This window comes from Puma concolor, chromosome B1, assembly GCF_028749965.1.
Source record: "Puma concolor isolate L17-30 chromosome B1, mPumCon1.1.hap2, whole genome shotgun sequence".
Lineage (NCBI taxonomy): Eukaryota > Metazoa > Chordata > Mammalia > Carnivora > Felidae > Puma > Puma concolor.
The window spans coordinates 186,746,308-187,034,665 of NC_141670.1; the positions used below are offsets into that span (position 1 = coordinate 186,746,308).

At 45.9% G+C, this 288,358-nt stretch overlaps 2 protein-coding genes, 2 long non-coding RNA genes and 1 pseudogene across 18 annotated transcripts; 3 read left to right on the forward strand and 2 right to left on the reverse strand.

Moving 5' to 3' along the window:
• Positions 1-21,070: 21,070 nt before the first annotated feature.
• LOC112858361 (uncharacterized) lies at positions 21,071-32,244 on the reverse strand. Of its 3 annotated transcripts, none has more exons than XR_015250539.1 (4): positions 31,805-32,244; positions 29,509-29,566; positions 22,446-22,959; positions 21,071-21,750 (listed from the first exon to the last, which is right to left on the reverse strand). It is a non-coding gene; the product is annotated as an uncharacterized LOC112858361 (long non-coding RNA). The 3 variants fall into 3 exon arrangements; XR_015250538.1 differs by lacking the exon at positions 31,805-32,244 and adding an exon at positions 31,287-31,578; XR_015250540.1 differs by lacking the exon at positions 29,509-29,566.
• On the forward strand, positions 21,641-24,186 carry LOC147582068 (uncharacterized). Its single transcript, XR_015250541.1, has 3 exons — positions 21,641-21,772; positions 23,367-23,500; positions 23,882-24,186. It is a non-coding gene; the product is annotated as an uncharacterized LOC147582068 (long non-coding RNA).
• On the forward strand, positions 30,963-136,392 carry SEL1L3 (SEL1L family member 3). Of its 7 annotated transcripts, none has more exons than XM_086705293.1 (24): positions 30,968-31,289; positions 45,883-46,453; positions 57,012-57,156; positions 58,812-58,933; positions 59,288-59,406; positions 62,193-62,251; positions 70,095-70,227; positions 72,040-72,172; positions 73,700-73,840; positions 86,794-87,005; positions 88,163-88,342; positions 96,946-97,065; positions 98,807-98,947; positions 103,227-103,289; positions 106,374-106,550; positions 109,431-109,558; positions 111,354-111,437; positions 118,776-118,866; positions 118,999-119,083; positions 120,280-120,389; positions 125,771-125,898; positions 126,494-126,596; positions 126,678-126,750; positions 135,223-136,392. In XM_086705293.1, the coding sequence occupies exons 1-24, from the start codon at positions 31,125-31,127 to the stop codon at positions 135,354-135,356; spliced, it is 3,417 nt and encodes a 1,138-aa protein (XP_086561419.1). In that variant the 5' UTR covers positions 30,968-31,124; the 3' UTR covers positions 135,357-136,392. The 7 variants fall into 7 exon arrangements, with proteins under 7 accessions (XP_086561426.1, XP_086561425.1, XP_086561419.1 ...); XM_086705295.1 differs by having other exon boundaries at positions 30,969-31,289; positions 59,288-59,403; XM_086705296.1 differs by having other exon boundaries at positions 30,970-31,289; positions 57,030-57,156.
• Positions 136,393-149,940: 13,548 nt separating this feature from the next.
• LOC112858663 (putative annexin A2-like protein) lies at positions 149,941-163,545 on the forward strand (annotated as a pseudogene). The gene is made up of 2 exons (XR_015250542.1): positions 149,941-152,105; positions 161,868-163,545. The product of XR_015250542.1 is annotated as a putative annexin A2-like protein (transcript).
• Positions 163,546-166,526: 2,981 nt separating this feature from the next.
• Positions 166,527-205,715, reverse strand: SLC34A2 (solute carrier family 34 member 2). Of its 6 annotated transcripts, XM_086705306.1 has the most exons (18): positions 205,561-205,715; positions 195,469-195,583; positions 195,245-195,379; positions 193,821-193,949; positions 192,208-192,351; positions 190,983-191,094; positions 188,406-188,601; positions 187,516-187,611; positions 186,968-187,088; positions 185,657-185,824; positions 184,126-184,242; positions 183,916-184,040; positions 181,201-182,239; positions 178,850-178,972; positions 177,727-177,995; positions 176,175-176,237; positions 175,279-175,420; positions 166,527-166,948 (listed from the first exon to the last, which is right to left on the reverse strand). In XM_086705306.1, the coding sequence occupies exons 2-13, from the start codon at positions 195,578-195,580 to the stop codon at positions 181,613-181,615; spliced, it is 2,082 nt and encodes a 693-aa protein (XP_086561432.1). In that variant the 5' UTR covers positions 195,581-195,583; positions 205,561-205,715; the 3' UTR covers positions 166,527-166,948; positions 175,279-175,420; positions 176,175-176,237; positions 177,727-177,995; positions 178,850-178,972; positions 181,201-181,612. The 6 variants fall into 6 exon arrangements, with proteins under 6 accessions (XP_086561432.1, XP_086561427.1, XP_086561430.1 ...); XM_086705301.1 differs by lacking the exon at positions 205,561-205,715 and having other exon boundaries at positions 175,279-175,443; XM_086705303.1 differs by lacking the exons at positions 166,527-166,948; positions 205,561-205,715 and adding an exon at positions 174,211-174,828.
• Positions 205,716-288,358: the final 82,643 nt, after the last annotated feature.

Here is a 288,358-nt window from a genome sequence, read left to right on the forward strand (position 1 = left end):
GAAGAAATGTCTTAGCTTTACAAGATAACAGGGTGCTGGAAGTCTCCGTTCTATACAAGGAGTTAGAGCAGAATCCCTCTTTTTAAATAACGCACAAAGTTTTAAAATCTATCAGATGGTTCCTTGTTTCCTTGCCTATTGCTGGGTAACAAACTGCTTCTGCATTTGGTGGCTTAAAATTGTAACCATGTTATTTGTCTCTGACTCTGAGGTCAGCAGTTCATGCTGGGCTCAGCGGGATGGCTTTCCTGCCTGATCCCTACGGGGGTCACTTACACAGCTTTTGCCACATCGGCAGGATTACTAGCTCAAGCGGCTAGAACACAAATGCTGTAGACCTTGTGGCTTAAACAACAGAACTTTATTTCTCACTGTTCTGGAGCCTTGGAAGTCCAAGATTAAGGTGCCAACCAATTCAGTTCCTGATGGGTCCCCTCTTCCTGGTTTGCAGAGGGAACCCCTTCCTGCTGTGTCGTCTCATGGCAGACCCAGAGATGATCGTCTCTTTCATGGTCTTCTTATAAGGGCACTATTCTCATTCACAAGGGCCCCACCCTCATGACCTAATTACGTCCCAGAGGCCCTACCTTCTAATAGCATCACCCTGGGGGTTAGGCCTTCCACCTACGAGTGGGTGGGAGGCACAAATATTCGGCCCACAGCACCAAGTCTGGATGTTTCAAGACAGCTTCACTCACACATCTGGCAGTTGGGACCAACTGTTGGCAAGGCTTCCCTCTCCATTCAAGCTCTTCTTCTTCTTCTTCTTTTTTTAATTTTTTTCTAATGTTTTACTTATTTTTAGAGAGAGACAGAGTATGAGCAGGGGAGGGGCAGAAAGAGAGGGAGACAGAATCCAGGAAGCAGGCTCCAGGCTCTGAGCTGTCAGCACAGACCCTGACGCAGGGCTCGAACCCCATGAACCACAAGATCATGACTTGAGCCGAAGTTGGACTCTTAACCAACTGAGCCACCCAGGTGCCCCTCAAGCTCTTCTTTTTAAGATCGTTAGCCAACGCTTCCTTACCTGGTGGTTCTGGGCTCTAAGACGGGGACAGTGGAGGCTTCAAGGTCCCTTAAGGCCTAGGCTCAGAGGTCGCCAGAACATCACTTCGATTGTATTCCTTTGGCCAAAGCAAGTTACAAAGCCTCCTATGTTCAAGGCAAGGAGGAACAGATGCCACCGCTTGGCAGGAGGTGGTGCAAAGTGACATTGCAAAAGGCTGTGTGTGCACTGATGTGAGGTTCCCCGACGGCCAACTTTGCAAACAACCTCCCACGTTCACTAAGCGAATCAAACTGGTGAATGCAAAGGGCGGGTTACATCTGGATACATCGGGGGAGGTGACAGCACGATAGTGATCAGAGCCAGAGAGCAGAGGGGCATCTCGCACGTGCCAGGACATTGCCATTTATTACGTCGTTTGATTGAGAAGCCGGCATGGAAGTTTTCTGGACTCTGCCTGATTTAAAGGCTAGTCTATAAATTTTTTCCTATGAAATGAGTTAGTTGCCTCATCTCCGTAGCAGCACAGCCAGAAGCATCTGGCTGAGCCTGCTAACTTCTGTTCTTAGATTTTTCTTGGCAGAAATTAACTTTTTTTTCTTAAGAATATTTTTTTCTAGGGGCGCCTGGGTGGCTTAGTCGGTTGAGTGTCCGACTTCGGCTTAGGTCATGATCTCGAGGTTCGTGAGTTCAAGCCCCGCGTCGGGCTCTGTGCTGACGGCTCGGAGCCTGGAGCCTGCTTCAGATTCTGTGACTCCCTCTCTCTCTGCCCCTCCCCACTTGTGCTCTCTCTCTCAAAAAATAAAGAAATGTAAAAAAAAAAAAAATTAAAGAATATATTTTTTCTTTTCTCTAGGCTGAGTCTTTGGGTTAGTACTGGGGATCCACAATTCATAAATTTGTTCCTCTTGGTTCATTGTTTCAAAATGAGACTTTTAATAGATTCCAAAGACTTAATAAGAGTGTTGCCTAGTCACATAATGAAGTTACTGTGCACGTGGCTGACAGGTAGTAATTTATTATTATCCTTGTCCCCCATAAGAGTCATGCCATGCACAGTGGGTGCCTAATAAATATTAGCTATAACAACACAAGCGATGGAAGAAAGTTTGTCCTTTGTGTCTCAACCAACCGTTCATAATACATCTTTCCATCACCACCATGTCTATTTTCTGTTAATTTTATCAATTATATGTCGAGGGGAGCTATAGCCGGGTGTCTTTATTATTGTTAGTTTAAATGTCCTAATTTATCCCACCACCGTGTTTTGCTTAGCATAGCAAATCACAATATTTTTCTGTCCCTGCAGTGAAAGACTGCAGCAAGTTGATCTCGCTAACAAGAGATAATTATTAGATTCCTCGAGAATGTTACCGTACGTGCATTGCTAAGCGTTCCAGGAGGATTCATGTTTCTAGGAATTTTGGACAAGCTGAGGTGGTGGTCAAGAAAGATAAGACTATTTTAACATTTGTCCTGGCTCCATTTGCATAGCCATCATGGGTGATTTGTTAATGCCGCGTGCATTTCAGTCTGTGGTCACATGGAGAAGAAATGCACCTCTGCCGATTCCAAAGTGAGAAGTAGACAAGTCAGAACACCGGACGACTCTGGCAGTCGCAGGGTTTGCATTCGGGAGCAACTTGTGTGCAGGGTGATGCTTTTCTGAAAAGTCGGCTACGATACGGCAGATTTGCCAGCAACGGCTCGTTGATGTACAAGGGTGTCGTCCTCACATTAGCAGAGCTATTCTGGCACTTGGAATTACACAGGTTTTTTTCTCTTCTTTTTTGGGAGGCTGGGGAGGGGGCTTATTTGTTTGTTTCTATTGTTGTTGGGTACAGGCAGGGGAAGGTGAAGGGGGTTGAAATTCAGGAGAGCATTGCTGATGGAGGTCAGTAAGGCTGGGAAGTTTTTGCCAAGCTAAGGATCCAAAGAACTGGAAACCTTCTGAAGTGTCCGAGCCTGTGCAAACATCGATTATACTAGACATCCTAACCAGACTGCATGTACGTGTTTATTAAAAACTGTTTATTAAATAATATATATTAATTATATTTGATATAATACAATTATATTTACATAATAATATGTACTGTTTATTTAAAATATTAAAAAATATCTTTGAAGATATTTCTAATTTTTTTAATGTTTTTATTTATTTTTGAGAGAGACAGGGCATGAGTGGTGGCGGGGGGCAGAGAGAGAGAGAGAGAGAGAGAGAAAGGGAGACACAGAATCTAAAGCAGGCTCCAGACTCTGAGCTGTCAGCCCAGAGCCTGACATAGGACTTGAACCTGTGAACTGTGAGATCACGACCTGACCCAAAGTGCAATGCTCAACTGACTGAGCCACCCAGGCGCCCTGAAGACCTTTCCAGTAAATTCTCCCATCTCAGAAAACTTCAGATAAACTGAAAGGCAAATGTTGATCTCTTAACTTGGAGTTGGAATTTGGCTGTCATTATTAAGCATTTGTGAAATACCTAGTTTAGTCATTTAGTGGTTCATTTAATCAACTAACAGATAATTGCTGAAGGTCTCCTATGAGTCAGATGCATGGCAGGCTTCGGGCATTCTAGAGGATTTGCAGTCCAGAGAAGGAGAAAGACAAGCCGATAGGCAGCTTCAACAGGATGGAATTTTTGGTAGGGGTCAGCACACGGGGCTGTGTGTGCACACAGAGACGCCCCGGGCCCAATGTCGGGGGTCTGGGTGGACCTCTCCGGAGGGCATATCCCCTCAGGGAGGGTAAGCAGCACCAGGTATGTGGGAATCAGACCCATGCTGTGGGGTTTGGGGGGGTTGGAAGGCTTTAAGACAGGAAGGGGCGGGACCAAGCTGAGTGAGGCGTTCAAGGCTACCCTGCTTGCAGTGAGGAGGGTGGCCTAAGATGTCGCCCAGAAGTGAGGCCTGAGATGGGCTTCTTGGACTCACACCTTCCCGAGGGATGTGCACAGGGGAAAACTGGAGAGGCGTGGCGCGAACCCGCAGAGGGCAGGCAGAGATGTGGTCTCACCTCAGTCTCATCCCATGGGGAGCTCTGGGGCGTGCCAGTCAGCCTCAGGCCTCCTTCTCTGCAGTCCCAGCTGTGGGCCGCGGGCTGTCTGCAGACGGGAGGCAGGAGTGCCCCGGGCACGTCTCAGGACAAGGGAACAGCTGTGAGCAGCTAGCCACCCTGGGCAGGGGACACGGAAGGGGACCAGGAGCATCTATTTCCGGAGGGAGGGTGAGCAGGATAGGGGGCCCTCGACGTCCTCCACGTGGGGGGAGACTGTGGCAGGCCACTGCTGGAAAGGAATAGGCGAATCCGTTCTTCTACTGGAAAATGCATTAGGCTGTCTAGAGAGAGCCGCTGAGCACCGGGCGAGAACCACAGGACATTACCGGCGGTTTGGCTGAGGGTGAGACCCGAGAGTGTGTATCCATCATCAATCACGAAGAAAAGAGGCCCAGAATTCAGAATTAATCGGAGGTAAAGGGAGTGGGATTCGAGTAACACTGAGGTATATATGTCAGGCAAGGCAGGGATGGGGTTATGCTAACGTTCTGAAAAGAAATGCTTCTCCCCTGTTTCTATCAGAGGCGCTCAAGGTAATTTGCAAACATTTGCAGACCAGTTTTCCCGGGGCTGAACTGCAGGCAAAGCCCCCACTGACTTCACAGGGAGCTCTCAGGGGATGCTCAGCAAGGTGAGGCCTTGCTTCTGGGTAATTAAGACTTACAGCACCCTTGTTAGTGCAGAAATCCCTGCTTGCAGCATTGAAAGGCAGCGGCCCTGCAGCCCGGGAGCTTCTCGGTGGCCAGCGGCCGATAGAAGTCCATTCAAGCCGTCATTAATTTTGCTCTCCTTCACTTTCTGAAACCAGAGGATGATATCACTTTGACTTAGAGGGACAGTCACATCACAATCAGTGGAGTCCGCCTGTGCTTGTGTCAGGGCCATCTACAGATGGTCGGGTCTTCCACGGGGTGGAAGGAAATCGAAGGAGTTGGCAGAGATAGACCCCAAATCCACATTGCTTCTGAGCCACTGAAACTCTCCCCAGACACCCTACCTGAGCTTCTTTCTTACATTACTGTCCCCTTCTCTAAGACACAAAGGTGATCATAGGTGGCCAGGACTGGATAGGAAAAAATGTCTCTAGAACACTCTTCCGATCCCTGCTCTAGAACAGGGTGAAGGAGGGATGGGTAAATGAGTTAGCAGGCGTCTATCAGACTTCACTATGTGTAAGGTACTGTGCTGGAAGGTAGGAAAGGGGCTGAGAATTCTAAAACACACTCCTGACCCTCAAAGGGCTTAAAAATCTTATAGAAGAGGCACATCTCTACCCAGAGACAGATACCTACAAACTAGGCTTAGCAGGACAGCTTTGGAGATAGACAGCCTGGGTCTGAATCCCAGCTCTGCCATCCTAGCTCTGTGGCCCTAGGCAAGTTCTACAAACTCTCTGTGCCTTAGTTTTCTCATCTGTAAGATGGGGATAACAGTAATACCGACTTCACAGGGTCATCGTGAGGTATAGATATATTAAGGAAAGGGCTCAAAACATGGTCATTACTCAATAAATGTGAGCAAAGCAACCAACGTTTATTGAGTATTCACTGTGCTGAGTTGCTTTCTACCCTTTATCTCATCTGATCTCTACACAACATATGATGTGGGCACTGTCACTATCCCTACTTTACCAACAAGAAAGTAGAGACTCAGAGAGGTTCAGTAATTTGTACAAAGCCACAAAGCCAGGAAGTGACAGAGCTGGGATTTGTACCCAGAGCCAAGGCACTTAGCCATCATTCTAGAACGTGTCTCCCGTAAGAAAACCAATGAGGGCCAAATGCTTTAGTTCCTCAGCGAACCAAGAGCTCCCAGGGAACCGGGACAGTCAATGGAGGTTTCTGCTGAGTCTCCCACTGGCGTATAGGAGGTTATTCATTTGTTCGGCCAGTATTTACTGGGCACATAATGCAATCAGGCACAAAGCTGGAGACATCGTGTGTAATGCGTGGTTTCTGCTGGCATTTTAAAGGGGAAGAAGTGGGGTGCCTGGGTAGCTCAGTCGGTTAAGCGTCTGACTCTTGATCTCGGCTCACGTCATGATCTCGAGGGTTCCTGAGTTCGAGCCCCATGTCAGGCTCTGCACTGATGGCGTGGCCTGCTTGGGGTTCTGTCTCTCCCTCTCTCCGCCCCTCCCCCGCTCATGTTTTTTTCTGTCTCTCTCTTTTTCTGAAGAAATAAATAAACTTTTAAAAAAGATGAAGGGGAAGAAGGAAACCATCAAATGCTGCAGCAGCAGGGATGGGCTCCGAAAGGGTCACAGCAGGACCTTAAGGGGAGTGGACAAGTCCCTCAGGATGGGACAATAAGGAAGAAGGGAGAGGGCAGGAAAGGATTCCCAAGGAGGTGAAGGTTACGGTGCCCTGAGAGCAGAGGCTCAGAGGGATGACACAACTGAAGGAAACCATTTCCCAAGTGTTTACTTGGCTGAAGCCAAGGGTGAAAGCGTGTATGATGGTAAGAAAGACTTATAATAGCCAACATCCTTTGAATACTCACGGTGGGTTAAGCACATCGTACCATTTCTCTTATTTTTCCCTTGAAGTGGGCAAACTATGGCCTGTGGGCCAAATCCAGCTCCCACATGTGTTTGCTTTCAGCCCACAAGTTGAGACTGATTTTTACAGGGAAACATTTACAGTAGGTTTTGATGATAGGGGACACTAACTTTGAAGCTTAATTAACTTTCTCCCTCAAATACTTCTACTATTCTCATTGGCAGACCCGTATTATTAAAAAATTGTCCTTGATTATTACATTTTGAACTTTGTCAATAACATATATTGTGGAAATTTTTTTCTCTCTAGTTCTAAAAGTAGCTATACAATAGCCTTCATTTTGTATTTTGAGCTATGAAACCTGAAATCTTCACTACCTCGCCCTTTCTGGGGAAAGCCTGCCAGCCCCTGTTCTTTCCACATGCCCAGGATGCATCATTTTAAGGATAAGGAGACTGAGGCACAGAGGATGAGTTGACAGGACTCCTGTCGCAGGGCTAAAACGGGGCGGAGGTGGGGTTTGAACCCAGGTGGTCTGGACCGCCGCACTCTGAATCCCATCCCCTCCTAGTGCTGGCAGAGTTCTGGGAAAGGAAATTAGCACCTGAACTACCAGCAAAGGGAGAGGGAATGGAGGGGGACGAAACTGCCCAGATATGGGGACCAGGAAGAAGGAGGAGGTTCCCCCGGCTGACCCGATGTGTATGGACCTACACTCAGGCTGAGGGCACAGCGGGAGTAAGCCTCGTTTCCCAGAAGAGGATTTCTGATCAGGGGCATCAGATTGCTCTCTTGAATGACTTGGGCTCTTTGAATGACAGTGTTGCAGGAAATGCTGGAGGAAGAGCAGGGCTGGTGGCCGAGGATGGGACAGAGGGGATGTTCGGCTCGGACAAGTGGAGCTGGAGATCACTGAGGGATAAATATATGCAGAAACCCAGGAGGAGGGTGGGTCTCAGGGGCCAAGAGTAGAGTTGGGGGTCCTTGGCCATGGGGGCCGAAGTCTCAGAGAACCAGAATTCACACACAAAGGGAAGAAATTACTCCCTCTGTTAACAGGAACTGAAAGGTCTGCCTTCTCAGAATGGAGATGGGGACAGAACACTTTTTTATTTTTGAAGCCCTGGGATAGAGGGGAGTGGGGGACATGTTTCTGGGTTCAGTGGATCTGGGAGAAGGGCATAGGGATCTTTTTTATTTTTTTTATTTATTTTTTTTTAATTTTTTTTTTCAACGTTTTATTTATTTTTGGGACAGAGAGAGACAGAGCATGAACGGGGGAGGGGCAGAGAGAGAGGGAGACACAGAATCGGAAACAGGCTCCAGGCTCTGAGCCATCAGCCCAGAGCCTGACGCGGGGCTCGAACTCACAGACCGCGAGATCGTGACCTGGCTGAAGTCGGACGCTTAACCGACTGCGCCACCCAGGCGCCCCTAGGGATCTTTTTTTTTTAAAACCATCTGCTTGCTTGGGACACACAGGTGGCTCAGTCGGTTGAGCGTCCAACTTCGGCTCAGGTCGTGATCTCGTGCTTTGTGGGTTCGAGCCCCACGTTGGGCTCTGTGCTGACAGCTCAGAGCCTGGAACCTGCTTTGGATTCTGTGTCTCCCTCTCTCTCTGCCCCTCCCCTGCTCATGCTCTGTCCCTTTCTGTCTCTCAAAAATGAATAAACGTTAAAAAAATTTTTTTTAAATATATCTGTTTTTTTGTTTGTTTGTTTATAATCCCAAGCAGGCTAGGCTCTGAGCTGTCAGCACAGAGCCCGACCCAGGGCTCAATCTCACCAACTGTGAGGCCATGACCTGAGCCAAAATCAAGAGTCAGGTGCTTAACCAACTGAGCCACCCAGGCACCCTAACAAGGCTCTTTGTGAAATAGGTCACCATATGATAGCTCAAGTCACACACACGCTCCAAAAGATCTTAAAAGACATATTTTAAAAACTCCGGTGTGTGTATTCATTTAGACAGAATTATCTGGTTAACTTCAGAGGCTGCTGACAGGAGCGTGGAGATTTCCAAGGAAGAGCAGAGGGAAAATGCTCAGTATAATTGAGAACGCAAGGAGAATTTCCTTCTAGTGAAGTTTCAAAACACAAAGGAAGGAGCAGCCTCTGATTATATAATTCCTACCTGTGAAAGTAAAAATCTTTGATTATCTATTTATGCCCTGCCATGCTCAGGGCCCAGAGGAAATCAGGCAAACCTAAGAGAAACTAATCTCCACCCCTTCTCCCTTCCTCTCTCTTGTTTCCTGGCCTCGTAACCTTGCCGTGCCCGCCAGCATGAGGCCGACTTAGATTCTTAGCCAAGGGGCAGGTGCTCCTGCTGAGGGAGACAGCAGGATAAAGGGCCCCAGGGCAGGGCTGAGCCGACCTCGCCAGCACAGAGGATTCTTTTTTAAAAAAAATTTTTTTTAACGTTTATTTACTTTTGAGACAGAGAGAGACGGAGCATGAACGGGGGAGGGGCAGAGAGAGAGGGAGACACAGAATCGGAAACAGGCTCCAGGCTCTGAGCCATCAGCCCAGAGCCTGACGCGGGGCTCGAACTCCCGGACCGCGAGATCGTGACCTGGCTGAAGTAGGACGCTTAACCGACTGCGCCACCCAGGCGCCCCGGCTGCTTTTTTTTTTTTTTTTTAATGTTTATTTATTTATGAGACTGAGAGAGACAGAGCATGAACGGGGGAGGGTCAGAGAGAGGGAGACACAGAATCGGAAACCGGCTCCAGGCTCTGAGCTGTCAGCCCAGAGCCCGACGCGGGGCTCAAACTCACAGACTGCGAGATCATGACCTGAGCCGAAGTCGGACGCTTAACTGACTGAGCCACCCAGGCGCCCCTAGCACAGGGGATTCTTACAGACCTAATGTTTCCCCCAAGAATTGGGGGGGGGCAAATAGGGAGAAAAACACCAGGCTGTGTGACGTTTTAGAGGAAGAGGTTTATCGAGGTCAGGATTGTGCCCGGTCTTTGCAACGTCTGCCTTGGTTTTCCTTGAGGCCAGTCCTGGTCTGTGGGGCGCCTGTGTGCAAGTTATAAAAAGGTGGCCCTGCTGCCCCTGGCCCCTACCCCGGAGCGAGCCCGAGGCCAGGACAAGTGGTAGGGTAAGGCAGAGGGGGCCCCCACTTGCCTGCTTGGGTGAGCGTGGAGACAACAGGGCACAACAGCACATCTGGCCCCCCGTCCTGTGGGCCGCATTTATTACTTTGCAGAAAGAGCAGCATCTGGAAAGGGGTGCCACAGCAACACCTCAAACGCTGATTTGTCCTTTCCCCTAGAAAGCCGATGCGGAAGCAGGCCTGGGGGCACCTGTCATTTCTGGAGCCCCGTTCCCTCCCAGGCACTCTGAAAACCTGCAGCCACACTTGGAGCTGCTGTTCCACCGAACAAGTGATCACTCTGGCATTGTAAATGGAACCGGAGATCAAATCCACAAGATCGAGGAAATCCATGAAAAGAGAAAGAAAAAAAAAAAAAAAAAAAAGAGATGCGACATGGTGGTCCCCTATCTGCTACAAGAAGGAGGTTTTTTTTTTTTAATTTTTTTTTTTTTTTTTAGACAGAGAGAGACAGAGCATGAATGGGGGAGGGGCAGAGAGAGAGGGAGACACAGAATCGGAAGCAGGCTCCAGGCTCTGAGCCATCAGCCCAGAGCCCGACACGGGGCTCAAACTCACGGACCGCGAGATCGTGACCTGAGCTGAAGTCGGACGCTCAACCGACTGAGCCACCCAGGCGCCCCAAGAAGGAGGTTTTATGAGATGTCTTTCAAAGAGAAAATGCATGTGCATAAATATACAACAGCTGTGTAAACTAAAACAATTACCTCTCCTGATTTGAAGGGAGCATCTAATGTAGGTGGAGGAGAGACTTGTACGTTTACCTCTGAACCTGATTGGATTTGAATATCATCCTGTCACTTATGAAGAGTCCTCAAGTGCCTTGTCAGGAAGAGTCGCTTATGGAGCCACTGCAGGTAGCTGAGAAAAGTAGCAGAGAGCGTAAACGGTGAATCATTCCATGGAACCCCCGTGGCCCCACTGGTTTCTGCACCGAGCTAAGAGCTGTGCAAACGTGTTCAGCGCACTTTCCACGTCGGTCAGTGCTAACCTCCGGTGAAGGAAGAGTCACAGCCCAGTGCGGAAGGAGCAATCAGACGTTTAAAATACTATGCGAGGTAAAGGTACACATTAGAGATCAATTAGAAACAAACACCCTGACGCTGCACTGACCAAGTACGGGTCTGCCTAGGGTGCGACGGGAACAGAGAAGAGAGGGTTACCCAACTTAAGGGTGCCAGGGAGACGGCAAGGCAGAGACACCCGAATGAGGTCTTCAAGGCGGGTTTGAAGGTGGCAAGGGGAGTCTCAGCATGGGCAAAGGTTTGCAGACATGACTGCATGCAGCGAATAAGGGCACAGCAAGGAGCACGGATGGCTGGACAGCGCCCTGCATGCGAGAGGGACAAAGAATGAAACCGGGAAAGAAAGCGGGGTGACCGGGCCAGCCCCACGGTGACTGCGAGCCCCGAAGGTTTCCAGGCTGAGAAAAGCACATGCAGATGGGTGTTTTGGATGGACTCTTCTGACGGCCTCCCACCTGCAGAGCAGAGCCTTTCAGTGAGATCCACCTTAAGCATGATCCCGGGTGGGGTGTCGTTTTTCTCACTGACTCAATGAATTTGTTTCCTAGAGTTTTTGGCTCAGTCTCAAGGGGCGTTTATAGCCTAAAACAGGCTGCAAGCCCTGGCCCCGGGGATCATGCCTGGCCGGCCACCTCTTTTTATAAATAAAGTTTTATTGGAACACAGCTGTGTCATTCCATTCTGAGTTGTCCGTGGCTGCTTTTGCATGGTGGCTGATTTTGAAGCAGAGTTCAACGGTTGCAACGGAGGGCCCGTATACAGGCCTGAAATAATTATGACTTGGTGCTTACAGAGAAAATTTGCTGACCCTGGCCCTGAATGAAGTCTTTGCCCTCTCTCCCGTCAGACCAGAAACTTTGGAGATAACCCTAAAGGTCTGCCTCGTTAACTTTTGCACCATTTACCTCTGCCTTTGTCAAGCGGTCCAATTCAGTTGTCAGTAATGGGAAACAGAGTGGAGAATCACGGACAGAAGAGGTGGCAAGACAGTGAGCACCAGGCTGCAGGCAAGTCGGGCCAAACCCCTCCGTTTCTTCCCTGCATGGTCCCCGAGGATGAGATCAGCCTGCGATTCACACTAGGTATGTTGATTGCAGCCGAGTTAGAAAACCTTTCGCCACGCCCCTGCGGGCAGGACGGAACCAGTTTAAGTACTTGTGGTGATGGTCAAACAGTGGCCCCCAAATGTCCAGACTCCTCTGCTGCTGCAATCTTGGGGAGATCTCCTACACGTTCTGGCAAGTCTCTGGACTTACTCCTGTCCTGTTCAGCATTTTTATTGGTATATAAATAAATCAGAAGCCATGTTACCAATGTGGACCATGCCATGTTGGACCATGCCAGTGTGGACCAAGCCATGTTACCAATGTGGAGTTTTCTCATAGCTGGGGGCTGGGGGACAGCCAATAACTGGCACTGATACGTCAGCATCAGGATTCCAAAAAATTCTTGAAACACTCAAGCAGTGACCAACATGTGCTGTCGGCCAGAGAGGCAGTTTCTCCTAAGTGAGGACTATGAGGTTCTACCAGGTCCACCCCTAACATTCATGACGCCGGGGCAAGAGTACAGGGGAAGCCGGCATGTCATATGTCCACACACTTAGAAGTTATAAATCAAGCTCACAAAGAGCCAGACAAAATGTATGCTGTCCTCCTACCTTGATAAATATACTTTCTTCACCACCCAGAAGTCCAGATTCAAATCCAGAATTCTCTGACTCCTCGGGGTTTTAATGCCAGAACACGGCAGCTCGGGGAGAAGCAGCCCTAGCCCCCCGCCCCCAGTCCTTGACCCGTCTTCTTCTCTCTCACCTGTTCTTGGAGTCCTCAGCAACGTATCTCTGGTGTCTCCTTCTTTGCTGCCTCGCCAGTGATATCTGTCATTTGGTGTCATTTATCTGGCTCTGCCCTCCGGCTTCTATACTCCTACTAACTCCTGTCCCCACTGCTGATTAATCTGTTTCCAGTCTCTTCAGGTAACCCTAGTTTAGTGCTTACATTTGGCACAATTCCCAGGCAATAGCGTTCCTGATGGATTTTTCCCAGGGCTAGGAAACAGAACCTGGCCAACTTTCTCCTATCTTCCAGCTCCCAGATCTTACATGATAACCCGCTCCCCCGTCACCACCCATGCCAACGCCCCTCGAGCTTAATGACAAAGGATGAACATACACTTCAGCAGATTTGGGGCTGCTGGGGGTGGGAGGCAGCCCCACCCACAAGTCATATGTTTATTTGAATGCTAGTGTTTTTATTTTCAAAGGGTCACATGCTTTAAGAAAAGGCTTCAATCACTGCAATACGATTTATGTGTAACATACATTCCAAGAAGGACACAAAACAAATATACAGCTTCATGAATTATCACAGGCATCTGACCAGCAGGTAAACAAATGCCCCAGCAGCCCCCCACCTCTTTGTGCCTCATTATCTTCTTCCCAAAGGAAACCAGCCATCGTTTTGACCATCGATGCTATTGTTCAGTTTTGCCTGTTTGGAGATTTTATGTAAATAGAATCAAACACTGTTTGTTCCTCTGTGTAGATCTTAGTCCACTCAACATGTTTTTGGGGTTCACCTGTGATGCCCTGGGTAGCTCTTGTCTGCTCATTTTCATTGCCACGTGTCCATTATGTGAGTATACCACACATCGCCGACAGGCGTTTCAGCTGTATCCGGTTGCTGGTTATTATGACCGATACTGCCACGAATATCCTTGTAAATATCTGTTGGTGCACCCGAGCACAAATTTGGGACTGTATGTATCTAGAAAGGGATTGCTGAATCCTGCGTTTTACATATCTTACTACCTCCAAACAGTCTTCCAGAGTGGTTGAACCAATCTGTACTCCCACCATCAGTCCACAAGAGCTCTTGTGGGTCCACATTTTCATAAGGTTTGCCACCTACCCGGGTTGGAGGAGGTGAGCTGTATGTTAACCAAGCTGACCTCTTAGAGGTTCTTCACTCAGCCTCATGACCTTCTAGCCTTTCATCAGACTGTTTCATGTTCACGGAACAGCTCCCCCCCCCCACCCCCCGCCTCCCCGCCCTGCATAGTACCTGAGTCATATTGGCTGAATGTGAGAAGGGTTTGCTGCTGACCTTCAATCCATTTTGCCAAGACAGTATTTATCTGAATAATCTTATTTTGATTACAGGTTCATCTATTTGTCACTGAGATTAGCTTCTAAGTCCTTTCAAGGAAATGGACCATATACTTCCATAATACATACCTTTCTCGTCTACAAGAATTCTCGGGACCCCATGGGGAGCAATCGGTATTTGCTAACTGACTGACTGGCTCAGTGTAGCTTAAAATCCGTCTTTATTTTTATATGATAGTTTAAGTGATTTAATGAGTGGCTGTCACTGACAAAGCACTTGGGGACTGTGCATAAAATGACACAATAATATAAAAATAAAGCTTTGCTCAGAGACTAACACATACCACTGCCTTCCATGTACACGCGGCTCTTTGTACTAAAGGAGGCAATTCCTCCTTTGGCCAAGTGCAGCAGTTTTCATTGATAAAAGTAAGTAAATCCACATTCCCTTCTACTGCCTTATTTGAATCCTTCCCAAATCAGGAATCATATATAATATTCATTTCAGCAATGAATATGCAGGAAGTGCTACATCTCTTTATTTAGGGATTTTAAACATTGCAGTCATGTTCATCACGGTGACTGTAGGCTTTTATATCTAAGACGGACTCGTTTCTCAAAGTCATATTTAAATGCCCCAAACGGTAGTGTTGGCCTCTTGGGTATTGCACAACATACAACTGAAGAAGGAAGGTTGACTTCACCGAAAAACATGTAAAGAAATGGCGCAGCTGTGGATATTTCATGTTTAGGAAGCAGTGGGATGAGGGAAAAGAAGAAAAGAGAATTCTAGGGAAGCTAAGTTTGCAACGAGAATCTGGATGTTGGTCCCATCTTAGAGCAGGGTGTGGGAGTTGTTCTCTAACTTAATGACGCTCTAAGTGAAGTATACACTTTTTTTTCTTTTGTTCACATGTTTTGTAGGCAACGTTTCTCGTCTGCTCTTTTCAATAATCTGAATACCAAATACTGATGGTCCAGATGCCACACATACAGTTTCATACCTATGGCTTTGCTCTTAGTTTTAGATCTTAGGATTATTTCATTCATTCATTCATTCACTTGTTTATTCGTTTAATTAGATGATCAGGCAAGAAATATCCAGCACCTACTCTTTGCCAAGTGTTGTGCCTGGTGCTCAGGGTACCACGATGTGTTCTAACCAGACACTATTCAAATAATTGTCAAACTGCATCAGGGTGCATACCCTGAAGGAGGAACATGGTATGATGGATGGAAATGTGTATTAGAAGGATTTGACTTAGAGAGGTCCACGAAGTGTCTTTGAGGAACTGATGTCTAGGCTGATATCTGTTAAATGAGCAGGTGAGTTAACTAGGTAGAGTCGGGGGAGGGGAGAGCAGCTTGAGGAAATGAGAACAGCTTGTGCAAAGGCCCTGTGGTGGGAGAGAAAATGACTTACACGAGGGTTAGCATGAAGGTCCGTGTGGCAGGAGTGGAGTAAGCAAAGAGTGTGGGCAGGACCTTGTGGATCCTGAAAGAGCTTTGCCCTTAACAGCAAAGTTGATACATGGTGAGGATAGGTGGCGGATGGGAAGAGATTCCATTTTTTCAATTTTACAGTGTGGCCTGTGGGACTCAGAGATATACGAGTAAGAGGGTTTTAGAAGTTCTTGCTCTTGCCTTTACTTGCCTCAGCGGCTTGACTCAATTACAGGTGTCCCCCCACAGCTGTGAGCTGTCAGGCAGACTGGTCTCCCAGGCCTGAGTGGGTAATAGGGACGACACTCAGGGGTGGCAGAGGGACATGCTCCAGTGGTCCGGATCTGCTCTCTCCTCTGCGCACAATGAGCCATTTGGGCAGGAAGCTTATGCTTACCGCTCGCAGATCTGAATGTGTTTAACTGTAACGGCCTGACGGGGAAGCCTGGTTTCAACTTTAATAGAACACAAGACAACAGGCATAATCTCTCCTCGGAAAGGTAACGTGTGGCCTTTGTGTGCTGGGGCTTCAATTTACAACCGAGATGAAGTATCGATAACTTCAAAATAGAAATGCTTTGACCCCATGTATAATGCTAATCATAAAATGCGTTTACATAGTCCAGGTATTCAACATTCGGAGATTTAAAAGATCTGGAAAAAAAAAAAAAAACATTTTGGGCTCAAGCTATTACCATGCCTAGCATCCTAAGACAATAATAAATCTTGGAGGGGCAGAATTCGGGCAGGGGGAAGGAAAGGGAAGGGCAACGATTTCCTGAGCTCTGACTGTGATTGTCATAGGGCAGGCTTTCTCAACCTCGACACTGTTGGCATTTTGGGCCGGGTCGTTCTTTACTGTGGTGAGCGGGCCTGTGTATTATATGTTTAACAGCATCCCTGGCCTCTCTACGCATTAGACCCCAAAAGCACACCACCCTGTCTCTCTCCAAGTTGTGACAACCAAAAATGTCTCTGGGCACTGCCGAACATCCTCTGGGGGGGCAGTCCTCCCCCCACTTTGAGTCGCCGTAATGGGGGAGTCATAATGAACACACTTAGCGTAGAGGGTTTCGTGAAACAACGATAAACATCGCCCCAAATTTGAACATCTCCATCCAATTTTTAAGAATTTTATACACAATATGGCTAGCGTTTTTTCAACCTAAATATCAGTTTTACTTCTCAAGCTATTTAGACACGTAGCATATATATGAAAATAACCACACTCAAGCCTTCCTCAAAACTCCCAACGAAGGGACAGAGCCTTTTCTAATTCCTTGAGGGAAGTTGAGCTTATGATTCTACAAGTCAGCTTTGAAGATTTAAGTTTGAAATGCACAAACGACTTTCCCATTTCTTCCTTTGCAGAGGAATAAAATAAATAAAATAAATTAAAAAAAAAAATAAAGGAACCGGTTGCTTGATTGCTGTGCTCTTGAGACTTTAAATATTTCTCCCCGTCTCAGTTTTGGTGGGAGATGGGAAGGTATTAAAAGCTATAATACAATCATTCGCATGCTTAACCGTAGTCTGGAGGAATTGGAAAAGCTTTGTAAAGTTTCCCAAGAGGTTGAAGTGCTCTGATAGGGGTCCGATGCCCGCCCCCCCCCCACACCCCTCCCATCCCCCAACGCAGGGACAGACCATGTGTCACTTTGTCGGGACACTGTCGCAGCCAACTGTAGGTGCTGGGCTTGCAGCCTCCTTACCACGCTGTACATGAGTGACCTTGAAAATGGGCTAAATCTCCTTGGATCGCCACTGTCCTTTCTTTGAAAATAAAAGTAAAAGCAGTCACTGAATCCCTCATCGAGCAGTTTGAGGCTTAATGAGATCACAGTTGGGGGACCGGGCGTTATCGTTTGAAGGGTGTTACTTCTCACTTCAAGCCTGCCAGGCTCTCTCCGTATTTTGCCTATTTCTTTTTGTTAAATTGGTTAGGTAGGCAGATGTTTCTTTTATATAATTGGAGATGCAGGATTTAGAAATGTCACGGAAGTACCTGTTAACCACCTAAATTTAAATCTGGTGAGTTGAGATTAGACATACCAAAGTTTAAGCTTATTTTGTGTACGTAAAAAAAAAAAAAAAAAAAACATTAATTACATAAACCTATTATAGATACAAAATAAGTTTAAGCTCGTCTCTAACACGTGTCACTGCTCTGTATACATAATATGTAAAACAGATTCAAACCCTATATGTATGTATGTTACAGATACAAATATCCTTGAATAGATTCACAGTACACAATAATGAAACACTACCTAAAAATATCGGTAAGGCCATGGCTTACACAATTTGAAAAAGCCTTTGGTATTTTAGATTAGAAGGTATAAGCAATAGGTAGTAAACATGTGAACGGAGTTAGAAGAATTTAGTTGGTGTGAATAAAGGAAAGCTCTAGGCACAAGTCACTCCAGGCAGCCTGCCTGTTTATCTTGTGGAAGGAGAACTTATCTACAGCCCTCGGAGGAATATGAAGAGAGTGCTGGTTTTGTTGTGTCCCGGTGTGTTTTGTGGTCTGTGCAGCCGGAAGTCGGGGGATTAGGCAGGAAAATGTTAGTTCCTTTACATGAGAGCTAAAGACTGATCTGTGACTAATGTTGAAACGAACCAGATAAACTGGGGTTGGTCCAAGGGGGAAAGCAAATAATAAAGTGAGAAAAACATCTCTGAAACTGGAGCATGATTTTAGAACGTTCCAGGGGCAGCAGCATGGGATGTTTGTCTTATGGAAGGGGATGGGACTCCTGCAAGTGTGTGCCCTGCACAGTAAGATTTTCTCCCTGTCCAAAATGATACCAGTGACCCCACATTTGTGTACTTTGCAAAGCACTTCCCCTGCCGCCATTTCATTTGATCCTGAGGACAATCCTGAGAGTGGCTGTCATCATTTTCAATGGATAGAGGCCATTTAGGCTCAGGCTGTCAAGGGACTGGCTCAAAGGCCCTTATTTGGAAATTGGTGGATAATCACTTCTATCCCACACACCAGGTTGCTTTGAAGGAAGGAAGAAAGGAAGGAAGGAAGAGAAAGAGAGAAAGAAAGAAAGAAAGAAAGAAAGAAAGAAAGAAAGAAAGAAAGAAAAGAAAAAGAGGGAGGGAGGAAAGGAAGGAAGGAAGGAAGGAAGGAAGGAAGGAAGGAAGGAAGGAAAGAAGGAAGAAAGAGGGGAGCCTGGGTGGCTCAGTGGGTTAAGCATCTGACTCTTGAATTTAACTCGGGTCATAATCTCACAGTCTGTGAGTTCAAGCCCCGTGTCAGGCTCTGTGCGGTCACAGAGCCTGCTTGGGGTTCTCACTCTCTCCCTCTCTTTGCCCCTGCCCTGCTCAGATTCTCTCTTTCTCTCTCTGCCTCTCTCTCAAAATAAAATAAATAAACTTAAAAAAAAAAAAAGGAAAGAAAGAAGGATGGAAGGGAAGGAAGGAAGATAAACTCTCTTTAAAAAGAAGGTAAAACAAAATAAAAATTGAAAGCCAACAGGGCTCCAGGTGGAGTTTGGAATCAATAGACTGGTCTTGTTTGCTTTTTTTTTATTTATTTATTTTTTTTTTTTAATTTTTTTTTTCAACGTTTATTTATTTCTGAGACAGAGAGAGACAGAGCATGAACGGGCGAGGGGCAGAGAGAGAGGGAGACACAGAATCAGAAACAGGCTCCAGGCTCTGAGCCATTAGCCCAGAGCCCGACGCGGGGCTCGAACTCACGGACCGCGAGATCGTGACCTGGCTGAAGTTGGACGCTTAACCGACTGCGCCACCCAGGCGCCCCGGGTCTTGTTTGCTTTTAAAAAAGTTTCTTCCCTTATAAGGAAGGGAACATAAGATAAAAACAGAGAGGCAGGCAAACCATAAGAGACTCTTAAGTACAGAGGACAAACTGAGGGTTGATGGAGGAGGGCGGGGGGTGGTCACAGGAGGGAAAAGGGCATAGAGGAGGGCCCTGTTGGAATGAGCACTGGGTGTTGTATGTAAGTGATGAGCCACTGGGTTCTACTCCTGAAACCAATACTACACTGTATGTTAACTAACTTGAAGTTAAATAAATACATTTTAAAAATAAAATGAAAAAAAAAAAAAAGTTTCTTCCCTTGGACTCACCACCCTTCCTCTTTTTTATTTTAATTTCTTGCTAGTGGTCTTGGGGTAAGGCGGATCTTTCATTTTAAAAAGGTAAGGAGGCCGGTCTTGTTAATCACTGGTCTCTTTCCCACGCTGAAACTTCCCACGGGTCACTTGGCCAAGTCTCAGCCTCAGCTGCCAGGTGCCGAGCCCTCCGGCCATATGCACACGAACAAATGCATGTTGCAGTTTTAATGACCATGACCTCTCCAAGGACCACGTCTGTCCTCCTGCGTGGGTGCATTCCAATTTACTAGTTTTGAGATGCAGTGAACATAAGGTTGTTCCTGCAACTGCCCAACAGTGCTGGACCCAAGAAGGCACGAATCTTCTGGTGCCTGTATGGTTGCCCCGCTCACCCCTCGGCCATGCTCACTGCCTCCGAACAGCTGCCGCTTTCACTTCTTGTTTTTTAGTTTGTGTTTTTTTTATTTCCTAAGTTTTTTGTTTGTTTTTGACCTCCACTGTTCTGGCAGATACATTTCTACTTTCCAGAGAAATGTTGAAACCACTTGTGCTAAAGGTATTTTTTTTTTTTTTTAAATAGTGTCCTGTCAACGATGCATTGAGGATGTAATTTCAGGAATTCAACATCTGTTTAAACACAACTTACTAAATGCTGCTGCTCATCATTTGGCCTTTGCAATTTCATTTGACTTAATGCCATGTTCAATGTTCTTGGTTCAAAATACGTCCTAACTTTAACTTTTGTCTCAAAGGCAGTATTTTATTAAAAAATGCACTCCATTTGACTTTCTTCTAATAGTACCCTTCCTCAAAATATACTGGATTTCTGTATCATATCAATGTATGCGTCTTCCTGTTTGTCTCTCTCCGTAGCATCATTATCTGTATAAGCAAAAGCTGCTTCTTCTGGAAGGTGGGGGGAGGGATCACCATAGTACCCATAGTTACCCCCCAGAAGAGGTCTTTTGTTATGCAGTCTCTGGTGGGTATCACACAGGATCGCCTCTTCAAAGCGAGACGCATCCATCACTCATCAACCCGCCGGTCCTTTTCTGGAGTAATTTTGCTCCCTTTCCACTCAGATTTGAGGGAGTTAATTATTTAATATGTTTGCAAAGCACATTGGTTTCCCTAGAGAAAGTGTGCCACATAAATATATATAAATGAATAATTAATTAAAGTTTAAGCAGATTACTTGGTGAGTTCTTCCTTAACTGCCCCATTTTCCTAACGAGGTGTTTTGAAGTTACAATCTCCTTTTGGTTTCTCGCCCCTCCTCCTCTCTGACGCCTTCTCCTTCTTCCTCTTCTTAATTTCCTTCCGTTTAATTCTTTTTCCCCTCTGTCAATTCTATCAGTGCCTACCATATTGTGGGCACTCGGTCAATCACAGCGATTTAGTGCCAGATCCATAGGTAAAAGCCTTCATTAACTTCAACGGGTGTCATAAGCTCCTCAGAACTCTAGGGTGAGATTAATAATTAGATAATGATTCTAATGCACTGTGAAAGCTAGAAGCCAGCCTCATGAAATGCTGAGTGATCAGTAGTCGAGAAAACCCTTGTTTACTGACCCCGTTCCCTGATCTGTTTCAAGTAAAACAAGAGATCCCTGATACTCTAAAAATTAATATAAATCAAATCAAATCCCTCCTGCAATCCTGACTCCTCTCACCGGTTAGAACAAAACAAGGAGGTTGCAATCGAAGAGCATGGTTTGGAGGTCCTTTGGATTCTATTTGAGGGAACAGCAGACTAATTTGGATCGTGCTTGAAGGAGTGCCATAATTGCTTATTGAATGTTGACGTTCAAATCCTAGTTATTCCTTTACCAGAGATTAAGGGGAATTAGAGAACAGTTCACCTCCATCCTGCTAAACCTGACCCAGTTTATTTACACCGTAATCTTACTACAGAGCATAAGAGGGAAAACGAGCTTCTCTTATCAATTAATAGCTGGCGAAAAATTTAGATTTCAAGTTCAACATAAGAGCTATTTATTCTAAAGCACTACGGAAATGAAGAGGGGCTCCCTGTGATGCTGGAGGGAGGGACTCTGGGCGGGGGGGAGTGCTGAAGAGAATTTTTTTTTTCCTTTCCCTCTTAAGAGTTTGAATTACTGTGCAATCTTGGATTTTCTAGTGACCCGTGTTAAAGCCCTGGGGCTAAAGCAGACCTATAATGGATCTATTTCTGAATTGTTCAGCAGTATTGGAGTTTAAGACAGCAGTCATGGTGTATGCATATAATGAGGCCAGTGCCTCCTTCTGCATCCAGGAGGGCAATGGTCATAGCCCTTTGCTGCCGCTCAAAGTACAGAAGGGAGCAATCTCTTCCTCCGCCCCGTCCAGAATTCTCCGTGGTCGCCATTCTGTCCTGAGCAGACACCGAAGTTGCTTTAAGGATATGAGACACGAGGTCAGTGAAAGACCCTACCCTTGCCCACGGGTCCCCCTGTCCTGCTTTGCCCGCCCCAACCTTCAGTCCCACCCTCCGCGATCCGAAACGCACTCCTCTGGGTTAAGGCATTGTTGCACATTCAAATACCTCTGGGAGGTAGAACATATTCTCGTTATCAGGGATTAATAATTTAGTGTTCGTTCGACAAACATTTGTTGTTTGTTGAATTTATTCATAACATGAATTAATCAGAGTCAGAGAGTGAGAAGACGTGTTGGAGCTCAATGCTGCCTTTTGACTGGTAGGGTGACCCCTCTCAACCTCAGGTGGCACACCTGGAAAGCCACGGGGCTGGATCAGATCTCCCAAGCTGCTTCTAGGCCCAGCACTGCCTAGGTCTCAGCCAGTTGTGGGAACGGGCACAGACCAGACAGTGGTGACGGATGGGCGTGGGGATGGGGGTGTCTGGGCATAAGGATGCTGGAGGAGAGCCTGAGACTCGACAGAATGAGCATAGAAACTCATCAGAGGGCTCAGGTCTTTGATTTGTTTCGTATCAACCTGTAGCTTTGGGTCTGAGTTCTAGAGCTCAGCACAGAGTCTGGTACACAATAGGTATCCAATAACATTGGATTAAAAAGGTAATCCAATAACATTGCATTAAAAAATATAAGAAAATGACAACACTTACATATTAGTTTTCGAAGGCTGCTCGAACAAAGTGCCCCAAACTGGGTGGCTCGAAGCAATAGAAGTTTGTTGTTTCACAGTTCTAGAAGGTAGAAGTCCAAAATCAAGGCACAGGCAAAGTCACGCTCCCTCTGAAGCCGCTAGACAAGGATGCTTCCTTGTCTCTTCCCACTTCTGGTAGCCCCGGGCGTTCCTTGGCTTGTGGCCTCGTGCCTCCAATCTCTGCTTCTGTCTTCGTATGGCCTTCTTCCTTCTGTGTCTTCACATTGTCACCCCTCGGTGCATGTCTATGAGCAAATTTCCATCTTCTTGTAAGGTCACTGGTCATATTGGATGAGGGCCCACCCAACGATCTCAACTTCACTTGATTACATCTGCGAAGGCCCTATTTGCAAATAAGGTCATATGCGCAGGTACCAGGGGTTAGGACTCCCAGCATATCCTTTTAGAGAACACAATTCAACCCATAACAGGGTCATCCCCCAGGATTCCACAGGAATTGTTGAGACAGTGACCTGAAATATGGATGTGAAATGTCTTGGTGATTTGAAAGTATCTAGGAAAATGTGGTATTAGGAACTCAGCTGGGATTTGAGAGTGCTCCTCTCTGCTACCCTTCAGGCTGTCCACACAGAGGTTTGCTACGAGGACTCGGAAGTCCTGCTTAGGGGTGTGAAGACAAATGTGGGGGAAGACTACAGAAAACAAGGTCAAGGACACAAGGACAAGATTCACTACCTTCACAGGGTTGGCTGGGCCTCATTCAGGTTCTACGTAAGTGAGGTGACCTCAAATACCCCCCGTGCTAACCAGCCTTCCCAGGATGGGACCCACAGGCAGGTAACGCCTGTTCACCAAGGTCACACTGGAGAGAACAGAACTCCCTGATTCACACTTAGCTTTATGTGTTTCATTATCGTAGACTTGGAAGGTCACTTAATGAAGACAAGCTTTAATAAGCACCATAAGGCATTAAACATTGCACTACCCAGAACACAGATGCGGTTCCTGATCTCTCAGAGCCTGGGTCTAAAGGACACAAAGACGGTCACAGAGGTATGTTACATGTTTGTTTCCTTTCCCTTTCGGGGGCTAGCGCTAGGGAAGTGTTGCATTCTTAGGAACCACAAATCCAATTTCCAATTCTGGGCTGAATAGTAATTTTTCCTGAAGGTTTGAATAAATCATCCAATCTGCTTCAGTTTCAACTATTTTCAGCATTTCTATTTTAATCATTAATTTTGGCTGCTTAGGACCCCAGAGACACTGAGCCCATTTGTGACTTAATTTGGGGTGGGGATGAGGCAGGAGGCAGAAGAGGCACTGAGCACCAAACAGGAGAAAATAGGCTTGAGCTACCGTCTGAAAGATTTGGGCCAGATGCAAGGAACATTTTGTTGTCAGTGACAACTGTAATTCTTTGGTTTGCTCTAGCAGGGCAGATGACAGAATTTGCACAACCGTAATTTTGGTCAAGACCGGAGAGATTCTAATGTAAGAAGATAGTTTAATTTTCATTCTGATTGGACCACAAGGAGACGAGTCAGATGAAATAGCCCTTCAGGTAAATCCTAATACTCAAGATAATAAGAAGTGCATATAATCCATCCTGCTCCCCTTGTTGCTTCGAATGCCAGGGAGCTCAAAATGAACTACACTGTTGAGTTAAAATATAATATTAGCCTAGGACACTGTTTCAGTTACCTACTGTTGTCAAAAAACTACCCCTAAACTTAGTGGCTCGGAACAGTTTATTTTTACCTTTCATGGGTCAGTGAGTTGCTAGGACTCAGCCGGGCAGTTCTGGCTTAGGTATTCTGAAGCAGTTTCAGCCGAACGGGGCGGGGCTGGGTTCGAGTCATGTAAAGGCTCGACGGATAAACCTTCAGGATGATTTGCTCATTCGCAGGTCTGGCCCACACGGGGGGTCGGAATGTCTGAGCATCTCTCTCCCGTCACATGGCTGGCTTGCTGGGGGTGAGAGTTGACACAGGGCAGCTGGCTTCCCCCCCACCCCCCGGGGGATAAATACTGGGGGAATACCCTCCCCCGCTCCAGGGTTATAATGGAGATGTGCTTCATGGGTGGGGTCATCCTTAACCCCTTGACAGGTTATTTATTTATTTTCTGTTTTTCATAAACTTACAAGGGATGGACCTTTCTTTGTGAGCCTTTTTTGGAAGTAGGTGAGTCTGAAAAATACACAAGAAGTGCTTTAGTCTTGTCTAGGGCTTGACGATTTGCCACGCACCCTCACCCATGCTACCTCACTGGCCCCCACAACACCACATGAATGGCCAGATCGGTGACTTTATCCCCAGTTTTGCAGAGGCTGGCGACTGAGGTTCAAAAAAGGATTCGTGACCCGGCAAAGGCAGCATAGCTGGGGAGTGGCGGGATGGCCCCAGACAGATGTGTCCGACATGGCAGTGTCTGTCCCCAGGCACCATGAAGCCCGGACACACACCTGCGTTTCAAACCCAGGTGCGAGCCCTGGACATACCTCACGACACCTGCTTGCCCCTCCACCACCCGCTGTCACTACAGAAGTTTCGTGGAGTCGTGGAAGCTCCGGTCCTTGAGCACGGCTGCTCGGACCAAACCAGCTCTGCCACCTGGTGATGACCCTGGACCTGGGATCTTTCAAATGACTCAGTTCCTTCGTCTGTAAAACGAGGCTGCTGCTGCTGCTGCTGTCATGAGGACTGAGTGCATTAGTGCGTCAAAGTGATACGTGGTAAGAACTTTCAAAAGAAGTCTCTCACTCAAAGGCTGCAGAGATAAGTAGCTGTTAAGAGAACCCTGGGCTAGCTTCCTCTTCTCTATGCTTTTCTTGATTTTATATGGACCTTACTAAGTGTCCATGCAAGTACAGCTCATCTTGACATTGCATTTCACTTGATATTATTATCGGATAGACTAAAAGCCCTAAGTCGATGTTAATGCCTGTCTAAGGATCGCGATTTCAGCTGCAGGATGCAGTTATAAAATATTGTCAGGACTTGTAGATACAATCCGCTTTCCCCAAGGTCTCAGGTGTACTCACTCTCTCTCTTCAGTTATTTACACTGACACTCCCTAGGTGCACAGTCGCTGTCCTTCCTCGCTCTCCGTCCCACGTGGATCTGCACACTCACACCCAACCTCCCTCCACCCTTTTCACACACACGTTCTTCTCAACATGCTCACCCGAAGATATTTTTCTAACTACATGCCCTTGACCTTCTGCATCCCAGCGTTCTTCCTTCCTCAGACCCTCAGTATACAGCTATCTCTGTGCTCACTGAGCCGAAAATGTCCCCTGGCCATCCCAGGTGCCCTGAGGATGGGAGGAGACGTTTTTGCAGCCAGGCCCAGTGGGGCAGGTTGCAGACCTTTGTATGTATGAACGAGGAGGCTTTGGATACCTGGCTGCACCTGCTGTTCGGCTCTCAAGGGTCTCCATCAGTCATCTGAGGGGGCCAGGGAGCGGACTCCCCTGCTGCCCCCCTGGCCATGGCATAAACAGCCGCTGCGCAGTCCAGAACTCTTGAGATAGCTGCTGCTTAAGGGGGCAAATGTTCCTGACTCGAGAGGAGGCTTGGCTGAGGGAAGCTGCCTGCTTCTTCCCAGCTCAGGGTCGGGGGGTAGAATTGAGCTGAATATGCACCTATTCAGAAGGGCAAAGAGCCAAAAATAACCGGGAGCAACAGCATTTCATCTGACAGGCCCAGAAATAGAGCTCATTTCGGAGTGCGCCAGGCTTACAGACTGGGTGATTCTGAGACCTTCCGCATCCCCACAGAAATACATGGAAAAACTCCCAGCTGACACAAATGCTTCCATCCTCTCTTCACACAACTTCTCAAAGCGAGGACCCTGTGGCCCAGGGAAAAGGAGTCTGCAGTCAGAGAGACTTGAGGCTCAAAAGATGGGGGTCTGGGGATCCGGGGATGAGGATGGTACCTGGTGGAATGTTCTAAGAGAGGAAGAAACAGGAAATAATTGGTGCATACGGAGGATTCAAAAAAGGAAGAACAGAGACAGGAACAGATTTAGGGAAGGTAAAGCCTAGGCTTTCTCATCCCCCCCCCCCCCCCCCACCCTGTGAGAAAAACGGAAGTACTGAATGTTAAGTCAGGCAGGATTTAACTGGATCCCCAAGGTCATTGTTGGCAGGAAAAAAGGCCACGGTTTTCCAATGGGGATGGGAAATGTGTGGTCTGACAGCAATCTTCTCTTCCATTTTTGTTTTCTTCTCTTGTATTTTGATGTAAAAGGCAAATGTCACACTTCATTTATCTTTATTCCGCATATCTGAAGTTGCAGAATGCATGGGAAGTGGCAGGGTACGGAATTCCAGAGGACCCTGCCCACGGGGAAAACTGTGTACTAAAAGGAAGGAGCTGGAGGAGATAACAATGGATATAAAAGGGAAAGAAGTGGGGCGCCTGGGTGGCGCAGTCGGTTAAGCGTCCGACTTCAGCCAGGTCACGATCTCGCGGTCCGTGAGTTCGAGCCCCGCGTCGGGCTCTGGGCTGATGGTTCAGAGCCTGGAGCCTGTTTCCGATTCTGTGTCTCCCTCTCTCTCTGCCCCTCCCCCGTTCATGCTCTGTCTCTCTCTGTCCCAAAAATAAATAAACGTTGAAAAAAAAAAAATTTAAAAAAAAAAAAAAAAAAGGGAAAGAAGGCAGGAAGGTAATAAGGGGGCAAGAAGGAAAGGACAGCTAGAAAGGAAAAAATGAAAAAAGAAGATGATGAAGTCAATCTGATTGACTGACTATGCCTAAGAACCTTCTACATATAAGGCCAGGGGACAATGCCCAGAGCTGAGGAGAACAGGTGTACAAACCGACCAGAATACGAAGCAGGATTAATGCCAGTTGCCACACGGGGTTACAAGCAATGTTCGCTGGGGACAGAGAGAAACTACCGGTTGATTTTTGACCTGAGATCACAAGGGATGTCTCTCTAGAGCTGGTGGCATTTGCCTGGGCCCAAAGGTTTATGTAGGAGGGCGCTTTCCTCACTGCTCTGCAGTGCCCTCCCTGCCCCCTCTTATAACTCAGAGATCAGGTGTCCTTGCAGGGACACACCTCAAGACAGATCCCAAGACATCCTCAGTACCTAGAAATGTGGTTTCCAAGTGCCCATGCGTGGACTGTGACAGCCTGAAGGTAGCAAAAAATAAGGCAATGACAAGTCTGGAATTTTTCACAAATTATATTCCGTTTAAAGAGCTGTCTTTTGGGGCGCCTGGGTGGCGCAGTCGGTTAAGCGTCCGACTTCAGTCAGGTCACGATCTCGCGGTCCGTGAGTTCGAGCCCCGCATCGGGCTCTGGGCTGATGGCTCAGAGCCTGGAGCCTGTTTCCGATTCTGTGTCTCCCTCTCTCTCTGCCCCTCCCCCGTTCATGCTCTGTCTCTCTCTGTCCCAAAAATAAATAAACGTTAAAGAGCTGTCTTTTATTGTGATATTGGATCCTTCCTAATTTTTTGACGGTAAAAATACCGTCTTTTGGATGAAATAATGTTGATAAAAATAGTATATTGGGGTTTTTGTTGGTTTTAAATACTTTTACTTGGCAAGTGGATAGGTAGCCAAGTGCATTGGTCCCTGAGATTTTACAGATGTTATGCCATTTCAGATTCTAAGAACTCCTGGCCTAGAATGCCGTTCCGTGCTCACAGAGGCAAGCATATTCAGTGAAGGTCATGCCTTTTTCCTGCAGCCCTGACCTGACCCGTCCAGGCTTCTGGATGCTTCTCCTCATAAGCCTTGCAGAGAGAGAGGCTACCAAGCTCCTGCTGGACTCGGTCTTTTTCTGTGTTGAGGTGCGGGATTGCTCTCTCACTGTCTCTCAGAGGGGATGAGATAACCCTAAGGCAGTGATGAGTGAGATCAGATACAGTCCCCAGGGACCTTCCCAGGTTAGTGGAGCATTAAAACTTAATTCGAACCAATAAATTGTAAAGGTGGGAAAGAATGGTATTTTAAAACGAACGGTCTTCTTCTGCACTCAGACCACACCCTTCAAATTACTGATCCGGACAGAGGAGGCAAGGGCAATGACCGATTCCGTCTTCTGGATCAAAATGTCACAGTCCACTGTGAATAGAAATCCTGACCTTCTGTTTTTCTTTCCCCTCTTCAATACAACATTAATCAGTCAATCCTGCCACACCCCTGCCCTGGGCCACAGAGCAACCTGAACATCCCTTTTTGAGGACCGAATTGTCTTGGGGTCAGTTCTCTGCCTGCCTGACGCTCCTCATGGAACAGGGCACCTTCTTACCTCTGGATTTTGGGGTGTTGAGTGATGCCTGGCGCACAGTAGGGGCACAACAGAGGCCTAGTAAGTAAGAGATTCGGTGCACCACGTTAAAAATAGCTCAGTGCCCCAAGGGGTGCCTCCACAACAACTACAGTTAGGTAAATTCAAACTCACAAGGCTTCTGAAACTTGGATTCCATGAATCCTGATTACAAACAACCTAAGGGAGCCATTTCATTCCCTGAAGGCCAAACTGAGTCTGTCTGCAATGAAGTGGAAGAGAACTCCAGAGAAAGGCCCAGGAAGACAGGCGGAAATTCCAGAAATATTGTGAAGCCCCATTTTCTGGAACTGGCCAACAGTTTTCCTTCCATACACATTAAAAAGTATAGTCTATACTTTGACCTGCCCCCCCAAAATAATATGGACACAATCTGGGACAAAGCTGCCAAATCTTTCAACCCCCCTGGACACTCAATAGAATAAATGATTTTCCACATCACACAGGAGAATTTTCAGTGCTTCGGGTCTTTGGAAGTGGGGCAGGGTGCTGGAGACAGCTGTCAAACAAAGACACTCTCAGATGTTTTAATGTAGTGCCTGCTGGATGAGGTAGGAGCAGAATGACCCTATCTACACGCCAATGGTTCTGGAAATGGGGTCTGTGGACCAGCATACAGCTTCTCAAGCCTCACCCAGGGCCACCTGAACCTGAAATTCTAGTGGGGTTGTCCAGCAACGTGTGTTTTAATAAGCCCTCCCCGGGATTCACATGCATGCTGAAGTTTGAGAACCAGTGACAGAAGACATTACCTTGGAATGCGTGACTGGGAGCCAAGAACCTGACCCAAGGCCGCAGCCCTCAGGTGACCTAAAAAAAGAAAGGAATGACTCAGCTCAGTGGCTGAGTGTGGCCAGGCCTGTACTGAGACGGCCGAGGGCATACCCTGGGCACTCCATCTGTACGGCCAGACTCTCCTGACGCCTGCCACGACTTGCCCTACCGTGGTGGCATCTCCAGAGGGCAAGGGCCGTGTCCTTCCAGGCTCCCAATCATTGTTAGTTCCAATACGCACAAATCCACCAGTGCCAAAGGGAAGCTCCTGAGAACTTTCGAACGTGGGTTAACTATTTCGGAGCGACAGCTACCTGCCCAAGCACTTGTCTGAACAGCTGGACACAGCCCAGCGCTTTCCAGAGCACCAGGGCGGCCGCAAGCTGGAAGTCTCGAGGGCCAGCAGGACCCGTATCCGCGAACAGCCAGTCCCAATCTGGGCCCCACGGCCGAGGGTGTGCCTGGATTTATTCTAAAAAGTGTGCGCTTCACGAGCCTCACCCTTTCGTTTAGGGCTTCAGTACAATCGCATTGACCTCATTAATTCGTTTTCTCCTCGGTCCGAAGTGGAAACCGGGGCACAGGGCTGCAAATCCAATGCAAACCCGCTTTGGGCGCCGATACTCTGGACAATTAAAACAAAGAGCGCGGCGGCGGCGGCGGCGGCGGCACCGCACAAAACCCTCGGGAAACATCCAGAACGTGCCGTGAACCAGCCGGCAGGGCGGGGCGCAACCCGGGTTAAAAATGTGCCCGCAGGGAGGCGGCCCCACCCCTGCAGGTGGACAGGTGGAGGTTGGCAGGGGTCAAAATCCATCCTTAAAAGACTAGAAGCTGCGCCGCTGCGTGGCGCAACTGCAGGGGGCACAGTCGCCCTGCGCCCAGCGGGAATGGCGCCCTCGCCAAAAAAGCAAGGAAACAAAACCCATTGCACCGGCGGGAACTGGGCTGCGGGACCCGCAGAAGGAGTGGGTGGGAGCGGGAGGACGCGGGAGCGGGGTATAGAACGAGAAGGGGAGGGAGGGAAGGGAGAGAAGGGCAGGGAGAGAAGGCAGAAAGTGGAAGAGGGGGTTAGGAAGAGAAAGGTGCGAGGGGCAGATGGGAGAGAGGGAAAAAGGGGAACGGAGGGAGGGGAGAGAGGGATCGCGGACAGGAAGAGCGCCGAAGGGGGGCGGGGGAGGAAAGCGAAGAAAGGGGAAGGGGGGGGGCGGGCCGGGAACCGAGGGAACCGGGCGGGGGGGCGGCGGCCAGGGGGCGGGACCGGGGTCAGTCCCCACCTGCGGGGTCCCCGGCCGCGGGGCGAGGTGGAAGCTGGGGTCGGAGGCAGCCGCCGGGAGGCGGGCTGGGCACGGAGGCAGAGGGGAGGGAGGGGACGGGCACTGGGAGGCGGGGAGGAGCCGGCGCTCGGCTGGGGCTGCGGGGGCGGCGACGGCGGGAGCGGCAGTGGCGGCGGCGGGTCCGGCGGCGGCGGCGGCAGGTGGCCCCGCGCGCGGCGGCCGGCCCGGCCGGGGGCGGGCGGGAAGGTGGCGCCTCGGGCGGGGGCCGGTCCCTGCACCAGGTGACCTGTTCCGGCCCGGATCCGGGCGGCCTCGCCATGCAGCGGCGCGGCGCGGGGCTCGGGTGGCCGCGGCGGCAGCAGCAACAACCCCCGCCGCCCGCGGTCGGTCCCCGGGCCGCAGCCATGGCCCCCCCGAGCGGCGGCGTCCCCCCGGGCCTCGGCGGCCGCGCTGCCTGCGCGCTGCTCCTGTTCTGCTACCTGGTGAGCGCCGGACCCTGCCCGGGTCCTCCCCTCCGCGCGGGGCCCCGGGGACGCGGGCGGGGGCGGCCGGGGACCTCCTCCTCGCCGGGCGGTACGGCGCTGCTAGTTTTCTCGCTTCCGCGCCGCTGCGCCCCGGGCGCGCCCGGCACCTGGGATGGGTACGCGGGGCGCGGAGAGGGGTGCGTGGACCGGACTTGCGGCGCGGCGCTCTCGCTCGTGTCCGTTCCTCTCCCTCCGAGACGCGCTCCGCACCCGGGTTACGTTCCCCTGGAGACCCCCCCCCCTCCTGTTCCCCACTCCCCGCGGGAGCCTCGCCAGCCGCGTTTCCTCCCCACCCGCCGCGCGCGGCTCTCCAGCCCCCTCCCTCCCCGTCCTGGGCTCCCCTCACAGTCTCGCAGCTCCTTTCCTTCCCGTGCTTAACTTCGCCTCTCTCTCGCGGCGAACGCCGCCCGCCTCGAACCTCATTTTACTTTCCACCGGGGCCTCATGGCCCGGACTGTTTTCTGCCAACGCACCGGCGAGGAACCTAGCGTTTCCAGCGCTCTTCAACTCCTCCGTGGTCACTCCGGCCAAGTTGCGGATGCCAGAAAGAGATCTAGTTCTTTGTAACACGCTTACCGCCCGAGTGGGGACTTTAGCTGCGTCTTGAACGTTGTCATTTGAGAGAATACGTTTGGCTTATGCACGTCAGTTTACAATTTGCACTCTTCTTGGCTTCTGTTTCCGTCATCAACTAAATGGCAGTAACCTATTTTTCAAAAGCAGCTCGTTTAAAATACCAGAGTAATTTAAACCCTCAGAACAAGGTGGGGGATTTAGTCCTCGTCGGTTCCTTTGATGGCTTGCTTTCTTCTGCTTTGAATTCTCCTAAACAATAGTAAATTTACAGAAGATGACACCCTTCCTGTCCAGCCTACCTTATGTTCCAGGATCCTGCAGAAACCTTGGGTTATCTCGCCATATATTACTGTAAATAAATGAAATAGAAAATGCTGAATCATGAAACTGATGTAATAGGAAATTCACAGAACGCTTAAAATTGAGCAATGTCATTGTCCAGAATTATTTTCATTTATGTGGTATTGCCGTTATGCAGAGTCTGTCTTCACAGAAGCTAAAAACTGCTTGGGAGACATTGTCAGGCATTAGAATTGGATTCCAAAGAAATTGCCACCTAGCCCAAGTTTCTTTTAACACTCTTTACTTCTTGGCTGTTGCATTTCTTGAAGCAAGAGGGTGTAAAAATGCAAATTGTAATTCTGCTTTAGAAAATACCTGTTGAGCAATCCATGCTTTGCCTCATATTTTAAAGTACCGAATTTCGTGGTTGGCTTTACTTGATAGTTTCATGAGAAGTTGTCAGTTGACCTGAATGGTTTGTTTTTTTTTTTTTTTGCACCCGAGAGATATTATTATTTAATATTTATGCCACAGGGTTACAGCACACAGGCTCATAAATAAAACTACCAAAACAAATGACAGGGTTTCAGTGTAAACAGATGATCCCCGTCCACAAGGCACTGGTTACCCACAGAGGCAGAAATGATATAGTAGAGTCGTGTGTGAAACATTAGTGTACAGGTGGTCTGGAAAGTTCCACGTGGAAATCCGAAGACCCGGCCAGGAGAGACCAGTTCTTGTCAGTTCCGAGAACTCAGAGGAACAAGAACAAAGCCTAAAGACCTAGTGGTCTGTGGGAACAGAGGCAGATGACGGAGCGGGTGTAAAAGTTCTGTTTGGACCCAAAGGGGATTTAAGAGAACAGGTCACAGAGAGGGGAAAGAGACGATACCCAAAGCATAAGGTGAGATAGTGAAGTCATGAGGTGCGGCTCCGAAGAGAGATTATAGAAAATACCGTAATGTGGGAACTAACTGGAGCGTGGATGAGTGTCTTGGCAGACAGAGAAGGATGGGATTTGGGAACGATCACGAGGAGGGAAAGGTCAGTGCTTCCTGACTGTGTGTGTTTCCTTCAGATGGGCCTCAGATAGGCTACTGTACAGGAAAGACTCGGATAAACAAGCAAGCCATTTTGCAACTCAATGAGAAGGTTTTGTCAAAGCCAGGAAAGCAAAAGGGTGATTTGGCAGATGGGTTTCCCCTTTTGTTCTAAAGGTCTAGCCGACTGCTTAGGATTCTGTTCTAGAGGTACGAGCTACCTGAGCCACTGCTAAAAGGTAAGGCTTCCTGACCTTGGAGAAATTCAGTGTGCAAGGTGGGGAACACCGCAAACATTGGCACAAAACACATGAGGGCCAGAAAACAACAGATGAAAAAAATGCGTAATTGTGTCCGTTCTGCTTGTCAAGGAATGCTTTGTAGAGGAAGAGATGGGTGGGGGGAGGCGAGGCTGGCAGGTGGAGGGTACGAGTGGAGCAGAATAACGAGGCAGGATCTCAGGAATGTGCAGACACTGGAGGGAGAAAGCTGTCCCATAATTTGGAAACGTGAATAATAATAAGAGTAGCAATAACAGTTTGTGTTATATCAAGTCATTTATATCCATTATGCAGTATTAATTTTAACAACAACCTTGTGAGGTAGAAGCTGTTAAGATCCTTACTCAGATGAAGTGACTTGAGACTCAGAGAGGTTAAGTAAGTTGCCCCCCCGCCACACAGGTAGTCCAGGATTGCAACCCAAGTCCATCTACTTCCAGAGCCCCAGTTCTTAGCCACGCTAACCTACTGCTTTTCTGGATCTCACTGCTTGGAACCCATTCCTCTCATGCATAGATGCACGCATGGGCCGTTAGCAAAGCTCTTACAATTAGCAGCCACTGTGCAATTGGCCAGGATGTGAGGTCATGTCTAAAGTAGCCTAAAATATACAAAGCAGGAAGCACAGGCCACAGAATAGAAGCAGGATGTTAAAAAGAAAAAAAAAAAAAATAGGTGAAACCAGAAAATATTTGCCATCTGTGATGGAGAGGTTAAAGATAGGGTCCTTCTGTAGTCCAGAGGCAGCTGGTGGGGGTTAGCGCTCGAGTCTGTATGAATGCGTGTCCAGGTGTAGAGCGAGTGTGCCTTGGAATGCATTCCAAAGCCAAGTCATCCGTGATTTGGGAGCTGATTCCCACTTGGTGTTGTCCCCACCAGTTCGCTCGTTCGCAAGGCCTGGAGGTTGAGAGTGCTTTTCTGAACAGATGCCTTTAAGCCCCTGCCCTCGTGGGTGCGGGCTTCCAGGAGCCAGGGTCCTGAGGCAGCGGGCGCCTTTCTTCCCCATTGGCGGGGACAGAGTAACCTTCAGTCACAGCCCAAGAACAGTACTGTGACTGTAGCTAGGATACTGCCAAAGCATGAATAATTGTGACGAGGCCTGAAAGATAAGTCACGGAACGATGCCAAGCAGATTTCGGAAAAGATGATCCCTGGTTCCAGCAGCTGCCAGAAAATTCTAAGGTCACCAAAGGTCAAGATGCAGAGAGCCCCCTCAGAGAAGGTGAGGGCCTCGAAAGTAAAAGGTGACAGAATCGCTTCCGCTGAGGTCACTGGTGCTGAGCGGTGTGGTCCATGTAGAACTTGCCAACAGACCCCCTTGCCAGTCTCTTACATCATTAACTCTTACCCTCCTCCAGACCTGGCTAGACCAGCTGAGGCTGCCCCAGCCCCATCGATATCAGTGGCACTTGTAGAAGGGATTTCTGTCCATTCTGAACTCTGGTCTCGAATGTATAATTTTTTCTTAAATGAGAAAAACAGATCTCACAATGGCGAACATTGATGTCAGCTGTAGAGCCGAAATATTCAGAGTGGACATTTGCACTTGTTAGACAATCAGAGGACAGAGAAATAAGAGGGCATCAGTGGCACGGATGTACGTGGGGATTGTTAGCAGACGGTGGCTGCGACAGAATTCTCCATCAGTGGCCACAGACCATTGGTTATCCCTCTAGAAGTATTCATTAACTCCTTACTCTGGAACACAGGACTTGAGAAGATCAAAACAAGGTATAGAGAATTCTCAATTATCTTGCTTGCCCAAGAGTGAAAATGAATATATGAAATACAGAGATCACCTTCAAACTTCGCGTCAGCCAGTAGGGTCCACATTCATCCTGACCAGAGCTCCGAAAATCTCCCAAGCCATCGTGTTTGCCTCTTGCTTTCTATACCTTCTATTCCTGTTGACAATGGTGTGGGAGCCATGAATTGGCTGACGGAGGCAGCTGGAGGAAAGGTAGACGAGAAGGCTTAAAGAATCCAGGCAATTCAGAGACGATGGATAGACTCAAGTAGACCATAAATAGTCTCAAGTGAATTCCTGTTACCCCACTCATCCTATTCCCCTGAGAAAGGAGCCAAGGGGCAGGAGGGCTGTGCAGCATGTGAGGAATTGTTGGAGAGATTGGCCGACATCCTCATCCAAAGAAGGGCTTACCCTAGCTGGGGAGCTGGTCCGGTTCAAGGTGTACGTTTGTGGGTAAGACAATACCTACCCTCCCCACAACCAACCCGTAGTGACACGGTGGGATTTTCACCCACACACATCCCCGCCCCGCCTTCAGGATGAGAGTGAGCAAAGTCCCAACTTTTCCCCCACCTGTAGCCAGAAAGCGGGACAGGTGGAGAGGTGAGTTGGTGAGTTGAGGGCCTCTCCTTTGGGGTGTTAACTGGGTGTTAAGAAGGACACTATCGCAGACTTGGGAGTCAGATGGGAATTTGAATTTTGGTTCTGGTTTTTAGTAGTTGGTTGGCCTTGGGCAAGTTGCTTACCGTCTCTGAACCCATGCTATTTTCTCAGCTGTAAAACTGGAATGCTGTGTCCCTCCCAAAGCCCTTGTGAAGATTAGCTTTGAAGGGAGACATTCTGTGAAGGATGAGGTTAGAAGGACGAGTGAGAAAAGGGACTTTGCGCACCTGTCCCGATGCCCGCACAGAATAGGTACTCCATGAAATCAAACCAAACTCAACCTTGGTTACCATCTTATGATTTAAGTTAAAAAGAAATAGCCTATCAAACAGTGTTAAAGAGGCGGGGGGGAGCAGAGACAACTAGAAGCATTGATCATTGTGGTGGTTTCTCTAGCCAGCTCTCAGTTTGGGGAAGGCATATTAGTAAACTGGGAAGTATTTCCCAAGGCACATCTCGATTTTGGGGTCCATATTGACATCACTGCCCGTTCGGTTTAATTGCATGCTTTGTTGACATAAACAGGATTTTTGCTTCTTTCTGGTCAGCAGAAATTGGAAAAGTAGGCGTTTTAAGGCCAATACAGTTACCTCTTGACTTATGGAAAGTTTGATCTGGCCAGTTTGGAGAGAAAGCACACTCATTAGCCAAGGTTTCCTTAGGTGACTGGTGGGATGGAATGGGCAGGAATGAGAAAAACACACAGTTGTTGTTTGTATATCACATGAACCCACGTACACGTGTTAGTGTAAATAAACTTCCCATAACAAGACGTGAATGATTGAAGATTTTGCAGTCTCTCTGTCCCTGCCTTAAATGACAAGTGGACCATATGGAGAAAAGAACCAAGTTTTCTCAGCTTTTTAGAACTGGCAAGATTATTTGAATAGAATTTCTTCTTATTGATTTTGTTTAAAGGCATCAGATGCAGCCATCCTAAAAGAAGTTTAGGCAGAATTGATAGATTTTTTTTTTCCCACCCAGAAGATACATAAATTCATCTGTTTTGCAATTCCCAGGCTGAATCGAATGCATTTTGGTCTCCAATTTGGGGTCTCATCATGAACACAACATTAACTGACCCATTTCTTTCTTTAGAAAAAATGTACAATACATACTCAATTACACAAACACAAGGGAATCTGTTTTGTGAGTGGGTGTGACATTGTCAAATTTGACTTTGATTAAGGCTTACTTCTGGTGTAAACAGATGTTTGAGGGCTCAGGCATCTTTCAGAGCCCAGCTCCATTGTGTGCAGAACAAATCAGTAGCTTCCGAGGTGGAACATCTCTGTGACTGCCTAAATGGCATAATTTAAGGGGCACAGAAATGCCCCGTCACTCCCAAAATCTTGCTTATAGACACAATGCGTTTAGGCTTTGCTTTTAAGGCATTCTCTTCACCAGGCTGGCATAGAAATGTAGGTATGTGACTTTACTGCAGCACTGTATTCATTATCACATTAACATGGATGAACTTGCCAGATGAGCAGGAGTCCAACAGAGGGTAGAAGGATAGGAAACGTTAAAAATTTAATTCGTGGGGCGCCTGGGTGGCGCAGTCGGTTAAGCGTCCGACTTCAGCCAGGTCACGATCTTGCGGTCCGTGAGTTCGACCCCGCGTCGGGCTTTGGGCTGATGGCTCGGAGCCTGGAGCCTGTTTCCGATTCTGTGTCTCCCTCTCTCTCTGCCCCTCCCCCGTTCATGCTCTGTCTCTCTCTGTCCCAAAAACAAAAAAATAAAAAAATAAAAAAAAAATAAAAGAAAACAAAAAGAGGATATAACATTTGAAAATATTTTATATACCCAACATAAGAATACCTAAGTATAGGGGCGCCTGGGTGGCGCAGTCGGTTAAGCGTCCGACTTCAGCCAGGTCACGATCTCGCGGTCCGTGAGTTCGAGCCCCGCGTCGGGCTCTGGGCTGACGGCTCGGAGCCTGGAGCCTGTTTCCGATTCTGTGTCTCCCTCTCTCTCTGCCCCTCCCCCGTTCATGCTCTGTCTCTCTCTGTCCCAAAAATAAATAAACGTTGAAAAAAAAAAATTTAAAAAAAAAAAATTTAATTCGTATTTTTGGTGTGGAGACATGGAAAGTTCTAGAATGTAGGGAGGTTGTCTGAAAGGTCTGGAGGGACTTGATAGCTGAGAGAAGTCCACCCTAAATGGGTAAGGTAGGTGCCAGAGTGCCACCTTCCCTGACCTCACAGTCCCTCATGTCAGCCCTGACCCCCAGGGGCCCGGTGGGATGCCAAAGGGTGAGGGTTCTTTACAAGGAGATTAGCGAGGCTGGATGGAAACGGAGAAGTGGAGACGGCTCCCCATCGCAAAAGACCTTGTGAATGTCAGGAATGGGAGGCAGGGGCTCAAGATTGGATGGAGTCCTCCGGTTAATATACAGGTGCCCACCCCCCCAGGAGCAGTGACCCAGGACAGACCACTGCGGGTCCTGACAGAAACGTTCACGCCCAGGACTTTAGTTCAGCAGGAAGCACTTAACCAAAATCCTACTGTGTGCCTGCCTACCTGTATTTCAGAAGCCAGAGACATAACAATGAGTAAGACATGGACTCTGACCTCATAATTTCTAAACAAAGGAACGTTGGGGGTAATTTTTCACTTCCGCTAATGCAAGCTGGCATGTGAAAATACCTATGAAGGTTGGACACGTGTCATGCCTGTAGCTGAAACTCTTCAAGTTAATTGCCTGATTTTCCTGGCAGGAAACAGCTCATAAGCACACACATGACTTGAGCCAGGAAATCAGCTTCAGCTTGATCAATATTTAGAGTGTGATGTGTTGCTAATCGGTGTTGGTTTTGTACATAACAGAGGTAGCCACAACTCACGGCGTAGCAGCTGTCCCCTGGGTCTCCTCCAGCCCACAAGATGCCAGCTTCCTACGTTGCATAGGTGTCCAAAGGACTGAAGACTGTAGTGCCTTCTGGCGGGATTCAGACCTTGCCCCTAAAGCCACACACGGTGATGTCAAGGTCCCCTTTGGGGCCAGCACTCCCCCATCCTATGAAGAAAACAATTGTCCATCCCTGAAATTGCTCTTCTCTCCTACTAACGCTTCTCCCACTTCTCCAGTCGTCTTTGTCAGCCCGTGAAATTTTCCAGCCCTGAAATTTTTAGCCTCGCTCGAACTTCTTATCCCACGTAGATGTTACTGAAACAATAGGAAGATGTCAACACCGCCGCCAGGGAACCTTAGCAAAATAACAAATCAAGCGCCATCAACCACACGTATATGAAATTATATCTAATTGCCCAGTCTCATTTCTTCGGTATGATCGTTCCTTCAAAGTGCATATTTTCTGTCATCTTGTGTTTTCCTGAATTCTAAATCTAGAATAAAAGCTTGATAATCTTAGAACAGGAGTCGGCAGACTGTGCCCCACGGGCCCGCCAGCCAGCCGCCTGTTTTGGTAAACACAGTTGTACTGGACCACAGCCGTGCTCGATCGCTTGTGAGTTAGTTGTCTGTGGCTGCTTTTCGGCAAAGCCGAGTAGTTTTCACGGACACCAAGTGGCCTACAAAACCGAAAATACTTACCATCGCGCCCTTTTTTTTAGAGGAAAACTGTGCTCGCTTCAAATCTGGAAGTGCACCATCCAGGAGAAATACGACGTAAGCCACAGATGCTAGTCACATAGGTAATTTCAGATTTTCTAAAAGCCACGTTTAAAAAGCAAACGGAGGGGCGCCTGGGTGGCTCAGTCGGTTAAGCGTCCGACTTCGGCTCAGGTCACGATCTCGCGGTCCGTGAGTTCGAGCCCCGCGTCGGGCTCTGGGCTGGTGGCTCCGAGCCTGGAGCCTGCTTCCGATTCTGTGTCTCCCTCTCTCTCTGCCCCTCCCCCGTTCATGCTCTGTCTCTCTCTGTCTCAAAAATAAATAAAGGTTAAAAAAATAGGGGCGCCTGGGTGGCGCAGTCGGATAAGCGTCCGACTTCAGCCAGGTCACGATCTCGCGGTCTGTGAGTTCGAGCCCTGCGTCGGGCTCTGGGCTGATGGCTCAGAGCCTGGAGCCTGTTTACGATTCTGTGTCTCCCTCTCTCTCTGCCCCTCCCCCGTTCATGTTCTGTCTCTCTCTGTCCCAAAAATAAATAAACGTTGAAAAAAAAATTTTTTAAAAATAAATAAATAAATAAATAAATAAAGATAAAAAGCAAACGAAAGAGGCGAAGTAAATTTTAGTCACGTGTTCGATTTAGCTTACTGCGTCTCCGTACGACCATTTCTACATATAACCGGTATAAGAAATATTAATGAGGTATTTTGCCTTTTTAAAAAAAAATCGTCTTTGAAACCCAGTGTATGTTCTACACTTAAGGCACAACTCCCTTTGTTCCAACCACGTGACCAGTGCTTCATGTGACTTGTGGCTACCTATCAGCTTAGCATGAGTCTAGGACCCATAAACCTTGGACTTAGTTTTGCTGCACTTGAGACTTGGAAGTATGTGAAAATAAAATAATCTTCATGTGCATAGGTAGAGATTTCCTTTGAAAACAGAATTTTGAGGGAAGGGCCCGGAGAGAGTATGCTGTCAGGTGTCCTACACCTTCTTCATTTTCATCTGTCACCACCGATCTCCACAGTGATGAGCCCGATGTGCGGAAGGTCACGGGTCATCAAGCAAAACTGAAACCGGTTTCCACGTGCCGTGCTTATTCACTTGGGACAGTGGACTGTGCGTGTTTAGCCCTGAGATGTAAGATAACGGACACTGTTACCAACTGCACTTTGCAATGAAATCTGGTGAAATCGAATAGCCTTCCCTCCAGAATTTGGTTTACCAGAAAGATTCACTGGAGTTCCTAGCGTCAGTACTAAACGCGTGGTTAGGGGTGTCTGGGCGTCTCAGCCAGTTGAGAGTCCAACTCTTGGTTTTGGCTCAGGTCACGATCTCATGGTTTGTGAGTTTGAGCCTCGCGTCGGGCTGTGTGCTGACAGGGAGGAGCCTCCTTGGGATTCTCAATCTCTCCTTCTCTCTCTCTGCCCCTCCCCCACTCACTCTGTCTCTGTCTCAAAATAAATAAACTTTAAAACAAATTAAGGGGTGCCTGGGTGGCTCAGTCAGTTGAGCTTCCGACTTCGGCTTGGGTCATGATCTCACCGTCCGTGAGTTCGAGCCCCGCGTCGGGCTCTGTGCTGACAGCTCAGAGCCTGGAGCCCGTTTCAGATTCTGTGTCTCCCTCTCTCTCTGACCCTCCCCCGTTCATGCTCTGTCTCCCTCTGTCTCAAAAATAAATAAACATTAAAAAAAATTAAAAAAAAAATAAAACAATTTTAAAAAAAGATTAAAAAATAACTCAAGTGGGAGGGGCGCCTGGGTGGCTCAGTGAGTTGAGCGTCCAACTCGTGATTTCAGCTCGGGTCACGATCTCACGGTTGTGGGATCGAGCCCTGAGTCGGGCTCTGTACTGACAGCAAGGAGCCTGCTTGGGAGTCTCAGTCTCTCCTTCTCTCTCTGCCCCTCCCCTGCTTACGTGTTCTCTCTTGCTCTCTCTCAAAATAAATAAATAAACTTCAAAAACAATTGAAGTGGGTGAAGAGGGCTGGGGTGAGTCTTTAAGGAATACATAAGAGGAATGAGGAAGAGGTTTAAAGTCATTCTCTGAGAAAGAACACAAGGTAATATTTAATATACCACAGCACGTGTTGGACTCTAGTCCAGTTGCCTCACTAACTGGGCCAATGTCTTCTTTCCAGGGAACTGAGCGTTAGGGGCACTTGGTAGGAGGGACACCAGCCACCGTTGGCCGCTGTGCCGTCCAGCTTCCATCTGCACCTGTGGCCTCGGTCTTCAGCCACCCTCTGCTGTGGGCTCGAGGCCGGATTCCCGTCTTGAGCGGTGGGCCAGACCTCCACACGTCCGACAAGCCACTGCTTATGGACAAATGCTGGGGGTATCTCTCATTCACAAGGAAGCTGAATTCAGCCCGGCAACTCTTCAGTCTTGCTGTTGTGCGCTGTGGGGTGAAGAACGGGGGGAGAGAGAGAGTGAAAACGGGGTTGGTGGGGGGAGGCTTCTGGGCTTGCCTCTGCTGAGCCACCGGCCTGGGTGATGTCGGAGAGCATCGCCTCTCAGCGACCCATTTCCTCGTTGGGAAAATGGGGTGGGCTGATTCCTCGCCAAGGGCTCATCCACTCTAACAGTTGCCACTTCTAATTATAAGATTATTTTTATGTTTGTTCCCCCCTCCCCCGTGTAATTTGGAAGTATAAATGAGGACATAAAACAATTAAACCCCTTACTGCGGGGGCAGACAGTTTGGACTGTACCCACCTCTTTACATATTTCTTCCCACGCTTTTCCCATGACTAATCAAAAGGAATGGCCATTCTTCTGTTCTCACTCTGCCACTTGGAGAAACTATGTTTTTTATTTTCATCTTTAGGACAGTTGTTCCCCCCCACCGCCCCCCGCCCTACTCTGTTTTGTTTTGCGATATTCATGTAATACAGAATTCAAAGATAATAAGTAAGAATATACAGCCAATGTCCCTCTCTTACCCTGTCTTCTGGTCACTTTATCCTTTTCCATGTGAGCAACCCGTGCTATGTGTATTAAAGAAAATATATATATATTTTCCTTTATTTATTTATTTTTTAAAATGTTTTAATGTTTATTTACTTGAGAGAGAGAGAGAGAGAGCAGGGGAGGGGCAGACACACACACACACACACACACACACACACACACACACACAGAATCCGAAGCAGGCTCCAGGCTCTGAGCTGTCAGCACAGAGCCCGACATGGGGCTTGAACCACAGACCGTGAGATCATGACCTGAGCCAAAGTCAGAAGTTTAACCGACTGAGCTACCCACGCACCCGAACCAGCAGTCTCTTGATGGACATTTAGTTTTCCATCTTTTGCTATTACAAACAGTGCTGCAGTGAAAACATGTACGTACATCATTTTGCACAAATTTGAGAGTATGCGTAGGATAACATCCTAGAGGGGGAATTGTTGGACTGGAGGGTTTTTTATACTTTCGATGGCTATTGCCTGACCACCATCCACAGAGATCACTCTTATCAGCAATACATAAGAGGCCCATCTGGCCGGTACAGTGTGTTGTCGGACTCTTTTGATCTGTGTGAACCTAGTCAGTTCAAACTGGTATCTTCAGTGTCATTTCCATGTGCCTTTCCTTTACTATCCGTGGGAATTCACTAATTGATGAACTATGTCATTTCGCTCATTTTTCTTGATTGTTAGCTTTGTTTCTAATTGACTGTCAGTGCTTTTAAAATAGAAACGCAGTTCCCTTTTACAGAAATTTTCGTTGATTCTTCACTGTTAGTAGAATGAGACTCCACATTCCTTGGACTGGGATTCAGTGTCCTTCCTTGAGAGCCAGAACTCTGCCTTTAGTTTTTCAACCTCACATCCCTATGTCCTTTTGTGTCATTCCCCTCCTGTTCTCTGGTCAAAGCAATCTGCCCTGTATCTGGTCCCCACGTACGTCGGTGTTTCCCTGCCTTCTTGCCCCTGCTGATGCTGTTCACACCACTTGCAGAGTTTTTCCCTTTGCCTGTCTTCCTAAAGAACTTCTCTTCATCCCTCAAAGCCCAACGGAAATACCATTGTTTCCATATAGGCTGTTCTAGAACCCCCAGGAAGAATGACCCTCCCCTGGGATTGTATTCCTGTAGGACTTGCTTATAGTCCGACTAGAGCACTGACACGCTCTGCCTTGTGTCACTATTTATAAACACGATTTCCTGATACCCACATTTATGTCTTAGCCCCCTCTGCGTCTCCTACACCCTTCAGCCAGAATTGAAAAAAGAGTCCTTATTTCTTCCTTCTTTGGAAAAGACCACAGTGACCTTCCTCTTTAAACTTGTAAAAATATTCACAGCACAAAATTTACCATCGTAACCACTTTCAAGTGTATAGTTCAGGAACATTAAGTACATTCACACTATTGTGCAACCATCACCAAATCCATCTCTGGGACTCTTTTCATCTTGTAAAACTGTAAGTCTGTGCCCTTTAGACACTCGCTCCCCGTGATCTTCTCCCCGCAGCCCCTGGCAACCACCACCCTCCTTTCCGTCTCTACGAATCTGACCGCTGCAGGTATCTTCTCTAAGCAGAATCATGCGGTATTTATTCCTTGTGACTGGCTTATTTCACTTCGCATAATGTCCTCAACGTTCGTCCATATTGTGGCATGCGTCAGACTTCCTTTTTCAAGCGGGATCATATTCCGTTGGGTGTGTAGATCACATTTTGTGTATCCATTTATTCATCGAGGTCAATTCTACCTCTTGGCTGTTGTGAATAATGCTGCTGTGAACATGGGTGTGTGTCTGTGAGTGTATCTCTTCGAGTCCCTGTTTTCTTCTCCTTTTTTTTTTATTTTTTATTTAAAAAAAATTTTTTTTTCAACGTTTATTTATTTTTGGGACAGTGAGAGACAGAGCATGAACAGGGGAGGGGCAGAGAGAGAGGGAGACACAGAATCGGAAACAGGCTCCAGGCTCTGAGCCGTCAGCCCAGAGCCTGACGCGGGGCTCGAACTCACGGACCGCGAGATCGTAACCTGGCTGAAGTCGGACGCTTAACCGACTGCGCCACCCAGGTGCCCCTGTTTCCTTTTTTTTTTTAATTTGTTAATGTTTTTATTTATTTTTGAGACCGAGAGAGACCCAGCATGAGCAGGGGAGGGGCAGAGAGAGGGGGAGACACAGAATCTGAAGCGGGCTCCGGTCTCTGAGCTGTCAGCACAGAGCCCGGCGCGGGGCTCGGACCCACGGAGTGTGAGATCATGACCTGGGCTGAAGTCGGACGCTCAACCGACTGAGCCACCCAGGCGCCCCTCGAGTCCCTGTTTTCAACTGTTGGAGGTGTGTAGCCAGAAGTGGAATTGCTGGGTCACGTGGTAATTCTAGGTTTTGTTTTTTTGAGGAACTGCTACACTGTCTTCCTCAGTGGCTGCGGCATTTTACCTTCCCACCGGCCATGTACAAGGATTCCAGTTTCCGAACGTCCTCTCCAGTGCTTGTTAGTTTTGTTTTCTGTTTGTTTTTGGATAACGGCCATACAAATGGGTGTGAGGCGGTCCAAAGTAACCTTTTTGCCATTGTGTTTTGGATGCCTGAATCACAAAAGTTATATTTGGAAGAGCTCTTAGCACCCATACATCAGCGCCTTATGCTGGAAACATTGCCTTGATCTCATGACCAACTTCCAAGATTTCTTCTGGAAGGAAGGTCCATTTTAAGAGGTCTTCGTTGTTTAAAGAACTAGGTAAATACACGGCTAAAATCCTTCTTGGCACCTGGAGCACCATCCGTGGTGAAAGAATCAGACAACACAGTCTGTGGTCCAAGGTTGGCTGTGTGTGATTTGGAGCAGCCGGAACCTCCTGCTGGTCCATCCGTCATGCGTGCTTGTCCTGGCTCAGAACTTCACGGGAGAAAAAGAGGCCAGGTTGGCATCCCCATCATGCTCCCTCTCGGGTGCACTTTGAACTCTTCTCCCGCCCTTTGATTTGGCTGTGTCTGATCACCATTTGAAGTCAGGACAATAGTTTGGAAATGTCTGAAGCTGGCTCGTCCCTTTTTTTCACACCAAGGCAGGTTCGCAGCTCCTGGATTTGTTGCGAACTACCTCCTCCATTTGGAAACCAACTCTGGAATGATTGCCACGGAGCTTTGAAAGCCCCATTTTGATCAGCAGATGCTACTGAGTCTGGGGAGAGAGTTGAATGTGGCCTAATCTTCATTCTTGTGTGCGTGTGTGTGTGTGTGTGTGTGCGCGTTTTTCTCTAATTGTTCAGTAGGGGTTTTGCCATCTTTCGTGTCCCACGTTCTCTGCTTTATGTAGACGGGTATTTTTGTATCCCAGGAAAATGATTCACATATCTGTTAATATGATGATTTTTTAACTCCCTGTATTTCTTTCTTCTTCTTCCTCTTTTTTTTCCTTTTCAGAATGTCGTGCCGTCTTTGGGCAGGCAGACGTCCCTGACGACGTCGGTAACACCCAAAGCGGAACAGAGCATGGCTTACAAAGACTTTATTTATTTCACCGTCGTTGAAGGGAACGTCCGCAATGTTTCTGAAGTCTCGGTTGAGTATTTATGCTCTCAGCCGTGTGTTGTCAATCTGGAAGCCGTTGTCTCGTCCGAGTTCAGAAGTAGCATCCCTGTGTACAAAAAGAGGTGGAAAAATGAAAAGCATCTTCACACCAGCAGGACACAAATAGTGCACGTGAGATTTCCGAGCATCATGGTTTACAGAGATGATTATTTCATCAGACACTCCATTTCGGTATCCGCGGTGATACTACGCGCCTGGATTACTCACAGATACAGTGGTGGAGACTTGAATGTTAAATGGGAGGACAATTTGCTACATGCCGTAGCTAAGAATTATACTCTGCTGAAGACGGTCCCGCCTTTCGAACGCCCTTTCAAAGACCATCAAGTGTGCCTGGAGTGGAACATGGATTATATTTGGAACCTTCGGGCAAACAAGATTCCCCAGTGTCCTCTTGAAAGTGGTAGGTCATTTGCCTTGCAAGCAACCTCATGCGTATTTCTTCAGATAGCCAGTATCACGAGAGGATGGTGGAGAAGGTTCTTACACCAGCAGTGGGGGGAGGTGAGGAAAATGGCGGGCACACCGAGCCTGTAGTTTAGGACTTTAGGGAGAAAGAGGGAGGAAGTAAAAAGGTGAAGAGGGGCGCCTGGGTGGCGCAGTCGGTTAAGCGTCCGACTTCAGCCAGGTCACGATCTCGCGGTCCGGGAGTTCGAGCCCCGCGTCGGGCTCTGGGCTGATGGCTCAGAGCCTGGAGCCTGTTTCCGATTCTGTGTCTCCCTCTCTCTCTGCCCCTCCCCCGTTCATGCTCTGTCTCTCTCTGTCCCAAAAATAAATAAACGTTGAAAAAAAAAAAATTAAAAAAAAAAAAAAAAAAGGTGAAGAGAGGGGAAGTGTAGAGATTGCGCTGGAGGGTCACAGAGGTCGTGGAGGGACCTTCAGAGGCTTGGGTCTGAACTGGGAAAGGAGCGTTACTGCCACTGAAACAGGCACTGGGGAAGTCTTCCTCCCCCTCTCCCCTCATGAACCCTTTGACTATCAGTTATTTTTAGGTGGAGTGTGTTTTTCCGGGAGGAGATGAGAACCAGAGCAGCCCGTGTGTCAGGCAGGAAATCACGTGGGACTTTTTCAGCCCAGCATACCCGGATTCAACTCCTTGCTCTGCCACTTTCTGCCTGTGAACCGTGGCATTCTGGGAGCCTCAGTTTTCTTATCTGTAAAATGGGGATAATAAGTAGCAATTCCCTCAGAGCAGTGCTGTGGAAATTAAATGAGATGTAATGTGCTTAACACATAACCAGCACTTGATAAAATTAGCCACCACGACGATAGGGTCCAAACTCTACATCTTATCCTAAATGTCCCATGGTTATAGCCACCGAAGGACCAGTGCAGGAGGTTCCCGTGCCCTCCGTTAAGCACCGGGGTTGGAGATCTCTGGCTGTGCACTCTTAGAAGTTCTCTCCATTGGTAAGAGGCACACCTTGCTATGTGGATGCTGAGAGCCTGCTGGCCCTTCTGCCCATCCTGCGATGGGGAGTCAACCTGGGCATGCTCCCAGCACTCACCTGGAACCCGGCCATATTTCCTGAAATGTGGCCCTAGGACCAGCTGCAGCGGAGTCACCCAGGGCTCTGGTAAATGCAGATTTCCAGGCCCCATCCATATCCTCCTCCGTCAGGATCTGTAGGGTGTGGGGCCCTGAAATCAGCATTTTAAACACACTCCGGTGACTCCGATGTATCTTAAAGCTTAGGGGGCCTCTAGAGCAGGGGCAGAGCTGGTAGAACTCTGATCTAGAGTAACTGTGGCTCAACCCCCCAGCAGGCTTGGTGGGCGAAGCAAACCCATGGGCCTGTGATAGCAGACCCTTCCTCAGGAGGCGCCTGGATGGCAAATCACATCTAGGCGTCATCACTCCTAGATGACTTAAGAACACTGAGAAGATGATGGCCACGAATGTCTCCTGGGGCCACCCCCAAACAGCCCTGCATATAATGACAGCTTCCAGGGCCGGTACTACCATATATTATAGTTGGTCGAAGGCCACTTGCCATAGAACGAACACATTTGCCATTAAAAATAATCTCTTTCTTTCGAAATGATTTTCGATTTGCAAGAAGCTGCAAAATGGTAGAGTCCCATATATCCCGCTTCCCCCTAATGGTGACGTCTCCCCCAACTGTAGTGCAGTATCAAAGCCACGAAACTGATGTGGATCTAATCCTGTTGAACTAGACTGCAGACCTTGTTCAGAATCCACCCGTTTTTACGTGCACTTCTGCGTGTGTCTAGTTCCATGCGATCTTATCCTGCGTTTTGTCTGAATGGCCTCGTTCTGTGTCTGGCTTATTCCCTGTTTGTGTGGTGCTTTTAAATACAGATATGCAGAAGAAGAAGGCAGATTCCTTTTCTGTGTGTGTGTGAGTGGGGGGTAGGGCGGGGCAGGTAATTAACTAGTCGAGCTGCCTGCATTTCGATGATCAGTGTGCATCCTTCTTCCAGGCAGAACCCCATGCTAGCATCTTTCTGGAATGCCCTCCACGGGGAGACCTAATTTATTAAGGAGAAGGAAGCACGAGGCTCGTACAGCCGGTTTTGATTTGCCTCCGATCTTGTCAGGGCGTAATGATTCCATTTCATGTTTGGCAAATCACATATTTCTCATTGAACAATGACTAAATTGCAAGCTGGAAGTTTTTAAATGAAGTCATTTATGGACTGGCTGAGGTCTTAGGGCGCCCGAACATACCCTTAACAGGTGAACTGCCTTTTCTTTTCTTTTGTTGTTCCTTCCTGTGTTCACGGAGCTTTGGAACAGCGCAGTGGGATTTTTCTCCCCACCTTATTCCGAGCATTACTTTTGGGGTGAGAGCAAATCTAATAAGAGCGTAACGCAGAGGAAAACCTTTTCTAATAATTAAAGTCACCACAAATGGGGGGAGGGGGCTCTGTGCACTTTCAGACCAGGTCTGTGTGCGTGGCTGTGATTCCTTCCAGAATCACAGAGAAAGGGGAACATTTCCTCTCCCTCTCTTTAAAAGAGGAATCAAAAGAGTGTCTGCGGCCGCCCTTTGGAAAGTGTCCACGACCTTTGTTCTTGATGCGGCTGTGCAATGGAAGGGGGCCAGGCCTCTGGCTTGTTCTTAGCAGGGGCTTCTCTATTCGGCTCTTGATGAACAAGAGTCAAGTCAGAACAACAAGATGGCATTAGGGAGCCGCGGGGGTGCCTTTCATGTCTGGTCCCCTTGCAGTCTGCAGCCAGCCCTGGTGTGGCGTGTGGGGGGGACGTTTTCTGTGTCGAGTGCCTGGTGTCCTACGAGGGCTCCGTGTCTGAACTGAAGTGCCCCCTGACTCGCTTTCATTTGCTTTTTCCTTTACAAAGAGAGAGCAAGCCAAGGTCCCCATGCACGGCTGTTCCGTGAGTGTGGCTGAGTGCCTCTCCACCTAAAGCTTAGGTTCGGCTCCCGAGGTGAGGGTTGTATGCACCCGCCCCCCCCCGCACCCCCCCTACCGCTCCCCGGAAGCTTATCTCCTTTGCCAGGACCGTGGCAAGCCCGGCCGGTGGTCCGATTGTTGGTGGACACGTGGGTAGAGTTTTGTCCCACCTTGCTGAGAAAATCTAGCCCAGATCAAAAGTCAGCAGCCTTTCAGGACACGTGTGTGCCAAGGCTTGGCCACGTGCCCTCCTGGTGCACCTGCTCCGGCTGCATTCTGGGCATGTGGGCCATAGGTGGCCAGGCACGCCACACCTGAGGCTCCACTTACTCTTGTCCGTTTCCTGGGGGGAGGGGACCAGGCGGTAGCAGTCATCCCTCACCCGTTAAACCTGTGTCTGACTCATGCATGACCATCGAGAAAAATCCGAGGCACGGGCAGCAACTCTAGGCCCACCTGGACTTCTCTTCATGCCTGTCCTGCCGAGAGGTGAGAGGGCCGCTGGTCCCGTGGCCCCCGTCTTCAGACTACGTTGCATATTCAATCACTGCTCGCCATGCATATTGCTGTCCTACTGGCCTGTGTCACAGCCTGGCTTTGCCCTCATTCCTCACATGGCAACCGGTGCAAGGGGGTCCCACCGCCCCCCACCCCCCCGCAGGCGGTCCCTCCCATTACAGTGAGGAAGAGCTGCCCAAGACCCTTACCATGGCCCGTGCAAGGTGTCCCCGTCCTCTTCCTGTTCCTGTCCCCTTCCCACTGCCTCTCCTGCCATGCTCCCCCCCCCACCTGTCCACCTGCTCCGGCCCCACGGACCTGCTTGTTCCTCCTTGAGCTTCCTGAGTTCATTGTCCCTTTGGGACACTTATGTCCCTGCTCCCTTGCCCTACATGGCTTGCTCCCTTGCGTCAGGCCTCCATGCTAATGTCGTCTCAGGAGAGAAGACTCCCCTGACCACTTTATCTATGATGGCAGCCCCACCCCTCCCTCTCCCCCCCCCCCACCATCGTCATCTATCTTTATTTTCCTTCTCCGCCTTATCGTCACCAGACATTGTAATTAAATATGCGTCATTGCTTTTTTGCCTGTTGAATGTCTCTGTCTGGTAGGCAAGCTCCGTAACGCCAAGGTCCTGGCTTGTTTTATGCGGTGCCCGCCGCAGCCCCTAGCACAGGCCAGGCATGCGGTGACTCTTTGTGAATTGAGTGATGAATGCTCTTAGCCACGGGGCAAGGACCTTTTTCTCCTAGGGCTGTGTGTGACCGTCACACTGTGACATCCTCACACAGCTGTGTTGTCACATTAGGGAGCATGCAGGGGTCGTGGGCGGCTGTGTGCCGTCCCTAGGCTTGCGCACACACACCACAGCTGATCGGATAGAGCCCATCAGGGCGGTGCTGGTTAAGGATGCAGACTCTTGGTCAGTGATTCTCCTCGACAACCACACATGAGCTCACCTTTGCTCTGCCCTCGTGGTTTGAGTCTGCGATTCCTCACCTCCTGCTTTGACTACATCGGTGTCTTTTACGGGGGGGGGGGATAGCCTTCCCCACTGCCCCCCAATACCTCCTCCCCACTGCCACACCATACCCATTATTTCCAGTAGCCAGGTCACATTTTCCCTCCCCCCCCCCCGCCCCTGCCCTGAAGATTATTTTTCTTCTCTTTTCTTTTTGTCACCCCCAACATCAGAAATTAAATTCTCCCCCCTCTGGCCTTCCCTAACCTCGTGTTGGTACTTCTTTCCCTACACAAGGTGTATCATGTTCGGGTCAACTAGACAAAGAGTGATTGAGCACCTGCTATGTATCAATTTCTTTACTAAGTCAGGTGGCTCCAAGATGCAGACATGGTCCCCTCTGTCTTTAGGTGCTTACGTGGGAGGGGAAAACAGCCACCCCATAGTAACAGCCGCTTTCTGTTACTGAGTACTCGCTGTGTGTTAGGCATTGTGCTAAGTGCTTTATGTATCTCATTTAATCTGCCCAGCACCCTCCTGTCAGATTTGCAGAGGAGGAAACTGACTCAGAGAGTTAGTGTGACCTGTCTCAGGTCGCACCGCTCTTGATGATGGAGCAGAGATTGGAACCCAGGTCGTCTGGTTCCCAAACCCCACACATAACAGTCTCCACTACGGAGAGAAGTCATGAGACCATTTCTTGACTTTAAGTCATTCATTCATTGAAAAAAGCTATTGAGCAGTCTCTGTGTGTGCAGAACTTTGCTCGGCTTCTTCACAGAGGAGGCGACACTTGAACAGAGACTTAAAGGGTGACTTAGAGTTTTCATAGTCAGAAAACGAGTAGGGGGAACAGCATCCAGGCAGAAGGGAAAGCACGAATGACAACACACAGAGGAGAAAATGCAGCCGGGTGGCAGAATGGCGACAAGTCTGCATCTCTTGATGTGTGAGGTTTCGTCCTGCCCGCCACCTCTGAGTGGGTGGGGGAGGCCACCTAGATGCGGTGTTGAGAAGGATTCTGAGGCTGAGTCTGGGCCTGAGTCTGAGAATGAGCGCCATGTGGACGGATGACCAGTGTCTGCCACAGGGTGGCGATGTGGAGTAGCAGCTCCTTGCTCTGTGTTTGTTCACCCAGGTAGAGGAGGCTCAGGTGTGAGTTGGGCAGTTCAGGAAATTACACTAGAATAGCAGGTTGGGGCCCCACCTGGAAGGTTCTTAAATGCCATGCGAACGTGTATTAAGCATTCTGCCCTACTGTCTGTCTATATGAACATTTTTCTGTTCTTCCCTTTTAGGACAGAAACTGGGGAACGTGGCAGTTTCCTTCTTTTCCGTTCTCTTTTCCTTTTGCTAAACATCCGGTCTCATCTTCAGATCCGGTGGATTAGAAGTGTGATTTCTTACAACAAAATTCCATTACAACAAAGTAATGGAAGGACTAAGTCAGATATTGGAGCCAGGCTTTACCTGTCTCTGAAAATACCAGTTAGAAGTCAATGACATGATGATAATGTTTATAACTATGAGAACCATGTGTTTGGCACTTTTATTAAAAAAAGAGAGACTTAGTTCTCCCCCCCCCCCCCCCCCCCCCCCCCCAGTTAATCACGGTAGTCTGAATTTCTCAGTAATAACACTAATTAGTGCCTGGTATCTGCCTTGCCCTTTATGATTTTCAGAATACTTTTTGTGTGCACATTGTCTCATTTAATCCTCATAATAGTCCCATGGGAAGGAGTCTTATTCTCATCCTTTCTTTTCAGAGGAGAAAACCAAGGCTCAGTTTGTTTAACGGGAGTCCAAGCTTCCTGATTCCTTCGACTTTGCTATGCCGCCTCTCTGAAATATGCTAATACAGCCCTAACCCAGGTTCTAAATTAGAAGGAATATTCTTTTTTTAAGTTGAATTTTTACTGATGTGAATCATCCTGTTTTCCTCACCCACTGGACTTTGTCTCTTTGAAGCAGATTGAATAGCCGCAGAGGCCCAGGGCGGGGAGGCCTCCGAATGTGGCTGTCCCTTTCTCCCTGCCTGCGTGGAAATGCTCAGACTTTGTTCTCTGCTGTTTTAGCCTAAAAAGGAATACATGTACCTGGTAAAAAATTCATAGAGTGTAAAAGGGATTGGAGCAAGAGCGAGTTCCCGCCCACTCTGTGTTCAAGTTCTTTTCCTGGAGGCAAACTCACTAATACTGGTTTCTGTGTCTCTTTCCAGAAATGTTCTCTGCTCACATAAGCATTAAGTTGACGGCCCTTGTCTTCGTACACACATGGGAAGATACTGTAAACTCTGTCCTACACTCATTAACAATACAGCAGAGATTTTTCTATGTTACTGCATGTTACATGGCCTCATTCTTTTCAATAGCTGCTTAACAAATCCTGTTGCCTGACGGCTCATAATTTACTCAGCCTGCCCCTGCTGATGGTCACGCATATTGGTCACGTATTTTACTATTTTACTATCAACAATAAGGGTTCACGGAACATCCCTGTCCATGTATCTTTGTACACACCTACAAGCATATTTGGAGGATAAATTCCTGGGAGTGGAATTTATTTTATTCTTAACACTCCTACTATTGAATATTCTACTGACTTCCTTACTCGCCCACTTCACTGCCTTGTATCCTTTGGGGGGAAGTTCTGACCTAAATCATACTTGCTAGAAAATGGAATTTTAGTTCTCAGGCTTTGCTTTTAAAGAAAATGAAACACCCAAACAGTCCTGCCTTTTAACGTCCCGTGTTCGGAAAGCGCGATTGAATTACCCGTACTCTCGCTTTCCTTCTCCAGGTTGGAAAATCTTAACTTCTTTTCCTCCCGTTTCCACTTACAGACTTTTAGCTGGTTATTTTTTGCCTCAAGATTATCTCTAACTTCTCCACAAACGGCCCGAGGTCTCCCCTGTGTCACTGTGGTGGTGCTTGAAGCCTGTCCTCAGGAGGGTTTTGTTACGTGGAAATGGGACCCTCTCCAGAGCAGATGTCCATGTCAGGGCTCTGATCACCCTGTTGAACTGGAGAGTGGGCTGTATGGCCAACCCCGGCCACCCCACTCAGATTAGATGGTGGGGGGGTGGGGGGGGGGGGCCTGGTCAGTCTCCACAGGCGCTAGCCGTAGTGCTGAAGAAGGACGGTGACGCAGGCTTTTGCCGAGCCAAGCTGTACCCTGAAGGAGAGCCTGGATGTGTGGTAGTGGTGGGTCCCTGGAGGGTCAACGTAGCAGCCATCCTCTAACCAATATGGGCATATTTCAGTCTTTTAACCACCAGCGAGGCCACCCAGGGGCAAGCCCGCTGAACCTCAGCGTGAGTTCTCTTTGATAAGGCCTTTGAGATACGATGTGGTTTCAAAAGAAGCCCATTGGGTTTGTAGCGGGAGACCTGCTTTGAGTCACGTCTGCATCTCTTATTAGCCGTAAAACCTTCAACGAGACACTAACACTTTCCTTGTCTCCCAGTGAAGGAGTTTGCGCCATACAAAATCCAATGCCTCCTCTTGCTCTAAAGTTGGAGAAAATAAAACAAGCAGAACAGTCAAGGTGGCGGCTTCCAACCCTGAACCGTGTCCCTGGTATTTTATGTTTATGTCATAGTGATGCCTTTTTCCTGCCTAACTTCTTCATTCAAGATTAGCCAAAGAAAGGGATTTGGGGGAAGGGTCTGAAAGAAGAGAGACTGTGATCTGATTTGGGCAGCACGGGGCACATTATAAAATTGTGAAAAGTGTTGAGCAAAAGAGAGGCGGGTTTAAATCCTGACTCGGCCGCACTGTGTTCATTTGTCCATTCATTTCTTCATTCGTTCACTCCCTCAGCATTTGTGGAGCCTCAGGGGTTGGGTGCCATTCTGGACTCCAGGGAAGGGGTAACAATTGCAGTAATGTCCCTGCTCTCTTAGGATTTATATTCTAGAGGCACCTGGGCAAGCCACTTATCCTCTTTGGACCTAAATTTTGGACTTAAGTTTTTGTACCTGTGAAGTACTCTTACTCCCCATTCTGGTGCCCATGACAGCCATCACCAATCAAGCATAGCACGCCAAGCAGCCACAACCAGTTAATAGAAAACAAGCCTACATGTTATCCCGGGCTAGCCGAATTCTTAAATCCTTTCCTGCTCCAGAATTTCATTCTTACTCCTTCTAAGTAAATGGGAAGACAGGATTATACTGAAGAAAAAATTGCAGTAGAACCCCAAAATAGAACCATTGAAGCTGCAGGTCTTACAGGGAAACCACCATCGCTTTGGTTTTTATTGGGTACGAAAGGTATGTGATTTGTAAAATTATCTTAGATCTTTCGGTCTTAGATTTTTTCATCCACATCTTTTGCTGCAAGTTCTCCTGCTCAACCTGCTTTACTTTGATCCCTGGATAAAGGAGAGGCTCATCAGCATTGACTTTTAACTCCTTTCCCTTTGGAAACCTCTTTATGAAGCCTCCTTTTACTGGAGGCAGGCTGGGCAGAATCAAATCCTGCTTCTTTTGATAAATGTTTCTACTGCACACGAGGTAACTCAACAGCAATCACTAGCAGAAGGCCTCCTAGGGGGCTAACGTGGCCATCTGGCCTTTTATGTTCCACTCCACGCGGTGGAAGCCAAACCAAGGTTGGGCTGACAGCAACGTCTTGGTGATTTTCCCCTCAGATTCCAAAGACACCTTTGCAGTATTTCCATTTGTGTGCCCTGTTTCCCATCCCTGTGATCGACCAGCAAATCCAGTGCTTCCAAGTGAGCTCAAATCGTGAAAAAAAAAAAATGGCATTGTTTCTGTTGGGATTGGTAGCCTTTGAGCTTTCAAATGCCTCTCTGCCTCTCACAAAACAGGGAGATGGGCACTGGGGACAGCTTGGCTCTATTTTATTTAATTCTATTAGATATACTCACAGGGGTTGGAGACTATGAACACTTTGCTCCTGTGATTTCTAAGTTTTAATGACCCAGAGGTACCTCTCTCTATAATAAAACATTCTCTCCAATGAGGAATGAGAGCTGGGGTCTCCAGTATCCTAGGCTGAGGCTCCCGTAATCTGTAATCTGTGCCATATAAGCATTTGGTAATTGGCACAGAACTTAGCTCTTCCCTTTTCAATGGAAGAAACCCAGGTTTCTACCATTGAATCACGGACCTTTAAACCACAGAGTGTTTTAAGAAAGAGGAAAGGGATCTTTATTCCTCGGTTTAAGTCCGTGATTTTTTTTTTTTCCTTTGAAAGGGAATGGGTATGGGCAATTTAGAAAAAAAAAAATCATTCTGGCCTTGTTTAGAACAGTAGGTATTAAATATAGATGAGATAACTCAGTTCTCCTTTTAAGACTTGATAAGGGCATCCCTATCTTCTCCAGAGCCACAGAATTCTCCCACATTTGCAAAATGAAGTGGAAAGCTCTCTGGTTTTAAGGGGTTTGGTTAGTCATTTTTGCAGAGGGTAATGTGTGGAGTGTATTGGAAAGTCTGCACAGAAGCGAAAAGCCTGTGTGCTCTTAAGGGCATGGATTCTGAAAGACTGTTGTGAAATTAAATGAGATTATTCCTGGGATGCTATGATTCCATATTCTGTGTTATATACACGGTAGCTAACCATTTTGGGAGCTGTGCCTCCATTTCCTCATCTGTAGAATGGGGATAATAATGAGGCTTCAATGAATCTCTCTGTAGCTAGCTGGCCAGATGAGCTGTAGATACATTTACAGCAGCGTGGACCATAGTGAGTGCTACTCATGTGATAATCGTTACTGGTGTTGCGTGAACTCCGAATGCTTTCCTTATTGGAAGGGCAGCGTGTGAAATGGTTAAGAACCTAGAACCCAAGCTCCGGGTCTGCCACTTATTTGTTAGCCGTGACCTTAGGCGAGTCATTTTCCCTCTATGCCTCAGGCTTTTCATCTGTGGTTTGGGACTAATAATGCAATCTCCTTTGTAGGGTTGCTCTGAGAATGAATTGAGATCGCTCTCTGTAAAGTGCTCAGAGGGCGCCCGACGTACATTCAGGGTTCCATAAACCATCGCTCATATTTCCAGACGATTTCTTTTAACTCTCTGATTGGAGCGAGGCAGAGGGTTCCAGGAAGAATGTGCTTTGGGAAGCAGTGCTTTCTGGAGATAATTGAAAGGCAGCCGTCTTGCTGTTTGCAGATGTGGTCACCCTGCTGGGCTTTCTCTATGCCTCCAGTGGAGAAAACACAGGCATTGTGAAGAAGTTCCCGAGGTTTCACAACCGAGAGCTGGAGGCCACCCGACGCCAGCGGATAGATTATCCAGTGTAAGAATGGGCAGAGGACGGTGGGGGGCGCTGGGCTGGTGGGGCAGGACCGTTTTAACCTGAGGACCAGGGCAGGCTAGTGGAATCCCTTAGGAGGACATACCTGTCTAATACGTTTTGGAAAAATGTTGAGATCCACACAGCTTAGACGGAATTCGTGGCCCAAAGTGGTCTTGAGTTATTCTTGCCATTAGCAGTCCTCAGTTTGCCTTAGACTCTCTGTGTCGGTCCCAGGAATGACATGAGCAGGGGCGCAAGGTGTGGGGGCCTGAAGCCTTGCAAGCTTTCGGGGGCAGCCAGCCACAGCTGGCACACGTTGCCGCCTTTGCTTTGCCTTTTCTGTCTTGGAAGACTGGATGAGCTGCTTGAAATCTCACAACTTCTGATCTCCTCCATTGATTTCAGCAAAACCCAGATATAGTTTTTTCCTTCTGCTGAATTGAAGATGCTGAAAATGGTTCCTGGTTCACCTCAGACCGGATGGATTTAGCAGAGTGATTTAATTCTTCCCATGCTGCTGGCTGTAGAAAGATCTTGAGTCACTTTACTGAGCGTATGTTCTTGCTAAGCTTCCTTGTAATAACTTATCTTCATGAGCTTGCTCAGCTGGGTGGGTCAGGAGGGAGCTGTGTGGCACCATCTGTTTGCATATCTTACCACTGATTCCGAGGCCAGATTATAAAGCCCAGAAAATTCTAAAGGACTTGTTTGGATATATCCCCCAAAGAACCCGGAGCCACTGCCACTTTAACCCCCAACCGTGACTTGCTCACTGGGGTAATGGCAAGAACTCTGTACGTTGGTTTTGACCTTGATTGCCGTTTCATCTGCAAAATGCAGTTGTTCCCAGCTCCTCGTCTTTGAACTTCTGGTCACTAGCACGATGCGTGGCATTAAGCAAGCGCTCGGCAAATATTTGCTGAGTGATGGACGGATCACACATCTTGGCTAAATGTGTCCTAGTTAAGTTGACTACTCTTATTTCATTCCCACTCGGCAAATCACAGATGTACAATACTTTTTTCAACTAAAATAGCCCCGGTCCAGAAATGGAACAATTAGATTAGTCGTTCCATGTGGGTCAGCCGGAACTGTGATCCTGCGCAACCTAATGTGTGCGTTAAAATAGTGTCTGTGTGTCCCCATTAACATAGAGCAATGCCATTTGCAGATTATGACATTTTTCTACCTTAAGGCTTTTATCTTGGAAGGAAACAAAATTGCTCAAAAAGCCCTAGTTGTGTTTGTTTTTTTTTTTTATTTTAAGCACTGAAATTAGAATAGCTTCTTATCAAATCACCTCTTATTAAAATCCAGATTTTTGTTTTACGTCTGGCTTTCTAAACCCTAATCAAGAACTCAGATGGGAGGCGTGTGAGATTCTCAAAGGGGCACAGAAACAGAGTTTTGGGCGCAAGGTACGCTATCTGCCAATTTTGCACAATGACTCTTAACTCCTGTCTTTTGCAGTTACTATAACTACCTCCTTTGTCTCAAAAATCAAGCTTTGCAAGCTGATCTCCCATGATGAACATGAAGGCAAATTCATCCCTTCATTGGAAAGAAAGCAATTTACTTGGTCATTGTTAACTATAATTACCTGTTCTTGGATGATATCAATCTGCAGAATTTTTTATTTCTCCTCACTCTTGTAGGTTTACTGTTTCATTGTGGCTTTATTTACTCCATTATTGCAAGGCCAGTCTCTGTGGGATTCTGTACTTTGTTGATTCTAATGAGATGTACGGCACGCCGTCTGTATTTCTTACCGAAGAGGGTAAGTATGAGACAGGACCTTTAAAACGATGTTGCAGTTTTCTCGTGCTCTGTCTATTGGCAGATACGTCTGCAATTAAGGAAGATGTTGTCAACGTGGTAGTTCAGCGAAAGTGACGATTTTCAAACGTGGGCTTCACGTGAAACTTTATTTCTGGCAGCCTGAAACAAAGGCCTTCTTTGCAAAGGAGTTCACTTGCGTGTTCTTTTGTTTGCTTTGTTTTTGTTTAAAGGAAGGAGGAACACGTTCTAGCTGGGTAGCTGCTTAAGGCAGTTGATGAAAAGGTGCACCCACTTGACGCACTTCGAAGTAATATTTTTGTGTGGTTTTCACGAGCTTTGATTTTCCTTGTAGGCCACTTGCATATTCAGATGCACCTTGTCAAAGGAGAAGACCTTGCGGTAAAAACGAAATTCACCATGCCCTTGAAGGAGTGGTTTCGACTGGATCTCTCTTTTAACGGAGGCCAGGTAGCGGCATGCACGCCCCATGAATCACCAGCATCATCACTGATAACATTAAGCGTTGCCGTAAAGTCAGGGAGCCAGGATATCCGCCACAGCGAATTTGTGGAACATGATAAAGTCTTTACAGCTGCGCACTTTTTCAATCAAACTTTTATAGATGGAAGTTTAAATCATAAGAATCCCGTCCCATTTAATTAACTTTTAAAGTGCTTCTTTCGACCATATTGTGAATGAGTAAATAATATAGCCAGCGATATGGCCACAATTATCTGCGCAATTCAGTTTTTTACCCCCCCGAGGGAGATAGGCTTAGTGGAGATAAATGTTAAAACAGCATCGGCCATGTTTATACAGTGTTATCAGATCTACGACTTTTTTTTTTTTTTTTTTTACAGGAAACTTACTGGTTAGTTCAGCCAAGAGATGGTTTCCCTGTTTTTGACAGTTACACAGTTGCTTATGTTTGGTATTAAACAGACAAATAACAAAATAAACGATGATTCTGGTGGGACAGAGGGTCTTTATCTATCTTGTACTATAAAACAGTGCACATAACTGCCTCAAACTCTCATAGCCCAGACTTTATGGATTCTGGCAAATCTGTTGTTATAATTGAAGACTAGTCCGTTTCTCAATATATGTGATGCCATTATCTTTTTTTTTTTTCTCATCAGCTTTTCTTATTGATTTGTGATTTTCCAGTAACAAAAGTGGAAGAGACGTTTTGTCTTATGTATTAGATAATACACAGACTTCCCTTGGTGTTTAGGTTTATAACATTTCCTTTTCCTGAAGAGAAAAGAAATCAGGTCAGTCCTTGTTGCCTTTGAAGAAGAATCTGTGAAAGGTTAGCTAGGATTGTGTGTGTGTGTGTGTGTGTGTGTGTGTGTGTGTGTGCGCGCGCGCGCGTATTTGTTTCCTTCACAATATTAGGTGACAGGGCTGTGGTCCGTGGTCCCATTTATATGCTTCCCATTTATATGAGGATTATGATGGCATTATAGTTCGGTTGCTGCTTTCTCTTAAGGAGAAGGTCAGCTCAGTACTTTGTGTCCCTTAAATGGGTACCAAATCATCAGAACAAATCACGGAGCTTATTTTGCACCTTATGTATGCAAGGCACTTTGCTCAAGGAGCTAATTGACTATTTATGGAAGAAGCACTGAGCAGGTGAAGGGATGTCGTAAGGAAAGCGTAACTGCCAAATGATTCATATTGATTCCCACTGGGATGCTCAGGGAAGGTTTCGTAGAGAAGGTTCCTACGGATTGGGCGAAACTAAGAGCAGAGAGGAGGGAAGATTTTAGCACATCACTGGGGGTTAGTGGATAAACCCGTTTGGAGTAGAAGTTTGCAGACTATAGAAAACTACTAGAAGGGGGAATGTCTTTAGGGCTAGAATGTGGACAATCGTGAGTATCAAGGAATTGGGGTTTCTGTTTGCCAGGCGGCAGGATGTCATGGCAGGTTTTTGAGCAGAAGGAGAGAAAACCAAAGGAGTCCTTTAATTAAAGAGACAAATTTAACTTAGCAGGGCACGTAATGGGGTAAGGATTAGGAAGACCACATGGGATGGAAGGAAAAATAAAGTAGGTTTTTGTTTTTGGTAGATTTTTTTGCCATCTGTCCTACCTTCTTTCCATCCTATCTGGTCTCCCTGATATCTGTAGGTCCCCAAACCATATTCCTGTTTTACCACACAGAATCCACCTCTGTGGCGGGACTTACCATACTCATTGCTTTGGCCAAATGGACAAGTGACTTAAAGCCAATGGCTGGTTTAGAGAAACCACTGGTTTGAATCCTTTTCTTCTCCGACCTGACATGTTGCATATGGCTGACGCGGGTTGGTCTTTCAGCGTTAGTTTGTCTTTCGTAGACACTGTTGTAGCCACACCTTTGAGACTCTGATCAGGCCAGCACATGCTTCCTCCACACTCGCTCTGTGCCAGCACTGGGGAGGCAGAAGGAGCCCCTTAGCTCCAGGGGCTCATGTCGTCGTAGTAGTCCAAGGCTCAAGAAGAATATGGGACAGCCAGTGACAAGTCTCCACAAAAACACGGTCCCTGTTGAAATGCCAGTGACAATTCTCAGTGCTTGGGAAGAGAGTAGGGAATAGCAGTGCATGAAAAATGCTCAGCACCCACTTGTTTCTCCCCCTAAGGATCTCATGGAATCAGAGTAAAAAATTTTTTATTCAATTTTGTTAATATTTATTTATTTTTTAGAGAGATCGAGAGAGAGAGAGAGAGAGAGAGAGAAACAGAGTGCGAGCGAGGGAGGGGCAGAGAGAGAGGGAGACGCAGAACCCGAAGCAGGCTCCGGGCTCCTCAGAGCTGTCAGCACAGAGCCCGATGCAGGACTCGAACCCACAGACCCCAAGATCATGACCTGAGCTGAAGTCGGACACTTAACCGACGAAGCCACCCAGGCGCCCCCCAGAGTAAAATTTCATAAACTCCTTGTATCTTACCCATTTCCTGGTCTTTCTTTGCAACAAACTTATGGGCACAGATACACCCAACGAAGCTTTGGGGTAGCTTGGAAGTATCTGAAACCTACTGGGGGAAACCCCACGATGGATATTGTGACCGTGTGAAGTCACTTGGAGAAATTAAATTTCTTAAATCTTACAATATTCACGGGGCTAGTAAAGTGTTGATTTTACTTCTGCAGAAGTGGATCAGGCGAGAGAAAATGCAGCCCACCTTATGAGTAATTTGTACCCAGGACTGTATCTATGACATGAGGTGTTGGGGCATAACTGATCTTGTGTGTTTCTCCCAACACAGATAGTGGTAGCCACCAGCCTTGGACAGGATTTGAAAAGCTACCATAATCAGACCATTAGGTAAGTGCAATATTTTTCTCTTTATTCAAAATGTCGGTTAAGGACTCAAAAATCTTCATACGTTAGCCTTCAACCCCCATGTTTTTCCCACATCTCCGTATTCAGCTTTTGTGGCTGGTCTGCCCTGTAGCCAGCCTTTGTATTTTTTTTTCTGTCCGCAAGCTCGCCCCATTTCCCCCACAACATTTTTTTTTCCAAGCAAGAGAAACTGTTCCTCTCTCCAGATCTCCTGGTAAATTCTCCCTTTCGTGGCACTTGATAATTCGTTTTCTTTGAAAATTGTCTTCTATGAAGGCTTCTGAAAAATAAATCAAGGTATTAACGTTGCTTATTGAGAATGGTTGGTAACTTTGGCCTAGTATAAAACATAAAAGTAGACAGCCCTCATATTTATGTTTATGATCTGAATTCGAAATGCACACAACGATTGGTATTGCTGTAACTTTTCATCTTCCTGTAACCATTCCCCGCAAGAGTTACAGAAACCGAGAAGGGGGTCCTTTGCTTCGCATTTCATAATTTTTTAATTTGCTTCAGCATCCTTGTCTAATAGCGGGTTCTTCGGGTGGCAGAACCATGGGGTAGCCTCCTTTAGGGACTCAGGGTGCCTCAGCCTCGCTAGACAACATATATACGATCAAATGCTTAAGAATAAGTGTAGAGAATAACAACAAAAATTACCAGCTTTATGTGTATGATTTATGTATGCGTGTATATTACACATGTACCAGCTTTATCTGTATAATTAAAAAAAAAATGTATCAGCCACTTTGGCTGGGGAAGGAGGACTCATTCCTCCTCGCTATTGTTGTTCTACAGCAGGCAGGCAGCTCTCTCCGAACGGGCTCGTTCGCTCAGACTCGTCACACAGTCCGGATGTTCCTGGAAACCAATTGTTAAAGAAAGGAATAGAAGGACAGGTGGGGACAAGGGAACTGAGGGGGGGCATACAATACGCCCTACTTCCCGCCCCCCCTCCCCATTCCTGTACACTGAAGTCAAACCGATTGCTTTCTGGCTCTGGGCACTTAGAACAATTCTTATTTTCACGGCCGGATTAAAGGATTACCGTCATAAGGAGGGGCTAAGGAGGTGTTACTCCTCAGCTTGCGAGGAGAAGGTCAGGGGCGACTTGATAGTTGTATTGAGACAGAGAGGCTGATGCCTAAGAACAGAGGGGAGGTCTAGAAAGGGTACCAAGTGGATTTAGAGCAGTCGGAAGGAGTTCAGCAGACGTGAGTTTTGTTGTACAACAGGTGGCCGTGGGACCTCCTCTGAAGAGTTGGGGCAATAGGCGAGGCCTGGGAGTTTGTTCGCTGCACAGAAACAAATGATGTGTGGCTCTTCCGGGAGCTCCTTCTAGTGCCCTGCTCTGCCAAGTGAGCCCCAGAGAAGGAGGGCTTGCATTTTGGGATGTGAAGTGTGAAATAGTACCTTCTCCTTTCTCTCCCGACACCCGCCCACAACCCCAGGACCTTTTGGACAAAAGATTGATTTTATAGGCTCTTTTTCATTCGCTGTGTAAGGGCTTCCTTTCACTTTGCATCTCAGGGATCTGGATGCTGGCACGACTGAATGGTAGACGGAGGGATCGCAGGGTGATCCGGAGCTGGGACCGGGATGTGGAGAGAGAGACATAGGCCTTCCCCATAAAATTTAAGGAGGTGCCAAAAACCTCAGTAGTTGTATTAGTTTACTAGGGTTCCTGGAATAAAGCCACACAAACTGAGTGGATTAAACAACTGAAAATTATTGTTTTGCAGTTCTAGAGGCTAGAGGTCCAAGATCACGTGTCAGCTGGGCCGTGCTCTCTCTGAAGGGTCTGGGCAGACCTGTTCTAGGCTCTGAGGCTTCCAGGCCTCTCTTCAGCTCTGACAGCTCCTGGGGCTGTGGCAGCAAAACCCCAGTCTTTACAGGGTATTTTCCCTGTGACGGGGTGTGTGTGTGTGTGTGTGTGTGTGTGTGTGTGTGTGTGTGTCTTTGTCCATATGTCCCCTTTGGACAAGGCCACCAGTCATATTGGACTACGGGCCCATTCTGCCAGTGTGGCTTCATCTCAACTAATTACATCTGCAATGACCCTATTTCCAGATAAGGTCACCCTCCGAGAGACTGGGGGTTCAGACTTCAACCTGTGAATTCGGGTGGGGACAATGATACAACTTAACTCATAACAGTAATCATGATAAATACCACTTAATGCAATATGGTGAGAAAGAGAAATTAGTGGAAAGAATGCACAATGAACGAAAAATGAAAGTTTTGAGTAAATACAGAATCCGTGTGATCACATAAGCATCCAGAGAAGAAGACTGATTTTCAGGTACATACCAATTCAACATGCCCCTTAAAGCATTGCAGTGATTCCTTACCTGGTGGTACAGGCCATCCCCAGACCCAGGAATGCCCCCTGTCACCTCCTCAGCTGCCCTGCCTGTATTCCCGGGACCTCACCCATCAGTAAGAGAACTAAAGATTTAATGTTGCGCCTACCTGGGATTCCTGTGGTTAGATATTTGGAATCTCATCCATCAGAGAGATCTCAGCGCGGGCCAAGCCAGTGAACTAAACGTCAGATATTTTATTCCTTTCTTGTCATGGAAACATAATGATAGCTGCTATCCCATAAAGGTGGTGTAGAACGATTAGTAATTAAGTGCTCGGAAGCACAGTGCCATACATGAACGAATGGCTGTCAGTAACACTGGGTGACAGGTAACAACTTCAGGCCTGTACTGTGTTTATCCTTCCTTCCTTCATTCATCCAGCATATTCTCATTTGTCCCAACGCGTCCACCATGTACCTGACACAGTGCCGGCCTCTGGGGATGAAACGATGAACGAAAAGAATACAGTCAGTCCCTGCCTTCAAGGAGGCTAAAAAAAAAAAAAAATCTAGTGGGGGAGACAGATCCTAACTAAATTTACAACTAAATTTAAAATTGCAATTCGTGGTGAATTCTGGGGAAGTGATGACTATAGGGTGACCTGAGGGGAGACAGGAGGTCAGAATTTACGGCAGGTCCCCGGGGACGTGACATTTGAGAGCACAGCTAATTTGAGGCTCTGAGTTCCCCTATGAAAAAAACCCTCGAGGGGCGCCTGGGTGGCGCAGTCGGTTAAGCGTCTGACTTCAGCCAGGTCACGATCTCGCGGTCCGTGAGTTCGAGCCCCGCGTCGGTCTCTGGGCTGATGGCTCAGAGCCTGGAGCCTGTTTCCGATTCTGTGTCTCCCTCTCTCTCTGCCCCTCCCCCGTTCATGCTCTGTCTCTCTCTGTCCCAAAAATAAATAAAAACGTTGAAAAAGAAAAAAAAAAATTAAAAAAAAAAAAAAAACCTCGAGCTGGAACTGTTTTCTAATTCTGAGTGAGGTTTATTTAACGACATCGGAGATTCATCTGGGCTGCTGGCGCTCTATAGTAATACACCAAGGCACTCTCCTATGTCCAGATAAGAGTAGAGATAGTTTGCCAGTGTGTGTGAGGTTTCCAAAAGGGGTGGTCTGGGCTTTGGAACTGTCTAGCTCAACTTTTATGTTGGTGAAATTGATGACCTTCAAACAATGCACGCACAGTACAAGGAAGCTCTTGGCAATCTTTGGGCAGCCCCTGAGAATTTTGGAGGAGAAAAATGTGGAGGCACCAATGTGGATGGAGACTAAACTGGAGAGAGCTCTTATTTAGTTGTTCTTTGGGGGTTCCCAGATCCAAAACCGGGATTGAGGAGGCCTTTGCCCCCTACCACCACCAAGCAATTCTCAGACACCAGCAAAGTGTCTGAGAATTCAACTCCGTTACGACACTATCTGGAGATTGCATCAGATGCCACAGGGTAAGGGTCAGTCCTACAAGACTGTCCCTACCCCCACTTAAGATGCCAGTTCCAAGCTCCAGGCTGCAGATTGGAGGTTCCAATGACCTCCTCTGTAGGTTCTTTTAATTTGCTACAGCAAATCAAACTCATAACTCAGGGAAGCACTTATGTAAATTTACTATTAAAGGATCTGCTATAGGATACTAATCAACGGCCAGGTGAACAGATACATAAGGCGAAGTCTGGGGAAAGAGCACAGAACTCCCATGCCCTCTCCAGGTATGTCACTTTCCCCAGCCTCCATGTGGTCACCAACCTTGAAGCTCTAACTCAGTCTTTTATGGAAGCATCATTACACAGTCAGGATTGACTAAGTCATTAGCCGTTGGCTGGTTCAACCTGCAGCCCTTCTCCCCTCCCTGGAGGTTGGGGGATGAAACCAAAAATTTCAGTCCTTTAACCACATGGTTGGTCAATCTGGCAACCAGTCTCTCTACCTTTGGATGGAGTCCAAAAGGGACCTTTGTTGATGTAACAAAAGAAACCCTTATCACTTTCAACACGTAGGAGATCCCAAGGGTTTGGGGAGCATCATGAGCCAGGAACTACGGACAAAGACCAAATATATATTTCTTCTAAATCACGATGTCACAGTTGTATTGTGATAATGATGTTAAAAGCCCAAAAAATTACAATCCAGTACCATAGGGACCAAGTAGTTTATTGATTGGTTGAAAAATTTGAGTTAAAGCGAAGATCCATTTGAAAAGACACTTAACCATCGGGGCACCTGGGTGACTCAGTCGATTGAGCATCTGACTGCTGATTTTGGCTTGGGTCATGATCCCAGGGTCGTGGGATCAAGCCCTGCATCAGGCTCCACGCTCAGCGTGAGCTTAAGATTTTCACTCTTTCCCCTCCTACCCCTCCCCTGCTTGTGCTCTCTCCCTGTCTAACAAATAATTTTAAAAAGATACTTACCATAAACGTCTTATTTTAATTAAAAAAAATAGAAGTGTATCTCCATCCACCAGTCTTTCCAGATAGGGCCTTTCCTTTGTTACAAATCTACCGATTGGAGTTTTGTGTGTGTGTGTGTGTGTGGTCTTTCTTACATAGGTGGCACTCAATTTCTCTTTCTTAACAAATGAAAAAAAACCAAGCAAGCAAAGACCCCTGTGAAACTATCGGAGCCAAAATACATCTAGACGTCTCCCATTTTTTTCTAATCCTTTACAGTTGTCCTAATTCCACGCTTTTTAAGCAACCATTACCATTCTTTTTCTGAGTCTACCCAAAAGACTCAGCTTAATTGTTATAAAGGAGCAACTCTTTCTTCCTGCTCATATTTTATTGGGGAACATTATAGTTAATTAAATTGTATAGTTACAATGACCATCCAATCGGCACGGCCAGGTTTGGGAACAAACACTGCTTACTCTTAACTCAGCCCGTGGTCCTACCAAGATGGCAGCAAAAGTCCACCAGTGAATGAGGTTAATAATAATAATAATAATGGTCGTGAACAGTGATGGCGCTTACTCTGTGCCAGGCACTGTTCTAAATGCTCTCTTTAAATTTTAGTTTACCTAATCCTCACGACGACCCAGTAGGTGGGTACTATTATCATCCCTATTTAAGCCATGAGGAGACTAAGGCTCCCGAGAGCAGGCTGCGGCCAGTGAGCACCCAACGCGTTGCAGGGATGGCGGTCAGGTGAGCTGATGAGTTGGTTGAGCCGAGTGCCAGAAGGAGCTTCTATTATAGAAGCATTGCTCTGTATCCCTCCAGTGCCAGGCATTGCGTCGTGAGCGTGGCTGGAATGTTAAGTCATTCTACGGTCTTGAGAAACGAAATCAATCCACGGCTCTCAGAGATAATAACTTTGCAGTCCCACTGGAAAAGAAAAGGAAGGACCATCATCGTCTCGCAGCCCTTCAAGCCTGAGCTTTTCTGAAGAGAAAAATACCGGAGACGAAGCCCTTCTTTCCCAGTTTAGCTGCCTTCTGTAAAGCTAATTTCTAAGCGCTCACTTTGTGCTGCCGTCACTTGATGGGGTCAGAGAGTCTCATTCCTTCCCGCTTTTGCCTTCCTTTCTGGCCAGGTGCACCTGTTAGGGGTCAGGTTCCTGGCTAACCGTCAGTACATCCCCTCTCTGGGGTAACCCCAGGTTGCTTGGCTCCTGTGATCCCACTGCTGGTATCTTGCTCCATCCCTCTTGGCGTCACCCTGGCCCATTGCTCTCGCGGCCTGCCGGGCTTCTGGAGGCTTGCCTGGCATTTTGTTTTCTTTCCATCTGCTTCCGTCTGCCCTCTGCCTTCCCTGGCTCTTTCCGCTTTGCCTGGCTTCTCACTTGATGCCTGTCTTGACCCCCTTCCCCCAACCTGCTGTCCACATATGCTCTGGTGGCACCTCGTTCACCTGTTCCTATTTTAGTTTTTAGTTCTTAAATAGGTAGTAAATGCACATGTTTTAAAAAGCAAAACTAGGGGCGCCTGTTGGTTAAGCGTCTGACTTCGGCTCAGGTCACGATCTCACGGCTAGTGGGTTCGAGCCCGGCATTGGGCTGCTCTCTGCAGTCAGCGTGGAGCCTGCTTTGGGTCCTCTGCCCCCCTCTCTCCACTCCTCCCCCACTCACTCACACCCTCCCTCTCAAAATTGAACATTAAAAAAATAAAAATAAGTAAATAGATAAAACTCAAAACTATACGAAAAGATAGACAGTTAGAGGTCTCACTTCTAGCTCTGCCCTCAACCAACCCATCCTTAGTCTCCACACCATGGGGAAATACTCTTGTTAGTTTCTTGCAGTATATACTTCCAGAGTTTTTAAATGAAAATACAAAAAAAAAAAAGAGAGAGACACGAAAAAAGCCATTCTCCTCTTTCTTGGATAAAAAGTGTACTCTTTGTTTTAAATTTTCGTTTTACCTTTTTTTTTTTAAAGGTTATTTATTTATTTTGAGAGAGACAGAGACAGCATAAGTGGGGGGGGGGGCGGGGATGCACAGAGAGAGGAGACAGAGAATCCCAAGCAGGTTTCACACTGTCAGTGCAGGGCCTGATGCAGGGCTCGAACCCATGAAACCGTGAGATCATGACCTGAGCAGAAACGAAGAATCAGATGCTTCACCGACTGAGCCACCCAGGCGGCCTTGTTTTTAACTTCCTGGTTTAGGGATCTCTCTAGGTCAGTTCACGGAGCCCTCTGTCCCTTTTTTAAGCTATATATGAAAGAAAGGCTCACATTTAGGGTCCATTGGTTGGGTGTGGGCTGGTCTTCATTGACAGACATCTGGGATTTCCAGTCTTTGGTGAATATAAACAACACCGCAAGGAACGACTTTGTGCATTTGATTCATGCTGGACCATTGTTCCTTCTATTTCCCTTCTTGCTCTGTTAAGTCTTTTAGGACAAGGTGGATTTTCAGCACGTCACCTGTGCCGACCTCTGGTGTGCGGCCATGCCCTTTGACCTTGCTGTGGCCTCTTCCTCCTTACTCCAAATTTTACCTCGGTTCTTACCTACCAGGATATGTTGTTAATTTTCATTCACAGCCACCTTCTATCCTTTTAACAAGTTGTTTGTTTTGTTTTGTTTTTTCATTGTAGAGCAAAATATTTCCAATTAAGACTAGCGATTCCAAAGAATTTCAATTCCAGACAATTTTACCAATATCAAAAACTGGCCAGGTACGGAGTATTTATGGGGGCCAGGCACTCTGCTAGACGTACGGCTTTACGTTTCACTTAATCCTCCTAAAAATCTAGTTATTGAGGAACTAATTTCTTCATGAGAAAACTTGCTCTCAGAGAAGGTAAGGGACAGGTCTAAGGTCACACAGCTGGTAAATAGCAGAGTTAGGATCTGAGCCCAAGTGTGCCTGACCCCACCATGGTCTTATCTACTAGAACACAGGTAGGAAGTGAGGCAATCTGGGGGTTTAAGTCAGGAGGGTTAATGAAAGAGTCTCTTTTTTTAAATTTCTGGTTCCAACCGAGATTTCTCTTAATTCTTTGTTTTTCCCTAGCTTCAGGGAGGATTTCTATTATAATGACACTGCTGGGTACTTCATTATTGGAGGGAGCAGGTATGTGACTGGCATTGAAGGGTTTTTTGGACCCCTGAAGTACTATCGTCTCCACACTCTGCACCCTGCACAGGTGAGCCCGGGGCATCGAGAAGTTTCTGGGTGTTCGTGCATGATGGGAGTGTGGCTCAGGGACGTGGAGCCCAGTGTAAATAAAAGATTTACCCAAGCCGGACCTCACATCGGCTCTGTCATCACACACAATTAATATGGAGGCTTTTCCCCCAGCAAACTCGATAATAGATTTCTGTTAAGGTTTGGTTCATTTAGTACTCACAAAATGGAAACCATTTACTTCCTCTGTTTTAATAACTACTAGCTTAATTATAGAGTAGATTTTTATCAGGCTGTTGCCTATCCAGTGATTAAGCTAATGAAAGGAGAGAATCTTAGTTATTTGGTAAAGCTTCTTTTATGTGCTATTATTTAAAGTATCAGAGGAGACACTCTAGCAAATTAAAATCTTGGTTCTGTTTGCTGGTCTCTTCAGAAACGCAGGCCCTGGGCCCCCACTGGGGTGGCTGGCTGTGGTTGTAGAGATTGTGGAGGGCTGAATCTACTGCACACTGACCCTCACATCCAGAACCCACCCGCAGATGGGATGGTCCAGCTCTCCAGGCCCGCTCCTGCGGGGGTTGGTGCAGGGAGACGGGGATTTCCCACCTTCGAGGAGGGGGGTGTTTTCTGCCTTGGTAAGGAGATCACCAGACACCTTAACAAGGTCATTCCTGTGACCCTGCGGGGTCGGTTCTGGGAAAAGCAGGAGTCCCTAGGCAAAGTATAGGAAGAAAAATGCGACGCCCTACTATACCCATGGGTGCATCTCACAGCCCCTGTGGACAGACCTCTACGAAGAGGAAAACAAAGAAAGAAATCAATTGATTCATTTTGCAACAAATGCTTCTAGAACACCCGCTATGTGCCGGGGCCCTGTGCTGGTGCTGAGGCATCCGAGATGATTAAAATGGTACCTCTCAAACTTTTTTTTTTTTTGAAGGTGGTTCACACAAGAAATCTACTTAATATCATGAACGTACATAAGCACACACACACACACACACACACACACACACACACACATACATATATACAAAACCAAAACAAAGATTTTACTAAGAATACATATCTTTCCAATGTTAAATGCACTCTGATATTTTGTGTCCTGCTTCATATAAAAATAAATCACTGCTGATTACAACCTGCTGAAATAATCGCATGCCCCTCCAATGGGTCACAACCTGCATTTTGGAAACCAATAAATTGAGATAAGGCCTCTGTTTTTGAGAAGCTCCCTGTCTGGGCCTCAAACACCTAAGTCAAGAATGCGGTATGTGCTTTAACTCACTTGCAAGCACAGTGTTTTTGGGGCGCTGAGGTGGGAACATCCGCCTCCTCACATGCTTGAGGGTGGACTGTTAGGGAAGCCGCCCTGAAGCATTGACCTTGGATCTGGCTCTTGGGGAGGTGAGTAGGAGCTTGCCGAGCAGAAGAAAGTTGGGGGAGGGTTCCCAGGCAGCGGCACAGCACAGGGAGACTTGGTGTCCTTTGGGCACTAGAAGGAGCCATGAACCTAATTGTCTGAGGACAGCGTGTGGCGAGGGGAAAGCAGAGGGTGGAGGCCTGGCGTCTGGGAAATCCTGACATTTAAGAAGCTCTGCGGAGGACAAGATGCCACAGAAAGCAGCTAGAGGGGACCGGCCAGAGCTGGCGTGTCCTGGAATTATACCCTCCCTTTGCTAATGCAGAGCGGATGATCTGTGTGCAAAAAGAAAGCCGACTGGTCCTACCAGTGCGAGAATGCAATCCACCCGAACACAGCCTCGTAGGTATTGACGGGTGTTTGATGACAGCTTGTTGTTCATTCAATTCTCTTGCCTTCTTGTAGATTTTAAACCCCCTCCTTGAGAAGCAGCTTGCTGACCAGATCAAGTTATATTACGAAAGGTGTGCTGAGGTCCAAGAAATAGTGTCTGTGTACATGTCCACGGTACAGCAAGGGGGCAGGAGACCAGAAGCATGTAAGTACTGAGCTGCAGGAGAGCAGTTTTGAGCTCTGTGTATTTGTGTCAACACGTGTGGCCTCTTTCTAACACGGTTAACGTAGAACATATGTGAGTTGAGCAGTGGGGGCACATACGACCTCGAGCCCTCCACGGATGGACGCACGAGACAAGTGTGTGTTCCACGTGGATTCCAAGGAGACCGACAGTGACCAGGAACCCAAATCTGCCTCTCAGCTTCCACCATGTGTGACTTAGTTGAGGAATACAAATGAAAGCCTTTTGAGCCTCACATCGCGTCCTTGCCATCCATAATGGGATCCTAGGCCGGTCTAAGAAAATAAAAGTGAATTGGAAAATAAATTAATCATTAGAAATGTTTCCCCATCGGTGCACTTTTGTCTTGGACCATTAATATCTGAATATTAGCTTTCAGAAATGTTGAATAGCGACTTTGTTGTTTGGGGCTCGGTTTTTTTCATCCCTGAAACTGATCCACTCTCGAAGACCCCGGTCATAGCCAACAGAAGGAATGCTTTTCAGATAGACTGCTTTCGTGCCTGCTCATATTCGCATGGACATCCTTCACTCATGCAGGGTGTTCATTGATTACAAAACTTGGTTCCTGGCTTGTCTCCCAAGTGCTCCAGCTTGGGTCTAGCGCTTATCAGTGTCTCTGTGCTTAGACCCTCTTGCCCAATACGGTGGTGCTAGAGTTAGTCACATATGTTCCTTCGGGAAGAGAAATTCCCGCGGGGCCTTTGCCATCAGCAAAAGCGAATTGAGTATCACAGTCCTGCCCACGCATCTCAGCCATCTCCAGGGCCGCACTTGCCATTCTAGGCCGTGGATGGATGGGTGCCTCTGGAACATACCTCAGTCGGATAGGGTTCTCATATGGCGGCCTCAGGGAGGGAGCAGAGACGGTGATAGGTAAGTGTGGAAAGTCGGCCCTTCTGCAATTTAATTTAAGAAGAGGCAATACTGGTCCCCAGCTGCTGCTTGTACAGCTGACTCATCCAGAAAATATGATGCTGTCAGAAGAGGGGGAAGATATATAGGAATAGTAATATTCCCAAACAGGAAAGAAACTGATTTTGATAACTGATGTAATTTCGGGAGAGATGCTCTGAACTGGAAGGCCATCCTTGCCTGCTGATCTGTTCGGTGGCCTTGGAAGATTTTCCTAACATCCACTGCCTTGCCTCCCTGGGGGACCTTGTGCTTTGCTCCTCAACTCACGCTGCCAACAAAATGGCCTAGATATTGGCCTCCTGGGGAACAGTCCGAGGCCAGCTGCTCATTCTGGAGAATTATTCAACAGCCATAGCAACTTTGGCACATTGCCCTCGGACGTGGCTTTGAATGTGTGACCTCGAGGCAAAGGCATCGGAGCCAATTTCAAATCCCTAATGCACCCAAACCAACATCCAGTAACATAAAGTCTGACCTCTTATTCCTAGTTCCTCTTAGGGAGGAGGGGTTGAGAAGGACGAGACCTTTCTTCTCCTAAGGGGAGTGCTATCTTGTGTTTCCCTTGCCCAGGCGACCTCCGGAACTCCTATCTGGACCTGAAGCTCAGGTACGGGAGGCCCTCCACGTGCAGAGCCTTCCCCTGGGAGCAGGAGCTGAAAGACCGCCACCCCAGCTTGTTCCAGACCTTGGTGGAGATGGGTTTGTTGACAGGTGATTGTGTAGGTGCCTTGCCTTTGGACACTGGCTGGGAAGGCTCCCTCTTGGGCACTGTTTCACTCACCCTCTTTGGCGGTTTATGCCTCAAAGTTATTCTTAACCCTAGTGTTCTAGGTTAACATCAGATTTAAATTCTGCCCTTGTGTGTCCACAACCCTCAGGGGGTCTGTGCACATTTCAAAAGCCAGATACAAAAGCAAATTTGGGAATCACTCCAGCAATTCTTTTGAAGCCAAGGCCACAGATGACAGCCTGCAGCCAGAGCTGGCCACCAAAGGTGATTGGTTTGGCACGCACGTTATTGTCCATTTTTTTAAAAAATTAGTTGCTAGTGTCTAAAAAATGCAATTTTTTTTTAGCTTTACTTGAAAAATCCAATGATCTGGCAATGCTGGGGCCTCCATTCCTACATCACAGCAATTCTGGAAGTGAGAGTTGGCACAGGTGTGCTCTGTCCATCCACGGTAGCCCCCACCCCCTCCTATTCCAGCACCTTCTGTCTACTTCTTTCATGGATCTTACCTGCCTGGGCCCTTAGGGCACTTGAACTTGAGATCCCTGATTTGAAATGCACACTTTAAGCAGCATCTCGGGAATCTATACTTCCCAAACGTGGCCGGCTTCTCCTGAGGCCCGTGACAATTTGTGTGTGCTTAGTAATTAGTGCACTCTGGGGCCACAAGGGATCTCGAAACCATGTCTGTTAGGAAGGGGAGGGAAGCCAGAGGTGTTCAGCCGGGGGAAACTGGTTAGAGGCAACCCGTGGTTTTCCTGGGCATCCAACCAGGACCTTCAGTCAAAGTAGTGCAGAATCTAACTTCTAGTTCATGTCAGAGCCTCCTGAGAATGTCAGTGTTGAGTGGAGTAGATCCCCTACTATAGATAGTGCAAAAGGAATCTATTCTGGCCGGAAAGAATTCGAACCATACAAGGTATTTCCTCTTACGTTCATTCGATACTTGCTGAGCGTCTGACCGGTTACTTGGCTAGGCTTTAAAGATAAGTAAAATAACCCAAGGTCCCTGCCCTTGAGGGACAGACTTGAAGACAAAGAAAAACGGTGATGCATTTTCAGTAAAAGTGGTGGGTGGAAGTGATAGAGTCATAAAAAAAAAAGGGAGTTGTCAGGGAAGGCTTCCTGGAAGAGGTGGCATTGGGCTTGATGCTTGAAGGGTCAGTAGGTGTTTGCTAGGTAAGCAAGGTAGGGGTTGGGGGGGTGGGAGGCAGAGTAGAGGCAGAGCAAGGGAACAGTACAGCATTTTAAATGATGTGCAAGGGGTTTGGGAGGCAGGAGAAGGCCTGGAGAGTGATGATTCTGACTGCGGTCCGGACACCGTCCTGAGAGTTTGGACTTCGCCTTGTAAGTGACGGGGGCCTGTTGAAGGGTTTTAAGCCGCGGGTAGAGGTGTGATCAGAATTGGGTTTTGAGGTTACTCTGGCAGCAGTGGGAGGTTGGGGGGGAGGTGAACAGAGAGGTGTGGTGTGGAAAGCAGGGAGTCCGTGGCCGTGGTCCAGGAAGAAAGGATGCAGGGGTCAGAGCGGTGGGGACAGAGCTAAAGGCTGTAAAGGGGTTGACTGCTTGGGCTCCGGCAAGGGGGACAAGGAGCGGGGAGGCCGTGTGCAGTCGTGTGACAGCCTCTGCAGCCAGGTGGCCTGAATCCAGCTTTAGCTTAGCACTCACTAGCTGCGTGATCTTGGGCGAGTTCCTTCGCTTCTACGAGCCCTGGTTTCCTCATCTGCAAAATGGGGATGATAACAGCACCCCTCTCCTAGCGTCGGGTTGAATGAACCGAGGCACATGACACAGAACAGAACGGGCACATGGGAAGCTCTGGGTAAACAGTGTTTCTCGACCTGGCCACTACTGACATTGGGGCCTGGATGATTCTTTGCTGGGGGCGGGAGGAGAGGCCTCTCCTGCGAATTATAAGATGTGCAGCTACGTTTCTGGCCTCAACTCATTGGACACTAGTAGTACTCCCTCCCCTCCCCTGACCCCTGTCTCGAGTGGTGACAACTAGAAAGGTCCCCGTGGTCTGCCGGACGTCCCCAAGGAGGCCAGATTCCTCACAGGGCGAATCACCGTGCTCCACGGTGGTGGAATCACCACCCAAGACAGGCCAACGGGAGAGAGGCTTGCATGGTGAACCGTTGAGGCTCAATGGGCTGAGGCCGCATCCACGTCAAATTCGGTTTTATGAGATTTCTGATCCCATTTAAATACCGTTTCGCTGACTGGGAACAGGGGTGAATCATTTTCACCAAACATTCTTTTTAAGGTAAATACTCTCAGTAAGGATGTTTTCGTGTTATTTTTATAGCTCAGAAGTTTTGTTTATGAGAATTTAGGATTGTTATTTTCTCTGTGGAGGCCTGGGGATGGAATCTAAGTAAAAGCCCAAATCATGGGGCTCCCGGGTGGCTCAGTCGGTTAAGGGTCCGACTCGCGGTATCTGCTCGGGTCATGGCCTCGCGGTTCGTGCGTTTGAGCCCCATGTCCGGCTCTGCACTGAGAGCGTGGAGCCTGCTCGGGATTCTCCCTACTTCTCTCTCTGCCCCTCCCTCGTGCTCTCTCTGTCTCTCTCTCTCTCTCTCTCTCTCTCAAAATAAATAAATAGACTTCAAAACTCATCACGAGCCCTTGAACCTCAGGGCGCCCTGGGCTAGGTGTAGGGACCGTGACATTGCCATGTGTTCTGCTTACCCCTGGTAGGCTTCCGGGGGCCCCATCCTGGTGGCATATGGAACCCCAAGGCCGGATTTGCCACCTTAGAGCCCACTGCTGGTGCCGAACCAGCCAGTGGAGTCCTTCTGGTGCCACGTCTGCTTAGAAGAGCTCCAAGGAGCGTCTTCTGAGGGGCCGTGCGTGCCCCACGCATAGCGTCTGTCTCCCTCGGGCACACAGCCACCTGCGTTCCTTCCCTTCCTGCCATTTCCTCGCACCGGCAGGCAAGGAGGGAGGGTGGCAAGGGCAGGCCGATCTCCGGAGTGAACCTCAAAGCCCCCTTTCCGCCTTCAGCCCCTGGTTTTCTAGGTTACACCGTCCTGTCCATAAGGACTGGGAGCCTTCTGCAGAGGGAGGGCACACACTCCCCATTAAAATGCCTGGCACAGTGCCCTCGCTCGGGGCCATCACAGTGTCCTCCTGCTGGCCCCCGAGAGAGACTGCATTTGTGCGTGGCGCCCGGGTTCTAACAGGGCTGAGCGGAAGGCAGAAAATTTGATTTTGTAAATTGAGGTTAAACAAACAAGTTTACGTTCTTAACATACCTTTGCTCTGCTGTCCTATAAAAGGCATGGTTGTTGACCAGAGTGGCTGGTCCTTTCCTGGTTCCTCCCGTGCCTGTCCTTCCAGATTCGTCTTGGGGTTAAGTGTCCAGCTGACTTGGGAGTGCTTCGGACAACTCTAGTTAATAGGAACCATGTCTCCATTATGTTTTCTGCCCTCTTGCCCTGAGCTGTCCCGTCCCGTCGACTAGTCGACTTCATTAGAACCTCCTCATCATACCACATTTTTCATATCTGAGATAAAGTCCAAGAATGGCAGTCAAACATCAGATGTTTTTGGTGTTTGGAATTCTGGCTTTGGGAACTAAATGGGTGGTAAGAGAGAGAAGGAATTCAACCGTGTGAGAAACTTCTAGGTTGCCCATGGCACCACCTTCATTCATTCGTTCGTTCAATCCATAGATGTTGGCTGAGTGCCCCCTGTGAGCCAGGACAGAACAAAAACGGGGCTGTGTTTTGAACGAGAGTCATTTAGGTAAATTTAAGGGAAGACGTCGGCTCCCATTGTTCCCACAAAGGGAATTAATTTGTGGAATTCTGTTTCTCCTGGCATGTTGAAAAAAATAAATAAATAAGACAACAGAAGACAGTGGCCCGTGATTTCTGGTTCTTTCGACAGGCTCATTTTTTTTTTTTTTTTTTAACATTTATTTATTTATTTTTGAGACAGAGAGAGACAGAGCATGAACAGGGGAGGGGCAGAGAGAGAGGGAGACACAGAACCGGAAGCAGGCTCCAGGCTCTGAGCCATCAGCCCAGAACCCGATGCGGGGCTCGAACTCACGGAACGTGAGATCATGACCTGAGCTGAAGTCGGACGCTTAACCGACTGAGCCAGCCAGGCGCCCCAGGCTCATTTTTTTTTCTTTGCAGTGTTTCCTCACATCCACGGCGGACTCCACTTCCAGGCCGCTATGCATGCACGTTTCAGAGTTAAGAGTGTATTTTCCCCGCACTGTGTGATTTCAGGCGCCTCATCTGCTCTCTCTCTAAGCCAACAACACACTTAAAGAGGAGTGAGAACATTGCAGGGGGTGGGCATTTGGGGGCTTTGGCCTCATCCACAGCCAGGAGGGAGCCTATGACAGCGTTCCCTGCATCTGGTCCGGTGAGGTCAGGAGCGTCACCACCTTTCGGTTGTTCCCCAGAGTCCGAGTGGTATTTTCTTACAAAAGACAATCACCAAATAGTTGTACCCTCGCTCTTTAAGGACTGTAATTAAAACTTTTTTTTTTTAATTTTAAATATTTATTTTTGAGAGAGAGAGAGAGAGAGAGAGAGAGACAGAGAGAATGAGTGGGGAAGGGGCAGAGAGAGAGGGAGACACAGAACCCGAAGTAGCTCCAGGCTCCAAGCTGTCAGCACAGAGCCCAATGCGGGGCTCGAACCCACGAACCGTGAGATCATGACCTGAGCCCAAGTGGGACACTTAATCGACTGAGCCACCCAGGTGTCCCAAAACACTTTTTGTGGTAATATACATGTAAAATAAAATTCTCCATCGTAGCCATCTTTACGTACGCTCTTCGGTTGTGTTGAGTACAGCCACATTGTGGCACAGGTCTCTAGAAGTTTCTCAGCTTGTAAAACTGAAACCGTACCCATTCAACCACTTTCCGTTTTCCCTCCCCGCCGCTCCTGATAACCACTATTCTGTTTCTACGAACTTGCCTATCCTAGATACCTCAGCTAAGTGGAATCATACAGTATTGGTCTTTTTGTAACTGGCTTATTTGACTTAGCACACCGTCCTCAAGATCTATCCATGTGGTGGCTTGTGTCAGTCTCCTTCCTGTTTGAGACTGAATAACACCCCGTCATAGGTATAGACCGTATTTTGTTTGTCCATTCATCTGTCGGTGGACCCTTGGGACTGCTTCCACCTGCTGGCCGTTGTGAATGACACTGCTATGAACGTGGGCGTGCCAACGCCTCTTCCGGACTCAGCTTTCGGTTCTTTTGGATGTCGGTTCAGAGGCGGGGTTACTGGATCACATGGTGATTCTACGTTTCATCTTTTGAAGAACCTTCATAGTGTTTTCCAGTGCAGCTCCACCATTTTCCATTCCCGCCAACGGTGCGCAAGGGTTCCGATTTCTCCACATCCCTGCCAACCCATGCTTATTTTCCATTTTTTTTGATACGTGGCCATCCTCGTGGGTGTGCGATGTGATTTATGTTTGTAATTTATCTACTGGGGAATTTGGTTGAAGGCCAGTTGAGAGCAATGCTCTCATAAAGTGACGTGATGCTATGAAAGAGCTTCCTGGACGGAGAGGCACCATACGGGTATGAGGGATAGGGTCGCCTGAAGAGAGCGCGTCTCACTCGGCCTCGGGTTACAGTTATTCGATCCTGTTTGTGTCTCTGTCACTCATGCAACTGCAAGCTTGTTGAGGGTAGCTCAAGAAGTAGAACTACCCCGCTTAGGGGCGCCTGGGGGGCTCAGCCAGTTAAGCGTCCGACTTCGGCTCAGGTCATGATCTCATAGTTTGTGGGTTCGAGCCCCGCATCGGGCTCCGTGCTGACACCTCAGAGCCTGGGGCTGCTTTGGATTCTGTGTCTCCCTGTCTCTTCCCCTCCCCTGCTTGCTCTCTGTCTCTGTCTCTCTGTCTCTCTTTCTCTGTCTGTCTCTCAAAAAAATAAATAAATAAACGTTTAAAATAAAAAACGTTTCCACCTCCAGTACTCCACAGAGCCTGCAGTGGTACTGGCCACATATTATCGATTCTTCTTCTGTATGACCCTACACAGCACCTTTCTGTACCTTTCCCCTCCAGGAGCATACTTCGTCTACCCATGCTCCTCAGCTGGCCTGTAAAGCGTCTTCAAGTCCTAACTCAAACTGCCCCCTCGCATCTGTGCCCCCAGGCAGGTGGCTTTTTTTCCCATGCTCCCCTCTTGCCACTTTGTGGGTAGCCTCTTCAGCGGACCTGCCCTGTTGCATCATTATTGTTGTTGATTTGCCTGTTGGATTCCGCGGAACTCGTGAGCCTTCAAAGATAGGAGTGGGATCTAGGTTTTCTTTGAAGTCCCCCAGTTAAGTATTTGTTGGGTAACTGAATGCACTCCAGGCGAATAAATGATACCGTTGTAAGTACTAGAAATGTCTTTGCTGGGTCAGTGAATCACTGAAAGAACGAGGAGTTTGACTACCAGGAGACACAGGTTCAAGGTCCACGCGAGCCAAGCTGTGACACCAATCCAGACTGATAGATAGAGCTCTGTGGGCTTCTTCGCCTTCTTCTCTACATTTTTCTCATTCCCTTCGTACTTCTTTAGCCTGTTCCCTCTCAGGAGCTGCTGTCCTGGCCCCGAGATGCCTCTGCAAACATAGCTCTGTTTCCCTGGTCTGCCAGCAGACTGTTTTCCAACTCCTCCCATCAACAGCAGCAGACCAGGACCCTTCTTATGCATACTCCTTGTAAAAGAATTCCCAAAATGTAGCCCTCACGGTTCTTCCTTTCATATATCCGTTATCTGGTGGCTGACGCATACAGGTGCCCAGATGTAAAACAGCCCCGACGTTCGCGCAGACCCCGTTGGCACCCGTGGACCGCAGCCCTCCAGCACTGTGCTGGGCCTTGGGGCAACCGTAATGAAAAGACACACAGAACTGTCTGCCAAGTGCCAGGGGTCTGGGAGGAGGGAGGCTTCTTACATGTTGACAGCTGATGTGCTAACCTGGTTTGCAATGCAGCTGTCCCCACTGGTGGTGGTTCCCGCTCTGCAGTATCACGGGACGTGTTCCTCGTCTCCCAGAGTAGGCATGCCTTTGAATTAAAGATGGCAGCCCTCCTTAGGCGCCCAGCTGCAGTGCATATAGATGTGGCGAACACCCTTCCTGCCTCCCGGCGTTCCAGACCCACTGCTCTGCATCTTGATTTCCTTGCTTGGCACAGGAATTCTACTGCGCTGCTCTGCCCCAAAGTCCACCACGGTCCAGGCTCTGGGTGGCATCCAACACGAGACCCCCTGTTCACGGCTTCAGGGGGACTCTTCTGATTGGTCACTCTCTATGTCGTTTCCCGGGGAACCTCCAGTTCTCCGGGAAAATGGCTCTTGTCAGAGCATAGAAATTGCCCTATTAGCATTTGGGCTTTTTCTAATGCTAGGATGGTAGTATTCTAGTATGCATGCTTTTTCATTATTTAAGAGGTGTGCTGGCTATTTCTTCTACTCTCCTGTTGCAACTTCCTTGTCAAAATGGAACCCTTAGAATTCAAAAACCCTTTGAATGGGGGGGAGGGGCTAGGCATCCATCAGCGGTGGTGGAGATGGGGAGGGGAGGGGCGAGGGGGAGCTGGTAAGAGGCCTGGGGAGTGGCAGTGGAGGGGGGTGGGACTCGAGGCCAGGCCGGAGAGCTGGTTTGGGTAGAAAAGCGCAAGGAGAGCTGCTCAGGTGCATGTGGGCAACAAAGGCAGGGAAGGACAGGTGCATGGGACAGGTGAGCGGGCCGGCACTCCCCTGTGGGCATCTGCCCTGGGGCTGGAACCCCTTACTCCCTTCCCTCCCTTCCTTCTGGACGGGGCAATTCTGAGTCCAGGGGAGTAGGCAACTCTGGCTACAGAAGCCAGAGGTCTGCCAGCAGATGGGTCTCAGGAGGAGGCCGGGTCTGAGGTGGGCTCGCCTCCGTCTTGTTCCTCTCCTTTGTTGGGACCAGCCTGACTTGCCCCAGGTTTCAAGTGCAGGGGGAAGGAGCCTCCCCACAGTCTGCCAAGGGGTTGCTGGCCCCACTCGCATCACCCTCGGTTGCCTTTAACTGTTCTTGTTTTTGTCGACAATTGCAATGTTTATTTGGAAACACGAAAATGCAGAGCATAGAAATGGTAGAGATACAGTAATGTTCCTTAATAACGCCAAGGTACCGTGTCCTTTAAGAGCTATTTTCAGTGTCGTGCATTGAAAAACCATCATCTTTATTTTTTTTATTTAAGAAAGAGTACATTATAGATTTTTTTTTTTTTTAATAAAAATGCACAGAAGCACCAAGAAGAATACAGACAGGGAGATACTTTTGCTGCCCAGAACATCCCTGGTGACAGTCCTGAGGGGCAGTGGGTAGAGAAAGGGAGAGAGGGGCGCCTGGGTGGCGCAGTCGGTTAAGCGTCCGACTTCAGCCAGGTCACGATCTCGCGCTCCGTGAGTTCGAGCCCCGCGTCGGGCTCTGGGCTGATGGCTCAGAGCCTGGAGCCTGTTTCCAATTCTGTGTCTCCCTCTCTCTCTGCCCCTCCCCCGTTCATGCTCTGTCTCTCTCTGTCCCAAAAATAAATAAATGTTGAGAAAGGGAGAGAAATCACACGCACAAACCCAGAAAAGTTGCATATAGAAAAGGACGAGCCGAGCCGTTTACTTCTGACAAATAAGCCACCTCCTTCCGTCTCTTGGGCTCAGGGGCTCAGAATGCAAAAGAGGAATATGCTGTGGGGGTTTTTTAAGTAGTAAACCTGGTGAGATCTTCCTTTTCTGGTTAAATGACATTTTCTCCTTTCACTTTCTTTCCCTTTCCAGCTTATACTTTGGGTGCATTCCACCTTTTGGAAGCTTGAAACTAAAAATGACTTTCTTATCGATGCCCCCGTCCCTCTCACAAGGAATGGGTCTGCATCCCTCCGGAATTCTCAGGCAGATGCCCACTCTGGCTCTCCAGCCAAGGCCCACCTTCTCATTTTCTGCTTTTTGCCTCTGTTAATGATGAGCCCGCAAACGGCCACCTTCTGGTATTGCTGTAGAAAAGAAAAGAGAGCAAAACAAACAGTGCCGTGCTCCTTGGAAAATAGGGACGGTTCATTAGTGGGGGCGCTGACCTTTTGTTTTTTCCTTAGCGTTGGGGGCAGGAAGGAAGAAAATGGGAAAAGGGCTCCTATTTTGTTTGTTTGTTTTCTTCATTACCCCATTAATCTCCATAAACAAGGCATGTGTTTTAGTTACACATCGACTAGAAAAAAATGCATATGCTAAACCAGATGGGTGAAATCAACAGTTTCATTAAACTAATTTTAAAATTGCCAGTTTGACAATATCACCAGCGGTATAATGGCTTTGATTTTTCTGCCGCAGTTGGAATTTGAACTTTAAAGAACGTGCAAAAAAGAGCAGTTTTACTTTCGAATTATTGTTTTTTATTATATTCACCAGTGCAGAAAATTGTTGAGATTCTTTTGCAGAGAAAATACTGATCGGTAATATTTGGGGGGCAGTTAGGAATTTTAACATGTAAGAGAAATAATGAAACCTTTGCAGTCCGCCTCTGTTGCCTTCTGCAGGGTTTGTGTGCGTGTGTGTGTGTGTGTGTGTGTGTGTGTGTGTCCACTAAGGCTTTGAGCTTTGTGAAGGATTCCCCTTTTGCTCCTTATCCTCCAGCAATCCCGGCTACCTGGGAAGTGCTGCTAATGATTTCTGGGGTTCCATGCCAGAGGTCAGCAGGGCAAGTGTTTCATTTGGAGCATCATTCGGTTTGGAGTTTCCTGTCTCTTCTGAGCCCACAAAGCCCATGTCTGTGGGTACTCAGGCAAAACCCATCATCTTGGTTAGGTGTTTGTCAGAGCAGGTAAGGCGGGAGTGAATCGTTAACAAAATGTTAATGTTGCTTTGCTCAGAACGTGCACAGAGGGGCATCGGAGATGAGTCCATATTTAAAAGTAAATCTATGAATAAGTAGGAGGAGGATTTATTTTGCAACTCCATCCGAGTGCTGCGGTGCATGCTAAATCCAGTGGAGAGGGTTCTTATCCTGTCTCATGGTTGGACTTCTCTCAACTATTCAAAGGGAAAATCCAAAATGAGATCCCCAGACTCCTGATGGAAAAGGGTGTTATTATTCAGATATACCCCAACAGATGAGCAGAGGGAAGTTCAAGGATGTTCATTGCCACGTTGTTGGTTATAGCAAGATGACTGGAAGCAACCCAAGAGTCTAAAAATAGAGAACTGGTTGGGGAAACAGCACTGCTGTGGAATGCAATACTATTGAAGCTTTAGAAAGAATGGGCCTCTGACAGCGCGGACAAATACGGTATGTGGTTAACTTAAACAAGAGAGTTGAGGGTCAGAATTATAGGAGCTTTTTGGAAAGAAAATGCATATGTATCAATACAGATAGATGTGTATGTGAATTATTGTCTGCGGAAAGGGAGAAGTCTGGAAGCATACACACCAAGCTTTTAACAATGTTTATCTTCACTATTAAAGAAGGATTGGGAGAGAGGGCACTCCTGGTTTTATTTTATACAAATCTGCTTTGTTTGATTTTCTTCTTCTTTGTTTTTTTTTTTTGAAACAAGCAGCTATTTCTTTAGGGATTAAAAAAATACAGAAACAGAAGCATATTCCATTTGTTCAGTGAGGTGATTTTTTTTCAGCACCTATTGCTTCGGATTGGGAGAGTAAAAGCAGACCCAGCTGATGCCTGTTGGGATCTGGAAGGCTGGGGTAAGGAGTTCCAGGAGCGGGGAGAGGAGACTGCCTTAGATCCAGGCAGTCGTGGGCTCCTTCCCTACAGCCCGGCAAGTGGAGGCACGTGTCTCCCACTCAGGGGCCAACCAGTTCGCTTGTGTGCCCAGAAGGACTGGCACCAGCTCATAACCCATGCCTGGGCTTTTACAGTTTCATCCTTGGATCCCACCGGCCTGTTTTTAGCATGGACTCTGCTAGGGGACTGCCTTTAAATAAATCCAATCTCGGGGCGCCTGGGTGGCGCAGTCGGTTAAGCGTCCGACTTCAGCCAGGTCACGATCTCGCGGTCCGTGAGTTCGAGCCCCGCGTCGGGCTCTGGGCTGATGGCTCAGAGCCTGGAGCCTGTTTCCGATTCTGTGTCTCCCTCTCTCTCTGCCCCTCGCCCGTTCATGCTCTGTCTTTCTCTGTCCCAAAAATAAATAAACGTTGAAAAAATAAATAAATAAATAAATCCAATCTCAGACCTCCCGTTTCAGTTGTCCCACATTGGAAACTCACCTGTGTTCATTCCTTAACGGAGTGCTGATAGAATTAATCTCTCGTGCCTCTAAAAGATGTTGGTAACATTTTAATTTTGGATAGAATGAAGATAAGAAAAGAAACACGTTAGACATAACAATTTTTAGGCAGGTAGAATTTTAGTCTTAAATAAGATGACCGTGGAGGTGCGTGGGTGGCTCGTTCGGCGTTCTGCTCTTGGTTTTGGCTCAGGTCATGATCTCACAGTTTCGTGAGTTTGAGCCCTGTGTCTGGCTCTGGGCTGCCAGTGCAGAACCTGCTTGGGATTCCCTCTCTCCTCCTCACCCTCTGTCCCTCCCCCACTCATGCTGTCTCTGTCTCCCTCAAAATAAATAAATAAACTTTAAAAAAATGTGAACATCTTTGGCCATATTTAAAAAAAATAATAGGGTGACCATAGCTCTTTGAATGAAAATGTATCTATGCAATCCTTTATGGTTTTTTGTAACATATCATCTAATAGATGCACAGGATAGAAACTAAACATTTGTTGCCTGAATTAATGAGCGAGAGAGATGAGTAATGTAGACAGACTTTGGAAGACCGTAACACTTACATTATAAGGACATAGAACTTGCTAGTTTGGGCTTAAATGTTGATCAGATTTATGGGAGGATTAGGTGAAAGGAAGTATCATACAGCTTAAAGCAGGTGCACAGAGAAGGGTCTTCCGATAGTGGTGAGGTACTCATTAAGACATCTGCTTGCAGGGTGCCTTGGTGACTCAGTCAGTTAAACTTCTGACTCTGGCTCAGGTCATGATCTTACAGTTCGTGGGTTCAAGCCCCACATCGGGCTCTGTGCCGACAGCTCACAGTCTGTAGCCTGCTTTGGATTCTGTGTCTCCCTCTCTCTCTGCCCCTCCTCCACTCACACTGTGTCTCTCTCTGTCTCTCAAAAATAAATAAACGCCAAAAAAAAAAAAAAAAAAGACATCTGGTTGCCTATCAATCAGCAGGTAGGTGCAGCAGAATAAGTCGGAATGGCTTTCTTGACCTGCAAAGCTGAATTCAAAACTGGGCTCAGCCCCTTGTCAGGTTTTGTAATTTTGGACAGGCTAGTTGACTTCTCCAGGCTTCAGACAATTCATTGGAAAAATAAGGACATTAATAATAGTCAAATTTTTCAAATTTGCATAAAACACCTAATCCAGTATTTGGCATTTTGTAAGCCCTCTATAAAAGTTGACTCATTGTTTTTATCGTATTTAGAAACCCTCAAGTAAAACTGGAGGAAAAAGATAAGAAAGCATCTCAAAATAAGGTTCTTTTGCTCAACTTTTTAGAGCAGCACCTAGGAACTATTTCTGAGATAAAACACATTCTTCTGAGAGTCTTAGAGGGGAAAAAAGTCTCTTTGGAACTTTCAGTGGTCCTGATTTGGTGGTGAGTTACACTCAGTAAATTACTCTCTGGAGGTGCTTTCTCAGCTATATAAGGCACATCCTTTTTCCCAGGATACTAGGCTGTCATTTAGTGCCAAAGAAAAAGCTATTTGCAGAATGACACCGTGGCATCCCCAAAGGGTTTAATTTACCTCCCTGGAAGGTGATATATTTCAAGGCACTGCAGAACCAACCATATTAATAACTCAGGTGGTTTAATTGGCTTTTCCCTCTTCTCTCTAAAGCCCCGTCGATCCCATGGTAATTAATTGTGTGTCCTGTGAATTGTGGTTATTTACAGTACCGAGGAACCAAAATGAATCTGTATTAGAAGTTGGCGGGAGGATATTTGAGAAGGCTGTAAAGAGACTCTCCAGTGTTGATGGTCTTCACCAAATTAGCTCTGTCGTCCCCTTTCTGATGGATTCCAGCTGTTGTGGATACCATAAAGCATCCTACTACCTCGCAGTCTTCTATGAAACTGGATTAAGTGTACCTCAGGATCAGCTGCAGGTAGAGTATTTATGGGTTCCAGAACCATCAGTCCCCTGTGTTATATGTGCAGAGTAATGCTCTCATGCCCCAGGTGGAAACCGGACATGTTCATGCACATCCTTTCTGGACACGAGCTGGGGGATATGATTGGCATACGCTGAGGAAGAGTTGGGGCAGGGCTTTCCAGACTCCAACTCTTTCGAGAACAACAGGTGCCCCTTACCCAGTTCTTATAACTACTCTGGCTGTAGGGCCATTGTCCCACATGACTGTTCAGCTAAGTGAAGTCATCTGGATCTCTAAGCAAAGTATTGTCACCTCCAGCCTTCTACCAACAATATAAAAGCCATACCAGACTGTTTCGCTGGTGGTTTTTGAAACCCAGTTAATTATGCGACATGCCAAACATTTGGGATCCCATTTTTATAAGCGCTGTGAGTGGTTCTTGACCACTTTTAGTTTCCCGATCTATACGTAAGGTTGTTTGTCCTGGATTTGAAGAGACTCAGTTTGTTTAAACCTGCCCAGGTGGTTCCATGTTCCTTTTAAGTGACTTCTCTGTGTATGTCTCTGGCTTATTGAAAGTCATGACTGATGGCATGCTTTCCTGAAGTCCCCAAGGCAATCCTCACGAAGGTGGAATAGTGAAGAAGATTCTAGCCCTGTGTCTGTCACAGAGTCGCTGGTTGGTCATAGACACCCGACGTCAAGTCTCTGGGCCTCCCTTTCCTCAACTGTGAAATGAGGCTGTTGGACCAGCTGAGCTCCAAAGACCCTTCTCAACACTAGCATTGTGAGAGCATAAGGTTAGGACGTGGTCACTATTCATAGTATCTGCCATAAATGACGTAACTGAAACAGACCAGGGATCTTTAGACTAGGTGGCAGATGCACAAAAAGATTCAGGGAACACCCGCTCTTTTCACTGAGTAGAGGGCAGAAGTCAAGGAATTGTGAGCTCTTAGACATTAAGAAGGACGGAGAGCTAGGTCTGAAAACCGTCAGAGAGCTGCTGTGGCTTCTTTTCTGAAGATTTTTTCTAAAAGGCACGTTAACATGTTTCCGGAATGACTAGGTTCATGCTTCGGGACGGGGCCAGATGACCTTCCGGTGTTAGGATTTTATTACCTTTTTTCTACAATCTTGTGAACACTTTGTAAATTTCTCCCTAACAGGGCATGTTGTATAGCTTGGTGGGAGGCCAGGGCAGTGAGAGGCTGTCTTCAATGAATCTTGGCTACAAGCACTACCAGGGTGTCGATAACTACCCCCTCGACTGGGAGCTGTCTTACGCATACTATAGCAACATTGCCACGAAGACACCCCTCGACCAGCACACGCTACAGGGAGATCAGGTAAGATAAAGAAGCGGGCGGAGATCATCATGGCCCTGTTTACACGGACTTCCTGCACCCTTTCATACAGTGTCTGCACCTGTGGCTGGCTCATTTTCAGGCCTTCAGAGGATGATCATAATCGAACGGAGAGGAAAGCCATCTTACGTGCTCCAATTCATATTTCCTGTGTTCTCAGGCTGAATGCGGGAACAATCCTCCATCTATGCATGAAAAAGCTTTTCGGGAGTGGGAGGGCTGGCGCAGGAAGGGTAGATTTGGCCCTGGACAGAATTTGATTTTGCAGAGAGCGTGCACCAGAAACAAAGACACCTTGTCTTTGTTCCAAGACCATGTGAGGGGGTGGGGCCGGGAGGTGTTAGGGATTGGGTCACATTGAGTGGGGGCCACAAGCTAAGGGGTCCTCTCAACGCATAGTCAGCAAGCAGGGTCTGCGGTAGAAGGAAGCAGGCTCCGCGTCCCTAGCTACGTTCCCAATGCTGGGCACCTCGAGAAGTGGCTGTCCCCATGACATGAGCCTCGCTAGCCAGGTCTTCCAAGTGACGGACGTGTGATGTTTGAAGACTCTGCCCAATCCCAGATTAAAGACTGGATGAAGGGCACTGTCTCTAGCCTCTCCTTTTGTAGGCTTCCAAATCTTATTGACTCATTGGACAGAGAAATCAGTGGCTCACATCCCCCCAAAAATACATAACATGTTACCTTGGATCAACTGATGGTTTGCTTTGAGGATGATGAATAAAAAGGTATATACATAGAAGTGATGGTGTAAGATCTCAAGGAACGATGATGCAGGTCTGCATTCAGTGGGAGTAGACTATGATGTGGTTGGCTTCTTGGAAGGTATTTGTATATATCCTCTTTATCCAGGAAGGATTTAAGACGTGATGGTCGCAGCCCTTGAGGCAGTCAGGTTGAGAGGAAATGCAAGCCGTCTCTACCAGGAGTAGGCAGGGTTCTTTTTCTGTAAAGAGCCAGATAGTAAATATTTTAGGCTTTGCTCATACGGCCTCTGTTGTAGCTGCTCACCTCTGCCAGAGACAGTATATAAGCAAACGGGGAACCTGGGTTTGTGCAGCCATAAATAGTACATAAACTGCATGGTCGGATTTGGCCCTGGTGTAGGCCATAAACTCTCGATTTTCCCTGCTTCTGCTCCGTAAGCCCAGGGGATACGCCTGGCTAAGTCAGGATTGGAGAATCTTAGCCTGAGCGGCTACCCGGGAACCAGAACCACTCACTGGTCCCCAGCTCTGCTCCTGGATGGCACTCAGAAACCCACAGTGCAGAAAACTTGTGCCTTGATGGTTGGCAACGGATAGTATCTGGAAATGAAATCTACAGGGGCCACCGTACAGTTATGAAATAAATGAGTCAAAAATACATGCTGTCAGTGAACATTAAACATGAGTCAGACTATAAAATACCACATGGCTACCTATATAGACATTCTGATTCCTTCAGAAAATAACAATTTCCCCTGAATAAACTTGAACGATCTTGTCATTATTGTTTGTATTCTCTCAGTGAAAATATAAGCTAGGCGCAAAATTTGACCTCGGTTTGACAGGAATTAATTTATGAATTGATCAAAAAAAATTTTTTTTAAAGGAATTATGCTGAAAAAGACATTCATACAAAAAGCAAGCCACAACGTGATCTTGCGGTGGGTTTAGCTAAGCCTGAATGTGTTAAGAATGTCCTCTACGTATGTATTATACTTTTAAGAATTCTAATTCAGCATCAATTAGCAATGGGAAATCGTGTGTTGCTAACAAGCTCCTTTTCTTTTGAAGATTTGGCACATGAAATGTTATGATTATGAAAGAAAATGTTTAATTGGTCAGAACCAGAGAAGATGAATAGAAGAGATCCCATCTTGCAGCTGACAGTCGTATGATTAAGAATCACAGATACGAATTATGCAGTTAGAAGAGTTGTATCATCGCTCATTTTCTTAAGAATGTGTAATTAATGGCTTCTTGAGAATTTAAGCAGGTGTCATACATGGATTTAAATGTCCTTTTGTTGAGAAATCTATTAATTCACCAGCAGCACGAAACAAACGAGGAGATATGGAAAGCCAGACCTCTAATTAACAAACCAAGGATCCGTCAGTAACTCCTTCCTTGATTCTTGCTTCCTTTTCTCTTTTATGTACCTCGTGCTTCAAATCATTTCATCTTCTTTATTAGTACTCTCGCTTCGTGTCACTTCTTTATGAGTTAGCAGGTCTCTGGCTCAGGTGGAAGAGAAAGAAGATGCTGGCTCTTGTTTGTTTTGTGACTTAATCGTAGACGAGCCGCTTTCCTTTGGTCGCTCCTCGGAATGTGCTTTTCCACGTTGGTGGTTTGGTCCCCCGCCTCGTCTCAGCCCCTTCCAGAGGGGCAGGGGTCTCGTCCACACCCTTGGTTTCAACTGCCCTCCACATACTGCTGACACTCAGACCTTCCAGTCCAGCTGAGATTTTCTTACGCACCCCCATCTGGATTCATAACACAGTGCGGAGGAGGTAACACACCACCCGTCCCCCCGTAACTCCTCCGCTGATGGCCCTGCTGTCCCTCCTTGCAACCAAGGAGCCATCCCCCCAGCCTCCCATCAGTTACAGCCCCCGCCAGCTGCCCATTTCTCTCTCCTCCTGTCTCCATCCCTGGGGCCATAGGTGACATTTGCCCCTTCTCACCTCTGCCCCCAGCTGCTGGACGGCCTCCTGCTCTGGGCTGAATTGTGCTGCTCCCCATCCCCACCCCCACCCCCGCCCAAAGAACAGGAGAATAGGATTTAAACAGACAGCAGGATGACTATGTGGGGGGGCACAGTGAGAAAGTGGCCACCTGCATGCCAAGGAGAGGGGCCTTCGAAGAAACGAAACCTGCCAGCATCTTGATCTTGGACTTCTGGCCTCTAGAACTTTGAGGGAATAAATGTCTGTGGTTCAAGCCACCCAGTCTGTGGCGTTTTGTTATGGCGGCCATAGCAAACCGATGTGCTTCCTAACTGGTCTTTCTGTCACCAGCCTTGTCTCTTCCCTTCGCTTCTCACTACTTCTTCCAAAGTAGGCTGTCGGCAGTCAAGGCTCTCAACCTGGCTGCACGTCACAATCACCTGGGGGTTTAAAGAACAATTCCGTGCAGGCTCCACCCCACAGTCTTGAGGTCGCAGCGTGGGGGGGCCTGGGCACACGTGTATGTGTGTATGTGTATACAGTTGACCTTCGAACAACAAGAGGGTTAGGGGCACCGATCCCCCATACAGTTAAAAGTCCACATATAACTTTGACTCCCCCAAAGTTTACTACTAATAGCCTACTGTTGTCCAGGAGTCTTATTGGTAACATAAACAGTCAATGAACACATGTTTATTTTGTTATATGTATTATCTGCTGTATTCTTACGATAAAGTAGGCCAGAGGGGAAAAAAAAATGTGATTAAGAAAATCACCAAGAAATATATTTATAGCACCGTATTTGTTGAAAAAAAAAAAAAAAAACCTGCATGAGGCGGGCCTGTGCAGGTCAAACCTGCGTTGTTCAAGTGTGTTTGAAAAGCTCGGATGTTCATAATGTGCAGCCCGTGTTGAGAAGTACTGACCCACGACGCCTCAGCTCAGCGCATCGCTTGGCGTAGGAGGATTTCTTTGATCTGGTTTCTGTTTCTCCAGCCTCAGCTCTCAGTGATCCCTGCTCAGCCTGTCCACCCTGGTGACACCATACTATAGGCCACACCTTGCTGTTCCCGCCTCCTGGTGCTGTTTGGTCTCCTCTGCCCGGTCTGTTTCTCCACACTCACTCCTCTTTTCCTGCTTGCTGACCCCTCCTACTTGAACACTGGGCTCAGACCTCACCTCCTCCTCCACATCTATTGGTGGTGGGGCCAGGGCACCCGGGTGTATCCCTGCCATTGCCCTTATGAACGCTTATGAAGGGTGCCATGCACAGGGTCACAGAGCTGGCTTCCCCAGGAGACCATAGGCTCCCTGTTACAGGCTCCTTGTTCATGTCAGTGATCCCAGTGCCCAGCACTGGGCGTGACACACAGTTGGCACCCAGTGTTTACCAATGGGCTGACGAACAGGGTAAGAGTGAAGAGCATCCAGGGATAAACCTGAAGTTATTACATTGTCTTGTTGACTCACTGGTGCCTAAAAAAAATATTTATTTATTTTGAGAGAGAGAGACAGAGTTAGTACAGCGGGGGAGGGACAGAGAGGGAAAGAGGGAATCCCAAGCAGGCTAGTCAGTACAGAGTCCTGCGGGGGGGGGGGGGGGGGGTGTCAAACCCACAAACCGTGAGATCATGACCTGAGCCAAAATCAAGAGTCGAGGCTTAACTGCCTGAGCCGCCCAGGCGCCCCAGACTCTGGTGCTTTTTGGTGTGACCAGTGTTCATTGTTGACTGCAAGCGCCCAAAGCACTTGGCTTTAAATCCCGCCCCTCTCCCAGTCAGCCTTTCTGGGTGGCATCCCGCGTTTGAGAATTGTGGGTAGTTGTCCTTACAGCTCGTATTTCCCCATTCTTACTTTAATAAAATCCCTAAAATGTGAAATTTCAGCAAAGAAAATGCACACACACACCCACCGTTGGGAGCCAAGCTTACAGCTGATTTTAAACACCCTGAGAGGCGGGTTCCCAAGGGCGGTTCCCACAGGCCTCGCAAGAAGTTAGCAGAGGTAGGCGGTTTAAGTGTAGGCTTTGAAGTTGCCCTGCTCCTGAGTTCCCAGGGGTGCTGGCTGAACCGTCATATCTCACGACTCCAGAGAACGCAGATGCTCTGGAAAAGGTGAAGGCCCCAGTTGCAAAGTCGGAGGGGTTTTCCAAGTCCTGCCCTTTCTGCCTCCCTTCCTCTCTGTCTCTCTGTCTCTCCCCCCACTTCTCTCTCACTCTTTTCTCTTGTTCTCTTTGTCTCTTTTCTGTCTCTTCTCTTCTTGTCTCCACCACTTCTCTTGCCCTCCCTACCCCGTCTCCTCTGCCCCGCCCTGTGATCAATGGCAGATAGCCGATACGGTGTGAACACCGCCCTTGGAAGCTGCAGGCTGAGCAGAGAGAAAGGTGGTGACACCGGTGAAGTGTCAGCGTCTCTGGGACACTGTGGTGCCTCCTCTGACAGTGGGCGTGGGGGCTGTAAGGTCTGTCCAGTCTCCAGACGTTGGACCTCCTCTGACCTGGTCAGCAGATTTTAACCCTGCAGTACAGGATATGAGCTCATTCGAGAGACCTTGACTTTGTAACGCAGCAACAAAAAGAACCTCTCAGAAGCCACAAAAGTCCCAGCGCTGGTCAATGTGGGGCCCTTGGGTCCCTGCCAGCATCTCTTCAGCTCTGCCCCCCAAACATCCCCACTGCTGCTTCTCCACACCACACCTTCTTCCTCCTGGCTTGGTCATATTTCCATCCGACGCGTCATTCTCCGGTCACACAATGTTGTCTGAATGCATGAACAACCGAACGTTCCTCCCTTTTAGGGGTTGTTCCTTCATCAGATGTCTTTGCAGGTGGTCGGCTTTCACAGAAGGCCCAGACCATATGGCTCCGGTGCTGGCTGCCGCTGTAGTGACCCCAGTACCACGGAGAAGCTACCAGCTGCCTGGGTGTGGCACACAGTGGACGCGTGGCTCCGGCCAGATTTACTTGGGTTAAGGCCCCAGGTCCGTTGTTCACTGGGTGTGAAATCTTAGGTGATAGTGCTCACCTCTGTCTCCGCACAGCTTTTCACCAGTAAAGCGGGTGCCATGATATGTACCTCACACGGGGGTCACAGCTTGAACAAGCGAACCCACATGATGTGTGGCTAGTGGAGCCCGGCTTCCGTCCCCACAACTCCCCCTTTAAAGTCTGTGACTTTCATCTTCTGACGCATAAAATGCTCTTAGATAGACCCCACCGCATAAGGTTGCGAGCTGCACAAAACTGCAGAACCAATAGGATGGCTAATGTTCTAAACGGCTCCCAGCCTTTTACGTGTCGGAGTGAAGTAAGGACCTAACAAACGATGGGTTCCATTACTGAGAGCTCACCATGCACCACACGCTCTGCTAAGCTCTTTTATAAACAGTCTCATGGAATCTTCACGCAACCCTATGAGATCAGTTCCCATTTTACAAGTGGGGCAACTGAGCCTCAGAGAAGCTGAAGAACTGCCCAGAGTCACACAGCGGTTGAGTCGTGGAGCCTCGATTGGAACCTAGGCCTTTCTAACTCTTCATACAGTGAAAAATAGCGGCTGTTAGGTTGAGTGCTTTTGATCTAGCAAGTACCGTGCTAAGCTCCACTTTATGGATGCAGAGACCGAATCGCAGATAGATAAAGTTAGTTGGCCAAGGTCCATGGGTAGTTCGTGGTGGGTTAGAATTCCCCTTGGTCTGATATGAAAGATTATGCTCTTAATGGCCCTGTCCTGCTGCAAAACTTGATGGCACGACCCAGGGGAGCTAGACCAGGGTACAACGACACAAAGGACAAAAGTGTCACTTCTTCAGAATTATGCACAGCTACCCAGTTCCCTCAGAAATGTGGCCTTTGCCAAAAGCCCATGAGTTCACTATCAGGGAGGACAAGGAAGCAGTCCACCATTTGCTTCCTCTCAAATGCACGAGCCCTTCACGGGGTGGTGAGGTCTATGGGCCCCACAGCCGGCCAACCTGGATTTGATTCCTAAGTTTGAAGAACTAAATATATGCTCTTGGATAAGCTACTTAACTTCTGAGCCTGAAATGGAGATATTGACAGAGACACTCTTACAAGGTTGCAAAGATTCAATGAGGCAATCGTGGTCAAAGCAATTAGAACAGTGACGTATTATCAGTGATACCTCAACTATCATTGATATTTCAGTGATATATCGTCACTGCCAGAGAGCGGCAGAAACATCTAAGAGTGTAGATCCCGCAGGGTAGGACCTGTGTCTTCATATGTCATGTCTTTCATTCAAGCCCCATGACAAAGTTAAAGAGAAGGAAACAAAATAAGAAAAATAACCAAAACTGAAAAGACCCCGAACTGTCCAGTTGAAAACAAAATTCTAACTGAGGATTCCATTGTCTGAACAGCTCCAGCGTCAGCCCAATTCCAAGTTCACCCCAGACCGTAGAGTGTCCCCTGGAGTTCGAGCTGAAGCACCCACTCGTTAGTCCTACGCTTGTCGGAGTCAACAGGGTAGAGTGGATTCTAGGGCCTTCTCGCTAGAGGGTGACACCGTGGGGAGCCCGAGAGAGCCCTTTCTTTGGAGTCAGGCCGGGCTGGCTTGACAGCTCTACAAGGCAATCATGAGTTCCTGGTTTCACCTTTCAGGCCTCCGCTTCTTTGCCTATAAATCGAGGACAGTGACATTTGGATGGCAGTCCTGTCGTGAGGATGAGGGGACAAAAAGATTTGTTAAACCCCTGGCACAATGATGGTTTCTATAGAAGGTAGTGGGTGGCCTTATTCTAATTGTTGCTCTTTGCTTGGTGGCCTCCACGGGTTAGACACTGAGCAAGACGGGATGCCTGCTGGGTTCCTGACACAGTCCCCACTTCTCAGCCCCCCAGTGCCCTGGGGAGGGACCCATGGTGCCATGCGGCCATAGCAGAGGAGACAGCTGCCAGACCGTCTCAGGAATGGGCTGCAGGCTAGAGTTTGTGAATCTAAGAATTCTTCCTCGCCAACAAAGAGGGTCAGAAGGGAAATCAGGCCTGGCTCCTTGTTCTCTGAGGCTTCTTTCCCAAACTCATGCAGATCCATTTTTTAATTTATTATTTTATTTTATTTTATTTTATTTTATTTTATTTTATTTTATTTATTTATTTTACCATCTGCCTGTGCCATGTGCCGGGCATGGGAAGCCCTTCCCAGCACCCCTCACAGCATTGTTAAATAGAGTTCATTATGTATAAGGGGAGACCGTGAAACAACAGCACTGGTCTCTTGACAAACAGCCACAATTTACACTTCAAAATGAGTCTGATTTTCTGCAGAGGAGTCGGATACCTCCGAGGCGGTGCGCAAATTCAAAACATTTTGGGAACTTTCCCTTTGGATTCCCCCTCAGAGCCTCTAGCACCTTCTTCCTCGCATCCTCAGAATTAACAATGCCCTCTTTTCGGCAGGGTAGATTTAATTTTTGGAAATAGCCAAAAGATATTTGAAGCTGAGCCTTCTAAATAAAAAGGGTTAGTCATGCAGGATAATAACACTTTGGGATTAAAAAAAAAAAAAAAACAAGGTTATACTTAGAAAATATTGATTCACCTTTTTTGAGGCCGTGTGTAATCTGCCTCTGAAATCAGTGACGTGAACGTGGTCTTCTGAACAAGCTTGAGCAACGGAAGTGGGAGTGGAATAAATTTTGTCCTCCCAAGGCAAACGCTTTGGTAGGAACAAATATGCCCATTTAGGTAGAGGAGAGGTGATACATTCATTTAAAACGCATTTGATCTTATGACATTGTGAACATACCCCGTGTTTCAGTTGTTCAGATAGTTTTTACTTGAGCAATTGCCAGTTTAAGAATAATGCCATGGCTTTTGCGTGCCTAAATCATTTGGGCATTTCCCTTGTCCCCCTCCTTCTGTTTTCCTTCCTTCATCCCTCCCTCTTTCTCTCCTCTCTGTCCTTCCTTTTTAGGCATATGTCGAGACAATTAGACTGAAGGATGAGGAAACGCTCAAGGTACAAACGAAAGAGGATGGAGATGTCTTCATGTGGTTGAAGCACGAGGCCACCCGAGGCAATGCGGCAGCTCAGGTAAAAATGCGGGCCACTGTTTTGGAAATTCTATCGGTTCTGATAGACCAGGTTATGCCATGGTAACAGATTATCCCAAACCTCAGTGGCTTGAAACAACACGCGTTAGTTTCTCGCTTCCACTACCCATCCCGTGGGGGTCGGCACGTGCCGTGCTCTCATGAGCCCCTACAAACCAAGCCACCAGGGGCTTCATTGCAATACAGTCGCCCACAGCCACTGCGGCGGGGCTCTGCACAGAGGTGGCGGGGGCCACCTCTCACGTTTCACTGGCCAACGCAAGTCACCTGGTCTCCCTTGACTTCACGTGGTCTGGAAGTGTAGTCCTACCCTGCACCCAGAAGGAGAAAGAGCTTTAACATTTGTGATCTGTCCTAAAGACTACCATCAGACATTTTAGTGCATTGGATAGAAATGAAAAAGAAGCATCTTGGGGTGCAGTAGAGATTAGAGGGATATCAAGAAGAAGGGCCGTGAATTCAGCTAAGAGACTAACAGAAAATCACGTGCAGTATGTTAGACCAGAGGACCAACCTTGTCTCTTGAACATGTCTTGTGTTTTTGGAAGGACTTTTCAGAGGTACCAGGAAGGGCAGAAAGCTGGGAGAATGTTCTCTATCTGACTTCTTCCCTTGATTTCGCTATGAAGAGAATCCCTTAATGGGAGACAGCTTAGGCCGATTGCACCGGTTGGGAGAAAGCCTCCTTCCCCAAGAATGGATTTAGCTTTTGCTCTGTGCTCCTGGTGAACACACGGTGTGGGAAGAGCCTCTGGGTCTGTTAAGCAGGCAGAAGCTCAGAGATGGGAAAAAGAAAGAGAACAGAAAAGAACAAATGCATTGACAAGCAAATAGTTCAGAGACCCTTTAGTGATGAATGGGTCTCCCATCCATCTGTAGAGGTCTTACTAGAATTTCAGGAGATACTTTGAGGGACGTTGTAGGTATTTGAGGAGTGAGGGGAAGGAAGAGAAAGAGATGAGAGAAGAAGCAGAAAGAAAGACCACAAGAGGCCAGAATGGGCCAGAATGTTAACAGACATTGCTCTGGCTCCTGTTGGACATCTGTCCCTGGCCTGCAGTCTTTCTAGTGCAGGAAAGAATTCTAGTACATAATTCTGGAAATGCCACTGCCAGAGTCATTTCCTGGGTACTCCAGAGCTTGCATGAACTTTCCTTCCTTCGTGTAGCAAATCTTTGTGGAATAGCTTCTATGAGCTTCTACTGAGCTTTGCTGAATGGGGGCTGAGGGGATAAAGGCAGACAAAAAAAATCTTGAGGTTCCTATCCCCAGAGAGCTCTCAGCCTTGAGTGTCATGGTGGAGTCAGTCGTGTGGAAAAATGCTGGGATGGGGAGAGATAAGTGCCTTCCTGATATGGATGTGCACAGGCCTCCATGCCATTCACTAGGCCAAGTGACAGGCAGTACCTCCCAAAGGAGAGGGGCTTTGAGGACAGGAGACAGTTGTGATCGTTGACCAAGTTCCATCCAGCTCTGGCCCTGGGTGCAACAGATACGTCCACATACACGTGCACACGTGCCTTGTTTCCAGCTGGTGCTGAGGACTCGTATTTACACGAGTTCACCTTTCAGGGCTCCCAGTTGGAAGATAACACGCGCCTACCTATTTCTTGGTTCTCATAGGAAAACATTTTGAACTTGGTTTGTCCTTCCACCTTTTAAAGTCTTATGTTAAGCATTACACAGGAAAGTCATTCTTCTAAATTGCTACTGTCTTGAAGCAACGATTGGCCCAGATGCTGTTTTGGGGCCAGCAAGGTGTGGCCAAGAATCCTGAAGCGGCAATCGAGTGGTACGCCAAGGGTGCCCTGGAGACTGAGGACCCCGCGTTGATATATGACTATGCCATTGTGTTATTCAAGGTAAGAATCCCTCGGTTTGTGCCAACGTTATGCAATTCTTATCAGGCTTCTGAGCAGTTTCCTGTAGGCGTGCTGGCAAACAAGGAATCTGTAACTGAAAGAACTTAGTATGTATGTGCTTCCGTCACTCTTGATGGAAAGGGATACTTGCTGGAAAGGCAGAATCAGAAACAGTGCCCTGGTCTCATTTTTAACCATTAGCCTTATGTTTGGCACCTGGATTCTCTTTGCTTTTGCAAGCACTGTAGCATTCTGGAGGAGGCACCACGTTTTACGGATTGGAAAACGGCCATCAGCCCCCAAAGGGGCTGCAAGTTCCCCACCAGGCAGAGTTGTCATTGAGTTACAGCTTAACCGAAGTGTGTGTTTGGGCTGGATCCCAACGGTCTGGTGGGTCAAAACAAATATCTTGCTTTAAGCCAACAGGAGAATGGGGGGCGGGGAGGGGGTTGAAAGCATTAGCACAGGAGACAGAGGATGGAGTTCAAGTCCCTCCTCTGCCATCATCACCTATGTGTCCTTGGAGTTATTTGATCTCATGGGACAACGGTAATGATCACAGATTGAGTGAGATAATATAATGAATGGGCTTCAAGAAATGAAAAATACTGTATCTTACATGAAATCTGAATAGATCACACTGCTTGAGCACTTATTACCGGACTTACATGTATTAATGCATTCAATCCTCATAACGACCTTGTGAGGCAGGCCCGGGGGTGCATTATGATTGCTGTTTATATATGTGGTAACAGAGGCAGAGGAAGCCTTTTTAACTTGCCCAAGGTCACACAACTGGTACATTTTAGAGATCTGGGATTGAGCTCCAGGCACTTTGGCTTCAGAGTCTGTGTTCTTCACCCCCAAACACAGAGACATCAACTCCCCAACCTTGGCAAAGCCAAAAGCTGTTGGCTCCAGTAAGGAATCCCTTAGATCCTATGTCATGCCCAAAGCAAGTGGCTGTCCTCAGGTAGTGAGTGTCTTCAGACAAGGACGTGGATTTGTGCGGCCAGGTCCATCTTTGGAACCGCAGCTGTGGCCACTCACTGATTCACAACCATGACTGTGCTACATTTCGGACCCTCCAAAGCCTTAAAACCTATTGGTTGATGTGGTTTCCAAATGTAGAGTCTGGACTTCCCTTTCTCAGTTGTCAAGTCAACACAGAAACGGCTTGACTCCTAGCCATATGCTGATGCATCCGTGTGTTTATTCAATAAACACCCATTCGGGGCTGACAAAATGCCAGACTCTGCGCTAGATGGAGTGACAGATGGATGCGGGCGCCGCGTCCCCGACCTCAAGGGGCTCATGCACTGGTGGAGAGGGCAGGCACGGAGAGGCACCTGTCCGCCGGAGTTGGGGCCGGCCACTGTCAAAGTGCAGAGAAGATAACGGCTCGAATCGGACATGACTTCTGCCCACCTGGAGCTCGCCATCTAGAGGCAGAGGCAAATAACATAAACAAATGACTCTGGAGGTGACCTACTGTCTGCTTTCCCAAACCTTAGAGACTTTTGTTTTTCCTGCATTCTAACTAAGAATCCCTCAGTGGGATCAAGGAAGCCGCTCATTAGCGTATCGAAGATCTTACCTCTGGCCAGAAGGTGACTTTAAGTGTATTCCACGGGAAAGAACCCCATGCGGAAAATGAACTTCCCAAATGTGACGAACAGTGCTGTGCTCCGGGCTTTGTGTGGGTCTTGGGCATATTGTGTCATGGTGCCATGACAGCTGCAGCTTGTCCAAGACAAGACAGTCCAGGCCATCCCGTCTGGCATCCACAAGAGGACAGAGCTTTGACCTTTCCTGCAGCAGCTGTTTTTGATTAATTCACTCAGTGGATATTATTGAGCACTTACTATGTACCAGGGCCTTCCATTTCTCTCACTTAACAACTTCCAGGACTACTCAGATCTGTGTAGAGTGCATAGCCCCTGTGCAGGAAGTTATCCCACTTAGGGTGAAATGAACAAGTATTCTGGAAAATGCATGGCAGCTAGAAATCAGAGTATCTGAGTTCTTTTTTTTTTTATTTTATTTTTTTATTTAAAAAAAAAATTTTTTTTTCCAAACGTTTATTTATTTTTGGGACAGAGAGAGACAGAGCATGAACGGGGGAGGGGCAGAGAGAGAGGGAGACACAGAATCGGAAACAGGCTCCAGGCTCTGAGCCATCAGCCCAGAGCGGACACGGGGCTCGAACTCACGGACCGCGAGATCGTGACCTGGCTGAAGTCGGACGCTTAACCGACTGCGCCACCCAGGCGCCCCCAGAGTATCTGAGTTCTAGTCGTAGATCCGACTGTAAGTCTTTGGATGAGTCATCCTCTCTGGGCCCCAGTTTTATTCCTTCAAAGCAGAGAAGTTGGAGAAGATAAAATTTGAGTTCAACCAGGTCCTAACATTCTGTCATCCTGGTCTTTCTGACACTTTTCCAGAAGTCCAAAAGTGTTGTCTCATTGCCCTATCCGGTTTTTCCAAGTAGCCTTCTTGTTCTTTTTCTTTTTTTCCTCTCTTTTTCTCTAATTAAATGAAGTAATGGTGCATTTCCGAAAAATATTTTCATCTTCAACTTTGCTTCAGCTCATTGGCTTTATTAAATAGGTAAGTTAAAGTCTAGTAGAAAATTTGGTGCATATAGTTTCACTTTTAGTTGGAGTCACGAGTTTATTTTTGGGTCCTGAAAAAATAGAGACAACCATATCCTGCATGTTTTCTGGGTCCTGCCAAGAGGTTACAAATCGTTATGTGTTCTCAGCACAGAACTGGAAAGCACAGGAGGCAAGAGAGCGTGGTAGTTGTGTGCTTGGACTCTGGGGCCTGCCTGCCTGGGTTCAAATCCTGCCTCTATATCTCACTCACGGTGCTAGTCTGGGCAAGGGCTCAGAGGGGAGTGCTCACAGCACGTCTCCAGGCCTGTGGTGAGGATGAGGTGTGACGGCCCAGGGTTGGGCACACCCTAATTAATGCGGGAATGTTTGCTAGTGTCATCTTTATTGGCTGTGGTGCTAAGTATGTCAACAGAGTTAAAAGCTATATTCATTGCAAAGCCCTGCCACATTATGTCACAATGTGGCCCCATCAACCGCCGTGTCTGAGGCCAGGAAGAGTCCAGGGGGCACCTGTGGTGTGTGTCAGTCGCAGATTTCGGTTGAATTTGTAGCAGCGACGGTTTTCATCCAGCTCCCGTTGCCCGCCATTTTTGTTGTCAGTCCTGTGTTGAGAGAGACCTCAGGGACCCCTCCAGCTCCCCCCCTCAGACCTGCCACTTCCCCACATGGTCCTGCAGACTTCAGCGTGATCCCACGAAGTTCCTCTCTTGCAGCAAGAACCCCAAGGAGCACCTGGGTGGCTCAGTCGGTTGAGCGTCCGACTTCGGCTCAGGTCACGATCTCACGGTTCGTGAGTTCGAGCCCCGTGTCGGGCTCTGGGCTGACTGACCGCTCAGAGCCTGGAGCCCGCTTCAGATTCTGTGTCTCCCTCTCTCTCTGCCCTTTCAATCTCTGTCTCTTTCAATCTCTCTCTCTCTCAAAAAAAAATTATGTATACTATATAAATAGATCAAGTTATAATATTTTTATAAAAATATATAAAATTATATATTTATATAGTATATAAAATTATTTTCTAATACATTTCTCTCTGTGGTGGTGCTCAAACCACGTCTGCTGGGAAAACTTGCTTTTGCCGGAGGAGGAACCTTGTCAGTTTCTGTCAGCATCTGAGGCACAGGGTTCCAAGGGGTCCTGTCTCCTTCGCGACGGGCTCTCAAGCTGGTTCTGAAACCACCGTGTTCCACCCTGGGGACTCCTGAGAGGACCCAGGAAGGCTGCAAATGGCAGGCCTGATAACTTGTGACTGTCCAGTGCAGATAAAGCGCGATATCTGGCTCACGGATGAGACCATCCCCAGAGGAACGCATCCAGGATGACCAAACTCATTTAGCCCGATTCTTCAGGGCTTCTCCCAGTGGTACCTGTGGACAGACAGGAATGCGATCCACTGGATGATAATGGGGGATTTTGTATGGACGCTAAGCTGGGAAGGTCAGGTCCGCTGCCTCAGCTCCGCACACATAAGCAAAATAGTGGTGGTGGTGATGATGATGATGGGATAATGGCTCTGCATCGAGAGATCTTTAAGGGAAGGCTTCTAAATAGGAAGGCTTGGGTTTTATTGTGTATCTTACCTGAACACTGATATACCCGCGTGATGTCTTTGAGCGACTCTGGGTTGATTTTCTTCGTACTCATTGCTATTTACCATGGTTTAGGGTCAAGGAGTAAAAAAGAACAGACGGCTTGCCTTAGAGCTGATGAAGAAAGCGGCTTCCAAGGTAACACTTTTGCATATTGTCAGAGGGAAACATTTGCACCACGCACGCCCCCACGCCTGCAAATCTGCCAAAGTGAATGGCCAGCCTTTGGCCCCGGTAGAAAACAGGAGTCGGGAGGGAGGTCACTGGCACTGCGGTGATTAGTCACTTTGGAGCTACGACACATACGGAAACCTGTCACAATGGGGACGGCAAAATTCAAAAGCTGAATTCACCTTCCAGTCAATAGAATTCAGGCCGATCTTGTTTGAAGGCTAAAATTATAATCACCGGCTGCCCTGATAACAAGCAAGGGTTGGGGGTTGGGGGGGGGGTGGTAGCAGGGCTCCTTGGAATTGAATGGGTATGTATAAATGCCATTGAATTGGGAAAACCAAAGGCCTAATTCCCTTGAAGCTTAACCCTGTCATGTCCAATGCTCCTTTACTTCCTGGGCTTTAATAACGGAGACGTTTATCCAGTTTGTTGCTGGGTTTAGAAATTTCTTTGCTTTTGTCACTATTTACTCTTCGCTGCTATTGTCAACTCAGCTGGTTTCACTCTGGCCCTACAGAATGGAGGTTAGGTATCGTTTGTGTGGGGACGCACCCGCACACAGTGCATGCGCACCCACCCAAGCACACTCAAGGGTGCACACATGCAGATTGGCAAATAAATACATTTGTAGAAACCACTGTAATTCTACAACCTTGACAGGGTCCTCTCTAGCCCTCCTGGCTCTTGAAAATGCCCCCCTCCCCCAGGCTGCCAATATCTGCCTTATCGACAAAGACTCCTGAAGATCCCGTGCTGATTTTTTTCCCTCATTCCCTCCCCTTGAGAAGTTCAGAGTGTCTTTTTTGTGTCGAGCAGAAAGTTGGAGCATGGAACAAGAGAGCCAGAAGACTTTTCCTCCACCTCTGTGGTGTCAAGAGGGCACATGACCCAGGAGAAGGGAGCCTACTTCAGCACACAACAACTCCTGACCCCACACAAATGTTAGGGCAGAGGTAGAGAGGCAGTTTCATGGTGGTCCTTGAGGGCATTGTTTCCAGAGAATCCTAAAATGGGGCAACGCTGGGGTTTCCCGGAAGCTGGGAGATTTGTGTCTCTTTGGCCATCGTAGTGGTGCGTTGATGTCTAATGTGCTTTGTCTTGAAGGGGTTTTGAGCAGAGCTTGGTTAAGTATTGGGAGATGCAGTTTCATAGCCTGGAGTCACTGCCTCCTTAAAAGTGCTTTGTGATTCTCACTCATTCACTCAGCAAGGAATTTCTAAGCCCCTACTCTTTGTCAGGCCCTGTGGCGAAGGCCGCATATCATTTGATTTTTAGGCCGCATATCATTTGATTTTTGGAATGAGTGAAGAGTCACATGGAAGCAACTCTGGTGATTGAGCGGTACCTCTCCAGAACAAAGTATGAATAGTAAGCAAGAAGGCGGGATTTCTTGTGGGGCTCCAAGTGCGGTCCCTCCAGGAGTTCCGCAGATGTTCTGAGGGATGGCAGGTGCATCTGAATAAGCCTGTGGCCTCTGGCTTCGCAGCAAAAGCCATTGTGAGGCTGTTCCACAGGCCTGTTCCAAAGCTGGTTCTTGCCACTTTATAGCATTCCCTGGTCTATTACAGTATTGAAATGCATTCTGTAAGATTTACCAGCAGACCCCCTGCACCTGCTACTGTGTGAGGTTCAGGAAGAACGCTTCTATGCCTAGATCCACAGCACTGATAGTCCTTCCAGATGTCCGTTATTTTGGAGTCCGCTATCTGGGGGGCCTGGAGATCTGAACCCTACTCTCCATCCTCGGGGTATAGGGTTTGGACTCCATTTTGTTTAACACCGAGATTCAAAGGGCGGCTTTCATTCATTTGTCAGCTATTTACTGAGCACCTACTCTGTGGCAAACACTAATAAAGGGACTTGGGAAGCAAGCTTCCCGCCCTCATGGAGCTTCTCTTTTAATAAGCTTTGTTAGTTTCTTTCCCCTGGTCTTCCCGACACCCGGAGTCCAACAGAGAACCTAGGAAGTATAGCCTCTTAGGATCCGTGGCAGACCGAAAAGGCTCACCCTGGGATCTTGGCATCTATTCTTAAGGGACACTTGTCCTTCGCTTGTGAAAGGGGGGTGAAAGAGGTTTGGTTCCATACTTAGCCTCTAACTTAACAAGTCTCACAGAGGCAAGGGTGCCGTTAGACCCTCGGATCCTTTCTCCCCTGCTTCTTCGTGGTTTGGTGGGGCTGGCAGGAAGGGAGGAATGAGAACACTGGACGCCCAGGTTACACACAGTGTTCTCACTGCGGGTGGGAGGCTCGATCCGAAGCACTCACACCCCCTCAGGGCTTCCGAGCTCTCAGCAAGCAAGCCGCCCGCTGCCCTGTGGAAGCAAGTGGGAGCTCCTAAGGAAAGCAGACGAGAGCACCTGACAGCACAAATCATCAAGCACAAGGAGGCTCCAGGCTAGATTCGCATGAAGCGCTTCCTTGGTACCAGCCCCAGGTTTAGACACAATTTGAAAAAACCCTCCTCCCATCTCCACCGCCCTCCACCTCTGCCTCAGCGGCACCAGACTCCACCTGTCAGAACCGGGATGCTAAGTGGCCCCGAAGCACCTGTGTTTTGCCAGCCGCTTCCCTCAGAGGATTTGTTGGTGTTTGGGGCAGAGGAATCAACAGATGGGCGGGCGGGTCACCTAGAAACTGTCCCAGCCGGGGGTTGGGGGAGTGCCTGGCGTCCTCTCGCGGGTGAGCGCTTGTGAGTTTCAAGGTCACTGTTGACACTGCAGGGCAGTAAGCAGCCTTTTGTGGACAAGGGCATTGCGTAAGAGCCCCCAGGAGCCGAGTGAGGTTTTGGGGGGTCAGCTTGACCACTGAGCCAGGAGGCAAGAATCCCAGCAGCAGCCGGAAGAAACCCACCTGGGAAGGCTCTGAGGCAGGCTTGTGTTTTCTAACTCTTAACGTTTCTTTAATGCCATCTGCCCCCAAAAAGAGATAGGAAAGGTTTTGCTCAGACTCAGGCAGAGTGCTTTCACAGCAATTGATTCTCTTTAGGTTTCACTTAAAAAAAAAAAAAAAAAAAAGTAATTTCTTTTTTGTTGTTCTAAAACCCAGGGATTGCATCAGGCAGTCAATGGCTTAGGATGGTATTACCACAAATTCAAGAAAAATTATGCTAAAGCGGCCAAGTACTGGCTAAAAGCAGAAGAGATGGGGAACCCGGATGCATCGTACAATCTTGGAGTCCTGCATTTGGATGGCATTTTCCCAGGAATTCCTGAAAGGAATCAAGTAAGTCTTGAGAGCAGCTGTGCAGGTGGCCGCCAGATCATGGAGCCTTGAAGGTCTTATGTGCCCCGTGGGCGGTGCAGGATGAGGCCCCATGGGTGGCGCAGATGCCACCCAAGACGCAGACCCCATCCTCAAGAAACTCAAGGGTCCAGTTAGGAAGATAAGATAGCCAAACACCAAGGACGGCATCTAGCCAAGTGTCCAGTGTGTGCCAACTGCTATGACCCAAACGGTTCTTAATGGGAAACCGTGAAGACCAAAGCAGTCAGGAAGGCTTCCTGGAGGAGGAAGGCCTGAACTAGGGAGGAAGGGGGAGATGATACAAGATGAGAATGCATCAGAGGCAGTGCAGAGATTGATATTACTAGAAGGAAAGAGAGCTGGGTCCAGAGAGGGTTACCGGAAATGAGACGAGATTTAATGAGAGTAAAAACAGGGGTGCCTCAGTGGCTCAGTAGGTTAAGCAGCCCTCTTGTTTTTGGCTCAGGTCATGATCTCACAATCTGTGAGATTGAGCCCCATGTCAGGCTCTGTGCCGACAGCTCAGAGCCTGCTTGGGATTCTCTCTCTCCCTCTCTCTCTCTGCCTCTCCCCTGCTCTCACTGTCTTTTTCTCCAAATAAATAAATAAACATTTTTTAAAAATGATAGTGAAGGGGGGTGCCTGGGTGGCTCAGTTGGTTGAGCGTCCATCTTCGGCTCAGGTCATGATCTCACAGTTCGTGGGTTCGAGCCCCGCATTGGGCTCTGTGCTGACAGCTCAGAGCCCGGAGCCTGCTTTCGATTCTGTGTCTCCCTTGCTCTCTGCCCCTCCCCCACTCACACTCTGTCACTCTCTCTCCTTCAAATATAAATAAACATTAAAAAAATTTTTTTTAAAAATAAAAATGATAGCGAAAACAACAGTGATAGTCTTCAGCGTTGGTGAAGCACTTTCTCTGTGACAGAGACTCACAGATACTTGACATGCATCCCGCGTCATTCTATCCTCTGCAGTAGCTGCTGTTACACCCATTTTACAGAAGGAACACTCAATGCTCTGAGAGGTTATGTCACTTGCTCAGAGTCACACACTTAGCGGAGGCAGGGCCTGGATCCCTGCACAAAGTGAAAGCCCCTCATTATTAATATTGATGATGGTAATTATAATTTCTGCACCATTACATTCTGCAAATTCCATCGAATGCCCATCCAGGCACTCTTCCAGGCCCTGGGGATACAGCAGCAGACAAAAACAGTCCCTGATCCTGGGAAGCTTACATTCCAGTGGGGAGGAAAGACAATAAACAAAGAAATATATAACATGAGAGCAGGTGGAGATACGTGTCACGGGGCAAGAAATCAGAGAAGGCCTCTCTGATAATGTGACATTACAGAGACTCCTAAGATCTTACATGTGTCTGGGAGAACATTCCAGAATGAGGGAACAGCCAGGGCAAAAGCCCTAGAGGAGAACAAGCTTGGCATGCTCAAGGAATGACCGGGAAGCTGGAGCCCCAGCAGCAGAAAGCAGGGGAGGGGCATAGGTGGGAGATAAGGTTGGGGAGGCAGGGGCACAGGTCATTGTAAGGACTCAGCTGCTCCAAGGAAGATAGGAAGCCTGTGGGCAGCTTTGGACAGGGCAGTGATGTGCTGTTTTAGAAGCCGCCCCTGGATCCGACCCAGAAGGGGTCGGAAATGTGGCTCGACTACGTATGTACATTGAAGGTCGAGGTGACTGGGTTGATAGTGTCTTGGACGTGAGGTGTGAAAGGGGAGAGGAGTCAGGGTGACTTCAGAGTGTTTGGCATTTATTGAGGTAGAGTGGAGAGGGCATTTGGTGGGATGGCAGGACTGAGGCAGCAGCAGATTTGGGGGATGGGGGACCGGAAGATTATTTTTTGTGAAGCATCGTACTAAGCCTTGAGAATACATCTCATTTAATCCTTGAAACAGCCTTGGGGCGGCAGGGTGGCCCGCGGTTAAGCATCTGACTTTGGCTCAGGTCATGATCTCAAAGTTCGTGGGTTCGAGTCCTGTGTCGGGCCCTGTGCTGACAGCTCAGAGCCCGGAGCCTGCTTCCGATTCTGTTGCCCTCTCTGCTCCTCCCCACTCACGCTCTGTCTGTCTCTCTCGCTCTTTCGAAAATAAACATTAAAAAAAATTTAAATTAAAAAAAAAATCCTTGAAATAGCTTTTCCTGCTAGATACTATCAGAAGCCACATTTTTCAGTTGAAGAAATTGAGTTAAACTCTCAGTTGGAGAGATTAACTAACATGCCCAAGGTCACACAGCTAGTAAGGAACAGAACTGGGATTTACACCCAAGCCTGTCTGATGCCAAAGCCCTGCCTTGAGACCGACAGCTAACTGCCTCCGAAAAATAATAGTACCCAATGGAACATACACCCTGGTAAATGTTTGTCTTCTGCATTGCTAATGTCTGGTAACCCGCCCACGTATCTGCGAGTGTGGATTTTTTATTGTCACATTCTAATTCTCACCTTCCTACTGGAAATGCAGTTTCTGCACAAGGGTTTGAAGGAAGGTATTAAGCAAGGTCAGGAAAGTAAATGCCTGGATTTTCACCTGGTGTAACTTCTGGTACGTTCTCCTATTTAGCGTGTGGGGGTTAGATGATTCATAGCCACGTGCTGTCTTGTTTATTTACTGGGTAAACTTAACAGACTCGCTTACCGTTAAAGTAATCACATCCAGAGGCCAGCTTCTGTGGTTGGCTGTCTTCCCGAAGCTTGACTTGGTTTTCCTAAAGATATCAGAAGTTATGAGCCTGTGAAAATCTCAGGCGTTAAGTGTCTGTCTCACCACGTTGGCTCTGGTGAAACCGGCCCAACTAGAAGGACTCCTTACCAATGAGATGACTTTGCTTATCTCTCTACAGACGTTAGCCGGTGAATATTTCCATAAGGCTGCACAAGGCGGACACATCGAAGGAACCTTGTGGTGTTCTCTCTATTATATCACAGGCAACCTGGAGACCTTCCCTAGAGATCCCGAGAAGGCTGTGGTGTAAGCATCTGTCAGATGTCGTGTGCGAAGGAAAAAGCCACGTACTTTATTCATTCACAATGCCTGACAATGGGGTTCCTTCTCTTTGTTTTGCAATTTTTAATTTAATTTTTTTTGTTATCAGGTATACATGCACATAGTTTAAAGAGCCCCATGATTTGACAAGGCAAACATAGATTAGAAATCAAGCTAAAAAAAATAATTTGACAAGGGAAACCAGGAAATCTGCTACCCCACCCCACCTAGACTCTTTCCTGCTCTTAAGAATAAGTCACTTTCAATCTTTGAATTATTTCTTTATGATTTGCCTCTATCTTTAAATGACACGTTTATACCACTGTTTCTTGTTATTTTCATCATAGGCTTTGTCTAATGATGTCTCACTGTGGCAGATAAAGATACAGTTCTCTCTCTTTCAGCTACCACCTGCTATCCCACACATCCACACTTCCCACCCTGTCCCATTTTCCCAATAAATATATCATTATTTTGGTTAGATTAGTATCAGGGTGTCCATTATTATGACCATGTGAATGCTGTGCATGGCTGAGCCATGCAGTGTCCTAGGACTGCCTTTTCTTTCTTACACAGCTTTTTGTTTTCTGTGGAGTAATAATTATATTTAATTGTTCTTTAGTTGCTTAGCTTTCTGCGTACTTACCATTTTTCGTGTGTGTAATCTCCACATTCTCCCAGGGTTGTCTAAATCTCTCCTCCATATGTTCAGACCAACCAGGTATTCTATTAACCTAATCTTCTCGGGGACATCTCTCCCGGAGTCTTCAGGACATAGCTACCCTCCTGAAATTAACTTTGTCCTCTTTGTGAGGGTTCCGTTTCCCTTCCTCTCCGTCTGGTGTGAACATTCAGATGTTGCATACATTTTCTTGTTGTCTTTTTGTTACTGATTTCTAGCTTAATCCCACTACAATCAAAGGATATATTCTGAATGATTTCAATCCCTCGGAATTTGTTGAAACTTGTTTTATGACCAGCATATTTTGCTACACCTGCCTTTTTTTTGTTAGAGTTTGCATGTTATATCTTCTTCCAGCCTTTGCTTTCAATCTTCTCTGTCTTTTAATTTCAACGTGTGTTTCTTCTAAGCAGCATATAATTGGGTTTTTGTGTGCTCTTTATTCAGTCTGAAAAGTTTCGTTTTTAATTGGTGTATTTAGACCATTTACATTTAATGCAACATATTGATACATTTGGTTTCAAATCTACCATTTTACTGTTTATTCCTTATTTGTCCCATCTGTTCTTTGTGCTTCTGCCCCATTTTCTGACCCTTCCTTTATATTAACAAAGTAGTTTTTAAACATTATTTTATTTCCCCCTTCCATTAGCTTGTTCGCTATGTACCCTTATAATATTCTTTGAGTGGTTGTAAATCTAAAGATTACAACAAGCCAGTTCATTATTAATAAAATTCTCCAGGAGAAATTAGAGAACAGAAAAAAAATGAGGAAACTTATAATGAATCAGTATATACGTTTTAATGGAGAGAGTACTAGAACTCTTGACAAAGATTATCTTTTTTCGTACTGGTGGTTATTTTTCATTAGGTACCTTTCGTGTCTTTGTTTCCATACATGATAACTCCTGAGCATTCATAAGAAAAGGCACTGAATGCAAAGCTCTCAAAATGCATAGTGTTTCGTTCTGATTTGTTGCTGTGTAAAAATTCTAGCAAGCAAAATATTCCCCAAGTGGGATTTATTGAGATCAAATGAAGAAAAAGCAATTGTTTATTTGCCACAGTTTGGGTATTTTCTCGTTCCTTTCCTTTCAGATGGGCAAAGCACGTAGCTGAGAAAAATGGCTACTTGGGCCACGTCATTCGCAAAGGCCTCAATGCCTACCTGGAGGGTTCATGGTAAGCTGGGGACTTCTGTTAGAATGAACTTTCTCAGCTCTCACCTTTCAATTTGTCCGTGTAGTCTTATGAGATGGAGTCTTAAAATACAACCGAAAATGCAATTTGCAGGGAAATCACGGCCTCCCACTAACGATATTCAGAGTATCACAGACTGATTGGCTGTTGATTGGAAAACATAGCATTTCCATGTTTAATTATACACAAAAATTAGTTCTCCAGGGGAAGCGTCCACATTCATCAAGTTGAGAGACACATGAATGTGTTGACATCTCTTCCCTTCAAGCTTGTTCCTCTTGGTTTCAGAGTGGAGACAGCACAGGGGGTCCTAGCTGAACCTCTGCCTCTCCCTGGCAGGCCACAGAAAGCTCACGGGAAGAAGACAGAGCAGGGCTCAAGCTACATCCTTCCACTGATATTTTACCACATCTTCCACAGCCGAGAGCCTGGGTTTGCTGGAACTCACTCACCAGACCTCTGATGTCATAGCCAAACAGTCTCCCCATTTTGACTTTCTTCTGATGAAGTTAGCAAGTCTCATCCTGGACCCTATGGGATGAGACACTGCACGTAAAGACTTGCAAATGCTCCCCGTTTGCTGTGCCTTGATTTTACAAATAAGGGCACACCTTTCCAAACTGCAAACCCACCTGATCCATCATTCTGTTTTCTTCCGCCAGACCTCCCATTCTGTCTTGCTTTTCCATTGGGCCATATTTTCTTGGCTGTTTTTTTGCCTAAATGATCTGGGTATTTCAGTAATAACTAACAAGGGCATGCAAATCAGCACATATCCCATCAGTCCACAGCCTCAAAGATATTAGACCAGACCTATCACAGATCACACTCTGATCCGAACCTTAATTAAAAATTAAAATATGAGTCCAAAAGAACACGATTTTCTCCTTTGGTCCATGGGTGCCCACATAATCAGCAGATAGCGTTCGGTAAATGAGAATCTTAAAGAAGGCAGGGCAAACGAATCCAATGAAAACAGCACCAAAAGAAATGCTTATCATTATCATCCTGTGAAAGCGTATTATCTATAACCTCATTCTACACAATCAGAAAAAAAATTTAATGAAATTGTTATTTTGCAATTGATACACCTTACAATTTTTCTGGTGTTTCATCTTGTCTCCCAAGTAAGCTTCGGTTCATAAAATTCCCAAATGTGACTTTAATTTATTCTCTGCTTCTCACCCTCCAAACTTCCCACCCCCACAAGCTTCTGAGGGGAAAAAGAGCATTCAGATACCGAAGTGTGTATGCGAGGGATTTTCCCACAGAGAGAGCACATCTGTAAACTCCCCCACACCGCCACACACACACACACACACACACACACACCCCAAGATGTTTGACACTGTTTTTCCCATAAAGAGAGTGCCTATTAATAGCTGACATTACTTGCCTGCTTTTGAATTTAACATCACAAAGCGTTTCAGGTAGCACATTTTAAAATTTGCTGTGAAGGTCAAGATGAATTAATTTTTGTGACCTGTTGTCCTTCGTGCAATATTCAGCCACAGCATGAGATTGATTTTTTTTTTCTTTTGGTAGAGGGGAGGGGGAAGTTAAGTGTATTCTCCACTGTTTGTGAGTTTGGGTCCAGTTCAGCAGACTTTATGGAGTAGACTTAAATGCAGGGTGCTTCATCTTGTCATATGCTTCAGGGGATGCCACAAGCAGGACTTGGGGAAGTTTGCGGCCTCACCTCTTCTCATGCTGAACTCACATGGCCCGTACTCTGTTTGACCTCTGGGTCTTTGAACATGCTGTTTCCTCTGCCCAGAAGTCCTACCTAACTCCGTACTCCTGTTAGGATCATGATGGCCCTTGTTGATTGCCCTGTGACTTATACCCCAGTGCCCAGCACTGATGGTACCTGGGAAGTGCTCAAAAACAAATGAATGTATGAATGAAGGCAAGTAGAACAACCATAACTCAAGACCCATGAGCAGCATATCGAGAGCATGAAAGATTCTGAGGAGGAAAAATGCTGTCCAGTTTGTGGGACTTAGGTCAGCCTTCACGACAGACGTAGCAGAGGATATGGCCTTGAGGGGTGGGTGGAATTTCCACTTCGCCATGCAGGGAACAGCGTTTCTGGTGAAGGGAATAGCAGGAACAAAAGCAAAGAGATAGGAAAATTCTGGATGAATCTAGAAATTTTTAAGCCTCCAGTTTGCCTTCAGGTGAGATTTGTAAAAGGGAGTGATATAGAATAAGACCAAAAAAGTGCTGCTCTAGGGAACTTTAAGTGGCAGGTCATACACTTTTTACTTTATTTGTGAGGAGTGGGGAGTTACTGATAGTTTTGGGAGAGGGTACTGAGATGACAGAGCTGGGTTCTGAGCTGTTTAACCAAACAACTGTGTTTGATGGTAAAGAGAAGGGAGAGTCAGGAGGGGCATGTTAGTTCAGAATCCAGGTGAAAGGATCTGAGCATTTGAGCTGGAGATGTGTCACAGGCCAGTTCAGTTCTTCTCTTCTTCTGTCATATAATGGTTGATGCGTATGAAGTAATATGTGATATATACGTAAGTTCTCAAGCGTGATGATAAAATGAACACCTATAACCCTACATAAGAGAATGAACAGTTCTGGGGCGCCTGGGTGGCTCAGTCGGTTAAGCCTCCGACTTCGGCTCAGGTCATGGTCTCGCCATTCCTGAGTTCGAGCCCCACGTCGGGCCCTGTGCTGAGAGCTCAGAGCCTGGAGCCTGCTTCCGATTCTGTGTCTCCCTCTCTCTCTGTTCCTCCCCTGCTCGTGCTCTGTCTCTCTGTCTAAAAAATAAACATTAAAAAAAAAAAAAAAAAAACTGTTGAAGCCTGCATTTCCCTCTCAGATTAAATCTACCCCCATCCCTACGCCCAGAAGTAACCATCATCCTGAGCCTTATTGTTTTTTTTTTCTTTTCTGTGTTTTTTTTAAACATTTATTTGTTTTTGAGAGACAGAGACAGAGTGCAAGTGGGAGAGGGGCAGAGAGAGAGGGAGACACAGAATCGGAAGCAGGCTCCAGGCTCTGAGCCCAGAACGCTCCAGCACAGAGCCCAGTGTGGGGCTCGAACTCACAAATCGTGAGATCGTGACCTGAGCCAAAATGAAGAGTCAGACACTTAACCAACTGAGCCACCCAGGCGCTCCCCATTTCTTATATTAACACACACTGGCATTTCCCTTTTTTGTTGTTTTTAAGAACAATGTGGCCATGAACATTTTTTATGTAGATTGTGGCATGCATCAGAAAAGTTGCTCTGCAATATAAATTTAGGAGTGGAGTCATAGGGCAGGCACGTGTTCAACTTTGTCAGATGATGCCAACGGTTTTCCCAAAGGATTTTACCAGTTTGCTCTCCTGCCAACCATGTATATATTTTTGCTGCTTCAGATCCTTACCAATCTTGATGCTGATGCTAAGTGTTGTTAAAGATAAATTTCAATCTGGATTTAAAGCCTTTTTTTTTTTTTTTCTATCAGCAGGAAGGGACATCTAGTATCCATTACAATGGGAAAATCGTTGTCAAAGTATGGTTGAGGCAAAGTGCTTGTATCTCCCCCCACTCTCCAAGCCCCAAAACTTCCCCTGGGGTTAAACAGGAAATCTATGACCGTTGGCCTTCCCACACCACAGGGTGGCTTTTTTGGTACCATCTATCTGGCTGCAATAGAACTAAATCATCCATCAATGTCCCAAGTCCGTCCCCCTTCATTTTCTGTGAGTGAATTTATTCTGGACGTTATTTTCAAATTACGTGTGTCAGTTTGATGAGCTTGTGTTTTTCTGTGTTGTTCCAGGATTTATATGGGATAGTTTAAAGAGGAGCATGATTGAGAAGAGGGCTTTTTGCTGTATAGGCATAATACGGAAGATAATGTTGTCATGCCTGAGGCTGTCCTCGGACACCAGAAGAAGTCAGCTAAGGAGAGGCTGGCTGTCATGTTTCATTTCTCTCCGCTTTACCCTTATGTGTGTTTTATCTGTGAGCTAGGTGTTTTATTGTCCGTTGTCGTAAATATGTCCTAAATATTCAACCCAGGAGGTTAGCCAGAGGGTGGGGGGCTTGGGGCATGCCAAGTTCTAGCTGAAAGAGATTCACCTTTCTGCAATAGACCAGGGGTCCTGAATTCCACTAAGATCCCAGGAGTTTTTTTTTTTTCCATCCATCCAGTATAAGCTGCTTCAGGCATCGGCAGAGGAAAGCACAAAGAAAATAACATAATTGTTTGAGAAGCTGCTCAGAGGTACTCAGATTCACAGTTCACAGCAAGCAGCTAAAGGATTGATTATTAATATGTATCATTACAAAAGTTCTGTAAATGTGTATGCCGAGTCAGAAGTGGGGGGGTAGCAAATGTGCCCCTAAACTCGTTCTTTACCATAAATCCCCTCCTCTCCGCATCCACCCCCCCCACCCCCAGTCCTTGTCAGAATGACTGTCTGGGGGACATTTCACTTTGGTGTATTGGAAATAAAGCTTGAGGCTCTGGTTAGCTTCCTAAACCTTGAAGAAAGTCTTGGAAGGGCAGTACGGTTCTATGGCTTGCCTTTGGGCGTCCTGCCCATAGCAGGTGCTGCCGACATGTCTGTCCCATGATTATAATTATAGAAATATCTGTAATTAATACCTCCGGGCAGTTTGTGTCGAACACAGTTAAGTAAGAACAAAGCACTGGGAGGTAAGGTGGGTAGGATTTCTGCAAAGGTGTCGTTTCTCAGAATCCTTAATGAGCCGAGAAAGTCTGGCCTTGAGTGTGCTAAGCTTCGCCTATGGATGGCGGTGATATAGGAGAGCACCAGCCTTCGATGATCACTTCTGCAGGATAGAACACGGGGCTGGATTTCCAGTCAGCATTTCTACAGACATCAATGTTTTTTAGACCTCTCTTTTTGATGGATTTCAGTGCTTCCTCAAAGGAAACGCTTGAGAATGCTATGAAATTTCCTCTTGGCTTACACATTTAATTGGACAGTGGAAGTCTTCTGTAAAACTTGTACCTCCCTCCCCTCCCCACCACCAAGGTAGCTTGAGACAAGATATTGACTTTCTGAAGTTTGTCCTAGTGACTCAATTCTTACAGGAAGCATCAACCTCCTGCCTCCCCCGCAAATTCTAACAGTCTGCCCAAAGTGCTGTCAAAGAAAACGTCCTTTTATTACATTTTAATAATAATGTGAGCCACATTCCATCCATATGGCAGCAGAGGGATCCGGCCCAGTATTTGACCTTGGGCCAGTAAGTCTACACCTCTCTTTCCCTCCTCCATCCCCAGGGGGAAACCAGGCACTGGTTCGCCTTCAAGCTTCTCCAAAGAAATGCGAGATTGTAAGACCTTGGGAATGGGTCCCTGTTGCAGAATGATGGGGGCTTTCTGCTGGGCCACCTTTGCAGACCCTCCATCTGGGGTCTGTCTGTTCTGAAGATTCTTGTCCCAAAATGTGGTTTTTGAAAGCTGTGTAAGAATATGCCTAGGCGTCTTCTGTGCTGTGGGCTCGTTTTCTGGCTTGTGACGTAGGGGACACTGCTCAGCCAGCCTTGTGTCTCTAGCATGAGTCATGGCTAATTGGTCGGCTGCCTTGGATGTCTGGGAAGCCAAGAATCAGCTCACTCAGCAGCTACATGGCCCGTGACCTGCGTTGTGTCTGATTGAAGGTCTCACTGTCCTAATTTGACCCCCAGTCACCTCTCCCTGTCCCCAGGGGTTGGGCCACCAGAAGCTGCTTTAGCAGAGTAGAAAAGACGATTTCAGAATCTGCTTCCTTTGTTTCCCCAACCCTCCCATAAACCAGTTTCTAGGTGGAGTTGCAGTTAAAAAAAAAAGTTCTTAATGTCAACTGCTTAGAATGAAAAATAAGCTTTAGAAACAACTATATATGGCTAAAATAAAATTTTACTCATAAACTGGGAAACACAAGGAAAATGGAGGAAATCATACAAGTAAAAAGATGAAAATAAAATGATTTGGTTCTCACCACCTAGGGATAAGTGTTATTAGCCTTTTTTTTTAAAATTTTTTACACATTTTATTTATTTTTGAGAGACAGAGTGTTAGTGGGGGAGGGACAGAGAGAGAGGAGACACAGAATCCGAAACAGGCTCCAGGCTCTGAGCTGTCAGCACAGAGCCAGCCGTGGGGCTCGAACCCACGAACTGTGAGATCATGACCTGAGCAGAAGTTGGATGCTTAACCGACTCAGCCACAGGCGCCCCCGTGGTGTTACCATTTTGATAATTTTTAAGTTTTATTTCTTTCCTCTCCATACATGCATCTGCATGTGTGTGTATATGAATGGATACATTTGGTTTTATTTCTGTTTTACAAAAATGGAATTGCTCTGTTTTTCATCCTACCCTCTTTTTTTTTTTAACCGAAAGGAAAATTTCGCATAAACATCTCTCCACGTTTTTGAATCCTCTTCTACAACATCATTTTTAACGGCCTCATCTGAAAGTGGCTGCACTGTGGGGTAATTTAACTACTCACTGGTTTTCAGATACTTAAGTTGCTTCCAGTGTTTTTTGTTCATATAAACAGGTCTCCCATGAACTCTGTGGTCACAGAATCTTTACACGTGTTTCTGTTTTTTTAGAACAAAGCTTTACAAGGGGAAAACTCTTGGCTGAATGGTGTGGGCATTCTTAAGACTTCCCGCATTTAACCATTGGGTTAACCAGCCCTCCCACAACCAGCGGCTGTAGGAATCCGTCCGTTTCCCCAAACCCATGCTGCTACTCTGTATTGTGAATCTTGTGCCAATCTTTCGACAGGCGAACAGTCATGTCTCATGGTCTTGCGATCGTTCAGTTATGAGCAGTATCGAGCATTTATTTTCTTTCCTCTGTGTTTTTGGCCATTGGTATCCAGCCCCTTGTCAACTGCCTCTCCTCGGCCAAACTTCTCATGCATCACAAAAGCTCAGCTTTAATTAAGCTTGCTCAGAATCCTAAGCCCCATGAAGCCTTTCACAAAACCGGGCTTTTTCTACATACCGCTTACCTCTGCTAAGGGGGATGAACGGATTCAAGGACCAAAGGCTAAGAGACAACCCAGCCAGCATGCCATATACCATCCGGCCAGTAGAGGTAGCTGTTGCATCAACTTGCTCTCCACCCTTATCTGTGAGTTCAGCCTTTAAGGTAGAAAATAAATCAGTGCCTGCAGTATTTTTAACAACAGTATTTATTTAAAAAACACACACACAACAAACTCATGATTTTGTGGTTTTAAAAAAACTGCTTATTTGGTGCCCTCTTATGCTTGAATATAAAGCTCTCTGTGAATATTAGTAAGAGCCACTATATGAAATTTATTATTAATCATCTATTTTTAGGCACGAAGCTTTGCTGTATTATGTTTTAGCAGCAGAAACTGGAATTGAAGTGTCACAGACAAATTTAGCACACATCTGTGAGGAGAGGCCAGTAAGTAAATGTATTCTTCTCAGAATGGAAGCTCTAAGGTTAAGGATAATGAATTGGGTTGTAGGAAGGCAAAATCAGTCACTTGGCTGAAATATTAATGAATTCACTTTTCCTCCCCTTTCACCCCCTTAGGATCTGGCCAAGAGATATTTGAGCGTGAATTGTGTTTGGAGATACTATAATTTCTCTGTTTTTCAAATCGGTGCTCCTTCGTTTGGTATGTATAGAAAAATGGGTGCTAAATTGAAGCGTTGGGAGCTTTTAGTCTTTAGTAACAGGGAACATCTAACAGCTCTGTGTGAAGTATGATATTTCTAAACAATTAGAAAAGAGTGTGAAAAATCTCTGCTGTTAAGATCATGAGGCTGCCGTCAGCCTCAAGCAATGCGCTTCTCCTTGTCCGTGGTCCACTGAATACTTGAACCTACCATTTCTTCAGAGTTGGTGAGAGGCCCAAAGAGAAAGTTGTTTTGGAGAGATTCTCTGGGCCATTCGTTTGCTTTTTTTGCCCTCAGATGTATCCCTGTCTTCCTCTACTCTGCTCTGTGTAGTAGGGGGCTGATCCCCAGGAACTACAGTTCCCAGACTCCTTTGCCCCGGGGCATCTGATTAGTTTTAGCCAATGAGAGTGCTGGTGAGAAGCCCAAGTATTTCTGCTCTTCTCTCTCTCTCCTTTGGGCTGTGTCTCCAGCAATGGCTGCACGTTTATGGTTCCAGCTCCTGCCTGGCAATCCAGCCTCTGTGGTCTCAGCTGGCCTCCAGATCTAGGGATGCTAGTAGTTTCCTGCATTCCTGTTCTCTGGATTGTCGGTTGTTCCTCCATTTGCCTTTTCAGCTCTTCCAACACCCTGGCAACTAATCCTCAGTGTTGAAATCCACCTTTTGAACTACTTGACATAGATTCTATTTTTCTGACTAGACATTGAATGATACATACGCTGTTAAACAAAACTTTTTCCGGAGGGAGAAAATAAAATATATGGCTTAAACAGAGTAAAGAAATACCCATCAGTCATCAAACCCAGGCAGCAAAATTTCAGATGTGAAATAAAGTGCCCAGAGCAATCTTGGCCAATTGGGCTGCAAAGTTGCAGAGTGGGATTTTCACAGACCCATTTGGGACAGCTGCCTGGCAAAGCACAAAAATGTGCCTAGAAATGGTGATGCTCAGTACAAAAGCTTTTCTTTTTTTTCTTTTTTCTTTTTTCTCTTTTCTTTTCTTTTCTTTTCTTTTCTTTTCTTTTCTTTTTTCTCTTTTCTTCTTTTCCTTCCTGGCACACCAAGGAAACAATGATGTCATGTATTCACATTCTGGTAGGAAAAACTCTCCGTCACGCAACTGGACCAACCATTGAAAATGTCGGTCTGAAATAAAACCACTTCACAAATGGGCCTGTGCTTTCTGTCCTGCAGCATATCTGAAAATGGGAGACCTTTACTACTATGGCCACCAAAACCAGTCACAAGACCTTGAGTTGTCTGTGCAGATGTACGCCCAAGCCGCATTGGATGGAGACTCACAGGTAAACAACAGAAACGAGCTCTTGGTGATGTCTGTTTGTGAGGTTGCAAGGCCTCAAGTCCTCACAAGCCGCTTCACAAAGTCATTCCTCATCCATTTTCATAGCTCTGTGAAGGCATGAACCGTAATGGTGAACGTTTATTGAGCACCTACTGTGGTTCCCATACCATCGTCACAGCAGTCTCATGAAGGGGGGATTATTATAACCATTTCATTTAGAGGGTAAGACTGCAACAAGGTGATACATTGCTCAAGGCCAGGCAGGTAGCAGGTGAAGCAGTCCGATCCAAAACCCAGATCTTCTGGCTCCAAATCCAAGAATTCTTTCTTCCAGATCCCATCAAACTGACTCACTGCATAGAAGCTGAAGAAATTGGAAGTGTGGTCAAAATGAGAAGTGGTTTGTTTATTTGGCTGAGCCACCGATTCGGTGATAGGAATTTGCTCTTGGTGACTTTTTTTGGGGGGGAAACTTCTTATTTTGGAATGTTTTTACATTTATAGAGAAGTTTCAACAAGAGTACGGAGAGTTGCTATATACGAATCATCCAGCTTCCCCTAATGTGAATATCTCATATAACCACAATACCGTTCTCAATCTAAGAAGCCATTGATGGTTCCGTACCATTCAGTCCATTTCAGGCTTTACCTGGACTTCACTTATTTTTTCACCAATGTCCTTCTTCTGTTCCAGGATCCCATCCAGGGCCCCACATTGCATTTATTTATCGTATTTCTTTAGTCTTCAATGGGTAATAGTCACCCAGTCTTTCTTTGTCTCTCATGACCTTGATACTTACGAAGAACACTGGTTGGGTATTAGGTAGAGTGTGTCTCGATTGGGCTCTGTCTTCTGTTTCCTCATGAATTGAATGAAGTTCTGCATCTTGAGCAAGGAAAGCACAGAAGTGATGTGTCCTCAGTGTATCGTCTGAGACGTATGTGGTGTCGGTGTATCTCATTACTAGTGAGGCTGATCTCAGTCACTCGGTTAAGGTGGTTTCTTCCGGGGTGCTCCCCGGTAAAGTTGGTATTTTTCTCTTTCTAATTTATATATATATCTTGGGGAGAGAGCTTGCAACTCTGCAAATATTCTGTTCCTCCTCAAATTTCTGTCCGCTAATCTCAACATCCTTTAGTAGATCTTGCCCGCAACAGTGATTAATGTGGCTAATGTGCTAATGGTGATCTTCTGTTTGCCTCACTCCTTTGACATCTGCTAATCAGAATTCTCCTGTGAGGATCTCAGGGACATTTTCACGATGGAAGTTGCAATAGTTGTTACCTTCTTATACACCAGTTTTCTGGTGTTGCGCTTTGGGGTCTGATTATAGAGAAAAAGCTGGAAACTCATGCCTATCTTAATTTTTGCTTTGTGTTTTTAAAAGAGGTACTACATCAAGTGTTTCTTTCTCCCTCCTCCTCCTCCTCCTCCTCCTCCTCCTCCTCCTCTTCCTCTCCTTCTTCTCCCCTTCCTCCTCCTCCGTCTTCTTCTTTTTATAGAGAGAGAATGTGCGCAAACTGGGGAGAGGGAAGGAGAGAGAGAGAGAGAGCGAGAATCCCAAGTGGGTTCCACATGCAGCATGGAGCCAACATGGGGTTTGATCCCACAACCCTTGAATCATGACCTGAGCTGAAACCAAGAGTCAGACACTCAACCACCTGAGCCACCCAGGTGCTCCTGAGTGTTTCTTTATTTGGGTTAAAACCCCACATCTCTATCACTTCATAGCTATTCATACACGGCAAGTCACTGAATCATGGAGTCTGTGTTTTCTCATTTGGAAGGTGGAGGTATTTACCTCATAGGTTATGAAGATGAAATGTTTAACGTAGGGGCACCCGGGTGGCTCAGTTGATTAAGCCTCTGATTTCGGCTCAGGTCATGATCTCGCAGTTCGTGGATTAGAGCCCTGCATGGGGCTCTGTGCTGACAGCTCAGAGCCTGGAGCCTGCTTTGGATTCTGCGTCTCCCTCTCTCTCTGTCCCTCCCTCGCTCGCACGCTGTCTCTCTCTCTGTGTCAAAAAGAAATAAACATTAAAAAAAATGTTTAATGTAAAGCACTGAGTGCAGCATTGAGTACACTCAATGGACATGATCTTTTCTATTATTATTTCTTCTGGAATGAACTAGGAGTTGGTGGTAAAAGGCCTCATTATAGAGCCAAACTCCCTTAGGTGATGTCTGTTGTCACTCAAATTCAGGGGAGTCTTTTCCCCCAATTCTGATTTATGTTTTTGGAAAAACAATGTTATACAAACATTAAAAGATAGTTTTAAAGCAAAATAAAAATTAAGGGATGCAGCCACAGTTCCATGGCAGGGGCTTTACTCCGTCCTGTCTTCTTGTCCCCTTCCAACCCCGTCTCTCTGTAACGTTAGCTAGATTGCCCATGCCGCTTAAAAACCCATCTCTTTTCACACATTGTAGGAATGTGTGCATTTTATTGCGGAGTCTCTGTCATTATTAATTACTCTTAACCACCGCCCCATATTCTGTTGAGCTGAGCTGGTGAAACGTTATTCTCGTGCGCTATTTTATTCATTGATTCGCCACATATTTATTCAGTCCCGCCATGTCTTAGACACTTCTTAGTGATGGGGACGTAAGAGAAAAAGATAGACAATATTCTTCCTTCGTGGGATTGATAGTCTATTAAGGAAAACGTGGAGGCCATTTCCTGTGTGTTGCAATGCCACAGGGTGCTATGGTGGACATTTTCATATTTCCATCTTTTGTCTCCACTTGAACAATTTCTTTGTAATCTGGGGGCTAGTATTGCTGAGACAAACAGTCAAAATGGGTTCATGGTTACATAATAAGAGCGTATTGTTGACTTGTTTTCTGAAAGGGTTTCTCAAGGAATACCTTAGCAAGCAGTGGTTGAGTGTAGGAAAGGAATTAAAATCTTGTCAGCACTGGATATGTTCACGACTTCATTTTTAATTGTTCTAATTAAGTAATTATAAGTTGCTAACTTCCTTGCTGTTTTACATTGCATTTATTTGATTACTAGTGGTGATGGACACTTTTACATATACTTTATGATCATTTACTCTTGATATTTATGTGAATTCTCTTCTCTTATTCTTTGCCTATTTATCTCTTGGATTTTTGATGCTGGTTTGTTTTTTTTTTTTAATTTATGTCATAATTAGTTCTTTATATATTTGCCCGGTAGATAATGAACCTTAAGCTATTACACTGCATACAAATATTCTCTAGTCTATTTTCCCATTTATTTTAATTTTGTTATTCTTCCAAGAGACATTAAAATTATATAAAGTGATTTTTTTTCTTTTTTTCTAATAGTTCAAGTTTTAAGAGTACCTTCCTTTTAGGGGCACCTGGGTGGCTCGCTCAGTTGAGTGTCTGACTCTTGATTTCAGCTCAGGTCATGACCCCAGGGTCATGGAATGGAGCCCCACATGGCGATTCTCTCTCTCTCTCTCTCTCTTTCTCTTTCTCTTTCTTTCTCTTTCTCTTTCTCTTTCTTTCTCTTTCTCTTTCTCCCTTTGCCCCTCTCCCCTTCTTGCACTCTCTCTCTCTCTTTAAAATAATAATAAAAAGAGTACCTTCCTTTTAAAGAATGGAGAGATAGGGGAGCCTGGGTGGCGCAGTCGGTTAAGCGTCGGACTTCAGCCAGGTCACGATCTCGCGGTCCGGGAGTTCGAGCCCCGCGTCAGGCTCTGGGCTGATGGCTCAGAGCCTGGAGCCTGTTTCCGATTCTGTGTCTCCCTCTCTCTCTGCCCCTCTCCCGTTCATGCTCTGTCTCTCTCTGTCCCAAAAATAAATAAACGCTGAAAATAAATAAATAAAGAAAGAAAGAATAGAGAGATATTCTATATTCTGTTCGTGTGTGTGTGTGTGTGTGTGTGTGTGTGTGTGTTGTGTGTGCATCTTAAAGACACAACACTTTCATCTATTTAGGGCTTATTTAGCTGGGTAGTGGAAGTTAAGATTTGAGATTTGGACCTCGTCTGCTTGCATTTGAATCCCAATTCATGCCCCTGTCTGGCTGTGTTACCTTGGGCAAGTTCTTTAACCTCTCTGCACCCCCGTTTTCTCACCTATAAAGTAGAGAAGATAATAGTACCTATCTCAATTTGTTGTTATGAACATCAAGTATATATAAAACAGAACAATGTCTCACATATAATAGCACTAAGAAAAAGTTAGCTGGGTGCACCTGGGTGGCCTAATCAGTTAAGCGTCCGACTCTTGATCTCAGCTCAGGTTATGATCTCACGGTTCATGGATTTGAGCCCCATGTTGGGCTCTGCACTGGCAGCAGGGAGCCTGCTTGGGATCCTCTCTCTCTCTCTCTCTCTCTCTCTGCCCTTCCCCCCCCCAACCATTTTGTAAAAACTTTAAAAAATGAAAAGGGAAGAAAATGTTAGCTGCTGTTATTTTTGTCATGATTATTGCATGGGATAGCAGTGAGAGGCTTAGTGTATACAACCTGTTGGGTGATTTTCATTGAGATCCTTATCAATGGCAACTGAAAGGAAAGGTGGAAGGGAGGATATAAGTCGTTAAAACATGACCATGAATTCTTTGAAGGGCCACAATCCAGTTCCATTCGTAAATCCCTAATGGTACGTTACCCATTGTTTTTCGTTTATTTCTTGGTCCGGCCACGTGCTCAGCTCATGATGGTCAGGGCTTCTCCTCCAGGCAGTGTGGTAGCCTCCATACTTTATGAAGCACCTGTACTGTCAGGCTCTTAACTCTGCTGGGTTTTTTAATTGCATCTGCACAGCCCAGTGAAGCAGGTCCTACCTCTGAGGGTCAAGACCAAGGCATATAAGGAAGAGGTAGGGAAATGTACTTGGGAGGAGCTGGGCCAAGAGGATCACGAGAGAAGGTTCTCCGCATGGGCCTAAGAGAGCAGAGACAAACCCCCGTATCTGACTGTGTGCACGAGAGACTATGTTAGCATGTCAGTCAGGAGTAGCACCCCCAGCCATCAAAGCATTCTGCTAGATTTCCGACATGCTGATGGTGTCCCAGGGCATGATCTGTAAGTGATAGACATTGCCTTCGACTTGGTATTTTGGTTTGTTGATGATACAAGGGCACGTTTTCCAGTGAGTTCTGTCTTGAGAGAATGAGCAGGAAAGGACAGAGTCCCCTGGTTGACTGGTTTCTGGCAGATGGGACACAGCATTCCCTGAAAGCCTCCTGGTTCTCCTGCAAATAAATTTCTCAGATGCATATATTTAGGGAAACAATCCATCAATGAGGATGACAAAAACATCTGGCTTGAGGGACTGAAAAAAAAGAATCTAGAGGTTGTAAAAGTTTACATTTGATGAAGGGCATGTGTCTGGGGTTTTATTATAAGGAGTTGATGAGTTTGGTCTGTGGCTTGTTTTCAGGGATTTTTTAACCTGGCTCTGCTAATTGAGGAAGGTGCTATAATCCCACATCATATTTTGGATTTCTTGGAAATTGACCCAACTATCCATTCTAATAACATCTCCATCCTTCAGGAACTGTATGAAAGGTGAGTTCAGAGCCTCTTTAATACCGTGGAGTCTGGGTGGCGTTTACTTCTTGGTAAAAGTTAGGCTTTCTTTTATTATGTAATGGCAGCTGTTATATAAAGGGCTCAGGACTTGTTTCGATTAGAGAGCACTCAGCTGGACCCAAACAATTTCCCTGTCTGAAGCTTACCATACAGAATGTGCTTGATCTGAAGTCAAAGTGCCGACCAGGGTTTCCCATGAGGGTGGAAAGACTAACGTGTCTGATTAGACCACGCCTTGCGGCAAATAGAGAAGCAGTCCGACGTCCAGACTTTGGACAGGCGCTCGGACAGAAGTATTGCTCTGGCAGCTTGTTGCTTCAGGGTCCTCTTTGACCCATTCGCTTTTTTATTAAGGACAGGACTCCTTTTTCTGAGGTTTCTGCCAGGATCCTGGAATTTCAGGGCAGACCCAAGCCCTTTAGAACTGGCTGTGTTTCTTTATCTTGCATCTCAAGAGTGGCCCATGTGCCCAAAGCAGGAGGCGGGTGTGAGGGTCTGATAGTGTGGGTCATAAGTAATGCCACCGAAGTTTGCCACTACATCCGGATGCCCCGTGCTTTTTGTCCCGCAGGTGCTGGAGCCAAAGTAGCGAGGAGTCCTTCAGCCCCTGTTCCCTGGCCTGGCTTTACCTTCACCTGAGGCTCATCTGGGGTGCCGTGCTGCACTCCGCCCTGGTAGGCGCCATGTCTCCCAGCCCTGCCCACGGGGGTCCCTGCCTTTTGTCAGTCATCTGATTCATGCTTTGGATTTTGCAGATCTACTTTCTGGGAACCTTCTTGCTGTCTGTATTGATCGCCTGGACTGTGCAGTATTTCCAGTCTGTTTCAGGTAAAGATTTATAAGAAGCCAGGGCAATATAAAAACGTAGGGATTCTTTTCACCTACCAAGAAGATGACACTCTTCCCCCTTACGCCCTTGACTATGCTACTTCTTTTCATTAGGTTGGTCATTCATAGGGTGGAGGTTTCCCCCAAGGTTATACTATAATCTCTGGCGGATAGAAGGTCCCAATTTTTGTTATGTTTGTCAAAGTAAGCGAGGATTTTTTTTTAAGCAAGAAGCTTAAGATACTGAACTAAAAGGTCTTCTCCCATTGAAAATACATCCACTATAGATACTCTGCGTCTGTTGCCTTAAATCCAGATCTGAAGCCCCCTCCAGTATGAATTCTTCATATTTATCCCAGTCAAGGAATCAGATGTGTGGGATGATAAACAAACACTCATGATGAATAAAAATACCCAGCCACATGGAGTCAGAAGGAGGGGCCGAAGAGGAATGTGAAGTGAGCATTTAGGTTAGCGTGATTTCCACTGGTCACTGTTATTTGTCTGAGCTGGCGTAGGACCGTAGTTAAAGAGACGGACACCGTCTTTGCGTCTCTTTGGGCTTTGGAGTCCAAGCTTGGCTACTCATTAGCTGTGTGACTTATGGTGCGTTGGTTCACCTTCCTGATCTCCCAATTTCTCAACAATAAAATTAGGTTATAATAGTAGCGATTTCCCAGGGATGTCAGAAGGGCCCAGTGAAAAAAAAATACACATGACACTTACCAAAATGACTACTGTGCTTCATCTGAGCTGTTATATTTATCTGGCATATAAAACCCTCTCGGTAAATGTGAGCTATTACGTTCATCTCCCCCGTCAAACCGTAAGAGGAATCAGAGGCAGGAGTTCGTGCATCATTTAGGATATCGCACACTTAGTAGGTGCTCAAATTTGCAAACCTCTGACCGTGGAGAATTATAATTTCCCGCCATCTTGGATGACCGCAGAAGGACATAATGTCTCACGAAGACCAGGAGGGACATTTACAAATGGATAAATTAGGACTGGACATGGCATTTGAGCACTTGAGCATTTGCTCAACCATTATTCATGTAGCAGATAATGAAAAGCGAAAGGAGTGCATTCCACCACAGATTCGATGGTGGGAAGGAAGTCACTGTCGCGAGAGGCTAATGCAGAATCACTTCCCTCTGATTTACCTGAGGAGGTTAACAAGGAGCCATCAAAAGCCCATCCAGATTTGCTGCCCCGTTGTATGCCGGCTTATAAATTTTCCTCATGCAAATTCTGTCCCGTCCCTAAATTTGTTACCAGGTAGAGCACATTTATTTTGCATCTTGTCAGTGTTTTCCATTTCAAATTATCTTTGTCAGTTTTACTCTGCAGAAATATTGTTATGATTATTACAAATGCAATTCCGTGAGAGGAGCTGAAAATTGTCTTTATGATTTTATGCCAGCTGGTAGCCATGAAAATTCATGGGCTGGTGGAATCGCTTTTATCAGAAGTTGTCTCTTTTTCCTGTCTTCCTGTCTTCATTATCAGTCTCTCCACATTCTCGCCTCCCTGTCCCTCCTGCCCTTTGATATTTTTTTTTTCCCTTTGCTCTTTTACACATGTTCTTCATTTATTTGCAAACTCTTTCACTTCCTGTGCGTACCTCCCTCCCTGTTGCTGGCCTTGGACGAGTCTGGATGGGCTCTTAAAGTTCATTTAATTCTACGCCCTTCATTTCACACATGGACAGACCGAGGCCACGTAGATGAAGTGGTCTGCCCCAAATCACAAAACAAAGTCCAAGAAAGGACAGAGGGCAGCAGGATTTCACACTTTTTTCAGACTCGCAATACAGGTGGCCCTTCAGCAACAGGGCGAGTGAGGGACACCGACCTACCCTGAGCTGAAATGCTGCAGAAAACTTTGACTCCTCCAAAACTTCGCTACTGCCTGCGGTTGACCAGAAGCCTTACCAGTAACACAGTCAATTAACACATATCTTATATGTTATATATGTCATGTGCTGTATTCTTACATTAAAGTAAGTTAGAGAAAAGAAATTGTTATTCAGGAAATCGTAAGGAAGAGAAAGTACTTCCATGGTGCTGTAGTGTATTTACTAAAAGCAAACACAAACTTGTGTACGTGGGTCCATACAGTCCAAACCTGTGCTACTCAAGGGTCAGCAGTATTTTAAAACAGTGGCTACCATTGTGTCTCTGACCTATTGTTGCCTTATATAAAAACTATTTTGTAGCACATTTTTTGGGTACCTTGAAATGAACGATAATTAACCTGCCTCCAGGCATATTTTTAAAAATAATACCCCACAGCAGTATAAAGGAGAAATAAAAAGAAACCAATTATAATAAAATGATGCATATTTCACTATGTAAATTCTAGCCCCATACCTCTTTATTGTAATGTGCACATGAATCACCCAGGGATCTTGTTTAATGCAGATTCTTGAGTCAGTAGGTCCAGGGGTAGGATTCCACATTTCTAACAAGATTTCAGGTGATGTCCATGCTGCTGTTCCATGGGCCACACTTTGAGTAGTGAGGGCCTAGACGTAAAAAAAAAAAAAAAAAAAAAAAAAAGTCTCCACGTATTTCCAAAATGTGCCCCGAGTAGTACCTACTAGCCCTGTTAGAACTAGTGTTGTCAGGAGTTAAAATATGTAGTCAATTATTTTCCTATTTTTAAGGTCCTCCCCATAAGTGCAAATTTGTCAATAACTTTGAAATAGGAAGGTACTCTGTCAGTGACTAGACAGCGGGGCAGGGGACGAATTGGCACACAGGAGCAGGGGGAGAAGACGGCTGAGAAGACAAAGCATCTGTCTCCCCAGTGACCCCGGGGCCGGAGGTCTCACGACCTGCCCGGTGGGAAGGGGGCGCCCTCCCGTAGAGGCTGGTGGCCAAGGTGTGGGGAAGCAGGCACAGGAATGAAGCGCGGGCACTGGCCGACAGCGAGGAGGGACCAGATTTGAAAGTCGGGAGCCTCCTTTAAGTAGCCTCGTGTAAGGATTGTGCTGTAAGTCAGGGATCTTTGTCATTTTGTGATTTGCATTTTTCCAGTTAGTTGTTTTTCAACATTAGTGATTTACGGTCAAACTTTTAAATTGAGCTGTCCATCCGTTTCGCTTTCGGCTCCAACTACCTTCATTTCCCTCCTGAGTTTCTGTGCTCTGTGATATATGGTCCACACTCTGCCGCGTTTGCCACACTAAATCGTCCTGCGTCCGGAAGGTTAGCCGTGTGGGACAGTAGCTAACCGCATGGGCTCGGGAGTCATGCGCTCGGATTCTGGCCCTGCCACTGACTTGTGTGACCTGGGCAAGGGAGGGAGCCCATGTGCGCCTCGGTTTCCTTTTCTGTAAAATAGCAGAAATAGCGGTCCACCTACCTCCTGTTGCAGTTGAGGGAAGCCAACAGCCAGATAACACGACGTAAAGTGCTTAGAACTGAACAAGCAGTGGCTGTAGCTCCCCGAGGAGTAATATCCTCGGGGGTTTCCACCCTCAATTCAAGCTTGACCTCAGGGAGCGCCTGCACTTACACATCGTGCTTTATCTCAGTAACAGACACGATTCGCAGAGCCCAGTGGGTTTTTCTACGTTGTTAGACTCTTTCTCAAACACAAAACGCTTTTTTAAAGTATCTAAAAGATATTGACCAGGCCACGAAGACAGCCAGAACGAGTACATGAAAAATATCACACGTCTCTCGTTTCCTTGAACTTGATGTTGCCTCCCAGCTTGTCTTCTACCAAGTGGCTCAGTCTTTCTTGAGGCCAGCGCCCCCCAGGGTAGTGCAGGGGTCCCTGGGTCTTGGTCCACTCACACTGTCGCCAGTCTGATAGCTGAACACACGCTGCCGTGCGCCTACTCTGTCTCTCCAAGTCCACTGGCTTTGCAGCTTCTGGTCACCTAGGGGTCCCGCCGGCTTTGCTTCACCTTTTTTCTCCCTGGTCTTCCTTTCTGAAATTGCTGAAGGGGCAAGGCGAGGGCTTAGCGGCCAGTACAACCCACAGCCGGGGCTCAGCCACTTTCCCAGGCTCCAGACCCTCCTTCTCCCGCCTCCCTGAGTCTCCGAAGTGCTCCGCCTCTCCCCTGTCAGGGACGCCAAGCATAATTGCCTTAATGGACTCAGGCTTTTGAAAAAACAAAAAAAAATCCCCAAGCAAAGTATGTCTAGAGCCGTTTCCTTTTCTGCCCTGCTTGCAGTCCCCCCTTGAGACAGAGAAAGCATGGAGCCTGGCTGGCTGCCCGAAGGAAAGTAAGGAGAGAACGGAGGGGCAAAACGGAAGGGACGATTTCAGAGACTCCTGCCTTACCAGTGTTACCGTGAACTTCAAGTCCCAGTAGAATGCGCAGTGTAGAGCAAGACATTTAGAACAAACTACCAGCTCCCAGGTGTGATGGGCTAACCTCTCGCTCCAATGTCATTCTACTCCAAACGTTCATGATTCAAGCCAACTCTTTCTTTCTGCCTGCGTGGTTAGCCCAGTGTCTTTGCAAAAGAGTAAGATGATATGAACGAGATGAATTAAGTCATTTCTACTCTTCTCCTGTCCTCTCCATTTCCAGTTAATGAGGCTGCTGCTAAAACTACAGTGAAATGTCACAAAGCAGTGCTCATGAAAAAAACTAGTAGCCTTAAAGTCAGAGCGACTTAATGGTGAGAATTCACTTTTCTTCGATCTCATTGCCCTTGGCACTGGTCTAGTAGCTTTACTCATAAGAAAGGTTTAAATGTGGGGCGCCTGGGTGGCGCAGTCGGTTAAGCGTCCGACTTCAGCCAGGTCGCAATCTCGCGGTCCGTGAGTTCGAGCCCCGCGTCGGGCTCTGGGCGGATGGCTCAGAGCCTGGAGCCTGTTTCCGATTCTGTGTCTCCCTCTCTCTCTGCCCCTCCCCCGTTCATGCTCTGTCTCTCTCTGTCCCCAAAATAAATAAACGTTGAAAAAAAAAAAAAGAAAGGTTTAAATGACATGAATCGTATACTTGTCCCGGGCCTCGCTAGATCTGGAGACCCAGGTGAAGCAGGCTATATCTTCTTCATAGCATAGGATTTCCAGGTCTTGCCTGTTCCCACCCCCTCCTCGCGCCCCCGCGCCCCTCCATCTTTGCAAACTTTATTTTACCATTTCAGGACTGGCTCAATATATTTTCTCCAGTTCTTTTTTCTTTCATGCTCCCATCTGGTCAACCAGCAAGCAGACATTTTTCCTACAATGGTCCACCACAGGGGTTGGCAGATTTTTTCCATAAAGGCCAAATAGTAAGCATTTGGGGCTCTGAGGGCCATCTCAGCTACTCAGCTTTCATTATAGAGCCAAGGCAGCCAGCCATTGATGACACATGGAAACAAATGGGTATGGCTCGTTTCTGATAAAACTTTACCGAGGACGTGAAAATTTGAATCTCATCTGTCTTTCACATGTCATGAAATATTACTCCCCTCTTGATTTTTGCTCGATCACCGACAGTGGTAAAAACAATTCTTAGATTGCAAGTCATACAAAAACAGGCGGTGAGCCCCATCTGGCCTGTGGGTTGCGGGGTGTCAACCCCTGGGTCTACACCGCCCAGGGCCAGCTCTTGATTAGCCTCACTAATGTATGGAACATGGTCCCCCAAGCAGCAAGTGATACAGAAACCATTTCTATTTGGTGCTGGAATAGTCTCTGTAATATTTGAAACGGCACACTCATTTTCCTGGTTACCTTGATTCCAGCCCGGTAATCAAATTAGCACACATTTCAGGTGAGCAGAGACGAAGAGACCTCTTTAAAATTATGATGGGCTGTGGGGGGGCTTGTCCAGTGATTGCAAACCCCTGATGGTGGGGGGGGGGGAGTTCTCGCATGGATAATAACAAATTTACTGTAGAAACATCGAGCATCTTCATTATGCTCTTACGAGAAGATTTAAAGTGTGGCAATGCTAATTATGCATTCCTTGTACATTTACACACTGGCACTTTTTTGTTTTAATCAGAAAACTGATTGCTGATTTTTCTTGTTACCAGGGTGATTTAAACATTTCCCCCCCCCCCCCCCCCCCCCAGAGCTTGAAAAGGAAAAAATGCATGCTTTAGTACTTTGTTAACTTCCTCAGAGATCAATCTCTGGGCCTAGGAGGGTCTGGGACACCATCTGATCCAAGCCCTTCAGTTCACAGATGAGGAAACTGAGGCCTATGAGATTTAAGCATTTTAGGACTAAAATAGCTGCCATTCCGTACCTACCCTAAAGTCCCCTGCTAATGGCAGATGAATGAGACTTGCCCAGGCCGGGTCTCCTGACTCCAGCAAATGGTCTTTGTCCCACGTCACTGGGCCACATGCTCCCAGCTATGGTTAGATCATCTACCAGAGTTTTGGCTGTAACCTAGAAACGTCCCATCATCATGCAATACTCTGGGTCCTCCCCGCCCCACCAACCACCACCACTGTCCTGTTCTTTCAAAACCATCTCCGGATTCACAAGATCTTCTGTAGGTGTTGGAAAGGGTCCCTAGGAGAATTCCTTTCCATATCCAGAAAAGCCAGAGGGTTTGGAGCTCGTTCCGAAAGTTCGTGGAACGGTCTCTTGGCGGTGAAACTCTTGACGAGTCTATCTAGAAGTCAGATTGTCAGTGTGGTGGCAGCTTTTTCAAGTTGATACATTTCAGGATGGACACTGGGAACTTCTAAAAATGGTCCCACCTACTGAAGACGGTATAAGACTCCAGGATTGCTGAGCATGATTAAGATCACTACTTAAAGACAAGCTAGCAGTTTGCACAAACGATGGCCCCTGTGTTAACCATATGTCACACACGCCTGCAAACTGCTACCCCCATATCACGGATGAAAAAACCACAGCTCAGAGAGGCTAAATAACTAGCTTAAGATCACTCATCTGGTATAAATGTCAGAGTCGTGTAAGTCCTGGTCTTTCTGGCTTCAAAGTTTCTGCTGTTTTCAGAGGCTCCTGGGGAGGGCTCCTAGAAACAAATGCACCAACTCTTTTATCAGTCCTATAAGACATGTCCCTGAAAGTAATAAATCTTAAAACACGTTTCGAGGGTAAAACAGGTATACGATCACTAGTATTAATAGCTAACATTTGTTGAGTACCTCGGCATGCCAGACCCCGTCTGGGCACTTTATATACACTAGCTCATTTAATCCTTATAACAACTTAGCGTGGTATAGATCCTTTTATTTCCCCCATGTTTTAGAGGCAGAAGGAGAGAAGGTAATTTGCCCAAGTCACATAACTGATGAAGGAGAGTTCCTGAGTGGCCAGTGGCCAGAGACTACAGTCTTCGTAACCGGGACACCTCTCAGCCTCAGTTCGTAAAGCAAAGTATGCCAGCCTCAGCACCACTGATATTTGGAGCTGGATCATTCTTTGTTCCAGGCAGGCTACCCCATGCATTGTAGGACTCCTAGCAGCATCCCTGGCCTCTACCCACTGTCTATTAGCAGCAGCCTGCCCTCCAGTTGTGACAACCAAAAACGTCTACCGATATAACCACCTGTCCTCTGGGAATCACAATTGCCCTATGTGAGGGGCGACTGGGTGGCTCAGTCAGTTAAGCATTCATCTGTTGATTTAGGCTCAGGTCATGATCTCACACTTGTGAGATCAAGCCCCGGGTCAGACTCTGCGCTGACAGCATGAAGCTTGCTTGGGATTCTCTCTCTCTCTCTCTCTCTCTCTCTCTCTCTCTGAAAAGTAAACAAATAAGCTTTAAAAAATTGCCCTATTTGAAAAGCGCTGACATAAAGTACAAAACTTCATAAGCTTCCCTAATATTTATGGTGGTTTAGCCTCCTTACTAAAGGTAGATAATTAAACCGAGTAGTCACGATTTCCAAAACTTATCCACATTTTATCTAAAGAACATAATTTAAACCAAATTTGGTACATCATCCAACTGGAATAAGAATGTGAATAAAACAAACACTCCTTTCTGATTGGTATAATTAATTCATGGCTCACATTACATCAATGCGATGAAAGAAAAAAAAAAGAGAGAGAGATGACCACAGGAAACATAGACCGGGAAACATAGACATAGAGAGTTGTTATTCTTTCCTTCCTTCCTTCTTTTCTTTCTTTCTTTCTTTCTTTCTTTCTTTCTTTCTTTTTTTCTTTCTTTCTTTCATTTTTTTCTTTCTTTCATTTTTTCTTTCATTCTTTCTTTCTTTCATTTTCTTTCTTTCTTTCTTTCTTTCTAACTAAAATATCTGCCTGGAAGTCACAATACAAATGCAGAACTTCGCATCCCAGGAGGTCAGAACTGGCAGAGATCTTTGCACATCTGTTCCAGTCTGCCATGTTACAGAAGGGGCACCAAAGTCCGAGTAACCTACGTAACGGGCGTAAAGTTACTTATCCGGTCAGGGCCACTGGACTAGAAGCTTCTCTCCTGGCTTGCTAGGGTCTAGGTGTGGTTGTGTGTCCTGCACACACTGGTTTAAACATTCAACACCTGTCGTACATGTGTCTCTGCAGCCAGTGGTTCCCGTCCCACACCAGCCCGGGCCTCCTCAGACCCCACGGCCCCATCCACCAGTCCGGCTGTGACTCCAGCTGCAGATGCCTCCGCTCAGGACCAGCCCACGGTCACTAATAACACAGAGCCTTGAGAGTGAACTGTGCGCTCCAGGTCTCTCCCGATGAGAGACAGTCCTTCCAACAGCTGGTATTGGAAAGCTGGGGCTAGGGCATTATACTGATAAACACCTTACATACGTGTCTTGTCAACTGGATGCGAATTTTGCACTTGGTGTCTTTTTGTTTGTTTGTTTTAATCAAATTAGGAGGAAGTACCCAGAGCAGGCAGTGGCTAAACCAAAGGTTATCAGCCAGATACAAGGAGACTCCCGATCACAGGGGCCTGTTGAGGAGGTTAATTGGGTCACTGCAGATGTGTGTATGGGGAGTCAGAGTTTGCCCTGTGGCCCATCTGAATCCTTACACACTGAGATGCATTAAAAAAAAATCTTAGCCCCTGTTCATTCCCTGTTATTAAAGAACAGAAAATTGTGACTTGTCTACCAGTTAGAGAATATTTCGGTATGTGTGTTTGCCACAGTCCAGCTCCTCAAAGTCCAAAAGACGGGTTTCAATTTGACTTCCAAGACCCGGCGGTTCTAAGGCACCTTGAAATAAATAGGTTATGGCTGGAAATGCAGGGAGGGTGATGGCTTTGTAAATGGGTTTACATTTTTCTCCTTGGATTTTTCTAGGGTCGGGCTTCCGAATCATTTAATGACATTGTTGGATATCGTTTACTTTTCAATCAAATCCATAAAATAACATTTAGAAAATCCTTAGTATTTAACTGTAGTCTTCTCCATGAATTACCCATTAGAATAGACCGGCAGCAGGGGAATATGCAGGAAATAAGCCTTTAGCTCATAGTTCCGTCCCTACCCCTTATGCCTGCCTGAGTTTGTGTGAGGGTGTGTGTGTGTGTGTGTGTGTGTGTGTGTGTGCATGTATGTGTGTGTGTGTGTGTGAGAGAGGGGGGGTTTGGGGGGGAAAGAGGAAGAGCAGACTGTCTGTATGCTGTATGCTGCTAAGGTAGTAAATAAATCAGTAATGCAATATTGTGGGTCCAAACTTCTCTTTGCACTACTTTATTTACAGTAGTAAATAAAAATTATTTTTATACTGTTGCCTTCTGGGAAGTGGCTTTTTTTGTTCCTTTTTCATAGTTACTACTGTCCTCATACAAAGTCCTAAGGTCCATGCATGCTCCCCAAGGAGGCAAAAAAAATAGAGTCCTCCCTATGAGAGGGATTATTTCTGGTAACCATGAATAGTTACAGATATAAAGGTGGAAGGAGGCTCTTCGCCAGGGATCCCATGCTCAGAGTTTGGCCCCCCGTGATGCTCGCATGGTTTCAGGGCTTCTGACTACTCTGGGGCTGTATTTATATCAGTTCTGGGTAACACCTGCAGCCCATGCTCTTTCTCGTGTGCCTACTGTGTGTGTAGAACGCTCTTGTTTTATCAAAGGTTGTCTTTCCTGTTTGCGAGCGAGCCAGACTTTGGAGTCTGACAGCCCTGGATTCAAATTCTGGTTCTATATCTTACTAGCTTGATAACCTTGGGTGAGGCATTAACCCTCTCTGAGGCTTGGATTACTGCTTTATAAAGTAAGGGTCGTAAAATCCACCCCTCGGACTTCTCGTGCAGCTTAAATGACATAATGGAAGTAAACCCCCCAAGGCAGTGCCCTAGACGTGGTTGATTGTTATTTTTATTAGAAAGAGAAGGCTGAGGGGTGCCTGGCTGGCTCAGTCGGTAGAGTACAAGACTTTTGAGCTCAGGGTTCTAAGTTCAAGCCCCACACTAGGTGTAGAGATGACTTAAAAAAATCTTTAAAAAAGAGAGAGAGAGAGAAGCCTGGGAGTCCAGACACCAGGGAAAGGGCTCTTTGATCTACCTGGATCCTCTCTCCATGGCAAAAACACTCCTCAGTTGCTGGGATCATAAAACTGCTGGTGGCTCACAGCTACATCCCTCACTGGGAACTGCCATCAGCTACAGGGACCTGCCCAAGGTTATGTCCTTGTAAGGGCACCTCACGGCCAATGACTTGTTGATATAGGGCAGGCTTTCTCAACCTCAGAACTAGTGACATTTGGGACCTGATGGCCACCTTGTGTATTGTAGGACATTTAGCAACAGCTTCCCTGGTCTCTACCCACTAGATGCCAGTGGTGCATGTACCCCCCACCCCCACCCCCACCTCCGCTCCCCCCCCCCCCCCCACACACACACCAATTCTCAGAGCCAAAAAATATCTCCGGACATTGCCAAATGTTTTCACGGGAGTGGGGAGGGAGGGAACTCACCCCTGCCACCCTTCACCTCGGGAATGACCAATGTAGGAAAAAAGGCTTCTTGCTTCAACTTGGAACAGCCCCGAAGGGCCCTCCCAGCTCCGGGATGCCAGCTTGGTGGCAACCTCATTATAGTTCAATATCTCCCTCTGCCCCATTCTGCCTGCCTTGTTTGTGAAGGATTTCCTGACACTGGTCCCATAAAATTTCACATGCCACCCTGCACCTCAGAGTCTTTTTCCAAGGAACACAGCTATATTAGTCTGCTAGTGCTGCGATAACAAGGTATCCCAGACTAGGGAGCTTAAACAACACAAATGTTTTTCCTCACAGTTTTAAAGCCTGATCCGGGTCCAAGATCCAGGTGTCAGCAAGGCTGTTTTCTTCTGTGGCCTCTCTCCTTGGCTTGTAGGTGGCACAGTCTTCCCTCCGTGTGTGGCTGTGTCCTCATCTCTTCCTCTTATAAGGACACCAGTCACATTAGATCAGAGCCCACCATAACGACCTCATTTTACAGCACTGATCTCCGTAAAGGCCCCATCTCCGAACACAATCACGTTCTGAGATACTGGGTGTTAGGACTTCAATGTGAGAATGTTGGGAGGACACAACCCATCCCATAACATCAACCGGAGACACCATGGGAGGCTGCGTCAGTTCCAAAGCGTGGATTCGTGGGAGCCATCCTGATTCGAGACAGTTGGCCAAACGTGCTCACCTGCAGGTAATGTGGGAAAGAGCTGGAGTCGTTTCGGTACCAGACGACCTCAGGAGAAGCTGGTAGGTAGGTCACACATCAATTCATGTCCCAGCTTAGACACCTGTTCTCATGGGGGTTCTCGGGCTGTATGATGGGGGTCCAGCCCACACCTTCTCAAACCTTGACCTCCCTCTTCTCTTCTCAAGCTGTAAATTCAATTCCTATGAGGCTAGTGTCCAAGCTGACGGGAACATAACCTTGCATAGTGAAGTCAACATGGGTTGGAGACGGGGGGGAGGAATGGAAGAATAGGGTCAGAACTGATATTTACTTCCTTTCTTATTGTCCCCTCCCTTTGGGACAGTCTTAGATCAGGGGGTGTAGACCAGTAAATTGTGAAACGAATCTAGCACACAGATGTGATTTCTTTGGCACATCCAATGTATTTTCTTTTTAATTTGAATTATTTCCTAACATCTTAAAATCAAGGATTTGGGGCTCTTCCTAATAAAATCTGAAGATGTAAAAAAGGAGCTTTCCTTCCCACATGGCAAGAATGAGCTGAAGCTAAGGAGGTCTGCTCCTTTTAGATAGAGCTTGTGCCTTCTGGTTTACCCCAGCCCCACCATTTCCTGTTGAGTTACACCTAGCCCACCTAGGCATTACAATCTGTGCTTTGTACTTCCTTCTTTTATTCTTAGTGACCTCATTTTGGCAAATCTGAAAGAGATGCCCAGATTCATCTAGTGCTTAATCATTGTCAAGCTTCTGTTAGCTGGATAAGTAGTGGTCTTTCTTTCCACTCTTTGGTAGAGAGAGATGCTAAGTTGTGACTCATTTGAAGTCCCAACAAAGTGTCTAAAAAAGTTGTAGGATACAATGGCAATTAAAAAATAACCAAAAATATTTTTTAAAAAATTTTAATGTCTGGTAATTAACCCAACAGTAAATTCACTAGATCTTCACCAAGAAAGCTAAAAATTTTATTTTAGAAGAGTTTTTTTAAGTGTATTTGAGAGCGAGAGCATGAGGGAGGGGCTGAGAGAGATTGAGAATCCCAAGCAGGCTCCTCATCATCAGCACAGAGCCTGATGTGGGGCTCAAATTCACAAACTGAGAGACAATGACCTGAATTGAAGTCAAGAGTCACATGCTCCACTGGCTGAGTCACCCAGGCACCCCTAAAAAATTTTTAAGCATAAAAGAGGATATAAAGTAGTCCAAATGTCCGTTGATAGAATAATAACATACAAATATGTTAATTTCCTCAAAGTTAATGTATAAATTCAAGGACATTTCAACCAGTCCTAATTCTGTGTTTGTGAGGAACTGATAAGCTGGTTTTAAGATGTGTATGGAAGGGGACACGTCCACGTACAGGTGAAGAAAATCCGAAAAAGAAGAAGAAAGAGAAGTGACTTACCAAACATCGTTTTACCTCAAAGCACAGGAACAGAAACAGTGGGGTGGCGATGGAGGAATAGACAAATGGTTCAAAGGGGAACAATCGAGAACCCAGAAGCAGCAAATGTCTTATAAATAGACATTTGGTGCATGGTAAAGTGTCATCACAAACCAATTGGACTAAGAGTGGAATGTTTAGTAGACAGAGTCAGGAAGTTGGCTATTCCCAGGTAGAAAAACAAGATGGACACTGTATTTCCTGTCCTTTATATAAAAAAAATAAATAAATTTCATATTTACTTAGACTTAACTGTGAAAGGCAGAACTGCAAGACTCGTAGGAGAAAATTCAGGAGAGTATTTTACTGAGCTTGAATCAGGAAAGATTTTTTAAACAATATATACATTTCTTTTTTTCAAAAATGAAGGATTTCTGCTGTGATGCCACAGACAAAATTGGCAGATTGGTGACAGACGGGGAGAAGGCTTTCACAACATCCATCACCACGAAGGATCAATGTCTGCACTGGATAAGGAATGCACACTAATCGACCACAGCAGAAACCCCAGTAAAAAAAAAATATATATATATGTATATATGCATATATACATATATATATATATATGCATATATGTATATTCAAAGCACATGATCAGGCAATTTATGGAAGGAAAAAAATCTAATGACATACAAGTGGATAAAAGGCCGCTCAATCTAACCCAAAGTCAAAGAAATACAAATTAAAATGAAAAGATATCACTTCATAACCACATATTTGCAAAAATGAGAAAGACACATAAGACTGAGATATGGGGGAAGAGAAGCTCTCAGGCTTAGCTATCACGAGGGCCAACAGCTGTGCAATATGGAGGCAATGCACTTACTGAAAATTAAGTGTTTATTACCCAGCAAGTCTGTTCTTGAGGACGGGCTCCACAAATTGCACATCCGACAGGGGATGCGTATGAGGGGGCTGTTCATCACAGCACCGTTTCAGAGAACAAGGAGATGGAGCAGCCTGGAAGTCCATCATTCGGAGAACGGACGTGGTAGATGAATATGACGGAAAACGATGTGCCAGTCAGAAAGTAAGGAACCAGACTTATGAGCAGCAGCATAGAGAGATGTACAAAATATATTAACACATGAAAAAAGTAAGCAACTGAATAAGATCTGATCTCGATACTGTTTGTGTAAATTAAAAATCCAGCTCCCAAGGAATACTATACGCGCATGCGTGCATGCGCACACACACACACACACACAGCTCTCCACTTTGGTGATATTCACATTTTGGGCTATCTAGTACTTTGTTGTAAGAGCTTGTCCTATGTATTGTAGGATGCTTAGCAGCATTTCTGGTCTCTCTCTACTAACTGCCAGTACCACCCCTTCTGCTGTGACAACCCAAAATTTCCCCAAACGTTTCCAAATGTCCCCGGGTAGGGATGGAGGAAAGTCTGTCCTGGTTGAGAATCATTAGGTCAGATCATATATCAGGGGCTCAAACTATTAGAGTAGCTAGTGAAGTATTCAGAGGCAGGGACTAGAAGACAGACTGTACAAGGAAAGGAGAAATATCACAATAAAAAAAGAGCAGCGTTTTACACACCAGGTGATGGTGTGTGCCATGAACTGAAGAGAATGATTAATACTACGGTGGGTAACTGGGGTCAAAATACAAGAAGCAAAGAAAAACAAAAGAAACTAAAATTGGCCTCAGTTGTCAGAATTGGCAGGTGTTTATTGGAATTCGGTCTTCTACCATTTGAATATCCTTGTAGGGAAAAAATAAGTAGGCCCTATAATCTCTTGAGTTTTGGCTTTCCCTGTGACTTTAGGCACAAGGAGGAAGGCTTGGCTTTCCTTTAATGAGCCTGTGTTGAAGCATCTTTTGCAAAAGCTCTGGTGTCATGAAGACAGTGTTGGATTAACCAATGGACAAAGCATATCCTGTGGAGATCAGCAGAGCAGAGAACTATACACCGGTGAGAAAAAGTCAGCCCTGATGAATTTGCCTGGATTTTAAAACTAGAAAAAGCTAGAAAGGAACTTTAAAAAATATGTAATATTTTCTAAAAGTAGTACATTACTAAAAGGTACAAATGGGGAATAAAGCTAGAGTAGCTTTATTAATATCATACAAAATAGACTTTAAGACAAAGGGCATTACAAGAGACAAAAAAGGGACACTTCATTATGTCAAAGGGGATAATGAGGGGCTCCGGGGTGGCTCAGTCAGTTGAGCGCCCGGCTTCAGCTCAGGTCATGATCTTGCAGTCTCTTGAGTTCGAGCCCCATGTCGGGCTCTGTGCTGACAGCTCAGAGCCTGGAGCCTGCTTCTGATTCTGTGTCTCGCTCTCTTTGCCCCTCCCCTGCTCACGCTCTGTCTCTCTCTCTCTGTCAAAAACAAATAAACATTAAAAAAAATTTTTTTTAAAGGGATAATGGATCAGGAAGATAGAATAATTAGAAATATAGGTATGACTAGTAACAGAATGTCAAAAACGTATGGAGCAAAAACTAACAGAAATAAGGAGAAATAGACAAATCCACAAATTATAAATGTTAATACACTTCGTTCAGTAATAGAACAAGTAAAACTAAATCAGTAAGTATACAGAAGATCTGAATGACAAAACATTTTATAAATGTTTTAACATAAAAGACTACACCCAAAAATCACAAAATACACATTCCTCTCAAGGGCACATAGAACGATTACAAAGATAAACTATATTCTGATACATAAAGAAAGTCTCAATGGAATTTAAAATATAGAACTTTTACAGAATATGTTATCTGACTACAATGGAAATAAATTAGAAGTTAACAAACTAAAGCAACTAGATTAGCTGGAAAATAAACAATACATTGCTAAACAACTCATTGGTCAAAGAAGAAATCTCAAAGAAAATTAGAAAATATCTTAACTGAATAATAATAAAAACACATCAAAATTCGTGGGACTATATATATAATATTAACTGTTTCTAAGAAGTAGATCTCAAATCAATGATCTAAATTTCTACCATAAGGAAAAAGAAGAGCAAAATAAACTCAAAATAAGCCAAAAAAAAAAAAAAGGTAAAAAAGAAAAAAGAAGATATCAATGAAATTGAAACCAGAAAATAAAGAAAATCAATGAAATTAGGAACACCTAGTTAAGCGTCTGAGACTTTGGCTCAGGTCATGATCTCGTGGTCCATGATGAATTCAAGCTGCACATCGGGCTCTGTGCTGACAGCTCAGAACCTGGAGCCTGCCTCGGATTCTGTGTCTCCCTCTCTTGGCCCCTCTCCCCCTCAAAATAATAAATAAACATTTTTAAAAAAGAAAAAAAAAGAAAATCAATGAAATCAAAGCTGATTATTTGAAAAAAAATCAATGAAATTCATAATGGTCTAGAGAAAAGACACAAAATTGTCAATATCAGGAAGAAGTGAACAATAGAACTACAGCTATTACAGACATAAAAAGATTAATAAAGGAACATTCTGAATACTTTACACCAGTAAATGTGATATCATACATAAAATGGAAAATTCCTTAAAAGATATGAACTGCCAAGGCTAATGTAAAAATAGGTAATGTGAATAGTCTACAGCTTTTAAGGAAATTGAATTCATAGTTTAAAAACCTTTCCAGAAAGAAATTTCCAAGCCCAAATGGCTGTAGTGGTGAATTCTATCAAAAATTTAAGAAAAGGGGCGCCTGGCTGGCTCAGTTGAGAGAGCATGTGACTCTTGATCTCATGATTGTGAATTTGAGCTCCACATTGGGTGTAGAGATTACTTAAAAGTAAAAAAAAAAATCTTTAAAAAAAATGAAGAAAAATAGAATCCCAACTCTACACAAACATTTTGGTAAAAAATAAGAACAGGAATTGCTTCAGAATTTATTTTACAAAGCCAAGCATTACTTTGACGTCAAAATCAGACAAAATATTACAAGAAAAGAAAACCAAACTACATATCTATATCTCTCATAAACACAGATACAAAAACCTCTAATCAAATATTAGCAAATTGAAACTAGCAAAAAGGATATTAAAAAGCATAGTACATCATGACCAAATGTAGTTTATCCCAGGAATTCAAGGTTGATTTAACATTTGAAACAAATCAATGTAACTGACCATATTAAAAGGCTAGAAAATGTAAAAAAGGATCATCTCAATAGATACAGAAAAGACATTTGGCAAAATCCAATATTCCTTTATGATAAAAACAGACAGTAAATTTGGAAAAGAAGGGAAATTTCTCAATTGCATAAAGGGCCTATGCAGCAAAAGCTACAGCTACGTTGCAGTTAATGGTGAAAGACTAAATGGTTCCCCCTGACTGGAAACAACACAAAGATGTCAGCTTTCACAGTTCTATTCAGTATTGTCAAGTAAGTCTTTTGTAAAATTCTGAGGGATACGCAAAAAAAGATACTGTAATAACTAAATGACCTTAGTAAGCCTGCAGGACTCAAAGTCAACATACAAAACCAAATTATATTTGGATGTATTACCAATGAATAATTGAAATGTGAAAAATTCTTTAAAAAACTATAATTGCACCAGATAATATAAAATATCTAGGGATAAATTTAACAAAGATTTAAAAGATCTGTATTCTGAAAACTAAGAGCATGACATTGCTGGATAAATGGGACAGAACAGAGAATCCAGAAATTCTCACATATATATATGGTCAATTGATTTTCAACAAATTTGCCAAGACATTTAACTGCCTTGGAGAAAGAATAGTCTTTTCTTAAAAACAACAGCTTGAAAGTCATAAGCAAAAAATTGAAACTGCACCTTACCTTACACTATAGATAAAAATTAACTCAAACTTTATCACAGATCTAAATCTACAGGCTAAAACTATTAAGCTTCTGAAAGAAAATATGAGCAATCTTGAATTAGCAAAGATTTGTATAAAGGACACAAAAACATGAACTAAAGAAAAATATCAATAAATTGAATTTGATCAAAATGAAAAATTCTTACTCTTCAAAAGATACTGTTAACATAAATGAAAAAAACAAGCCACAAAGTGGGACAATATATATGCAAAAAATGTATATGACAAAGGACTTGTATACAGCATACATAAAGAACTCTTACAACCTAATAATAAGACTTCAAAAATCCAATACAAAAAAAGAGTAGGGGGTACAATCTGAACTAAACAGACTTTTCATCAAGTTAGCTATAGGGATGCCAAATAAGCACGTTAAAAATATACTCAGAATCAGCAGTCATTATGGAAATGTAAATTAAAATCACATTGAGATACCACTGCATACTTACTAGCATGGCTAAAATTAAAAGATTGATCATATTGGGGCACCTGAGTGGCTCAGTCAGTTGAGCATCCAACTCTTGATTTCTGCTCAGGTCATGATCTCATGGTTTGTGAGATCAAGACCTACATAGGGCCCTGCACAGACAGCGCAAAGTCCACTTGGGATTCTCTCTCTCTCTCTCTGGACCTCTCCCCAACTTGTGCTCTCTTCCTCTCTCTGTCAAAAATAAATAAATACTTTTTTTTTGGAAAAAAAGATTGATCATACTAAGTGTTGATGAGGAGATGAAGAAACTAGAACTCTCATTTACTGCTCATGGGAATGTAAAATGTGACCACCACTTCAGAAAAAAGTTTGGCAGTTTCTTAAAAAGTTAATAGAGTTAATTAAGTGTTAATTAATTAATTTAGTGTTGTCAGGTAAAGGAAGTTAAATTTTAACCTCACATAAATAATAAATAATTTTTAAAAAAATTTTTAGCGTTTATTCATTTTTGAGAGATGAAGAGAGATAGAGCATGAGTGGGGGAGGGGCAGAAAGAGAGGGAGACACAGAATCTGAAGTAGGCTCCAGGCTCTGAGTTGTTAGCACAGAGCCCGATGCGGGGCTTGAACCCACGGACCATGAGATCTTGACTTGAGCCGAAGTTGGACGCTTAACCCACTGAGCCACCCAGGCGCTCCAATAAATAATTTTTAGTATAGGTATGTCCTAAATATTTAATGGGATATATATATATTACATATATATATTATACAAGCCAGCCATTCCACTCCTAGGTATTTACCCAATAAAAATAAAAATATATGTCCACTGTACATAGTATTCATAGCATCTTTCTTCGTAATAGCCCTAAACTGGAAACATCTCAAATGTCCATGAACGAAAGAAGGGATAAATAAATGATGATATATGCATATAGTGCATTACTATCCAGTAATAAAAGGGAATGAACTATGGATACACAAAAAGCATGGATGAATATCGAAGTAATTATTCTGAGTGAGAGAAGTCTGACAAAAAAGAGTATATACCAAATTATTCCATTTACATGAAATTCTAGAAAATGTCAACTCGTTTATAGTGACAGAAAGCTGACGAGTGATTGCCTAGGGCATGCAAGGGTTGGGGTGAAATGTGGGACAGGGGATGCATTTGAAACTTCTGGGAGGGATAGATATATTGATTACCTAGATTTTGAGGATGGTTTCATGGGTGTTTACATGTGTCAAAACCCATCAAGTTGTGTTCTTTAAATATATGCAGTATGTTGTATGTCAATTACACTTCAGTGAAGCTGTAGAATTTTATTTTTAACTTTCCTGTGTGAATTAGCTGTATATATAACAGTGTGTGAATCTTCGTGGTGGATAAAACAAGCATTTTATTTACTCAGGAAAGAGGACTGACAACCATAAAAAGTTAAATAAAAGCACAAGCATTAAACAAAATGAAATTGGGATCATATTTGCAAATATTAAACCAATGTATTTTAATTTCCCCTACAACTCATGTTCCTTTGAAGCTTTCTCCCTCAGAGACAGTCCCAAAGCTTATAACCAGAGAGTGGAAGAAAAGAGATACTTGACTTCATTAACAAATGATGGGCTTGCCAATTAAGCCTGGTGGGGAAAGAGTGGGTTTCCTACATTTCTTTAGTTATATCAAAGGATAGATTTGGAGGTCTAGCCCAAAGATTTTTTTTTAATGGTTATTTATTTATTTATTTATTTTTCAGAGACAGAAACAGAGAGAGAGAGAGAGGAAGGGACAGAGAATCCCAAGCAGGCTCCACACTGTCAGTGCAGAGCCTGACTCAGGGTTTGAACTCAGGAACCATGAGATCATGACCTGAGCCGAAATCAAAAGTTGGGCACTTAGCCAACTGAGCCACCCAGGCCCCCTAGCTCAAAGATTTTTCTATCAATGGTGGAGAGACAATTTTCCTTCTGCTTGTGACAACTAGATACAATGGTTGAAAGAGTATAAGGAGGGAAGAGAAAAATTCACTCTTTCCAGCCAAAGGATGGTGGGGGACAGAAGAGAGGAGCAGAATTTGAAAGAGGAAACCAGATGCCATGGTTGTCTCTTCTCACATCCTCTCAATATCCTCTGTGCTCCCGCCCCTACACATTCCTAGTCCTCACAAGGGCTGACTCTCAAGCTTAGACACAGGGAAGCCCTGGGGCACAGGGACCTCTATCTTCCTTCCATTGGAAGATGCCAGTCTTGCAGACCCTCCGCCCATACCTGAGGTTCAACCAGTGTCTCTGTTTGCCGTAGCCAAGAGGAAGAGCCTGAGGATTCCCTGAATCTTCCGGCTTTCCGTGTGGTTTGAAGGTGTCCAGAAACACGTGTGTGCCCTGAGGGAGAAATGTGGAAGGAAGCTGAGGGTGCTGGCTGCCTTCTCTAGCAGGGGCTGCAGCTATGGGAATCTTTAAACATCAATGAAAGCAAGAGTGGAGTTCATTGGTGAGTGGTTGTTGGAGAGGATGTCCCTGAAGCACTGCCCAGGCCAAGGGAAGGGACCACAAGTTTGCTGACAGCAGATATTTGCTTCAGAGGCTGGCTCAATGACTAGACAGTCTGAAGACTTTATACTCGTACCACAAGGATCCTGCATGTCCCACCATTACACCAGTCTTACGAGGGAATTTTGGGGGTGAGGGTGGGGGGTGAATCTGGAAGAGGAGACATTTTACATAATGAATCTGAACATCATCCAAAGACACTGTATTAGTTTATTACTTTGGACTAAATAGTTCCCTCACTCCACTTCCCACCCATCCCCACCAATACCCATGGGATGCACACTCAAAAGTAAGTCTAGATTATAGACAAACTAAAGAAAATATATTTCCAATGCACATCTGAGTGTAATGTACATACCCTTACAAACCATTACCAAGAAAACGCAAGATGTTCAAGGCATTCTATGATGGAGAGCAACAGTGGTAGTTAGGAAGTGAGGGATAGTCACAGAGGTGGGGACTGAGTCCTGCCAGCTGGGCACGATTTTGGCCAGGCAGATTAGAGAAGCATATCTGATGGGGAGAACTGCCTGAACAAGGGTCTGTGGGAGAGGACATGCACAGTGGGGGAGAGAGTGGAGCAGAGAGCTCCTGTTGATGGAGGAACTCTGATGCCCCACTTTGTTAGCATGACCAAGGAACTCAGCAGTGAGTGAGCTCAGAAAAGCTCAGAAAATGCCAGCTTTGAGCAGGCATGGGCTTGTCTTCTGGAAACTTTGCAAAGAGAAAGCCAGAGAACGTGGCCACCCAAATGTCAGTTGGTCTCTCAATAGGTCAAGAAGCTGAACGTGGCTATCTGATGGTTCCTGGTGCTCACAGAGTGACAAACTGCTTCAACATGTCACTTAGAGAGACTGAGGTAATTGTTTTTTTTTTTTAATTTTTTTTTAACGTTTATTCATTTTTGAGAGAGACAGAGCATGAGGAGGGGAGGGGCAGAGAGAGAGGGAGACACAGAATCCGAAGCAGGCTCCAGGCTCTGAGCTGTCAGCACAGAGCCCGACACGGGGCTTGAACTCATGAACCGCGAGATCATGACCTGAGCTGAAGTCGGATGCTTAACCGACTGAGCCACCCAGGTGCCCCAGAGACTAGGATGATTCTTTACAGGGCAAGTCTAAAGCACTAGAAACACCAAGGGTCATCCTTCTAGTAAGTCAACCTACGGACACCAGGGAGTCAGAATGAAGGCTGGCTGATACCTAGTAAGAAGAGCTCTTATTTTCTAGTTTTAATTCAGTCCATGAAGAATATGTGCTGGATCGATCACTGAGAACTGGCCTGGTTCATATTTCATGTCACTTCCTGTAGCCAGGCTGCTCAGCCAGGCAGAACTTGCTGAGAGGTCATGGAGTAGGAAGGGTGTTATTGTATGCAGCTCTGATGGCTGGACACAGCTTACCCCCACATACGCCTCCAACTCCCTGCCTAATGTGTTTTTAATTGATTGTCACTCTCAAGCACCCTTGTCCCTTTCCTTCTCTGACCTTGGCTTCCTGCAGCAGGACATGTTGTCATGGGACCCACACCAGGCCTCCTGTCTGCACCTGGAGTGCCCGCATGCCTCAGGTGAGTGCTGGTTTGAGAAGCCCACCTACTGCTTCCCTCCACGTGGCATGAAAAAGAGATTGTATCTGGAGTGGCTCACAGCTCTGGACAGGAAGAACAGAGTTGTTTGGGCAAGACCACAGGCGAGGTTGGTCGGGACTGTCGGGTGGTTCCCAAACTGATTGTATATAAGGGTCCCACATTGACTCCAAAATAAAAGAAAGCAATAGAAAGCTTATACCTATTAGACAGGCCCCATCCGGGAACACCGACCACACTAAACACTGGCAAAGGTGAGGAGCAACAGGAACTCTCGTTCATTGCCGATGGGAACGCAAAACGGGACCGCCATGTTGGAAGACATTTTGGTGGTTTCTCACAAAACTGAACGTACTCTTAACATACGCTCCAGCGATTGCACTCCTTGGTATTTACCAAATGAGTTGAGAACTTCTGTCTACACAAAAAAAAACGTGCACGTGGATGTTTACGGCAGCTTTATTAGTAGTTACCAAAATATGGACGCAAGATGCCCTTCAGTAGGTGAATAGATAAATAATAAGCTGTAGTACTTCCAGACAGTGGAATATTATTCAGAGCGAAAAAGAAATGCACTGTCAAGCCATGAGAAAACATGGAAGAAAATTAAATGCATATTACTGAGTGAAAGAAACCAATCTGAAAAGGTCACATACCATATGATTGCAGCTATATGACGGTCTGGAAAAGACAAAGCTACGGAGACCATAAAAAGTTCAGTGGTTGCCAGAGTGTGTGACGGGAAAGTACAGAGATGAATAGTGCATCATGGAAGATTTTTAGGGCAGCGAAAATACTCTTTATGATACCATAATGATGGATACGTGTCTTTATACATTTGTCCCAACCCACAGACCATACGGCACCATGAGTAAGCCATAATGTAAACTATGGTCTTAGAGTGATAATGACATGTCAATACAGGTTCTTCAAATGTAGCAAATATACCACTCTGGTGTTGTTGATGATGGGAAAGTCTACTCAGTGTGGGGGCAAGGGGTAAATGGGAAATCTCTGTATCTTTGCTTGAATTTTACTGTGAACCTCAAACTGCTCTAAAAAACGAAAGTCTTAGTGAAAAAAAAAAAGTTAAAAAATAAAGCTAATAGGGGATTAGTAACCATTTTAAATAAATAATGTTCACATTTGAAGAAGAGTCACAAGTGTAAGAAAAATAGTGCTCATTAGGACTTTAGGAAATATTTATAGTATTTCTGGGAGGCCTTATAATAATCTCACCGCCAAAAGGGTGTCTGGGACCCACAGGTCTGCAATCACCCAGAGCAGGCACACCTGGTGAGTATTACTTGCTAATGACCCTGAGCAATCAGAGACCACCTGGGCTCAGTTCACTGGTCTCATTCTGTCATCTTGGAGCTGACTCCAAGGTCTGATATTTGAGGACCGGACTTTTTTACTCCTCCCGGGCACCGAGACTTCGGTCCCCCTTCTTTTTTTATTCCAACTATTCGACAAACCAGCTCACGTTTCTAGTCCTCCAGGAAGTGGAAGAGAATGAACCCTTCTTGGCTACTGACCATTTACTTGGTACTTTCTGTCCATTATATCTGTAAGCAGGGATCCTCGCAGGACCTGATCTATCCATCGAGAGCAGACGAAGGGTACCCCACCTCTCAAGAAACTGTTTGCACTCTCGGATCTGCATGGAGGCCAGAATGTCTCCTGGGAGTGTATCTTGACTGCTGTTCGTGGTTGAGGTTCAGACAAGCCTGACAGACTTGAGGGCCACGGATTGGCAAAGTCTTACAGAGGGCAGGGAGGAAATTGACCCTAGGGACTCAGACTCAGCAACGGGCCCCAAGGGCTGTGCGGGAGAACTGAACTGGGTTTACTGTGGTACCTGTCAGAGGGTGTCTCCTGAACCCTGCCATTCTGGAAGCATTTCCACATTTGAAAGAGCTGTTTCACTAAATTCTGACCAGGCTGTGGAGTTCACCAACTGATTATAAATGAGGGAGAGCATGTTTTCTATCCGCATTTCCCTCTTCCAAGCAATTACCCCAAGTCATGGATCTAGCCCAGGGTACCACTGACATAGATATTTGTTAAGCGAGGGAGTCAGGCTGCCTGGCATCACGATGTTCAAGCCCTCTGCTGTTTGTGAGTGAATCTCTATTGCAGCCCCACCAAATGGCCAGCTGATCAGACGTAGGGGGACCGGGGGCTGGTGGGTGGAGGGGAACACCCAACACTGGGAAACATCAGGACTATTTATAGCCTGTTTTCCAAGAGGGGAATTTCTTCATGAGCAGAGGAGCTATTGTAAATCAGGTATCAATATTAATGTCAGCTCAGCGGGATTCCCAGGGTGTTGAAATCTGAGACATTTGGTTTATATGGCACTCAATTCTCACAATACCTCTGAAAGTAAATACATATTTTCCCCACTTTACAGATGAACAAACTACTGTTGCAGTCGTACTGAGTCACAAGCCACTATAAAATCTCAGTGGCACATAGCCAGAAGCATTTATTTCTCGCTCAGGCACCTGTAGGTTGGCTGTGGTTCAGCTGATCTAGGCTGGACTCAGCTGGACCTGTTTGCAGGCTCTGGGGCACGTCCGGGCATGCTCCACTTGTCAATCTCATGGCAAAAGGCTCAAAAATCCAACTGTGCCAGCATATTTAAAGCCTTCATTCACATCATTTCTCCTAACTTCCCATTGGCTAAAGCAAGTCACATGGGTAAGCCATGTGGGGAGAGAAGCCAATGCTTCCTGTGGAGGAGGGTGAGGCATTACTTTGAACTTCTACTTGTCTGCTCCCAAAGCTAGAGAAGCTTTCTTGCAGCCTTTGTTAACCGCTCCCTCCTATGAATTCCTAGGTTTGTTGTCTTTACCACTCAACAAAGCAATTAATTGCATACTTTTGTCCTATCGTTCGGGTCTTTGTTCTTTGACATTTGCCTTTGTCTCCCCAAGGGGATTGTTGAGGGGACCCAGGGACGCTTCTGGGTCGCCCCAGTCCTGCACAATGCTGATATATAGAAGGACCATGGTAAGTAATTACAGAAGGACCGGTCAGGTATATCATTGTACCAAGAAGCCTGCAGTGAATACCACTTTGAGTATTCTGGCAGATTACATGAAAACAAGCCCAAAAGAGCCCGGTGTGTAACTGCAAACCCCCAGTGCTGGGAGAATTTGACAACCCTTTGCTATTTCCGGGGATCTGCCATCAACAGGTACCGCGGGATTAATCAGCACTGTGTCCTCCTTGCAGACTTAATTAGCAGCTCTTGTCGAAACCCAGCTTCTTGTTAAAACCAGACTTTAAAAAAGAAACTGTTCCAAGCTTATACCCTTACTTTCAGTTACGTGTCATCCAGATATGAGACTAAAATCTCGCTTTTTTAAAACTGAGTTATAATTGACATGTAACGTTGTGAAGTTTAAAGTATACAACGTGTTGATCTGATACACTTCTACGTTGCTATGTGATAGCTACCACGGTGTTAGCTAACACTTCCATCATATCACATAATTATCATTTCTTTTCTGTGGTGAGAACAAGTAAGATCTATTCTCTTAGTCACTTCCAAGTATGTAATACAGTATTACTGAAAATTAACAATACAGTATAGTTTAAAATTAAAAACAGACCTACCATATGATCCAGCAATCTCACTTCTGGGTATATATCCAAAGGAAGTGGAAATAGGCTATAGAAAAGATGTCTGAACTCCCATGTTTATTGCAGCATTATTCACAATAGCCAAGATATAGAAACAATTTAAGTGTCCCTCAATGGGATGGATGAAGACATTATGTGTGTGTGTGTGTGTGTATACATTCATAATGGAATATTATTCAGCCATGAGAAAGAAGGACATACAGCCATTTGCATCAGTATGGATAGACCTTGCAGGCATTATGCTGAGTGAGATACATCAGATAGAAAAAAACAAATAGTGTGTGATATCACTTATATGTAGAATCTAAAAAGCCTGAACTCTGGGGCACCTGGGTGGCTCAGTTGGTTAAGTATCCAACTCTTAGTTTCAACTCAGGTCATGATCTTACGGTTCGTGAGTTTGAGCCCCACATTGGGCTCTGCACTGAGAGTGCAGAGCCTGCTTGGGATTCGCTCTCTCTGCCCCCCTCCACGCCCCCTCAAAATAAATAAATAAACTTAAAAAAAAAAAAAAGACAACTTCTAGAAACAAAGAGTAGAATAGTGATTACCAGGTACTTGCAGGTGGAGGAATTTGGGATGTGGGTCAAAGGACACAAATCTGCAGTTCAAAAATGTATATGTTCTGGGAATCTAATGCACACAATCTCATTTTCTTTTTTTTTTAACATTTTTTTTTTTAATTTTAGAAAGAGAGAGAGAGAGAGCACAATTGGGGGAGGGGGCAGAGGGAGAGAGAGGATCTTAAGCAGGCTCCATGATCATCGTGGATCCCATAACTGTGAGATCATGACCTGTGTGGAAATCAGGAGTTGGATGTTTAACCAACCGAGCTACCCAGGCACCCCTACAAAATTTCATTTTCAAAAGAGAGTCAGTTATTCAAGAATGCCCTTGCCCTAGTCAAATGGAGATGGTGATAATGTGAGTTAACACTTAACTAAGCACTTACTATGTACAAGGATCACGTATTTATCCCCTTGTTCAATCTTCACCTTACTTAATCTAATAGCTATTGTAATTATCCCTTATAGCTATTGTAATTATCCCTTATAACTATTATAATTATATAATTATTATAATTATCCCCCATTTTGCAGCTGGGTGAAACGAAGTTTAAAGAGATAATGGGACTTGCCCAGGGTCCCAGTGCTTACAAACAGTAGTGCTGGGAAATAAAACACTGACCAGAAAAAAAATCTGTGTTCTTTCATACTCACCACTAAATCCCTACTGCATTCTTGTTTATGTTAATGAATTATTTCAAACATTATAAAAGTATAGGAAATAATACTAGCATACCTACCAACCAGTTTTGTAAAATGTTACCTTTTTCTTTTTTCTTTCAGTGATTTTTTTAAGTTTATTTATTTTGAAAGAGAGAGAGAGAGCAGGGCTCCTGGGTGGCTCCGTCGGTTAAGCGTCCAACTTCGGCTCAGGTCATGATCTCACAGTTCGTGGGTTCGAGCCCTGCGTCGGGCTCTTTGCTGACAGCTCAGAGTCTGGAGCCTGCTTCGAATTCTGTGTCTCCTTCTCTCTCTGCCCCTCACCTGCTCATTCTCTGTCTCTGTGTCTCAAAAATAAATAAACATTAAAAAATATTTTTTAAATAAAGAGAGAGAGAGAGAGAGGGAAAGAGCACGTGAATAGGGGAGGAGTAGAGAGAAAGGGAGAGAGACAGAATCCCAAGCAGGCTCTGCACTGTCAGCACGGAGCCCAATGCAGGGCTAGAACCCATGAACTGTGAGATCATGACCTGAGCCTAAATTAAGAGCCAGAATATGACCTACAAGCATCCCTCCTCTATACTCAGGGGTAACCATTACTTGAATTTAGTATTTTTAATTCCAGTGTATTTTTAATGTTTACTATATATATAAATAAACACAAACATTATGTAGAATTACTGTGAATTTTTAAAATTTTATTTACATAATATCCTTCCAAAATTTGCTTTTCATCCCACCTGATGTGTTTGAGCTTTATCCGTGTTGATACACATAGGAATATTGCAATATATTTTATTGTGTAATTATACCATTAGTTATTCATTTCCCTGTTAATTTTTGTTAGTACAAACAGTACATCAATGGGTATTTTCTGTCCATGTTTCTTCATGCACATTTGCCAGAACTTTTGTGTGAAAAGTACCGAAAAGTGCGACCACTGTGTCGAAGGGTGTGCGTATTTTCTGCGTTGATTGCTGTGCGGTTCTCCAGTGTGGTGACACCCACTTAAACTGCCACCAGCAGGAGATGAGAGTTCCCCATATCTTATATTCTCACCCACACTTGGGATTGGTAGAATTTTCCAACTTACTAGCGGTAAAATGGTAGCTCATTTTAATGTATAGTTTTCTGATTGTTAGAAGTGAATGTTAATCTTCAATTGAGCAGGCCTGTTTCTTCTTCTGTGGCTGTTTTGGTCTTGTTGGGTGTCCATTTTCACATTGAGTTGTTTGTCTTTTTCTTATTGACTTGGAACTCTGGATCCCAACGTTCAGGCGGTTACATGTGTTGAAAATATATTCATTCCTCCAGTGGATGACTTATCTTTTTGCCTTTTTAATGATGTCTTTAATTGTATAGAAAGTTTAAATTTTGGAGGGCCTGGGAGACTCAGTCGGTTGAGTGTCCAACTCTTGATTTCAGCTCAGGTCATGATCTCACGGTTCCTGGGATTGAGCCCTGTGTCAGGCCCCGTGCTGACAGCAAGGAGCCTGTTTGGGATTCTCTCTCTCCCTCTCTCTCTCTGCCCCTCCCCCTGCTCTCTCTCTCTCTCAAAATAAATAAATCAGCTTAAAAAATATTTTTTGAATCTCAATGTACTTAATTTGGTAAATTTTAAATATATTAATCTTTTTTTAGGATAGTTATAATAATTATTATTTCATTATTTTTTTCTTCAAATTTTTATTTAAATTCTAGTTAGTTAACATATAAGTGTGGGACGCCTGGGTGGTTCAGTCGGTTGAGCATCCGACTTCGGCTCAGGTCAGGATCTCACGGTCCGTGGGTTGGAGCCCGGCATTGGTCTCTGTGCTGACAGCTCAGAGCCTGGAGCCTGAATTCTGTGTCTCCCTCTCTCTCTGCCCCTCCCCTGCTCATGCTCTGTCTCTCTCCGTCTCAAAAATAAATAAACATTAAAAAATTTTTAAAACAAAAAACTTAGAAGTGGAACAGTGGTTTCAGGAGTAGAATTTAGTGATCCATCACTTACATATGATACCCTGTACTCATCCCAACAAGTGCCCTCCTCAAGGCCACCACCATTTAGCCCACCCCCCCGCCTCTCTCCTTCAACCCTCAATTTGTTCTCTATCATTAAGAGCCTCTTATAGTTTGCTTCCCTCTCCTTTTTTTCCCCTTTCCCATATGTTCGTCTGTTTTGTTTCTCAGATTCCACATAAATATATTAATATTTTACCTGAAAGACAATACATACATACAGCTTAAAATTCAAGAAGTACAAAGGGCCTATAGTGACAAGCCTCCTCTTGCTTTCTCAGTCACCCTGTTTCCCTTGGCATCCTTCCAAAATTATTTATGCACATAAAAACAAAGTATAAACATTTTCACCTTTGAACCCCAATATCAACATACTGTATACACTGTTGTATGTGGTGGTTTTAAGGTTTTTTCACCCTTTATCTATACCTTGAAGATTATTCTGTATCAGCACTAAAGAGTTTACACTTTACAGCTCCAGTATTCCATAGAAAGAATGTACTATAATTAACATTTAACCAGTTCCTGATGAATATTTGGTAGTTTGCCAACTTTTGTGAATACAAACAATGTTGCACTGAGTAACCTTGTTCTTTTATCACTATTCACATGTGTGTATATATGTCTAGGGAACAAATCCTTAGATATGGAAATGCATGGTCGAAGGGTATATGCAACTGTACTTTTGACAGATTATTGCCAAATTCCTTCTATAAGGTTGTAAAAATTTGCTCTCCACAGCCCTGTAAGAGGGTCTGTTTTCTAGACCACAGATGATATCATAAATCAGACTTCTGGATTTTTACCAACCTGATAGGTACAAAATAGGATCTCAGTGTAGTAATGAAAATGTTGCCATTTACGTTTCCATTGCTATTAGTGAGGTTGACATTTAAAAGTATAGATTTTTTAAAGACCACTTGTATAAATTTTTCTGTGATCTGTTTGTTCATATCAAATTATTGGTACCATATTGATTTGCAAAAAGGCTTATATTTCTTAGTGAAATTAGCTCTTTGTGATGTAAGCTGTAAATTTTTTTTCCAGAGGGTTCCTTAATTTTTTGACTATGGTCATGGTTTTTGTCAGTTTGTTTGCTTTTAAGTAATCTATACACCCAACATGGAGCTTGGGCTTGAATTTAAAACCCAGAGATCAAGAGATCAAGAGTCACACACTCTGCTGACTGAGCCAGCCAGTGTGTGTATATATACACACGTATCACTTATTGAATAATCCTTTCTGTCCCAATAGATTAGTAATGGCACTCTTGAAGATAATAAAATTTCCATGTATATGAGGATCTATTTTGAGGTCTTTCTAGTCTGCTTGTCTATTCCAGTGCTTCATAACCTTTTCACAACATGAATACATAAAAAAAGGTCATCTTTGATTTGCACATTGGTGGTCCCTCCCAGGGCTTCAGCGGCTCCAGGCCACCCCAGGCTTCCCCAGACCACCCCAAGAGTTGAGAGGGTCAATATCCCAGGACATTTTTAACACCATGGAAGAGAGTCAAGTCTATTTATCTCATAGTCAAGCTGCTTTATGTCTATAATTACAGTTGACTCTTAACACAGGTTTGAACGGTGCAAGGCCACTTATACATGGATTTTTTTTTGATACAGTAGAGTATTGTAAATGTATTTTCTCTTCGTTATGATTTTCTTAATAACATTTTCTTTTCTGTAGATTTTTTCTTCAAAATTTCTTAAGTGACCCATTTCTGTCCCTTGCTTTTCTAAAAGAATTTTTAAAGGAGGTAATTTACAGATTGGAGATCTTGAAATTTTGGAGACTTGAAATGGAGGCTCGAAATACAAATTTATGCCAGTCAGTCTCCCTATCCATGAACATGGTATACATCATTTATTCATTATGATCTTCCTTTCAATGAAGGTTTATAATTTTTATTCAAAAGGTTTAGCAAATCTTTTGTTAGATCTCTTCTTTGGTATATTATTGTTTTGTGGATATTATGTGTAAATTGTGCCCTTTTTCTCTTGCTTAAAGTATGAGGAGAATATGATAATGATAACAATAATATTAATAGTACTACTACTTATACAGTAGTATATACCTCCTATATAGACAAGCATTATTCTAAGGACTTTACATATTTTAACTTACTCGGTCTTCAGAAAAGCCCTATTAAGTACTTTTACTATTATTCCCATTTTATAAATGAAGGGGCCGAGGCATTGACAAATTATTTAACTTGCCCAAAGTCATCCAGTTGGTGGATGGCAGTCTTGCTTTGGGGGATGAATTTTTAAAGATTTGAAGACACCACACATTTACTTAAAACAAAGCCTCTGAGAGAGGTCAGGAGGGAAGGATACACTTAAAAAACAAATGGTCTGAGACAGAGATTGGGGCACATGTTTTCCATCTCCCAGTAATCCTGTAAAATGCAGACACCAAGACCCAGATAGATGAATAATTCACCCCAGATCATCTCATCTTTCAGGTTGGACACAGAGCATAATGTAAGTGTGCATCTGCCCGCCTCCAGACCCCCTGTTGTGTGGTTGCTGTTTTCACATACTAGAGAGCCAATAGTGTCATGAGCTTTCAAGAGTAGGAGGCTTCATAACCCCAAGTCAGTGCCGGCTCCCTAATGCCAAGTATGAATATAAACGAAGCATAAAGAAAGAAAATGCTTCATCTTTATGAGTGTTTTCAAAGTATCGTCAGACCTTCACTACTTGAAGCAGTTAATAAAAGTGGGGAGGTTATCAATAGATCTCCTTCCTGGTTATCAGAGGGACCTCTAAAGGGGTCAAGATGCTCTGTCAATGAACAAACATATAATAAATGGGAATTCTGTGCAAGGCACTAGATCCTTCCTACACTCACTGAGATGGCTGATACCTGCTCTTTAGCTACTTAGGAGACATACCAACCACAAGAGCCTGATTCCATAGCAGGTAGCAGTCCTCAGAAAAGGAGTGTCACAGCCAGAATACCATCTGCCCTCAGCTATCTAGACTGATCAGTGAGATAGACTAAATATATTTTTTTTTAATTTTTTTTTAACGTTTATTTATTTTTGAGACAGAGAGAGACAGAGCATGAACGGGGAGGGGCAGAGAGAGAGGGAGACACAGAATCGGAAGCAGGCTCCAGGCTCTGAGCCATCAGCCCAGAGCCCGACGCGGGGCTCGAACTCACGGACCGTGAGATCGTGACCCGAGCTGAAGTTGGAGGCTTAACCGACTGAGCTACCCAGGCGCCCCTAGACTAAATATATTTTTAAAATCACAAGTCTCATCCTCTGGAAAGCAAATTCTATTAGAGTAATGAGATCTTATGTTTTTCTCCAAACAAAGCTCTGAGATTCTGGCTCTATTTTAATTTTTGTTTAAATATATATTTTTTGGACCAATTACAAAAGTAACATGTAAACTACAAAAAAAAAAAAAATCTGGAGAATATGAGAAAGTACAAAAATCTCCATAATTTCCTTAGCTGAGGACTCCCATTGTTAATAGGGCTTATACTTCGAGGCTTTGGAGGTAGATCGATGACAGCTAGATAAGCAGTCAGTACCGCTTTGTAAACGTTTTTGACTTAATTCTTGTTTTCACTTAACAAGGCATTATTTTTCTTTACCATATTTTTAATAGCTGAATTGTATTACATTACATGGATATATTGTATTTGGCTTATCCAATGCTGCCATATGGGATATTTAGGTTATCTCTGATTTTTGGTTATTACAAAGCCTTGTAGTCAAATCTGTAGTTTCCATACTAATTTACTTGGGGTAAAGTCACAGAAGTAGAATTGTTAGATCATTGAGTGTATACAGTTTAAAACTTGCTGTCTACATCTGTCTCTGTTCGGCATCTCAGGTTGGGGCTGGCATGACCACTCTGCTTAAGATGTTTGGATTTCCAGCAGGAGTCACAGCAACTCTAGCCTCCGGGGGTAAAGCTGCACTGGAGAGCTCAGCAGCTGGCTTCTCACTGCTGGCCTGCTGTACTGGGACCCTTGGTAACCACTCTTCCCCCTGTGGTTCTTGCCCTGAAGAATTAACATCAGAAGCACTCATGGTACCCTCTGAACTCTAGAGGTTCAGAACCTAAAACTTGGTAGAATCTAGAACTTCTAGAACTTGGAGTGAGAACTGTCAGCTCAAGGTTAGAAACAGCTCTGAAAATCTCTTGGGGATCTGGTCAGGGTTAGAAGGAAGATAAAACTGCCTTTTGACCTTGATTTTATTTTATTTTTTAAAATTTTTTTAACGTTTATTTATTTTTGAGACAGAGCATGAATGGGGGGAGGGTCAGAGAGAGAGGGAGACACAGAATCTGAAACAGGCTCCAGGCTCCGAGTTGTCAGCACAGAGCCCGACACGGGGCTCAAACTCACGGAGTGCGAGATCATGACCTGAGCCGAAGTCAGACACCCAACCGACTGAGCCACCCAGGCGCCCCTTGACCTTGATTTTAGATAAAGGAGTCAAGTGACTCTCCAACAAGCGCTGAAATTCTATAAAATAGAGTTCTGCTATAGTTTACTAAAGGCCCATGTGATATTTCAGTTCCAGTGGCTAAAACATACGGAGGCAAACGAAGCTCCAGCTTATATTAATTGAGTCATTTTTAACTTGTTTTTATTTTTCATTGCAATTGAATTAAACTTTGTTTCCACCCTTTTTTTTTTTTTTAACGTTTTTTATTTATTTTGGGACAGAGAGAGACAGAGCATGAACGGGGGAGGGGCAGAGAGAGAGGGAGACACAGAATCGGAAACAGGCTCCAGGCTCTGAGCCATCAGCCCAGAGCCCGACGCGGGGCTCGAACTCACGGACCGCGAGATCGTGACCTGGCTGAAGTCGGACGCTTAACCGACTGCGCCACCCAGGCGCCCCTGTTTCCACTCTTTAAAAGAGAGTGTGTGGACTTTGAAGCCGGATGATCTGGGCTAAAATCCTGGCTTTTACATTTCTTAGAGATCTGCCTTGAGCAAGAGACCTAATTTCTTTTTGCCTCAGTTTTCACATTTCTAAAATGGGCATCAGAATAGCTACTTCATAGGCTATCGCAAGGATTAAATGAGAAGGCAAAGGTTGTGCGCATGAGTGCACTAGCATACAGAAAATACTTAGGAAACATGAATCCTATTTCCTTCTAAATTCCACAGGAGATCTGGTGTGGCATATACATTATAAATATGGAGTCCTTCTTTAGTGGTTTTATTTACAATTTCACATTCATTGACTATCACAATCAGAAGGTGGTCTTATTTCAGTCAAGCATTTGCTTACAATAACCAAGAGGTAGAAACAGCCCAAATCTCCATTGGTGGAGGAAAGGGTAAGCAATTTGTGGTATGTACATACAGTGGAGGGTTATTCAGTCATAAGAAGGTAGTGGTACATATCACAATGTGGATGAACCTTGAAAACATGATACTAAGTGAAAAAAGTCAGCAACAAAAAGTCACATATTCCCCAAAGTTGTGGGAATGTTCCAGAACTAGATCGAGGCAGGTATTAAATGCCACTGAATTGTTCACTTTAAAATGGTTAATTTTATGTGATAGGAATTTCACCTGAATGAATTATTTTTAAAAAATCACGAGAAGACCAAAGCCATTCTTTAATGGACAAAGGAACAATCCAGCAGGAATAAAGAGCACACTCTCTAGAGGAGGTGGGCACCTCTTCTCGTTTGTAAGGTAAGGATGACAGTAGTCTCTAACTCACAGGGACTGGTGGGTAAGTAGATGAGGTAGTCCATGCAAAGAACTTAGAACAGGTCCATGCACACAGTGAATGCTCCATGTATGTTTTCCATCACCATTATTATTAATTCTTGCCCAAGAACCCACTAGAAAGCTTCCTCAAAAAGTCCTAACACAAGCCATTTTCTCCTTCATTCCTATTAAGATGACAAAAAATAAACTATGGACTCCACAGCTGAAGACACTCACAGGTCTTGATGCCCGACCCAGCTTCTTTCAAAATGCTGTTCATGAAATTCGCTGCAAGCTCAGCTTTGACAGTGATCATTCCACGCTCCCAAGTGCATACAGGTTGGTCAAAGTGAACACCAATTTTGATGCTGTGATGCTCCGAACATTGAAATGGCCGTCAAGACCAAAGGTATGGATGAGATCACCATTGTCAACATTTTGACCAGCTGCAGCAGTTAACAGAGATAGGATACTACCTTCACCTACCAGAGAAGGACCAAAAAGGAACTTGCATTTGCACTGAAGTCAGCCTTGTCTGGCCACCTGGAGACCATGATTTGAGGCCTATTGAAAACACCTGCTCAGTATGATGCTTCTGACTTGAAAGCCTCCACGTAGGGGCTGGGGACTGAGGAGGCCTCCTTTATTGAGATCATCTGCTCAAGGACCAACCAAGAGCTTCCAGAAATTAGCAAAGTCTACAAGGAAACCTACAAGACCGATCTGGAGAAGGACATCATTTCTGACACATCCGGTGACTTCCGCAAGCTGATGGTTGCCCTGCAAAAGGATGAAGAGCAGAGGATGGCTCTGTCATCGACTATGAACTGATTGACCAAGATGCCCAGGATGGCTATGATGCTGGAGTGAAGAGGAAAGGAACTGATGTGCCCGAGTGGATCAGTGTCATGACGGAGCAGAGTGCGTCCTCTCCAGAAAGTATTTGACAGGTACAGGAGCTACAGCCTTATGACACGTTGGAGAGCCTCAAGAAGGAGGTCAAAGGAGAAACCTGGAAACTGCTTTCCTGAATCTGGTCCAGCGTATTCAGGACAAGCCCCTCTATTTTGCTGACCGACTCTACGACTCCATGAAGGGCAAGGGAACTCGCGAGAGAGTCCTGACTGGAATCATGGTCTCTCGAAGTGAAGTGGACGGTGTTGAAAACCAGGTCCTGTTTCAAGAAGTATGGCAAGTCCCTGTAGTACTACAACCAGCAAGACACAAAGGGCAACTACCAGAAAGTGCTGCTGTCCCTGTGTGGTAGGGATGACTGAGCCCCAGGAGGGGTGCGACTTTGTTTCCAGCTAACAGTTCTAGAAAATAGCTTGTGACTAACAGTCCCCTTATGCCCATCCCTGAGAGGATGACGTTAGCATTGTCCCCTCCCACCCTTATTTCAGTTGCCAGACATTGCCTGCCTCTCGTGTCTAGTCTCTCCTTTTAGCCAAAGAAATGAACATTCCAAGGAGTTGGAAGTGAAATCTGTGATGTGAAACACTTTGCCTCTTATTCATACCCAGGTGAATAAACTGAATATTTGCTTTATAAACAAAAAATAAATAAATAAGCTGTGACTCATTTGAAAAAAAAAAAAAAGTGAGACAGAATTAACTTGAGTGTAACAAGTATCAGTGGAATGTACCATCAGGCGCTTTGCAAACACTAACACATTTATCCTCGCGTCTTCTGGATACGTCGACAGGGTCCCCACGTTGCAGCTGGGGAAACTGAGATTCAAAGAGGTTAAGTGACTTGACCAATACCTCATAGAGGATCAGTGGTAAATCCAGAATTCAAACCCAGTCTAGCATTTCCCCCAAGCTCATAAGCTCCTAGTCTACTGCGTAGCTTTCCTTCTGCAAAGTCACTCTCTGGGCCAAGCTCTTGAGAGGGACAAGGGTGAGAGGTAAAAGTTGTTGGTCAGTTGGTGGGGGGAGGGAGAAGAAGAGCCTCGGGGCAGATAGAAAGTCCTTGGGGTGAGAAATCCCTGCCGACTATTATCCCCCCCACCACTGACTTTCTAATTGGTCTCTGGCCACATTCTTGATTTCTTTCATGATACATTAATCCCAAGCACCAGTCTGGGACCAGCCTGATGTGGCCTCGCTGTGCTACATTAACCCGCTGATTTGAAAGGAGTTCTAAAATACTGGCCAGGAAAGACGCATGGGAAATCTGAGACCTCTCTCTGCCCTCTTCCTCCACCCCACTCCCACTCCATACCCACTCCATCATCCAGCGCTGTAAGAGAAGCTTCTACTCATGCTGGATGTGAGGGTTTCATGTCAGAGATGTCTGCCCCAATCACGCCCTGGTAGATAATGCCTTATCCCTGCCCTCTGCCACCCTCCCAAACCCCAATATCCCACTCAGTGGATCCACGGTTGCCTGTGTAATCGGCAATCTATAGCTGCTCAGGACATGGAGAACGACCGCAGCTCATCAGCACGTATTTTAGTAGTTTAGGGCCAGGGCTAACCAAGAAGTGAAAGAGCGAAAGTGAAAGGCTAACCAAGAAGCTCCCTTGCTGGAAGCTTGAGCTGGGGGTGGGAAAAGCACAGATCCACATTTTAATCCTGAAAGGCTGTGTGTTAGCCAGCCTGTGTCGACTCAGCGTTGATGACAGATCTCTGCACTCAGAGGACAGACTCCCACGGACTCTATCCAAGAGGCCGATGACTAATACCAGGCCCATTTATTCATTTATAGAGTTTGGGTATCTTAGGCGGTCGTAGACTACAGAAGGGAGGCGGAGAGAGGGTTGTAATAATAATACCAAACCCTTATTGAATTTCTACCACGCACCGTGCAGTAAAGCAAAATGCTTCACTCAGTATCTCACGTAATCTCGGCTACAACCCCTTGAGGCAGATGTCTGAATGCGTTGTCTCCGGAGGAGGAAATAAGGACTTAGTAAGAGTAAAGGATTTGCTTGGGACCCTGTAGATTACCTACATTTAAGAATCCAGGTGTGACCAGTGGGGACACCCGTGCGACGCTCACTCCAGAGCCCTGAGGCCAGAGACGCAAACAGTTTGAACTGCTAGGACAGAGGGAGCCGAGAAGGGACGAGATTTGATCAGTATTGGAAAAGGGACACCGACAGGCCTGTCACCCCTGGTTGTGGAGGGTGCATGGAGAAAGGGTTCGTTGCAGACAGCTCCCGGTTTCCTGGCTTTCACCACCAGGTAAGTGAAGGACCACTGACAGCCATAGCTCTTGAGGACGGTAGAAGCTGATAGCGGAAACAAAGTGCTCATTCCTGCTGAAATAAACTAATAAATAGCTGCCATATGGGCTGCATTGTTTGAAAGCACCCAGGAGTGAATGAAGGCATGGGAGGGTGAGAGGTATCTTTGCAGATTTATCAGGCAACCTTGGTGCACCCAGCCTGTGGAGGCCCCGGCGCTGAGCCACCCTGAACATTCTCGGAGATCTTCTTGGGCTGGAAATGGGAACGCATGATTTCTCGGCAAGTTTCCTTATAGGCATGAGGATCGAGTCCAAACTCCTCAGAGAGCATGCACGTCCTCCTATATCTTTATCTGAGCTGCCTTATCTATCTCCCCAGGCTCATCTTTTACAGCAGGCCAGCAGCAGTTCCTTGAAGTTCTAAGGTCCCATTCTGATCCTGGCCTTTGTTCCCTTTTCCTGGAAAGCACCTCCCTTTCCCCCTCCCCCTTTCCTCAAGCCCTCTCTTGCTGTCCGAGTCCTGTGGCGGAGGGCTCAGCCTTTCGTGCTATTTCAGATATCACCCTGTTCTCTCCCCCACGCCCCACCTCCAAGACACGGGGTCCTCTCACCTCCTCAGGATCCACAGAATTGTGTGCGTTTAAGCCTTACTGCGCACCGAGCAACGTGCTAGGGGCTTTAATTATGAAGCTCAATATTGTCCTAAGTGTAGTATTTGTATCCCTGGGGGCACAGGAAATGTTTCTGACCCACAGGAACTTTAAAAATGTTAACAGCTGTGCATTTGCTTTTTTTGTTTTTACTTTTTTTTTTTTTAATGTGAAATTTATTGTCCAATTGGTTTCCATACGACACCCAGTGCTCATCCCAACAGGTGCCCTCCTCAATACCCATCACCCACCCTCCCCTCCCTCCCACCCCCCATCAACCCTCAGTTTGTTCTCAGTTTTTAGGAGTCTCTTATGCTTTGGGTCCCTCCCTCTCTAACTTTTTTTTTCCTTCCCCTCCCCCATGGTCTTCTGTTAAATTTCTCAGGATCCACATAACAGTGAAAACATATGGTATCTGTCTTTCTCTGTATGGCTTATTTCACTTAGCATAACACTCTCCAGTTCCATCCATGTTGCTACAAACGGCCATATTTCATTCTTTCTCATTGCCACGTAGTATTCCTTTGTGCATATAAACCACAATTTCCTTATCCATTCATCAGTTGATGGACATTTAGGCTCTTTCCACAATTTGGCTATTGTTGAGAGTGCTGCTATGAACATTGGGGTACAAGTGCCCCTATGCATCAGTACTCCTGTATCCCTTGGATAAATTCCTAGCAGTGCTACTGCTGGGTCCTAGGGTAGGTCTATTTTTGATTTTTTGAGGAACCTCCACACTGCTTTCCAGAGCGGCTGCACCAGTTTGCATTCCCACCAGCAGTGCAAGAGGGTTCCCCTTTCTCCACATCCTCACCAGCATCTGTAGTCTCCTGATTTGTTCATTTTGGCCACTCTGACTGGCATGAGGTGATATCTGAGTGTGGTTTTGATTTGTATTTCCCTGATGAGGAGCGACGTAGAGCATCTTTTCATGTGCCTGTTGGTCATGTGCATTTGCTTTAGTGTCCATTAGGAAACCAAAAAATAGGACTCACACACCAAACCCGAGATTTCACAGATATTGCCACTTAGGAGCAAGCGAAAGTGGGTGGCGATGTGAATGAACTGATTGCCCACGTTGCGGGGAGATGAAGCAAACATTTTAAAGGGGAGATGCCAATACCTGAGGTTTGGGGAAATCTCATTTAATCCTTACAACAACCCTGTGAAAATGGCATCTTCCCATTTCTGAGATAGAAGGCCGTGGGTCACCAAGGTTAAATAACTTGCCTCTGGTCACAGAGCCCTGAAGGAAGGGACAGGGTTAGCTCTCAGTCTGGACTGGCTCCTGCCCTAGCAAAGCTTCCGCGCTGACTTCGTCTCCCTCTCTGGATGGTTGAAGCTTCTTGGAAGTAGGAACACACGTCTGTCGTCCGCGCATCGGGTGCCCAAGGCGCCTCCCGAAACAGCAGAATTTCCTAAGGTTCTGTGGAAGGAAGAAATGACTGCCTGAACGACTGGCATATGGTTTGCAAGATACAGCATTTTCATTCACTTCTCCCAACGCTCCTGTGAAGAAAGGTTTATTAGCCCCCTTTCCTGCTTCCCAGGTGAGGGCACCATGATCAGAGTCACGCCTTCAAGCTGGAGCATCGGAGAGGGACCACACTCACCAGGATGCCACAGAGGCCCCAGATGCCCAGTGGGGCAAGAAGGTGGGAGGTGGAGAGGGAAAGAGGAAAAAAATGATCTAGGTCCTACCCTGCACATCCGAGGCAGGTGACCTCTCGCCTTGAGCACTTTTCCCCCTTTTCAAGCTCAGAGCTCAGCAGACCAGAGTCATAAGAACCTCCTGTCCTCGGTCAGCACTGAGAGTCACTTGGGACTTAGATAAGATATTAAGAGACGAAGCCTTGTGCTTAAGCAAGGGGACACTCCTGGGGCAAATTCAGTTTCCAGTTGACACACTTCCTGGGGGTCATTTGAGGTTTCCTTTTGTTTATTGCATTTTCTTACTTGTGACCAAACAATGTAAATTTAAGGTCAAAAATTAGGTGGAAGGATAAATATACACGTATTTTATCATGTTAACAAATTCTTATATGTGACTATATAATTATAAATACATAATAGAAATAAATATATAGCATATATAATTGCATAAAATTTTCTTTATCTATATTTCTTTTCACCCAGAAATGACTAACATTGGTGTGTGTAGACAACGGAAGGAGGAGGAGGAAGAGGAGAGGAGGGAAGGGAGGGAGTGAAGGAAGGAAGATGAGAAGGTCTGGCAAGTTGTGTTTAAAGAGTCTTTATTTTTGCACTTTGCTGGGGGCAGAGATCTTATAAACTTTTTTTTTAAGTTTACTTATTTATTTTGAGAGAGAGAGAGAGTACAAGCAGGGGAGAGGCAGAGAGAGAGAGAGAGAGGGAGGGAGGGAGAGAATCCCAAGCAAGCTCTGCACTGTCAGCACAGAGCCCGACGCGGGGCTTGAACACAGACTGTGAGATCACGACCTGAGCCAAAATCAAGAGTCGGACTCTTAACTGACTGAGCCACCCAGGCCCCCCGGCAGAGGTCTTATAAATATGATTTGAGGATCATCTGCATCAGAGTTACTTGGGGGATTTTCTAAACATGCAGACTCCAGGACTTCACCCCACTGAATTGTCATCACGGGGATGGGGTCTGGTGCTATTCTTTGGACTGGTCCTGCAGAGTTGAAAACGTTCCTGCAGTAAGCAACCCACAGAAGTCATCCAAGAAATAGGGGACTGCAGGGGACCGCTTTCTGTGGAGAAGAACATTATGTTTATGCCAAGGCCTAGCCTGGACACTGCAATGTTGAAAAAAGAGCTGCACCATTCTGCCCAGCAAAGGTCGAGCATGCCCGCCTTGGCTTGCTAAGGTGTTCATTGATTGGGGGCTTCCTCTATGGACACCAGGGGCAGAGGGAGTTGGAGGTCCCTGGGTTTAGGGGGAAGGAGAAATGAATGGAGACTGAGATCTGCGAGGAAGGAGCTGGCTGAGCCCCAGGGGGGTAAGCCAAGGAGAAAGCCGGACCAGAAGGCCCTCCAGGTGATCCCATGTGGTTCAGGGACGGAATTGAGATTAAAGTTTTTCTTCTTTCACTGTCCACCCAATGGCATTTTCACATTTTCAGGAAAGCCTGGGACCTTAAACAGCTGGTCTTGGCGCTTTGGAGACATAAATGAGAGGGTAAGGTGGCACCAAATAAGTAAGCAGCGATGCGCTGACCAGGAGCTTTGGATAGGAGACAGAAGGTGCAGTTCAGGGAAAGACAAGGACGAACCATCACGAGCAGAAGGTGCAAGCGCTCCAAGAGACCCTCAGAAGTTAACAGGACCGGGGCGCCTCGGTGGCTCAGTCAGTGAAGCGTCCTACTCTTGATTTCAGCTCAGGGTACGATCTCATAGTTCGTGAGTTCAAGCCCTGCATCGGGCTGTGCACTGAGAGTGCAGAGCCTGCTTGGGATTCTCTTTCTCCCTCTCTCTCTTTGCCCCTCCCCCACTTGCACTCTTTCTTTCTCTCTCTGAAAATAAATAAACATTAAAAAAAAAGAAAGAAGAAGAAGTTAACGGGAGTGAGCGAGAGTTCCTGTTACCCTAGACAGAGGGTGAATTTTATTTCATGAAAGTGAGACCCAAAATAACCTTCCATGCTGTTCCGCCATCTTGGCTCCTCCCCCCAAAAGAGGGTGAATTTTAAAGGAAATGTCTGGAAAATGTAGTGACTTTTTGTATACACTCACACGCAAACACGCACACACACACACACACACACACACACACACACACACAATCTCTTTTTCCCTGTCTCCAAATTGACACTAGGAAACCAGAAGTAAAAAATAAAGTTGGCCAGAAGAGACTCATTCTTGCCCTGGGCTGGGACCAGGTCTCACTGAGAAAAGCCGGGCCATGAGAAGGCTTAGGGCCCAGAAGCCCATCGTCATGCTTTCTGGGACTGAGGACTTCACCCAGTTGGGAAAATGTTATCACGCCGCATGCTGTCCTCTGCTTTTATAGACGTCTAATTGCCGGCAGGTTTCAGCCTGACTCACTGAGGAATTTGATCTGCAATATACTGAGAGACAGTCACATTCATCTCTGGATGAACAGAGACATATTCCAGGAAGTAGGATTTCCTAAGAAGTCCTTGAAAGAGGAGGGTGTGCACCTTGGTTTCAAGTCATTCCTTTCCCAAAATTCCCCTCCCGACACCACAAACTACCCACAGTTCCTTCTCGGGCCCGCGCTCTCTCTCTCTCTAGGAACTTTTATCTTTGTTGTTATTTACCTTTTCCTGATTGTAAAATTTAGCTGATGCTAAATCGAAAGTTTAAGAAACTATTTAAAAAGTTGCTCACTGTCTCTACTAAAATTTAGTAAAGATTATACGGTATATATCATTTTGATTCCTGGGGCACCTGGGTGGCTCAGCCGATTAGGTGACAAACTCCAGGTCAGGTCATGATCTCGCAGTGCGTGGGTTCCAGCCTGCGTTGGGCTCTGTGCTGACAGCTCAGAGCCTGGAGCCTGCTTTGGATTCTGTGCCTCCCAATCTCTCTGTCCCTCCCCTGCTCAGGTGAGCTCTCTCTCTACCTCTCTCTCTCTCTCTCTCTCAAAAATAAATAAACATTAATTTTGATTCCTTCTCTTTTCACATTTCTTCCTAGGTTTATTCCTGGATAGCTAAGAACGTTGGTACTATTGTAAATGGGAATTTTTTCCTCTTGCATTATTTAGGAATGGCTAAAACTTCTGGAATAATGGTAAATAATTGTGGCGGTAACTTGAATCTGTCTTTCTCCTGATTTTAATGGGAGTGCCTTTACTGTGTCACTTTTAAGTATGATGTCGACTCTCGTTTATACCAGTCAGATGTTGGGTGTTGAGACAGAGTTCTTACCATGAAAAAGAAAGCATATTGTTTTAATTTAGTTTTTTTTTAATTTTCTGACCATTTTAGGTTTTCTTTTTCTTTTCTTTTTAACTTACATCCAAATTAGTTAGCATATAGTGCAATAATGATTTCAGGAGTAGATTCTTTAGTGCCCCTTACCCATTTAGCCCATCCCCCCTCCCACAACCCCTCCAGTAACCCTCAGTTTGTTCTCCATATTTATGAGTCTCCTCTGTTTTGCCCCCCGCCCTGTTTTTGTATTATTTTTGTTTCCCTTCCCTTATGTTTATCTGTTTTGTCTCTTAAAGTCCTCATATGAGTGAAGTCATATGATTTTTGTCTTTCTCTGACTGACCACTTTCACTTAGCATAATACCCTCCAGTTCCATCCACACAGTTGCAAATGGCCAGATTTCATTCTTTTTGATTGCCGAGTAATACTCCATTGAATATATATACCACATCATCTTTATCCATTCATCCATCGATGGACATTTGGGCTCTTTCCATACTTTGGCTATTGTTGATAGTGCTGCTATAAACATGGGGCTGCATGTGTCCCTTGGAAACAGCACACCTGCATCCCTTGGATAAATGGCTAGTAGTGCAATTGCTGGGTTGTAGGGTAGTTCTATTTTTAGTTTTTTGAGGAACCTCCATACTGCTTTCCAGAGTGGCTGCACCAGCTTGCATTCCCAAGAAAGCATATTTTTTAAAATCAAAGTTCACTATTCGAAAATAAATCAGAAATGGACATTGAAATTTATCAAAGTTTTCAACAGTATCTTTCAAGAAGACAGTGATGTGAATTTTATGAGTAGATTTTTCATATAAAACCTTCCTTATATTTCTGATGTAACATCACTCGATACTTCATTTACTACTGGGCTTATTTACTGGAATTTTTGTTTAAAATTTTTGTTTTAATAGACATAAGTAAAAGGCATCTATACTTTTTTTTTTAAACTTTGTTTCTGTAAGCCTTATAAACTGAATTGTGACACATATCCATAGTGGCCGGTCCCTTGTCCTAGAATAAGCTCTTTATCATGAGAATTATCTATTCCTTGAAAGTCTTTTTTTAAGAGTTTTCTCTTGTAATCACAGCCCAGCATTTTTGTGAAGGCAATCAACTTTTCCTTCATGTTATTGGATTGTTTAGATTATTATCCATTTCTTAAAAAAAATAAAAAAAATTATTATCCATTTCTTGATTCAAGTTTGGTAATTTACATTTTACTGGAGAATCATACTTTTTGTAAGGATTTTCAAATGTGTTGCTGAGTTGCACACAGAATTTAAAAATGTTTGTATCTGTAATTTTCTCCCCTACTCAGTACAGATGGAGAAATTTAAAATGGCAGGACCTAAGGTCCAGTGGACCTGGGTTCAAATCTCCATTTTCCCTATGAGGAGCTTCCTTAGATAAGTTGTTGGCTCCTGACACGGAGAAAATGAAAAATAGAGATAATAGAACTTTGTACCTCACAAGGAAACAGGGAGGTGAAGGAGGGCAGGTAAGGTGCTTAGCATAATAGCTAGAACATGGAAATATTCAGTGAATGTGGGCTGTTTTTTTATGTATCTAATACTGGATGTTTGTGTTTTTTTTCACATTTTTTCTTTATTATATTAGCAAAACATTATTTTATTGTTTTTTAAAAATCTAAGACTGTTGGGGCACCTGGGTGGCTCAGTCGCTTGAGCGCCAACTTTGGCTCAGGTCATGATCTCACACTCCGTGAGTTCGAGCCCTGCGTCAGGCTCTGTGCTGATAGCTCAGAGCCTGGAGCCTGCTTCAGATCCTGTGTCTCCCTCTCTACCCCTTTCCCACTCGTGCTCTGTCTTTCTCTCTCTCTCTCAAAAATAAAAAATAATAATAATAAATAAAAATCTAAGACTGTTTACTTCTACTTTGCAATGAAAACATTTTTTTTCTGTTATTTTCATAGGGCTGAGTCTTTGTTGATTATAGTTGTGTTATTAGAGAGTGCTCTGAATAATTTGTGCTTTGGGGAATTTATTGAAATTTTCTTTGTTGAACAATATAGAATCATTTTCAAAGTGACCTATAAGTCCTACAAAAGTGTTATGTTTGTAGAAAAAGGGAATACAATATTAATCTATTAAATTGACTTTATTGATTATATCATTCAGACTCTCTATCCCAATGCTATTCAATAGAAATATACTGTAGAAAACATGGGATTTAAAATTTTCTAGCAGCCGTGTTCAAAAGTAAAAAGAAATAGGTGAAATTAATTTTAATTAGCATATTTATGTAGCTCCCTATATCCAAAATATTATCATTTCAACATGTAGTCAATATAAAGTATCTTAATGAAATATTTTATATTTTTCTCGACTCAGTCTTCAAGTCAATGTACCTTTTATATTTACAGCACATCTCAATTCAGATGCTAAGCTGTCATCAGGAACACTTGATCTATATTTAGATTCCATAAAATTTACAGTTGAAAAAGTAGATTCACATACTTGTGTTGTTCTCAACATCCTTAAAAATTTGCCAATAGTGAATCAAGTATCATTTTTAAAAGTTACATTAAAATTAAGTAAAATTAAATCCAATTAAAAATTCAGTTTCCCAGTTCCACTAGCCACATTTCAAATACTCAGCAGCCACACACAGTTACATCTCTGCGATACTGGGCAATGCAGTTTTATATCTTCATTCATTTCTACCTGCTAGACCTGTCCAATAAAAATGTATTAAAATGTCCAACTACTTTTAAGGAATTCTTGTTAATTTTTTTTTTTACATGTGATAATGGTATTTGGGTATGTTTTTTTTAATTTTATTGAGATATAACTAACATAACATTATATTAGCTTCAGGTATACAACATAATAATTTGCTAATGTATGTATTGTGAAACTATGATCACTATAAATCTGTTAACATTTGTCACCATGTGAGTATTTTTAAAATGGCGTTTTAATGTTTATTTTCGAGACAGAGAGAGACAGAGCATGAGCGGGGGAGGGGTAGAGAGACAGAGAGAGACACAGAATCCGAAGCAGGCTCCAGGCTCTGAGCTGTCAGCACAGAGCCCGATGTGGGGCTCAAACTCATGAGCCATGAGATCATGACGTGAGCTGAAGTCGGACGCTCAACCAACCGAGCCACGCAGGCACTCTTTCCGTGTGACTGTTTTTTAAAGCATTCCTATCTTTTACAAAGACATGTTGAAATATTTATGAATAAAATGATGGGATCTTTGACCCTGGTTTTCAAAGCAATATAGAGAAAGCAGAAGGTTTTGGTGTAAGTGGAAAACTACTGGCCCTGAGTTGATAACTGTCGAAACTTAGGTGCACAGGTACATGGGGAGTCGTTATGCTTTTCTGTTTACTTTTTTATATGTTTGAAATTTTTCATAATAAAAAGATAAAATTCTTTTAAAATTTGGAGGACACCGTTTCCACTTATCAATTCCTTCTATCAAAATTTCCAGTATGTTGTTTTATGTATTTCAATCCTATTATTTTGTTATTCTTATAACTGAAAAATTGAATTTATATGACTAGTTATATATAAACAGTATGCAACTTTATTTCTTTTCTCTCTGTTCTTTTTTTTTTTTTTTTAATGTTTATTTTTGAGAACAGAGGGAGACAGAGAATGAGCAGGGGAGGGGCAGAGAGAGAGAGGAAGGCGCAGAATACGAAACAGGCCCCAGGCTCTGAGCTGTCAGCACAGAGCCGGATGCGGGGCTCAAACCCACAAACCGTGAGATCATGACCTGAGCTGAAGTTAGAAGCTTAACCAACTGAGCCGCCCAGGCGCCCCTTCTCTCTGGTCTATTAAAGTTTTTCAATGGGAAGTTCTTTGCTTCCTCATAAAAATTCAGAATTTTTCTAGTCACTCTCAGGTGAAAAAAAAAAAAGCCTTAGGGTCACTTTAAGTCACAAATTTAGTGTGGTGGTTAAAGATGGCTACAAATTCTCTGCCATTCTTCCTGTGGACTGGTGGAGTCTATTCGTCCCCCCTTAATTGGGACTGCCCTTGCTTTGACCAATGGAATGTGGCAAACGTGATGCTGTGTAACTTCTGAAGCTAAGCTTCAAGAGTCTCGCAGCCTCTTTCTCACTCTTGGTACACTCCCTTTTTTAATCCAGTCGCCATGCCCTGTGAAGCCTAAACTGCATGGAGCGGCCACATGAAAGAGAACCAAGGCGCCTGGTCGACAGCTCCAGCTGAGCTCCCAGCCGGCAGCTATGTGAAGGAGCCATCTTGGACATCATTCAACTGGCTGTCAGAGTGGAGTGGAGTTGTTTCTCAAATGCAGCCTTTTTCTCTGCTGCCACCGCCACTTTTTCTGAGACACAAGTCAGGTAGCACCTGATCAAGTCCCCAGTTGCAGAGTGCTCCCGTCTCACTCTCTGAGGGGCTCGTTGACGCTTCCTCACTAGACCTGAGTAAGAGAGGCAGCATGCCCATGTTGGATTGATGTTGAGATAGAAACAGGTGGAAGTGGCGGGGAGCAGGAGCCAACGGTCACAGCCAACATTCCGTAGCATCAGCCTGGTCTGTCACCAACTAAGCCTGCTTCTGCCCAAACTTCCTGCTCTGTTTTGTTTGTTTGCGTGTTTTTAAAGAAAAGATGTCTTCCTTCCACCACACCTAGATTCTTAGTATCTTCCTTTTATCTTGGGGAGCAAAAGTGAGGGTGTTAGGAAGATCAAGGGAGGAACAAGCTTCCCTCTTTCCAGACAGAACGGTGGAGGCCACGGGTAAGATCATGGCAAGGGGTGCAAATGGTTCTCTGAGTAAAGCTTCCCTATTGGCTACTCGGGACTAAAACTTCAGAGGGAAGAAAAGTGAGGCTTTCTCCCCCCCCACCAGTAAATCTCAAGGTTCTCACCTGGTTCTGAAGTGGCGTGTGGTGAGAACATGTTGCTCTTTTTCCCTCGGCCCTGGATGTTTGGGCAGTGACTTGTTGGCTTTGATTTGGGTTGTGTCCCACACATACTTCACTGGGTGGTGGGGAGCCAAACCCAGGGCACCTGTGAGGACGAGGGAGTTTGGCCTTGGGAGGTTGATACAGAAAGTGGTACATATTCAGCACATGTTTATCGCATTGGATAAGACTTGAGTCCCAGACCCTTTATTCCTTATTTCTAGACTGTCCCACCTCCTCTCTCTAAGCTTCTTCATTCCACAATGGCTTGATACTTCAACTCCAATATAACTATAACCTGTCCTATAATCTGGAGATCATTGAGTCACAAGGCAGCATGGTTCATCAGATGGGACACTGGGCTCTGTATTCAAACCTATCATCCTGAACCACCAGCTAAGTTCTCTGAATCTGCTTCACTAAATGTCCATAAATAACTCCTGTCTCTTAAGGCTCCAGTGACAGTCAATGAGGTGATGCATAGGAAAACACCTATCTAGGGGTCTCAAGCGCTGTTAGTTGTGGAAGGTGGCCTTCCAACTCCATCTATGGTGTTAGTGGGGACCCTCAACTGCCCTGGAACCTCCATGGCAGTCACAATCTGGGCCTCCCAGTTATCTGATGGGTCAGTCTGGGAGAAGAAATGGACCATGCTCAGCTTTGGAACACACAGGGTCCCATTCAGTTTGGTCAGCTGTGGTAGTAATGTCAGGGCTCTCTTTGCCGCATTGGGGAGGCCTGCAGTATTCTGCCTGTGACTGGCTAAGCAATTGGTTTAATTCAATAGTGGAATGTTAAGAAGCTTTCTCCCACCCCTGAAGAGATAAAAGCCTCCCTAGTAATAAAATGGATATTTTCACCTCCATTAGTTAGTCTTCTATGTCTTCTTTTTCGATTCCAAATTTTTCAATTGATTCCAAATTCTGTATGGAAATAAAAAAATGTTATTTTATTATTTACTGACTCCCTAAGACTTCAGTCAAGCCTTCTTTAGAATGTAAAACTACAACCTCAATATCACCAGCAGATCCCAGATACCCTCTGGAGCTTATGTAATTAAATTGAGCCAAATGCAAAGGCGTAATTTTACTAGCTGACAGGTGTAATTTATACTCTATTCACAGGCCGTACATTAGCCAGTACCTGAGGATGATTTTTTCTGCTAATATGACACACCAGTGACATTAAGCTGAAACTAAAAATTAAATAATGCACCCTGGCGGACCTGTAGATCTGCTCCGACCACTCTAGGCAAGAGGAGATTTATTCTCTCAAGGAATTAAGCCAAAGAAGTGATGATCAGAAGGACAGGTGGTAGGAAATGTGATGCAGGAGAAAACATTAGACTTAAGTAAAATGCTGTGAACAGTTGGTTCTGTATCAGTTATCTAGTGCTGTGTAACAAACAACATCAAAACTTAGCGCCTTATAAATGACCACCGTTTTATTTGCTCACACTATAGCCCAGTAATTTGGGATGGGCTTTCTTGGGCTGTGAGGATAAAGTAAACTTCCATACATGCATGGACACAAAAATTTCATTTCCTGGGGCGCCTGGGTGGCGCAGTCGGTTAAGCGTCCGACTTCAGCCAGGTCATGATCTCACGGTCCGTGAGTTCGAGCCCCGCGTCGGGCTCTGGGCTGATGGCTCAGAGCCTGGAGCCTGTTTCCGATTCTGTGTCTCCCTCTCTCTCTGCCCCTCCCCCGTTCATGCTCTGTCTCTCTCTGTCCCAAAAATAAATAAACGTTGAAAAAAAAAATTAAAAAAAAATTTCATTTCCTTTGTACCCTTTCTCGGGTAATTCACGCAAACTAGAGAGTAAAATAATAAAATATGAACTTGAGAAAACAGGGTTTCCATCCAAGGAGCATGGCAAACTACAGATGACAGACAACTATTCAAAAAGCAGAAAAAACACTCTTCTATACTGGATCAAGAGGATAAGGGTTAAAAAAAAAAATGAAAAAAAAAAAGATAAAGAAACCAAAAGGTTGTCACACGCTTTGAAGCAATTGGGAAAAAAATATTTATAAGTATATGACATCACTGATGAAAGAAATTAAAGGAAGAAAATAATGTTCTGCATCATCATAATACTGTAAATCATATTAATCGTAATAATGTGAATATTGACTGATTTTGACAATAGATGGTGGTGGAGGTAGTGTTAGATAAACCTCATTTACTAAAGAACAGGTGAATAGATACATAAAGAAAACCCATTACAATCATCTGATGGTTATGGACCAAAATACCAGAAGAAAGCATCCAAGGAGTGGGAAAGGTTGTTTCTGGAAAACCAGACGGGAGGAGTATTGGGGGGGGGGGGGGCTGGAGCCAATGACAAGGGCAACTTGTGAACTCTCTACACCTATTGGATATTTAACATTAGACAAAAATAACGTCAAAACCTTTTTAAAACGATGTTTGTCTCTGCACCCTAGGTTGGGACTAGGAAGGGAGCCTCTCCATAGAAAACAGCAAACGGTTTCCGAAATGCTAAGTGCTCTTTGCATCCTGTCTCCTGGCTGCAGACTCTTAGTGTAGTCTTCCAAGTGGCTCAGGTCCATTTCGAAGTGAGTCACATGACACCTGTCCACCTCATCCTGATAATGAATCCAAGGCCCGTTCTGGCCTCTGTGTCTTGGGTCGATAGCAGCTTTTGTGGCTTGGCATTTCACTGTGGAAATACTCAGAGGAGGAAAATGCACACAAGCATCAGAAGTGGATCTGGTACAGCTATCATGTTACGTCCCTTATAGTTGGAGGCATGACTGTATATACCAAACACAGTAACCAACCGTGGGCTAAATATTTACATACGTTACCTAGTTTTAATCATCTTAAGAAGCCATGCGTTACCGTCCCCATAGTCCAAGTGAGGACACTGACATTGAGGAATGTTAACAGTTTAGCTAGTAAATGACGTAGACAGGAGTGGGACCCAGCTCCCCAAGCAATCCCAACCCTGAATTTATTGTCACTCTCTAGCACCAACTCAGCCCTCTGCCCGTGCTCCAGCTGTCCTAGAGAGATGCTACCAATTTATAGTCCTTCTGCACACATTTCTTAATTTAAATCGACTTTTTCTGAACACCGTGACTGGCATGGGGTGGTGAGCATGGCCAGCTTTGCGAGCATGCAGTCACATGGCACCCCACACTGAGAAGGGAAATACTCTGCCCTCAGGGTCCTGAAAATCTTAATCTTCATTTTGTAAGCGAAGTCCTATGGGGCAATGGAGCGCGGGAGTGAGCGGGATGGGCAGGACACGTGTCCATGGTCCCCCGCACCCCACTCACACAGAGTATTGGCTGTGCCCCAGGAAGACAGAATTCTGGTAGATCCACAATAAGCCTAAGGGCAGCAAGGCTCAATGTCAACTACAGGTGCGTGATATCTGCAACCGAGTACCCGGGGGTACTGACAGCCTCAGGAGGACCTGCTTCCCATTCAAACCAGAACTTTCTTCGAACACAGCAAAAGAAAGGACTGAGGAACCCTATCTCCACCTTTTTCACTCGTGTTACTTGCCTGTGTTAGCCGCCCACTTAGGCTGGAGTGATGAGATAGAAGGAAAGGTCAGCCCCTCATACCTCCCTTCTTTTCACTGCCTCCTTACTCATCAGTAAGGTACGGTATTGGCAGAATGTGCATCTGTCAAGAAGAGACAGGAAAAATGAGTTTTATGCATCATTCTTGCTGTTGTGGCAAGACAAACAATACATGTATGCGCTACAAAATAGGAGTTGTGTAATTTCAGCAGTCCCACATGTGAGCTAGAAGCTCTTTATGTTTCCATTTAAAACTGACATTGCATAACGTAAGGATGAACCATAAAATTGATGCTAATAATTTAGAGTTATTTAAACTCTAACTTAGCATAGCACTACACGAAACAGAACAAACTGAGGGTTGATGGGGTGGGGGGCAGGGGAGAGGCGAAAACGGGTGATGGGCATTGAGGAGGGCACTTGTTGGGATGAGCACTGGGTGTTGCATGTAAGTGATGAATCATGGGAATCTATCCCCAAGACCAAGAGCACGCTGTATACAATGTATGTTAGCCAACTTGACAATAAATTACATCAAAAAAAAAAGGGGGGGAAGGAAATTCTGACATACGCTACAACATGGATGAACTTGAGGGCATTATGCTAAGTGAAATAAAGCAATTGCAAAAAGAAAAAAAAATAGCACTACACAGCAACATTTTAAAAAGCCCTAAGTCAAGAGAGAGACCACTGAAGGAAAGCTTTATATTTAGTACCTTATAATGGCACTTTCCCTCTGCTTCCTGAACAAGGGACCCTACAAATTACCTGGTGATGGGGAGGTGGGTAGTGATGCTAACTGAGGAAAGAGACCCCACATTTTCAGGAACTAGATCCAGGAAGCCTCTGTTTCTCTGTAATTGAAAACAGCGCACTCCTTTGGGGTTTGATTGTCTCCTTTATTGCTCTCTTCCCACAACCAGTAAAAAAAAAAAAAAAAAAAAAAAAAAAAAAAAAAATACAAATCAAGGCTGGTACAGGGATCCAATTAAAAAAAAAAAAATCGGTGTGCAAAGAGGGCCACAGCCCTGCCCAGGTTTAACTTACATATTTACAGGGGGTGTGGCATATGCGCAGCTACAGAAACACGTTGAAAAGACGGCGGTACAAAATATACAAAGGTGCTCTTTCTTTATATTTCATAGTAGAACCCGGCCTCATTTCCCAATGAGAGCACTATAAAACACAAATCACACTACTACCTATATAACTTATGAAAAATGCTGTGCACCCGTGCGACTATAAATATAGAGTATAAATGGTTCTGTCTCGGAAACAGTATCTACATGGGTAAGGGTCAGGGGAGGGCTCAGTCTGGTATCCCAACCTGCTAAGAGAAGGATAAGCCAAGATGGGGGCGAACCGGGTCTTGGAGTGTGGCTGCACTGAATCCCCTTCCCCAGACTCTGTTGAAGCTCTCTCCCTCTCCGGGGTGGCCTGGGATTGTTCAGGGTGAGAAGCAGCGGAGGGAGGAGGTGTAAACACAAGAGGCCGCTCTGGAAGGCACAGAGAAGGTATCTGCGGCAAGAGAGAGGACACCCCTTGGACCCACAGCCACGCACGGACCTCTACTTCTACTTGATGACCACTGTTCTGTGGGAAATCCAGCCACGCCCTGGTTTCTGCCCTCTGAGAAAAGTGGGGATCTCCACAGGCAGGGAGAGAGGGCAGAAAAGTCAAAGCTCACCTATTTATGGCAACGTGAGAGAAGTTTTGGAAAGTGTTTCTGGCTTGGATGGATGAATGGACTCAGGGACACAGAGGGGCTGCCTTATCTTCCTCCAGAAGACTCATCAGGGATGATTTTATCGGACCAAGAGAGCGGCGCTAGGCTTTGGCCGCAACTGTCAATTTGGCTTCCAAAGTAGCCAAATCAAGAAGAGCCCTAGGTCCTTTTAGCAGACAAACCGTCTCCCCACCCCAGCCCCTCCAGGTCTCGCCATTCCCTGGCTCATCCTCCAACTGCTCGGCTCAGGAACAGAACACTCTCTTCTCAGAAAGGTGGAGCCAACAGGTGGGCCAAAGTGCACCCCGAACCTCTCTCTCGGTAGCTCAGATGCGGCTCCCGCCCTGAAAACTCGGACAAGGACACAGCAGGGAAGCTGAGATCGGCCAGAACTGCCCGGGTGAGGTCCCCCTAACAAGGAGTTTGGGGAGCTCCGCGAAGGGGAAAGACCCACCCCTGTGGTCTTCAAGTCTCCAAACAATGACACTATTTCCCCCTCCAAATGGGTCCAGTCTGGGCCAAGGACTCCCGGGGGCAGCTGATCTTGGTTGAAGCAAGTCTTCGGTAAAAGAGAGAGCTGTCTGAGCTTTACCGCAATAACATACACTTAACATAGGCATCTTTGAGAACCTTCCGTCAATCCCTTCCCTCGAGGCTCTTCCTTTGGAAGAAGATGGTTTGAGTCTGAAAGTAGGTCGTGTGGACCCACCCTGCTGTTGCAGGGGGTGGGCGAGTGTGACCGTCTCCAGCCATTGTCTTTCATCGTCTTTTGGGGTTGCTCTGCCAGTTCCCGCGATCGGGAGCCCAGTTTGGGGGGAGGCGGGTGCGGTGGGGAGGAGGGGAGGGGGGTGGGCTGAGATGAAGCCACTGTGCGGGCTGATACACCGGGACAAAGGGGGTCAGGGTGGGGGGCTGATGTCAACTCCACTTCTCAGCAGGGAAGGCGTCCCGGCCGGGCAGAGAAGGGCCCGCGGAGCCAGGGGGGAGGTGGCCCCCCTTCCCACCTCCGGGAAGCCCCTACAAGGCTGTGCTGCTGGAGGTGACCTCTGTGTCCGGGCCATCCACCTGAGACCTGGGGGCCCCGTCCTGGGCCTCTGTGCTCATGGCCATGTTATCAAAGGCCTTGGGGGCCTTGATGGGCGTATCCTGCTCCTCCTCCAGGATCCGGCAGCACCCGCTGCAGCGGCAGCAGGCCGGGCAGCCGCACAGCAGGCAGCAGGCGCGGCAGCAGACCCGGCAGCAGAAGCAGCAGCGCGTCTGGCAACAGCCAGTGAGCAGGAAGATCAGTTCATCCCAGGGCTTCAGCGAGTGCATCCACAGCGGCAGGAAGTCCCAGCTCTGGAGCTTTCTGGGCAGGATGCGCGGGTAGCGGGACTGCAGGAACCTGAGGACCACCACCAGGAGGATCACGAGGATGATGGGCGCCCCCACGCCCACCAGCACCGGCCAGCCCGCCAGTGAGAGGCCAAACACGGCCAGCGGGGTCAGGAAGAAGAAGAAGATCAGGTAGAAGATGGCAAACCAGCGGTACTTGGCGGAGATGTTGCCCAGCCCCTTGGCCAGGCGGATGGGCAGGCGGGTGAATGGGATTGGGTACCACAGCAGGATGCCCGAGATGTTGAAGAAAAAGTGGCACAGGGCGATCTGAAACACAAGAGGTTGGACAGGTGCATGGGTGTTGTGCGCGGTGGAGTCGGGGGTGGGGGAGGGAAGGGTCATCTAGCAGCCATCCTGAGTCAGGGGTCTTCCCTGTCCTCACAAGGCTATTCAGAAAGGGGCCAGCATTACCTGAGGACCGTGTGTGTGTGTGTGTGTGTGTGTGTGTGTGTGTGTGTGTGTGTCGGGGGAGCGCAAGGGAGGTGACCAAATGAATCAGTTTTCAGGACCTAAACTCCTGAAGGCCAAATCTAATAATGAACTTCATTAATATGCCTGCTGCTACCCAAGGTCTTGACCCTGCTGTTTCCAGCTGAGCAGTTAAGAGCTGGTGCGGCCAAAGGAGAGGCTTGCTGGAGAGCTGGCTTCCTTGGCTCAATGGCCCCATTCTATGGAGGGGAGAGAGATGATTACAGTTAAGAAAAATAATAGCACCAGCAGCTGATTTTAGTGCCTCCTAAATGTAGGAGGCAACCGTTCTAAGCACTTGATGTGGATTACCACAATCCTCAAAAAAAATAGCCTATGACATGGTAAATCATCATTATCTCTATTTGATGGAGGAGGCGATTGAGGAAGAGCTTTGACTCTTCCCAAAGTCACACAGGTAGGAGATGGTAGAGGTGGGATTCAAACCCAAGTAGCCTGGCTCCAGAGGCCACACACACTTGGCCACTTTCCTGTGTGCCCAGGCATCACGCTAGGGGCTTTGGACCTGCCTGTCCAATACGTTAGCCACCAGCCACGTGCGGCAAATGAGCACTTGAGATGTGGCTCGCCCACGTTGAGATGTGCTGTAAGTGTAAAATACAGAGTTGATTTCAAAATCTTAATCAAAAAATATAAAACATCACCAATTTTTAAATCAAATTACATGTGAAATGATAAGGAGTTAAATATATTATTGAAATTGATGTCCCCGTTTTACTTTTTAAAAATGCGGCTCTATTGAGGAGGGCACCTTTTGGGATCAGCACTGGGTGTTGTATGGAAACCAATTTGACAATAAATTTCATATATTGAAAAAAAAAATGCGGCTCCTAAAAATTTCAAATTACGTGGGCGGCTCAAATTTATATTCTACACTCAGATTTCTGTTGGACAGCCTGGCTTTAGACAGAGCCTCATCAGATCCTTAGAATAATCCTAGTGAGATCTGGTTCACAGTTTTCAGATGAGGGAATTGATGTTCAAAGTTCAGGTCACCTGTCTAAGGTCATTTAGCGTGTAAAGGCGGGACAAGAATTCAAATGCCAAAGGTCTTCTTGCCCAAGATCACTTAGTCGATCTGGGCAAGGCAGGTCCTCCTGATTCTTCTCGATTCCAGGTCCAGAACAGAGGTCACCTCCTAATATCCAGGCAGAGTCCCCCAAGAGGGGGGCGAGGAGATGGGAAGTGGTGTCTCTATGCTCCTTGAATACTCTCCATCTCCATCAAAGTGGTTACCGCGCCTCTGTTTAACAAGCACCAGTGATGGGGGTCTCTCACTGCCTCTCTCAGGAACAGAGAGACACGTCTCAGATCTGTCTTCCTGTGGCTTCTCCTCACATCACAGTTTTGAACACAGAGAAAAACTTGGCTCTTGTTCACAAACCGTCTGCTTGCAAGACCACGAATGGGGCTGCATCTCACCAGAGCCCCTGCCCCACAGGACATTTCCTAACCTGCAGTGAGCTCCTGAGAGTATTGCCTGGGCTGGCTAAGGCGGCCAGAATGGCGGTGGTGGTGGTGCCGATGTTGGAGCCGAGCGTGAGTGGATATGCCCTCTCAATGGTGATCACACCAATACCTGGCAGGAAAATACAAAAACTATAGTATCAGCCTCAGGGGATGATGGGAGACGGTAATAGGGGAAGAGCCAGGGAGAAACTCACCAATCAGTGGGGTCATAGCAGATGTGAACACAGAGCTGCTCTGCACGATGAAGGTCATACCTGCCCCCACAAGGATGGCCAGGTAGCCAGTCAGCCAGGCAAAAGGAAAGGGAAAATCTAGAAGACAGAAGGAAAAGAGATCTGTCACGGGCCTGCTAAAGAAGGCAGGGGCTGGAGGCCCAGCTGGCACCTCCACAGGACCTGGGGTGGGTTGGGGGGGGGATGGTCTGAGCTAGAGGGTCAGGCTGTACGGAAGCCTCCTCACCCCACACCACGGTCGGAAATTACAAACTGGGTTTTCGGAATCCTTTCACCTTGCATATTCGGATGGTGGAACCAAGGATGTTGGCATGTGTCACAGAAACAAACAAACAAACACATATTCACATGCTGAACCCACATGTTATGGAGTGGATGTCTTGTTTCCCCAAAATTAATGTTGAAACCAAAACCCCCAGTGTGAGTGTATTAGGAATGGGAGCCTTTGGGAGGTAATTAGATCATCAGGGTGGAGTCCTCGTGAATGACGCATTAGTGCCCTTACACAAGAAGAGGCAGCGTGTTTCCTCTGTACTCTTTCCGTGTGAGGGCACAGCGGCCACCTGAAAATCAGGGAGTGGGATGTCACCAAAGCCCAGCTATGCTGGCATCCTAACACCGGACTTCCCAGCCCCCAGGACTGTGAGATATAAACGTCTCTTGTTTAAGCCACCCCAGTCTAGGATAATTTGTTAGAGCAGCAGAACTAAGACACCACCCAAACAACCACCTTCCTCCCACAAAGCATTTGAGCCTCTTCCTTCTGCCTGTCCTGGTCTCCCCAGGCTGCGGATCCTCCACCTTTGTGGCATTGCTTGGAGGCAGTGCCGCGGCTCAGAAGTCCTACACACCCGTCCCTCAGCACAGGATCAAGACCTGCACATCCAGCAGGCACCCAGAGTCACCCAGCTCAGCCGCATGACAACCTTGTGACAACCCTGGGAGGCAGACCATTCTCGGCCCCATTTCCCTGAGGTTTCATGGGGAGGCAACGTCCTCAGCTTTGCACCCTCCCGGGGGACAGGATGCCATCAGCAAGAGAACCGGCTGCCTCAAGGTGCTGATGTATTATCCGGACCCACATTTTCTTCCCAAGTGTGGAGAGAAGTAGGGAGCAGGGAGGGCATCTGTTACTCTTTTCCTATGGGATCCTGACAAGACCCGAGAGTCCTGGGCATAGGAAACCTGCCAGGAAGGAAGGCCTATCTCGCAGATCGCTGCATTCGAGCCGGCTCTTCCGCAGGACCTTGCAACTATGTGATAGAAGCTTGTGCCCACTCCCCAGCCTCCGCCCAAGACACCAAGGGAGATTTCAAGGGCAAAAGGCATCTTAACTTCTTCAGCTTGTCAGACCCAAGAGAGAAACTCCATGCAGGAGTTTATTTAACAAGAGGCCATTGCTAAATAAAAATATAAAGGAGCCCCCCCACCCCGGGATGGCCACAGTGATGCCACACCCTAGAAAGCCCAGAATGAGGGGCAGTGTGCCTACCAGTGTTGAGGGTCTTCTTGATGACAACGGCTACCTGTCCCCGGAGCACGGAGCCCAGGAGCTTGACGATCATGATCAGGCAGCCACAGAGGACCAGCAGGGAGGCTAACAGCAGGATTATGCCAACAGCAACATCTGGGAGGCTGGAATTCACAAAGATGTGCTGGCCTGAAGAGACAATGGAAAGCCCTTGTTAGGAGGGAAATGGGTGCCCCCCCACCCAAGGCCACAGACTGTTATTCATTCCCCAACATCTTTCTGTATCACAGTAACAGAATCTTGGTTGTTAGCTCGACGTACGGCAACCCGGAATAAAGACCACACTTTCCAGCTTCCCTTGCAGCTAAGTATAAGCCTGAGGCTATGTTTTGGCCGGTGGGACCTCACGAAGCTAGAACATGATGATGTGAAATCATTACAGTCACAGAGCTAGTCAGGGGCTTCCTTCTACCTCTAAATCCCAGGCTGTGTTTTACTCACGATATTGAGGATACTTACAACGAAGAGTTTGAGGAGCCAAGTGGCATAGGATGGGTAAGTCAGAGTAGGAACTATTGCTAATTATAAACCTCCTTGTTTTTTAGAAGTCCCTGTGTGGTCCCATGATTATATGGTTTTGTTGATGGATGAAAAGCACCTAGAACATGGGAGGTGGCAAACTCATTGATTCTGTGAGGTAAACCACACTTGACTATTTACTGCTCAGAATTAATGTGGGTGGTATGGAGAGGATGAAGAGAAGCAGAAATACACACATGGCTATATAAAGAATAGTTAGCAGAGTTAAGGATGTCTGGGCTGGAAGAGATTCCTGGGGCAACAGTCTAGCTTCTTAAAGACAGGGAGCATCATGTAGGCTCACTGCATTGTTTAGTGCTATAGCTCCAGGCCCTTGAATGGGGCCTGCCATATAGCAGGGACTCGTGGCTTCAGGGTGAATGCATTTGTTCTGTTCTGTGTGGGACCCGCATCTCCTGCAAATATGGCTGGCATCTCCCTGGAGCCCAAGGGATACCAAAGCATATGGAGGGAGCACTCTGGAATCTGTTGACGAGTTCTGATGCAGTATGGAACTGCCAGAGAAGCTGGGCTTCAAGTCCTCCTTCCTCCCCTTACTGGGGGACCTTGGGCATAGCACCTGTTCCTCTGCTGCGAAAGTTCATACTCATTACTGGGTATGACACCAGTGCTCTGTGAATCCTAGTGCCCTTCTTTCCCTCACTTACTGAGCCTCACACAGATAATGAATGCCAACTGCAACCCCCAGACAGCCCAACCTGGTGGGCTGATGTTCTTTCGAGTTCCACTCACACTTGGCAATGTTCTCCTTGTAGGTCACGTTCTTGATGGTCCAGGTGTAGGAACCGTCCGACCAACAAAGGGAAGGGGAGGTGCAGTTCTCAGGCGAGGGGACAGTGACATTCATCTGAGTCTGGATGACAAACATTGGGAAATGGGATGCATAGTCCATAATACTCACTTTTGGTGGCACTGGCAGGCAATGTGGCAAGTAGGAGGGAGACACGCATGAATGTGTGTGTCTGTAAGGGTAACGCACTGTTTCCACGGGTCTCTCCATAAATGGGAACACAGGCAGCCAGAGGTGAGTCAAGAGGCATGAAAATAACGAGCCAGGAATAATGTATCCGTGGTGCGGAATGAAGCAAAATGGGGTCAGTCTGTCCTACTGCATTGTCTGTCCATCTGGCATTCAGAGACTTGCTTTCTTAATTTCTTAATTGGCTCACGGGCCAATTTTTCCTTCTCCGTACCTTTCATTTGCCCACATTGAATTAAAGGTTTTGCTTAAGGCACGGATGCTGGAGTCTGCCAACCCAGCAACATTCTTAGAAACTTACCACGTTGGTAAAAGTTTCACACCAAATCTTGATCAGACTCTTGTTTTTGGCCGCTTCATCATTCATTGCAATTTGGTTGATAACTTTCTTATCCAGCTGAGGAAAGCAACAGACAGGAGAGAGTCAGCACGTCCTCAGCACTGATGAGGGATGGACAGTAGGAGGTGCTGTTAAGGGGGCTTCGAGAACTTGAACCCAACTGGGAGCTCCTGCAGGAGTGAGTCAGGACTCACTCTATCTGTACTCCCAGGATGGAGCACAGCACCTGGATGTTACTTAGCAGGTGCTTGACAAATAAACAAATGATTGTATAAACAATGGGCTGGTAACTAGGAAGCATGCAGTAGATAGTCATTGAGTGATAGTAAAAACCACAAGATAAAGGTAATAAAGGACAAGGTCCAAGTTGACCCATTCTACCTAAGGTAAGAACCCCAAAACCTTTTTTCATTTATTTCAATAATATGGACAGACCCTAGTGAGCAGAGGGCTGAGATGAAGGAAAGACAGTAACCTTCCTCCTTGGCTAGAGGCAGGATAATATTTTATTAGTGAGCCCAAGGATGCTGAGGTCAGTGGGGGGAATACAATGGCTCCAAGCATCCAATGAAGTCCTTGAGTCTTGAGAAGCACCTGCCATTCCCTTGCTCCCACCCCAATAAAGAGGACACATGTTGAAGTCAAGGAAACAAACAAACAAAAAAAAAAAAGCCAATTGCTCTATCAGGTGTCCCTGAAGTCTTGCCTCCCTTGGCCTTTTTCAAAGGCAACCGAAGAACAGTGTTTATAGACCATCATCCTTCACCATCTCTGCCCAGTTGGGTGGGGTGTGGGGGGAAAGGGGAAGGAGTTAGTTCCTTCCTTTCCCTCTCTGAAGGAAGATGGGTTACCTGGATAATGAGTTTCGTGAAGGGATCTGTGATAACTTTCAGAAGTGCCGGGGCGTCTTCTCCATTCTTGAAGTTAAAGGTCTCTACCACCAAGTTGGTCAGGATCTCCAGGTAATGGGTAGCTGCCTCCAGGGGCAAGAGCACCAACACAGAGAGCCAGTTGAAGAAGTCATGGACAGTAGCCCCCGCAAAAGCCCTATAAGAAGGTAATCCCACCCCAAGCCAACAGTAAGATTGGTCAACAAGCAAGTGGGCACCAGTCTAGGCTGGTCATTGATTGCATTGGCTGCAAGGGAGTCACCTATCTATGATCTCATTTACATGCTCACAGCAATGCCCAAGTGGGTGGGATTAATATCCCCATTTGATAGCTGAGGAAATTGGGGGCCACCAAACAGAGGGGAATTGACTGAAGACCACTGCATGGGTGTTGGGTCCAGGACCCTTGTCTCCCACTGCCCAGCAGAGCCTTTCCCACCAAGCCAGACAGCACTCAGTTCTTCCTGCTGAGCAAAAGGGAGGTAGACAGGTTATGGCTACAATAATTAGCTCAAGGACCACTGTTTGGAAGAATTTAATCAAGGCTACTTTTGAATCATGCACATTGAAGACAACCTTCCTTTGGAAAGGTGGAGGCCAGTTGTCTGATGGTAATCAAACCCCAGAACTGAATTCTTAACTTTTTGTGTTAAGATCTCGGGACTCTGATAAAACATCTGAACAACCTGCACAGAAAACAAGGCCAATATATACCACAGTTTATATCTGATAAGGTTTGCAGGTTCTCCTGAATTCCATCCTGTCTCCACACTATGACACTTGAGATCTTTTTTTGCTCAATGAAAAACATTTTTCTTCAAAACACATCTGCATGGGGTACTTGGGTGGCTCAGTCGGTTAAGCGTCAGACTCTTAGTTTCGGCTCATGGCTTGTGAGTTCAAGCCCCGAGTTGGGCTCTGAGCTGACAGTGTGGAACCTGCTTGGGATTCTCTCTCTCTCCCTCTCTCTCTCTCTCTCTGACCCTCCCTTGCTGGAGCACTTGCACACTCTCTCTCTCTCTCTCAAAATAAATAAACTTTAAAAAAGTTCCCAGGTCATCCTAAAAAAATTAAAAATAATTTAAAAAAACATCTGCATGTCAAAAAACACCTAAAACCCAAAGGTACATGGATAGAAGCTAATATACTTGTGGAGAAAATGCTTAACTTCACTTCACTACAGTTAAGGAAACATTTATAATTTATTTACTTGCAAGTACAAATTTTCACCTATCATATTAGCCAATGTTTTTCAAAGTAACTTATTCTTCCTAAAGAGAGTAATTTAAGACATCTTCATATACTTCTGATGTAAAGTGATGTAAATATTTCTTAGTAGTTTGGCAAAATGTTTTAGGAGCCTTATAGGGGTTGGATATAGTCATTATTTTCCTAGAAATCTAAGGAGGTATTCCAAATCACCAGGAAAGAATGATACACATCCCCAAAGATGTGACTGAAAGCAATCTATTTAAATAATCTGAACAAGGGGTGAGCTATATACTGCTATGTGCAGGCACTTTCATAGGTCATGTTTATATTTCATAGGTAGCAGTGAAAAGAACCCAGAAACTGGAAGAAACCTAGATTGAGTCCGAGCTATGCCCCTCGGTGAAGTTACTTAACCTCTTTGTGCTTCTATATTAATAAAACGAGGCAAAGAAAGTCTACTCAGCTTCTTGAGAAGATCAAATTAACAACCTTCCCCCTGGATCATGTGTATTATTATTGCAAACCTCAGGACATTTCATCAGGGACCAAGGAAGGTTAGCCGTGTCTGAGTGGAAATGAGCAGCTCTGAGGCCCTCTGCCACCTGCCAGTTCACCCACAGAAGAGGGATGACATTTGCTGACTCCCCAGCCAGCCTGTTTAATGCTGTCTGCCTGACCCACATGGTGATTACATCATGCAGACAAACTGCCTTCTCTATTTTATGAACTTCTGGGAAAAGCCCATCAGTTACAAGACAGGCCAGAGAACGTGGTTAATTTTCACATTAACCTTTGCCTGTTTTAACCTGTCCCGTTTTCAGATCTTATGCATCCACAAAAGCTACAGTTTGCCTTTTACCGGCAAGTGAAGAACAAAGGAAAGGTAACTGGGGTTGAGCTCACCCAAAGAGGAAGCTTTAGGAGGTTATAATTATTTCTGACTAAGCGGGATGGTAAATCCTATCCTAACTGGCCTTGTTTTAACTACGCCACACAGCAAGTAAGCTTCTAGCTAGGGCTTGCATTTAGGGAGCTCTGGTTATGTGCCAGGTACCTTGCTAAGCATTTACCTGTTTGGCTGGGTTTACTCCTTTGGACAACAGTGGTGACAGACGACACAATTATCCTGGCTTTGCATACCAGGGAGCTGAGTTAAATCAACCGGTAAGTATGTGATTCCAACCCCCAGCTGTACTCCACAATGGCTACTTCAAACTGCTCTAGGAATGACCAGAAGGTTCTCATTGGCTAGTTGAAGGCAGTTATGACAACCTGGCCGAAACCGATGAGCCTCATGGCAGCAAAGGCTGATTCTGGGCCTCCTACCTTCTGAACTCACTCCGGTCTCCTGCCTGCATGAGCGCCACAATGGTGTTGGTGACTGAGGTCCCAATGTTGGCCCCCATGATGATGGGGATGGCGGCACGCACAGTCAGCACTGGGGGGGTGGAAAAGAGAAAGTTGGTGAGAGTTAGCAAGTTTAGGAAGGCAGCCTGGCCATGTTCCCGATGTGGCCCAAGGCAGGCAGACCTCATTCAAGCTGGTAAGTAACAAAGCAGCATTTCCTAACCCATTTTGGGGTCTGCACCAGGCTATGAATCTGATTCAAGCTAGGATAGCCCACCACAGAAATATGCACATGTACCAAGCAAAAAGTCCCGGCACATAATTTCAGGGAATCCACACGCTCCATGAAGAAGCCCTTCTGTGGATTCCAGTTTCAAAGTGCCTTTCTAAATTTCTCTGTCCTCCATATAACAGATGCAAGGCCAGCTTACGGGAGAACAGGAAACAATGTGTAAGGACTTGTGTATTTATTATGGCAAATTCCCAGCAGTATAATTTCTCTAACAAAATTAGTACACTGCCACAGTGTTCTAACATGTGAAAGTAATTTTAAAGAATATCTTTTTCTAATTTAGCCCAAGAAAGTTCTAGTTAACTTTGCTAACATGCTGGTTTGTACTAAAAATTAATCTGTTCAATTTGGTCGCCCTCCGAGTATCTGTCCTGATTCAGCCAGAGCAAATATCAGCAGGTTCATGTTTGGAATGCCAGCTTCCCAAGCTTGGTTGTCCCCAAGCCAATGTGTGGATTTATTTATAATTTATTCTTAGCACTGAGCAGTGACGGAAATGTTCTTGAAAGGACCATGTAGATACATGGTCCAATATGGCAGCCACAGGCCACGTGTGACTATTGATACCCTGAAATACAGTCAGTGCAACCAAGCAACTAATTTTTATATGTTAAGTGAAAATAAATTAAGGTTAAATAAAATTAAATAGCCACATGTGGCTAGTGCCTGATGGACTGGGCAACACAGTTCTAGAGAATTCAGAGCTGGGTCTTCAAGCATCGGGGACGATTTTCAGACTCAGCCATGGCAATGGAAACAGGAGACTGCCTGGGATAAAGCAGAGCACATCACAGCTGCACAAGATAGGAAGACAATGGTGACAAGCCTGGACACATTCAGAGTAAATCCTGGGTTCCTCAGCCGGGCGGGGAAATGCCTGGAATGTCTGGGCCCACGGGTGACTGGACTCACACGAGGAGGCCACCATGCTGACGATGATGGACGAGGAGGTGCTGGAACTCTGCACAAGGACAGTCACCAGCACTCCGATCACCAGCCCAGCCACGGGGTTGGACATAATAGAGTTGTTGCTGAAAAACTGCCCGGCCACCTTTCCTGGAAAACAAGCCCACAGCCACCAGATGGAAAGTTAGGTGGGCAACTGAATACACAGACATCTCATCTCCAGCCACGACCAGCTGGCTGTGGGTCAGGGAGGCCAGCCTCCAGCCCAGCTGGTACCCCTGGGATCTTCCCAGTGCATCTGCCACGTGCTTCTTCCCAGTGCTGCCCTGGGGCCATGTCTCCACTTCTGTGACCTCGCTCCCCACTCATGCCGCACCCCTTGTTCCTCTTGTCCCTTCACCCTACAGCCTCCATACTTCCACTACTCCGTCATCAGCAAGCCCTCCCCCAGCCTTCTCTGACCGCCAACCTGGCCTCAATTCCGCACTTGGCCCAATAGGTGTTGGTGAGTCTCCAGATGCGCTAATTCCTGTCTCTGGGGATAGATTCCCGACTCAGAAAATTTCCCCCCCACGAATGGATATTCTCATTCTTCTCTATCAATCCTACCCAACCCCCATTCTCTAGCTCCAGCCTAGCCTCAGATGCCTGAGACGATCAATCCATTCCCCGATCCATTCACTGAAGATGACCAAGGCCCAAGAGGGTAGAAGCAATTCATCTGAGACACTTGGAGAGCAAAATCCCTTGCTTACACTGGGATTCCTGGGGGTGGCTTCCAGGAAGTCAGTCTGCCCTTCATACACCCTCACAAGTGCCCCCTTTCCCAATTCTCCCAGGTCACAACGATGAGTTCCCGAGAAGGCACCCAGGGGAATAGAAATCCATGGTCTTCTGTCCCTCTGGGATCCGAGTTTGGATCCCACCATGCCAACTCAAGGCTGCGAAACTAAGTGCTGACCTCTTTCAACTTTGAGTGCTCTCCATAAATGGGAAGGGTTTGGGGAAGAAACGTTTAGGACTTCAGGAGGCATTCAACGTGCTGGCTATCACTGTTGTCACCCATCAGAGGAGCACAGGTGGCCAAGCACGTGGTGATTTAACTTCTGGGACCCCCTCACACTGCTTAGCTACTCTCAGTCCTGCAAGACGTGTAGGCAACTGCTAAGGATAAGGATCCACCAGCTCTGGGAACCTTGTCCTTCTCCAACAAAGGCCCAGCCCTGATTTTCTATAGTTGCTTTAGCTTGAGAGCATTCCTATCTAATAATCTCTGCAGGTCGGGAGGCCCAAAGACAGCAGGGATCCCTTAGATAAGTCCTTATATCAAACAGCTTCCTGCCTAGGGTCGGTGGACAAACACAGGAAGCTGACCACTTGGAAATGGCCCCAGCCTGGGCTGCCGGCCTAAGCCATCTCAGCCAGTCATAGCTCCTTTAAAGACCTCAGTTTTCTCTTCTGTAAAACGGGGGCATGACTTCACGAGAAGGTGTGCGGTGGCCTTCTGTCCTAAAACACGCCGGGAGGCTGCCGCTGGAGAGGGCTTGCTGACTTGTGACCATCTGAACCAAACTGCATGAAAATACCCCACCCCAGATCTCTGTCCCTTTCATCCATACCTCCAACCAGCTGGAAGGCACTGCTGAGGACATCCAGCGAGCACACGAAGAGGTAGAGAAATGCCAGAAGCAAAATAAATTTCCCAATTCCTTGGAAGACACAGAGAATCTTCCCTTTGGTGTCTCTCTCTGGGGTAAGGGAGAAAGGACACAGGCTTTTAGTGCCCGAAACTCTGAGAAGTTTGGCAATGAGCTCAGAGCACTCATCTCCCCTCCCCCACCAACCCTCCCCCCCTCCCCCCCCATCACCAGGTGGCTGTAAGCTCTTATGTATGGCAAGGCTTAGAGATGGGATGCATCCGTGACTAGAGTTTTCAAAGCAATTACCACTCTAGTCCATTTAGTTGAAATCTGTGGTGAAGCGTCTCTAAAGGACTGGCTTCAGGGAGGAGGGGTTTGGTGTGGTCTGGGGCACTGACAGGCAAACCAGACTCCATGCTCAGCTGAAGCAGTGTCGCTGAGGGAGGCAGTTAAGGGCACTTGACACCTGCTAAGTGCGGGGTCAGAGATAATGGCTCTCCTAAGCACCTTCAAAACAGCACAGACTATTTTCTAAAATGTGGCCACAAGGTAGCAATCACAGCCTCCATTTGGGGAGGGCTTGGGCGCTCATACATCCTGGAATGTTATGTCCTTGGATGCTATTTTCTCTGCTCGATTTTATAGTGGTTCTCACCTCCTCCCTCCCAGCTGTCTGATCTGCAGACAGACCTTACACCCTGCACCCGGAAAAGAAATGCAGCATTTGTTTGCACGCCAGCCATCCTGGCTGTATATTCTGTCTTCTGGAAGCTTTTCTCGATGCCCACATTTAGGTGAGGAGAGCCCTCCATCCAGGGGCTCTCAGAGCAGGGGTCTCGTCTGTTCAATGCTGTACCCACAGCACAGTTCCTGGGACCAGTCAGCACACAGTGGGTCATAAGGAGCAGCATGGCGCCCGGCCTGGTTACTACCCCCATACTGGCACATTTGTTGAGTGCATGAGAGAACAAAAGATCCCCCAATTATCGCATTACGCTTTGACTCCAAGCCTCCAAGACTGCAGGCAGTATCCCTCGCCAGGACCTTTTTATGAGAGGCATCAGAGGGGTGCTGGGTGGCTCAGGCGGTTGAGCCTCCGACTTCGGCTCAGACCATGATCTTGGGGTTTGTGAGTTCGAGCCCCGCTTCAGGCTCTGTGCTGACAGCTCAGAGCCTGGAGCCTGCTTGGGATTCTGTGTCTCCCTCTCTCTCTACCTCTCTCCCACTCGTGCTCGCTCTCTCTCTCTCTCTCTCCCTCTCAAAAATAAACATTTAAAAATTAATAAAAAGAAAGAAAGACCTCAGAGCGATGGAACGGAAGAGGGTAACACAAAGGAGATGATCCTGTGGAGGCAGTGAACCCAATCCCTCACGCATGGGAAGTCCCTCCTGCTTGCTTTCACCTGACCACTTGATCCCCGTGTCCCGGAGCTCGGGCAGGTCCCAGGGGTCTTCCACTGCTGTGGGTTCCTCTATCAGTGCCACGGTGGAATAGGACGGCAGAAGCTCGATCTTGGTGACTGGGGTCCCGCTGTCATCTACTCAAACAAGCAACAGAGGCCATGAGGAATGAGGGTCAGACCCGAGCCACAGGAGGCCAGTCTGGGGCGGGATGATCGGCACTTACTTTGGCTAGTGTCCTTGCCCTTCCCGGGTGTGGTGGACTGCTGGCTAGTGTCCCCTTCCATGTATTTATTGGGGTCAGGCTGGGCATTTTCCAGCTCAGGCCAGGGAGCCATGATCTGCAGACGGAAAACAGAGCTTAACGAAGCAGCCACTGAAGGGAGGCCCACTCAGGTGCTATGACGGGAAGAACTAGGTTGCAGAGATTCGGGAGAGAATCTACCTTCCAAGGGGGGGCTCTTCCGTGCCATATTTCTCCTCTGGGTCTCCCTCAACCGCTCACCTAGGCTGTCACTAAATCTAACCACTTCTTACAGTGTTTCTTTCCATTCTAGCCTCAAGTCTATCCACTGAACTTCCTTTGATGTCTCCAACTTCCTTCTGGCTCAGCCTCTGTCTTGACTCTCTCCTTTAGTCAGAAAGGGGGTGCAAAGCCACCCCTCTTCATCAACTCATGGCACGCCACGTCCTCTCGGTCCTCCAATGGTTCCCTCCTGCTTTTATTCTAGACTGCACATCCACACCAAACCTCACACAGCGGACTTAACGTATACGTAAATGCTAACACACATTCTGCCTGCTTTACCTACCACCCAGTCTTCTGTGGGCAGCATGACACAATGAAGCTAGTTCGAATCCCAGTAGTGCCACTTATCAGCGGCTGTGTGCTTAGGCAAGTCCTTTTATACCTCTGAGCATAAAGACATCAATGTTTCCCCATCTATAAAATGTGGACAAGTCCAGGTTATGTGTGCAGGGTTATGAGATTGACAGTGACCCCTAGAAAGTTCCTGGAACCAAGCAGCCATCCGCCAAATGGTAGCTATTATTCCTATGCCATGCCGCCTGGCTTAATGACCCTTTGTCAGAACCACATGCTTTCTAACCTTTGGTAGACACTTCCTCATAAGCCACTGTTTCAACAAAGCCTTTCTTGGTTACACAGAGAGAAAGTGTGGCTCTTGACACACTTGGAAGTCCCCTCCTTGTGGTGCTTGTCCTCTGACACACGTTAGTGCCGTACAAACAATTCACAGAAGAGGAAAATACAAGTGGCTAAAATACTGCAAAGAATTGGGCCTCATTAACAACCCAAGATATGCAAATTAGAACAGTGAGATAAATTTCAACTATCAAATCAGCAGAAAAAAATACTTATAAGTATAATATGCTGTGCTGGAGAGACTGCAGTGTGATGAGTATGGTGGAAAACCATCGGCAACAGGTCTAAAGTCCTTTACATTTTCAATACATCTCTGACCCAGTCATTTCACTTCTAGGAATCCAGTATCTAGGAATGTTTTCTCTCAGAAAATCCAAAGTACCTCCCTGTTCTGATCACTTCTTTGAAGAGGTTTTCCCAGAATCTGTGTCAATCTAACTCCTTTCCTATTTTTCTTCTTTCCCCCTTTCCTAATTTTCTTAAATGGATCTACTTCCTGCCTACCGAAATGCAAGCTCCACCCAAAAAAGAGGCTTTGCCTGGTTCAACGTGGCATCCTTAGGGTCTACAGCTATGCCTGGCACACTGACAATGCCCAGTACGTGGTGGCTGATGGAATGAATGGGATGCAAACCAAAGAAGATGTTGCCACGCTGTCGCTTAAAGAGTTGAATGGTAAAAATAGGAAAATTGTTGTACTAGCCATGGTACATCCATGCAATGCAATAGCACGCCATTAAAAAAGCTTATAAAGAATTAGCAAAGGGGCACTGGGATGGCTCGGTAGGTTAAGTGGCTGACTCTTGATCTCCACGCAGGTCATGATCTCACGGTTCGTGAGTTCAAGCCCTGCGTCAGCTCCACACTGACAGCACGGAGCCTGCTTGGGATTCCGTCTCTGTCCCTCCCCAACTCACTCTCTCTGTCTCTCTCAAAATAAGTAAACCTTAAAAAAAGAATCAGAAGCAATGCCTTAGATAAATTGTGAATAAAAGGCACTATTTTTTTGCCCTGCTCACAGCACGTTCTCACAGGATCTGGAAATGTCCCATGGGATTCACAGTGGGTGATGGGATTGTGGGTGACTTATTTTTCTACTCTATGAAATTTCCAAAATTCTTTTAAGAGCTGTAGCCCCACCCCAGATCCACAACGTAAGATGGTTCAGGGATACCCAGTGTTGTGACTGTTAGGCGTACCTGTAAAGCTAGGACTTCAGCTGATTCTGTGTGTCCCCATCATGAAGGGCTTTGTTTAGCCTAAGGAATTTCTTGACTTTGCCCAGGCAACTGCAGAACCCATGATCACAGGGGACATCCTGCAGTCATTGGCTTCCATGAAAGTACAAGCCATGCCTTTCATTTCAACTTAACAAGCATCCAGCACAGGGCCTGGCACACAACAGGCCTCACGTGCTTTCTGAGCAGGATGCCAGGGCCTGCCTGGCCAGCGAGAGCCAGTATTTAGTAAGCCAGGCTGTGCTCAAACCTTGCAGGGGCGGGGGGGGGGGGGGGGGGTTGTTGTTATTCTCCCATTATACAGATGAAAACACTGAGGCATAAGGAGGCTAAGTAACTTGCCCAAGGCCCCAAGTGGTAGAGCCTTGAGTCCAGGTCAGCCTTTTCTGGCAGCTGCTCTAGGGCTGTGTGTTCTCTGTAAGCCACTCCGTTGGCTTCTGGGAGCGGGGCTGCTTCTAGGGTCCGGCCTCCTGGAGTTGCTATGCCTGTCACAGGCTGGACTCCTCCCTTGGGCTCAATGAAAAGCCTTCTTATAGCTGACAGTCAAAGGTGGGGCAAAGCCTGCTGCTCAAGGTGTGTTGGATTTGGGGGGGCCCCTTCCCAGGGTGTGCTGGGAGGCAGCTACAAGGTTGGGGCCCAGGCAGGGGAGGTGGGGCAGAGCTGAGCGGTTGGGGAGGAGACCGAGGCTGGCCTGGGACAGCCCCAAGTTCAACTCAAGGCCACCATGCAGGTGAACGGGCTCGGCTTGGAAACAGCACGGAGGTTAAAAAGAAAAGACAAGGCCAGGCCTATGGGTTTGGGGGAGTAAGCTCAAATGTCTACCTGGTGACTCTTCCAATTCAGGGATCCGTAGCCACAGTGTGTTGGGGGAAAGAAACGAACAATCTTGGAGCTCTTAATTTCAGTCAGGCACGAGGCTGGGTACCTTACATAGCACAGAGGCTCAGAACCAAACTCCATCTCTGCCCCAGATACACTGAGACCTGAACAAATCACGCGACTGCTTTGTGCCTCAGTTTCCCGTATGTAGAATCGAGTTTATAACAGTCTATATAGCCCATTGGGTTGTTAGACAGCTTCAATGAGCTAATTTCTGCAAAGTGCTTGGAACAGTAACCTGTCCAATTGGTTCGTGTTCCTCCTCTGAGCAACCCTGAGGGGTTAGTGTTCTTGCCATTTTACAGATGAGAAAACCAAAGCATTTCAGAGGGGTAAAGCCACTTGGCCCAAGGCCGCAGTGCGACTTGAGAGTCTCTGACTCCAGAATCTGTGTTTGCCTCAACTACAACATGACTGGAACACTCCTAGAAGGGATGAGTCATGTAATAATAGCACCAGAAGTGCAACGTATCTGATTAAAGGCCCATTGCCAGGCAAATGGAGAAGATGCCTTAAGACCCGAGTGGCAGAAGCCAGCGCCTCACCTCCGTATGCAGCGTCCTGGGAGGAAGCGAGGGCTCCATGAACTGGGTCTTGGAAGCACCTGCCGCCCAGGTATTGGCACAAAAGCACTCCCCCTGCCTTGGAACATCAACCTTCCGTCGTCACTGCCACAGGCCACTTAACGGCAGTCCACGCTTCGACCTCACCCCGACTGAAGTCCAACTTACTTCCCCATCACCCCGGACGCTCCCCTCGGTGGAAGTTTGCTGTTTGTCATTCCTGCTACCATCCGCCAAGAACCGCAAGGTCATCTCCCACAGCCCCCCAACCCAGCACCTCTGCTCTTGCCTAGGTAGCACACCCCCCCCCCAGAAGACCCACTTCTCATCTGTGGGCCCCCCCGGGTCCTCTCTCCTCCCCTGCCACAGTTCCCCAGGCCTCTCTGATCCGCCCTTGCCCACGCGCGCGACATACAGCACATATGCACCCGGCACTCCACCACATACGGTGTAATTGACTCTAATAACAACAAGTACCATTTAATGAGCACCAGCGAGGTGCCAGGTGCTGTGCTGGGCCCTGACACATATTATCTGATTCAATCTTTATGCAGGAAAGGGGTCATGCGCATCCCCACTGGCAGATAGAAAAACCTGGAGTGCCAAGAGACGAAGCAACTTGTGCAAACTCACCCAGCAGGGGAGGGACAGAGACAGTTTTTAAACACAGCTCAACCCATCAGTGAGGTTGGGACCCTTATTTACAACATCCTTGATCAGGACATAAACTTATTTTCCTGGAGCACTGATTTCACTCACCTAACTGGGGAGAGGGGACGTCAAATAGAGCGACTGGTAGATGATTTACGCTGGAGAGGTGATATTTACACGGAGCACATTGTTTCTCAGCCTTGGCACTGTTGACATTTGGGGCCAGATAATGCTTTGTTGGGTGAGTTGTCCCGCGCATTGTAGGATATTTAGCAAGATCCCTGGTCTCTACTCACTACGTGCCAGGAGCACCCCCTCCCCCTTAGTTTTGACAACCAAAAACGTCTCCAGACGTTGACAGATATCCCTCGGGGACTGAGAACCACCGGTCTACAGGTTAAGAGACCAGACCTTCGATCCCACCTGCCTGGGTTCAAGTCTCAGCCAAGCCATCTGCTGTGTGACTTTGGGCTAATTCCTTTGCTCCTCTGTTTCCCCTACATGTCAAACTGAGATAACATCCCGGACGAAGAATTCTTATGATGAAGCGCATTATGTTTTAAAAGTTCTCAGAATAGCATTTGACACATCGTAAACCCTGTGCGGTTTTCAGCTATCACACTAAAACAAGCAGGGACGTGTAGCACAGAGTGCAAGACTTACATGAATTTTGAGCTCGCAGTGGGCTGCTCTGGGCTAGTCACGGACAACTGGAATTTAAGTTTTAGAGGGCAAGACCCGTATATTATGCGTTTCCTCCCAACGCTCAGTAGACTATACCTAGTAGGCCCTTCGTATTTGTGAAGGGAAGAGTCAACATACGGGGTTTGCTGAAGGAACGAACTGGACCCACGCCTAGGAAACAAATCAAGCCCGAATCTTACTAATGAGCGGCTGCCCCTCCTCGTGATAAGCAGGTTGGGTTGGACAAGATCTGTTAGATGGGGCAAGTGTACCAAGAAACTGCGCCCTCAATGTCACAACAGCCCCACTTGGGCTCTCATCAGCAGTAAGGTGTAAGAAGGGTGATTGTTTGCCTATTCAAATTATGTTTTCGGTGACTGGATTTCTCTGGCTGATCGGGATAATTGCCTGGAGTGAACACAAAGTATGTAGCAAGTACAGAAACAGACGCTTCCGTGGGCCGATGTGCAGGTGGCTTAGGACACTGCCGGCAATAGAACAGGAGGACGCTTGTTTGCACTGACCCGAGCGGAAAGGAATAGCATATCGTGGCGGGGGGGCCCAATGCGCTAAACTGTCTTGAATACTTACTCTCTGTGAGGCCAGTGCTGGCTTCACTCACCTGCAGGCCCTCATTGCACTGTCAGTACCACTGAAAGCAAAAGAAAATTTCTATGGAATGTCTCCACTCCTCCTTCTTGGAAGTCCTTTCTTCCCTATTCCAAGTCCAGCCATGTGGGCAAGCCCATGCCCTCTTTACAAACACTTCCCTGATGAAGCAATTACTTCCCCTCATGCAACACTTCATTTTCTGGTACATGCATGTGCTCCACCATCGTTGGGGGAAGGTCACTGTGCTAGACCCCTGGCAGGTAAGAAAAGCAGGCTCAGGTACTGAGCGAGCCCCGGGGCAGGCAGCCAGGAGAGCCATCTGGTCAAGCCCGGAGCACTCTGCAACTGCCGGCCACTCCCCTCCTGGCCCTCTCCACCCCCACAGCTCCGGCTGCTCCTCTCAGGACCTGGGAAGTGGGGAAATGCAGGGCACCTGGGACACAGTCACTGTCCTCAGCAGCGTGGGTACACAGGCCCCGCTTGCCTGGCCTTCCCAGGCAGCAGAGCCCCAGCTCTTGTGCAGGTGGACCCCACGGATCTGGAGTAAAGGGATGACTCAGAGCAAACCCCCCCATGATCGGCCCCGGGCAGATGCTCAGGGGCTCCTCGAGGCCCCTGGATCTTCCAAGGCTGCTGACATCATAGCCCCTGGCACACAGCGCCGAGAGAGAACCACACAGCGCGTGCCCCCGAACCTCAGTTTCAACATCTCAAAAGTGGGGATAATACCATCTCCCTCACTCATCTGTGGTAGGGCTGACTGATTGATGAGCAAAGGTGAGGCCCCGCGCAGAGTGCCCGGCAGAGTAAGCACACAGAATTTTGTGGAATGAATTGCATCGCAAACAATGCACAGCCCAAACTCCACTGTGCCCTAGACCACCAGCTCCTTATCTCAGTGCTCAGCACAGCCAGGGATTCTCTGTAAATATTTGTGCGCTAAAGGAACCCAAAGCACAGGAGAGAAAGGCACTAACGTGTGTGCATGTGTGTGTGTATGTGTGTCTCGAGGGGAGTGCCCTACAGGATACATGACCTCATTAAATTTTACAGCAACGAAGTTCTTTCCAGTTTACAGAAGCTCTTTCCGGTTTCCAAAGAAACTGAGACCCAGAGAAATTAACGAAGTCCCACAGCTACCTGTAGACGGAGTCAGGATTTGAACCCAGAAATGCTAGTTCCAAAGCTGGGGGCCCTTCCATAGACCTTTCGGCCAGACGCCTGAGACAGAGGGAGGAGGAATCCTCTGGGCCCCATCAAAGCAGCATGGAAACCAAGGGGCCAAGGGGCCCCACCCGGTCCAGGCTCAGTGGGAACTCCAGCGGCTTCTGGGAGAGCTGGCCGGGCTTGTCCCTCTGCAGGGGTCTGCAGACTCACTCAAGCAGCTAGAAGAGCCAGCCAAGAACACCGTGATGACAGGCTACCCGGTTCCCACAAAGGCTCTGGCATACCAGAGATTTGGATTTGGCATATGTCAGGCCTTTTTAGGAGTCTCAGCTAAGCAGGAGAGGCAGACACTGAATGAGCCGGACAGAGGCCCCAACCCGAATCTGACACCACTTTCCCAGTGGCAGGCACACACTGGCCTGTCTGGAACTCGCTTCTCCAGAAAGGGGCTTTGGGGATCAGCAGAGGCCTTCAGGGCCTTTGAGCCCCTCCATAGGCATTCTCCCCAGAGCATCCTTTGACCTACTGTTCCCTCTCCCCACCTTCCCAAGGGCACACTCCGGCACACTCTTGCCACCTGCCAGAAAAAAGCAGAGAAGAAAGGATAAAGTCATCCATTTTGACCGTTTGGTACTAATACCCACAAAGATTTTTTTTTTTTTTTTTTTAATGCCTAGGTATGAGGTTCGTGGCTATGATCACACATTTGCTTCCTTGCTCCCCTCCACTCATCCCTACAACTGACCTGGCTATGTCAATAACCCTTTTGGCTCGACTTCCTGCATCCATATGTGTATCCCATGCCAGCAGGAACTCTTATAGGCCAACGAGAGGAGACTTCTCAGCTCTTCTCAGACCCGGGAACAGGAAAATGTAGGGCACCTGGCGGTCGCCCAACCCTTAGGCTCTGCATTGTTTGAGCTTCTCCAACCAGGACCTGTGCCGGGGCCACCTGTACTCAGAACAGCAGCAGCCATCTGACAACGGGGGCAGAGGAGGCAGGGGACAGGCACACGTTCTGGCCTCCTGGGCCCAGGGAGGATGACCTGTGAGGCCCCAGCACGCACGACAGTGTTTGGCACACAGGCGCCACCCAAATGGCTCTTGAGCATTTCGAATCAGGTACTGAGAGAGCCCCGGACACAAATTAACCCGTTTAACCTCACAAGCACTTTATTTCTGTGAATTTACTTTTCAGTATTCATGCCTCAGTACTAATCCTACCGCGGAGGAAACCAAGGCACAAAGAAATTCATGGCCTCAAGTTATAAAGACACTGCACCTTCAGAAACAATTTGAACTCAGGTAGTCTGATGTCGAAGTTCAAGACACGTAAGAAATCTTTTCCTACTCTGAAAGAATGCCCAAGACTTCAAAAATTCCCAAGAGGGGAATAAACCCCAAGAGGGCTACTTAATTTTCCATCTTCCTTCAACCACCACAAGGCAAAGTAATCCCCCCAAGGACATGGCAATGGCAGGAAGGGGGCGCGCGGGGCAGGACACAAAAGCAGTCGGCCTGGGTTTTGCATTGATGAGTGGCTTCAGTTTAGACTTTTGACTACATGTACTGACAGTCTTTTAAAAAGACATTTTACTCTCTTTTTAAACTAGGGCCATATTACCAGACCACGCCCTCATAATTTACACTTATGATATTTTAAAATTAAATCCTGCAGTTAACTTATATCTATATCAATTATTTTGCATTGTGTTGGGTGGTTAAAAGAGCCAATTCACAAAAACACTTTGGACATATTGCAGTCTGTTTGCAGCCCTCTTTTTACACTCTTGTGTATTTTTAAGTTCAGTGGGATATCCTGACTACTTCCTGCTGATGTTGCCATTCTGTCTCTAGAGTGGTGGTTGGGTGGGCAGGAGAAGGTGGGGAGAAGGAGGGAAGGCCGGGAGGAAGGTGGCTAAAAATGGTATTAAAAGTTTATTCCAAATCACTGATCGCAAGAAGCTGTTTTCTTCATTAAACTGTTTTCAGGCTATTTATATGTCAGCTTTGTGCCTAACAGCTCTAATCCAGACGTCCGTCCCCCCACCAAGGGGGACTTGTTTCAATGAGACGGTTGAGTGATTTGGGGGTGGACTTTGGAGGGGGCAATTTGTTAAACATCCAAACCTTGTACAAGCACGATCTTCTTACCACCAGTCCCCAAAGTTACAAAAACAGAGATCCTTATCAGCTGGTTGGCTGGCAGGAGCAGAGAGATTCAAACACTCCTACCAACCAGAAACAATCGTTGTTCCTATGAGGCACAACTTTTTCAAGAACACCGGGCCCAGAACAACTTAAAAAACTCCGGCTCGGGAGAGGGGGAAGCGAGACAAACAGGACTGTCGCAAGCAGGGCGAACACAGAAATCACTTGTGAATAGAAACAGGGAGGGAGAGGGGATTCTAAGTGCAGAAATCCACAAGCTGCCTCCAGGAAATCGACACGGTTCAGACAGCTGCCATCTCCTTATGGAAAATGAGTGCTTCTAACTCTCTCCAGCTCCGTGCCAGCTACCCACCGCAGGCAACGGCCTCTGGGGATCTGAGGACTGAATGTAAGCCCATTCCATGTGCCACCCCCTCTCTGGCCTGGAGATGTGGGGTGCTCCCACCCCGCCCCCACCTGAGCACATTTCCTTGCAAGCCATTTCCCCCCCTCCCCGACTGCTCACCTGGTACCCTCTGACTCTGTTTCCCCCCGGGGCAAGCTGAAAGACCAGCTCTGTGCGGACCCCCACCAGCAAACTAGACTGTACCCTGCAGTCACTTTAGATAAATAACTTGGCAAACAAGAATGGCAGCACGTGGAAGTCACACTCGTGGGCACTGCGTTACTGGACAGCCACGCACACCTAGAATTTTCAGCGCAGGAAAGCCTGTGGGAGGGTTCCCTTGCCCCTCTTACACAGAGGGGTAAACTGAGGCCCAGGGGCTCACAGCAACCTGCTTTAGGTCACACAGCTAATTCGTGACCAAAAAAGAGAGCCCAGTCGTCCCAGTCCCTATGTGGCACCTCTTATTCCCCCATTTTTCCTCCCTGACCTACGAATGCCAGAACATCCACAGTCTCAGAACCCCCAACAGTGGCTCATTAATAACATGGCCAGGGGTAAACAGTGTAGTCATGGGAATTGTAATAACAGCCACGGCAGCAGCATCGAAAAAAATATAATCTGAAAGTTTAGAGAAGGTTTATTTTTTTGTCTTCCGCAGTCCAAAGCCAGCCAAGCTCCTTGAGGTCAACATCGAGGGATGTCTAAAAGAATTAAGTGAATTAAAAGTAAATGAAGCTTCTTTGGAGAGCGAGAGGGGAGACGGAAGAGCCCTCGCCCCGGCGGCGGCGGCGGTACTCACCAGCGCTCCCAGCGCAGGTAATGGACCCAAGGAGGAACCAGGTAGAGTTCAGCCGCTGGGGTATATATAGCGAAGGTGTTGCGCAAAGACCCGGCGGCAGCTGCTGTCATCACGCCCCTCGCACATTCCAGGACCGCCTGCCGCCGCCGCCGCCGCCGCCGGGGCACTGCCTACCTGCCGACTTAATGAGCCCATCGTGACCTCGCCGGCTGCAGAGGGAAGACAGGCGGCCCGGCTGCTGCGGGAGATCCCCACACGGTCCCCGAGCCCCAAAAGCCACCGCCCGTCCCGCGCCCTGCGCGCCCTGCGCGCCCTCCCACGCGACACCGGGCCAAGTGGGGGATTAGCCCGGCTCCCCCCCCCCCACCCCCGTCCCCATTCTCTCCTCCCCAAGACAGTTTAGCGCCTGTGAGGCTGAAGAGGTCAGAGACGCTGAGACACAGATAAAAGCCAACTGGAAACTCAGGGACAAATCCTTCCAAAACAAAGCCGGGATTGTTTGGCCTTATCAGGCGTTGGGGTGCTTTCTGCCCCAGAAGCCTGGACTCTGCAGTTAAAACAGCTGCGGCTGGAGCCCTGGGTCGGCCAAGGGATGGGGCTGGATTAGCCGGGCTGAGCATGGGGAGAGGGGCTGCTCTTCTCTCCAGAAGGGCACCCCTGCCAGCTCGTCCAGCTCTAGCAGACCGTGTCCCTTATTTCACCGGCTGCCCTGCCCCGTGTGTTCCTTGTGAAACCACCACACATCTTTCTCCATCCACACCTGTCCCAGGGAGAGCCCATGGTCACGCTTATCCTTAAGAGCTGCGGGGTTATGGGCGGGCAGTCATTCTCCAAAGCCCACACACACACACCTTCCCACGGGTACAGCGGCTTCCATTTTAGCTGAGACTTCTAGAAGGGTTAGGGGGCATGGCATAGGATTACTCGGGATTTGCTAAGCAGGGATCAAACTTCGATCTTATTCCAAATCCCAGGCCCTTCCCTCCACCGCATGGTCCTGTTTTTTTTTTTTTTTTTTTTCAACATTTATTTATTTTTGGACAGAGAGAGACAGAGCATGAACGGGGGAGGGGCAGAGAGAGAGGGAGACACAGAATCGGAAACAGGCTCCAGGCTCCGAGCCATCAGCCCAGAGCCCGACGCGGGGCTCGAACTCCCGGACCGCGAGATCGTGACCTGGCTGAAGTCGGACGCTTAACCGACTGCGCCACCCAGGCGCCCCTGGTCCTGTTTTATAGTGGAGGAAAAGTTTTACTGCGCACGACGGGAGAGTAGAAGGACCCATAGGAACGAGGCTGGTTTCATCCCCAAGCCAAGAGCTCTCTCCTCCATCAGGAGGAAGATGTCAGGAGTGCTGCTTCCTAGAAGCTACTGAGCAGGGCTCTCCCCGGGGCTGAGAAGTCAGTGGCTACACACGCTAACTCTGGGCCAAACCACCTAAACTCAGTTCCCTGTTTTAACCCTTGCTTTGCCTGCCTTCATTTGCTCCTGTATAAAATGGGAATAATGGTCCCTATCAGAGTAAGTGAGCTCAACTATTTACAGCACACAGCATGGTACCTGATGTGCACATGAGTACTCAGTCCATATCAACCATTGTAGTTTTCACTGGGAACATCCGGTGTTGGGACAAGATTGAGTGGGAAGATTTGATTAGTCTCATCTGGAACCTTGGGGCCCTGAGGTCACTGCTCCACAGCTCAGATGCTGGGCACATCAGTCCAAGGGTCAGGACACACTGCTTGGAGAGTGGACATGGAAATCAAATCAGCCCAGGCTGTTTTTATTAGAGGGACAATGGTTTTGCTAAGTGCGTCCCAGACTTCAAAGCCAGCCCTTGGAGATAGTGATCAGCCAGCACCTTTCCTCGGAGTGACCTCCAAAGCAGAACACCTGGTCTTGGGAACCATTGGCACCTATTCATTGAGCTCAGCCACACCTCCGTCCCTGGGCATGTGGGCTGCAGACAGGAACAGCCTCATTTGGACATTCATCCCGACAAGCCTCCCCCCAGTAACTGTGGGCTTTGATGTGGGGCACAGAGCAAACCCCTCGCACTTCCTATCACTCCCAACAAGGAGCTAATAGATCAAAATTTCAAAAACATTGGAAAGGGAAAGTTCACTGCTGAGAACTTAACACATAATTTAAACAGCCTATGTTTAGGGGCGCATGGGTGGCGCAGTCGGTTAAGCGTCCGACTTCAGCCAGGTCGCGATCTCGCAGTCCGTGAGTTCGAGCCCCGCGTCGGGCTCTGGGCTGATGGCTCGGAGCCTGGAGCCTGTTTCTGATTCTGTGTCTCCCTCTCTCTCTGCCCCTCCCCCGTTCATGCTCTGTCTCTCTCTGTCCCAAAAATAAATAAAAACGTTGAAAAAAAAATTAAAAAAAAAAATAAACAGCCTATGTTTACACACAAACATCGAGAAAGTACTTTCAGCTCACTTGTTGGGTGCCTACAGTTGGCCTGTAAGTTAAAACCGATTGGATTCATGGCGTCATTAATGCAAATTCATGGCCCACGTAGAGTCTGGCCCAAGGCTACAAAACTTTGAGCCAATATCAGCCCACAACGGTTACCGAGCCTCTGGGGCCAGATGTGTTTCAGAATATAGAACTTTCCAGTTTTAGAAAATAAGAGGTGAGACACTCTAGTGAGACCTAGACAGCACCCTATAATCAGACCTACGGATATTGTTTGCTGTAAAAATGTACGAATATTATACCAAATGGCACAACTTTTGATTTTATATATCAATTCAGTTTAGGGTTTGGCTCTAAGGGAGTTTTTAAATTGCAGATTAAGGATCATGACTGCTATTTATTGAGTGCTTCACGTGTACTAACTAACCATTTTACATATATCAAGTCATTAATCCTTGTAGTACTAAGAGCTAGGTATAAAATCCAGGAAACGAGGCCCCAGAAGTTAAACAGCTTATCCCAATGTCGCAGGACTAGTTGGTGGCAGAGTTAAAATCTTAGCCCAGTTACCGAGTTCACCCACATGATCACCAAGAAATTTTCGCTGATTTCTTCCCTCCTTTTCCTTATAGGGATATTTGGTTACCCAAAGAATGTGTCTGAGTAGAGAGAAGAATAGAGAGCTCAGAAACATATATGGACACTTGATTTGTGGCCAAATGATGGCCGAGCAGCAGGGTAAACACAAACAGCAATAAATGGATATCCGAATGACAAGTGAAACTTGACCATCTACCTAATACGCTGCATAAAAGAATGTACCTAAATGTAGAAGTCAAAATAATATGATTGCTAGAAAACAATATAGACAAATATTCATGAACTCCAGGTGGGGACAGACTTCTTCAATAGCATACAAGATGCATTAACCATAAAGGAAACAGAATTTGCCTGAGAGGTGGAGGCCAGGGGGGAGGAAGAGGGTTGGAACACTCAGAACTGACCAAGAACGGACTTCCGAATACATAAAGAATGTTCATATATCAAGAAAAAAATCCAATTAAAAAATGGTCAAGGGACTAGAACAGGCACTTCACAAAGAGGATAATTAATAAACACATTAAAAGATGCTCTATATCACAACTGAAGGAAATGCAAATTAGAGCACAGTTAGATTTAAACCCGGTGTATGTATACATCTCGCGGCGTAAGCCCAAGAGAAATGTACCCTCTGTTCAACAAAAGACATACACAAAGTTGCCCATGGCAACACAGCCCACACAATCGCTCAAATGTCCATTTCCATAGAATGAAACATTAACCACAAAGCCCGCAGACCAGGAAACACTATTATGAAATCCCCGTTTGGGGAGTCAAAAGTGGCCAGATAACATGTGACGACAAGGAACAATTTATTGTTACGTGGAACAATTTATTGTTACGTGGAACAAAATGGATAGGTGTTATCTCACAAACAATGCTAAGTTAAAGAAGCGTTCATACTCTTTGATTTCCCTTGTATAAAATTCCCGATCCAGCCCAAACTAAATCTTGGTGTTCAGGAATGCACGCTTAAGTGGTAAAACTATGAAGAAAAGAAGCAAGGACTTCCCAGAGAAGTCATGTGGAGGTCCCTGTGTTGGGAAGCAAGTGGGTAAGACTGAGGGAACCTGCAGGGATTCCTGAGGGGTTGATAGTGTCCTCCTTTTGGGTTGTGGTCATTTGCTGTGTGATAAATCCTTGAGCTGTACTAATCCCACGTATTTTGTTTTTCCTATGAATATCTCACAATTAAAAAGTTAAACTAAACAAACCTAGTGGTCCTGGAGAAGGGTACAGGGAAGAGAGGAGGCACTGGGTTATATCACTGGTTTTGAAATCCTTTGAAGCCAGTAGGTTTGAGCCATTTACTGGCTGAGTCACCTAATGTTTACCATAATCTTCGGCATAGCTAGCACTTGTATACATGGCTTGCTGTGTCCCAGATGTTTAACCAATTATGTGACACACTTTTAAAATAGAACACACAGAGGGGCGCCTGGGTGGCTCAGTCGGTTGAATGTGTGATTTCAGCTCAGGTCATGATCTCGTGGTTCATGAGTTCGAGCCCCGTGTTGGGCTCTGTGCTGACAGCTCAGAGCCTGGAGCCTGCTTCGGATTCTGTGTCTCCCTCTCTCTCTCTCTCTCTGCCCCTCCCCGGCTCGTGCTTTGTCTCTCTCTCTCTTTCAAAAATAAACATTAAAAACACACACACACACACACACACACACAAACCGCAGACTTTTCCTGCCAGGAGCAAACTGAATCTTAACAACTTCCGATGACTTATGATCATTTTACAGAATCCGGTGACAATCTCATAATTTCTTAAGCATCTCAGAGCTGTTTTTCTACCATAAATAGGTCCAGACAGCTAAGTATTAAGTTTTTTTCTGTGTGTGCACACGTGTGTATTATGTGTGCATGTGCATGTATGAATGTGTGCGTCTATGTTTGGGGAGGTTTTTGGTGATTTTTCTGCTTCTTTCCTTGCTGCATAGTATTAGCAGTCAGGCCATTACAGGCTCTTTCTGACGTGTCACTATAAGTATATGTAGCAATAACCTCCCTGCTTTATCATCAGCAGCCATCATTATATTGCTATTTCTAACCTGTTGTGGATTAAGCAAATAGCTCACCTCATTCATTTTAATTAACAGTCTCATTAAACTTGTGTGTAAAACAGGACTAAGGAACCCTGAAAGGCCTAATGGTTCTATTCACGTGCATCTTTACCGCCCAGACTTAACGTTTACTTTAGATCATCAGCAATCATTTTCTTACTACGCAGTACTGAGCTAGATCCTAAACAGTTGAGGCCACCAACACTAAAATCCCGTTTTAAAAGGACATACCATAAAGGAATAAGAGTAACAAGTCAGTGCCATACAGAGGGCCTGGGGCAACCAGTGCAGATCGGGTCCTCGGGCCCCACAGCCTGGATGGTGGCCAGGAGTTCAGTGCAGAGAAAGAGACAGTTTCCCTGCCCTTCTGGTGTTCTTTTTGCTTCTATCACTCATTCCCATCCCAGGGCTGATGCTCTGGCCATCCCCGCTGCCCAGAACATTTTTCTAGATTTTCGCAGGGACATTCCTCCTTATCATTCATGTCTCTGAGATTTTCACTGAGCATTTCCTTTGTCCATAGCCATTGTCACCCTCATTTTTTCCTTCGTTCACAGATTGTGATATGGCCTCTTTTCCCCAACAATAGATCTCCAAAGAAATGGTCTGGGTTGAGGGACTGGAATTTGAGGTTCAAACTGCATCCCAAACATTTTACTTGGCTTAAATTTTTAAAGGGGACCTAAAGTTATGAGGATGTATAACTTTTGATTGAATTATTTAAAATTAACTTTTGATTAATTACAATAAAAAAAGATAAAATAACAAAGTTAAGGAGGAACTCACAGCTCTGAACTTAAGGCTGAATGCCATCCTGGAGGCTCGAATCTCCCTTTTGTTCTCTGTTGAGTCTGGATCCCACAGGCCTGGTTGTAGATGCCCGAGGAAGAGAAGTAAATGATTCCTGAGCACCCGCTCACACAGAAAGATCTCCCACAGGCTGTTAGGGCATCTCATAGTCCCACTATGTGCATCTACCAAAAAAAAGTGAAAGTTATAGAACCCAGTATGGGTGGAGCTATAGGAAAAAAAGGGACGTGTGTATTATCTTAGGAGATGATGCTAACAATGACAGTGGTGTTTTAAAATGGTCTTGGGGCACCTGGGTGGCTCAGTCTGTTGGGTGTCTGACTCTTGATTTCGCCTCAAGTCATGATCTTACCATTCACGAGTTCGAGCCCCACACTGGGGACTGACAGTGTGGAGCCTGCTTGGTATTTTCTCTCTCTCTCTCTGTCCACCCCCTGCCCCCACAGTGCTCTCTCTCTCAGAATAAGTAAATAAACTTTAAAAAATAAAAAGAAATGGTCTTTATGCTGCAATACTCCTAGACTGTCTAATGACCCTCCCCCGGAAGTATTTTGTTTTTAGGTGTCCCTAAAGGTAATGCTTATGGGGGCAAAACAATTGCAAACCACATAAATGAATGTATCGCATTTTTTTCACATTGACACATTATCATGATGCAATGTAGGCAAAAAATATATTTATTGCTACGGCTTAATGCAGAAGTAACAGAACTCCCCGTTAAGACAGCCATGAACCAATGGGGTACCGCTGAAAAATAGCTATGGAAAGAAAAAGATTGAAAGCTATATGCCAGGGATAATCTGAGGGTACGATCAAGTCATTTCCTGTCATGGATAGAACTATCCATACATCCTAATTTAAAAACTAGAAAAAAAATTAAATTTTGTATCCATCCATCCATCAGGAGAAGTCACCTAATCTGGGCCACCGTTTTCTTACCCTTTAAATGTGAGATATATTTAAACCTACCCTCCCTAACTCAGAATGAACTTTTAGTAAGATTACGTAAGGAAAGGGCTTTACAGTGGTAAAGAGTTACACAGATATATGATAGCTGGGCTATTGTTGACATACTATGCGTACACACACATCGTCATGTTACACATGTGGACAACAAGATGGTCCATCCATGTCCCCACTACCTTCTACCAAACTGTATGTGTGCATTGGCGAAGATTAGAATTGCATGTAAACATCTTTATCAGTTACGTATATGCCCATTCACTTTGCCTGAAAAGCTGCCAAAATGCAGAGTAAATTTAAAATAACGCAAACTCTAGCTCTTTGGCTACCTATTGTCGCACAAATAACAATCTAGAAGGAATATGCTTGAGGTGAGGCTCAGGGGAGGCCGGGCCTCTACCAGGATGACTGTCCTCTCTCTTTCTCCCCAAGTGCTTCCTGCATGAACCCACCCAATTACCCACCCCACCCACACTCTGAGACTTCTTGCCCATAAAAATGTCCTCTCACTTTTTCCTTCGTGAAAGATCTATTTCCTGGATATCCAGCAGCCTGAGAGAGCCTCCCCTAGGGTCCCCGCCTTCTTACCACCTCTGGCCCCACGTTGCTGCCTTTGGAGTGATAAGACACACTATGGCGGGGGGAGGAAAACATCTTCTCTTTACACAGGGCTGTTGCTTCTAGAGCCCGTCAGTCCTGCTTAGCAGATGAGGAAACAGATAAAGTGCCTGAAGAGCGGGGCAGGAGTCACTCGTCAAGGGCAGGTTGCAAGCAGGAAGTGCACACGGGGAAGCCAGGCAAGTAGAAGACAGGTGCATTCTGAGTTGGTCCGGAGGACGCGCCCTGTCCAGGGCTCTGCTTCAGGTATTGCAAGAGAAGACCTGAGCGATGCTGCCAGATCTTTGGACTTTTCTGGAGAAGCCTGATAACCGGTTTTGTGAAAGTTACCACTAAAAACAAAACAAACAAACAAACAAAAAAAACCCCAAAATTGGACAGGCCAAACAAAGCAGGACGGTGCACTGCTGATTTTCATCCTGACACCAGAATACATTCTCAGGTGTGCAGGCCGTGGCCCAGTGCCCTTTGACCAGCACACATAGCTTGTCCTCTGGACCCCCTGGTGCTTCCTTCCACCAGTCTCCTAATGCACTCGGTGGGGCTAGCACTCTTTGCAAAGCAGAAGAGACAGAGAGACGCCAGAGGGAAGGATGGCACTTGTCCCTGGGAGATGGCTGTGTGGGGAGAGAAGGGCATTCAGGAGCCTGGCTCTCATTACTCCTCCTCGGCTCAGTGCTCTGCCCAGAGTCACCAGGCCTGGGAAAACCAAGGTACCCAGACTGATGGGAAAAGCCCCAGCCTTGCCCCGGCCATTCCAAACTCTTCAGCAGAGTGAACTCTTGCTTCAGTGACTGGAGCAAGAAAAGGGGAGAGCCTGCTGGACTCTGAGCTGTCCAGGCAGGGCCTGGAGAGGCGGCAGGTGTTCAGGTCCCCCTCCCCCCCGGGGCCAGCGGGCAGCAGCTTGGCGCTCTCCTGAAGGCAGCCGCTACTGAGGTGGATTGAACCGTAAAAGCCTGAAAAAGTGGCTCCAAAAATAACACCTGCACAAAACCACTTTGAACTTTCGCATTCATTAGGAGCTTCTTTGAGGGCCCTCTGACAGTGCTGATAATTTTAGAATTGTTCAGTCAGGCCCGCTGACAGGGAGTCTATCCCCGTGGAGGCTGCCAGAATTCGGGAAATGTCAAATAATGTGTTACATGGCTGTGAGAAAGCACTAGACTTCAAAGGATCAGATTTAAGTGGAGAACTGCTAACGGAACACGGGCTGGCATAATTACAGGCTGTTTTCAGCCTTGCTTTAATATGCACATAAATGTGCAGAGAAAAACCTCTGGAAACTGATACACAAAAATCTTCCTAGCGGTTATCTCTGATGGTGGGGATAGGTGACTTTATTTTCTATTTAAGATTTTTTTTAAATTTTTTTAATGTTTTATTTATTTTTGACAGAGAGAGAGAGAGAGAGAGACAGGGCATGAGCGGGGGAGGGGCATAGAGAGAGGGAGACACAGAATCGGAAGCAGGCTCCAGGCTCTGAGCGGTCAGCACACAGCCCGACGCGGGGCTCGAACTCACAGACCACGAGATCATGACCTGAGCCAAAGTCGGATGCTCAACCGACTGAGCCACCCAGGAGCCCCTCTATTTAAGATTTAAGGCAGCTTATGAACAGACCAAGGAAGCTTGTTTCAAAATAAGTGAAAAAAGAGGCAGCAGCTACGTAGGAAGTTGAACTGTATGAAATTGCCGTTTTGTAGGCCAGTGTCTTGTGGCTGAACTTCATACGCAATGCAGATCGACACTTGCTGGAGCTAAGACTACTTCTCTGTTGTCTGGGCACCAACTGGAAGAAGGAAAAAGCTCCAGGTAAAAACCTTCAGTGTCCGTGAGGTGAAAACTGGCTGCTCACGCCTTTCCTTCTGTGTTTCCTAAGACCATAGTCTTCCTTTGTAACCGGAGATTGTTTAAATAAATACTTTTTAAAGAAGTTGTGAGCCCCCTACCCCCGAGTCCTCAGAATGGGGCAATTTCACCCCATTTCTCAAACAAGAAGAAAATCTCTGCTCAACCCACCTCAAAATGTGGCTTTGAATACTCAAATTAGACGATGGTTTGTGAAATTAACTAGACTTACAACGGCACCATTTACAAAGTGTGTACAATAGTCAAACAGTGTGCTGGTGTCCGGTAACAAATAAGCCACAGAAGGTCACAGTCACAGATATAACAAACTCACGTATGAAACCGGTAAGTCTGAACATTGTAGGTCAAGTGCCTTTCGTGATATCTGACACCTAAGAGATCAATCACAGTAATGCTCGTTAATACCAGAGTAAGAGACATGAATGCTTTGCCCAAGTCAAAATTACTAGATTCTAGGGGCGCCTGGGTGACTCAGTCGGTTAAGCGTCCGACTTTGGCTCAGGTGGTGATCTCGCGGTTCGTGGTTTCGAGCCCCGCGTCGGGCTTGCTGCTGACAGCCTATCAGCACGGAACCTGCTTCGGATCCTCTGTCCTCCTCTCTCTCTGACCCTCCCCTGCTCACACTCTCTCTCAAAATAAATAGATAAAAACATTTTAAAAAAAAATTAAAAAACTAATGGATCCTAATTAAGTTTGCAAAACTTTGTAAATATCATCAGTAATTTACTAAGTCGACGAATATAAAGTATTATAGTGCCTGGTATATAGTAGGGACTCAGTAAATAGCTATAATGCCATCTATTCCTTTTGTTATGGACTTGTTATAATTAGAGGCACAGCCAGGATCTCAAACCCTGGCTTCTCTGGCTCTCAAACCTTTCCCACCACACTACAGACATATTTTGAACACATAGTAGGGATAATATGTAATTATCAATTTAATGAATCAGGCCTCAGAACCCTGAACTTTTTTTTTTACCTCAAATTTGTTTTTTTTTTTAAGTTTAAAGTTTCTCTTAAAATTCCCTGCTATCTTCTTTCGTTGCACCGCCACTGGCTTCATTTATCCTCACAAACTCCTCCTCCCGCTTCTGCTGGAGCAAAACGTCATTCCGGTTTATTGTCCCCTGGACGCTGTGGTCTCCCCTGTCCCCTTCTCCCTGAACGCCAGGAGCGGCATCCTCGTTCTGGAGATAGGGACCTTCCACAGCCGTCGGTCAAGAAGCCTCATGGAGCATCTGCTGAGGGTCCGGCTATATGTGAAGGCCTGGTCCCTGCCCTCATAGCGCTGCAGTAGTAGACGGCTGTCAGAGCAATTTAACTGATGTTCGCACGGTGCGAGATATAAGGCTCGACACATAGTAGGTACCCAGTTGTGGATCTGACCACTAGTTCCGGGTCAGGATCCTCTCTGCTCCCGGCACTAACTCTTAGCTTCTCAGGCATTACCTCACTTCATCCTCCGTGACTCGTGAAAATGACTCGATTATTGTTTACGTTCCAGACACAAGAAATCCAGACCACAGAGGTCACGACTTCCCCAGCCCGTTGGGACTCACTCAAGCCTGCCTAACTCCAAAGCTTATGCTTCTGTTCAGATCCAGGCACAGGCTCGGGCAAGAGGCACCCAAAGTGCAAAACTCAAAATGTTCACGCTCCATTTCCTACAGGACCCCCAAAATTGGCTGATACTGCATCATTTCCCACCTGGCAAAGATTCTAGCTCGGAGGTTTTCTGTTAAACATATCCTTTCCCCCGCCTGTATACTCTTTCATATTTTTTCCTGCCCCAACCCAGCTCGGAGCTCCAAAACCATAGCAGGGTAGTCCCTCCATTCCTGGCTTCCCCCAGGAAGCTGGGCCAGTGACCCCCCAAGGAGAGAGTATGCTCTGTGTGCTGGCATAATTTGCCAGGTAACCTGAACTGAAATCATGGCCGAGCGGTCTAGCAGGACTGGACCAGCTCAAATGGCCAAGGATGTTTTGTACTTGCCCAGGCACTTGTCCAGCCGGCCAAGCCAAGCCAGGAGCTGAGAGGGAAAGCCAGAGAACAGCTCTTCGTCCTCTAAATAGCAGCTCCTAGTGTGGTTCCCAGACCAGTAGCGCCAGTAACACTCGCCCAGGACATTGTTGGCAACACAGCTTCCTTGCCCACCCCACCCACCCCCGATCTTCTGAATGGAAAGTCTAGAGATGTGGCCCAGCAAACCATGCAGGGGATGCTGGTGTGCACTTAACTTTGAGACCTGCTGACCTGTGTAACGTAGAATCCCAGCTCTGCTCTAGCAGAGCTTCCGTGGCCTCTGTCCACGCCTCCAGCCTCGTCTCTCCCCTCTCCCCTCTCCCTGCATCACCTCCTCCAGGAAGCCCTCCCCAGGGCCTTATTAATCTTGTCCCGGGTCCTCAGGAGCTGCTCAGTCAATGTTTGTTGAATCGCAATGAAACCAAGCAGGACATTTGAAAGTGGGGCTCGGGGCGTGGTTACCATGGAGAAGGGCAACCCCCACCGGAACCAGAACTCTGGCTGATAGCCTCCGGCCGGCCGCAGTCACAAGTCTTTGAGTGACAAAGGGCCAGGTGCCACAGAAGGTCTCGGAATAGTGAACCGACCCACTAACCTCCCCCTAAAAGGGGCAGTCACTACTCGGTTTCAGCCGGCTCTTACTGTGGGGTGGGCAGCAAGGTTGCTTTTTTCACTCACATTTCAGAAGGCAAGATCAGGACCTTCAGGCAAAATGTCAGGACCTTTAGATGTTGGCTCAAAGCAAACAAATAAAAAACAAACAAAACAGAATTCCCGAAACCCAGCTCTAGGAGCCAAACAAAGCACATTTCGAACGACACGCAGCATACTCTCTGTTTGCAACCTTGCTACCTCTGCCTGGCACCAATTTCACTCTTCCTAGAACTCGAGTTCTTGGCCACAATAGAGCACGTGCCGCTCGAAGGCCCGGAGTCTGTCTCGTACTCGATACTGTGCTCCCCAGACCTAGGAGGGTGCCGGGCTCAGAGCAGAGCCCATTGGCATTTGAGGCATGACTTAATGACAGAGGATAGCCTTCCACCATCAACATCACGGCCCCTCTTTGTATCAGATCCCCCCTTATCCGAACTTGGCTCATCTAAGGAAGGAAGGCCCCCCAGGAGCCCACCTGCTGTCACTCTCCAGAACACCCCGTGCTGTCCCACTGCTAACGACAATGCGGTGGCCTCTTTGGCTCTCTCCCACGACAGAATGCAGAAACAGAGGGAGGGAGGGACTCCTTGCCCCTACGATGTATCCATGTTTACACTGAGCAGGTATCCAGAGGGCTGTACAGTGGGAACCACAGATGGTTACCAGGAACGCTACAAGCTCTTTGTCCTCACAGGAACCCATTAGGATTAAGACATTTTCCCCCTCCATGGCTAGAGGCTTTATAATCCCTGAGAAAGGTCAAGGAGGTTTGTCATTCTTCACTGCTACCCATAACTTCTTTCATTCTTTCTGATCTGCAGGGGGTAGAAACCCTGAATGTGACTCAGAAAGCAGTGAACAGCCCCAATGGGGCAATCCCAACCTGGGTTCATCTTATTTCAGGAAGTGGGCCTTTCCCAACCCAGGGTCACTGCACAAGTCACATCGTGTCTCTCCTTTATGGTATGTCTGGCCAAATTTCGCTGCTTTCCCAGAAGCTTCCAGAGTAACCTTCTGATCCAGGCACTGTGGTATCCACTGACCCCCTCTCACCTGTCAGAACACGCTCCCCTTTCCCCGAAATTGAAGGGACCGTCCTGTGTATAATTCCGTGGAAAACTCTGCTCAGATAAAAATCACATTGTTGCTATCACCTGAACTTACAAGGAAGAGAAGCACAGAATGTTTAAGTTGGAATAAACCTTAGAAAGCATCTCAGCCCAGTGATATTTCAGGGCAAACAGATAAGACAGATAACAGGATTGATTGTTTGATCTGATCCTCCCCCCACTCCGCCCCCCCAGTCCCCTGTGCTGTGTCCTCTTTCCCATCTCCTTCCAGTCTCAGGATAACCCCGGGGGCAGGGTGTGCACTAAGGGGGAGCTCACGTAGTCCCGAGTTGCAGTTTGAAAACCTGACCCCCCAGGGGGGAAAGAAGAAAAATTTACCAAAGATCTCTATTGTAAAAAGAATCTATAGTTACTGTGGAAATCGTGAAATTTCCAAAAAGAGGGGTGGGGGGCAAGTTACTATTGATGAATAGCCACCATGGCAATTTGGGTCCGTTCGTTTCCTTCCACTTCTTTATTTTTCTTTTTTTTTTTTTTTTAATTTTTTTTTTCAACGTTTATTTATTTTTGGGACAGAGAGAGACAGAGCATGAACGGGGGAGGGGCAGAGAGAGAGGGAGACACAGAATCGGAAACAGGCTCCAGGCTCTGAGCCATCAGCCCAGAGCCTGACGCGGGGCTCAAACTCACGGACCGCGAGATCGTGACCTGGCTGAAGTCGGACGCTTAACCGACTGCGCCACCCAGGCGCCCCCTTTATTTTTCTACACATAGGAGTTTGTCTTGCTTTTGGTTTTCACCTAGGGCTTGCGTCCAGCCAGAGAGGGCACCTTTCCCCGATTCATACAAAAGTGTGGACCGGGCAGGGGACTTCGGCTCATACCAGGCTGACTCCACGGACCTGACTTCGTTCTGTTCAGAACCACAGTTGCCCTTTCTGGTGACCTCACTCTTCAGCGTAGATGAGCACAGTGGCAGATGCAGGGCCTTTGGGAGATATTTTGACAGGCAAGTGGGTAGACTTAGCCCCAAGTGAGGCCGGAGTTCAGCCACCACGTGGACACCGAAGCATTCTGCAGCAGGTCAGAGGGAGGAAGGAGGGCAGGCAGGAGTGCTCCAGGGTCAGGCTGCACACAGCTGGAGGTCTTACGGATTAACGTTGAGCAGTAAGCAGGGGTCACTACCTCCCCATTCCCCGCCCTCAGCGGATGAACTGTTTCTAATCTTGCCCAGAGAACAGAAGTCCTTAGAAGACACTGTCCCCCCTCCCTCCCCCAAATTAACTGAACTTCCTGACTTTGTACTCATAGCCTCTGCATTCCTTCTTAGTACCTGGGTCCTCTCAAAAACATTCCTTCCTGGGGCGCCTGAGTGGCTCGGTCGGTTAAGCTAAGCGTCCGACTTCGGCTCAGGTCATGATCTCATGGTTCGTGAGTTCCAGCCCCGCGTTGGGCTCTGGGCTGACAGCTTGGAGCCTGGAGCCCGTTTCGGGTTCTGTGTCTCCCTCTCTCTGCCCCTCCGCCGCTTGCACTCTGTCTCTTGCGTTGTCTCAAAAATAAAGAAACGTTTAAAAAAATTAAAAAAAGAAGAACACTCCTTCCTGGATCCTCTTCCCTCTCGCCTGCTCCAGGACAACTTCCCTTACCTTCTCTCTCTTGCATCATTTAGTTCTCCCTTCAGTGGGAATTTTTCCCACTGGCTTACAAATGCCAGGTTTCCACCGTCTTTAGAAACCACTCCTCGTCCTTGACCTCACAGCCCCCTCTTAGCTACTTTGTCTTTATAGCAATACTCCTTGAAAGAATCACCCACACTCCCCCTCCCCCTCTTTCCTCCATTTCATTCTCTCTTGAACCTGTTCTTACCAGGGTTTTGCCCCGAATATGCCGCCACTAAGAGTTCTTATCAAGGTCACTGATGCCCTCCATGTTGCTAACCCAAGGTCAGTACTCAGTTATCTTTTCTCAACCTCGTGCATGCTCGCTCTCCTGACCTGAAATGGTTTCATCACTCAGCTTCTCTCTTGATATTCCTCCTACATCATGAGCCAGCCACTCCTCGCCTCGCTTGTTGGAGTCCCTTCCTGACTTCTAGACACCCCAGTGTCTCATACCAGCATTCAGTCCATAGCTGTCTTCCACTCACTCCTTAGGTCAATGACATTCAAATTCTGATTATGACCCACAGTAAGAAACACATTTTACATCCTATCTCAGGATGTCTATGCCCATACACAAACACAGCTGAAATAAAATGTTTTCTCAGAACAATGACCAACCTTACTATGCACAACACACTAAAGTTTTCTATTTTCTTTTTTTTTTTTTTTTTACATGCTGCTCAGGACCACCATTGGGTCATGACCTAGTCTTTTTTTTTTAATTTTTTTTTTTTAACGTTTATTCATTTCTGAGACAGAGAGAGACAGAGCATGAACAGGGGAGGGGCAGAGAGAGAGGGAGACACAGAATCTGAAACAGGCTCCAGGCTCTGAGCTGTCAGCACAGAGCCCGACGCAGGGCTCGAACTCACGGACCGTGAGATCGTGACCTGAGCCGAAGTCGGACGCTTAACCGACCAGGCCACCCAGGCGCCCCCATGACCTAGTCTTTAAATGCCATCTATATGCTGAAAATTCCCAAGTGTATCATCTTCAGCTGAACCTGACCTTCAGACATGAATTTCCAACTGCCTACACAACAGTCCCTTCATAGGTACGTCCCACCAGCCTTTCAAACTTGACATGCCCCAAACTCCTGACTCCCCAGCCTTCCCCAGCTGAGGAATGACTTACCCAGTTGCTTAGATAGAAAACTTTAGAGCCTGCATTTGTGCCCTTTTGACTTCTTCCTTTCTCACCCTACATCCAATATATCAGAAAATCCTTCTAAATGGATCTGCCTCCAAAATACATCCCAGTGCAATCGCTTCTCACAAATTGTTGCCATGCTAGTCTAGCTACTACCTCTTGCCTGGATTATTTTTAGTGTCTTAACTGTTCTGTCCACTTCCACTCTGACCCCTCTACAGTCTATTCTTCAAAATATCAGCCAAGGGGATCGTCAGTATAAACTAACTCGTGTTCTTTACTCAAGCCTTCCCACAGGTCCCCATCCCACTCACAACATGATCTCTAAAGTCTTTCCAGACCCTCAACAGATGGCTGGTCTAACCTTATTTCCTTCCACTCCAGCCACATCAGCCTTCCTGCTATTGTTCAAACTTGACAAGTATATTCCTAACCCAGGGTCATTGGCTTCATTGGTCCCTCCTGGATGGCACAGGTATTAAACAACTTGCTTCCTTCCTTCACTCAAAAAAGAACTCTGAAAGGTCTATTTAGCCTCTTACTGTGTCTTGTTTTCCTGTTCCTGACACTCATCATCACATAACATTGTTACATATTTTTTACTTTTTCCATTGTCTGTAGACCTTAAGTTCCATGAGGGAGGGTTTATTTTGTTCGCTGGGCCTAGTAGGTGCCTGATACACAATGGGTATTCAGTAAATATTTGTTGAATTAATAAATGCTATTCAAATGTCTTCATTTCAAGCAGGTCAATGCAAGAATAACCAGACAGAGATAAGGGGCAGTGGGGCTTGAGGCAAAAACGGATAGAGCATGACCTACCCTAAAGCATTCAGATTCACATGCAAAACAAAACGAATCTAAACGTGACGAGGAGACTTTGACTTTAAAAATTCAGAACACTAGAATTGGAATCTTCAAGTTATTTGAGACCTTCCTTATTAAACAAGTTGCCAACGTGAGCTTCAAAGCTTTAGTGACTTCCCAGGGGTAACTCTACAACTTGGAGCAAAGCCAGGGCAGGTCAAGGGTCTTCTAAATGCAGTATAGGGGTCATCTTTCTACCTGAAATGGGAATTCTCTATGAGGCATTACAGAGGCCACAGGGACTAGCTGAATTGTTGAAACACAGAAAAGTAGTTGGCAGTCCATCCTGTCAAGGAGTACTTGCCAGTCGGGGGACTATGCAGAAGATCAGATCTAGAGGAAACTTCAGTCGTGAATGACAAGGTTATGGAACTTGGCTTACCTACCCCACCCCAACCAGATGGCACGCTAGTATAAATTCTCTACGTTGAGCCAAACTGGCTTTTGCTAATATTTATGTACTCAAAGGTAAGTCGATTTTATAACTCCAGATTCAAGGAGGCTTCCTGTTCTCAGGCTGCCCTCTGTAAACCGGGAGAATCTGAGCTGATAAATAACTTAAGGCACTGGACTAGGAGACCTCGCAAACAAAGGTTACTTGGGCACCACTGGCACGGAAATGAGATAGCTCAAGGAGGCGTTGATAGAATTGTTATTCTATACGTAAGGTTTGATTTCCTTATTTCCCCCCTATTGTCTTGTGACCATTTTTATTTGTCATTAAATTTTCTCGAAGTTACTGAGTCCACAAATTGCAAACATCTCTTCCCAATTCTAGTGAGAGCTGTTCCAAGAGAAATGGGCGGGCAACTTCGCCCTCGTCCTTCTCCGCCTGTCCTACATATTGCAAAGAGAGCTGTTTATAGGGACTCTTGAACTAGGTGGTTCCCTCCTGCATTCATAAGGTCCTGTGGGTACTTGCCTAAGGAGGAGGTGGCCCCATCCACCCTCAGGGGTACTACCCTCCCCTCTCACCCTAAATTCCCCAGAAGCAAGAGAGGAAAGTAAGTCCACATAATTTAGCCTGAAAGCAATACCAGGGGTATTCTCAAGGCCCCAACTCCTCCTCCCCAGTTTTCCCAGGTAGGCGGTGGAGCAGGAACCTCTGGTGAGTAAGTAATGGATTACTGCCGGGGCTCTAGAAGTCGTCATATGTCATATTTGCAGTTCGTTGCCCGGAGTGGAGTGACATGACAGTCCATGGCTAAACCTTTATGGGTTTGGGTTTATCTCATTTAATCCTCATCATCGCTTCATAAGCTTGATCCCACCATTATCCACATTCCGCAGATTACCCAATATCTCACAGCTAGTAAGTGGCAAACCATGGCGAACCTACTGTACCAAAAGCTATTGCTTTTCACTTCTAAACTTGTGTTGCGAACCACAAGACTCATTGCTTAATTCTCACAAGAAACCTAAGCCAACTGGTCATTTAATCTCCGTGTTACAGATGAAGAGCTTAGGCTCAGAGAGGTTCCCATATTTTGCCCAAAGGCACCAAGTTAGTTTCTGATCCAATCAGGACTCAAACCCAGATTAACTACCACTCCACACAACCCCTTACACGCCTATGCATGAATCTGTGAACCCAAACTCTCCAACAGGGGTCCCCCAGTGGGGAGCTCAGTGACACACAAGAACACCACTGTTACTCAGGCACAGCCATTCACCCCCACCCCCACTCCCAACACCGAACCTGTTGCAACTGGAAAATGGAGACCTCTTGATGGATCACTCAGACTTCTGTTGTCACTCCCTGCCAATCAGGAGCATGTGACACCCCACATTCCACCACCTTCCCAGAGACCAGCTCTGTTCACCCAGAGGAAAACGAATATAATGTGGCAAAGACTCCAGGTCCTTCACACCCCAATCTTCATACCTGGGAAGGATTCAGTCAGGAAGAGCTGGAAACCACTGCTGCTGAAAGAGGAAGACACCAGACTTTATCCAGGGCAAGCCAAGATACAGCCTTTCACTCTCGAGATATAGCCTACTGCCTCCCTTAATCTCATCTACCCAGTTTAGGGTGGAACAGCCCCATCCCTGCCAGCTCCCTCCCTAAACCCATTCATTGCTGCTTCCTCTCTAGGATTGGTTTCATCCTCTCTTGTTCAGCTTAGAGACCCAGTTTTGGGGCTGGCTCCTTGGTTCTGCTCATACTCACCACAGGCCTCTTGTTCTGATGACCTGTCTGGGCAGCCTAGTCTGGTTGTGCTATGGGAGCATTAGAAACACAGGACACTTGGGCCAACCCATGCTGACATCCCCGCTGGGAAAGAAGGTATAAACATTGGCAAGAGAATCCTAAAACTCATCTGGAAGAACAGAAAAGGAAAGAATATGGAAGAACATTCAGAAGAAAGTAAAGAAATGACATGAAAATGCCTTATAAGATACCAAAACATGCTAAAAGACTACAGTTATCAAACAGACTGGTAATAGCCTAGACAATGGATTCAATTGAATAGGGCCTAGAAACAAATCCTTGCCAAGATCTGATAAAGGAGACATTTCAAATTAACTTAAAAGTCAAGGCATATTAGTAAATTTTCTACAGTAACTATTAGTAAATTGAAAAAAAAAAAAAAGTTAACTCAGGCACACCCATATCAAAATTTATTCCAGAGAGACCATAAAACTCAGACCACAGAAAAATGATGAATGAGACAGACAAAAAGAGTTAAAGATTTAACTGAATAGATGAAAAGTACAGTGAGAAAAAATATCCATGCTCAATAATAAGCATTGAATTCATACCTTTTGTATTGTTCAAGCTCATTCATATTAGTAAACCAAACACTGAGACTTCCATAAATAAATAAAAGTAAGCAGAACATCTACCACAAAAGATATAGATCTACTAATCCAAAAAAAGTGCTAGTAATCTTTTGAAGTATATATTAAGACTAAAAAGCAGAAAAAAGGGAAAGAAAAAGAAAAAAAAGGAAAAAAAAGACTAAAGAGCCCTTTTCCCTACTTGTACGATTTGTTTGAAACATTAATTCTGTCATGGTGAACAATGGCATAGATATATATTCTCTTGTTTGACTCGTAATTCAAGTTGATATAGCCTCTAGGGGAAAGTTGGAAACATGTGTTAAGAAACATAACATGATTACCCTTTGACCTAGTAATTATACTCAGAGAAACCCACATTAGGAAAAGATCCAAAACATGTAAACTTATGTATCATAGTGTAAGGAGAAAGAAGGAACCACACCACATGTCCAAAATGGGAATATGATAAATAAATTGTAATGCTTCCACTGGGTAAATGAGACTATTTGCACTTTTAAAAATAGCATCAGTGAGTCAAAGCAATCTTGAGAAAGAACAAATCCCAGATTCCAAAACATCCCACAAAGCAACAGTAATCAAAACAGTATGGTACATGCACAAAAATAGACACATTGATCGATGGGACAGGATAAAGAGCCCAGAAATAAACTCACACTTCTATAGTTAATTAATTTATAGTAAAAGAGGCAAAAATATACAATGTCAGGAAAGACAGTCTCTTTAATAAATCGTGCTGGGAAACTTGGTAGCTACATGCAAAAGAATGAAATTGGATCGCTTTCTTACACCATACACAAAACAAATTCAAAATGGATTAAAGACCTAAATTTGAGACCTGAAACCATAAAACTCCCCAAAGTAAACAGGAAGTATTCTCTTAGACATTAACCTTAGCAATATTTTTCTGGATTTATCTCCTCAGGCAAGGGAAAGAAAAGCAAAAATAAACAAGGGGGTCTACATCAACCTAAAAAGCACAGTGAAGGAAATGATCAACAAAATAAAAAAGTTAACCTGTTGAATGGGAGAAGATATTTATAAATGATACACCCAATAAACAGGTTAATATCTAAAATATGTAAAGAACTCATAAAACTCAACATCAAACAACAAATAATCCAATTAAAGAAATGGGCAGAGGACCCAAACACATGTTTCTCCAAAGAAGACATACAGATGATCAACAGACACACGGAAAGATGCTCAACATCGCTAGTCATCAGGAAAATGCAAATCAAAACCACAATGAGATATCACCTCACATGTGCCATAATGGCTAGTAACAAAAGACAAAAAATAGCATGTATTGGTGAGGATGTGGAGAAAAGGAAGCCGTTGTTCACTCTTGGTGGGAATGTAAATTGGGGCAGCCACTATGAAAAACAGTATGAAGGTTCCTCAAAAATTAGAAATATTATATAACCCAGAAATTCCACTTGTGGGTACTTTCTTCAGATATATGCACACCTATGTTCATTTACAATGAATACCCCTATGTTCATTATAAATAATAGCCAAGATACAGAAGCAACTACTGTGTCCATCAACAGATGAATGGATAAAGAAGTGGTATGTGTGTGTGTGTGTGTGTGTGTATATGTATATGTATATGTATATGTATATGTATATGTATATGTATATATAATGGAATATTACTCAACCATAAAAAAAGAAGTCTTGTGATTCACAACAACATGAATGGGCTTAGAGGGTATTATGCTCAGTGATATATGTCAGATAGGGAAAAACAAATACCATATGATTTCACGTATATGTGGAATCTAAAAAACAAAAGAAAGAGACAACAGAAACAGACTCATAAATACAAAGAACAAACTCTTGATTGCCAGAGGGTACAGGGATGGGGAGGTGAGTAAAATAGGTGAATGGGATTAAGAGGCACGAATTTGCAATTATAAAATCAGTCACAGGGATGAAAAATATGGCATAGGGAATATAGTCAATAATATTGTAATAGTTTTGTATGATGACAGAGGGTAGCCACACTTACCATGATGAGCATTTAATAATGTATATAATTGTCAAATCACCATATGGTACACCTGAAACCAATATAATACTATATGTCAACTATACTTCAATTTTAAATAAAAAAAAAAAAATTTAAAGGGGGCCTGGGTGACTCAGTTGATTGAGTGTCCAACTCTTGATTTCGGCTCAGGTCATGATCCCAGGGTCATGGGATCGAGCCCTGCATTCAGCTCTTGTGCTGAGTGTGGAGCCTGCTTGGGATTCTCTCTCTATCTTCCTCTGCCCCTCTCTCTTTTTCACGCCCTTTCTGTATCTCTCTCTCAAAATAAATAAATATTTTTAAAACTTTTAAATACAAAAATAAAATAAAAATAGCATTTATGAAAACAATGTCGCAAGATAAAAAATGTTTGTGATACGACATAACAAAGAAACTCAAAACGGAAATAGGCTGGGAAGTCTCCAGTCGTGAGTTTGAGCCCCACATTGGGCATAAAGATTATTTTAAAAATCAATAAATAAAAATAAAATAAATTTAAGAAATAGGTTAGGAAGGAAAAAAAAAACAGAAAAAAAACAGCAAAGCAAAAAAGACAAGATGCATCCAGGTTTATAGGCATTATGGTATGAGGGTAATAAGATTAAAGGGAACTTTTTAAATGCTCCTCAACTTTCCAGATTTTCTTTGATGGAGTTGCTGTTTTACAATCTGATGTCTTTTAAGGAACACATCATAATGATGAAGCACTAAATTCTACTCCTGAAAACAATATTATACTATATGTTAACGAACCAGAATGTAAATTGAAATTTGAAAGAAAAAGAACGCATCATCACATCTTTTATTTGGTAAGTGTACTTGAGCAGTTCAAGGAAAGACACAGGAGGAAAAAAGATGGCAAGGAAAACAGAAGACCGAGAAGAAAGAAACAGGGACTGAGAGGCTAAGGGACAGAAACAGGTGGAGAGGGCATGCAAGCAGAGAAGGTTGCCCAGACTGCCGGAAGGAGCGTGGCCACGATGCAGAGCAAGGGATTGCATCAGACAGTGAGAGTGGGGGAGACAAGTGGGATCCAGCAGGGAGATTAGAAGAGACAGAAACAAGGGGGAAAAGAGCCAGTTCACCTAGTCCATTTGTTAACACGGCGTTTTCCAAAAACACAATCTTCCATATTAAAAAAAAAAAAAAAATGGGGGAGGTGTAGTTGCTGTCAAATTTTAGACATACTAATATATTCGTTCCTATATAAAGTTTAAAAGCACTTGGGTTCTTTATAACTCCTTGTTTCTTCAGCTTCCCTGGAGACCATGCTAAGTTTCTGGTCTGAAAAGTAAGAGGCATTACATTTCTTCTTGCAGAAGGAGAAAAGAGAAAAGCTACTTTTAAGAATCAGCACCAGCAAAAGTCTGTATCTTGGTGTCTCAACTATAAGCATACTTGTTGCACGCCTGCCTTGCCATCTGGCTGAAATTAAGAGGAGGACCAGATGTGTCCCATGGCTGGACACCGCGTCTTTAAAATTCTTTCCCTAAGAAGCCAGTCCTTGCTGTTGGCCATTGGATATACTTCTACCAACAATACCTTTCTTTCTCATTCACCTGCGTTGTGCCTCACTGTACTCATTCTCTGCCAATGCTATCATGAAATCTTGACAGTAATAAAAATAACCCAGCGAGGCCCTGTAGCATGGGACCCAGCTGCAAGGTCTTTAAGTGTATTTATACTGTTTCATCCTCACAGTGGCCCCTACAATTAGTATCCCTATTTTAGGGCATGGAGTTAAATAACTGGTCCAAATAGGTATTCACCATTTCCAAGAGCGGAAAAATCAAAGCTCAGAGAAATGAAATAATTGGTTCAAGGGCGCCCACTGGCAAGGGGCGGAACCAAGGATTTGCAGATAGTTCTACCTGACATTGACGCATAATCGAAGCCCTCCAATGTGGTTCTAAAAGCACCCCATTCCTTGAATTAAACCCCTCTCTGATTGAAGTAGCTAGAGCAAGTGTTCTCTGCCAGGGACAGTTTTCCCTCCAAGAGACATTTGGCAAAGTCTGAGACACTTTTAGTTGCCGCAACTGGAAGTGGGGGTCCCACTAGCATCTAGTGGGACCAGGAATGCTGCTAAACATCCTATACCGCACAGGACAACCCTTCCCCCGGCCCCCAATAAAGAATGATCCAGCAAAAAAATCCATTAGTGCCGAGATTGAGAAATCCTGAGCTGGCAAGTTTCTCGGTTTTCAATACTGATAGAGGCTGCATTTTAGCCATTTATGCCCTAAATCTGTGTTCTGTCTACCGTACGGCACTGTTCTCCTCTCGTGCTTAGGAGGTCCACAGTGTCAAGAATAATTCCTCTCTCCGAGAGACACAGGAAAGTGACCTGAAGGAAAGTCAGATGATCGATTTCTTCTTCCAGTTCCTAGAATAAGAGATTAAGGGAGTTTGACACAAGTTTCAAATACCGGGCCTGGCAATAGGGAGCCTGAGGAAAAAGCCATCGCTGCCTCTTTGAATCTAGTGTAGTGGCGGAAGGACCTAGAAGTCCTAACACAGTTTAGGAAAAGGGAACATTCCTTGAAACAATGCCAGCCTTTGTGCCTGGTATCAGAGAAGCTTCGGCTAACAGTCAGGTTCAGAAACCAAGTCTTTGGAATCCAAGTGATTTCTGGTCTCTCTTAAGCCCTCATCCACCTCCATTTTTTCTGTAGTTTTGATATTCTTTTTTTTTTTTTTAATTTTTTTTTTCAACGTTTATTTATTTTTGGGACAGAGAGAGACAGAGCATGAACGGGCAAGGGGCAGAGAGAGAGGGAGACACAGAATCGGAAACAGGCTCCAGGCTCTGAGCCATCAGCCCAGAGCCCGACGCGGGGCTCGAACTCACGGACCGCGAGATCGTGACCTGGCTGAAGTCGGACGCTCAACCGACTGCGCCACCCAGGCACCCCTGTAGTTTTGATATTCTTGATAATATGTTGCTTTCTTTAGACTCCTTATACCCTTGGCTTCTGTGATATTGCATTGCCTTGCGTGCCTTGTGCGGGTTCCCCTCCCTGCCCTGGGCTTAGTATCTACTGCCTCTGACAGGTTGTCACTCCTTCCCACGACTCCCCTCAACCCCTACACAAGTTCTCTACTTTCTCTAAATTCAACTAACACATAGCAGGGGTCATAACTTGGGATCTGAAGGTCTCCTACAGCTTCGATGCTGTCATGGGCATGGCCGGAGATGGATGAGGACTCAGGCAAAGCCTTGAGATCCCATCACACATCGTGCCCTGTGAGCTGGGGTGGGGGAGGGAGGGGGGGCGGGGCCACCAGGTGTGAAGTACATAAAATTATAAAGAATTCCATCAAGTCTAAGGTAAAAGACACTTAAATATCCTAAGAACAAAAACAAAAGCTCACAAAATCAAATCTAATTAAAAATTATAATTGGGGCTCCTGGGTGGCTCAGTAGGTTAAGCATTTGATTCCAGCTCAGGTCACGATCTCACGGTTCATGAGTTCGAGCCCTGCACAGGGCTCTCTGCATTCAGCTCAGGGCCCACTTTGGAACCTCCATCCCCTTTCTCTCTGCCCCTCCCCTGCTTGTGTGTTGTGTTCTCTCTCTCTCCCTCTCTCTCTCTCTCTCTCTCTCTCTCTCAAAAATAAGTAAAACATTTAGAAAAAAAGAATAAACGGTTGCTGAGGTTCTTTAAAAAAAATTATAATCTTGTAGCAGCCTGGGTGGAGGTGTAGACTTCTGTGATTAGACTGGAAATGTCCCTTTCTGAGTTCAACTATGACAACAGACTGTACTGAAGTGACAGGAGTTTTTCCCTTGATGGATCCGCAAAATGAACCCCAGGGGAGATTCAGGACTAAGAAGATCTACTAAGCAAATCCAACCTAGACTATCAACATTTTTGTGATAAATTTAGAAATAATCTCTATATATCTGTTATTTTCATTACTTGAAATGTTAGGGACAATTTAGCATATTAGTATTTTTTAAAAGATCAACTCAGTGATCTTAATTTAAAATAGAGCATGGCACAATTGATTTGGACTTATGACTTAAATGGAAATTTTAATAAGTTTGTAAGCAATATTGGAACACTTAAGACAACCTAAAATCCAGCACTTTAATATTTTAGATTTATAAAATTATTCGGGTACCTTGCAATTTTGTTACATTTGGTGATGGCAAGAACAAAGAAACCAAAACGAATGTGTTTAAAGTATAAATGAAGTGGAAAGTGTAAACAAAGTACCCTTAAAATTAGTTGTTTAGGGGTGTCTGGGTGGCTCAGTCAGTTAAGTGTCTGACTTCAGCTCAGGTCCTGATCTCCCAATTGGTGAGTTCAAGCCCCACACCAGGCTCACTGCTGTCAGCCTGTCAGCTCAGAGCCTGCTTCAGATCTTCTATCCCCCTCTCTCTTCTCTCAAAAATAAACATTTTTTGGGGTGCCTGGGTGGCGCAGTCGGTTAAGCGTCCGACTTCAGCCAGGTCACGATCTCGCGGTCCGTGAGTTCGAGCCCCGCGTCGGCTCTGGGCTGATGGCTCAGAGCCTGGAGCCTGTTTCCGATTCTGTGTCTCCCTCTCTCTCTGCCCCTCCCCCGTTCATGCTCTGACTCTCTCTGTCCCAAAAATAAATAAACGTTGAAAAAAAAATTTTTTTTTTTAAATAAACATTTTTTTAATTGGTTGCTTAAACTTGGGTAGGTTTCTTTTTTAAACTGAATTAAGATATTTTAAAACTAAATTTAAGAAGATGAAGAGAGAAGATTTTTAAAAACTGAAAGCTCGAACAAATTTAAAATATTGGAAATGCTGACATTTTTCCAGAATCAACCTTTCCATACACAAAAGCCAATCTCAAGGGCACACAAGAGGTAAGAACAGACAAACGAACAAAAATACACCCATTTGACCACTGGGTTGAACTTGAAATGCAAGTTTTTCAGAGGCATGTGTATTTGGGGGTGGGGGGAAGGCAGGGGCAGGGATACAGAGCTTCTTCATATGCAGGAGGGTCCTTGACCCAAAGAAGCTTAAGAACCACACTTTGTGGCAAGAGTAACCTGTACACCCCTCCCACCCTAAAAGTCCTCATGGAGCATCACTTGGATGTCCTGCCCGCACCCCATGCCCAACGGTCTGCAAAACCATCTTATTGGAGTGACTCACCCAAACCACTCCCTCCCGCAGAGACCTTTTTCTGCCTGGCACTCTGGCAGCTTTCCTGCACCCTCTCCTTTGCTCCAAATATCCAACGAATGACCTGTTTCTATTGATCTCTCTATTGAATTTCCCAATTCTATTGATGTCTGCAATGACATAATTCTTTTTTTTTTTTAAGCTTATTTATTTATTTTGGGAGACAGAGATAGAAAGACAAAGAGAGCGTGGTGGGGAGGGGCAGAGAGAGAGCAGAATTCCAAGCAGGCTCCACACTGTCAGTTGCAGAGCCTGACATGGGGCTCGATCCCATGAACCGTGAGATCATGACCTGAGCCGAGATCAAGAGTTGGATGCTCAGCCGACTGAGCCACCCAGACACCCCCACAATGGCATAATTCTATCGATCGATTCCAATTGGTTCCCCTGAAAATTAATAGAATTAGGAAGTCGGTTGGATATTTCCTTTCCTTTTGCCATGAAGATGTAAATTGCCACAAAACCCTAGTAAATCTTCCCTTGGAACATGCCCTGCCTGTTTCCTTTCTCCCAGTCCCGCCTTCTTCCCTTTACCCCTCACACTAACAACAGTTCTGTAGGGGACCCAAGATTCTTTCTGCCACCCTGAACGACTAGATGTGTGGCTCCAAAGCTCTCCGTGCCTCTTTGCTGCTCCCGTGGCAGATTTCACCCCCCCCAGGGATTGATGACAGTCATGCCCAGTGCAAACCCCTGCGTGCACTGCTCACTCCTGCCTCTATCCTCTATATATGGGAAAATGTCCTTAAAATACCCTTAGCTCCGCCTCTGGAAATCCCATTTTCCCTGAGGACTCACAGCCTCCAGGAAGACTCTCTTCTACTCCCAATGACTCAAATAGCGCCTAATGACATGTCCCCTTCTGCTGCAGGACCCTCCAGCCCTTAAGTACTCAAAGCTCCTGAAGGGTGGAAACCATTTCTTCTGCAGCTTTGAATCCTGTGAAGGGAGGATTTGCTTCCACTCATTTGTTAAGCACCAGGCACCAGTGCGTTCCAGGCGCTATTCTAGGTGCTGGGGGTTTAGTGGAGAGTGAGAGAAAGAAAGTTCCTGCTCTCAAGTTTATACTCTGGAGGAGCAGAGAAGAAATAAGGCAATAAATAAACAAAATGCACAGTTGCCTTAGCAGTGACTCAGGCATAAGAATAAACTGGAATTATAGCGTAAAGAGCGACAGTTCTGGGGAGGCTAATTTAGATCTGGATTATAGGAAAGCCCTTTCTGAGATGGTGAAATCTGTGCTGAGACCTGAATGATGAGAAGCAGGCCCACGTGGGGATCTGGGGACAGCGTGCCGGGAGGAGGGAGACAGCAAGAGCAGATGTAGGAGAGGGGATGGGGCATGTTAAGGGGCTGCTCCAGTGTGGAGACTGAGGAAGTTTGTGTGAGGCCAGAGACTATCAGAAAGGCCTTGAGAGGTTGTGCTGAGGGCTGGTGTAGGTTCAAGTGTGTTGAAGGGTCTCAAGCAGAGAAAGGCGTAAGCCCCTGACTCCAGGGTCTATGAGCTCACTCTGCTGCTGTGTGGGGAATGGCTACAGGTCTAGAGTGAAGCAAGGAGGCCAATGCAGAGTCCACAGATTGGACTAGTGTGGTCACAGCACATTAGGGTGACCAGCCACCCCCAGTTTTCCTGGGACTAAGAGGCTCCCCGAGACGTGGGACTTTGGTGCTGAAGTGGGAAAGCCCTGGCAAGCCTGGACAGTTGGTCATCCTAGACCACCATGGGTGAAGGCCAAGTCCACCTGATTTGCTGCTGATGAATGAGATGGAAGCAGAAGAAAGTTCTATGGTGACGTCCAGGAATTTAGTTGGAATAGCTGGGTGGATGGCAGTGCCATTTACGGAGATTGGGGGAAAGGGAGAGAAACAAGTTCAGGGGTAAAATTTAGAGTTTGGCTTTCTGAGACACCCAAAATGAGCTCCCCAGATCTCTGCCAAGTGCCAAAGCCACTATAAAAACACTTGGGAGATGGGAATACAAACTGGTGCAGCCACTCTGGAAAACAGTGTGGAGGTTCCTCAAAAAACTAAAAATAGAACTACCCTGTGACCCAGCAATTGCACGACTAGGTATTTATCCAAGGGATACAGGTGTGCTGTTTCAAAGGCACATGCACCCCAATGTTTATAGCAGCACTGTTGACAATAGCCAAAGTATGGAAAGAGCCCAAATGTCCATCGATGGATGAATGGAGAAAGAAGATGTGGTATATATGTACAATGGAGTATTACTTGGCAATCAAAAAGAGTGAAATCTTGCCATTCACAACTGCATGGATGGAACTGGAGGGTATTCTGCTAAGTGAAATTAGTCAGAGAAAGACAAATACCATAAGACTTCATCATATGAGGACTTTAAGAGACAAAACAGATGAACATAAGGGAAGGGAAACAAAAATAATATAAAAACAGGGAGGGGGACAAAACATAAGAGACTTATAAATATGGAGAACAGAGGGTTACCGGAGAGGTTATGGGAGGGGGGATGAGCTAAATGGGTAAGGGGCATTAAGGAATCTACTCCTGAAATCATTGTTGCACTATATGCTAACTAATTTGGATGTAAATTAAAATAATAATAATAAAATTAATAAAAATAAATTTAAAAAAAATTCTTGGGAGAGGGTGCCTGGGTGACTCAGTCCACTGAGCATCTAACTCTTGATTTCCCAGGGTCATGGGATCAAGCCCTGCGTCGGGCTCTACAGTGGGCATGGAACCTGCTTAATATTCTCTCTCTCTTTCTCTCTCTCTCTCTCCCTCTGCCCCTCTCCCCGACTCGTGTGCTATCTCTGTAAAGTAAAAAAAATAATAATAATAAAAATTAAAAAATACTTGGAGATACCTATTGCTATCCCAGATCTACAGAGATAAAGTGGATACAGAAATAGGCTTCTAATCAATAACGAAATCACTCTGAAATCTCTGAATTGCTGGCCCACAGTCACAAACAAGCCATCCTTCCCAGAAATAGGTGATGCATCCATTTCCTGCAGTTAACGATGATGTTCCAGAAATCCACAAGTGGATGGGAGCCGTGCCAAGCGTGGCCTCTATAGCCCTGTTAGATCTCACCCCAGCAACCTGCGACACCTGCAAATGAAGTTCGAGATGGAGATGAGAGGTATTAGGGAGAAGTCACATCACATCACTGTAGTGGCACCCTTCTCCGAGATCCTCCACCCCTGCTGCAATTCTGTTTTCGTTCTTCCCTTAAACAATAGCTTCTCCTTCCTCTGATCCTGGCTGCCTGTGAAGCCCTGGGACTGCAACCTCTACTGCTAATGGGCTTCTCGAAGCATTCTCTCACACAGTTGGTCCTCTCTCCTTCTAACTCTAAGAGAAAGCAGTCTTGTCTCCTGTTATGTCCTTTCTCCTGCGGGCTTCCTCTTGTTAGCTGCACGCTCTCCCTGGAGGCAATACCATTTCCTCCAACAAGCACAACCCACTCCTTCTTCTGCTTTGCATCAGCTGCTCCCAGGGCTCCCAGAGACCCACTGCCCCCTGCCTGAAGCTAAGAAAGACCAGAAGGCCCAAGCACCAGAGCCCTATCTGGAAGGAGAGGGGCAGAAGAGGCTGGCCTCCCTGTCTCCACTGATCTGCCTGAGGCCGGTCATGCTTTTCCCTCACCGTGTCTGGCCTCGCTTCTCCCACCCAAACATGTTCTCACATCAGGCGTAGGGATTCTCACTGGCCCAGATCTTTTCTTTATTTAAATTTTGTTATTTTGCTCATCATAGATTTTTTCGCATTAACTTTGATTCTTTTTTTAAAATACTGCCTTAATATATTATTTCCTCTGATTGCTGAGTTTTGTGGCACTCCTTTAAATTTTGTGCCCGATGCAAGTGCCTTACTCACATCACCCTAGCCCTGGACCTTCTGGTTTGCTCATTTTGATTTGCCCAGGATAGTCCTAGGAAAATCAGGAAGAGTTGGTCATCCTCAGAATGCCCTAGGTACTAAAGCCAGACTTCCAGAAATCAAGTGCTGGTGTTGCTATTCTCTAGCTAAGGGACAATCTCTCTGTGCCTCTATGTCCTTGTCTATGCTGTGATAGTAGTAACAACTTCAGAGGGTGGCTACGATGGATTAGTCTGTAGTAAGGTTGGTACAATGCCCGGCACATAACAAGTGCTTCGAAACATTAGTCGTGATGCTGACTTATGAGGATCTGCCATATGCTGGCCACTGTGCCAGGAAGATGGCATACAATGGTGCTCCTGATGGACACAGCCTTGCCCTTGTGCTTGTCCTTGCCTTTGTGTGCTCATGGAGAAGTCAGACTGAGAACAGGTAATATTAAGAATTATTTGGGGCGCCTGGGTGGCGCAGTCGGTTAAGCGTCCGACTTCAGCCAGGTCACGATCTCGCGGTCCGTGAGTTCGAGCCCCGCATCAGGCTCTGGGCTGATGGCTCGGAGCATGGAGCCTGTTTCCGATTCTGTGTCTCCCTCTCTCTCTGCCCCTCCCCTGTTCATGCTCTGTCTCTCTCTGTCCCAAAAATAAATAAACGTTGAAAAAAAAAATTTTTTTTAAAAAGAATTATTTGTGCAGTGCACATGCCTGAGAATGTGCCAGGAACGTGTGTGGTCTCGTGCAATCCCCCAACCAGCCTACCGAGAAGGTTCTTTCATCCTCCCCCATTTTGCAGACAGGACCAGTCAGCGAGAGACTGGGACTTGCCTGGAATCCTAGAAGGAGCAAGAGAGAGATTCAGAATCTTTCACCGGCCCTCAGAGGTGATCTTCAGCCCCATACCTCTGGGCAGCTCTAGAAGGTGGATTCGGGAGAAACACAGTCCAGCTAAGTTTACCTTACAAAACCCTTTGTACCAACAATAACTTGTATTCATCAGTGAGGTTCTTCCCCAAGAGGAAAGTTGGCCAAAAAAAAAGAAAAAAATTACCAATCACCACTGGCTACTTTCACGTGAAGGAGCTGCCTGCCTGGGGAACATGGGGTGAGAGGAAGGCTTTGTTTTTTTAATGCTTGTTTAATTTTTGAGAGAGAGAGAGAGAGAGAGAGTGAGCTGGGGAGGGTCAGAGACAGAAGGAGACAGAGGATTCAAAGCAGGCTCTGCACTGAGAGCACAGAGCCCCATGTGGGGCTCAAACTCACAAACAATGAGATCATGACCTGAACCCAAGTTGGGTACTTAACCAAGTGAGCCACCCGGGGGCCCGAGAGGAAGACTTTTTACACATACTATTTTGCACTTTGAGCCATCTGCACATAATTATTACCTATTCAAAAATAAATGCTAATATTAAAGTTCAAAAATTTAAAAAGAAAAACTTACAAATTACCGTCAGGAGAACGCTGGAGTGAATAGGCCCTTCTTGAAACACATTTGGTTTCAAGAAAATCTTGGCAGGTCCTCCAGAGTGGTCTTCCCTGGCTGGGGGGCGGGGGGAGGCATGCGCCAGCCTCTCCAACATTAATTCACTCCTTGGGCCCACAGTCCAGATTCCCCAGATATATGACTTTCCACTAATCTCAGATAGGCCTGGAGCAACACTGGGCCTAGAAGTTCCTCCTTGGGGCCCTAAGTGGTCCAGAGTTACGAACAAGCTTCACAGGACATCTCCCAGAGAATGCAGAGGAGTTATAACTGGCCTGACCCCCCTCTTGGTTCATTGGAAGGAAAAAAGGAATATCACAGCCAACAGCTCACATTTGGGGTTAACTATGAAATCCAAGGTGATGCCAAACCCCCAGCCATTCAGAGGAAAGCTCAAATTCTTTACAAGCCACCTGCCCTCCACCCACCCCCTCCAACATCTCCTGGGCTGCCTCAACCAGTGATGTTCACTTCTGGCCTCACAGTGACAAGTATCTTGTCATCTCCGTCCTGCTGAGATTTGAGGGTCTCTAAAGATTGTTGATACAGGGATCACCCCAGGCTAGAGACCTTTCTGGAAACCCAGAGTGTTGAACCGTTATTGAAAGGCAGTTTAGTACAGCCAGGGATTTATAAACCCCACAGACTGTGGCTCATGGTCTATGAGAAGTCCCCAAGCTAGTTCTGTCAAGTGCTCCCCTCCTCCAGTCTCTATCTGGAGCGTGTTCAAGTTGTCTCTGTCCCCCTGGCCTCAACTGATTGGACCGGATATAGACACCTGACCTGAGCTGGACCAATCAGTTCCCTGCCTGGAAATTTAAAGCTGGACTAAGAGATTCAGTTGCACTGGGGCTGGGCCTGTCAGGAAATCTACCTTGGATGCAGAGAAAGTCAGTTTGCAGGGAAATAAAGATGAATAAAGTAGAAATATAAAAAGAGCTCAGAATGGGACTTGGGGACAGTCTCATGGGCATTCCTGTCCCTGGTCAGTTCATGGTCAAGAGCTGGTAAAGTGCAGGTTTGTGTGGCTTTGGCTGCCCAGCCCTCACTGTAAAACCATGCCCTCCTTTCCTTTTGGGGAGTGATGTCTCTCCGTGAGTTGCCTTGTGGGGATGCGTCATTCCAGACAACTGCCCACCTCTGTGAGGGGGATCCAGATCCTTCTTCCCACCCCAGGGCCTGCCACATGCAGGCACGTGTCCTGAGCTGCATGAACACACTGACCACTCCCAGAATGGGCAAGTGACTGACAGGGATCATTCACCCCGGTGACCAAAGTGGTGGTTGCCTGGAATGACCAAGCAGTCCCTGCCTGACCTCCAGGTTTTTCCCCCTCCAGGCAGCCTTGGCCCCTCAGCCATAAGCTCTATGTGCCAGATCATCCTCCCATAAATTTCCTTTTGTTTAGCAAAACTGGAGTTGGTTTCTCTTATCTGCAACTAAGAGGTCCTGACTGATAGTCACAGTTACATCATCTGCATGGGTTCCATCAGACTGCTCGTATACGTCCCCCCTTAAGTGAGCCCGAGTGGATTTCCATTTCTCATGACCAAGAGTCCTTATGGGGCACCTGAGTGGCTCAGTCAGCTGAACATCCAACTTCAACTCAGGTCATGATCTCACAGTTCATGAGTTGGAGCCCCGCGTCGGACTCTGTGCTGACAGCTCAGAGCCTGGACCCTGCTTCAGATTCCTCTCTGTGCTTCCTCTCTCTGAGTGTCTTCCTCTCTCTGCTCCTCCCTCAATCGTGCTCTGTCTCTCTGTCTGTCTCCGTCTCTGTCTCTCTCTCAATGAATAAATAAACATTAAAAAAAATGTTTTTTAAAAAGAGTCCTTATAGCGTAGGGATGGGCCCTGGACGAGTTACTTTACTTCTCTGAGACTTTGTTTCCTCCTCCTGAAGATGATGCTACTGATTCTGACTGTACAGAGAAAGTGGAAGGATAAAAAAGCAACAACAATGATAAAAGTGATCAAGAGTATACGTTGGATAGTGCTTAAGATGCTCCGCCAACCTTTCCAAGAGCCTACCCAGAGTAACTCACTCAACCCTCACAGCCACTCTATGAAGTAAGTGCTTTCAGCCTCATTTGAACGGCTAGGAAACTGAGAGACAGAGAGGCCAAGTAATTTCCCCCAAAGGCACAGAGCTATCAGGTACCAGGATGCCCCCTGCGTGTTTTTTTGTTCAGTAGATGGTGGCTATTATTTATACTAGTCAAACAAGCCCCAAAGTCAGTTTATGATTTGGCTCGTGTCCCACCTGGGAAGGGTGGGGGGGCAGGCCTCCACCAGAACAATAGCTGATTGATCATGGCCAAGGCAGTTGGAAAATGCGAAATAACTCTGTCTCTCTTCCTCTCCCTTTACGGAGCCCTTCAGTGATCCTGCCACTCCCGGGGCTGCAGCTGTCCCCTCTCTGTACAGTTGTCCTGCGACTCTGCCTCCCGCTCAGGCCTCTCCACTGATTTCCCAGCACTCCCAGTCAACTGCCATGGGCACCCGAAACTCAGCATGGCTTAAGATCAACCCTGCACCTCTACCCCAGGCCTGCACCGCCTCCAGGGCTGTCTGGTTCAGGGAACGGTGTCATCTCCCCGTAAACTCCCTAAACCAGCTCACCCCAAATCCAGTCAATCAACCCTACACCCAGTCTGTTCTGGCTGGAGAATGCTCATCTCCCCACTCCCTAGAGGGGACCGCCAGCACTCCGACCCCATCACACAGCTGCCGTTCTCCTGTGCCCCCCACGCCTTCCCAGCCAATCCCACACGGCAGCAGTCGAAGTGATGCTTCCAAAATGCAAACCTAGCCAGTTGCCTTTCTGCCAAATTTTCAGGGGCTTCCTCTTGACCCCAAGAGATGAAGTCCTCCCTCCTTTTTATGGTTTATGAGACTTCCTGATCTAGCCTCTGCCTACCCCTCCAGTCGTAAACCTTGAGATTTTCCCTCTGACACTCCCTGCTTCAGACACGCTGAACTTTCCCCTGGATTTTTCCACCATTCATTCGCTTATTCCTTCAATAGAAACTTACTGAGCCCCTACTGTGAGCGGGGCGTGGGGAGTGCAATAAAGCAAACTGGGTTCCTGTTCTTATGAGGCCTATGCTGATCTGGTTGGCTTCTTTTCATTTTTAAGGATTCAGCTTAAGTATCTGTTCCTCAAGGAAATTCTCCCTCTCCCCTAAATTAGGTTATGTCTCTTGGTGTGTGTCCCTAGATTACCCTGTTCGTCTTTGTCATAGCCTCACCACACCCTCTCTTTCCTGCCAGTCAACCCCATGGACATGGACACTGGATCTCTTGCTCACCTCTGTATCTTCAATCCTGGTACCTAAGAGACAATAAATAGATGATGAATGAATGAATAAGTGAATGAATGTATGAATTAATAGCATCAAACTCAATGAATACATTTCTGGTTTTCCTATAAGATTGCCAAATTTCTTTTATTATTATTATTATTTTTTTTTTTTTTTAACAGGAAAGACCCTGTTTATATTTTTATCCTGGAAGCTCCCGCATTAGTACTCCATGAGTCTTGGCTGAATGGATGGATGAGTGTGTTTCCATATAGGAGAATGAGCATTAGTAAGGATGGTCAAAGCAGGAAGGCAGTATCTTTAGGAGACTGAGGTGTGTGCAGACCCCTGGAATTTACAATTATATGATCTGCTTATTCTCCAGGGGGACACAGAGTTCCTGGGTTCTCCATGCTTGCTCTACAGTGGAAGCATGTGGGAAGGTTGATAAAATACTGATGCCCAGGCCTCTCCCCAACAGACTCCAATTCAGTCCATCTGGATTGAGGCATGGGCAATGGGGAAAATTTTTTAAAGCTTCTCAGGTGATTTGAACACAAAGCCAGGGCTGAGAAGGTGTGGGGCCTCCTAGAATTTATAAGACCTTGGCCAGATGTAAGTCTACAGATGTGGAGATACTGTCATGGATTCCTGGTATTGGATGTGAACCAAGATTTATGATATAATCCGAGGTGAAACCCAGGAGATGAAAACTGAGAAAGAAACCAGGACCAATTAACCATCCCTCATAGTTACACACTTATTGAATGGATGGATGGTTGGATGGATGGATGGATGAATGGATGCATGGATGAGTCTTTAATAGGCAAGAGCATGTTCTTTGGACTTCTGTGAACTCACTGGAATAACTAATGGACAGTCAAGCTAGAATCTACTCATGAAAAACCATGAAATATATTTCTAAAAAGACAAAACAATATGAAACTGCTAGAATCTTTTGCTATCATAGATACCCAAGAGTCATCCACTTATTCTCCCATTCACTCAGTCAACAAACATTTACTAAGCAGCAATTATGTGTGCAGCATTATTCTAGGTGCTAGAAAGGGTACATCTTGTTCTTGTGTCTACCCAAAATTCATGTGTTGAAATTCTAACCACCAGTTCCTCAGAAATATATTTGGAGACAGTTTTTAAAGAGGTAATTCAATTAAAATGAGGCCATTAACGTTGACCCTAATCCAATGTAACTGGTGTCCTTATATGAAGAAGAAATTTGGACATAGACACAGAGTGAAGACCATGTAAAGATATGAGTGGAAACTGGCCACCTACAAGCCAAGGAGAGAGTCCTAGAGGAAACCAATCTGCCAACACCTTGAGCTCAGACTTCCAGCCTCCAGAATTGTGAGAAATAAATGACTGTTATTGATAGCTCTGGAAGTCTAACAGACAGTGTGAATAAGACTAAGCCCTTGTTTTCTAATGCAGATAGTTATCAAACATTTATTTTCTGAGGTCTGTCTGACTTATCTACTGCTGTTTTTCAAAGCTATGTGATCATAGTTGTTTTTAATAAAATCCACATTCATTGAAAGAGTTCCTTCATTCAAAGTAGCATTTTGTCATGGTATATATTTTGTACTAGATAAAGTCTCAGTTGGGTCCTAACGTGTCTTCAACACTTCTCCAACACTTGCTAAAATCTGTGGTCTAAACAATAGAAAGGAGGCCTCAGGCCAGAACTTCCCTAAACAAGAATTAAATAACATCACTGTTTTATTGTTCCCATATGTATTTTCAGGATTACTTCTGTGTAATAGCAAGTGACGATGATTTTCCATTTGTGGTGGTAGTAGAATGTTTTTGTTTCAAAAAAATTGTTTAGGAAGAAAACAAGTGATTAGACTTTAAGAATAAATATTCAGAGGGGAGGGGCTCCTGGGTGGCTCAGTTGGTTAAGTGTCCCGACTTCAGCTCAGGTCAAGATCTCCCAGTTTGTGGGTTCAGGCCCTGCGTCCGGTTCTGTGCTGACAGCTCAGAGCCTGGAGCCTGCTTCAGATTCTGTGTGTCCCTTTCTCTCTGCCCTCTCCAGCTCATGCTCTGTCTCTGTCTCTGTCTCAAAAATAAATAAACATTTTTTAAAATAAATAAACAAATAAATAAATATTCAGAGGGGAAAGTGGGTGATAGGCATTGAGGAGAGCACCTGTTGGGATGAGCACTAGGTGTTGTATGGAAACCAATTTGACAATAAATTTCATATTTAAAAAATGAAAAAAAAAGAATAAATATTCAATGGATAACAGCAATGCAGTTTGTGTATAAGGAAAAAATTATGATGCTGGTATGCGAATGACAAAAGACTGGAAAACACCAAATGAAATGATTCATTTCAGAAATCGCTAGTTTATGATTGTCATTCATTCACTCACTTTTTAATTTTACCGGCACTGATTGAACCGTTACTTGCTAAGCTGGCATCATGCTAAGTATTTTCTCATGAAGTATCTTATTTAATTTCAGAATGTAGGAGAGAGGAGCCACCTCTGTCCCATTCATTGCTTTAGCCTCAGAACCTAGCATAATGCAGGAGCACTCTACACTTTGCCTTTGAATGATACATGCACTTTTTTGAGTTGAGATCCAATATACCACATGATGAATATTCAAATCCAAAGTATAGGCCATTAAGAAGTAGTTGATTGGGGCGCCTGGGTGGCGCAGTCGGTTAAGCGTCCGACTTCAGCCAGGTCACGATCTCGCGGTCCGTGAGTTCAAGCCCCGCGGCAGGTTCTGGGCTGATGGCTCAGAGCCTGGAGCCTGTTTCCGATTCTGTGTCTCCCTCTCTCTCTGCCCCTCCCCCGTTCATGCTCTGTCTCTCTCTGTCCCAAAAATAAATAAACGTTGAAAAAAAAATTTTTTTTTAAAAAAAAGAAGTAGTTGATTGATTTTCTCCACTTCCCTGGGCTATAACCTCTTAAAATTTTTTTTTTCTGTAGTGAGAAAGGTGTTTGTGACTCAATGAGAGTATGATGCTTTCCTGAGACATTACATGAACTGCCCTGGAACCTGAAATGCGCTCATCTTCCCATCTGTCCATCAGCCATCCATCCATCCATCTGTCTGTCCATACATTTATCCATCATCCATCCATCCATCCAGTGAAGAAAAATAGAAACCTACATCTGTCTCTCGAGAAGACTCAGTTGGCATTTGCAAAGCAATTGATAGAATTTTCCAAGCCAGGCTCTAGGGAGAGGTGACCCTTTTCTATCTCCAGGGAACAGTTCCACTTATCTCACACCCCTCAGGCTTGGTGAGACCAGCCCTGGTGATTAAGAGTTTGGAATTTGTGACAGGATTTTGGGTTGGGTTCAGCTATTATTATTGTTATTCTTATCTGGAATGACTAGCTTGTGTTAAAGAACAAAAACTCCTGCTCTTCAAGGTCAAGCTCACTTTGTCTGGGATTTAGGATTTAGGCATATTCCAAACTGGGTAATAGGTTTTAAAACAAGATTATGGCATTCTGGTGAAGAAATAACAACACACCTGTCTGTGGTCACTTTCTATTTGGGATATTAGCAAGTCACACACTTTCAAGGCCAGTGTATAAATATCCTACCTATGGAAGAGACTGCAGGGATTGGTTAAGCATAACGGATTGTTTCCGCTCTGTTTTACCAGGTCAATTGCTCAGCTGTGGATGTCACCCCAAGTTCTTAGTTTGGCAATGCAAAGCCCCATCTAATTTGCCCTGACCTAGCTTTCCAGCTTTGCCTCCCACTACTCCTCTTCTGGAAACTTCCACTCCAGCAGATTGGTTTACCTGCTTGCTCCTAAAAATGTCCCATACGGACATTCTTTTGCTCTTGCTAGAACTTGAGCCTTGACCACCCACATTCCTCTCTACTTAGATAAGTTATAACCTCCCTTGGATTCCAAATCCTATCACACCTTTTCCTTAAAGCCTAATGTGACCTCAGTGTACAGGGATCCCTTCTTCCTCAAAATCCCTAGATCCCACGGAGTGTCTGACTAATTTGGAGATTCAATAGAAAGAACATTATGATGTTTGAGGTTTTTTGCCATTATTGCCTGTGATGGTTATTCTTGTCTTCTGCCCATTTCTTCACTGGATTATTTGTTTTTCAGGTGTGGAGTTTGGTGAGTTCTTTATAGATTTTAGATACTAGCCCTTTATCCAATATGTCATTTGCAAATATCTTTTCCCATTCCATTGGCCTTTTAGTTTTGTTGATTGTTTCCTTTGCAGTGCAGAAGCTTTTTATCTTGATGAGGTCCCAATAGTTTATTTTTGCTTTTAATTCTCTCGCCTTTGGAGATGTGTCAAGTAAGAAATTGCTGCGGCTGTGGTCAGAGTGGTTGTTGCCTGCTTTCTCCTCTAGGGTTTTGATGGTTTCCTGTCTCACATTCAGGTCCTTCATCCATTTTGAGTTTATTTTTGTGAATGGTATAAGAAAGTGGTCTAGTTTCATTCTTCTGCATGTTGCTGTCCAGTTGTCCCAGCACTATTTTTTTTAAAGAGACTGTCTCTTTTCCATTGGATATTCCTTCCTGCTTTGTCAAAGATTAGTTGGCCATACTTTTGTGGGTCCAATTCTGGAGTCTGTATTCCATTGGTCTATGTGTCTGTTTTTGTGCCAATACCATGCTCTCTTGATGATTACAGCTTTGTAGTAGAGGCTAAAGCCTGGGATTGTGATGCCTCCCGCTTTGGTCTTCTTCTTCAATATTGCTTTGGCTATTCAGGGTCTTTTGTGGTTCCATACAAATTTTAGGATTTCTTGTTCTAGCTTCGAGAAGAATGCTGGTGCAATTTTGATTGGGATTGCACTGAATGTGTAGATTGCTTTGGGTAGTATTGACATTTTAACAATATTTATTCTTCCAATCCATGAGCATGGAATGTTTTTCCATTTCTTTGTATCTTCTTCAATTTCCGTCATAAGCTTTCTATAGTTTTCACATACAGATCTCTTACATCTTTGGTTAGGTTTATTCCTAGGTATTTTATGGTTATTGGTACAATTGTAAATGGGATCAGTGTATTTATTTCTCTTTCTGTTGTTTCATTATTGGTGTATAAAAATGCAACCAATTTCTGTAAATTGATTTTGTACCCTGCGACTTTGCTGAATTCACGTTCAGTTCTAGCAGACTTTTGGTGGAGTCTGTCGGGTTTTCCATGTAGAGTATCATGTCACCTGTGAAAAGTGAAAGTTTGACTTCTTCTTTGCCAATTTTGATGTTTTTTATTTCATTTTTTTGTCTGATTGCTGATGCTAGGACTTTCAACACTGCGTTAAACAACAGTGATGAGAGTGGACATCCCTGTCGTGTTCCTGATCTCGGGGAGAAGCTCTCAGTTTTTCCCCATTGAGGATAATATGTTCCTTCTATCCAGACTTTGAGGGTTTTTATTAAGAAAGGATGCTGTATTTTTCAAATGCTTTTTCTGCATCTATTGACAGGTCATATGGTTCTCATCCTTTCTTTTATTAATGTGATATATCACATTGAGATTGATTTGCAAATATTGTGCCAGCCCTGCAGCCCAGGAATGAATCCCACTTGATCATGGTGAATAATTCTTTTTATATGCTGTTGAATTTGATTTGCTAGTATCTTGTTGAGAATTTTTGCATCCATGTTCATCAGGGATACTGGCTTGTAGTTCTCCTTTTTTGTTGGGTCTCTGTCTGGTTTGGGAATCAAAGTAATTCTGGCTTTGTAGAATGAGTCCAGAAGTTTTCCTTCCATTTCTATTTTTTGGAACAGCTTGAGAAAGATAGGTGGGTATTAACTCTACTTTAAATGTCTGGTAGAATTCCTCAGGGAAGCCATCTGGTCCTGGACTCTTATTTGTTGGGAGATTTTTGATAACGGATTCAATTTTTTCACTAGTTATGGGTCTGTTCAAATTTTCTATTTCTTCCTGTTTGAGTTTTGGTACTGTGTGGGTGTTTAGGAATTTGTCCATTTCTTCCAGATTGTCCAGTGTGTTGGCATATAATTTTTCATAGTATTGCCTGATAATTGCTTGTATTTCTGAAGTATTGGTTGTAATAAATCCATTTTCATTCATGATTTTATCTATTTGGGTCCTCTCTCTTCTTTTTTAGAAGCCTGGCTAGAGGTTTATCAATTTTGTTTATTTTTTTTCAAAAAAAAAAGCTCTTAGTTCCATTAATCTGTTCTACTGGGTTGTTCTGTTGTTGTTTTGGATTCTATATTGTTTATTTCTGCTCTGATCTTTATTATTTCCCTTCTCCTGCTGGGTTTGGGGTTTCTCTGCTGTTCTGCTATGCTGTTAGATTTTGTATTTGGGATTATTTTTTTATGCGTCAACTTGGTTGGACAAAGGGTTGCCCAGAGAGCTAGTAAAACATTATTTCTGAGTGTTTCTCTGAGGATGTTTCCAGGAGAGATTAGCATTTGAATCCACAGACTGAGTAAAGAAGATCATCTTCACTAATGTGGGTGGGCATCATCCAGTCACCTGGGGGTTTGAACAAAACAAAAAGGTAGAGGGAGGGTGAATTCATTCTCTCTGCCTGAGCTTGGAAATCTGCTTTCTGCCCCTGGACCTCAGCTCTCCTGGCTCTCAGGCCTTCAGACTTGGACTGAATTACACCACCAGCTTTTCTGGTTCCCCAGCTCGTAGATGGCAGATCCTGGGTCTTCTCCACCTCCATAATCACATGAACCAATTCCTATAATAAATCTCCTCTTATGCTTATCTGTCTCTCTCAGTGTAGATCATAGAGATATTGTGATGCAAATATAGGTATATTCTATTGGTTCTGTTTCTCTGACTAACATTTCTATGACTAACACATTGTCTCTAACCTTATCTAATGTCCTAGTATAAACTGTAAGCTCCTTGATGACATAGAATCCTTTCAATTCTATGAGCTTCAATTCATTGGGCTTCAAAATGTCCTCTTTTCTCATGAAATAACCAACATCAGTTTCTGTTACAACCAAAATAACCTCTAATCTGTTCTCCATAAAGTAGGGATGGGAAAAATATATTGAATTAAGTTAAAGAAACACCACCAAGATGTTTTAACATTTACATACGTAGCCAAGAGATTCCCTTACTTCTCAGAGAGGAACTATTTACTTGCTTTTTATAGTCATCTCTCCCAAGTCCAACTATCTTGTTCATAAAAATTATAAATGAATAGTAGGAGAATGGTTATTATAGATGATAGAGAAAAAAGAGCAGATAGCCCAGCCAAAATTAAGAGAGAAATGCCATAAAAGGCAGAGCCAAAAATTCAACACTCAAAATGATTTGTATAGAGGCAAAATAAATAAACAAACAAATAAATTCATGTGCTCAATAGGATTAAATAATAATCCAGTATAATAACCAACATTCAGGATAATGCCCTGGGTCATTCAGAGTAGGTTTAATTTTCTGGTATCTTCTATCTACAGAAGGCATGAAATAGTTCATTTCAGTAACATTTCTAACCCAAATGTCTATTTTTTTTTTTTAAAGTATGAGGCTCTATAGAATGTTTGCACCCAGTACATTCACACGTCCATTCAAAAAGTGTTTATCGAGTACCTGTCATAGAGCAGGCACTGTCCAATTAGTGGGGACAGAAGGGTGAACATGACAGATGAGATCCTTATTCAACTGGAGTTTATATTCTATGTGGGGAAGAGATCTTAGGGAAATACTTAAATGAACAAGATAATTTTTGACAATAATAAGAGCTATGAAATATAGAAATACATCAGAATGATGTATCAGAGTGATGTAGTAGATAATGCCTGTGGTGGGAGATAAATTATATTGGGTGACCATGAACAGTTTCACTGAGGAAGGGACACTTGGGGTCATGCCTATCCGCCCTTCCTGCATTTGCCTCCCACCCTCCTGACCTCCAGAGATGTCCCTCTCTAGCTGGAAGACTCCTTGCCTCAGGGAGCTACTGAGCAGCTTCCCTGCGGCGGGGAGAAAAAAAACAAAATAACCACATTCCTTTGCCAGAGAGGCATTTGAGTTAACCCCAGTCCTGGTTTCTAGAAGGACGTTTTTGCAATACCTAGATGAAACACATCCTGCATCAGTCTGAAGGCTGTCCAGAAAATACGTCAGCAATGGATCATTGACTCTCAGTGGACAAGGCAGGTCTATTCCTCCTGGCTTAACAATCAAGACTCTACCCAATACCTAGAGGTTGATAACGAAACTGTCACTAGTTTATCAGAAAGTTTGAAGCTGGTTTATCCCTGATGTGCTCTACACTCAAGGCATCCAGAAATTACCTAGGGCCGAGTGAGGCTTCTCATGGCCTGATATTTTGACTCAAAGCCACGTGACAAGCAGACTCTCAGTGGTTCCTCCAGAGCCAACAATCCTCCCACTCTGGCTCCAAAGTACAATCTGTAACTCCATTCATGCCCTCTGACTGCCAACTCTCCCAGGAAGGTTCCTTCTTTGCCCATCTGGGCATCTGGCATCTTCCCCTGAAGGCTGGTTAAAATACTTCCACCTGCTTCCAGCAAAAATGTTGGAGCAGATTCCAGTTTCGCTTCACATGCCTCAGGAATGTGAGTAATCCCATTTAAGAAGACGCTTGATTAAGTTTTTAGAACCCAAATCAATTCGGTCATTCTTCAATCCCTAGAGCATGGCCCATTGTGAGATGGAAACATTCCTAATCAAATATTGTCCTAGAGAGAAGTCTGGTTTGGCTGGTTCAAAGCACAGAGATGGATTCCTACAAAAAATAATAACAGTAATTTCTACATATAAAGTCTCTCAGGCCAGCTCTGACCTTTTGGTCAAAGGGGACACATGTGCCACTGGATATCTGGCCTCTGAGAGTAGCCAACAGGTGTAAGGCAGAGAGAAGGGCCAAGCTGTATTGGGAGGTCTCATTGTGTCATTCAGCTTCCTAGCTGCCCAGCCTTGCGGGTGGCGGTACCTCAAGACCAAATTCACTGAGCAATTATTTCTATGAAAAGTGTGATATCACATCATTTAACAGGTCAGTAGGAATATCACTCTCTTGCTCTTCCCCTGCCAATGCCACAGCAGCATCGTCCCACAGAACCTGGGGAAGAATGCGGAGATGCAGTAGCTCTGAGAAAGAGATGCTTAGTGCCTGTCCTCCAAAGCCATACCAAGAAAAGCACATGGCTTTGGACATGGCGACTCAAGATGTCGGAATCCTTGCCACAACTTGGAAGGAAAAGAAAAGGACTCCCTTTCAGACCAACCTGAAAACAGACAAGAATTCACTCGCTGAGTTCTATCGAAGGACTATTTTTCCCCTGGGAGTATTGGTGTGCTATGGCATATATAAATACCTGAATAGTTTCCCTCCATTACCGCTGAGGTGGAACTCAAGGGTCTGTAAAGTGTGAAATGAGAAGTGGACGCAGTATAGCTTAATGCTAATTACTGCTCAGGTGATGTGCCTTGGGGGCTTCCATATTTTTACAGCTCCCCAAATCAGAATCTGATTAGCAACTATTTTAAGACTGCATTACAGAGTCTGCCTCAAATGCTTTCTAAATAAGGGGAATGTTACGGACTACCACCAATCTTTTCGTCCTGTTAATCATTTCAAGGACTCATGTTGTGCACACAAGGTGACTATTAAGCAATTAACCCATTAAAGGTTTTTTGTTTTTTTTTTTTTTTAATTTAAAGATCTGGCTGAACTTAAGAAGGATCCTCCTTCTCCCTCCCCCAACCCCCATACCTTTTAATTAAATACCTGAGTTCATCTATTATAGTCTTAAAGGTGTAAATAAATATGTTACTAACTAGTCTGGTGATACAAGCCAGGGAACTTATTTCTGTTTTTCAAAAACATATTTGTATTAGGATGATTGCCCTTGATTACAGAACTAAAGACAATCATAAAGTCACAATTTTCTTTTCTCAAATTATATTTTCGTTGCTTCCAAGGTGGAATAAACAATCTGCTCACTGCATTCCACTTGCTAGTTTTCAAACTGCATATTTCCACTAAAGACTGGTGATTCTTTTGTGTTCTGTGTGACAGTTTTTGTGGAGGAGGTTTGTGGTGGGGAGGAAGGAGAGGAGTGATGTGTAAGTCAGAAAAGCATTTAGTGATATGTAGCTCTCCCAATATCTTATCTTCTACTTGCAGAATTATTAATAATATGGATAATCTTACCCTCTATACTGGCTTTCTTTCTGTGCCGGTAAATCTGCTCAAAGTCAGAAGCCAAGAAGTCATTTTAGTATTTTCTTTCAACTTTAATACCCACCCCCCACCTACAATCAATCACCAAACTCAATGGCATTGATGTCTGAACTAACTCATGAATCCACCCCCTCCTTTCCAGGAGTTCCAGGTATCACTGCTGTTGTCAGGACCCAGTTATGTCTCACATGGGCAGTGAGCAGTCCCACACTGGGCTCCCTAGTACCAACCTGGCCTTGCCCAAATCCAGTCTCCACCCTGTGCCAGTGCAACTTTCCTTTTTTGTTCTTTTTGGGGGGTTTGTTTTGTTTTGTTCTAAGTTTTTATTAAAATTCCAGTTAGTTAACATACAGTGTAATATTAGTTTCAGGTGCAGGATTTAGTGATTCATTACTTACATACAAGACCCAGTGCTCATCACAAGTGTCCTCCTTAATACCCATATCCCATTTAACCCATCTCCCGGCCCACTTCCCCTCCAGAAACCCTCAGTTTGTTCTCTATAGTTAAGAATCTGTTTTCTGGTTTGCATTTCTCTTTTTTCCGCCCACTGTGTTCATCTGTTTTGTTTCTTAAATTCCACATATGAGTGAAATCATATGGTATTTGTCTTTCTCTGACTGATTTCACTTAGCATAATACTTTCTAGCTCCATCCATGTCATTTCATTCTTTTTTTATGGCTAAGTAATATTCCATTGTGTATATGTGTGTGACTTTCTAAAACACAATTGGAACCCTGGCTCCTCAGGTCCACAAAGAATTGGAAGGGCCCCTTGAGGACCCTTTGTTGTCTTCTAGACAACAAAGTGAGTGCCCTCAAGGCTGCAATGAAGTCTTTCTTAGTGCCCCACACGGGGACAATGGTCAATGATCATAGGTAAAAGGAAGGAAAGAAGGACAATGGGAAGTTCTTTGAGCTTCATGTGTTGTGTGTGAAATCACTTGTCATCTTGCTCAGCTAACTTCGTAGAAAGAAAAAAGGCACCTCAGTAGAGGGCCCATTGTCCAACATCGAAACTATGCTTTCATTTGGGGAGAATCCCTAGTGGTGGGGCCAGTTTCATGTGCATGTGATCTGTGCAGTCTCAGAGGACCCCACGCTGAGAGGGTCTCCACACTTGGTTTAATGTTCCACTGTTGGTATGTTGAAACATAAATTTTTTTTTTTAATTTTTTTTTTTCAACGTTTATTTATTTTTGGGACAGAGAGAGACAGAGCATGAACGGGCGAGGGGCAGAGAGAGAGGGAGACACAGAATCGCAAACAGGCTCCAGGCTCTGAGCCATCAGCCCAGAGCCTGACGCGGGGCTCGAACTCACGGACCGTGAGATCGTGACCTGGTTGAAGTCGGACGCTTAACCGACTGCGCCACCCAGGCGCCCCGAAACATAAATTTTTAATAAGGGGTTCCCATTTTCCTTTTACACTGGGCCTTGCAAATTGTGTAGCCAGTCCTGCCTGGTGAGTATGGAAGTCATGGGGACAGTAGGCTCAGATCCTCCTATTTCCCATGCCCTAGAGACAAAGACCAAGTCCCTGTCCTCTAACCCACGTATCCACCTAGCATTCCTTACCCGAAGGCTAAGTACTTTTTACATATCTACCATCTACTGTTTTTCAAAGCTATGTGGTCATTGATGAATTTCATAATATACGCATTTGTTTGAAAGACCTCCTTAATCCACAGTGGCATTTTAGCATTATATATAGTTTGTGGAAGAGGAAAGTCTCAGTTGGGTTCTAGCACGTCTTTAGCACTTTTCTGACATTTGCCATGTTCCCTTTGTCAACAATAGAGAGGAAGCCACAAGCACAGAACCTTCCCCAAGCAGAAATATCTGGTTAGATTAAACACCCCTGGTACTTCTCGCTCCCAGGAGCCAGGCACCCAGGCACACCTAAGCGTATCACTCGGACGCTCACACTCACGAAGTAGTAGTACGAAGCTCTCATGGGACGGCCATGGCAGTGAATTTCAGCAGGAGAGGCAAAGGATACTGGCCATCCCTTACAAGTTCCCTCCTTTGCTCCTGCCCATGTTCCCATCTTGCACCCACTAATTGTGAGAGCCCCTACCTACAGACTTCCAAGGGTGGGTAGCTGCCTCTTGAAATAGGGAGGCTTTCTCCCAGAGGTCTATAAAAATCACAGCTGCTTCTGCTAAGCCTCTTTCTTTACCACCTTGGAGGTGGGGACATACAGTGAGGGATAGCACACCTGCCTTCAGGGGTACTCAACCTAGCTGTGCCCCAGCCTTGGACCCACAGGCAGCGCATTTTTTCCACCTGACAGAATTCAGTGTTGTGATTCCCATGCTCACCTCTCTCTACCTGATCTTCCAGGTGATGAGTACTAAGGATTCAGTCTCACCAGGTACTCAGTCTGTCCTGAGCCCTTCATGTATCCTGAGAGAAGCATCATGGAGTGATCAGGAGCACAGAGCCTGATGCGCGACCACTGGGTTCAAACCTCAGTTTCCACACCTGGGAGACGCGAACAACGAAAGTTCCCACTTCTAGCACTGCTGTGAAGTTAAATGAGTGAAAGTATGTGCTCTGCTCGGCACAGTGCTTTGTCAACATTGCTTGCGTTTGCCATTTATCATCATCACATATCATCTAATCATCCCAACAGTTGGTGAGGGAGGTTTTATTATTATTATCAGCAGCAGGAACATCATCCCCATTGTGCAGATAACAGAAGGGCAGAGAGATTAAGGCACTTGCCCAAGGTAACCCTTAAGCAAATGGTAAGGCCGTCAAAACCGGCCTGAGATGGTCTGAGTCCAGAGCTGGGCTCCTTCACCACCAAACACTAAACCTTCCCCTTGGGACCACCTCGCTGACTAGGATCCTCTGTGACCCCAGACACTTTTCCAGGTCAAGTGCATTCTTTGCAATCCTGTGGCTGGTCCTAAATGCATGAACCCACCATCCAGTAGCAGTGCTTACTGAATAGCTTCTCGTTTTTCACGGAGTCCTCTGACCGCTGATCCCCAATTGATTGTGGAGGCTGAGGGCAGAAGTTCAGAATGGGACTGAAGGTGGGAGTTGAAGGTGGGGCCAGGTGGTTATCAGGGCAGAAAGAGATTATAGGATGGAGCAGTCCAGTTTGTGTGAGAAATGTGGTAGATGAACATTTCCTCCCTTCTCACGTGTCTTCCCCCACTGCAAAGGCTGGAAAGTTCAGAATTACACTTCCCAGGTGCACGTGAGCTCTTGCCACCAAGAAGGAAGCAGTGAGGGGGCAGCCACACCTCTGTTGCCCCCACTGTCTCTCCTGGAACTGCTATAGAGTCTGGTCTTACGATCTTGAAAGACACCAGTGTTCTTGGTGTCTCCCACTTTCACAGCGTGGTTCTCAAAGCTGTTCATAAAAGCTCAGCATGGTGCCTTCATCCTCCTGAAGAATTCTGTGAACACCATTAAATCCTCTCCCGCCTAAACTAGCTAGGGACCCAGAATAGATTATGTCTCTGCTATTGAACCCTGACCAATACAGCATCTGAGAAGTAGAAATGTAACCATGACCCAGGTGGAACATGTCCCATTATCAAATACTCTCAAATATTTTATTTTATTTTTAATGTTTCATTTATTTTTGAGAGAGAAAGAGCACAAGCAGGGGAGGGGCAAAGAGAGGGGGGGACAGGATCAGAAGTGGGCTCGTACTGACAGCAGGAAGCCCACTGGGGGACTCAAACCCATGAAGCATGAGATCATGACCTGAGCTGAAGTTGGGTGTTCAACCGACTGAGCCACCCAGGAGCCCCTCAATTATTTTATTTAAAAAACAAAGTAGAGAGAATAAGGTGAGAAAGAATCCTGTGTTCACCACTCAACCTAATAAATAAAACATTACCAATAAAATTGACGATTTTTCATTTCCCTTTTACCCCATTTCCCCATGCAAAGCCCCTTCCTCTTGCCCCAGTGGCCTACCATCTTGAAATGTCTATGCACGTGTTTGTATTTTTACTCCTTATGTAACCCTACACCACATACAGCATGCTTTTGCATGTAACCTTCTATAGTTTTGTTGTTGCTGTTGTTGTTGTTCTTCAACATTATGTTTTTGAGATTTGCCAGTACTGATATTTGGTCACCTCATTTTATTCTTTTTAATGACTGGCTGGTATTTCATGTGTGCATATATTTCATGCATGATTCCATATAGGTTTATTCTGCTCTTAATAAGAGATACAGTTTAACTTCCTAAGGTCTATTGTGGGTAGCATTTCAAACATCTTCAGAACAGACAGATTAACGTATAATATGCTTTTTTGGTAATAAGGACTAGTGCCCATGGTGACCAAGGCATTCACATTTATGCCTTAAAACAGTGTGCTAACCAAATAAATCTCATCCTTGGAACAGGATCATCACAGGGTTCCACTCTGGTATCCCCAAACATACCATTAAGGCTGTCCGTAACAAACAAGGACCCATGACAGACAGTCGTCAACTTGCTACCAGGAAATGAAAATCAAGAGGAAGAGGATGACTAACTTCTAAGGTCCCAGCAGCCACGGACCCCAGGTTCTGGGAAAATGCTGATGAGCTCACTGACCAATCATGGAGAAATTCTAACACCTTTGCCAGGAATTCTGGATGAAATGTGTAGCTTAGCTTAAATGATTCAGGAGAGTTTATCAACCAGGGATTAAAATTAGTTACTTTGTCACCTAAAGTTACTGAATCAGAAAAAGTGGAGATACAGTTGTTCTGGTTCAGTTCGGGCCAGCAGAAGTACCCTTGTTGGCTTTGCAGCCACGCCCACATAATTTCCCATTCTGCACTTTCTGCATATGTGACCTTGGACAAACAGCTTCCTGTCTCTGAGCTCTGGATCCCTTGTCTCTAAATGGGAGATTAAAATAATAGTAAGTGTAATAGTAAGTGGACACGGCTGCCTCGGTGCTTCATTCCACTCCTTTGGGTAACAGCAGCCACCCTTCCTTCTGGGGAACCACCCCTCCCCCATTTGTAGTCCACACATTTGGGGTGGAGGCTCCACTCTTAGCTTCAGAAGTCGACGTGGGTCTCAGGCCTGGGTAACAAGATCACCCACTTCCCTGCCCCAACCATTGGTTCAAAGGCAGGTGTATGATGCAGTCAACGTCAATGAGATGCAATGAGACTTCTATTGGAACCCCAGGGGCTCTTTCCTGCTAAACTTGAGTTTGGGAGGATGTGAACCTGGAGTGACAGGGAGTCGCCAAATTTTGGACCAAGAATGAAGCCCATTCAGCAGACTGCATTGCTGGGAGATGAAAAGAAGCATTATTTGAGTTCCTGGATCAAATTATAATGAAGGCCAAGATCAACTCTTGGGATTCTCAGTTCCTTATTAATCCACTGAAGCCAGTTTGAGTTGGTTTCTGGTCACTTGCAGAAGAGTTGGTCTTGCCCAACACTGTCTCACTGGGAGCTGTGGAGATTGACTGAGATGACATGGGAGGCACCTGCTGTAGCCTAGATTCCCTCCGTCTGCCTGTTCTTGCTGTGAGCCAAAGCTATCTTCATTCGACTCCTTTAATTGTATGCAACCCCGAAATCATTCTGAGTTTCTAGAAACATCTAGAGACTATGGTATATTAGAAACTCAAACAAATTAAAGATGCTTCACTTAGGAAAAACTGCTTGGCAAAATAATACTTTCTTGAAACACTCAAAGGCTGCCATATGGAAAAGAACTGAATTTCCACTTGAAGAGCGGAACTGGGTGACTGGGTGGAAGTTGGCAGAAGAAGCTCGGCGTTAGCGGGGGGAAGAAGCATTTGGTGATAAGCTCTGGGGTCCTAGGTCTCCCCTCACGAGAGACTTTCATTCCAAGAACGGACAATCACTGGTTGTGATTTGTGGAGGGGACTCATACTTCGAGAAGACAGCTAGCCGGATGACCACAGAAGCCCTCTCACTTACAGGATGCTGGGATTCTCAACAAAGTGCCAAACGGTGACTATTTATGCCCCGAATCTAAGAGTGTCTCCAATTTTGCCAGTGTAAGAGGGTTTTGAAGATATGAACTTTTAGGAATATAGATGAAATATTCAAATGTCTGCTTCTACTCATATCAGCCACATAAATCTCTACACTTATGTATTATGTAACACTATCAAATGTGAATTGAGAAAAGTTTCATTTTTCCATTCTCACATTTAATGAAATCACATTCAAGTCCTTCATATGCACTTTGACTTTTTTTTTTTATTACAATCCTTTTTGAACCATGTAATGTTGGATTTGTTCAACTGTTTAACTTTTAGAACTGTGCCCTTATCACTGTGGAAAGCAACTCAAAGACAGATAATTCGGGCAGGAAAAATACCCTTTTTATTGTGAGTCTAAAACTTTCTAGCCCCTGACCTCTCTGGTCCCATTGTAACTGATTTTTAAGAAAATGAGTTTTCTTAGAAACTCAGCTATTACAATAGAGCAGAATAAACCATACTTAGTAACTAATAGAATGCCCTCTGAATAAGGGAAGATGTAGGGTGTAATCCAACATGAGAAAAATACGAGAAGGAATACACCAGGAGATTAACGGTTCTGGTTAGCATCTGAGTTTTGGATATGATGCACACACACAATAGTTTTATTTTTCACATTTTTCTATATTCCCAAGTTTTCTACGGCCAGCATGAGTAACTTTTACAATGAGAATAAACGTGGCAGTTACAGAGTGTAAACCCCTGTTCCAGATTCTGTGAGGCTTACACAATGCAGTTGGATCAGGGGTCTCGCACGCAGACACTTCATGTAACATAAATAATGGACGTGGGCCAACCGCAATAGAACCGGGGGTCGGGAGGATGGTAGCAAATTGAAGACCGTTTTCCTAATTGAAACAGGGTAACCAGCTGTTGTCATGTAAGAATGTGAGCCCAGTGTTATCAAATGCTCTGAACCTGGATGGTTATTTAAATCTGCCCCACGACAAAATCCACGTTCAGTTTGCCCTTGTCTCTGACCTCTAGCTAGATAGGATTTCTGGTTTTTTTCTCTCTGAACGAGGTACTCAAACTTCAGTCTTCCTAGCCCTCTATTAATCTATTTCACCATCAGCAGCAGTTCCCAAAGTGTGTTCCATGGAACACGAGTCCTGTGAGATGTTCTGTGAAAAGAAAAGGAAGGGTTCCATGGTGAAATGTGTCTGAGAAACACTGCTCTTAAATTTGCCACCCAGAAATTCAAAGTGTACCCTAGCATTTTAAAGTCCCTGAAAATACATACATACACACATACATACATAAGTAAGTAAAGTCCCTGAGATGCCCTGCAGTTTACTAAACAAGTCGACTTTACTTAGCTTAGCATTTTCCAAACTCACTTGGCCACGGAATCCTCTAAGGGCATAACATGTTACTGCTACAGAGGTAGTGGACCATGGAACACGGTTTGAGTAACACCAGTAACTCCAGGTTATCTGGAGATCCTGATGGAGAACATGATCTAAGCTAAATGAATGCTAAATTTTTTTTTTCTTCAGATGTGGAAATACTTGGAGTGTTCTGCAAAAAAATAAGCAGAAAAAGATGCTGAGTGTATCACGATTGGCCCGTGTACCACACAGTGACAAGTGTGGTCCACAAAGCCAGACTTCCTGGGTTCCTAGGACAAGCTCTGCCACTTTTTAGTGGTGTGACCTTGGGCAAGTGACTTAACTTCTCTGCGCGTCAGCTCCCTTGACATAAAACGGAGATTCGTTATAGAGCCCATCTTAAGAACATGTAAGGAGTGAACTCTGTGCAACATAGATATATTCGCGGCATATTGTAGGTGCTTAGTAAATGTTAGTTACTGTTATGCTCACTTCCCTGCCCACCACATTGGCTAGTGCATAGCTAACAATAATGGCTACTATTAATATATTATGATCATATTTTAATAGCTAACATGTCTTAAGAGCTTACTATGTGCCAGACACTAAGCTAAATCAATTATCTCCTTACAAAAATTGCATTAGGTAGATATTACTGTTGATCCCATGGGGAACTGAGGCTTAGAGGGTTGGCGTGACTTGTCCTCGATTAAAGAGCTGGCAACGGGGGAGCCAGGATAAAAGCCCACGGGATGGACTTAAAAGCCCTCCCTTGTAATTGCAGCACTCTGCTTTTTTAAAGGCCCGGTCTTCACATTTTAGAAAAGGAAGAGATCTCGACAGTGAGCTCCAGAAAATTCACTGGTGCCTCCGTTTTACTGAAACTAAGATCCAGAGGGGTTGTGTGATCCATGAGAGGTCAAGTAGATGGGTGCAGAGTTGGGATTATTGGGCAGGAAAGAAGCAAAGGAAGAGGGATGGGGAGGGCGGCCCAGATGGGAGGGAGGAGGATAAGATCAAGCCTTCTGTACTGGCCCCGTAAGGGGGTCAGAATATGCCACCCCCAAATATGCCACTTCGGCATAAGGATTATTTTGAGCTGAAGGCAAGTGAGAAACAGCAGTGGCAAGAAAAGCCCTTTACCCTCCCCCTTTCCATGTAAAAGCAGGGCATAAACTTCCCTTTGTAAAGACGTACCCACCCTCCCTTCCTGGACTAGGAGGAGGAGAATACTCTTATCCCTAGAGATGCTACCAACTTGAATCTGCACCGACAACCCTTTCTGGAAGAACCCTTATCTTCCATGAGTTTATGCCATATGCTCACCTTTCCACAATTTACCACCCCAGAGGTCCCAACGCTTTCCCTTTGTCTTATCACTTCCACACAGATTTTTCACTCTTTGTTAAAATGGTATATAAGCTCTCAGGCTTAACTGCCTTCCCTTTCTGTGAGATCTTTGCGTACATGCAAAAATTGAAATATTAACAACAAACAAAATGTGTATGCCTTTCCTCCTCCTAATCTGTCTTGTCAGTTTAATTTGCAGAGTTCTGGCCACAACACCTAAGAGGGTAGAGGGAAAAATTTTTCCTCCCTTAAAGCCACATCCAGGAAAAGCCTATTAGTCATCCATAAGGATCGGTAAGACGCCAGCTGCGTCTTCAAGCCTGGAGCTTAGGAGCCAGTTTGGGTCTGGAGATGTATCTCCTATTCCAGACAACTGTGCTGCTAGATGCAGCTCCCACGTCAGGAGCCTTACTAGACACTGCCCCTTACCCCTTACCCCTCACCTTCCCTTCATGTCCAACGGAATCTCCAAGTCCTGTAGGCCCTACCTCTATGAAGCTTCTGTAGCATAGCCACCTCTTCCCACCCTCTTGCCCTCCACCTTAAGCAGGTCCCCCATCATCTCTCACATGGATGCCTCCACCAGCCTTCAACTTGGTCTCCCCACCTCCAGGCTTATCCCTTCCAACCCAACCTCCATATCTAGTCAGGACAATTTTGCTTATATGCTTTGTCTGCTTAAATACCTCTCCGTGACTTTCTTTTGCGTCAAATTCCATGCTTACTAATGCTTTCTTTGGCCCTTGCTCAGCTCCCCAGTCTCATATCCTCTAGCTATACCCCCAACTTGCAGTTCCCTGAGGAAGCCATATTCTCTCCCCTCTCCTAGCTTTGGCACATGCTGTTTCCTCTGCTCGGAGTACACCTTTCTATCCCACTAATTCGTATCTGTGTTTCAGATCTTCCTCCAGAGACCCTCTCCTGCACCCCCTCCCCGCCACCTCTGGGTAAGTTTCCTCCAAGGATCCTCACAGCAGCTTGTACTTAACCCTCATCAAAGCAGTCACCGTGTTGCATTGCCATCGCCTTCCTTCCTCTGTCTCCCCCAACAGAATGGGAACAACTTGAGTGATGTGGTGCATTTTTGCACAGCCAACGCCTGGCACATAGTAGGCAGGCAAGAACTTTTTAAAAATTTTTTATATTTATTTTAGTTTTAGTGTTTTTTTTTTTAAAGTTTATTTATTTTTGAGACAGTGCGAGTGGGGCAGAAAGAGAGAGGAGAGAGAGAATTCCAAGCAGCCTCTGTGCTATTAGTGTAGACAGAGCCTGACGTGGCTCGAACCCACCGACTGTGAGATCATGACCTAAGCCAACATCAAAGTCGGGTGTTCAAACGACTGAGCCACCCAGATGGCTCAAGAAATTTTTTTTTAAATAAATTAATAAATGAGCAGGCAATTTACAGTCATTTATACCACTGCAGTTTAGAGCCTCATCACCCTGACTTCACTCGGCAATTATTTTTATTGGATAGTATTACTTCTAGACCGATAGTGTGAGTGCCAGCTGCATATGATAGTCACATTTCTTAGAATGTGCTATCTACGACATTTCTACCGAACTTTATATATAGCTGTTTGGCTCATGTTACTTGGTTCCAGGGGGAGAAAAAAAAGTCTTTCCTCGTTCAAATTCTAGGTTTCCAGCTTCTAGATGGGCTGTGTCATGGGCCAACACTGCCGGGTGCCAGGGAGAGGAGAAACTAGTTTGCTCATTCACGTGGAACATATTCATGGAAAGCCAATTCTACAGCCAAGACAAGGGGGGTGTTGTGTCTGTCCATCTGGGGCAGTTTTAATAAAGGAACCTGAAAACCAATCCTTCTTAACAGCCTCATCTGATAAAACTGGATGCCCCAAGCCAGGCCCAGACACCCTCACCTCAGATACTCTCCCTTCGGAAGGCCCGACTGCTAGGAATGAGAATCTGGGTTACCAGATAAATGACAGAACACCCAGTTACATTTGCATTCCAGATAAATAATGAAAGAATTTGTAGTGTAAGTATGCCCCACATATTGCCTGGGGCATACTTATACAAAAAAAATTACTCTTGGGACGCCTGGGTGGCTCAGTCGGTTAAGCGTCCGACTTTGACTCAGGTCATGATCTCACCATTTGTGAGTTCGAGCCCTGCATCGGGCTCTGTGCTGACAGCTCGGAGGCTGGAGCCTGCTTCGGATTCTGTGTCTGCCTCTCTTCTCTGCCCCTCCCCCACTTGTGTTCTGTCTCTCAAAAATAAATAAACATGAAAAAATTTTTAAAAAATTACTCTGTTTCTCTGGAATTCAAATTTAACTAGCTGCCCTATATTTTTACTTCCTAAATCTGGCAACCCTAAATGAGGTTGTAGGTTGGGATTCTGGAAGGGCATGTTTTCCTAGCGGGCACCCTCTACTGCTAGGCTGCTCAGGGGTAATGCACAGACTTCACAGGCTGGGAGGAGGGATTTAGTAGTCAGAGGCTGTCTCTGTGCAGGGTATGGGGCAGTGTCATGTGGTGTGGGAGACGGAAAGAGGTTCCCAGACTCAGCTGCACATTAGAATCACCAGGTGGCTCTAAAAACATCTCAAAGCACAAGTCACATCCAGATCAGTTAAATCAGAATCTCCGGGGCTGGCACACAGGCTTGGGTATTTTTTAAGCTCCTGTAGAAGATTCCATTGTATAGCCAAGGTTGAGAACCACTGACCTATGACTCTTTCTTCCCCCACCCCCCCAACCACAAGTCACATGCTAATCTTCTCCCTTCACAGGGTATACTAACTTGTCATTCAAGTAGCAACTAGTCACAGGAGGCTTGAGACCCTAACTGATGTAGAGTGTGTACTTGTAAAGCTCCAGGAACTGTGCCTGGCACTCAGGGAGGGCTCTGAAATGTCTGTCATCGTTGGGAGACGTGATTTTCCCCTCATCAAACTTGTCACTTGCAGCGCTTAATGCTTCTGCATACATTTCTTTATGGCATCTGCTCAGTGATGCTCTAAACCAAAAATACATGTTGACCCATTTGATAGATAAGGACATTAAGGCTTGGGGAGGTAAGTTGGAAGACGCAGAACCAGAGCCCTCATCTTGGACCTCCAAGTCAGGGCTTCCTCCCGCAGCTCCCTGGACCAGACAGAGTGGCTATTTCTCAGGCAGATATGGTCCTCCAAGGTCAGCCCCTTCCCCACACTCTGGCATCTTCTACATTGCTCTGTCCGCCCAGGCAAGTGGCCAGGTCCAGGGATGAACTTGTCTTTCCCCCCAAACAGTAGAAGCAAGAGGGCCCAGCAACAACCAGTAGTAGGGGATGACTGGCGGACCGTAGGGGGCCCTGGGAGCCAGGAGCAGGTTTCAAGTTTTTCTAAGCTACAACCATCCATCTAGGTCAGTGTTTCTCCAAATGCGTCCTATGGATGTCTGTTTCAGAGCCTCCAGAGGCTCTCATTAAAGTGCGGATGTCAGGAGGCCTGGATGGCTCAGTCGGTTAAGCATCTGACTCTTGATTTGGGCTCAAATCATGATCTCATGGTTTGTGGGATCGAGCCCTGCGTTGGGCTCTGTGCTGACAGCACAGAGCCTGCTTGGGATTCTCTCTCTCCTTCCCACCCTCTCTCTCTCTCTCTCTCTCTCTCTCAAAATAAGTAAATGAACATTTAAAACACGCAGATGTCTTCATCCCCAAAGTATTAATCTCAATTTCAAGAGAAGAAGCCCAGGAATCTGAATTTAACAAGCACCCCAGGGGATTCCAAAAATTGAGACCCCTACGTTCAGGCCCTGGGCAGGGTGGGGATGGGGACACAATAGTTCACCTGAACTTCTCTCTGTATCTTCTGCCCCAGACCCGAGGCAGGGCCCCCTCTCCTGGAACCCTGGCCCCAGAGCGGTGAACCTTTCCCAGCCAGGCCCCAAGCCCACCTCCCTTTGCAAAACTCGGCCTGATGTGAATAGGCACTCAGGCCCCATGAGGCCCCCAAGACCTCCTGAGCTGCTCAGCTGCATCAGCCTGTCCTGGGTTCAGGTCCTGCCTCTACCTCGCCTGCTCCCGCAGGTCATTTTTCCTCCCCTCTCCCTCTTGGCAGGTGCACCCCCTTCTACCCCATCCTACCGTGACCACCCTTTCCTCATTTGTAAAATGTAGTCCTCGGCTTTATGTGATTCGGAGATCCCTTTTTGCAAAATATTGAGGCAGCTGGGCCCCAGCACCTGCTAGCCCCCCTTCTAGATGTGACACCCTAATCCCCTACCACACACACGTATTTTCATAAAGTGATTATGGATGAGGACCCACAGGTGTCCACTGAAGGGGCATTTCCGGGAACCACACTGTGGCTCTCTTCCCGCCCCCATCCCCCAGGAGGGTACCATGACCCTGAAAGAACAAGGCGAGAAGGTAATTCCTTAGGAAGTGTGAAGAATGTAAGATATGAGAGGACTTTGTGGAGAGGTGGTTTGTAAAACCTGAGACTATGGAGATGACCCTCATTCAGTAATCTGTTGTGCCGGTCCTGGGTAAGAGAGGAAAGTAGAATACAACATAATCCAGGTGGAAGCTGGGGGAGTTTCTTGAGGAATGAGCAGGATGCGGTGGAGGGAGTGAGCAAGGGCCGGGGCTTTGGTGTTGGATTCATCTGGGGCTGGCTGCAGGCCCACTGCAAGCTGTGTGGCCTCGGGCAAATTACTTAACCTCTCTGGGCCTCGTGCCCCCATTTATACATGGTGACAGTCCCAACAACCCCTCCTGGGTTTGTGGGGAAGACCAAACAAGATCATGTGTGTAGCGTGCTTAGCCCAGAGGAGTGGCACCTACTGCGTGTCTGATAACGTATCCCAGAGACCGTGATTCCTAGTCTCTCAAAACTGAAAGCTCAGGGAGCGACGGGACTTCTAGACTGAGTCATTGATCCAAAGACAATTACAGGTTCTCGTCTCCAGGTATGAAGAAGGGAAGGAAGCCATGTGACTATGAACAACGATGATGTATTAAATACCTTGTAATCACGCATAATAAATAAGTGTTTATAGCCCGAGCCTAGACGCCTCCCCAACAAAGCAGCAGCTTTGATTCTGTTCAAATGTTCAAGCCTGTTCTCCCGGGAGGCCACGAAAGCTTGGAGGCTTTCTCTCTACCTGCCAATCTTCTGGAGGGAAATTCAGCTGTTTCACCAACAATAGTAACCACACCAGCAGCAATGGCAGTGCCCTGGTCTCAGCGATGGGTAGGCACTCATTTAATCCTCCAAGGCCCTCCGGAGGGTGGGCTGGGATTCCTCATCTCCACCTTCGAACGCTGGGGTTTGAAGGGCGTCTGTCCCAGAGTCACACATCAGGTGTGTGGCCAGGCCAGGACTCGAACCTGGGCTGCTGAGTACTCTGTCATGTTGCCTCCTGACATCAGTCACAGAGCCAATGGGAGAAATGTTGCTAGTACAGGGAGAGGAGGAGAGAAGAGTCTAGAAAACTCTAAGGAGGGGATAACAAAAAGCTACTTCCTGAATCATCTATTCTGTGTCTGAAATTAAGAGCAAGAGGGATGAGGAGAACAGACAAGGAGCTTTGCATCGGACTCTGGGTGGGGGCGTAATCTCTTGCTGACATCCTCCTTTCTCACATGACCCCTGTGATCTCCAAATCTCTCAAGAAGTTAAAACACTTTGCAAACAGATTAAAAACCAACCCACACCTCACTGGCTAGGAGAAGGGGGTGGGGGCGGGGGGGTGGGGTTAAAGGCAAACTTCCAGAACAGAGTTTGACAATGACAGCCTGTTTGTCCAGGGCTGTTGGTATGAGGCCGCCATGCGGTGCTAGGGCAGGGGTGTTAATGCACCTTCTCAGGCCACTGCCCTGGGGGTTCTACGTGCTACACCCGCCCCAACCCGAGTGGGGAGGGTGTGAGGGGAAGAAGATGCCAGCAATGAACCGGAAGCACAAGGGTGACAGATGACTGAAGTGACCAGAAAGGAAGGGAAGGCCTTGCCCCGGCTGACAGTGGTAAGGCATGAAGGAAGCATGGCCGAACTTTCTGCACAGGATGCAGGAATCAGCAGTGGGATAGGAACCAAGCTTCTCCTGAGGCACCCCAGCCTGGGTGCCTGGCCCCCTCACCCGTGTGGCACCTCTCCTCCCCCTCGGAGCCCAGAGACCTCTTCTCAGGCCACAGTGAAGAAGGAGACTTTCACGCTATCACATAGGAAGTGGAAGAAAAGCACTGCACAATGAGATCACCCACAATTCTGGAAACCAGAGTTTAGAAGACTGGAAGGGAGGGAGGGATGGTGGAAGAAAGGAAGGAGCCAGGGGGAGGAAGGATGGTTAGTTTCAAGCTCAGAAATAAGTTATTAGTTGTTTTCTACAAAAAAAAAAAAAAGTATTCAAATCTAAGTCTAGCACAACTTTCTTTAATTAGAAACTACTCTGTTCCACTTAAGCATATGTTTAGAGCTCATTAACTATGTTAGAGAGGGGCAAAAGGGCAAACGGGAAGGGGGAAAACCTTTAAAATTCCAGGCATTTGGTCATCCACAAAAGACTGCTAAATTCCAAACCAGCGTACTGATGGTGTAGGTTAATAAGATGTGGGAAAGCTTCCTGATGGTGTAACCAACGGAAATTTTATTTTAGGGCCAATTTAAAGGACTCACCCATACACACCCCAAAAGGGTGATCAGAACCAAAAGCATAAATATGATAAGAAAGACAAAGACTCACAAGAAGTTATCAATGTATCCTGGAATCTTTTATGACTCTGGGAGCAACTATCTTTCCACAACACAATCCTCAGAGCCACTTGATAGACAGACCATCACATACTTGCCAATAAACACCGACTCTGCGGTCAGATAGCTCCAGGTACAAATTCCAGCTCTGCCTTACCCCTACCCTAGCTGACCTTGTGCAAGGCCCTTGATCTCTCTAAGGTTCAATGCTCTGAGCTGTAAAACAGGGTTCACAGAGTTGTAAGAAGTAAAAGACATTTAAATAATTATCGAGCACCTGTTATGTGCCAAGCCCTATTCTAGGCAATAGGGATACACAATGAACAAAGCAAAGGTCTACCTTTGTGAAGCTCACAACAAGAGGGGCAAGATGAACAACAAACGTGTAAACAAATAAAGGCAGGGTAGATCAGATGGTGATGCTGGGTGGGGGGCAGGAAGGAGTGGGAGCGAGGCTGTTCTTTTGTTTAGGAGATCAGGAATGGTGCATGGTAAGGAGACACGAGGCAGTGAGTCATGCATATGTCTGGGGGAAGAAGGTTCCTACAGAAGGAGCAGCAGGACAGAGATCCTGGGGCAGGAGCCTGCTTGTTGCCTTCATGTAACATGGAGAACACCATGGCTGGAACAGAGTGAGCCAGGTGGGGCAAAGAAGATCAAGTCGGACAGGTGTTGCAGTGGGAGGAGGCAGAAAAGAAGATCTGGATTTGACGCTGACTGAGCTGGGAAGCCAATGGAAGGGTATGTTTGGCTTCCATTTCGAAAGGATCTCACCTTGTCTGTTGCAAGAAGAAGAAGCTGGAAGGGGCAAGAGCAGAGAGACCAGTCAGAGGCCACTGAAAACACCTCAGGAAAGCAGTGATGGTTGTTTCAGGTATTTGGGCTGAGCACCTGGAGGCACGGAGTTGCAACTAAATGAACAGAGGGAACTTGCAGGAGGGGAGGCTTGCAGAGAAGAAATCAGGCTAGTGTTGGACGTGTTGAAGTTTGAGAATTCTACTAGACGAGCAAGTGGAGATTCAGAGTCAACAGTTGGGTATATGTGCCCATGGGCTTGGCTCTGCTCAGCCAGGGACTAAGTATAGACAGAGAAGAGAAGAGTTCAAGGACTCCAGGTCTTAAAGGTCAAGGAGATGAGGACAAGAATCAAAGGAGACTAGGAATGGCAGGTAAGGTAAAAGGAAAAACCAAAGTCCCCAAGGAGTCTATGCCAGGGGTCAGCAAGCTTTTTCCATAAAGGGCCACATAATAAATATGTTCAGCTTTATCTGGTCTCCGTGGCCACCACTCAACTCTGCCACTGTACCATGAAAGCAGCCATAAGTGATATGCAAATGAATGGGCATGGTTGTGCTCCAATAAAGTTTTATTTACCAAAAAAAAAAAAAAAAAAGTGGCAACCTGGATTTGGCCCAGAAGCTCTAGTTTGCCAAACTCTGATCAAGGCAAATGGCACCCCAGGAGTCGTGGAGAGTGGAGACAGAACTGAAGATGTGGTGTTCTGGAAGCCGAGTAGAACATTAAGTGGGACCAGATGCTGCTGATAGGTTGAATCCCAGGAAGGAAGAGAAGCAGCCATTGGCTGTGGGAACACACTCGCCGTGGAAGACCTCAACCGGAGCAGTTTCTCTGGCATGATGAGGGTGAAAACCGGACTTAAAAGGGTTCGAAAGAGGATGGTAGGAGAGCATGGGGGTTAACAACTCTTTTGGAAAGTTTTAGTTCCCAGCAAAAAGGAGGCACTCAATAAACGGAAATGCCTCTTCCATAAATGGACCCCTAGTAGAGCGGCTATAATTTATATAGAACTGCAGAGTTCCAAGGCACGTGCACAAGGTAGGGGACTTTCAGCGATGGCAACTGGGCATTTTCATGTTGCTTCAACTAACTCACGTCAGTTATTTGGATTCACAAGAAAAACAGAATCTTGACATCCGAAGTTGAGTTGGAAGCCATTCTGAATTTGATGGTATGATCCCCAGGCATCATGCAGACAGGCCACTGTATCGCAGATCCCAAACATGGGTGACTGTCATTTATTTATGTCCTGCCCTGAGACTTGAGACAAGTATCTGGACCATGGTTAGGTCAAGTCCACACCCGGCCAGAATATTCCATTCTGAACTCAGAGAGCAGCCTTCACAGTCTGTATGGCCAAGTGAGTTTTTCATTAACTGGGGTGAGTTATTGGCATGGGGGACATCTAGTGAAAAAGGCTAAATTTATGCCACATGTTGTTTCCCTGGGAGCCCAAACTATTTCATACAGATTACCTCATTGATCTCCAAAGCCCTCGTGTGAGATTTAGAATTATTATTTCTTTTTCATCTTGACACCCAGTCTGTAGGAAGGCAATAAATACTACATTCTGATGTTTATGATGTGGGACTGAGGACTCTGTGGGTAAAATTTGTATTGCAGCTCTAGCCTCAGAGAGGAACCCGGAGCAGGGAGATGAGTAAAAGTTTGGTCTAACCAGCTATACTGGGCATGTTTCCTGAGCCCATCTACCTTCAGCTCCTGTAGGCATGGGGGAACCACATTTTTTTACCTTATGGCCCTGCTTCCTTCTGTGTTCCCCTGCCCTCACCAAACTACAACTCACGGGACCCAGAATGGATCCTACCCTCAGGATAGTCAATCTGTTAGCTGACCTGAAGACTACGTCTATGCTTGGCATGACCTGATGATCTGGACCAATGCTTGCCTCTCTTGGGAAAGCATATCCCTGATCAGACACAGGGAGACGGAGAGGAATGGGCACACAGGGAGAGCCCCATCACTGACCGTGCAACTCTAAAGTGAAGATCCATGAATTTCTAAATGCAAGAGGTCCCAGGCACCATCTTGGATACAGATGCCAGGCAGATCTATTCTTAGGGAGCCTGGACCCCGCTGCCATTCCAGTTCTCAACTTTCCAGGAGATTCTGTCTCCATCAATCACTGCACATATAGACCTGAGATTAGGTCTTCTTCCTTTTTTTTTTTTTGAGGGGGGAGTGGTTTTGGGGGGGGCAGGTGAGGAATAGAGGACTCCAAAGGATCTTTGCTCCTTGTAGCCAAACATGCTCAACACAAACCCTGATAAAGCCGACCCACAATGTCCAAGGCTTGGGAACCCCAAATAAGAAACTGCTTAAAAACAAACACCAGGTAGAGGGGACAGAGTCAGGGTGTTCTGGACCCTGTCCTTTTGTCTGTCCTCTCCCCAAAGTTCTGCACTGTTCTAGGGCACCTCTATTGCTTCAAGCCCAGAGACTCAACCTGCACCCACTCCTCATTTGTTTCAACAAGAATTCACTGGGCACCTACTATGAGCCCACCAGTCTAGGCACTAGGACTACTGGAGTGAACAAGACGGACTCAGTCTCTGTCCTCCAGGGCTACAGTCTGGAAGGAGAAACAGACCACTAAATAAACAAGTACATTATGATGTTGTGTGGCCTAACAGAGGAAATTGTGGGTAGAGGGAACCACAGAGCAGGTGAAGCAAATCCTGTCTTGAGAAAATCATGGAGAGCTTCCTGGAGAAAGTGGTGCCTAAGCCAAGGCTTAAAGGAAGGGTTGTGATCACTCAAGGAGGAAGCAGAAGGGTGTGTGAGGCAGAGGAAGCCGCACTTGCAAGGGCCAAGCCAAACCAGAGTCCTTTGAGCAATCAGTCAGGTTAAGGTAACATAATCCAGGGTCCTTCACAGGAGTGCCCCAGTGGGTGACTGAACTAGACACAATCCTAAGTTCATTGTCACCCACAGAGTCCTGATTCTTGGTGGAGCCTGGGATTCAGTCTGGGTCCTCCTCAGAGCTGACCCAAATTTCCAACCTGGGCCCAGAGAATTTTTCAGTCCGAACAGCAGAGGAAAGCAACGCAGCCCCACTCACAGGGCCCCAGTCAACCAGCCCTACAGCAGAACGCAGGGGCTGTGGCCAGAAACTCTGGCCTATCTGCTGCCGGTGCAGGAGAGAACACACCCGGGCATGGCTTCCTTGAGGGGCAGGACACCAAGAGATGCCCAGAAGAGGGATAACGGCACATTTTCCCTAGGGGTCTACCTTCCACCGTAGAACGTTGCCCTGAGGTATGTCTAGGGATTGATTCCACACATCTCGCCAGCCCAGAATAGATAGGGAAACATAAGATCTGGACTTTTTGTGTCCAGAATTCAGCTTTCTACCCTGCTCTGCTGTAGAGACTTGCACCTGCACGCACACACACACACACACACACACACACACACACACCCTCCTTTTCCGTCATGGTGCTATGAGTGAAGTGGACTGAGTCTGCGGTGTAAAAGTCGTTAAGTTCCTACTGCAGGTTAGCGTGGGGAAGATAGCCCAGGAACCACCCTAGGCTATCGGCCACGGAATTCAGCTCATGCCCCAAAATAAGTGTTCACATACAACAGGGAGGTACTTTTTTTTTTTTTTACCCCCTTTTACAGGTGAGGAAACTGAGGCCCAGAGTAACTTGCCCTACCTCACCTAGCCAGGAAGTAGAGAGCTCTGATTCTGCTAATCTGCTACTAGAGGTCAAGGGCTAGAGGTCAACAACTACATCTATTTAACTTCCTCTGTGTAGCCCTTATCTCGGCACCACCGGAGGCCCCAGACGCACACCCTGTAAGTGGGCTTTAATGCTGACCTGCGTATCAGATAGCTCTTTACTTCTGCTCCCACCGCTTCACCCTCTGCAGCTGAGGCTCCGGACCAGAGAGAGCAGCTGAAACTGCAAATGCTTGTTGAATGAAATAACGACTAAAGGACCGTTCCTTTTGGCTTCAGTGCCCTTCGCTTTCCACCTCTGCCCTGGGCTCCTCTCCCAAAGCGTCCTACCTCCCGAGACACGCTTGCCTCCACAGAAGATAGTCCTTTCCACTTTCCGCCCATCTCCACTGCCGACACTGGTTCCTCCCTCACGTCTCCACAGCTCCCGTTCTTGGTTGGACTCAGGGTTAACACTGCTGCTCTGCCCCTCACTAGCTCTGCGGCTTTGTGCAAAATTCCTTAACCTCTCTGAGTCTCCGCCAAGCTACTACCCCTAACTTCTAATAGTAGTGGGTCAAAAAAAAACCAAAAACAAGGTAGAAATTCATGTGACAGTGCCCAGCCCACAGTAGGTGCTTAAAGTGTGTTTGTACTCTCCCCCTTTCCCCTCCAAGCATAGACCTTTGGACTTTCACACTTCCACTCCCTCTATTCACACATAATTCCTTTTCTCAAAATATCGGGAAGGCACATGATTTTCTTTTATCTTAGAACTGCTTCTAAGCCACCACACAGAGTTGCAAAGCCATAAAACAATTAGCAATAACTCTGCTATCAAATAATTAATTATCAGGGGTATAAATGTGTGCCCAAGGCTCCAATTTACAGACTAGTAAGAGGGTTTAGAAGCTTGCAGTTCTCTGAAGGCTTGAACCAGATGGTTTCCTGGAAACTCAAATGGGAGAGACACACAGCTGGAGGCTACTTCTGCCTGGAGGCCACGCTGCCGGGAAGTGGCCAACGGGACTCAGGCCTGAAAAAGCTGGCACCAAATTCCAGCGATTGAAGTCTGAGGCTGCTGGTTTCTCACCAGGGATGGATAAGAGGTCTGGGACAAGGGCTTGTAAATGGGCTAGTGGAAATCTGGAAACGTAAAGAGCCCAGTGCAAAATCAGGGTGGTCCTAAGGGGTGAAATTCATGAGTTTGGTTTTTCCACTTTGGGCCCAAGCTGCATGACCACAGTAGAAGTCAATGAGTCTGAGTTCTTGGAACTGTCTTACCGGTCAGAAGGCAAGCTCTCCAGTTCTTCCTTCATTTCTCTGCCAACTAAGATTTTTAGATCAGTCGTAGAAATATCCCAAGGGCCCTCTCCCCTCTGTCTTTAAGTCCTTCAGAGTACTTCAGCAAATGCTTGCACCCGGATGACTTACCAAGAAGGACTCTTTACTTAGGGTTTCCCGAACACTAAACGTTCTATGGAACCCGAAGAGAAATGTTGGGAAAGTTAAAAGTTAAGATGTTTCAGTTCTGTCCAATTTCTCTTGAGGGTCTACTCCTTGAATTTTAAAGCAAATACATCTATAGTTTGTAATATGTTATTCTTATGTAATCTCTCCAGACTTCTAACCTTTAAGAAAAAAGGCTGGAGATAAGCCGAATGGTTTCTTTCTACTATAACTTAATAACACAAAGTTTGACTTGAGAGAGAGTGACTTTTGGGGCAAACACTCCAAAACTTTCATAACAGAATGAGTGTTGTCTTCACAGTGGTTACCTTCAGAGATAGGTTTCAGCTTGGAAGGGGTTGCAAGAGCCCAACCACATTCTGCAAGTCCTTCTTGAAGACTCCCTTCAAGGCCAGTTTACAAGACACTCCTCAAAATCTACTTGGGATTCCAAACAGCATTGCAAGACTTGTCTACTCTGTATTAGTCTCCAGATTCGACCACAAATGGTTTTTGTCTATTTCCAAACATCAAATCCACCTCCAGAAGATTAAGATTTGCCATCTTCAAGGGTGTGCTGACATCAGAAATGCACCGTGGGCTCTGAAGGTCATTCTCGAGAAAGAGTCCCTAAATGTGAACAGTGGGAGCACTGTGTGAAAGTGAAGCTTTCCCGGGTGGTAACTTGTAAGACCACATACCTCATTTGTATGCACCGAGTCACAAAACACCAGACCTGGAAGCGGCTGGATGGCCGGGCTGGGACGAGGGTGACGGGCAGCTCCACGGAGTCTGGGCCCCAAGTGCTTCACTGTCCACACTCTAGTCCCAGCCCTGCATCGAGACTTTCCAGCTCAAGTTTAGGCTGTTCCTTGCTGCCCCATGGCTTTGTTAAAAGTATCAATCACGTTATTTTATATGCACATCTTTGGAATGGGGTTCTAAGCAGTGATAATAGCAACAGAAAGAGAAAGCCACTGTGCAGGCTTATGTTGGGTTGACCTCCTCCCACAACCTGGTAAGATGCTCAATGATCCTGATGAAATGAACTAGACTTGAGACACAATACTGCAAAATGTATTGTAACTGAGAAATATTATTCCTGCTATCATGGCCAGGGTTAGCCACTGGTGCAACCCTTCTGCCTTGCAGACAGTGCTGAGAATCACCAGTGCACTGCTATTTTGTTAAATTTAAACTGTTACTAGTATTGATTTGTCTGAATACTAGCCTACTATTAAACACTGTAAAGTACTCTGCTTAGTAGATTACCATTAAAATTCAATCCCTGCCAAGTCAGAGGGAGAAGAAATGAGAAATGTATTTTTAAAAAAAATTTTTAAGTGCATTTATTGAGAGAAGAGAGGAGGAGCAGAGAGGGGGAGGAGAGAGAGAATCCCAAGCAGGCTCTGCACTGCCGGACAAAGTTCAATGTGGGGCTCAAACTCATGGACCATGAGATCATGATCTGAGCTGAAACCAAGAGTCGGACGCTTGACGGACTGAGCCACCCAAGTGCCCCAAGAAAATGTGCTTTGCCAGAGATTGGTGGAAGTCAAAAAGAAGGAAGAGTTTGGGGCAAATCTGAGAGCTGAACTGATCGAAAGCAAAATTGCCTACCTCATGTGACAGTGAATTGGCCGCCATGCAGGCATTCAAGTAGAGGTGGGATGGCTTTTGGGGGGATGGTGTAAGGGTTCTACAATGAGCCACAGACCTCCTCCCGTCACCCCGTCCCTCTCCATAATTGTGTTTCCAGAATCCTATGACATCAGCTTATAGGATGAATATCTTCATAACACAGAGGTTACCACATTCTCTAAATAAACCATTAGCCTCTGCCTTTTTGCCTGTTTTAATAGAGCACATTTTCTTAGGTTTTTTTTGGTTGGTTGTTTGTTTTGTTTTGTTTTTTATCAAAACTTTAAGCCCTGTTGCTGCATGGAGCCTTCCTGATTCCCCAGAGGAGGTACTGACTTCATATCCAGTTCCCACCTCAATAAGGACAGGCTTTGCCTTCGCATCAGGATTTCTGAACAGCAATGGGCACTGATGGGGCAAAGAAGGGGCATCTCGGTAAATCTTCATGAATAGTCTATACCGCAAAAATTCGGATCTGTGTTTTATAAAAGAGGAAACTGGAGTCCTGGAAGGTCTGGTTGTTCAGGATCGAACAGCTTGCTGGTGACAAGCAGGCATTCTTCCCCAGGTCCGATGGCCCCAAAGCGCCTGCTCTTTGCATTCTACCCAGGTATACGGGGTGTTCGCGTGTGTATAGATACCGCTCTGAGCCATCAATCTGCATGCTGTTATTTCACTTTCCACTGTACAACCCAACAAAACAGCTAAAGCTTATCAAGCGGTAGCCACGTGCCACGCTCGCCCATCATAAACTCGTGTTACCCTAGAAAGGAAGTACCGTCATCACCTCCACTTTTTGGATAAAGAAACTGAGGCATAGGGAGTTTAGGTGACTTGTGCAAGTCACAGAGCTGCTTCTATTTTACTTAAGGGCGAAGAGTCACTTTTCATTTCTCTAAATCGTCCAGAGCTGCTGGCGTCGTTCTAGGCTCACAGTAGGGAATTAATAAGTGTGGTATTAATTGGTAAATATGGGAAGGATCGCGGAGGGGAGGAGATGGCTGATGACTGAATGGAAAGTTAACTAGAACAGCCTTGTGGGATGGTCAGAGATTAGAGATATCATAGAGCCATGCAAAACTGATGCAGAGTCAACACCCTTGGAGGAAAAGCTGTGGTTGTCCAAATGCAGTGCTGCCTTCTCATTCCAGAAACCTAGACACAAGGGTTCGAAGGAGGAGACAGCTTCTAAGCAACCCCGCCAGATCCAAAAAACTGGCCCTGCCTGTCTGCTCTGATGCTGAAGTAAGATTAAATCAGCTCCTTTGTCTCTTCGATCCATTTAGTAAATATTTCCTGAGAAATAACTCCATGCCAGGCACTGGGGACAAGTGCAGGCCCTAATGGAGCTTACATTCTGGGGAAAGGATCAGAGTAATGAGTAATATATGATGTGTTAGGTGGAGGTAAATGCTATAAATTCTGAGTTAAAACGATGGGTGGGCAGTGGGGCGGGGTGGTGGGGTGTATATTAAATAAGTCAGAGATTCCTCTGTTCAGGTTGAGCAGAACCTGAATGAAGTGAGAGGGCAAGCAACGCTAATGGGAAAAGGGTGTTCAGGCAGCCATGCAAAGGCCCTGGGGTTTGTTCAAGCAAGAGAAAAGAGGCCCTGTGAACCCGCAGCAGGAGCACAACTTGCTCTCCTGAGATCAAAACCAGAGTCAAAAGGGATCTGAAAGTTCCGATGTGGCTCTCCGAACTTGGTCAAGTCACACCTGGGTGATTTGTCTGCATCACAGAAAAAAGAGCAGGTACATGATTAAGAACAGCTCATATCTCAGGGCACCTGGGTGGCTCAGTCGGTTGAGCCTCTGACTTTAGCCCAGGTCACGATCTCATGGTTCCTGAGTTTGAGCCCCACATCAGGCTCACTGCTATTAGTGCATAGCCCGCTTTGGATCCTCTGTCCCCCTCTCTCTGCCCCTCCCCTCTTTGTGCACGCACATACACGCTCCTTCTCTCTCTCTCAAAGATAAACAAAACAAAGCAAAAAAGAACAGCTTATATCTTTATTTTATAGTCTTAAAGTGCTCCTACACACACAATCCCTCGGGCCCTCACAGCCTGGAAAGGTGGCCACTGTGCTCTTCTCACACGTTAATGAAAGGTTAAGTGGCTGGCCCAAGGCCACCCAGCGACAAGGCAGGTTCAAATCCGTACTCCTGTCTGCATTATCCTCTCTTCAAAGCCAGGCTTCATCTTCTCTCACTGCAACCACCCTCTGGCCCAGAGCCTGCCAGAGCCTTCTAGATCCACAATAAATGCCACTTGATGCTGTTGACGAAGACTGTCACAAAGGGGGCTTCCCAGAACAGGTGAAGTGGCAAAAGCAATCAGAATCGGTCCCGGGCTAGGCAGGGTGTTGAGTCTCTTCTTAGCATTCTACAGATGGAAATTCTAAGACCCAAAGAGGAAAATGACCTCCCCAAGTTCCCAGAATGAACAGAGATCTCGAGAGTTTATGCCCAGTTCCTCCGTACAACTTCCCTGGAAAAAGAATATCTATCTGTATTTCACTTCTTTGAAGAGACATGAAGCAAAGCAACTAAGAAATTAGGAACTTGGTTCCAGAGTCAGGCAACCAGCCCTTGATCTGAAACCTTCCTACTTTTTCTCAATGCGGCTTAGGTAGAAACATATTCTTTGAAGACTCAGGTGGGGTTTTTTTTTGTTTGTTTTTGTTTTTAAGACTTTTTTTTTTTTTTAGGACAGCGTTAGCTTCACAACGAAACTGAGAGGGATATACAGAGATGTGCCACATACCCCTTATGCCCACACATGTATCGCCTCCCCATTATCAGCATCACCGGCCCCCTTGGCATATTTTTTTTTTTTTTTTTACCAAGGATGAACCTACAATGACACGTCGTAATTGCTCCAAGTCCATGGTTTACCCTACAATTCATTTTTGGTGTTAGTACATTCTATAGGTCTTGACAAATATATAATGGCACATATTTGCCATAATGGTAGCATACAAAATAGTTTGAGTGGGGGCGCCTGGGTGGCTCAGTCGGTTAAGTGGCCGACTTCGGCTCAGGTCACGATCTCACGGTCCGTGAGTTCGAGCCCCGCGTCGGGCTCTGTGCTGACAGCTCAGAGCCTGGAGCCTGTTTCAGATTCTGTGTCTCCCTCTCTCTGACCCTCCCCCGTTCATGCTCTGTCTCTCTCTGTCTCAAAAATAAATAAACGTTAAAAAAATTAAAAAAAAAAAATAGTTTGCGTGCTCTAAAATCTCTGTGTGCTTTACTGGTTCACCTCCCCCTCTACACCTCTATCCCATCCCTGGCAGTCACTGACCTTTTTACTGTCTCCACAGTTTTGCCTTTTCCAGAATGTCATATGGTATGGAATCATATGGGATATAGCTTTTTCAGATTGACCTCTTTCACTTAAGTAATAATGCCCTTAAGTGTCGTCCATATCTTTTCATGGCTTCAGAGCTCCTCTCTTCTTAACACGGAATCATCCGCCGCCTGGATGTGCCACGGCTCCCATATCCATTTACTTACCAAAGGACATCTTGGCTGCTTTCAAGTTTTGGCAATTATGAATAAGGCTGTGCTATCAACATCCATATGCAAGTTTTTGTGTGGACATAAGTTTTCAACTCATTTGGGTAAATACTAAGGATAATGATTGCTGGATGGAACGGTAAGAGTATATTTAGTTCTGCCAGAAACTGCCAAACTGTCACCCAAAGTGCCTATTCCATTTTGTACTCTTTCCAGCAGTGACGGAGAGTTCCCCTTGCTCCGCAACCTTGTCAGCATTTCGTGTTGCCAGTGTTCCAGATTTTGGCCATTTTAATGGGTCAAAACTTGGTTTTCACATATGTAAAATGGAACTATTTTACAGTGCTTGTGGAATGGAATTGCTGTATTCAATAAGGGCATGCAGATAGCAAGTGCAGCACGGCACCCGGCACAGAGTAGCTGGTTAGCAACTGGTAGCTGCTGTGCTCTTATTATCCTTATTATTAATATGAAATGCCTACTCTCTGCCCAACATTTTGCATATCTTACCTCCTCCTGTTGCAAGAGCCGTGAAAGGTAAATATTATTATCACCAAATGCAGATGGAAACAATTGTCTCAACAGCAGAGCTCAAGGAACTTGTCCGGGGGTATGGGCAGCTCTCAGAAAAATCTCCTAATGGCTGTGATTTCCCATGACCGCACCCACAGTGACTTTGCTCCTCTAGGGGAGCCTGTGTGGGGAACAGCCAAAGACTATGCTGTCTTTTGTTCTCAGACAAGGTGTGTTGAGGTCTCAGTGTGCCTCTAGAAGGGAGAGGCCACATTCTGTGGCAAAGGGAAAGAACATGAGCTGCCAGCACATTCCATGTTAGGACTTCCTCTTTGTTTAGAAATCATTCTGCCTTGATTTGTTTGTTTCTTTTAAAGAAAAGGGAGACCCTTCTCCTTGACATCTGAATGAGATAAGAGAACGTTGTTCTTGATGGGCCCCATGGTACCATTACTTCTGCCCCATGATCAGCAATGAAGGGAATCAGAGCCACTGTCCCCATGGCAGCAATAAGCCACCGAGTGTTTTGTTTTGTTTTGTTGAAAAACAGTGAGAGAGAAAGGGTGCAAGTGAGTGAGGGGCAGAGAAAGAGGAAGAGAGAGAATCCCATGAGGGGCAGAGAGAGAGAGAGAGAGAGAGAGAGAGAGAAGTGGGGTTCATTCAAAGGAGAGCTTGAGCTCACCCATTGTGAGACTCGAACTCATGAACCATGAGATCATGACCTGAGCTGAAGTCTGATACTTAACCGACTGAGCCACCCAAGTACCCATAACCTACCGAGTCTTCACAGGAAAGCAAGGTCCCTTCTGTCATCACCCCAGAGGTTAATGAGTGATGGTAGATGAAAGGTGTTGCAGGTGGAAGTTCGAATGAGTGGGTGTGAGAAGGAATAAAAGGCAAAGGAAACCCCTCTGTGTCTCCTAGGGCCATCTTTTGAAATGCAGAAAATGAAAGAACAGTCTGACTGAAGGGATGAGAGCCCTGGTTTGACAGAGCTTCACAAGCCAAGGCTACAGGGTCGTAACGCAGTGGAACGAGGACACCCCTTTGCACCACATTGCACTGCCACTTAATCTCAACATTCTGGAATAGTCTTTTGCAAAAGATGAGCCAAGTTCAAATGACAAACCCAATCATATCTCTTAGACATGATCTAATTTATTGGGGTAAAATACACATAAGATACAATGTACCGTTGTAACCATTTTTAAGTGTAGAGTTCAATGGGATTAGATACATTCATAATATTGGGCCAACATCACCGCTATCCATCTCTGTAACTCTTTTCACTTTGTGAAACTCAAATGCCACACCTGTTACACAACAACCCCCCATTCTTCCCTTCCCCTGCCTAGCCCCTGGCAACCACCGTTCTGCTTTCTGTCTCTGTGAATTTCACCACTCTAGGGACCTCATATAAGTGGGATCACAAAGTACCTATCCTTCTGTGACTGGCTTATTTCACTTAACATAATGTCCCCAAGGTTCATCCATGTTGTACCATGTGTCAGAATCTCCTTCCTTCTTAAGGCTAAATAATATTTCATTACATGTACCAAATATATGTGTGTGTGTATGTATATGTATGTATATTTACATACATATATATACACATATTCACCCAATTATTTTGTTCATTCATCTGTCAACAAACCCAGGAGTTGTTTCTAACCTTTTGGTTATCATGAATAATGCTGCTATGAACATGAGTGTACAAATATCCCTGAATCTTTGCTTTTAATTCTTTTGGATATATACCCAGCAGTGGAATTACCAGGTCCTATGGTAGTTCTAATTATAATTTCTTGAGGAGCCTCCATACTGTTCCTCATCGCAGCTGTTACATTTTACATGCCTACCAACAGCACACAAGGATTACAATTTCTCCACATCCTCTCCAATACTTGTTATTTTTTGTGTTTTTGAGAGCAGCCATCCTCGTGGGTGTGAAGTTCTAGGATATTCTTCCATTTATTTATTTACTATAAGACTTTATTTGTTTTTAGAGCAGTTTCAGTTCATGGCAATGCTGAGAAGAAAGCACAGAGGGCCTGGGGGGCTATGGAAGAATACAGAAGGCTGAAGAGATAAGACAACAATATGCAATGTGTGATCCTTCATTGGATCCTGGATTTAAAATGTTTAAACACTGAAACAGCTAGGGGCACCTGGGTGGCTCAGTCAGTTGAGCATCTGGCTCTTGACTTCGACTCAGGTCATGATCTCAAGGTTCATGAGTTCGAGCCCCGTGTTGGTCTCTGCACTGTCGGTACAGAGCCTGCTTCGGATTCTCTCTCCCTCTCTCTCTGCCCCTCTCCTACACTCTCTCTCTCAAAATAAATAAATAAACCTAAAAAAAATGAAACAGCTATAAAAGACATCACTGGGACAACTGGAGAAAGGACAGCATGGCCAGATCACACGTTGACAACAATGGCTCTCTATCCATGCTATATTCACTAAGTGTGACAATCGTATGATGGTTGTGAAGGAGACGCTTGCTAAAGCAGTCAAGCTGCAGGTAATTCTCACATGCTTCAGCAAAAATAAACAAATAAATAAGGGTGGACACACACATGCACACACACACACACACACACACACACACACACACACACACAGAGCACAAACACGGCAAAAGTGTTACCAGTTCATAAACCTAGGTGAAAGGCATAAGGGTACCCATTGACCTATTCTTGCAATTTATTTGAAGATCTGAACTTTTTTTTTTTAAATGAGGGGAAGGAGATTCCTAGAGCAAGTCTACTCTCTGCCTGTCCTTATGGTGATTTTTCTCACTGTGTGATTTGTGACTTTATTACTGCCTTATATCCACTTTGGGTCAAGAGTGTGGAATATAAATAATTTAAAAAAATTTTATGTTTATTTATTTTTGAGACAATGCAAGAGACACAGTGGAAGCAGCGGAGGGGCAGACAGAGGGAGACACAGAATCTGAAGCGGGCTCCAGGCTCTGAGCTCTCAGCCCAGAGCTGGACGTGGGGTTCAAACTCACAAACCATGAGATCATGACCTGAGATGAAGTCAGACGTTTAACCAACTAAGGTGCCCCATTAAATAGCAGCTTCTTTCCAGACACTTCTAGCGGAGGCAGTGGAAGGTGTGATTAAAAACAAAAACAAAGAGGCATCTGGGTGGCTCTGTCAGTTCAGCGTCCGACTTCGGCTCAGGTCATGATGTCACAGTTTGTGGGTTTGAGCTCCGCGTTGGGCACTGTGCTGACAGCTCAGAGCCTGGAGCCTGCTTCTGATTCTGTGCCTCCCTCTCTCTCTGCCCTTCTCCCATGTGCTCTGTGTCTCTTTCTCTCAAAAATAAATAATACATTAAAAATTTTTTAGCAAAACAAAAACAAAACCCACAGTTGTCTTGTCACTTAAAAATAAGAATACCTACTCTATAAAAGACAAAACTATAGGGGCAAAAGCCTGAACGGTGGTTGCCAGGACCTGGGGGCAGGGGAGGAGACTCACCACAAAGGGGCATAAGGGGAACTTTTCGAGATGGTGAAAATCTTCTAGACCTTAATTATGGCGGTAGTGACGCAACTATCTACATTTGTCAAGGCCATCGTAGGAATGCTTTCTGGAGGCAGGATGCATCTCCTTCTGTTCGTGAGTCCCTGCAGGGACCTGGGTTTCTGTAGGTGATGGGCTAGTGCCTCCAGGGAAGAGAGAGGGGAAGGCTTCCTCCCAGGCCTCCAACTTCTGTCCCGTCAACTGCCATTGGGGTCACCCTTCTCCATCACCATTGACCACATGTTTGAATTGGACACAAAACTGAGGATCCATTGTCAGGAAACCCTCAGTGGGAATGTGCATGTTTTTTGCGGAAGAAAACATCTTGGCTTTTTTTCTTATACACATTCAGTAAACATTTCTCACGGGCAGTACACTCGACATTGGAGGTTAAAGAACAGAATCTCTATCATAATAGATTCAGATTCAGCAGAATCATAGCATTTTCGATCTAGAGGACTTTGGGATTGCCATTTGATATCTTCATTTCATAAGCAGGGAAATCGAGTGTTCTGGATTGAATGTTTGTGTTTCCCCCACAAATCTGTGTGCTAAATCCCAACCCCCAATGTGATGGTGTTAGGAAGTGGGGCCTTTGGGAGGTGACTGGCTCATCCGGGTGGAGCTTCGTGAACAGGATCCCCATGAATGGGTCTTATAGTCCCTTACAAGAAAAAACATAACAGAGATGATCTGTCTCTCTAGTATGAGGATACAGTGAGAGACAGACACCTATAAACCAGCAAGAAGGTCATCACCAAGAACTTGACCATGCTGCCACCCTGATTTTGGACTTCTTGCCTCCAGAACTATGAGAAATAAATATTTGCTATTCAACCACCCAGTCTGTGGTGTTCTAAGAGCCTAAACACACTAAGACACTGAGGTCTAGAGCAAGGGAGAAACTCACCCAAGACTGAGAAGCACGTTAGCTGGTGAGTAAAAGCAGAAGTCAGTGGACTCTTCACAAATTCACAAATTACACTTGGCAGACTTATCCTGAGAGACAGAACCAGCTGATGGCAAGAGCTGGAGCTTCGGGGCTGGATGCATTCAGAACAGAGCTCAGCCTCTCAGTTTGCTGGGTGATGGTGGGCCTCAGTTCCTTATCTGTGAAATGGGGATGACAGTCTCCTCATTGTAAGGGTCTCTGGTAAGAACAACTTATGTAAGGTCCCTAGTGTAGAGTAGGCTACTCTTATTAGCCATTGTGGGAGACACTGGCAGTAGGGACCAGCCATAGGATAATATCTTTGGTAAAATTCTAGAAAGGAAGTGGGGTAAGCAGGAGCAGAGATTCTGGTGAACTTCACCCATGTCACAACTCTGCCTGGAGCCAGTCAAGGATAAAACTAGTTCAATGTGTTGGGATGAATCTGTATTAGAAACATGTTCTAAATGAAGTTTTATAATTAATGCTCTTCTCTGAAAGGCAGAGGAGAGAGGGCAGGCTTTCTGACAGCAAAAACGTTTTCTGAATATTTGAAAACTTCACGCAGCATAGGCAGTACATTATTTAGGACTATCTGGAAACCTAAATTACTGGAAAACTCCAATTCTGACTACATGATGCAGGCAGGGAGGCACCTTCAGGTCCCTAGAGTCACTTACACTGGGTTCCCATGTCAGGTTGAGGTCCTTTAGGAGTCTGCCATAAAGAAGAGGTGAGATCGTGTTATTTACCAAATCGACATGGGCATATGTAAATGAAGTCCTCTGGGGTGGCCCAAAACAGACTATTTTCAAAGAGATCAAAAACCACATTTCCATCCTCCTTATGACAGTCTGGCCTTGCATACTTCTGGAGCAGGTTGGATTCCAAAACCCATCCCACTTGCTTCAGGGGTAAGCACACAGAATATGCAGGCAATTCATTCTTCATCCATGCCTTTGCTCAAAGCTAGAGCAGTTGGTACTGAACTACAGGAATGGCAAAGGGAAATTGGTTCTCTAGAGACTGTGTCCCGAATGGACAGAGACTCATTCTCAGCTCTACACAATATCCTCCCTGGCTGTCGCTGGCTAGGGTCTACGGACCAGCTTAGCAGGTATGGTCCTGGCCTCTCTGAACAGGTCTCCGGTTCCTCCAACCCCTGCTCCCCTACAAACACCTTGCCTTTCCTTCACTGGCCAGGGAAGTGAGCACCATGTCCCACCCCTTTGCATCAAAGTGATGGCCGGCCAGCACCCATTGTAGGTAGGTTGGACTCTGGTCCTTCTGTTGTTCTTTCATAAACATGGAAGGTGGGCAACATGATGGATCAGAGGCTGGGTTCTAGACACAGTGTCTGGGTTGAGTCCTGGCTTAGCCTTAGCTCAGTTCCTGATGCACAAGCTAATATCCCTATACCCGCCTTCACTTTCCCATCTGTAAAATGGAGATAATGACAATAATAATAGCAACCATTCACATGTGTCTTCTCCCCAGCAGACACAGTTCAGAACACGCCACATATATCAACCATCTAATCCTCACACAGCAATAGAAGTCATTAGTGCTATTCTCCTCTGCCTCCCTACCTCACCATGAAGACTAAACAAATTCATGCCCATGAAGGGACTGGAATAGCTCCTGGCCCACAACACTCAGCATATCTTAGCTATTATTACATGAGATGATTAAAAGATCATGCAGATACACTTTTTTTTTTTTAATTTTTTTTTTCAACGTTTATTTATTTTTGGGACAGAGAGAGACAGAGCATGAACGGGGGAGGGGCAGAGAGAGAGGGAGACACAGAATCGGAAACAGGCTCCAGGCTCTGAGCCATCAGCCCAGAGCCTGACGCGGGGCTCGAACTCACGGACCGCGAGATCGTGACCTGGCTGAAGTCGGACGCTTAACCGACTGCGCCACCCAGGCGCCCCGTGCAGATACACTTTTTAAAGTTCATAGTATGTGAGCAAAATACCAGGACATTGATTTTTCCCTGTTGACCTGTTTGGACACTGGTACAAAATTCAGGAAGGGGAGGCATCCTGTGGAATTTGAGTTTAGGATCTCAACATTGGGCCTATTTTTTCCTTCCTTTACCCATTCTTAATGCAATCAACAATCCTCTCTAAGAAAGGAAAAAGAAGAAAGAAAGAAAGAAAGAAAGAAAGAAAGAAAGAAAGAAAGAAAGAAAGAAAGAAAGAAAGAAAAGAAAAGAAAAGAAAAGTTAGTTCATAGTATGTACTTATTAGAAAGAACCCATATACTTTGCCCATGATTTCACTGATATTATTGCCTAAGAATAGAGATGAGGGGCACCTAGATATCTGTTGATTAAGTGTTCAACTCTCGATTTCAGCTCAGGTTGTGATCTCACGTTTGAGCCCCGCATCAGGTTCTGTGTTGACAGCATGGAGTCTCCTTGGGATTTTCTCTCTCTCCCTCTCTCTGCCCCCATCTCCAAATAAATAAATAAATAAATAAATAAATAAATAAATAAATATTTTTTTAAAAAAGAATAGACATAATATGTAAGTAAATGTACAGAGTCAATTTTAAGAAAGATTAAGTAAACAACAGCATAGACATTAAAGAGATTCAGCAAAAATCACTAAAGTAGAACACAAATGTCCAGACATTGGGCAATACTGCTTTGGTATTGCCCAAGACAGTGCCTATTTTTAGCAGTTGTCTCCCCTGCTCTCCTTTTTTTACAAATGCCCACCTCTACCTGGTTCAGCAGTCCAGAAAGAAGTGGCTAGGACCCACTTGGACCCATTCCAAACCAGCCTATCCTTTTCAGCTCATGCTGTTTCCTCGGTCAAGGCCATACCCTCAGGAAAAGGCAAAGGGTGTGTTTCCCCCACCCTAAACTAGAGGTGAGCTGGAGGGAGCTCCTCCCAGGCGCCACCTGTCAGGGTGCATAATAACTGTGTGGGTCAGGATCCAGAGCAGAAGATGCCACCTGTCCCGCAAGTGACAAGACCCCGTGGAGCCAGAAGCTCTAATTGCTCCTCTGGCACCTGAAGATCATTCCCCACTTTACCATAGACAAGCCCCTTCTTGAGGAATTTGGAAGCCACTTGAGCTGTTGGCTAGAGCTGTTGGAGACAGAGGGAAAGTGTTGGCTGGGCCGGCTACACCTGCCCTTGAAAATATTTACAAATAGGTAACTCTTTAGCTTTTCAATAAGATCTTGAATCATGAGGAAGTTGTTGAGGCTCTGGTAGGTCTATAAAAGCCTTGGTCAAGGGTTTTGTTTGCCCCTGCAATAAAGCACGTGGATGTGCCAGTCAGCTCATGCTTCTACTTGTGTTATTGGGAAACCAGGGTGGGCGGCTCTGTTTGCATCCAGTTGGGCCTCACCTTGCAGCCACCCGGGCTGCTGTCTTTCCAAATCCATTCCACATTCCCCTCTGCAGATTTCATTTCATTCCCGGAGGAAAACATGTATAGAAAAAACAAATAATTTCCCTTTGAAGGGTTCCAAACCTGTGTCACCAAAAACTAGAATTCCCGGTCTCTCGGGTTTGCAGTCTCACCACACTTTGTTATTGTTTTCACTCTTGCCAGGGACACTCACATGAACCCCAAGAGCAACCACTCCGCCTCCATGAATCCCTGCTGCCTCGAGGTTCAGACTCGTTTCTAGGCTGCTCACAAGGTACCCGAGGCTCTGCTAACGGCTTTTCAAGCATCATCTCATGCAAACCTTATGATGAACTTTGAGTTGGGTTTATTTTTCCTGCATAACACAGGAAATCACTCAACAAGAGTCTGGAGTTCAAGTTCAGGCCTGGTGCAATGGCTCCACCTGTTATCAGCACTTCTGCTCTTCCTTCTTCCCTCCTTGCCCTCCTTCTCCCAGCAAACAGTTCAAAGAACGTAAAGCAACTTGTCCCGATCATGAAGCCAGTTAAAAGAAGGGATGGGATTTGAAGCCAAGACTGTCTGCCTCCCAAACTCTTTCTGCCACTCCAGATAGAATCTCTCTGTGGATGGACTATGGCAGCTCAGCCTGAGGCCCCAGCTGCACCTCTGCCACACCTCCTGCCTGATCCCAAACACAGGGAAGGCTTGGACCCATAACTGGCAACCAGGTGGTTGTAGGAGGAAAAGGGCCTGGGACCTTCATCTCCTGGATGTCGGCTCACAGCCTCTGCCTGAGGCAGTTTCTGGTCCTTCCAGCCCCTTCAGACCTTCCCACCCGGGATCTCAAACTCCTGACCCTGCTCCTGCAGGGCTTCCAGAGGTAGAGAAAAAAAAAATCAGAATTCCCAGTTAAACGTGACTTTTCAGATACACAACAAGTAATTTTGTGCTGTAAGTACAGACATCCATTCAATGGAATAACAGGCAAAGTAGCAGAGGTGATTCATTAAAATAGTTATTATCACAGTTCTTTGATCTCCCAAGAAACAAACTGTGTAAGCATAAAACATTATGACTTTAGTAAACTGTTATTACTTTATGGTTATAGTTGAGATTGACCTAATCTTAATACACTAAAATGATATAGTTGTTAACCAAAGACATAAATAAACATAAAGCAAGATTTGGAAGACTGTAATGCAGATAAGTTATTTTGCAATACAGCACTAAGAATCGATGTCAGCATATAGGATATATTAATTCTTTTTCTCATATGATTTACTGGAGCTAGAAGGATAAAAGTAAATCTTTTTTAATGTTTACTTAGAGAGAGAATGTACATGAGGGAGGGGCAGAGAGAGAGGGAGAGAATCCCAAGAGAATCCCAAGCCCTACGAGGGGCTCAATCTCACGACCATGAGACCATGACCTGAGCCAAAATCAAGAGCCAGATGTTCAACTGACGGAGTCACCCACCCAGGCGCCTCAGGTCTTTGAACTGTCTTAAAAACCTTTAAAAAATATTAAAAACTGAACAAAAAGATGTAAAAAAAAAATGATCAGTCTTAATAACCACAGAAATTAGAATGATAAAACAGTACTTTTCATCTATGAAATGAATATGTGAATTAAATGAAATTTAATAAAGTTGACAATGGCTAGTATTATGATGGACATGGGTAGAATGTGCTAGGGTCCTCACATGTGGCACTAGAAGGAGGAAAAACCTCTGCATTTTCCAAGAGCAATTTGGAAAAATATATCAGAAGTCTTGGAAATAGGCAAATTCTCTGACACAAAGATATTTCTCTTAGGAATTTGTCTTAAGGAAATAACTTGGGATAGCTGCAAAGATTTCACTACAAAGGTATCCACTGCAGCATTATTAATGTATATATAATGTAATAATATATGTCATCATAGGTAATTAATACATGTTATTATTAGTAATATATATATGTGCATATATGTGTATATACATTATACATCACATATATACCATATTTAATATATATTTGTTAGGGCACCTGGGTGGCTCAGTGAGTTAAGCATCTGACTGTTGATTTCAGCTCAGATCATGATCTCACTGGTTCGTGGGATCGAGCCTCACGTTGGGCTCTGTGCTGACAGCACAGAGCCTGCTTGGGATTCTCTCTCCCCCTCTCTCTGCCCCTCCCCAACTCATGTTCTCTCTCTTAAAATAAGTAAATAAACTTTTTAAAATAAAAAAAATAAATGTATATTTGTTTATATATTTACATAATATACAGCATGTATTTTATATAGTATATATGTACATTATATATTATAAAATATAAATGATATTATATAAATATATAAATTTATATTATATTTATTAAAT

What these genes read in the sequence shown, in the direction of transcription:
- SEL1L3 (XM_086705293.1), top strand. Translation starts at nt 31,125, where the DNA reads ATGCAGCGGCGCGGCGCGGGGCTCGGGTGGCCGCGGCGGCAGCAGCAA. An exon ending in CATTGGATGGAGACTCACAG is followed by an intron (nt 120,390 to 125,770) that starts GTAAACAACAGA and finishes GCTTGTTTTCAG; the next exon opens with GGATTTTTTAACCTGGCTCT. An exon ending in CCGTGCTGCACTCCGCCCTG is followed by an intron (nt 126,597 to 126,677) that starts GTAGGCGCCATG and finishes TGGATTTTGCAG; the next exon opens with ATCTACTTTCTGGGAACCTT.
- SLC34A2 (XM_086705306.1), bottom strand. Translation starts at nt 195,580, where the DNA reads ATGGCTCCCTGGCCTGAGCTGGAAAATGCCCAGCCTGACCCCAATAAA. An exon ending in CAAGAAGACCCTCAACACTG is followed by an intron (nt 184,243 to 185,656) that starts GTAGGCACACTG and finishes TCTGTCTTCTAG; the next exon opens with ATTTTCCCTTTCCTTTTGCC. An exon ending in CTCTCAGGAGCTCACTGCAG is followed by an intron (nt 182,240 to 183,915) that starts GTTAGGAAATGT and finishes CTTGTGTTTCAG; the next exon opens with ATCGCCCTGTGCCACTTTTT.